The sequence below is a fragment of the Gorilla gorilla genome, chromosome 12, assembly GCF_029281585.2.
Source record: "Gorilla gorilla gorilla isolate KB3781 chromosome 12, NHGRI_mGorGor1-v2.1_pri, whole genome shotgun sequence".
Lineage (NCBI taxonomy): Eukaryota > Metazoa > Chordata > Mammalia > Primates > Hominidae > Gorilla > Gorilla gorilla.
Window position 1 is genome coordinate 107,846,775 of NC_073236.2, and position 288,358 is coordinate 108,135,132.

Genomic DNA, 288,358 nt, shown 5'->3' on the forward strand with positions numbered 1-288,358 from the left:
GATTGTGGCTATTAGCTGGGACATATGTCTCTAGCAGGATAGCCCTGACTTCTTTACATTGCATCTGGTTTCCAAGAGAGTGTGAGTGGAAGGTGTAAGGTCTCTCAAAACCTAAAATCCAAAGTTGCACAGTGTCATTTGTACTACATTCCATTGTCAAAGCAAGTCACAAGGTCAACTCTAGTGCAATATATGGGAAAATAAGCTCCACATCTTGATAGAGAAGTAGCAAAGTCACATTGCAAAGGGGCATATATATGAGGATAGGAGGAATTGTTGTGGCCATCTTTGCAAGTAATTTAGCACAATGATTATGTGTAGAATTTCCTTCTACCTCATGTTCAGATGGCAGCTTAAGCATCTCATTTAAGACAGCATTTTCCAACCATTTTGCTGAATTATAAAAACTTAATTAACACACTTAAGGCTGGATGCTGTGGCTAACGCCTGTAATCCCAGCACTTTGGGAGGCCGAGACAGGTGGATCACTTGAGGTCAGGAGTTCAAGACCAGCCTGGCCAACATGGTGAAACCCCACCTCTACCAAAAATACGAAAAATTATCTGGGTGTGGTTGTGGTACGTGTCTGTGGTCCCAGCTACTTGGGAGGGTGAGACAGGAGAATCACTTGAACCTGGGAGGCAGAGGTTGGAGTGAGCCAAGATCACGCCACTGCACTCCAGCTTGGGTGACAGAGTGAGACACTGTCTCAAAAAAACAAAAAACATGCTTAAGTTTAAGGAGAGAACAGCAGTGACAGTGATGATGATGACTACTACTACTTGCTAATATTTATCGAACCCATATTCTGAACTAAGCAGATGAACTTTTAGTGCCTTGTTAAAATATTGCTACTTCAGTTAAGCATTATCATCTCTTTTGTTTTCCCCCAAGACAGAGTCTCGCTCTGTCACCCAGACTAGAGTGTAGAGTGCAATGGCAAGATCACGGCTCACTGCACAATCAACCTCTTGGGCTCAAGTGATCCTTCCACCTCAGCCTCCAGAGTAGCCGGGAACACAGGTGCACACCACCATGTTTGGCTAATTTTTGTATTTTGTTTAGAGATGAGGTCTTAACTGTGTTGCCCAGGCTGATCTCATACTCCTAAGCTCAAGCTGAAGCGATCTGCCTGCTTTGGCCTCCCCAGTGCTGGGATTACATGTGTAAGCCACCTCATCTGGCCTCAGTTTTTTAAAATAAAGAATTTGGGGCTCTAAGAGTCTGTTATTTGCCCAACATCACATATTAGTTAATTACACTTACTGCCTCAGTAATTTAAGGTAAAAATCTAGGATCTCAAGAATAATATTTTTACATAGTCTGTTTCTATTTTAATTATGAAATAAGTATATTGTTAGCCCCTGAAGCGCAAGTGATGGGCTTTCATTCATGGGCATTATGTTGGGTTTCGGGCCTCGGGCCTCCCATTTACTGAGTCTCTGCTATCTGGTTGTACTTAATATTGACTGTGCTTTTCTGCACTTTTGCTCTTTTTTTGTATGGTAAAAATATGGGATTTAGAGTTAGTAGGGCTGGGGTTGCTATTCTAGTTAATTCCTCTATAAAAATTACAAAATGAAAGAGTACATCTAAAACCTCCATCATGATGCCTGCAACATGACAGAGCTCAATACATTTTGTTTTTGTCTCTTACATCTGTAATGCCATTTCAGATTTCTGACTCTACTGGAATCTCATTTTTTAGTGCTCTAAACTCACATCTTCTGCTCCTTGGAATTATATCTCAGTCTCAAGGCTGTTGTGAATTAACATCTTCCTAAATTTGTGTCAAACAAAAAACAAAAAACAGTGCCTTCAGACACAGCGATGCACACCTGAAGTCCCAGCTACTCAGGAGGATCACTTGAGCTCAGGAATTGGAATCCAGCCTGGGTAACATAATGAGACCCTGTCTCTAAAAAAAAAGAAGAAAAGTAAAGAAAGAAAGAAAAAAATAGTGCCTTGGTGTTACCCTGGTTCTGCAATGTACCTAGATGAGATCCCAACCCTGCTAGCCATTCCACCTACAGTGTGAGGGCCTCGCAGTTTTCAGATTGTAAGAACTTTCAGGACACTTAATCTTGAATGGAATCTGAGACAGTTTCACAAGGACAAAAAGAAGGAGCTAGGTACTGTGCTAACTAATCCAGGACATTCGGTCACTTTATCACTTTAACCCATATTTATTTACCACAGTGCCTACCATCAAATAGTTTTTTTTTTGGATATTTCGGCCCTACTTGCCTTCTAACGAACTCTTCAGACCTTCAATTAGAGAGATTCTAGATTTGAAGTATGGACCAATGACAGATATTAAGGACCTCTTTTCAACTAAAAAAATTAGTAAAAAAAAAAAAAAAAGGCACATGTAGAGTCCAGTGAGGAAATGGCTGATTTTGAAAAAGGCAGAAAACCTAAAATAAGAAAAACAAATTAAAAGATATGGTTGGAGGGGAGGGATGAGAGAAGTAACAATTGGGGAATTATTATCCAATCTCTGTATTAAGAAGGAAAAACATAATTGTGAATGATTAGTCATCTCCCTGAATTGAGTCCACAATGTGGCACATATTATTCATTCATTTGTTCTATGAATAGATATTAAGAAACGGACAATATATCAGGCAATAAGTGGGGTGTCAGGGTTAATAAGATGGAGTTTATAGTTTAATGCAGTGGCCAAAACTTCCAATAGCAACAGTGGTCAGGCATATAACATATATGGGTTCCATGTGTGGGTTGTGTGGCATGCAAAAATGCATGTATGATGTGAATGATGGAAACTATGAGAAGCTAAAGAGTTGCATCCTGTGATTGAACAGGACAGCTGTTACTCAGCTCCCACTGAGCTGATTTTTTTTTTCTTTTTGAGACAATGTCTCTCTGTCGTCCAGGCTGGAGTGCAGTGGCACAATCATGGCTCACTGCCCCCTCAACTTCCAGGGCTCAAGTGGTCCTCCTGCCTCAGCCTCCTGAGTAGTTGGGACCACAAGTGCACACCACCATATCCCAGCTAATTTTTGTATGTTTTGTAGAGATGGGGTTTTACTGTGTTGGCAAGGCTGATCTCAAACTCCTGGGCTCAACCAATCCACTTACCCTAGCCTCCCAAAGCACTGGGTTTATAGGCGTGAGCCACAGCACCCAGCTAGCTTCCACTGATTTTTGCCTTTCAGGAATGTGAAGCTTAACATTGTCAGATTTTTTTAATTTTTGAAGAGAAACCAGAATTCTAAATTTTTATGTCAAATCTATTGGCTAAGAGTTATTGGCTCAAAAATCATTGTTATTTTATTCTTTTTAGATACATGGTCTCCCTCTGTCAGCCAGGCTGAAGTGCAGTGTCAGAATTATAGCTCACTGGGGTCTCAAACTCCTGGGCTCAAGGGATCCTCCTGCCTCAGCTTTCATGCCCAGCTCAAAATTTTATTTATTTATTTATTTATTTATTTCTGAGAAGGAGTCTTGCTCTGTCACCCAGGCTGGAACGCAGTGGCACAATGTTGGCTCACTGCAACCTCCGCCTCCTGGGTTCAAGCAATTCTCCTGCCTCAGCCTCCTAAGTAGCTGGGACTACAGGTGCCTGCCACAAAGCCTAGCTACTTTTTGTATTTTTATTTATTTATTTATATATTTTTGAGATGGTGTCTCGCTCTTATTGCCCAGGCTGGAGGTCAATGGCACGATCTCGACTCACTGCAACCTCCACCTCCCAGGTTCAAGCGATTCTCCTGCCTCAGCCTCCCTAATAGCTGGGATTACAGGTGCCCGCCACCACACCCGGCTAATTTTTGTATTTTTAATAGAGACGGGGTTTCACCATGTTGGCCAGGCTGGTCTCGACCTCCTGACCTCAGGTGATCCACTCACCTTGGCTTCCCAAAGTGCTGGGATTATAGACGTGAGCCACCGTGCCCGGCCTAATTTTTGTGTTTTTAGTAGCGACATGGTTTTACCATGTTGGCCTGGCTGGTCTTGAACTCCTGACCTCAAGTAATCGGCCTGCCTTGGTCTCCCAAAGTGCTGGGATCACAGATATGGGCCACTGCACCTGGCCTCAAAATTTAAAAACAAACAAACCAGGCCAGGTGCGGCAGCTCATTCCTATAGTCCCAGCTACTTGGAAGATTGAGGCAGGAGGATTGCTTGAACCCGAAAGGTGGAGGTTGCAGTGAGCTGAGATCACAGCATTGCATTCCAGCCTGGGCAACAGAGCAAGACTCCATCTCGAAAATAAAATAAAATAAAACAAAACAACAAAAAAACAAAACCAAAACTCCCAGTCACCAGTTTGAGATTTTCTAGTTTATGGAGGATTTGTTACTTCAGTGAAAATGTGAATGAGCTCATGGTTTTGAAATAGTAGGTGTAAGTATAAACTGTTACCTGACCTGCTCAATTTGATTAGCTATAATGCCAAGGAAACACAGCAGAGTCAGTTAGTATGAAACTTTAAATGAATACCCTAGAATGGCAATCTAGATTACCAGAGGGTGTATTCAGTTGGCCTTCTAAATAAAATATTTAGGTATATAAATATAATCTTACATATCTATATTTATAGTGGACTCCAGCACGCATGAAAATCTATAGTGGGCCGGGCGAGGTGGCTCACACCTGTAATCCCAGCACTTTGGGAGGCCGAGGTGGGTGGATCACCTGAGGTCGAGAGTTGGAGACCAGCCTGACCAACATGGAGAAACCCCATCTCTACTAAAAATACAAAATTAGCCGGGCATGGTGGCGCATGCCTGTAATCCCAGCTACTCAGGAGGCTGAGGCAGGAGAATCACTTGAACCCGGGAGGCGGAGGTTGCGGTGAGCCGGGGTTGTGTCATTGCACTCCAGCCTGGGCAACAAACGCGAAACTCCAACTCCAAAAAAAAAAAAAAAAAAAAAAAATCTATACTGGACTCCAGCACGCATGAAAAGCAGAGTAAATGTTAGCACCAGGTAAATGCTGGGACACATAAAAGGAGTTGTCTGTTTTCAAAGGTAGTTGCTAGCAACTGCAGTGTTTTGGGAAAGACTCTTATTCTGAGACCCTCTATCTTGTCAGATACCCATTTCTCCACTTACTCTCTTCATTAATGTTTCCATTTGTGTCATGTTCCCCAGCCCTCCCATACAGGATTTTTCCTTTGAGGCTTTGCTTAAAAATTTATTGTTGGTTCAATACTGTTCAAAAGATACCTACTACTTGGGAGGCTGAGGCAGAAGAATGGCTTGAACCCAGGAGGCAGAGGTTGCAGTGAGCCGAGATCGTGCCACTGTACTCCAGCCTGGCGACAGAGCGAGACTCTCTGTCAAAAAAAAAAAAAAATTTAGACAGGATCTCTCTCACTCTGTCACCCAGGCTGGAGCGCAGTAGCACAATCACAACTCACTGCAGCATCTACCTCCCGGGTTCAAGTGATCCTGTCACCTCAGCCTCCCGAGTAGCTGGGGCTACAGGCACTCACCACCACGCCTGGCTACCTTTTTTTTTTTTTTTTTTTTTTGGTAGAGATGAGGTCTCATGACGTTACTGAGGCTGGTCTAGAGCTCCTAAGTTCAAGTGATCCTCCTGCCTCAGCCTCCCAAAATGCTGAGATTATGGGTGTGAGCCACTATGCTCAGCCTGAACTTCTTCAGACTTTAGGGTCATTCATCTTAACCTTTAATCACTTACTATCTTGTATTGTTATTTAAATGTATCACATGTATATGTCTGATGTAGCTGACCTAGAATACAAGTTTATGAGGGCAGAGACTGCAATTTGTATTTACTCTAAACTTCCCAACAGTTTAAGATCCTCAACATCACCTCCACTTAGGTGATTCACTTCACTAGGAGTACTCACAGGACTCAATGTATTTATTTATTTTTTGAGACAGAGCTTCGCTCTGTCACCCAGGCTGGAGTGTAACGGCGCGATCTCAGCTCACTGCAACGTCTGCCTCCCAGGTTCAAGCCATCCTCCTGCCTCGGCCTCCCAAGTAGCTGGAACTACAGGCCCGCATCACCATGCCCGGCTAATTTTTGTATTTTTAGTAGAGACAGGGTTTCAGCATGTTGGTCAGGCTGCCCTCAAACTCCTGACCTCAAGTGATCTGCTAGACACAGCCTCCCAAAATGCTGAGATTACAGGCATCAGCCACCATGCCCGGCTAATTTTATACTGACAGCATGATTTAGTACAGCAAAAGGACACAAAGCAAAATCAGCAAAAGGAAAGGTGCATGGGACAAAGTCTGTAGGAAACCAGGTGCAAACAAGGTTCCAAGAGTCCTCCCAGTGGTGTCAACAAAGGATATGCTTAATTCCTCCAGCAACAGGTTCAGAGGACGTGGGTAAAATGCGGTCTACCAGAAACACTCATCAGAAACTCAGTGCTTGGGCTTTTTGTTGGGACTAGTCATATAGGCACCCTCTGCCTAACACCTATCAAAATTCCAGACTCCTAGAAGGAAGGCGGGTGCTTAACATACACCATATTGTTTGTACAGCTTAGGTACAGTGAGCTACTCTTATTCAGGAAAAGTTTTGGCTGGGCGCCTTGGCTTATACCTGTAATCTCAGAACTTTGAGAGGCTGAGGTGGGTGGATCGCTTGATTCCAGGAGTTTGAGACCAGCCTGGGCAACATGGTAAAACCACGTCTCTACAAAAGATAGAAAAATTAGCCAGGTGTTGTGGGGCATGCGTGTAGTCCCAGGTGCTGGAGAGGCTGAGGTGGGAGGATCGATTGAGCCCAGGAGGTGGAGGCTGCAGTGAGCCTAGATCATGCCAGTTCACTCCAACCTGGGCAACGGAGTTAGACACTGTCTCAAAAAAAAAAAAATTAAATAAATGAATAAAAGGAGGAAAAGTTTTCTATCACTGTAGGAAACTATTACTGTTATTATTATTTTTGAGATGAGTCTCACTCTATCACCCCAGCTGGAGTGCAGTGGCATGATCTTGACTCACTGCAACTTCCACCTTCCGGGTTCAAGCCATTCTCCTGCCTCAGCCTCCTGAGTGGCTGGGATTACAGGCGCCTGCCACCACGCCCGGCTAATTGTTTTGTATTTTTAGTACAGATGGGGTTTCACCATCTTGGCCAGGCTGGTCTTGAACTCCTGACCTCATGATCCACCCGCCTCAGCCTCCCAAAGTGCTGGGAAACTATTATTTAAGTTCTCAGGCCGGTCGCGGTGGCTCATGCCTGTAATCCCAGCACTTTGGGAGGCTGAGGCAGGTGGGTCATGAGGTCAGGAGATTGAGACCATCCTGGCTAACACGGTGAAACCCCGTCTCTACTAAAAATACAAAAAAAAAAAAAAAAAAAAAAATAGCTGGGCGTGGTGGCGGGCGCCTGTAGTCCCGGCTGTTGGGGAGGCTGAGGCAGGAGAATGGCGTGAACCCAGGAGGGGGAGCTTGCAGTGAGCTGCGATTGCGCCATTGCACTCCAGCCTGGGCAACAGAGCAAGACTCCATCTCAAACAAACAAAAAAAAGTTCTCAGACACTAGCAGCCAAGGTCCAATTTTGCAAGCAGGCCTTTCCAAGGATAGCAGTCTTAGACTTGCTGTGTTAACTCTTCTCTGCACACTCTCCATGAGATCTCAACAAATAATAGATGCTTACTAAATGCTTTAGTGAAAGAAGAAAGACTGAACTCAGATTTTTTTTTTTTTTTGAGACGGAGTCTCGCTGTGTTGCCCAGGCTGGAGTGCAGTGGTGCGATCTTGGCTCACTGCAACCTCCGCCTTCCGGGTTCAAGCAATTATCCTGCCTCAGCCTCACGAGTAGCTGGGATTACAGGCGCCGGCCACCACACCCAGCTAATTTTTTGTATTTTCAGTAGAGCGGGGGCAGGGGGAGGGTGGTCCGGGCGGGGGGGGTTCACCATGTTGGTCAGGCAGGTCTCGAAATCCTGACCTCGTGATCTGCCCACCTCAGCCTCCCAAAGTGCTGGGATTGCAGGCGTGAGCCACCGCGCCCGGCACAGATTATTTTTTATTTTTTATTTTTTTTTGAGACGGAGTCTCGCTCTGTCGCCCAGGCTGGAGTGCAGCGGCGCTATCTCGGCTCACTGCAAGCTCCGCTTCCCGGCTTCACGCCATTCTCCTGCCTCAGCCTCCGCAGTAGCTGGGACTACAGGCGCCCCGCCACCACGCCCACCTAATTTTTTGTATTTTTAGTAGAGACGGGGTTTCACCGTGTTAGCCAGGACGGTCTCGATTTCCTGACCTCGTGATCCGCCCGCCTTGGCCTCCCAAAGTGCTGGGATTACAGGCATGAGCCACCGCGCCCGGCCCAGATATTTTTTTAATACTATTATACAATGAATTAGATCCATTACTCACATAAATATTCTTCTCATTGATTTATGTGTTCCTTATAATTAAAAAATCTACATATTTGGCTGGGCTCGGTGGCTTACGCCTGTAATCCCAGCACTTTGGGAGGCAGAGGCGGACGGATCGCCTGAGGTCGGGAGTTTCTGACCAGCCTGACCAACATGGAGAAACTCCGTCTGCACTAAAAATACAGAATTAGCCTGGTGTAGTGGCACGGGCCTGTAATCCCAAATCAGGAGACTGAGGCAGGAGAATCGCTTGAACCCGGGAGGCGGAGGTTGCGGTGAGCTGAGATCGCGCCGTTGCACTCTAGCCTGGGCAGCAAGAGAGAAACTCCGTCTCAAACAAACAAACAAACAAAAACTACGTATTTTCCAATTAAAGAAAATTTATCTAAATATTGTTACTCTTTTAATTTGAAAACAAATTGTGCTTTTGCTTAAAAAAAAAAAACAGTTTCAACAATCTAAATTTTATAAAAAGCAGATTTGCGCTCCCCATTTTCCCTCTCCACAGCTAACCATTATTAGTATTTTGGCGTGACTAGGCACTGGTGGACACGCCTGTGATCCCAGTACTTTAGGAAGGTGAGGTGGGTGGATTGTATCAGCCCAGGAGTTTGAGACCAGCCTGGGCAACATGGTGAAACTGTGTCTCAAAAAAGAAAAAAAAAAAGAGTTTGGTGTATATCATTTTAGAGTTTTTTCTATGAACATATAAATAGATACGTACAAAATTATAATCTCGGCTTGGCGCGGTGGCTCACACTTGTAATTTCAGCACTTTGGGAGGCCAAGGCAGGTGGATCACCTGAGGTGAGGAGTTTGAGACCAGCCTGGCCAACATGGTCAAACCCTGTCTCTACTAAAAATACAAAATTAGCCGGCGTGGTGTCATGCACCTGTAATTCCAGCTACTCAGGAGGCTGAGGCAGGAGAATTGCTTGAACCCAGGAGGCAGAGGTTGCAGTGAGCTGAGATCGAGCCACTGCATTTTAGCCTGGGCAAAAAGAGTGAGACTCCGTCTCAAAAAAAAAAAAAAAAAAAAAAAAGATTTTCTTACAAGATCCATTTTTCACATAAAATTATGTTGTAAGTGTGTTTTCATCTATTGTTCTACTTGTTCTTTTCAATGCTTACACAGTATTCCATTGTATTGAGATATACAATTTAACCTATTCCTAATCTTTTTCTATTAAAATCTATGGTATATATTTATGGTACAACATGGTGACTATAGCTTATAACAATGTATTATATACCTAAAAGCTGTTAAGAGAGATTTTAGATATTTTCACCACAAAAAATTATATTTGAGGTAATACATATGTTAATTAGGTTAATTTAGCCATTATTCAACATATATGTATTTCAAAACATCATTCTGTACACCATAAATATGTACAATTTTTGTCAATTAAGAAAATAAAAATAGTCCGGGCTAGGTGGCTCACATCTGTAATCCCAGCATTTTGGGAGGCTGAGGCAGGTGGATCAGTTGAGGTCAGAAGTTTGAGACCAGCCTGGCCAACATGGCGAAACCCCATCTCCACTAAAAATACAAAATTAGCCAGGCATAGTGGAATGCACCTGTAATCCCAGCTACTTGGGAGGCTGAGGCGAGAGAATTGCTTGAACCTGGAAGATGGAGGTTGCAATGGGCATAGATCGTGCCACTACACTCCAGCCTGAGCGACAAAGCGAGACTCCCTCTCAAATAAATAAATACATAAATATAAATAAAAACTATGGTATAACAAATATATTTATATCTTTGCATATTTGCAAAGGTATAATAAATATATTTATATCTTTGCATATTTGCATAGGATAAAATTCTAGAAGTAGAATTATTGTGTCAAAGTGAAAATTTCTGGGAACAGATTGTGAAGAACGAGTAAAAATAATAGGCCGGGTGCGGTGGCTCATGCCTGTAATCCCAGCAGTTTGGGAGGCTGAGGCAGGCGGATTGCCTGAGCTCAGGAGTTCAAGACCAGCCTGGGCAACATGGTGAAAACCCCGTCTCTACTAAAATACAAAATTAGCCGGGTGTGGTGGCGTGTGCCTGTAGTCCCAGCTACTCGGGAGGTTGAGGCAGGAGAATTGCTTGAACCCGGGAAGTGGAAGTTGCAGTGAGCCAAGATGGCGCCACTGCACTCCAGCCTGGGCAACAGAGTGAGACTCCTCCATCTCTAAAAATAATAATAATAAATTTCATTTTAGTTCATCCCATTTGTTGACTGATATATGATATTGTACATATCTGAGGGGTATATTTTGATACTTTACTTGCGTACAGTGTGTAATGATCAAATCTGGGCAACTGAGATATTATAGATATCAAGATATATTATAGATATTATAGATATCAAGTATTTATTTATTTTTATTTTATTTTTATTTGTTTATTTATTTTTTGAGAGTCTTGCCTTGTCACCCAGGCTGGCGTGCAGTGGTGCGATCTCGGCTCACTGCAACCTCTGCCTCCTGGGCTCAAGCGATTCTCCTGCCTCAGCCTCCCGAGTAGCTAAGACTACAGGCTCATGCCACCATGGTCGGCTAATTTTTGTATTTTTAGTAGAGACGGGGTTTCACCATGTTGACCAGGCTGGTCTCAGACTCCTGACCTCATGTGATCTGCCCGCCTTGGCCTCCCAAAGTGCTAGGATTACAGCATGAGCCACCATGCCCGGCATTTTTTTTTTTTTTTTGAGACAGGGTCTCACTCTGTCACCCGGGTTGGAGTGCAGTGGCGTGAGGACAGCTCACTGCAGGCTTGACCTCCCAGGGCTCAAGTGACCCTCCCACCTCAGCCTCCCGAGTAGCTAGCACTACAGGACCGTGCCAGCATGCCCAGATAACTTTTTATATTTTTTGTATAGAAGGAGTCTCATTTTGTGGCCCGTGCTGGTCTCCGACTCCTGGGCCATGTCGCCCAGGCTGGTCTTGAGCTCCTGGCCTCAAGCGACCTGCCCACCTCGGCCTCTCAAAGTGCTGGGATTACAGGCAGGAGCCACTGGACTCAGTCTTATAGGGGAGCACATTTTAAACAACAGTCTTGTGTTAACATTGGATGGCAGAACATTTAAAAAAATTTTTTTGAGATGGAGTTTTTGCTCTGTTGCCCAGGCTAGAGTGCAGTGGTGCAATCTTGGCTCACTGCAACCTCTGCCTCCTGGGTTCTAGCGATTCTCCTGCCTCAGCCTCCTGAGTAGCTGGGATTACAGGCGTGTGCCACCACGCCCAACTAATTTTTGTAGCTTAAGTAGAGACGGGGTTTCACCATGTTGGCCAGGCTGCTCTCGAACTCCTGACCTCCAGTGATCTGCCCACCTCAGCCTCCCAAAGTGCTGGGATTACAGGCATGAGCCACCATGCCCGGTCAGGTGGCATAACTATTAATCTCCATTTTACTGTCTGACTTTGTCTTTTTTTTTTTTTTTTTTTTTTAAAGACATGGGATCTCACTATAGTGCTCAGGCCGGTCTCTAACTATTGGGCTTAAGCAATTCTCCCACCTTGGCCTCCCAAAGTGCTAGGGTTACAGAGGCATGAACCACTGTTCCTGGCCTCTGACTTTGTCTTTTAAAAGGGAAATGGTTTCAATTTAAATTAATATGGAATGGCTTTGGGCAACCTAAAATTAAGAGATATCAAAGTTATGTATTTTGCCTATCACTTAATAACCCATGACCTATTTATGAACATTAATTTAAGTGATAATAAATAATTTGGATTGAAAAGGAAAGCATAAAATCAACACATTTAAAAACTGAAAATCACCGCCACTGTGGCATGCACCTATAGTCCCAGCTATTTGGGAAACTGAGGCAGGAGAATATCTTGAGGCCAGGAGTTCGAGGTTGCAGTGTTCTAAGATTGCTCCTGTGAATAGTCATTGCACTGCAGCCTGGACATTGTATGGAGAACCCATCTCTAAAAAGATAGAAAAAACATTTAAAAAATTAAGACTGAAAATTAGGACGTTTTAGGAAAAAATCTAAATATAGCCTCATATAAGAAGTGGCAGAAACAATTGGCAATTTAAGGATTTGAAATGTCAGTAAGGTTGCCTTTTCATTAATTCTTATTATCCTCTCTCTCTTTTTTTTTTTTTCCTTGAGATGTAGTCTTGCTGTGTTGCCCAGACTGGAATGCAGTGGCGCAATCTCGGCTCACTGCAACTTCCACCTCCTGGGTTCAAGTCATTCTCCTGCCTCAGCCTCCTTAGCAACTGGTATTACAGGTGCGTGCAGCCACACCCAGCCAATTTTTTTTTGTATTTTTAGTAGAGACAGGGTTTCACCATGTTGGCCACGCTGGTCTGGAACTCCTGACCTCAAATGATCCACCCACCTCGGCCTCCCAGAGAGATGGGATTACAGGTGTGAGCCAGCACGTCCAGTTTTATTATTCTTATTGTTGAGATCACTTGTGTATCATAAAAATCAAAGGAACACACTATATTCATGCCTTTCAAAAACCCATTTGGTATGTTCCTTGATATACCAAAATGTATTTATTTATTTTTTTTGAGATGGAGTCTTGCTCTGTCACCCAGGCTGGAGTGCAGTGGCACAATCTCATTCACTGCAAGCTCTGCTTCCCAGGTTCACGCCATTCTCCTGCCTCAGCCTCCTGAGTAGCTGGGACTACAGGTGCCCGCCACCACGCCCGGCTACTTTTTTTTTGTATTTTTAATAGAAATGGGGTTCACCGTGTTAGCCAAGATGGTCTTGATCTCCTGATCTCGTGATCCACCCACCTCCGCCTCCCAGAGTGCTGGGATTACAGGCATGAGCCACCGCGCCCGGCCATATATACCAAAATTTCTGAGATGGGTGGTAAGATTGCTTGGGCATGTTGTTTGGTAGTAGAGACAAGGGAGCTACAGGTAGAGTGGTTGCCTTCCAATATTAGCCACAAAGAGATATTTCTCTTATTTCTCTGGAAAGTGACTTACCTAACCTGGAACATATATTTCTAGGTCTTCTTGAGAGGTGGTTGGGTGTCCCTCCCCACACATTGTACTCAGAGGGCCCATTTACACTCAATAAATTCTATGTATTTATTTGCAAATACATTTTTGTATGTGAGTGTTGGGGGTGGGGTGGGGTAGGTGGGTGTGGGTGGGTGCTGGATCAAGTTCTTAATTTTTCTGAACAGTTTCTTTCCTGCAAATTATTTTAAAACAACAAAGTAAAAAGCTAATGAAGGGCCCGGCATGATGGCTTACAAAGTGCTGTAATCCCAGCACTTTGGGAGGCCGAGGTGGGTAAATCGCTTGAGGCCAGGAGTTTGAGATCAGTCCGGCCAACATGGGAAAACCCCCTCTCTACTAAAAATACAAAAATCAGCTGGGTGTGTTGGCATGTGCCTGTAGTCCCAGCTACTTGAGAGGCTGAGGAAGGAGAATCGATTGAACCTGGAAGGTGAAGGTTGCAGTGAGCCAAGTTTGCGCAACTGTATTCCAGCTTGGGCAACAGAGTGAGATCCTGTCTCAAAAATAAATAAATAAATGAATAAAATTAAAAAGCTAATGAAGTGGCTTGATAAGTAATGTAGATAAGACAAAATGAATTTCAATTACATTTGTGTAACTTCAGTTTACAAAGCAGTTTCATCTTTTTTTTTTTTCTTCAAGACAGGGTCTTGCTGTGTTGCGCAGGCTAGAGTACAGTGGTGTGATCAGGGCAGCCTAGACTCTTCCAAGCGATCCTCTCGCTTCCGCCCCTGAGTAGCTGGGACTACAATCGTGCACTACTATGTCCGCCCAATTTTTCATATTTTTAGTAGAGATGGGTTTTTCCCATGTTGCCCAGGCTGGTCTTGAACTCCTGAAGTCGAGCAATCCACCTGCCTCGGCCTCCCAAAGTGCTGGGATTACAGGCGTGAGCCACTGTGCTTGGCTCAGTTTCCTCTATCTTATTTCATTTGATCCTCCTTATGAAATAAAAATTATCCCAATTTTACATGCAAAAAAACCCTGAAGCTTGGCTGGGCACAGTGGCTCATGTCTTTAATGCCAGCACTTTGGGAGGCCGAGGCAGGTGGATCACCTGAGGTCAGGAGTTTGAGATTAGCCTGATTAATATGGTGGAAGCCTGCCTCTACTAAAAATACAAAAATAAGCCGGTTGCGGTGGTGTGTGCCTGTAGTCCCAGCTACTTGGGAAGCTGAGACAGGAGAATTGCTTGAACCCAAAAGGTGGAGGTTGCAGTGAGCCGAGATCACGCCACTGCACTCCAGCCTGGGTGACTGAGTGAGACTCCGTCTCAAAAACAAACAACAACAACAACAAAAACCCTGAAGCTCAGAGGAGTTAAAAGATTTGCCTAATTCCACATGGCAAACAAGGAACCAGGTTTTATTATTTATTTATTTAAGACGGAGTCTCCCTCTGTCCCCCAGGCTCGAGTGCAGTGGCATGATCTTGGCTCACTGCAACCTCTGCCTCCCACGTTCAAGTGATTCTCCTGCCTAAGTCTCCCGAGTAGCTGGGATTACAGGCGAACGCCACCTTGGCCATCTAATTTTTGTATTTTTGGTAGAGACAGGGTTTTGCTGTGTTGGCCAGGCTGGTCTCGAACTCCTGACCTCTGGTGGGCCACCCGCCTCAGCCTCCCAAAATGCTAGGATTACAGGCCTGAGCCACTGCACCGGGCCAGGAGATACAGATACTTTGTAAGTAATTTTCAGATATGTAAAGCAGAACAGCCTGGTTAATGAAACATTGCCATTTAAAGCACTAGTAATTCATCAGCACATGTTCATGACATAACATGGTACTGTATATCACAATAGATTGGGTGTAACATTTCAGTTCTTTGGATGAGTCTTTTTGATTTCATAGTGATTTTTTTTTTTTTTTTTGACAGTCTCACTCTGTCGCCAGGCTGGAGTGCAGTGACGCAATCTTGGCTCACTGCAACCTCCGCCTCCTGGGTTCACGCCATTCTCCTGCCTCAGCCTCCTGAGTAGCTGGGACTACAGGCACCCGCCGCCATGCCCGGCTAATTTTTTGTTAGCCAGGATGGTCTTGATCTCCTGACCTCGTGATCTGCCCGCCTCGGCCTCCCAAAGTGCTGGGATTACAGGCGTAAGCCACTGCACCTGGCCGTTGCTTTTCTTATAGAGCCCTTTCTTACTGAGCAATATGCCTCCTTGTATTATAAAATCTTTCTGATAATGCATTAGAATTTTTTTTGTAATTTAGTAAAAGTGCTTTCCGTGTTACTTTATTCAAAGCTAGTAAGTACTTTCCTGAGTTTTGTAGTAACTAGGTGTAAAAATGATGTGTTGCAGCTTTGCAGTTTTCAAAATATTTTAGATACTGTTATTAAACTATGAACTTTCTTAACATCACTCTGTTGCTGGATTACGGACACTGTCATTTGACTAATATTGACCCTCTTTACCTCACCCACGTGGATACACACCTCCTGTAGTTGCTTTGCCTAACAATGTCCCTTTGGGTCTGTAAGATTCTGTAAACTGTGCAATCTTCATGATTTTCTGTACGACATATATATCTTTTTAATTGAGACAGGGTCTCACTCTGTTGCCCAGGCTGGAGTGCAATGGCGCAATCTTGGCTCACTGTAACCTCCGCCTCCTGGGCTCATGCAATCCTCCCACCTCAGTGTCCCAAGTAGCTGGGACTAGAGGTCCACACCGGGCTAATTTTTGTATTTTTTTGTAGAGATGGGTTTTCACCATGTTTTCCAGATTGGTCTCAAACTCCTGGACTCAAACAATTTACCCGATTTAGTGCTGGGATTACCAGGTGGGAGCCACTGTGCCTGGCTTGTTCTGTATAACTTAACTCACTGGCAAGAATACAACATTGGACCTTTCAACCACTTAGAACAATTTTTTTTTTTTGAGATGGAGTCTTGCTCTGTCGCCCAGGCTGAAGTGCAGTGGCATGATCTCCGCTCACCGCAACCTCTGCCTCCCGGGCTCACGGGATTTTCCTGCCTCAGCCTCTGGAGTGGCTGAGATTATGGGTGTGAGCCACCACACCCAGCTAATTTTTTGTATTTTTAGTAGAGACAAGGTTTCACCATATTGGCCAGGCTGGTCTCTAACTCCTGACCTCAGGTGATCCATTAGCCTCTGCCTCCCAAGTGCCTTATAAGCATGAGCCACCGCGCCCAGTCAGGAACAACATGTTTTAAATGGACAGTTGCAGAATTGTGGAGTGTTTTTATATTAATCTTTTGGTAATGCAATTAGCAATATGTTTTGTATGTATGACTTAATAAATCCTTGAATCATTAAAAAAATAAAGAATAGCCGGACGCGGCGGCTCATGCCTGTAATCCCAGCACTTTGGGAGGCCGAGGTGGGCAGATCACGAGGTCAGGAGATCAAGACCATTCTGGCTAACACAGTGAAACCCCATCTCTACTACAAATACAAAAAAATTACCCGGGAGTGGTGGCAGGCGCCTGTAGTCCCAGCTACCCGGGATGCTGAGGCAGGAGAATGGCGTGAACCTAGGAGGCAGAGCTTGCAGCGAGCTGAGATCGCGCCACTGCACTCCAGCTTGGATGACAGAGCGAAACTCCGTCTCAAAAAAACAAAACAAAACAAAAAAAAAACAAAACAAAAAAGAATAAAGTCTTTGCCTTTAAACAACTCAAAATCTAATTGTGTTTACACATAACCAAAATATAAAGCAGAATGAGCTAAGTACTATAAATGGCTGTGTAGGAAGCTGATGAAAGAAGTCCTGAACAAAATTTGGTGGAAGTCCAAATAAGAGTTAAATGTTCTTCTCATTTTCTTTCTATTTTCTTTTGAGACAGGGTCTTGCTCCGTCGCCTAGGCTGGAGTGCAGTGGTGTGATTATAGTTTACATCTCAACCTCCCTGGGCTCATGTGATCCTCCAATCTTTGCCTCTGAGTAGCTGGGACTATAGGTATGCATCACCACACTCAGCCGATGTTTAATTTTTTTGTAGAGACGAGTTCTTACAATATTGCCCAGGCTGTCTTCTCATTCTTTTAATTTACCCCTCTCCAGACAGTACACGTTACTGCAAATTTCTGTTACAATCATGTTTCCAAGTCATCTTTAGAATAATTAATTTCACATTAAAACTCAGCATTCTGCAGTATCTTCAATTAATTTTATACTTCCTATTTCTTCCTTTAAAAAAATAATTTATTTAATCATTAAAAAAAATTGCAGACGGGGATCTTGCTGTGTTGGTCAGGTTCATTGTGAACTCCTGGCCTCGGCCTCCCAAAGTACTAGGATTACAGGCGTAAGCCATCACACCCAGCTCTCTTTCTTTTTCTGAGACAGGTCTTGGTCTGTCATCACAGCTTACTGCAGCCTCCACCTCCCAGGCTCAAGCAATCCTCCTGCCTCAGCTTCCAAGTAGCTGGAACTATAGGCATGTGCATCACGACCCGCTATCAATTAGTGAGTTTTAAATGCGAAAACTTCAGTGAAGCTTTTTGGTAAATCACATCAGTATCTCTTACCTAGATGGATGGAAACCTGGATGACAGCTGATTATTCTGTGCTGCTCCCTTCAGTAAACATTTTTATGTCTTTTCTCTTTTTGCTTTCGAAGTATCAGTGCATATATTAATATCAAATTTTGACTACGAACCAGCCCAACTTAATATGTATTCTGCACCTACAATGTATTAAGCATGTTGTGAAGTATAAAGATATCTAAGACATGGTCCCCTGCCCTGAAGGAGCTCTTCTAGTTTACCACTTTACCAAAACTGTCAGTACTTAGAAAATGTAAATTAAGGGCTGGGCGCAGTGGCTCATGCCTGTTATCTCAGCACTTTGGGAGGCTGAGGTGGGCGGATCACTAGGTCAGGAGTTTGAGACCAGCCTGACCAACATGGTGAAACCCTGTCTCTATTAAAAACACAAAAATATGCCGGGAGCGGTGGCTCACGCCTGTAATCCTAGCACTTTGGAAGGCCGAGGCAGGCGGATCACAAGGTCAAGAGATCGAGACCATCCTGGCCAACATGGTGAAACCTTGTCTCTACTAAAAATACAAAAATTAGCTGGGTGTGGTAGCGCGCGTCTATAGTAACAGCTACTCGGGAGGCTGAGGCAGGAGAATCGCTTGAACCTGGGAGGCGGAAGTTGCAGTGAGCCAAAAAAAAAAAAAAAAAAGAGGGTCACTGCACTCTAGCCTGTCGACAGAGTGAGACTCCATCTCAAAACAAAAACAAAAACAAAAACAAAACAAAACATGCCCACACACACAAAATAGCTAGGCGTGGTGGTGTGTGCCTGTAATCCCAGCTACCCAGGAGGAGGCTGAAGCAGGAGAATCGCTTGAACCAGGGAATCGGAGGTTGTAGTGAGCCGAGATCACGCCTCTGCACTCCAGCCTGGCCACAGAGCGAGACTCTGTCTCAAAAAAAAAAAAAAAAAAAAAAAGTCCCAATCATTCTCTACTTGTATGTATGCCCTTTTTATTTCACACTCTTGAAAAGCATTTAATCTTAATTTAATATATCTACTAGGCAATTTATACATCCTGCACATATGCATACACGTTTGCATCAGCATTACATGAAAAATCTTCAAAGTTCCACATGACAGCTGTCACCAATCACAATACTATTTAAGTATACACTGCGAAACTTTAAAAACTTACTTATATGTCTAGCTCTTAACCAAATTTTATTTACTTTAGATCTGTATCCACGATTTTTTAGAGTAGCAATATTAAGTTGTAGTCTAACGCCAGCTGGAAGTAAAACTCAATGGTACATCATATTTCTGTATATGTAGTCACAATTTTTAATTTTAATGGCTTATATTCCACCATATTGTTATGCCATCATTTACTCCAAATGTTTTCAAGTTTTCATATTACAAAGTGCAATTACAAATATAATTGTGTCAAAGGCAGGAAGTTTGCGTGTTATCACTTTTGTTTACATTAAAATAAATTGAATTTATTGGAATTTTTAAAAATCCAAGTAAAGAGATGTTCTTTGCTATTTACACACTGTGTAGGAGGCAAATTATCCTATGTACGTTTTACAACTACATTACTATCAGTAGGACCACGGTTTGGAAAGCCAGTTGCATACTGCTAATCTAATACAAATGTAAGGTGGCATTAACATCGCATATTCACAGATTTAAGGGCTTGAATAAAAGCTGATCAGGAAATCCCCAAAACTGCTTCTTCCCCCATCTTTGGCTTTACAGTAAAACATTGACATTCTTTCAGAGACTGTCAGACTGGGCTTATAATTTTCTAGTAAGAACCACTCAGTGAGGAAGTTCAGTTGGTAGAGGAAGAGCTTCAGCAGATGCTTTGAGGCAGCACCGAGGTTTGATCCGGCCGATCCCCTTCCAACTGGGCTGGTCACTTGGTCTGCAGCTGGGGTGGCGCTCTTCGTGGGTGGGTAGGATGAAGGAAGATTGTAGCTCGTAGCTTCCGAGGCCAGACCTTGGCCAGGACTCACGCGGACGGCAGAGAGCCTCGGGGACTGACGACGGTTCTGCGCGCCTCCCAGCTTCTTGTCCGCCGGGAGGTTCTGCGCAGGCGCGGCAGTCGTGCGACAGCCGTCACTTACGGCCGGAGCTGTTTGTGCTGGGAGCTGGTAGCGCGGTGCGGGGCTATTAAGAACGAACGGCTTGGGCGCGGGTAATCAGCTCCCTTTCCCCCACTTTCTCACTTATTCTAGGTACTTGGGACTGTCGTAGAGTTTCCAGACCCCATGTAGGCGGCCAGTCGTCGACTGTCCCACTCTGCTGCTTTACTGCTCGTGGTGCTCCCGCGCCCAGGTGGGGGTGAGGGGCGGGGTCCGGGGCTGGGCTGCACTCCATCCTGGAGTCTTCGTGTTGAAATCTCCCAGGTAACTCGCGGCTCTTCTTGTTTTCCAAGACTGGTATCCGGGGACTGTGACTTGCAGGGTCCGCCATGGAGCCAGAGCAGATGCTGGAGGGACAAACGCAGGTATCAGGAGGCCGTGGATTCAGGGTGGCGGTGTGCAGGGAGGCAGCGAGAAAGGGGGGACTTATATCTCTGTGACCGGTGTTTTGTTTTCTAGGTTGCAGAAAATCCTCACTCTGAGTACGGTCTCACAGACAACGTTGAGGTAACTCGCCAAGTTCCTATGCCTCATCTGTGTTGTCTCTTGCAAGCTGGAGAAAACTTGGGATCTGCTTTTACTAGGTTGCTATGCACAAGGGAAAACTTTGTTATCGTGAAATGAATAGTATCAAGTTATGGGTAGCTTGTTTTATTAGCAGTACTAATGCTTCTTGGTGTACAGACGTACAAATTAGGTTTGAGTCAAAGGATTGAACTTTTATTGCGAAACACATATTTTTGAGGGATACTGTCTGAATCATTTTGCTTGGTGGCTTTTAATCGATCTTTTGGGATGTTGCTACGTAAAAACCGCATATTAAAATTAAGAAACCCTTCGCCGGGCGCGATGGCCCACGCCTGTAATCCCAGCACTTTGGGAGGCCAAGGCTGGCGGATCACCTGAGGTCAGGAGTTCCAGACCAGCCTGACCAACATGGTGAAACCCCGTCTCTACTAAAAATACAAAACTTAGCCGGGCATGATGGTGGATGACTGTAATCCTATCTGTTCGGGTGGCTGAGGCCAGAGAATCTCTTGAATCTGGAAGACAGGTTGCAGTGAGCTGAGATCGCGCCGCTGCACTACAGCCTGGGCGGCAGAGTGAGACTCCGTCTCAAAAAAAAAAAAAAAAAAAGTAAAAAATAAAATTAGGAAACCTGTTGGTCTTTGTAGCAGAATAGTGACCTGGTGGAGTCAACATTTAATAAATATTTATTTCTTTTTAGAGTTCAGTAACTCCTGGGCTGGAGTGAGAGTATTGCTGGAGCTGGGGAGGTTGAGGCTGCAGTGAGCTATGATCGCACCACTGCGCTCCAGCCTGGGTGTCAGCATGTGACCCTGTCCCTATTTCCCTCCCCCCGCCCCCCCCCCAAAATAAGGCCGGACGCGGTGGCTCACCCTTGTAATCCCAGCACTTTGAGGGCCAAGGCGAGCTGATCACCTGAGGTCAGGAGTTCCAGACCAGCCTGGCCAACATGGTGAAACCTCGTCTCTGCTAATCCCAGCTACTCGGGAGGCTGAGGCAGGAGAATCGCGAATCGCTTGAACCCGAGAGGTGGAGGTTGCAGTGAGCCGAGATCATGCCACTGCACTCCATCCTGGGTGATAAAGCGAGACTTTGTCAAAAAAAAAAAAAAAAAAGAAAGAAAGAAAGGAAATGAGCAATACAACTTAATTCTACTGCAAAAATGCCAACCTGCCTAGGTTGAAAATACAGCTCCCAACATACTTTCTGGTGATCTTGAACAAGTTACTGAACTTCTCTGAGCCTTATGGGGCTGAAGATACAAGCAAATTACTTAAGAGTGTGTGTGGCAGATAGTAAAATATTAGAATTTTTTTTTTTTTTTTTGAGACGGAGTCTTGCTCTGTCGTCCAGGCTGGAGTGCGGTGGTGCGATCTCGGCTCACTCGTGCCTCAGCCTCCCGAGTAGCTGGGACTACAGGCACCCGCCACCATGCCCGGCTAATTTTTTGTATTTTTTTTTAGTAGAGACGGGGTTTCACTGTGTTAGCTAGATGGTCTCTGTCTCTTGACCTCATGATCCGCCCACCTTGGCCTCCCACAGTGCTGGGATTATAAGTGTGAGCCACCATGCCTGGCCAAGGCTAAAAAAATATTAACAGCTATTACTATTATTACTGTGCTTAGAAATGCTGTTACTCTCATTTATTCAAACTGAATCACACATGTCTTGTATTTTTTAATAAAGCATACAGGCTGGGCGTGGTGGCTCATGCTTGTAATCCCAGCACTTTGGGAGGCCGAGGTGGGCAGATCACTTGAGGTGAGGAATTCAAGCCTGGCCAACATGGTGAAACTCCGTCTCTACTGAAAATACAAAAATTAGCCAGGCATGGTGGCAAGTGCCTGTAATCCCAGCTACTCAGGAGGCTGAGGCAGGAGAATTGCTTGAACCCCGGAGGCAGAGGTTGCAGTGAGCCGAGATTGTGCCACTGCACTCTAGCCTGGGTGACAGAGTGAGACTCTGTCTCAAAAAAAAAAAAAGTTGTCTGGGCATGGTGGCTGGTAAATCGCTTGAGCTCAGGAGTTTGAAACCAGCCTACAAACCCTGTTTCTACAAAAAAATAGAAAAATTGGCTGGGTGTGACGGTACGTGCCTACAGTCCCCAGCTACTTGGGAGGCTGAAGCAGGAGGATCACTTGAGCCTGGGAGGCCGAAGCTGCAGTGAGCCCTAATTGCACCACTGCACACCATCCTGAGTGAGACAGGGAGACCTTGTCTCAAAAGCAAAAAAGATATGTACTTTAAAGATATGTAAACAATACAAAAAAAGAAGAATTTTACATTTATCCACGTATTGACCATTTCTGGAGATCTTCATTCTTTTGTGTAGGTCTAGATTTCCATCTTTCCAAAAGGTATCATTTTCCTCCTGCCCAAAGGGCTTCCTTGAACATTTCTTGTAGTTCACATCTGCTGGTAAGAAATTCAGCTTCTGAATGTCTGAAAAAGTCATTATTTTGCCCTTGTTTTTAGAAGATATTTTTGCTAGTTGTAGATTTGCTTCACAGTCTTCTGGCGGACATTGTTTCTGAAAAGAAGCTTGCTATCGTTCCTATCTTTGCTCCTCAATAAATAATGTCTTCTCTCTTGCTACTTTTGAGATTTTCTTTATATCAGTGTTTTAAAGTTATTTGGTTGTGGCGTGCCTTGGTGTAGTTTTTTTTCTTCTTTTTTGAAACAGAGTCTCGCTCTGTCTCCCAGGCTGGAGTGCAGTGGTGCAATCTCGGCTCACTGCAAGCTCTGCCTCCTGGGTTCACACCATTCTCCTGCCTCAGCCTCCCGAGTAGGTGGGACTACAGGCACCCGCCAACCACGCCCAGCTAATTTTTTTGTATTTTTAGTAGAGACTGGGTTTCTTTTTTTTTTTCTTGAGACAGTGTCTTGCTCTGTTGCCCAGGCTGGAGTGCAGTGGCATGATCTTGGCTCACTGCAAGCTCCGCCTTCCGGGTTCACGCCATTCTCCTGCCTCAGCCTCCTGAGTAGCTGGGACTACAGGCGCCGCCACCACGCCCGGCTAATTTTTTTGTATTTTTAGTAGAGACGGGGTTTCACCGTGTTAGCCAGGATGGTCTCGATCTCCTGACCTCGTGATCCGCCAACCTTGGCCTCCCAAAGTGTTGGGATTACAGGCGTGAGCCACCGCACCCGGCCAGTTTTTTTCTTTTAATACTTCTGCTTAGGATTCATTGAGCTTCTTGGATCTGTGGTTTAGAATTTTCATCATACTTGGAAGAATTTCAGCCATTATTTAAAAAAAATACTTTGCCATGGGACGTGACTCATGCCTGTAATCCCAGCCCTTTGGGAGGCCAAGGTGGGAGGATTCCTTGAATCTAGGAGTTTAAGACCAGCCTGGGCAACATAATGAGACCCCATCTAAAAAAAAAAATTAGCTGGGTATGGTGGTGTGTGCCTATAGTACCAGCTACTTAGGAGACTGAGGTGGGAGGATTGCTTGAGCCTGGGAGGCCAAGGCTGGAGTGAACCAGGATCATGCCAGTGCACTGCAGGGTGGGTGACAGAGTGAGACCCTGTCTCAGAAAAAAAAAAGAAAAAAGATCAGTTTACTTATCCTTTTTTCTTTTTCTTTTTCTTTTTTTCCGAGACTGAGTCTTGCTCTGTCGCCAGGTTGGAGTGCAATGGCGTGATCTCGGCTTACTGTAACCTCTGCCTCCCGGGTTGAAGTGATTCTCATGTCTCAGCCTCCTAAGTATCTGGGATTATAGGCACCCGCTTCCATGCCCGGCTAATTTTTGTATTTTTAGTAGAGGCGGGGTTTCACTGTGTTTGTCAGGCTGGTCTCAAACTGCTGACCTTAAGTAAGCTGCCTGCCTCAGCCTCCCAAAGTGCTGGGATTACAGATGTGAGCCACTGCACCTGGCCTACTTATGCTTTTTTCTATTGTGAACTTATAGAATATATTATAAATTTTTTTTTTTTTTTTTTTTTTTTTTAGTAAGATGAAATCTTGCTCTGTCGCCAGGCTGGTGTGCAGTGGCGCGATCTTGGCTCACTACAATCTCCGCCTCCTGGGTTCAAGCGATTCGCCTGCCTCAGCCTCCCAAGTAGCTGGGAGCCACCACACCCAGCTAATTTTTTGTATTTTAGTAGAGATGAGGTTTCACCATGTTGGCCAGGATGGTCTTGATCTCCTGACTTCGTGATCCACCCGCCTCGGCCTCCCAAAGTGCTGGGATTACAAGTGTGAGTCACCGTGCCCGGCGAAATGTTTTTATTTATTTATTTATTTAATTTTTGTTTTTAAGACCGAGTCTTGCTCTTTCACCCAGGCTGGGGTACAGTGGCATGATCGTAGCTCACTGTAGCCTCAAACTCCTGGTCTTAAGTGATCCTCCCACCTCAGCCTCCTGAGTAGTTGGGACTAGAGGTGTGTGCCAGCATGCCTGGCAGGGATACATTATAATTTTTTTTTTTTTTTTTTAAATGGAGTCTCGCTCTGTCGCCCAAGCTGGAGTGTAGTGGCGTGCTCTCGGCTCACTGCAACCTCTGCCTCCCGGGTTCAAGCGATTTACCTTTTTTTATTTTTCTTTTTTGAGATGAAGTTTTCTCTTGTCGCCCAGGCTGGAAGTGGCGTGATCTTGGGTCAATGTAACCTCCACCTCCTGGGTTCAAGTGACTCTCCTGCCTCAGCCTCCCGAGTAGCTGGAATTACAGGCGTGTGCCACCATGCCTGCCGAATTTTTGTATTTTTAGTAGAGACGGGGTTTTACCATGTTGGCCAGGACGGTCTCAAACTCCTGACCTAAGGTGATCCACCTGCCTTGACCTCCCAAAGTGCTGGGATTACAGGTGTGGGTCACTGCGGCCAGCGTATTATGAGATTTTCTTCCCCTGTGTCACTGGAACACAAACTGTTTCTAGCCTGTGTGAGCTGCAAGGATTGCTCCTCTTGGTGTAATATAGTTTGGATATTTGTCCCTTCCAAATCTCGTGTTGAAATGTGACCCCCAGTGTTGGAGGTGGGGCCTAGTGGGAGGTGTTTGGGTCATGGGGGCAAATCCCTCATGAATGGCATGGTGCCATCTTTTGGTAATGAGTCAGTTCTTACTCTATTAGTTACCATGAGATCTGATTGTTAAAAAGAGTCTGGCACCTACTCTTCTCTCTTGCTCCCTCTCTTGTTATGTGACACACCAGTTCCCCTTCCCTCTCTGTCACGATTCATTGCTCCCTGAAGCCCTCACGAGAAGCAGATGCTGGCGCCATGCTTGTGTAGCTTGCAGAACTGTGGCCAAATAAACCTCTTTTCTTTATAAATTACCCACCCTCAGGTATTTCTTTATAGCAATGCAAATGGACTAACACAAGATGGTTGTTTCCCTGGCCTTGGGTAGTTGACTTATATCCATCTATTGATAAGTATTCACCTGAAGACTGGAAGGCAATATGTTTAGTCTCTTTCTGTGCAGTTCTTGTCTCCATGCGCCTTTCTTCTCTTCAGTGCTCTGCCTTGCAAATTTTAGTTGTTTTGGTCTCCCAGAATTTTCAACTGTCTTCTCAACTCAGGGAGACTACTAGGCTCTGTTCAAGTTCTCTCTCCCTACACTGCATCCTGTAAGTTCTCCAAGCAGAAAGCAGTAAGCTGGGACAGTCATAGTACTCACCTAATTTCTCCCCTTTTTGTGATCACTGTTCTACACTGTCTTATCAGCTCATTGTTTGTTTGTTTGTGTTACTTTGGCTATATCTATTTTTAGGTTAGTTCAAGATTTTGACAAGTGAAATTGAGCATCACAATTGGCACATAGTAGATAATTCATAAATGTTCACATGAAATAAATGGGAGGATTTGGTTAAGAAATTTATTGCAGGAGTTATAGGAGTTTCTTAGGCATTGCTCTTTTTGTTTGTTTGTTTTGAGACGGAGTTTTGCTCTTGTTGCTGGGCTGGAGTGCTGTGGCGCGATCTCGGCTCACCGCAACCTCCGCCTCCCAGGTTCAAGTGATTCTCCTGCCTCAGCCTCCCGAGTAGCTGGGATTACAGGCATGTGCCACCACGCCTGGCTAGTTTTGTATTTTTAATAGAGTTGTGGTTTCTCCATGTTGGCCAGGCTGTTGTTGAACTCCTAACCTCAAGTGATCCGCCTGCCTTGGCCTCCCAAAGTGCTGGGATTACAGGCGTGAGCCACCACGCCTGGCCGCATTGCTCTTTCTTATTGGCTTTCCTATTGTAGGCATTGTAATGTCATGTAACTAACAAGTTAAAATTTTTTTTCTTTTTTTGAGACAGAGACTTTCTCTGTCACCCAGGCTGGAGTGCAACGGTGCGATCTCGGCTCACTGCAACCTCCATCTCCCAGGTTCAAGTAATTCTCCTGCCTCAGCCTCCTGAGTACCTGGGATTACAGGTGCCTGCCACCATGCCTGGTTAATTTTTGTATTTTTAGAGGCGGGGTTTCACCATGTTGGGCAGGCTGGTCTGGAACTCCTGACCTCAGGTGATCCACCTGCCTCGGCCTCCCAAAGTACTGGGATTACAGGCATGACCCACCGCGCCCTGCCAAAAATTAAAAAAAAAGTTATTATTTTTTTGAGATGGAGTCTCACTCTGTTGCCCAGGCTAGAGTGCAGTGGCGCAATCTTGGCTCACTGCAACCTCTGCCTCCGGGGTTCAAGCAGTTCTCCTGCTTCAGCCTCCTGAGTAGCTGGGATTACAGGCGCCTGCCACCATGCCCAGATAAGTTTTGTATTTTTAGTAGAGACGGGGTTTCACCATGTTGGTCAGGCTGGTCTCGAACTCCTGAACTTGTGGTCCAGCTGCCTTGGCCTCCTAAAGTGCTGGGATTATAGGCGTGAGCCACTGTGCCCGGCCTAAAATTATTCTTTTAAAAATGGTAACAGGGTCTCACTATGTTGCTCAAGCTGGTTTCAAACTCCTGCGCTCAAGCAGTCCTCCTGCCTTGGCTTCCCAAAGTACTGGGATTACAGATGTGAGCCACTGTGCCTGGCCCCGAGTAGTTTTTATTGTATACGTATACTGTGACTGGAAGTTAGGACTGTTTTTAGGAAATACACTGTGAGATTTTGAAGTTTGCCGCATTGTCTTTGTTGTGATCAGTGTGAAGTTTTGAACATAGCGGATTTTGATTTAGGGGATGAAAATTCATTCAAGATGATACTGTCAGTTTTCAGAAATAATGAAGTTGTATAGTGTTTTCTGCAATGGAAAGCTGAACTTTTACAAAGGCTCAGTTAGAATTTCTGAAATGATGATGTGCTAATTATCTGTTGAAATTTACTAATGAAAAATAAAATTTTCAGTCCATGGACAAATAAATAGTATTTTATAGATTAAAAAACTTTGTATTTCATAGAAAATTATCTTTTAATTCCAAAATTAGATTGAAAAATTATAAGCAGAAGTTGTCTAACATAGTTATGGGAAGTGTCTTTGGAAACCATGCTGTATATATTACAGGTAATGTGATTAAAGGTTTTTTCTCACTTTTACCAAAATAAAATTAAAAGTAGAAAAATTTTTCTTTGTCGACTCTTTTATATCTAGTTTGAGTATGATTGAAGCAAAAGTTCATTTAAATGAAAGTGCTCTTAGGAATACTGTTTTGTCCTTTTAGAGCTATTTCTTCTTTTTTTTTTGTCTCTTCCATTTTTTTATTTTTATTTTTTATTTTTTTGAGACAGAGTCTCGCTCTGTCACCCAGGCTGGAGTGCAGTGGCACCATCTTGGCTCACTGCAACCTCCGCCTCCTGGAATCAAGCGATTCTCCTGCCTCAGCCTCCTGAGTAGGTGGGATTACAGGTGCGCACTACTACGCCCAGCTAATTTTTGTATTTTTAGTAGAGACAGGGTTCCACCATGTTGGTCAGGCTGGTCTCGAACTCCTGACCGCATGATCCGCCCTCTTGGGCCTCCCAAAGTGCTGGGATTACAGGTGTGAGCCACCGTGCCCGGCCTTTGTTTTTTCTTTTTGAGACGGAATCTTGCTGTGTTACCCAGGCTGGAGTGCAGTGGCATGACCTCAGCTCACTGCAACCTCTGCCTCCCAGGTACAAGTGATTTTCGTGTTTCAGCTTCTTAAGTAGCTGGCATTATAGGTGTGCACCACCATGCCTGTCTAGTTTTTTTATTTTTTATTTTTCTTTTCTTTTTTTTTTTTTTGAGACGGAGTCTTTGTCACCCAGGCTGGAGTGCAGTGGTGTGATCTCGGCTCATTGCAACCTCCACCTCCCAGGTTCAAGTGATTCTTCTGCCTCAGCCTCCCGAGTAGCTGGGAGTACAGGTGTGCACTACCACGCCCGGCTAATTTTTGTATTATTAGTAGAGACGGGGTTTCGCCTTATTGGCCAGGCTGTCTTGAACTCCTGACCTCATGGTCGGCCTGCCTTGGCCTCCGAAAGTGCTGGGTTTACAGGCGTCAGCCACCGTGTCTGGCCGCAAAATTTTTTAATACATTAGTTTTAAAACTGTGAGAGCGATGGAGGCAATGAATTACTTTTTAATGCTCCGAATGTCAGTCGAATCTATTTGATAGCTCCAAAATTTGGGAGTTGTGAAGAAGAAAATATAACTTGTTATTTTTTAAACTTCATTTATTTTTAATTATAATTATTGTTTTTTAGTGTTACCTGCCGGAATGGGGAAAACTTCATTCATTTAAGTGTGACATTAATGATTTTTTCTGTTAATAATTTTCTTCATTTTGGGGTTATTATTTACATAATGTATTTTCTTAAACCTGTTCATTTTTTAAAATCATAGATTTATTTATTTATTTAGAGACAGGGCCTTGCTTTGTCAGTCAGGCTAGAGTGCAGTGGCATGATCTCGTCTCACTGCAACCTCCGTCTCCTGGGCTCAAGTGATCCTCCCACCTCAGGCTCCTGAGTAGCTGGGGCTACAGGCACGCACTACCACGCCTGGATGATTTTTTTTTTTTTTTTTTTTTTTGAGACTGAGTCTCGCTCTGTCTCCCAGGCTGGAGTGCAGTGGGGCGATCTCGGCTCACTGCAAGCTCCGCCTCCCAGGTTCACGCCATTCTCCTGCTTCAGCCTCCCGAGTAAGTGGGACTACAGGCGCCTGCCACCACGCCCGGCGAATTTTTTGTATTTTTAGTAGAGACGGGGTTTCACTGTGTTAGCCAGGATGGTCTCGATCTCCTGATCTCGTGATCTGCCCGCCTCGGCCTCCCAAAGTGCTGGGATTACAGGCGTGAGCTCCTGCGCCAGGCCTGATTTTTGTATTTTTGGTAAAGACTGGATTTTGCAGTTGTCCAGGCTTGATATATTTCTTTAAAAAAGAAACATAAAGGGAAAAACATTCTCATTGTGATAGAGGGTAACCATAAAAATGACAACAGTGAATACAAGACAATGGTAATAAATTTTACCTGTATTCTCTTGAGTGTATAAGCCTTGGACCCTGAAGCTTGCTCTCTCTGATGTGATCAGCTTTCTTACTATGATTTGGTGCTGTTTGGTGTCACGTCCATTTTTTATTTTGGGAACACACTCTAAGAAGATACATGAAAAAGAGAAAAAGGATTTGTATTTACTCCTACAAAGTCAGAAGGAAAGGGAGAAAGAGTAGGATCTTGAGACATGACATTAGAACAATGAGATAATAGGTGCTTTTGGAGAGAAAGAGCTTGAATGAGATTGAAAGATGGGTCTGAATTTATTTTGGGCAGAGAAGTTTGTGGTCTAGTACCATCTTTCTAGTCATTGATTTGCCTTTTCTATTAGTGTCATATTTCCATTAGTTTTGTTTAGCACTCAAAATAACCTGGTTATTTGAAATGTTCATGTACTGTTTTTTTGAATTCACCAGAGAATAGTAGAAAATGAGAAGATTAATGCAGAAAAGTCATCAAAGCAGAAGGTAGATCTCCAGTCTTTGCCAACTCGTGCCTATCTGGATCAGACAGTTGTGCCTATCTTATTACAGGGACTTGCTGTGCTTGCAAAGGAAAGGTAAGATAATTGTGTCCACAAATGGAGTTAGTAAAGAAAGCAAAACAGATTCCCCTATCTGAAATATCATAGTTATGTATAGCGACTTACATAGTGTGATTTATGGATGTTAAAGTTTTTAAGAAAGTACTCAGCCATAATCTCATAATTCAGACATTTAAATTTTTTCCCACCAGTCTTAGATCATATGCATATTTGTAAAGATTTGTAATCATGATATACATGTAATTTTGAATTTTCTTTTTATTTATTATGACATAACATTTTTCTGTATCTCTCCACAGTCTTCATGATTATAATTTATTATTATTATTGTTATTTTGAGACAGAATCTAGCTCTGTTGCCCAGGCTGAAGGACGGTGGTATGATCTCGTTCACTGCAACCTCTACCTCCTGGTTTCAAGTGATTCTTGTGTCTCAGCCTCCCGGGTAGCTGGGACTATAGGCGTGGGCCACTACGCCCGGCTAATTTTTGTATTTTTAGTAAAGAAGGGTTTTCACCATGTTGGCCAGGCTGGTCTTGAACTCCTAACCTCAAGTGATCTGCCCGCCTCAGCCTCCCAAAGTTCTGGGATTACAGGCATGAGCCACTGCGCCTGGCCTATTATTATTCTTATTATTTTTTTTTGAGACAGAGTCTTGCTATGTCTCCCTGGCTGGAGTGCAGTGGTGCAACCCTGGCTCACTGCAACCTCCACCTCACCGGGTTCAAGCGATTCTCCTACCTCAGTCTACCGAGTAGCTGGGATTACAGGCACCTGCCACCACGCCTGGCTGATTATTGTATTTTTAGTAGAGACAGGGTTTGGAGTCTCGCTCTGTCGCCAGGCTGGAGTGCAGTGGCATGATCTTGGCTCACTGCAACCTCCACCTCATGAGTTCAAGCGATTCTGCCTTAGCTTCCTGAGCAGCTCAGGCACCCACCACCAAGCCCGGCTAGTTTTTGTATTTTTAGTAGTGATGGGGTTTCACCATGTTGGCCAGAATGATCTCGATCTCTTGACCTTGTGATCCGCCCATCTTGGCCACCCAAAGTGCTGGGATTATAGGCGTGAGCCACTGAGCCTGGCCTTAAATTTTCTTAATAGCAAGAGTACAATTATTTCTCTTTCTTTAACATGTTTTCCCCAGTATTTCTCACCTAAATTCTTTTTTGTGTAAGCAAATCTAATAAGAAAATTGGTTTTGCAAGTTAGACTAGTCAACATTTATTAGGTGCATATTCTTTTTTATTCAAAGAATAATAATAAACATTATAATAGCAAACTGACATAACTTGATAAAGAACTTGATGGAACCATGTCTCATCTCAGCCAGGTGTGGTGGGGTATGCCTTAGCCCGCACTGCTTGGGAGGCCGAGGTGGGAGGATCGCTTGGGCTTGGGCCCAGGAGTTTGAGGCTGCAGTGGGCTGTGATCGCACCACTGCACTCCAGCCTGGGTGACAGAGTGAGACCCTGCCTCAAAAAAAAAAAAAAAAAAAGGAAATATATCATTTCTTATAGTAAAAGTGAGTTATTAACTTAGAATAGATAATTTGTTTATATAAAAACTATATGAATGAGCAGTAAATATTTGTTTTTGATGGCTATATTTGTAAATTACCATTTATTTATGACTGAGCTATATCTTGGCTCTACTATCAACAATTAAAATATGGGTATCTTGGGCCGGGCGTGGTGGCTCACGCCTGTAATCCCAGCACTTTGGGAGGCCGAGGTGGGCGGATCACGAGGTCAGGAGATCGAGACCATCCTGGCTAATGCAGTGAAACCCCGTCTCTAGTAACAATACAAAAAATTAGCTGGGCGTGGTGGCAGGTGCCTGTAGGCCCAGCTACTCTGGAGGGTGAGGCAGGAGAATGGCGTGAACCTGGGAGGCGGAGCTTGCAGTGAGCCGAGATTGCGCCACTGCACTCCATCCTGGGCGACAGAGCGACTCCGTCTCAAAAAAAAAAAAAAAAAAAATGGGTATCTTGGCTGATTTGAAGATAGTGAGTTAACTCGATTGTTGATAGTCTTACAGATCAAGCTCCTTATTGTACTCTTTTTTTTTTGTTTTTTGAGACAGAGTTTTGTTCTTGTTACCCAGGGCTGGAATGCAGTGGCATGATCTCAGGTCACTGCAACCTCCACCTCCTGGGTTCAAGCAGTTCTCTTGCCTCAGCCTTCTGAGTAGCTGGGGTTACAGGTGCCTGTCAGCACACAAAGCTAATTTTTGTATTTTCAGTAGAGTTGGGGTTTCACCGTGTTGGCCAGGCTGGTCTTGAACTCCTGACCTCAGGTGATCCACTGTGCCCAGCTGGTTTTTTTTTTTTTTTTTTTGAGACAGAGTCTCTGTTGCCCAGGCTCGAATGCAGTGGCACAGTCTCAGGTCACTGCAGTCTCTGACTCCCAGTTCAAATGATTTTCCTGCTTCAGCCTCCCGAATACCTGGGACCACAGGTCTGTGCCACCACACGTGGCTAATTTTTGTATTTTCAGTAGAGATGGGGTTTCACCATGTTGGCCAGGATGGTCTCTAACTCCTGACCTCAGGTGGTCTGCCCTCATTGGCCTCCCAAAATGCCGGGATTATAGGCGTGAGCCATCGCGCCCGGCCCTTATTCCCCTATTCTACTCTTTTCCCCCTTCTCACTGTTGCACTTGAGTAGTCTTAAAAAAAAAAAAAAAGGGAAAAAAGGAAAAAAATATGGATATCTTTTCTATTTTTTTGTTTTTCCTCTAGGGAAGACTAATGTATTAGAAATTTAAAATATTACTGTATTTATTTATTTATTTATTTTTTGAGACGGAGTCTTGCTGTGTTGCCCAGGCTGGATGCTGTGTTGCTCAGGGTGGAGTGCAGTGGCACGATGTCAGCTCACTGCAACCTCAGCCTCCCTGGTTCAAGAAATTCTGCCTCAGCCTCCGGAGTAGCTGGAACTACAGGCGCCTCCCATCATGCCTGGCTAATTTTTGTATTTTTAGTAGAGATGTGGTTTTACCATGTTGATCAGGCTGGTCTGGAACTCCTGACTTCAGGTGATCTGCGTGCCTCGGCCTCCTGAAGTGTTGGGATTACAGGCATGAGCCATTATACTCGGCCTCCAAATATTACTTTAAATGTTAGAAAAACTTTTGAAGAAATTTTTAAGTTCAAGCTCGTAAATACATTTAAAAAATTTTTTTTATTGTTAATTTTTTTGAGACAAGGTCTCGCTCTGTCATCCAGGCTGGAGTGCAGTGGCAAGATCACCACTCACTGCAGCTTCGGTCTTCTGGGCTTAAGCAATCCTCTCACCTCAGCCTTCTGAGTAGGTGGGACTACAGGCGTGTGCCACTATGCCAGGCTAAGTTTTAAACTTTTTTGAAGAGTTGGGGTCTTACTATGTTGCCCAGGCTTGGAAGTGATCCTCCTTGGACTCCCAAAGTCCTGGGATTACAGGCATGAGCCACTGCACCTGGACAGTAAATATATTTTTTGTTAAAACACAAATTTTTTTTTTTTGACATGGAGTCTTGCTCTGTTGCCCCAGCTGGAATACAGTGGGGGCAATCATGGCTTACTGAAGCCTCGAACTCCCAGGCTCAAGCGATTTTTCCACCTAACCTCCTGAGTAGCTGTGACTACAGGTGTGTGCTACCACGCCTGGCTGATTTTTTGTATTTTCTGTAGAGACAGGGTTTTGTCACGTTGCCAGGTTGATTTTGAACTCTTGGGCTCAAGCTATCTATCTGCCTGCCTTGGCCTCCCAAAGTGTGAGGACTATAAGCGTGAGCCACCGTGCCTGGCCCAAGTACCGTGTTTTTTTTTCCCCCCCGGCCCAAGTACGGTTTTTTTTTTTTTTCTTTCCAAGACGGAGTCTTGTTCTGTTGCGGCAGGCTGAAGGGCAGTGGCTCGATCTTGGTTCACTGCAACCTCTGCCTTTGGGGTTAAAGTGATTCTCATGCCTCATCCTCCTGAGTAGCTGGGACTACAGGCATGCACTACCACGCCCGGCTAATTTTTTGTATTTTTAGTGGAGACAGGATTTCACCATGTTGGCCAGGCTGGTCTCAAACTCCTGACCTTGTGATCTGCCCGCCTTGGCCCTCTAAAGTGCCAGGATTACAGGCATGAGCCACCGTACCCGGTCAAATAACATTTTTTTTTTGAGACGGAGTCTTGCTCTGTCGCCCAGGCTGGAGTACAGTGGCATGATCTCGGCTCACTGCAACCTCCACCTCCCGGGTTCAAGTGATTCTCCTGCCTCAGCTTTCTGAGTAGCTGGGATTACAGGTGTGCACCGCCATGACCGGCTAATTTTTGTATTTTTAGTAGTGACGGAGTTTCACCATGTTGGTCAGGACTGTCTTGAACTCCTGACCTCATGATCCACCCGCCTCGGCTTCCCAAATGCTGGGATTACAGGCATGAGCCACATGCGCCTGGCCCCAAATACGTTTTTTAAGTAAAGAGTTCTGGTAAAGTAATTCATCATGTGAACCCTAAATACTAAGTGAAAAATCTTGTCTATTTGTAGACAGCTCTTAGGGCTGTTTAAAGTGCTCTGGGAATGTTTTGAGATCATTGTAAACATATTTTCAATATGCCTTTTCATAGCAGAGTTTAAAATAGATGTCTCCCCAATTTTTCAACTTTGGACTTGTATTCTCAGCAAGAATAATTTATATAGAAGTGTTAATATCAAATATCTGCTCTTAGTTTTATAAATGTGTTTATCTTCTTAGGTGTACTGTAGTTGTATTAAATAGAATTATTGACTTAAATTATTTGAAGAAAGAAAGAAGTAGCTTTTAGAAAAGAAACATAACCTACTTATCTGTATTAGTGTTGCTTCTTTGACTAGTCACTTGAGTTCATCTACATGTCTTAGTGATGCTACATCCACTGTCCTATATTATTTTTGTTCTTTTATTGAAGGATATTACACAGAATATTACACATATCATAGGTATACAGCTTGATGAATTTTCACAAACTAAACATACCTGTGTAGCTTGCAGTCAGATCAAGAAACTGAATACTGCCAGCATCTCAGAAGCCATCCATGTGACCCCTTCAAGTCATTATTCTCTCTGGGGTAATGATCATCCCATTGTCAATACATTTTTTAAACATGTTTTAAAATTGAGTTCATAACCAGATTTAAGTCATACAAAAATTTCAGTCTCATTAAACTATTTTGTTGGCTAATTAATTTGCTTGCTTATCTCATTTATTTTATTTACTACAAATGTCCTTTGACTGTGAAATGAAAATTAAACTTAAAAAGATGAGTTTTCATTATGGAACAATATGTTTAAATTAACACATCTAGGAAATATATTTCTAAACTTTGGATTTCTTTTCCCTTACAGACCACCAAATCCCATTGAATTTCTAGCATCTTATCTTTTAAAAAACAAGGCACAGTTTGAAGATCGAAACTGACTTAATGGGAAGAACAGAAAAATTTAGTTGCTACTGTAGATTTACATGATTAAGAGGCAGCTTTAATTGCCATGATTATTCCCCCTTTTTGGATGTATAAGAACCTTCCGGACAACAGAACCTATTTCTGGAATTGCAGAAGATAACATATTTCCCTTATTTTGATTTACTCACCATAAACCATACCTCTTTAATGAGTGTATTCTGTGCAATTTTTTTCTCAGATTGTCTTTAACTTTGTTTTTAAAATGACCTTCAAAATAAACTGTCAAAACACCATTATTTTAAAGTAGTTTTTGTTCTGTATGACAAATATTTTACATGATTGAATTGTTTTATGAATTTCTCTTTTTCTTCTGTCTTCAAATGCTGCAGAGTTTTACAACAGAGAGAAAGTACAGCAGTCAAGTATAATTAAAAAAATTCAGCCAATTTTTCTCAGCGTTGTTTCTGGACCTTTCTGAGGGTGGGATCTGGGCATCTTCAATGGCTTAACAAATATCACAGGTGATTCTAATGTACAATAAAGTTGGAGTACTAATAAAAGCATTGCAAAGGGGATACAATATCCTCTAATGTTATCAACATTTATAGTAATAGCTGTAATTTATTGCATTCCTACTAAGTTTCAGGCATAGTACGTTTTTACTTAAATGATCTCTGATATAAGCAGCTCTGCAAAGTAGATATTATTATTCCCATTTTGCAGATGAGGAAACAGACTGGGAGAGGTTAAGTGACATGCTCAAGACAACACTGCTGGTAAGTTTTTTAATGGGAATTCAAATCCTGTTCTAACAATGTGTTGCTGAATTTCATTGCTTCTCTTTGCAATAAAAAGCAGCAGCCAGTCCTTTTTGGGGTCTATTCTCATTGTCCCCTGTGAAGAAATTGAGATAGCTCACTAGCTCAGAAAATAGAGAAACTGCCTTAAGAGAGCCAGGAAAAACATTCACTAGAGCAGTGGTTCTCAAATAGGAGTGATTATGTCTCCCCACCCCCATTTCCCCAGAGAACATTTGTTGATGTCTGGACACATTTTGGTTGTCAAAACTGGAATAAGGTGGGGTTCTTGAACTCCTGACCTTGTGATCCACCTGCCTTGGCCCCCCAAAGTGCTGGGATTACAGGCATGAGCCACCATGCCCAGCTAGGTGGGGTTCTACTGGCATCTAGTGGGTATAGATGCTGCTGAAACATCTTAACAATGAATAGGACAGCCTGTATGCCCATCTTCTCCCTCCCCAAGAATTATCTAGCTTAAAATGTCAGTGCCAAAGTTGAAAAACCCTGCATTAGAAGCCAATTAAAGTCGTGTGTCTCCAAGCTAAACATGTTAAGGCCTTTGCAAAGTTAGAAATTTAATGTGATTGGCCGGGTGCGGTGGCTCACGCCTGTAATCCCAGCACTTTGGGAGGCCGAGGCAGGTGGATCACAAGGTCAGGAGTTCGAGACCAGCCTGGCCAATATGGTGAAACCCTGTCTCTACTAAAAATACAAAAATCAGCCAGGCGTGGTGGCACGTGCCTGTCGTCCCAGCCACTCGGGAGGCTGAGGCAGAAGACTTGCTTAAACCTGGGAGGCAGAGGTTGCAGTGAGCTGAGATTGTGCCACTGCACTCCAGCCTGGGCGACAGAGTGAGACTGTCTCAAAAAAAAAAAAAAATTAAAAAAAAAATACATAAATACATAATACTGATTAGGTATGCCTTATAGTTTTCTTTAATACAGGAAATACTTATTTTAGTAGAACTGACACTTATGGGAGGTATTATGTTTTTGGTTTACATCTGCAAGTCTACATATTTGAATAGGAAAAACCTGGACATACTGGGATCTTCTTATATAGTAGTTTTCATAAGTATTCTATCAAATTTATTTTGGTTATTTGGCTAACTCATAAGTTAATCCACCCAAGTCTTTTTAGTGATTTTTTAACATTTGAGTAGTAATTGGGTAATTTTTTTTTTTTTTTTTTTTGAGACAAGGTCTCACTCTGTCACTCAGGCTGGAGTGCAATGGCATGATCTTGGCTCACTGCAACCTCCGGCTCCCAGGCTCAGGTGATTCTCCTGTGTCAGCCTCCTGAGTAGATGAGACTACAGGTGCATGCCACTGTCCCCAGCGAATTTTTGTATTTTTAGTAGAGACGGGGTTTCACTATGGTGGCCAGGCTGGTCTCGAATTCCTGACCTCAGGTGATCTGCCCACCTCAGCCTCCCAAAGTGCTAGGATTATGGGCATGAGCCACCATGCCCATAATTGGGTAATCTTATTAAGGGATCAATAATCTTCTAGCAGTGGTTCTTTACCGACGATTCTCATCGGAGCTACTTGGGGGAACTTTTCAAATGTAAGTATAAACAATATAAACATAGAAATCAATATAAAAATACAAATTTTGTACATAATATAAGTATTATTTATGTGTTAACGGGCCTTTAAAGCTGTCACCTGGTGAACACGACCCAATGGGACAGAGCCTTTTTTGTTGTTGCTTTTTTTTTTTTGAGATGGAGTCTTGCTCGGTTGCCCAGGCTGGAGTGCAGTGGCGCAATCTCAGCTCACTGCAACCTCTGCCTCCTGGGTTCAAGCGATTCTCCTGTCTCAGCACCCCCCAGTAGCTGGGATTACAGGTGTGTGCCACCATGCCCGGCTAATTTTTGTAGTTTTAGTAGAGACAGGGTTTTACCATGTTGGCCAGGCTGGTCTTGAACTCCTGACCTCAGGTGATCCACCCGCCTCAGCCTCCCAACGTGCTGGAATTATAGGTGTTAGCCACCGTGTCCGGCCTGACAAAAATCTTTAAGGCATTCTGATACCTCTGGTTAAGGACTGATTAGAAGATATTCTAGTTTTGGAAGTATAAATATGCAATACTCGACCTAGTGATAAGGGCTGAGAATAGAAATGTCTTTTTATTAAGCTTTTTAGACGGAGTCTCGCTCTGTTGCCCAGGCTGGAGTGCAGTGGCTCACTGCAACCTCTGCCTCCCAGGTTCAAGCAATTCTCCTGCCTCAGCCTCCCGAGTAGTTAGGACTACAGGTGCATGCCACCACACCCGGCTAATTTTTTGTATTTTCTTACAGACGGGGTTTCACCGTGTTGCCCAGGCTGGTTGCGAACTCCTGAGCTCAGGCAATCCGTCTGCCTCGGCCTCCCAACGTGCTAGGATTACAGGTGTGAGCCACCGCGCCCGGCCAATTTTTTTTTTTTTTTTAAGAGGTGAGGTCTCACTATGTTGCCCAGATGGTCTGTCTCAAACCCCTGACCTCATGAGATCCTGCTGCCTTGGCCTCCCAAAGTGCTGGGATTACAGGTGTGAGCCACTGTGCCTGGCAAGGAATGTCTTTTCCTGCCAGTCCACATAATACTTACTTGAGTATTTATGTGCCAGGCAGCATGCTAAATATTTACGTGAGTTGTCATTTAATCCTTGAACCTGTGAGGTGGATTTAAGTTTAAAAAATTTATCCCTATTTAATTTTATTTAAAAAATCACTTTATCAGAGTATAATTGAACAAAAAGCTGTATATATTTAATATATACAACTTGATTACTTTGGAGATAACTATAGATCACTGAAACCATAACTACCATCAAGGCCATAAACATATTCCTCACCCCTCAAAATTTGGGGTAGGTTTAATTTTAACTTTAATACTTTATTTATTTAGAGATGAGGTCTTGCTCTGTCACCCAGGTTGGAGTGCAATGGCATGGTCATAGCTCACTGCAACCTTGAAGCCCTAAGCTCAAGTGAGCTTCTTGCCTTAGCCTTCCAAGTAGCTAGGACTATAGGTATACTGCTGAGCCTGGCTAATTTTTTTTTATTTGAAGCTTTTGCAGAGATGGGTTCTCACTGTGTTGACCAGGCTAGTCTTGAACTCAAACTCCTGGCCTCAAGCTATCTACCTGTCTATAATCCCACGGTGCTGGGATTATAGGTGTGAGAGCCACTGTGCCCAGCCTATTTGTTTTTGAGACGGAGTCTTGCTCTGTCACCCAGGCTGGAGCCCGATGGTAAGAGCATAGCTTACTCCTGGGCTCAAGTCATCTTCTCGCGTCAGCCTCCTGAGCAGGTGGGACTACAGGCACACACCACCACGCCCGGCTAGTTTAACACTTCATTTATAGATGAAACATTTGAATAATTTCCTTAAGGTTACAGAGGAATTAAGTTTTTGGCAGGGATTCAAACCCATCTTAATATTATATATATATATGTATATGTTTTTACATATACATATATATGTACAAATATATGTATATGTTTATGTTTATATATATACACACATATACATGTATATAACACATATATATGTGTATATATATATATTTATTTTTTGAGACGGAGTTTTGCTCTTTTTGCCCAGGCTGGAGTGTGATGGCATGATCTCCGCTCACTGCAACCTCCGCCTCCTGGGTTCAAGCAAATCTCCTGCCTCAGCCTCCCTAGTAGCTGGGATTACAGGCGCACACCACCACACCCAACTAATTTTGTATTTTTAGTAGAGACGGGTTTTGCCATGTTGGCCAGGCTGGTCTCAAACTCCTGACCTCCAGTAATCCACCTACCTCGGCCTCCCAAAGTGTTGGGATGGTGGCTCACAGGCGTGAGCCACCACCCCCTGCCAATACTATATATATATTTTTTTGAGACAGCGTCTGGCTATGTTTCCCAGGCTGGAGTGCAGTGATATGATCTTGACTCACTGAAATCTGCCTCCTCGGCTCAAGCCAGTCTCTCATCTTAGCCTCCTAAGTAGCTAGGACTACAGGCATGCACCACCACGCCAGGCTAATTTTAGCTTAATACCCTATTACCTCTCAGGTGTGCCTAAATTTTTCTTTGATGGAAAAACTAGTCCCACTGATCTAGCTAGTAGATGAAAAAGTGAGTCACCAATTAGCTGGGTGCGGTGGGGCGTGCCTGTAGTCCTAGCTACTCAGGAGGCTGAGGCTGGAGAATGGCTTGAACCCAGAAGCAGAGGTTGTAATGAGCTGAGATCGTGCCACTGCACTCCAGCCTGGGCGATAGAGCGAGACTCTGTCTCAAAATAAATAAATAGATAAATAAAAGTGAGTCACTGTAGGTAATCATAAATGATACATACTGTAGAAAGTTTTTTTGTTTGTTTTTGAGATAGAGTCTTGCTCCATCACCCAGGTTGGAGTGTGGTGGGATGATCTCGGCTCATTGCAGCCTTGAACTCCTAGGCTCAAGTGATCCTCCCACCTCAGCCTCCTGAGTAGCTGGGACTACAGGTGCTTGCCACCATGTCTGGCTAATTTGCTTTTTTTGTATTTTTCGCAGAGACAGGATTTCACCATGTTGCCCAGGCTTGTCTTGAACTCCTGGGCTCAAGCAATCGCCCGCCTTTGCCTCCCAAAGTGCTGGGATTACAGGCATGAGCCACCATGCCTAGCTGTAAACATTTTTTTTTTGAGACGGAGTCTCGCTCTCTCGCCCATGCTGGAGTGCAATGGCATGCTCTCTGCAACCTCCACCTCCCGGGTTCAAGTGATTCTCCTGCCTCAGCCTCCTGAATAGCTGGGACTACAGGCGAGTGTCACCATGCCCGGCTAATTTTTTATATTTTAAGTAGAGACAGTGTTTCACCATGTTAGCTAGGATGGTCTTTCTCTCCTGACCTCGTGATCCACCTGCCTAAGCCTCTCAAAGTGCTGGGATTACAGGCGTGAGCCACTGTGCCTGGCTGACATTTTTTTTTTTAAACTTAAAAATATTCTATATGAATTTGGTAATTTTTTGATTTTAGTCTTGTCTTTGGGTATGAGTTCTTTCATGGAATTCTGTATTGTCCTTCTTCCACAAAGCACACCTATGATGCATGGTCTAAAAATTTCAGTTTCAAATTTTTTGGAAGTATCTTAAGGTTTAGACCTTTAAGAATTAATTTGTAGAATGCTAGATTTGTTTTATCAGTCTTTACTCATCTTGTCTGCCTCTGACAGTTTTTTTTAATTGAGTCTTTCTAAAACATTCAACCTAATTTTTCTACAAACGTGTCTTAGTCCTTCTGGCCTGCTATAACAAAATACTATAGATTGGGTGGCCTGTAAACAACAATTTATTTCTCACAATTCTGGAATCTGGGAAGTTCAAGATTAAAGTTGTCTAGTGAGGGCCTACTTTCTGGTTCACAGATGGCACCTCCTAGCTTTGTCTTCACATTGTGGACATGGACTAGCTAGATCTCTGAGGTCTCTTATAAGGCCACTAATCCATTCATAAAATGACTGAATTACCTCTGAAAGATCCCCCACTCATAATGCCATCGCCTTAGTGGTTAGGATTTCAACATGAATTTGGGGGAACACAGCATTCAGACCATAGCACACCTTTTGTGTTATGTATTTGTATTTCTTTGGCTTATGTAATGTTTAATTAAATTAGGTAATGGCAGTACCTAATAGAACTGGTACAAATAAGTTGGAGAACATAATTGATCCTTATTGGGCATACACACAAATATAGAAAGAGTGCCATAATGTGAGAGTTTCTTTTTTCTTTTTTTTTTTTTTGAGATGGTGTTTTGGTCTTCTTGCCCAGGCTGGAGTGCAGTGGCACTATCTCGGCTCACTGCAACCTCCGCCTCCTGGGTAGAAGCTTCTTCTGCCTCAGCCTCCCGAGTGGCTGGAATTATAGATGCCTGCCACCATGCCCGGCTAATTTTTGTATTTTTAGTAAAGACTGGGTTTCACCATGTTGGCCAGGCTGGTCTCAAACTCCTAACCTCAGATGATCTGCCTGCCTTGGCCTCCCAAAGTGCTGGGATTATAGGCATAAGCCACCACCCCCAGCTGAGAGTTTCTTAAAGAGTGGAGCCCAGTCAGTAGCTTTAGGAGTTCAGTTTATTCATGGGCATTATTCAGTGTATTTTACTGAGGTAGTGGAGAGCATCACTTAAACTCTCATAAATTGGTTAAATGGAAGTCAGTTTAGAAAGTTACTACTATATGGCCGGGCGCCGTGGCTCACGCCTGTAATCCCAGCACTTTGGGAAGCCGAGGTGGGTGGATCATCTGATGTCAGGAGTTTGAGACCAGCCTGGCCAACATGGTGAAACCCTGTCTCTACGAAAAATACAAAAATTAGCCGGGTGTGGTGGTCGACACCTGTAATCCCAGCTACTCGGGAGGCTAAGGCAGGAGAATCGCTTGAACCCGGGAGGCGGAGGCTGCAGTGAACCGAGATCGCGCCATTGCACTCCAGCATGGGTGACAGAGTGACACTCTGTCTCAAAAAAACAACAAAAAAGAAACTATTATACTTTGGTGTCATATATTATATATAACTGGAAATCATATAAACAGTTCCTAACCTTTGACCATTTAATGATGACGTCGTTTAGTAAATAAATACAAAGATTGAGTAAAACCTACTGTATCCCTTAAGAGTGAGTTCATGAATTACGTTGGTGGGTGGGTTAGTTGGGAGGATCAGTAGATTGAATCAGGAATAGATTCCTGGAGGAAATAGAAACCTTGAATTGAAAAAAAAAGGGAGGAGAGTGGGTTGGATAGAAGGAGATCAATCTACCTAGTTCTGATGCAGCTAAAGGAAGAATATTAAACTTTTATTTAAATGTCATTTAGGAGAAGGTACAGTGGGATTTTAAGATGGATAACTTCCTGTTAGAAGTGACGGAATCGTTTTAGGAAGAGCATACAAAACTGTAGCCAGGTATTTTCCTGGACTGGATCCAAAATGGCATTACCAATTGGAGGCCTGATGACATATCATCAAACTGGAAAAATGAGGCACAAAAGATGAAACCGGTGAGTGGCTATAACAGAAAATCCATTTATTAAAAAATAAAATCTCTGGGTGTAAATTAGCAAAGAAGAAAAGTAATAAAATAGTGGAAAATAGGTCACTAGTGATAAAAGGGGTAGTTGGTAATGAATAATTGTTTTTTAAAAAACCTTGCCAGCCTTTGGCCGGGCACGGTGGCTCACACTTGTAATCCCAGCACTTTGCAAGGCCGAGGCAGGCAGATCACCAGAGGTCAGGAGTTCAAGACCAGCCTGGCCAATATGGTAAAACCCCATCTCTACTAAAAATACAAAAATTAGCCAGGCATGGTGGTGCGTGCCTGTAATCCCAGCTACCCGGGAGGCTGAGGCAGGAGAATTGCTGGATCTGGATCCCTAGAGGCGGTGGAGGCTGCAGTGAGCCGAGATTGCGCCAGTGCACTCCCTGGGCAACAGAGCAAGACTCTGTCTCAAAACAAAATCAACCTTGGCAGTCTTTAACAAAGCTTTGTATTTTTTTTTTTTTTTTTTTTTTTTTTAGACAGGGTCTTGCTCTGTCAGCCTTGATTGCAGTGGCACAATCATAGGTCACTGCAGCTTTGAACTCCTGGGCTCAAGCAATCCTCCTGCCTCAGCCTCCCGAGTAGCTGGTACTACAGGGCGTGGTACTACAGGGGCGTGCTACTATGTCAGGCTAATTTGTTTTTAGTAGAGATGAGATCTTGCTGTGTTGCCCCAGGCTGGTCTTCAACTCCTGAACTGAAGTGATCCTCCTGCCTTGGCCTCCCCAAATTTTGGGATTATAGGTGTGAGCCACTGTGCCTGGCTCCTTATATCTTTTGACTCTGTTACTCCATTTCTGAGAGTCCTAAATATTAATAAATATGGAAAAAAGCTCTATGTAAAAAATTGTATTACAAAACATTGGAAATGAATACATTTTTATCTTACAGGAATTATTAAATATCTAATGTACTTAGTCTAGTGTTCAGATACACAGTATTTAATAAATACTGTTTATTATGTTTGGTTTCTAAGGTAGACAGGGGCAAAGTTGACTGATACTAGGTTAGAACACTAGTTTTAGTTGAAATCAAAAGACCCTGTCTGTGTTAAACTCTTCTCTTGATTTGTTCAAAATGCTGTGTTACTATTGTAAAATATTTTTCTGATCTATAGGGCTTTCAGTGTTAGGGTGCTTCTAAAGCTGTTAGTTGTGGATAAGTAGAATCTAAAAATGGTCAGTTTAATATTGCCGTGTAGATTCAAAATCAAGCCTAAAGATGTAAAAATAGAGTTTTTTTTTTTTTTTGGTATGTAGTATATGTATATGGCACAAAATACAAAAGATACACAAAGATATACATTGGAAAGGTTAAATCCTTTTTCCATCCTTCCACCTCAGCCACCCAGTTACTTCTAGAAGTTATTACCTTCTAGAAGTATTCCATGCATATGCAAGTATATGAAAATACAATTATTCATTTCTATACAAATGGAAGCATACTTTATACATTCTGTAATTTGCTTTTTTCACTTTTTTGAAACTCTTTCCATACTAGTATATAGTGCCATTTCATTCTTCTTTTTTTTTTTTAAAGATGGGGTCTCGGCCAGGCGCGGTGGCTCACACATGTAATCTCAGCATTTTGGGAGGCCGAGGTGGGTGGATCACAAGGTCAGGAGATCGAAACCATCCTGGCTAACATGGTGAAACCCCATCTCTACTAAAAATACAAAAAATTAGCCGGGCGTGGTGGTGGGCGCCTGTAGTCCCAGCTACTCAGGAGGCTGAGGCAGGAGAATGGCGTGAACCCGGGAGGCGGAGCTTGCAGTGAGCCGAGACCGCGCCACTGCACTCCAGCCTGGGCAACAGAGCGAGACTCCGTCTCAAAAAAAAAAAAAAAGATGGGATCTCACTCTGTTGCCCAGCCTGGAGTGCAGTGGTGTGATCATAGCTCATTGCAGTCTCAAACTCCTGGGCTAAAGCAATCTTCCCACTTCAGCCTCCCAAGTAGCTGAGGCCATAGGCGTGTGCCACTGTGCCTGGCAAAGTTTTAAAATTTATTTTTAGCTTTTTTTTGTCTTGCTATGTTGTCCAGGCTGGTCTCGAACTCCTGGCCTCAAGTGATCCTCCTGCCTCAGCCTTCCAAAGTGCTGGGATTACAGGCATAAGCCACTGTGCCCAGCCACTTCATTCTTTTTAATGGGTGCGTATGTATATCCTAGTTTAAAAAGTTTCACATTGATGGACATTGTGGTTGTTTCTAGTCGTTTGCTACTACTGAATGCTGCAGTAAATATTGGACATGCTGCCTTCCTTCCCTTCCCTTCCTCCCTCCCCTCCCTCCCTCTCTCTCTCTCTCTTTCTCGCTTTCTTTCTTTCTCAGAGTCTTGCTCTTGTCACCTAGGCTGGAGTGCAATGGCATGATCTCGGCTCACAGCAACCTCCGCCTCCCAGGTTCAAGCGATTCTCCTGCCTCAGCCACCCGAGTTGCTGGGATTACAGGCACCTGCCAGCACGCCTGGCTAATTTTTGTATTTTTAGTGGAGATGGGGTTTTGCCCTTTTGGCCAGGCTGGTCTCAAACTCTTGACCACGTGATCCGCCCGCCTTGGCCTCCCAAAGTGCTGGGATTATAGGCAGGAGCCACCGCGCCCGGCCTGCCTTCTTATTTCTTGAAGTCTGAGCTTCATAAGGATTGTCTGTTAATAAAAGTTTCCTCCTTGCTCCCTACTATGAATAATGCTTATGCAGTGTCAAACCAAAATCACTAGTGGATATAATGGAAATTATTGATAATAACATGAAAATTGTACAGTATTGCCAGATAAGCTTCTCCTAAAATACAAAGTATTTTGCATTATATGAATTTTCCTTAATTTAGGGGAGGTGAATAAATGAATAGTTTCAACCTCTTTCAAGGGTATACTTGAGTAAGGTAGCTAGAATAAGGTGGACAGGGGGAATAATTGTGGCACGTATTGAGAGCATCCTAGAGATAACATAATTATCTGCTAACCTTTCAGTTCAATTGCATTGTGGTCTTTATTCAGTTTGACCAGCAAGAAAATTTCAGTAGAGCATTTTAATAGGGAGAAAGCTGAATTTTAAATTAGATTACTAGTTTGGAATGAGACCTACGATTGTTGCCAGGAGTAGAGGATAATAATAAGAACAAATATTTATAAAGAACAGCTTATGAAGCATTTTAACATACCTTAATAATTCTCACAGCAAGCATATGAGTTAGCTATTACTCCTGTTTGCATTTGACAGATAACACTGAGGCTAGAAAAGGTTAAATTACTAGATGTCCATGGTCACACAGCTGATGAGTGACAGGGCCAGGACTCAAATCTGACTTTCTAATTTGAAGGGCCTGAAATACTAAGCTTTCTTTGTTTAATTGTATCCAATCCCCTCCCCACCACCCCCCAACACCCCATACCTCTTTTCCATAGAAACAAAATCAGCAATAAATAACCATAAGAACCATCATCATATAAGCACTTAGGGCAGTTTCCTTTTCTTGAAACTTACAACAAAAGTTTATCATTTTATCAATGATCACTGAGTTTTGGTACTGTCAGAACAGTACCATGTAATCAGAGCTCGAGCCTTCCTTTTTCTGTTACCTCTAAAGTAGCTTTGGCCCGGGTGCAATGGCTCATGCCTGTAATCCCAGCACTTTGGGAGGCCGAGGCCGGTGGATCACCTGAGGTTAGGAGTTCAAGACCACCCTGGCCAACATGGTGAAACCCCGTCTCTACTAAAAATACAAAAATTAGCTGGGCATGGTGGATGGTGGTGGGCACCCATGATCCCAGCTACTCTGGAGGCGGAGGCAAGAGAATCGCTTGAACTCGGGAGGCGGAGGTTGCAGCGAGCCCAGATCGAGCCACTGCACTCCAGCCTGGGTGACAGAGCAAGACTCTGTCTCAAAAAAAAAAAAAGAAAAAAAAAGAGAGAGAGAGGTTTTGGCTACATGGTATGTCCATTTTATTTTTGTTGCATATTATGTTTTGTGCAAGTTGGTGGAGAGGGTAAAATTTGAGTGAACAAATATACAGTGGAGATTTTAGCCTAATTAGAAAAAGGTATGAAAGTCAGAAGTGTTCCAGTAATTGACTAGGCTTTAGGACAGGGATACTGCACAAAATCCTTGGGCCCTGAAGTTGGAGAAGGTGGGAGGAGGAGAGGAAACAGAATAGCACTTTTAAAAGTAAACTTGAATACTAGACAGCCAGTCATCTACTCTGGAATCTGTCAGGGGCTTGTTTAGTATGAAACTCAGATATAATTTTTTTTTTCTTTTCTTTTTTGAGACAGGGTCTTGCTACGTACGTTGCCCAGGTTGGAATGCAGTGGCGTGATCATGGCTCACTGTAGCCTCGACCTCCTGGGCTCAAGTGATCCTCCCGCCTCCGCCTACCAAGTAGCTAGGACCACAGGCGAAGCCACCACGCCCGGAGAATTAAAAAATAAAAAATTTATAGAAACAGGGTCTCCTATGTTCCCCAGGCTGGTCTAGAACTCCTGGCCTCAAGCAGTCCTACTGCCTCAGGCCCCCAAAGTGCTGGGATTATAGGCAGGAGGTACCATGCCCATGCAGTTACAAACATTTTATAGTGTTTGCCCCAAAACTTTCATTGGATGTATGCAACTTTCTCTTCCTCTATTCCTACTTTTGCAATGGTGTACTTTGTAACAATAACACTTCCTCAGAGGTCCAAGATAGCCTCCTTTGCTGTGATTCTTATACAGTTGTAAAAAAATTATTTGTTCCTGACATTTATGTGGAATACTGGGATTTATAAGATGACAAAGGTGAAAATAATATTTGTTGTAGGCTTACCCTGTCAGGCTGTTCACATTCAACAGCTCTTATAATCCTAGGTACACTCCTTGAGTGTCCCCATTTTACAGCTGAGGATAACAAGGCTAGTTATATCAAACACCTTAGGGAGATATGACATACACCTACATAAATACAACATGAAACAAGATAAATGGTTACAGTGTCAAAGCCACCATTAGGTGGTAAGAGTGACCCTGTGAAGCAAAAACTAGCATTTGCATGACCACAGGCACACTTTACCACGCGCCTGCTTCTACAGATGAACTTCCCGGCGTGTCACCCTAGGAATGAGACCTTGGGGGTGCGAATCCATGAGAGATGCCTGTATATGATGGATACCCGCGGGACTGTCCCCGTGGAAAGCCGCATCCGCGAGCCCTAGGTGCTCTCCATTTGAGGAAGTTGGCTGGGGGAGGGGGCTTGCCTTGCGGCTGCGTCCTGCTCCCCGCGCCCTGCCCCCACCTCCCAGCCTCTGCTGCCGCTAAACCCCGGAGAGCGGAGCTTGCACGTTGAGATTCCTCGGCGGGCTAGGCAGCGGTGCTGGGCATGCTCAGTGGGCAGGACCCGTTAGAGTGGCGAGTAAGGAAGCGTTGGCTCTTCTCCGGGTCTGCCTTCCCCGGTTCAGGCCCCGGCCCTGGGCTTTTGTGTGCGCGTAGCTGCAGCCGCCGCTGCCTCCTCGCGGGGCTGCCCGACCCCAGATGCCGTCAGGCCTGTCCGGTTTCCGCCGTTAACCTCGCCGCGCGGCCGGGAGGAGGAGCGGGGCGGGGCCGGCGGCGGGCGGCCGGGCTGGAGGGCCCTGCCGGGGGTGGGGGTGGGTGCGGGGAGCCCCGCGGGGGGTGGGGGGCGGGGGCGGGCGCGGAGTCACGGGGGTGGGGTCACTCGCGGTGGCTCGGGGAGGCCAGCTGGGAGGGGAGGGGGCCGTGGGGGCGGCTCGGCGGAACCAGCCCCGGCTGGGCAGCAGCGGGGACGCCGGGGGCCGGGGCCAGGGCTTTCCGGGCTTCGGTGAGGCCGCCGTGGGCCCCATCTTCCGGCGGTCGCCGGAGTTTGTGGTGATTGTTGCTGCCGCCGCCACCGCCCCGGCTGCCATCTCCTCCTCCTGGGCCGCCGCCTCCTCCTCTTCCTCCTCCTCCTGGGCCGGGCTGATCCCCTCCCCGCTGCCGCCTCCTCCTGGGCTGGGCCCGCGGTGTCTCGTCCCCTCGCGGAGCCGCTCCTGCCGCCGCCGCCGCCGCCTCCTCATTCATCCTCGTGCACCATAGGCGGCACAGGCACCAAGATGTCCAACCGAGTGGTCTGCCGAGAAGCCAGTCACGCCGGGAGCTGGTACACAGCCTCAGGTAGGGCCCCAGGCCGCCGGCCCGCCCGCCGCCGTCGCCGCCTGGCCCCACGCCCGGCCGGCCGAGGTCGGCGGCCCGGCCCCGCGGCGGCGGCGGGCGGGGACGAGGGCGCGGACGGGCCGCCGGGCGCGGACCGCGTGGGGAGGGAGCGAGCCGAGGCCGGCCTCGCCGCCTCCCCCACCCGGGCGGCGGGCATCCCGCGCCGGCAGCCCGGGGCCGGCCGGCCTCACGCTCTCCGGAGTTGGGCGAGAGGGAGAGTTGCCGCCTCGGCAGCCTGCGCCCTCCCTCAGGACCAGGCTCGAGGAAGGAACGTGCTCCCGGACCCCAGCCGACTTGTCGCCGCCTCTGGCTTGCAGGAAGCGTGCGGCCGGCCGCTGCCACCCCCGGGAAGGACGGTGTGCCCGGCGCCGAGCCCCGCTTCTCCACGCCGCAGGGCAGCGACCCTCCGCCCTCTTGCCGAGCCAGGGACCCTTTCCTTTCCTCTCCCGTCTTCCCTGCCCTCCCCGCTGGCGGTCCGGGGAGTGCCCTCGCCCAGAGGGAGTTCTCTCGGTCTGCCCCCAGCCCCCGCGCCCGCGGCCGGAGAGGAAGTCTTCTCGCCCCGTGCCTCTGGTGCTGGAGAAGGAGGCAGCGTTTCCCCGCACCTTTAAGGGGCTCCGCTGTCTTGCAGGGAGTGAAGGGTAGCACTTTTTTACGTTACCAGACTACAGACGAGGTCTCTGCATGGGGAGATCTGTCAGAGGAGGGCCTTTCAGGGATTTGTCACTTTGTATGTTGGGGCTGGGGTGGAAGTACTGCTAAGCAGGGGCTTGGGGGTGGAGGGGGGGCTCCCAGCTCTTTTGTCAGTGTTTGCATTGTTACTGTCATTCACGAAAGGGGCAGCTGGATATGGCATCAGCACTTTTCCCGAGCAGTCGCCCCAGTCACTGGTCGCCCTACACCAGGCAGGTGCTGGAACTACCTAATGAATTAAGTTTAAGCTTTGAGCGAGTTGAGTTTTCTGTCTCCACTGTCTTAAAGCATTTTAGACTTCTTTATGTGAAAGTGTAGGGACTTTCCCTTTAATAAAGTGCTTGTTAGAATGCCTGTTTTCTGGGATTATTTTCAGGAGTCACATTTCTGGTATGTTAACAAAGACAGTTCTACTGTGATTCCTCATAGTCTTCAGTCATTTGGTATTGGCTTGTCAATAACTAGACCTAACTTCTCGAGGTGAATCGGATCATGTTTCCTTTTGCAAAGAATTGGCTTGGAGAGTGACATGGCCTGTGAGAAAGCAAAGATTTGGAAGAAAATTCATTTCTCTGAGGTTGCTAAACTAGCTCATTAAATACATGTACCTTACTGAAATACATGACTCACTGAAGATTTTCTGTGTTAGGGAGACACAAAAGAATTGTGAGGATTGGATTTGCAGCTATAGCTAACAGGTAGCTATAGTTTTGCATTAAGCATATATCACATTTTATGGTTAAAGTGGCTTCCATTCATGGTCCTAAAGTACTTCATAAACATTTAATCATCCTCAGAGCCTGAGAATGCCAGTTAAATTATTCTTGTTCAGCGTATGGGGAAACGTGTAGAGAAGTGTTTTTTTTTTTCCTCTCTAGACGGAGTCTTGCTCTGTCGCCCAGGCTGGAGTGCAATGGCTCGATCTTGACTCACTGCAACCTCCGCCTCCTGGGTTCAAGCGATTCTCCTGCTTCAGCCTCCTGAGTAGCTGAGATTACAGGCGCGCGCCACGACGCCCAGCTAATTTTTTGTATTTTTAGTAGAGACAGGTTTCACCATGTTGGCCATGCTGGTCTCTAACTCCCGACTTCGTGATCCGCCCGCCTGGGCCTCCCAAAGTCCTGGGATTACCGGCGTGAGCCACTGTGCCAGGCCAGAAGTTCAATGTTTTAAACTTTCGTTGTAGTTTGCATTGGAATATGGGCAAGTGATTCTGGAGGAATTTCTATAGATTCTTGAACATTCTTTGGATAATCTTACATGGCATAGCTTACACTTGGATTTGGAAAGACTTCTTTGGTATTCTAAGATGAATTCGTTAATCCAGCTCAAAACATTCTGTGATTATTGTTATTTATCAACAGTGAACTAAAGAGGACTATTTTCTGAAAAATTCTAAGTATATTCTTATTTCCCTGAGTGAAATCAATAATGCCATTTTTGGTAATGTGCATTGTCACAGAGAACCTTAAAATTAAGGCCAGATATGTGACAATTTTTGGGGGAGTCAGTGTGGGACTTTTTAAACTTGTGTAATAATTGAGGGTAGATTTAAAGCAATTCAATTGTAAAAGCTTATTTTGTATTTTAAAAATAAATGAAGTACAACTACAGATAAGTAAACTTCGACTGGGTTTAGTAACGCCTGTCTTTAATATTTGTCAGTGTACCTACATTGATAACATTGACCGCTGGAAAAATTGGACTTGTATTGTGTTATTTCTCTAGCATATTAGTCCTAAAAAAGTGTGAGTAATAGGAGATGGAGAGGTGTTTGTGGATTGTCATTCTGTGGTTCCTACAGCATTCAAGTTGTGTCCGTAGAATTAATGTGTTTAATTACCGACATAAATAAGGGTGAAAACACATTTGCTTTAGTTATATAGCTATTTCAGAAAAAAGTGTGTGTGTACATATATAAATATTACATATATACACACACATATATCTTCTTTTTGTTTATCCCTTGTTATATGCTAGATCCATTTATAGAGAGTAACAAATTGTTTCTTGCCCTGAAGGAATTTTCAGTTTATTTGAAGTAAGTAAGAACTTTTAGGGCAGCAAATAAATATCAAGTAAGTTGAGATATGCTTTTAGGACTACTGAGGAGGGTAGAATCATTTTGGGGTAGGATTTGAATTATGCTTTGAAGGAAGGGCATTTGAACAGGTTTGGAGCAGGGAGGAAGGAACATTGGATTGGGAAACCCCACACAGATACAGAGGCAGGTAAATGTAAATAGTTCAATTTAATAAGAATGCAAGGTACACAGGGGCATAGTTCATGAGCCTGGAGTAGTAGGCTGGTCCTGGAGTACAGATGCCTATGAATGCTGGGCATCATTGGGACTGGACTTACTCAGTTGAGAGTGAGGACCAATGGAGGTTTCTTAGTAGGGGACTAATATGACGCAAATAGCATTTTAGGAAATTTAATCTCATAGGATGATTCATTCTCACTTCTTTTTTTTTTTTTTTTTTTTTTTTTGAGATGGAATCTTGCTGTGTTGCCCAGGGTGGAGTGCAGTGGCACGATCTTGGCTCACTGCAGCCTCCACCTCCCGGGTTCAAGAGATCCCTCTGCCTCAGCCTCCTGAGTAGCTGAGACTGCAGGCCCCCGCCACCATGCCTGGCTAATTTTTGTATTTTTAGTAGAGATGCGGTTTCACCATATTGGCCAGGCTGGTCTTGAACTCCTGACCTCGTGATCTGCCTGCCTCGGCCTCCCAAAGTGCTGGGATTACAGGCGTGAGCCACCACACCCAGCCCATTCTCACTTCTTTATGTGTGTGCAGCAGGTATCAGCAAACTAACTGTGGCCCATACTGCAAATGTAGCTGCAGCCTTTTTTTTTTTTTTTTTTTTTGGTAAGGTCCAGTAGCTAAGAATGGTTGTTAATATTTAATGGGTTGTTTAAAAAACAAACAAAAACATGAAATGCTGTAGAGACTGTATTTGACACACAAAGTCTGAAATATTTACTCTTTGGCTCTTCGTAGAAAAAATTTGCCAAACCCTAGCCAATGTAGGTTAGTGGTTGTCAAAGTTTGATCTCTGGACCAGCAACATAATCTAAATGTAGTCTGTTTTCTCCAGATTTGCTACTGCTTTCATTCTATTATTTTAGGCCCTTATCATCTTCTGTCAGGATAATTACAACTGTCTCCGAATTGGACTTCCTTCTGCCAGTCCTATCCCTTTAAATCCATCTTCTGTACTGCTGCTTGAATAGTATGTTGGCCAAATCATTCCTTTGATCATTTCCTCACTGATCTATCTTGCCTCTTGGTTAAGGTCTAAGTCCCCTCATAACTTGCCATCTTCCTATCTCTATGACCGCTTTCCCCTACCCCAACCCAGTTTTGGTTTTACCCCCCTTAAGTGACATCTAATAGTTGTTCATTGTTTCTTTAAATACATCATGCTGTTTCTTATCACTGTGCTCTTGCACAAACTGGTCCTTCTGTTGAAATATTCTTTGTTGGGATAATTCCTACTCCTCTTTTGAAGACTCAAGTGTTAACACCTCCAAGAAACCTACCCTGGCACTTTGCCTCCCCAGTGTGGTTTTTGATGTTACCTGTATATGAGGTAAGCCAGGTACCATGTCTTACTCGTTTTTTTGTACCCTAAGTACTCAGCATAGGCTTTGTACATAGTAGATGCTCAATAAGTATTTAACTGAATGTTAAAGTGCTTGGCATATAGTAGGCGTATAATTAGCAAGTGGGAAGTATTGGTAGCTATATGGTCAGGGATACAAATGTTTACATTCTGAAGAGCGGTGGGGCTGATATGAGACTGCTGCCATTCAAGTCTCTGATCATGGTATAGATGAAGCATCTTGGTGGTAGGAAGGGATTACCAATCCTGTTCTGCCAGTTAGGGATCCAGGGAGTGTAAGATTTTTAAAGTATGACATACTTTAAACAAGTTCAGCTAGATGAATTAAGTACATTCACATAATGAGTATTCAACTCAAGAAACACATCAGTACCGGAATTCCCACCAAATGCCCCTCTCCCCATTCCATGTTCCTTGTATTTTAAGAACATAGAAAAATTTTGTCTGTTTTCCAGTTCTTTATCAGTGGAATTATATAGTATGTATTCTTTGAGCTTCTTTTTTTTTTTTTTTGGTGACAGAGTCTCTCTGTCGCCCAGGCTAGAGTGCTGTGGCTCGATCATAGCTCACTGCAGCCTCAACTTCCTGGGCTCAAGCAGTCTTCCTCCTTCAGCCTCCTTAAGTGTTGGGATTATAAGTGTGAGCCACTGCACTTGGCTCCTTTGAGCTTTTGCTCAGTGTTACATTTGTAAGATTAATACATGTTGTATTGTACTTTGTTCATTCTGTTGCGTGACAATTCCAGTTTATTCTGTTGATGGACATGTGGGTTTTTTAGTTTTGCTGCTGTGAACACTTTTATACCTTTTTTTGGTCAATGTATATGTGATTTTTGATGGATATATGCCTTAGGGTAGAGTGATTAGATCATGGTCTATGCAAATGGTAAGTTTTTTTTTTTTTTTTGAAACAGGGTCTAACTCTGTTGCCCAGGCTGGAGTGCAGTGGTGCGATCTCAGCTCACTGCAACCTCTGCCTCCCGGGTTCAAGCAGTTCTCATGCCTCAGCATCCCGAGTAGCTGGGATTACAGGTATGCACCACCACACCCGGATAATTTTTGTATTTTTAGTAGAGATGGGGTTTCACCATGTTGTCCAGGTTGGTCTTGAACTCCTGACCTCAGGTGATTTGCGCCCCTCCCTCAGCCTCCCAAAGTACTGGGATTACAGGTGTGAGCCACTGTGCCCGGCCCCATGTGATAAGTTTTAGTAGATTCTGCTAAAGTTTTGCAAATTGGTTTTACAAATTTACACTCCCACCAGCAGTGTGTAAGAGCTCCAGTTGCTTCTCATCTTTGCTAACACTTGGTATTGTCAGTCTTTTTATTTTTAGTTATTCTGGAAGGGTGTGTAGTGATATTGTAGTGTAGTTTTAATTCGTATTTTCCTGATGCTTAATGAAGTTGAGGATTTTTTCTTGTTAGAGACCCTATGTTTATTGGCCATTGGATTTCTGCTTTTGTGAAGTGTCTGTTAAATCTTTTGCCCTTTTTTTCTACTGGGCTGTTAATTTTTTTCATATTGACTTCTAGTTCTTATTCTGGCTACATTTCTTTGTTAGGTACATACTGCATCTATCTTCTGCCCTTTTAGAATCTTGGTGTGTCAATGAATTAAAGCTTTTATTTATTTATTTACTTATTTATTTATTTGAGACAGGGTCTTGCTCTGTTGCCCAAGTTGGATGGCAATGGTGTGATCACAACTCACTGCAGCCTCTAACTCTTGGGCTCAAGCGATCCCCCTGCCTCAGCTTCCTGAGTAGGATTATAGGCATGTACTATCATGCCTGGCTAAGTTTTAAAATTTTTTGTAGAGATGGTGTCTCACTCTTGTTGAGGCTGGTCTCAAATTCCTGGTCTCAAGCTATTCTCCTGTCTCAGCTTCCTGAGTAGCTAACTACAGGTGTGCACCATCATGCTTGGCTAATTGTTAAAATTTTTTGTAGAGATGGTGTCTCACTTTGTTGCCCAGGCTGGTCTCAAACTCCTGGGCTCAAGCAGTCCTCCTGCCTTGGCCTCCCAAAGTGCTGGGATTACAGGCATAAGCTATCATGCCTGGCCAAATTCTTAATTTTAAAGAAGTCCAGTTTATCAGTTGGTTAATGCTTTTGTTGTTTCCCGTTTATGAAATCTCTACCTACCTGAATGTCATGAAGTTACCCTCCTGTGCTTTTTTCTAAGAGCTTTCTCTTTTTATCTTTCATATTTAGATCTATACTTCATTTGGTTGATTTGAGCATATGTATGCTGTGTTTGTGAAGTAGCAGGACATTACATTAAATTTTTTTTGTTGAAATAAACATATATTGAAAAAGTATACAAATCAAGTATATACCTTGGTGGATATTCACAGATTTCATATACCCTATGTAACAAGTCCCTGTGTTAAGAAATAGAACATTTCTTTGCTTTTTTTCCCTTGGCAAATAGTGGTTATATTATTGATGGTACATCTTATAATCACGGCTGTCATGGAATTGAGGAAATATCCAAAGTCTGATAATTTCAAAGAACATTCTTGAAGTATTTCTATGATATATATCTTAAATGCAGTTTTGGTTTTTGTTTTCATTAATTCTACTATGTTTCTAAACGATAAAATTATATCAGGGTTCTATAGCTGGAAAACTACAGCTTAATTTTTTTGGCATGTACCTTAAGTTTAGGAGTATAAAATGTTTGCTGGAAGTTTGATTGGATTAAAAAAAGATAGAGTGTCAAAATAATACATCTTGGTGTGTGGGAAATTGAAAAACTGAATAATAAAAATATTTCTCTTTGGAAAGACTATATAATAAAATTTAGTTTCGAAGTGAATTATTTTGTTACTAAATACTGTTTTCTGTATGCTGATTTTTCTTTGCATCCCATCCTATTATTTTACCTTGCAGAAAGGCAAGAAGGAAAGAACATATTTAACAGGCAAACTGTTGATATGATTGCCTGATTACTTCTAGTTTTCAGTTTCCTTGTCCTTTCACATGCAGTTTCCAAGTCAAAATCATCTCCTTCACTGTCTCCATGGTTCGTGTCAACTGCTTTTGAGTGTTTGTCCATTTGAAAGAAGATGAAAATGACAAAAACTTTCATTAAGTATATTTCATAGGTATATTACGTATGTGTGTATATAATCCCTAATCTTCAAAAGGACCCTCCAAGGTAGGTATTATCTCCATTTATGGATGTGGAAACAATGACCTAAGTTGAGTAACTTGTTTAAGGTATAACAAGTAAGTTGAAGAACCAGTCTGACTCTAAAATTAGAGTTTAGTATTAGGGGCAGGAAGGTATGGGAAAATATGCTGCCCGAAACACTGAACTTACTCTATCCCACTTCATTTTCCCCAAACTACAGTATGAATATTTAACTCATATATGTATATTATGTATATGTGTATATTATTTAACTCATACATGTATATTACATATATATGTATATTGTGGCTTATATAAAGGATTTCCTCATACATATGTATGTATATATATGTATATGTATATATGTATATGTGTATGTATATATGTATATGTATATATGTACGTATATATATATGTATATATACACGTATATACGTATATACGTGTGTGTGTGTGTATATATATATATATATTTTTTTTTTTTTTTGAGACAGAGTCTCGCTGTGTTGCCCAGGCTGGAGGGCACTGGCGAGATCTCAGCTCACTGCAAGCTCTGCCTCCTGGTTCAAGCGATTCCCCTGCCTCAGCCTCCCAAGTAGCTGGGTCTACAGGCATGTACCACCACACCTGGCTAATTTTTTGTATTTTAGTAGAGACGGGGTTTCACCATGTTGGTCAGGATGGTCTTGATCTCCTGACGTTGTGATCCGCCCTCCTTGGCCTCCCAAGGCGCTGGGATTGCAGGTGTGAGCCACCACGCCTGGCCATATATTTTTAATTGTTACAATAATCCTATGATTAGGTATAGGGTTGGTAATGCAGGCAAGTCTTTAATTCTACCCTCACCTTGCCATTTTATAGATGAGAAACGAAGACTTGGAGGAGGCTACGTCATCTGAGTCATATTACTTGTAAATAGTAGAGTTGGGTTTTGAACCCAGGACTTCTGGCTAAAGCTTACTGTTAAGAAGAAAAACTAAGACTTGGAGGAGGCTTGCATGAATCGTAACTGGTAAACTGCAGAGCTAAGATATGAACCCAGGACTTCTGGCTGAAGCCTACTGTTCTTTCCATTTATAGCTATGCCAGAGTGAGAAGTTGAACTATTTGGAATCAGTAAACATCTTTTTAATTGTCAAGTAATATCTTACATTAAAAAATAATAAACATATAACTAAAAACGAATGCTTAGTATAATATAAATGTAATAATACATATATAATTACAAAATAATTGGTATATTTTAATTAGGCTAGTCCTAACATTTGAATTGGACGTAATAAAATTTATGGCACTTCTGCCAGGTGCGATGGCTCACGCCTGTAATCCCAGCACTTTGGGAGGCCGAGGCGGGCGGATCACGAGGTCAGGAGATCGAGACCATCCTGGCTAACACGGTGAAACCCCGTCTCTACTAAAAATACAAAAAAATTAGCCGGGCGTGATGGCGGGCTCCTGTAGTCCCAGCTACGCGGGAGGCTGAGGCAGGAGAATGGCACGAACCCGGGAGGCGGCGCTTGCAGTGAGCCGAGATTGCGCCACTGCACTCCCGCCTGGGCGAGAGAGCGAGACTCCTGTCTCGAAAAAAAAAAAAAAAAAATCAAAATTTATGGCACTCCTGAAGAGGCTTTATTTAATATTCAGCAATTCAATATTGAACGAATCAATTTCTGCTATGTGAAAGGCACTGTTGATGGGACTAGGTGTATAGCAGGGGATGAAACAGACAAAAATTCCTGGAGTTTACATTTTAATTGCGGGGACAGATGATGGATAAAGTAAGGAAAATTGGGTACATGTTCTCAGGACCTCTTGAGGGCTATGTCGTGGGAAAAAAAAAAGAAAATATATGGTATGCTAGATAGAGGAAAGTGCTATGGAGAGTAACAAAGCACAGCTGGTGCATAGGGAATGTTTAAAGGCTCGGGGGTCGAGGCTGCAATATTAAATAGCATTGAAAGGGAAGACTTCGGCCAGGTGCGGTGGCTCACGCTTGTAATCCCTGCACTTTGGGAGGCCCAGGAGGGCAGATCACTTGAGGTCAGGAGTCTGAGACCAGCCTGGCCAACATGATGAAACCCTGTCTTTACTAAAAATACAAAAAATTGGCCGGGCACGGTGGCTCACGCCTGTAATCCCAGCACTTTGGGAAGCCGAGGCGGGCGGATCACGAGGTCAGGAGATCGAGACCATCCTGGCTAACACGGTGAAACCCCGTCTCTACTAAAAATACAAAAAATTAGGTGGGCGTGGTGGCGGGCTCCTGTAGTCCCAGCTACTTGGGAGGCTGCGGCGAGAGAGTGGAGTGAACCCAGGAGGCGGAGCTTGCAGTGAGCTGAGATCGCACCACTGCACTCCAGTCTGGGCAACAAGAGTGAAACTCCGTCTCAAAAAAAAAAAAAAAAATAAGTAAAAAGACTTCACTGAGATGACATTTGAGTAAAGACTTGAGCTGGGTGCTGTGGCTCAGGTCTGTGATCCCAGCACTTTGGGAGGCTGAGATGGGAGGATTGCTTGAACCCAGGAGTTGGAGACCAGCCTGGACAAAAAAGTGAGACCATCATCTCTACAAAAAATAAAAAAATTAGCTGGTTGTAGTGATGTGCTGATGTGTGCTTGTGGTCCCAGCTACACAGGAGGCTGAGGCAGGAGGATTGCCTGAGTCCAGGAGGCTGCAGTGAACCATGTTTCATCACTACGCTCCAGCCTGGGCAACAGATTGAGGATTTGCCCAAAAAAAAAAAAAAGCCTGATGTAGGTGAAAGAACAAGCCTTGTATTGTACATTATCTGGGGCTAGATGATTTTAGGCAGAGGGTACAGCAAATTCGAAGGTTCTGAGGCTAGAGCAGGCCTGGAATATTTGAGGAACACCCAGTAAGCAAGGTCATTGCAGCTGAAATGAAGTGAACTGGAACAGAGTAGTATCATATGAGTTAAGAGGTGGCTGGAGACTTTTTGAGACAGGGTCTTGCTCTGTTGCCCAGGCTAGAGTGCAGTGGTGCAATCATAGCTCATTGAAACCTTAACCTCCCGTGCTCAAGCGATCTTCCCACCTCAGTCTCCTGAGTAGCTGGGACTACAGGCAGGCACCAGCGTGCCTGGCAAATTTTTGTATTTTTGGTAGAGATGGTGGGGCGGGTCTCACTATATTGCTCAGGCTGGTCTTAAACTTGTGGACTGAAGCAGTCTTCCTGTCTCAGCCTCCCAGAGTGCTGGGATTACAGGTATGAGCCACTGTGCCTAGTCTAGAAAGGACTTTTACTTGAGTCAGATGGTCATTGGAAGGTTTTGGGCAGTTGATGGCATGATCTAATGTAGATTTAATATAATTACTTGGCTGCTGTGATGAGAGTAGTTGAAGGTTGGGGAGTGGTGAAAACAGTGGCAAGGGCAGAACCAGGGAGACCAGTTAGGAGGAAAGGAGTAATCCAACTGTGAGATGATAGTGGCTTGAACTGAGTAGTAACAGTGGAGATGGTGAGAAGTGATTGGTTGTTGAATATATTTTGAAGATAGAGCTGAGAGGATTTGCTGAGATACTTGAAGTATGGAGCGCGAAAGAAAGAAAGGAGTCATGGTTATCTCTTAAGGTTTATCCCTGAGCATTAGCAGTGATGGAGTTGCTATTATACTGAGATAGGGAAGACCTAAGAGGAACAAGTTTGGCGGGGGAAGGTTAGGAGCTCAATTTTGTTATGTTAAGTTTGAGATGTTCACTGTACAGTCAAGTGTATGTATGAGTCTGGAGTTTAGGGGAGTGGTCTAGACTAGAGATTTAAAAGTGGAGATTAGCATCATATAAAATTTTTTCTTCTTTTTTTTTTTTTTTGAGACGGAGTCTCACACTGTCTCCTGGGCTGGAGTGCAATTGCATGATCTCTACTCACTGCAATGTCCGCCTCCTGGGTTCAAGTGATTCTCCTGTCTCAGCCTCCCGAGTAGCTGGGATTACAGGCGCCCACCACCATGCCCAGCTGAATTTTTGTATTTTTGGTAGAGATAGGGTTTCACTGTGTTGGCCAGGTTGGTCTCGAACTCCTGACCTCATGATCTGCCCACCTTGTCCTCCCAAAGTGCTGGGATTACAGGCGTGAGCCACTGTGCCCAGCCATAAATGATTTTTAAAGCCAGGTATCTGGATGAAATTACCATGGGAATGAGAATAGTTAGACAAAAGAGGTTCAGTGACCAAGCCTTAGAACATTCCAACATGAAGAGGTTGGGGGGATGAGGGAGATCCTATAAGGAATACAGATTAAGCATCTCATGAGGAGGAGAATGAGATGTCCTGGGAACCAAGTAAAGAAAATACTTCAGGCCAGGCTTGGTGGCTCATGCCTGTAATCCCAGCACTTTGGGAGGCCGAGGTGGGAGGACTGCTTGAGCTCAGGAGTTCAAGACCAGCAACATAGTGAGACCCCCGTCTCTACAAAAAGTAACAAAAATTAGCTGGGTGTGGTTGGCACATGCCTATCTATAGTCCCATATACTGTGGAGGCTGAGGTGGGAGGATTGCTTGTGCCTGGGAGGTTGAGGCTGCAGTGAGCTGTGATTATGCCACTGCACTACTTCAGCTTGAGTGACAGAGTGAGATTCTGTCTCAGAAAAAAGCTTTAAGTTGAAGACATCTCAGCATAATTTATGTAGATTTGCCTGGGCATTTTTCTGTGAAACACATACATGTAAGTCTGGTCTAAGCCATTCTCGTCTTAGCCATTTCTTATGTTACTGGGAGAGCTTCCTACTGGTTGCCCAGTTTCCATTCTGTTCTTTACACAGAGGCAAAGAAATCTTTTTGAAAATGTAGATTCAATAATATCCTTTTCTTAATCTCCCCTCCCCCAATTACATAACCACATTACAACTTCTTACCACAACTTACAAGGTCTTACATACTATGACCTCTGCTTAACTTTCTCATTTTATCTACCATTTTTCCTTTCACCACATTATTCCAGCCATTCTGGGCTCCTTGCTGTTCCCCAAATATGTCAAGCTTATTCCTGCTTTAGGACTTTTTCAGATACTTCATAAGATTGACTAATTCTGACTGATGGTCAAGGAAAGGAAATTTGTATTGATTGCCTGATTTTGTTAGTCACAGGAGGAGAGAAAGGAAGAGATGTTGAAAATGGTTCAACATCTGTAAGGAATACAGATTAAGCATTAAGTTTGAGACCAGCCTGGCCAACATGGTGAAACCCCATCTCTACTAAAAATATAAAAATTAGCTGGGCGTGGTGGTTTGTTTCTCTGTATATAGTGTGTCTTTCTGAATATAGTGTGTATATTCTCTGAATATTTGTTTCTCTGAATATAGTGTGTCTTTTCTTCAGGTTGCTTGATGATTTCTTATTACATTTTACTGCTGTTATCATGTACCTTTGAATAGTTTTGAGTTTATCCTGTTTGGGGCTTACTATGATTCTTGGATGTCTGAGTTATAGTTTTCAGAAAATTTGGAAGTTTTTTGTCTTTATTATTACCTCAAGTATTTTTTTCATTGAGGTCCCTGACCTCAATGTGTTCTGGGAGACAGTAGTCTCTGGAGATGCCTTTTGCAGAAAGGGTTTATGGTCAAATAAGTTTAGGAACTATTACATCTGTTTTTCTCCCTCGAGCCCTGACAGCTCACAGTAGACTTGTGGTGCATTACAAGATCTGTCTTGGTGAGTGTTCTATGTTCAGGCTTGGTGAGTATTCCATGTTCTTTTGAAAGTAATATGTGTTCTCTGCTGGGCATAGTAGTTCATGCCTGTAATCCTAGCAATTTGGGAGTCTGAGGCAGGATGATTGCTTGAGCCCAGGAGTTCGAGGCTGCGTTGAGCTATGATTACGCGACCACACTCCAGCATGGGTGACAGAGCACGACCTTGACTCCTAAAGAGTATGTATGTTTTCTGTAGTTATGGGGTGGAATGCTCTATGAATGTTAATTAGATTAAGTTGGATTATTGTATTTGAATCTTCTGTATTCCTATTGATTTTCTTTTCACTATTTCTATGAATTCTTAAGAGCAGTGTTGAAATTTCCATCTATAGATGGGGATTTGTCATATTTTTTCTTTTAGTTTCCTTTTTTTTTTGAGATAGGGTGTCGCTCTGTTGCCCAGGCTGGAGTGCAGTGGCACGATCTCAGCTCACTGCAACCTCCACCTGCCAGGTTCAAGTGATTCTCCTGCCTTAGCCTCCCTCAGCTGGGACTACGGGTGTGCACCACCACACCCAGCTAATTTTTGTTTTTAGTAGAGATGGGGTTTCACCATGTTGTCCAGGTTTGTCTCGAACTTCTGACCTCAAGTGATCCGCCCGCCTTGGCCTCTCAAAGTGCTGGGATTACAGGTGTGAGCCACCGTGCCATGCCTCTTTTAGTTTTCTTGATTCATTGTTTCTTTCTCTCTCTCTCTTTCTCCCTCTCTCCCCCTCTGTCTCTCTCTCTCCCTCTCCTCTCCCTCTGTCTCCCTTCCTCCCTCCGAAAGTGCTAGGATTATAGGCATGAGCCACCATGCCTGGCTGTTTCATGTATTTTTGATTTTATATTATTTGGTGTGCATATTGGGATATATGTTTTCTTGATGAATTCACTCTATCATTACGCCCTTCTTTATTGAAAGGTAGTTTGGTAGGTATTAAGTTTTTGGTGTGTTGTAGCACTTTATAAATTTTGTATTGTATTTTGGCTTAGCATAGCTTCTGGAAGTCTATGATTTTTTTATATTTGTTTCTCTGAATATAGTGTGTCTTTTCTTCAGGTTGCTTGACAATTTCTTACTTATTACCATTTTCCTGTTGTTATCATGTGCCTTTGAATAGTTTTGAATTTATCCCTTGGGGCTTACTATGATTCTTGGGTTATAGTTTTCAGAAAATTTGGAAATTTTTCATCTTTATTATTACCTCCTCGAGTATTTTTTTTTCTCTTTTTGTATTTCTGACACTCCAGTCACATATATCTTACATAGCTTAATATTCTCCCACAGTTCACTGAGAATGTTCCCCCCCTTTTTTCTGTTTCCTTTTGTATAATTTATTTTGCTTTGTTCTCAAGTTCAGTGATCTTCTGCAGTATCTAATTTTGCTTTTAATTCCATGAATGAAACTTTTATATCAAATATTATAATTTTCATCTCTATATTCCATTTGATTGTCTTATTTTCTTTTTTTGAGATAGAATCTCACTCTGTTGCCCAGGCTGGAGTGCAGTGGTGCAATCTTGGCTCACTGCAACCTCCACCTCCCAGGTTCAAGCGATGTGCCTGCCTCAGCCTCCCGAGTAGCTGGGATTACAGGCGCCCACCACCTCACCCGGCTAATTTTTGTATTTTTAGTAGAGATGAGGTTTCACCATATTGGCCAGGCTGGTCCTGAACTCCTGACCTCAAGTGATTCACCCGCCTCGGCCTCCCAAAGTGCTGGGATTACAGGTGTGAGCCACCGTGCCTGGCCAATTCTCTTATTTTCATATATTCATGTCATTTAGATTTTTGGGCATATTGAATATTTCTACAATAGCTGTTTTTTTAATCTATAATTTCTGGGTCTGGGTATAGTGAATTATTTTTCTTCCCGTTTATTGGTCATGTTTGCCTGCCTGCCTTCCTCCCTCCCTCCCTCCCTTCCTCCCTTCCTCTCTCCCTCTTTTCCTCCCTCCCTCCCTTGCTCTACCTCCACCCCCACCGCAAGGCACGAGTGCCTTGGCACAATCACAGCTCACTGCAGCCTCGACCTCCAGGGCTCAATTGATCCTCCTGCCTCAGCCTTCTGAGTAGCTGAGACTACAGGTGTGCACCACCATGCCCGGCTAATTTTTGTATTTTTGGTAGAGACAGGTTTTTGCCGTGTTGTCCAGTCTGGTTTCCAACTCCTGGGCTCAAGTGATCCGCCTGCCTTGGCCTCCCAAAGGCTGGGATTATAGGCATGAGCCACTGTGCCTGGCCGTATGTCTATTATTATTATTATTATTATTATTATTTTAGACAGAGTCTGGCTCTGTCACCCAGGTTGGAGTGCAGTGGTGCAATCTCGGCTCACTGCAACCTCCACCTCCCAGGTTCAAGTGATGTCTTGTGCCTCAGCCTTCTGAGTAGCTGGGACTGCAGACACGCACCACCACGCCTGGCTAATTTTTGTATTTTTAGTAGAGATGGGGTTTCACCATGTTGGCCAGGGTGGTCTTGAACTCCCAACCTCAGGTGATCAGCCCACCTCAGTCTTCCAAAGTGCTGGGATTACAGGCGTGAGCCACCACGCCCGACCTCTCTATTAATTTTTATTGGATGCCACACATTGTGACTTTTATCTCGAGTGTGATATTTGTGGTATTCATTTAAGAAGTATTAAGGTGGCCGGGTGTGGTGGCTGATGCCTGTAATTCCAGTACTTTGGGAGGGCGAGGTGGGCAGATCACCTGAGGTCAGGAGTTCGAGACCAGCCTGGCCAACATGGTGAAACCCTGTCTTGACTAAAAATACAAAAATTAGCCAGGTGTGGTTGTGCGCGCTTGTAATCCCAGCTGCTCAGGAGGCTGAGGCAGAAGAATCACTTGAACCTGGGAGGCAGAGGTTGCAGTGAGCCGAGATCATGTCACTGCACTCAAGCCTGGGCGACAGAGCAAGACTCTGTCTCAAAAAAAAAAGAAAGTATTGATGATATTTCTGTATTTCTGGCAGACAGCAACAGCATTACTTATGGATCATTTTTTTAGTTTTCTGACTTGTTTTACAATTTTTTAGGATAAAAAATAGGATAGTTTGGCCTTGGTGGAGTTCTATCATTAAAGCTTTACTCTTTTGGGGCCTTTTCTAAATCTGCCATATAATCAGTGAGGTATCTCCACTCAGACTGGTGATAGCTCCAATGATTTTGGCCCACTGAGTTCTAGAAATTGTTCTTTCCCCAGAAGAGTTTCTTTGGCTTTGTGGAGTTTTACCCTGTGCATGGGCAGGTTGTGGTATTAAACCAAAAACCTGAGTGGACCCCTTTGCAGATTTCCAGAGTTCTTTGTTGTTTAGCTTCCTCTTCTCCAGAATTCTGATCCGGAAATTCTAGCCACCTAGCCTTCTCAAACTTCAGTATGGCAAATTTTAGTGATCCCACCCAGGTCTGTGCTCCTCTTCACTGGGCAGTAGTTTATAAGTTGTCTTCTGGCAGAATTCTGGGTCATTTAAAATCTCATTTTGTTTATTTCCTTTTCCACAGTCCTGTTGCCCATGTAGTCTAATGTCTGAAAAAATAATGCAATGCATATTTATTTGTTTTGTCTAGTTTTTGTAGTTGTATATGGATGTAGGTTGTTTGGACCTGTTACTTCCTCATGAGTGGAAATATAATTCATGCCACTATAGGTTTAATGTGTATTTTTCTTAGTATGAGTGAGGTTGAGCATGTTTTCATATCTTTCTTTCTTTTTTTTGAGACAGGGTCTTACTGTGTTGCCCAGGCTGGAATGCAGTGGCACAGTCATAGCTCGCTGCAGTCTCAAATTCCTTGGCTCCAGTGATCCTCGTGCATCTGCCCCCTGAATAGCTGGGACTAGAGGCATGTGCCACTATTTGTAGAAAAATCGACCCTTTTTTTCCTGTGACATTAGTTGAAAGCATTTTTTTCCCAGTATCCCATTTGACTTTTGATTTTCTGATGATATTTTTTTCCATAGTTTTCAAATATGTGTTTTAGTTAATTGTTTCTTCCAATTGCTTATATTTATTATCTTTAGTGTTTTTTGGACATATCTGGGTGTTCCCCATTTAATTCTCTATAAATGCTCCTTATTATTTTATTAATTCACTTTTTTTTTTTTTTTAAATTTGAGATGGAGTCTCACTCTGTCACCCAGGCTGGAGTGCAGTGGCACGATCTCGGCTCACTGCAACCTCCATCTCCTGGGTTCAAGTGATTCTCCTGCCTCAGCCTCCCGAGTAGCTGGGATTATAGGCTCCCACCACCACACCCAGCTAGTTTTTGTATTTTTAGTAGAGATGGGGTTTTGCCATGTTGGCCAGGCTGGTCTCGAACTCCTGAACTCAGGTAATCCACCCACCTCGGCCTCCGAAAGTGCTGGGATTAGAGGTGTGAGCCACTGTGCCCCGCCCATTAATTCACTTTTGACATTTCAGTCTTTTATCCATTTGGAATGTATTGTGATATGAGATTTGAGATATGAACCCACTTTTGTTTATTGCCATAACACCTCTTATCTCTGTAAAGGATGAGATAGTGAATATTTTAGGCTTTATGGGCCATATGATCTGTGCCCTTGCAGCTAGTCAACTCTGCCCTTGTATTGTGAAAGCAGCTATAGTTAATATGTAAGTGAATAACTGGCTGTGCTTCAATAAAACTTGATCTATAAAAAAATGGTGGTGAAGCAGATTTGGCCTCCCAATTGTTTCCTCAGCCCTGACCTAGGCTTAAGAATTCTGTTGGAAATTATGGAGAGCGACTAATCCATGTGGAAAGAAATATGCCTTTTTATGTTGACTATTAGGAAAAGTGACAGAAATAATTTAAGAATTTTTGTTAAGCTGATATTCTTATAAAATTTGGAAACTTCTCACAATTTCAGAATATTCCTCTGAAATGCAAGCGAAGGTTGAGCTACTTGTGACTGAAGGCTCAAGCAAAGGACAACTTTTAAGTATAAGGGAGTTAATAAAACAACTGCTGATTTTACCTGGCTATTTTCTTATTAATTACTTAATAATATTTTGTTTTTTCTATAGATGATGGATTCATTTATAGGTTTAAAAAAACATTTCCCTCCTGTGTCTTAGAAATCAGATTGACCAGTGCTTACTCTTCTAGTACGAGCGTTTAGTTGCTGACAGCACTGTTTTGCCTCAGAGCCAATAAAAAGAGTAAGATTTTTTGTTTTTCTGAGATCAGAGCAACTTAGAAATTGGAAATATGTTTGAATTATGGCTTAATATTGGCTTAGAATTATTTTACACTTAATTAAATTAAATTTTAAATTAAAAACTTTCGTATACATTCCTGTGTGTGTTGTGTTTTTTTTTTTTTTTTTGAGTCGGAGTTTTGCTCTTGTTGCCTAGGCTGGGGTGCAATGGGGTGATCTTGGCTCACTGCAACCTCCACCTCCCAGGTTCAAGCGATTCTCCTGCCTTAGTCTCCCGAGTAGCTGGGATTACAGCCATGTGCCACCACACCCAGCTAATTTTGTATTTTTAGTAGAGACGGGGTTTCTCCGTGTTGGTCATGCTGGTCTCGACCTCCTGACCTCAGATGATCCTCCCACCTTGGCTCCCAAAGTGCTGGGATTACAGGGGTGAGCCACCGCGCCCGGCCCATTCCTGTGTTTTAAAAGTCAAAAGTATTGAGAAGTCTCATTCCTGCATTGTCCTTGTGTATTCCATGTTCCCCTTCCCTTATAGGTGGTTGCTTTTATCAATTTCTTATGTGTCTGTCTATCCAGTGATTGTTTATGCATATATAAACACATGTGACTATAAGTCATCGTTTTCTGTTTTTCAGCAAGAGCTAGCTTGTATAGTTATTTTATATTTGGCCTTTTTGTAGTTAACAAATTTGATAGTTGAAGATCTTTTCATATTATAACATAGTCATTATTTTGCTTTTGATATCCCCCTTTTTTGGGTGGCTCCTTATTCTGGTTTTTCAGAGGAAGATATGACACATTCATTAAGGTGATTCAATATAGTGCATATCTAAATAATATATCATTTGTTCTCTTGCTAGTCTCAGCAAAATGTCATTTGCTCTTGTGTTAGTCTCTTGTCAGTCTCAGAATCTCTTTATATCCTTCAAAATTATTGATAGCCCTAAAGAGTTTTTATTTATGTGGGTTATGTATATCACTAGATATCAAATTAGAAACTAAAACTGAGAAGCTATAAAAGTTACTTACTTTTGGCTAGGCGTGGTCGCTCATACCTATAATCCTAGCACTTTGGGAGCTGAGTGGGCAGATCACTTGAGCTCACCAGTTCGAGACCAGCCTGGGCAACATGGCGAAATTTGTCTCTACCAAAAAAAAAAGAAAAGAAAAAAAAATTAGATGGCTTGAGCCTGGTAGGCAGAGTTTGTAGTGAGCCGAGATCATGCCACTGCGCTCGAGCCTGGGTGACAGAGCCAGACCTTGTCTCAAAAAAAAAAAACCCAAAAAAACCCCAGACACCAAAAACCAACCAACCAACCAAAGTTATTTACTTTTAATTTATTTAAAAATACCAATAATAAACCCATTACATGCTAACATAAATGACATTTTTAATGAAAATAACTTTCAGAACAAGAAGAGTATGAGAAGAGTGGCATTTGTTATATTTTTGCAAATATCTTTAATGTCTAGCTTAATAGAAAATAGCTGGATTCTCATATCTGCTACTGCATTCAGTGTTGTGATATGTTGTTTTGCTTGAAGCATATGGAGAAAATCTGGCCTCATCCAGATGTAAATTTGGAAGAGGGAGGAGTATTTAATTTTTTGAGACAAGGTCTTGCTCTGTCGTCCATGCTGGAGTGCAGTGGCATGCTCATGGCTCATTGCAACCTTGACCTCCTGGGCTCAAGCGATCCTTCCTACTCACTTTCCTAGTAGCTGGGACTATAGGTGTATGCCACCATGCCCGGTTAATTTCTGTATTTTTTGTAGAGACAGGGTTTCACCATGTTGCCCAAGCTGGTCTTGATCTCCTGGGTGCAAGTGATCTTGTCTACCTCGGCCTCCCAAAGTGCTGGGATTACAGGTGTGAGCCACCACACCCGGCCAAAATTATTTAATAGACTTTCCAGATACTTATGGATAGCCATATTTAACGCTATACTGAAACTCAACATGCGGTAGTTCCTTTTTTAAAAAAAATTGTTTTATTGAGATACAGTTGATAAGTTACATATATTTAATATATCTGTGAAAGTCAACACAATCAAGATGTACCTTTTGAAGGTAATTTCTTAAAGATTAATTGCAGTGTAGAATTTGAAACCATCTCAGTAAAGTTTTCATATTGTGTTTTCGTTAAGATCTATGAATCTAGTTGGTTTATCCTCCACTTTGATTGTATCTTTTTTCCTTGCAGGAATTTTCAAACATCATGCATTAGTCAGTTAGAAAATATTTGTTTATTGAGTTACGCAGATCTTCTAAATGTTTACACATTTCATTATTCGTTGTCAAAGAATCACACCTGTTAATATCGTCACCATTCTCTTTAGAAAAGTGTTTTTGACTTGGGAAGTTGTTAAGCCCATAGTGGTAGAAACATGTTTTGCAAAATTCGAATTTTTTCGAAGCTTAAATATTGTTGGTTACTTTCCCTGATGTGACAAGCCTACTAGTCATTTTCTTTCTTTCTTTTTTTTTTTTTTGAGACGGAGTTTTGCTCTTGTTGCCCAGGCTGGAGTGCAATGGCGCGATCTTGGCTCACCGCAGCCTTTGGCTCGGCTCACCGCACCTCTGCCTCCTGGGTTCAAGCGATTCCCCTGCCTCAGCCTCCTGAGCAGCTGGGATTCCAGGCGCATGCCACCATGCCTGGCTAATTTTGTATTTTTGGTAGAGACGGGGTTTCTCCATGTTGGTCAGGCTGGTCTCAAACTCCCGAACTCAGGTGATCCGCCTGCCTTGGCCTCTCAAAGTGCTGGGATTACAGGCGTGAGCCACCTTGCCTGGCTGCCCACTATTCATTTTCAAGGAAATAACTTTCAGATATCCAAGAGTAAGTAACTAGTTGTTCTTTCAAGAGAAATGGTGGTCTATAAAAAAGCACAGTTCAGCTTGCAACTCTCATAAGATGCTTTTTCTTGAGACAGCCATCTTTCTACCCATTTAAGTGCACAGAATATTAAGAAGTTGTATACTTAAGGGCAAAGATTTAATGTGTAATATTTGCAGCTATATCAAGGACATTCTTCAGTGAAACTGGCTTTAAAAAATTTGGTGAGTGTTTGGTAATGAAGAATGTAGTGACTACTACTATAGTTCGGTGCTACTGCTAATGAGACAACAGCAGCTTTATCCAATGTTACTTTTTAAATTTTTTTAAATTTTTTTCGAGACAGAGTCTTGCTTTGTCGGCCAGGCTGGAGTGCAGTGGCCCCATCTTGGCTCACTGCAACCTCTGCCTCCCGGGTTCAAGGGATTCTCCCGCCTCAGCCTCCTGAGTAGCTGGGATTACAGGCATGTGCCACCACGCCCAGCTAATTTCTGTATTTTCAGTAGAGACGGGGTTTTACCATGTTGGCGAGGGTGGTCTCAAACTCCTGACCTCAAGTGATCCGCCCGCCTCAGCCTCCCAAAGTGCTGGGATTACAGGCGTGAGATACCACGCCTGGCCCAATGTTGCTTTTGAACCTTCAGGGAAAATCCCAATACAGTGAAAGAAACAAATAATATTTTAGTATTATTCTCAAAGTGGTTTTGGTCTGGAGGACCTTCTGAAAGGTCCTGCAGACTTCTGGTATGTAGAAATCCTTACTTCTTTCTTGGCAATTGAAAAAGAAAAAAAGAAACCAAGAACTCTTATCCACTTAATCTTGGTTATCAATCTTAATCTCTCTGTACATACTGACTTCTCCAAGTCCTTCCTACTAACACACTCTGCACATACTCCTTCCATTAATTACAGTGGCTCATTTTGGCATGATTCTCAAGAATCATGAAGTAATTTATAAATTACAGGTGATTTTATTTTTCGTTCTTCACCTCAAAGTATGGTGAAGGATGATTGGAAACCTACTGAATTAGAATTACTGCTAGCTGGGACCCTATCTGCTTTTTTTTTACCATACACTAAGGTGGTTTTAATATATAGCAGAGTTAGAAAACTACAGCTTTGAGGCCTTAGGAAGAAAACTAGATTGCTCAGAATAGAGGATGATGTCATCATTATCATTTTTGTATTTATTGCTCAAAGTGGAAGGTGACATCACCACTATAATCTTTGTATTTTCAACACCCAGAGCTATCTGGCACAGGGCAGGAGCTGGCCAAATGCTTCATGAATGATTGAATGACTAATATGACTAGATTATAATGTTATTTGTCTGACACCAGGTTTCCAAATTGAATGATGACAAATTTAGCCTTACATTGTGTATTAAATTATATTTATAAGTGTATGTTTTAGAATTTCGAAAAATGTAAATTGGTTAATATGACTGTACTAGTTAAAATCATTAATGATTTTTTAATTGTACGTAAGCTTCTTATTTCAGCCCACATGATTTGGCCTGTGCCTACCTATCCTTCCTAGTCTTTTGTCATTCTCCTTGTTTGTTGTGTTTTAGGATTAACAAAACATTCATTGGTCTAGGCAAGGTGGCTCACACCTGTAATCCCAGCAGTGTGTGGGGGGCTGAGGTGGGAGGATTGTTTGAGGCCAGGCATTTGAGACCAGCCAGGACAACATAGCGAGACCCCATTTCTAGAAAAAGTAAAAAATTAGCCAGGCATTATTGTACACACTTGTAGTCCCAGTTGCTGGGGAGGCTGAGGTGGGAGGATTACATGAGCCCAGTAAGTCAAGGCTGCAGTCAGCTTTGATCCTGTCAGTGCACTCTAACCTGGGTGGCAGAGTGAGACCACATCTCAAACAAAAACAGAAAACTTCGGCCATTGTTTTCTCCCTAATTGTTGCAACATGCTACACTCTTTACTTTAGGGCCATTGCATTTGCTATTCTCTCTTCCGAGACATTTCTTTCCCCAGCTCTTTTCTTGACTTTTCTTATCCTTCAAATAACAATTTAGTTGTCACATACTTAAAGGAGCCTTTCCTGTTTTTTTGGAAGTAGTCTGTTTTCCTCTACTGCACATAGAATAGCAGTGAAGTAAATATTTCTGTTTGTTTCTTTTATAGTGTTTATCACAATTTGAAGTTACTTAAGTTGTTACTTACTGTCTGCCTGTCTCCTTAAGAATATATGCTCCATGAGAATGTAGACCTACCTGTCTTGTTTACTGTTCTATCTTCATAATCAGAAACAGTCCTGGTACTTAATAGGTATTTTGCAAAACTTATTAATATGTTTATAAATAGATGAATGAATATGTGAAAAGGATATATGAAAGAAAATTATTTTGGTTACACAATAAATAATGAGTGAAGATAACAGTTATATTATTATTATTTTTTGAGACAGTGTCTCGCACTTTCGCCCAGGCTGCTGTGCAGTGGCGCAACCTTGGCTCACTGCAAGCTCCGCCTTCCGGGTTCATGCCATTCTCCTGTCTCAGCCTCCCGACTGGCTGGGACTACAGGCCCCCGCCACCACGCCTGGCTAATTTTTTTGTTTGTATTCTCCTGTCTCAGCCTCCCGACTGGCTGGGACTACAGGCCCCTGCCACCACGCCCGGCTAATTTTTTTGTTTGTATTTTTAGTAGAGACGGGGTTTCACCTTGTTAGCCAGGATGGTCTCGACCACCTGACCTCGTGATCTGCCTGCCTCGGCCTCCCAAAGTGCTGGGATTACAGGCGTGAGCCACTGCGGCTGGCCAACAGTTATATTATTTTTAAATTTAAAAACAATAGGCAGTAGTGAGAAGGGAAGAAAGAATAGAACAGGGAATTCCATCTGTAACTGACTGTGAATAATCTATTGAGATAACTCACAGACAAGCTATATAAGTATATATATTTATATAGTTAGTAGAATTGGGATCTTGCCATGTTGATCAGGCTGGTCTTGAACTCCTGGCCCCAAGCAGTCCTCCCATCTTGGCCTCCCAAAGTGTTGGGATTACAGGTCTGAACCACTGTGCCTGGCTGCCAAGCCAGTTATATTTATTAGTAAAGATTTTGCATAAATAACTTTGTTCTGCTAGATTATTAAGTTAAACATTACATGCATATGAGGGCTTCTGGTGTATAAAATTGCTTGTGGAATATGACATTTTCTATTAATAAATGAATACATGTGATTCTAAACAATTGTTAAAAGCCATGTAAAGGAGAGCAACACTAATTCTTGGTGGAAAATAAGTACGTAGGCTGGGTGTGGTGGCTCACGCCTGTAATCCCAGCACTTTGGGAGGCCCAGGTGGCTGGATCACTTGAGGTCAGGAGTTCACGACCAACTTGGCCAACATGGTGAAACCCTGTCTGTACTAAAAATACAAAAATTAGCTGGGCATGGTGGCGCTCGCCTGTAATCCCAGCTACTCTGGAGGCTGAGGCAGGAGAACCACTTGAACCCAGGAGGTGGAGGTTGCAATGAGCCAAGATTGCACCACTGCACTCCAGCCTGGTGACAGAGCGAGACTCCATCTCGATAAATAAATAAGTAAATGTGTAAATGAATAAGATTAAAATCCTTGCTGTTTATAATTTTCTAAGAATCATTTTGTTATTTATTTTAGGTAAACACTTTCAGCGTTTATAGATTTTATTTTAGGGACTTGGGAATACATATCTCTTATTTTCTTAAAAAACCAGTGGGGACCATGTTTTACTGTGTTGTAAAATAGTGACACTGTCAGGATTTAGTGAGGAATTTGGTGATATTTGCTTGCTCTTTAAATCACCTCAGATTTCTGTACTATTCATGTTTATTATTATTTTAATGACCTTTTAGTTTGGAAAGATTTTAGATTTACTGAAAAGTTATAAAGATAGTACAGAATTTCTGTATATTCCTCACCCATTTTCCCCTACTGTTAACATCTTACAGTAACATCTTACTCTTACATGGTACATTTATTAAAACTAAAAATAGTAGTTGATCAGTACAATTAACTCCAGATTTTATTTGATTTCACCAGTTTTTACACTAATGTCCTTTCTTTTGTTTTTTGCTTTTTTTTGGTTTGAGACGGAGTCGCGCCCAGGCTGGAGTGCAGCGGCACAATCTTGGCTCACCGCAAGCTCTGCCTCCCGGGTTCACACCATTCTCCTGCCTCAGCCTCCCGACTGGCTGGGACTACAGGCGCCCGCCACCACGCCTCCCTAATTTTTTTGTTTGTGTTTTTAGTAGAGACGGGGTTTCACTGTGTTAGCCAGGATGACTCTTGACCTCGTTATCGCCCGCCTTGGCCTCCCAAAGTGCTGAGATTACAGGTGTGAGCCACTGCGCCCACCTGTAATCTTTAGTGTAGAAAGCCCACTAATGTCCTTTCTCTGTTCTAGGATCTTATCGAGGTTACCACATCGTGTTTAGTGAGCCTGTCTTTAGTCTTCTCTGATCTGTGACAAATTGTTAATTTTTCTTTGTTTTTCATGACCAAGACAGTTTTGAGAAACACTGTCAGGCATTTTGTGAAATGTTCCTTCATTTGGATTTGTCTGATTTTTCCTCCCCACCCCTCTTAATTAGATTGGAGTTACGGGTTTTGGGGATGAATACCACAGAGGTATAATGGCCTCATCATATATTGGGGTTACATTAAATTAATGTTGGTGAGGTTAAGTTTGATCATTTGGTTAAGGTAGTAAGTCTTTGCCAGGTTTGTCTGTTGTAAAGTTGCTATCTTCCTTTTGCCGTATTCTGTTCTTTGGATGTGAGTCGCTGAAGTCCAACCCACACTTTGGATGAGGAAATACCTGCATACATTACTTGAGTTCTTCTCTAAGGAAGATTTGTCTCTGCCCCTCCCCCACTCAACTTATTTATATCCGTATGGACTCATGTATATTTATTTTGTACTTTGGAAGGTAATCCAATCCCACACTATTTTGTTGCTCAGAATTTTTCAGCCTTAGCTATTGGGATTATTTTTAGGTTGGTACCTGAATCCTTTTGGCATGTTCCATTCTTTGGACTTTTAAGCACTCTCTTGCTTTCTTCAAGATGCTTCAAGCTCATCTTGTATTTTCCTGCCCTGTGGGTAGAATGTGCTATTTCTCCAAGGAGCCTTGCTTTCTTCTATTGGGAAATGATATTTAGAAACAAAGATTTGGGGCCGGGCGCGGTGGCTCACGCCTGTAATCCCAGCACTTTGGGTGGCTGAGGCAGGCGGATCACCTGCGGTCAGGAGTTCGAGACCAGCCTGACCAACATGGAGAAACCGCGTCTCTACTAAAAATACAAAATTAGCCGGGTATGGTGTTGCATGCCTGTAATCCCAGCTACTCAGGAGGCTGAGGCAGGAGAACCGCTTGAACCTGGAAGGCGGATGTCGCAGTGAGCCGAGATTGTGCCACCCTCACTCTGGCCTGGGCGACAAGAGCAAAACTCTGTCTCAAAAAAAAAAAAACAAAAACAAAAAACTAAGATTTGGGCATTGAATGTGTTAATGGCTACTGGGTATCACTGCTTCTAAGTCCTGTCAGGGGACAGAGACAGGAAATATATTTATTTATAGTAACTTATGTACACACATATCTCTTTCTATATCTATCCATTTTTATGTATATTAAGATTTAAAAAAATTTTTTTTTAGGCAGAGTCTTGCTGTGTTGCCCAGGCTGGAGTGCAATGGCACGATCTTGGCTCACTGCACCCTCCGCCTCCTGGGTTCAAGTGATTCCCCTGCCTCAGCCTCTCGAGTAGCTGGGACTACAGGCGCCCATCACCACACCCAGCTAATTTTTGTGGGTTTGTATTTTTTTTTTTTTCTTTTTTAGTAGAGATGGGGTTTCACCGTGTTGGCGAGGCTGGTCTTGAACTCCTGGCATCAAGTGATCCACCCACCTCGGCCTCCCAAAGTGCTGGGATTACAGGCGTGAGCCACTGCACCTGGCCTATGTATATTAAACTTAACATGAGTTTGTACTCGTTTCTCCAACTCTAATCCAGCACCACAGGGCTCGTTTTACTGTTTTCCCTGTACTTATCTGTAACTTCTTTCCTCAACATTGAGAAACCTGGCTCCCACCCACCATCTACCATTCATTTTACCTATTTGTTCAATGCCAGTATACATGAAAAGCAGGTGTAGAACTGTTAACCTATACCTCTGTTTGAAACAAATTTACCAGCTAGAGTATAAGTTTTTATACAGCTTTTGTGCCTTTAGCGTTACAATTTCTAATCAAAGCATCATTTCCCAAAGTTAAGTAACTTTGGGAAGTTCCTGAACTTTATACGTATCTTTTTTTTTTTTTTTTTTGAGACAGAGTCTTGCCCTGTTGCCCAGGCTGGAGTGCAGTGGCGCAATCTCGCTCACCGCAACCTCCGCCTCCTGGGTTCAAACGATTCTCCTGCCCCAGCCTCCTGAGTAGCTGGGATTACAGGCGTTCGCCTCCATGCCCAGCGAATTTTTGCATTTTTAGTAGAGATGGGGTTTCACCGCGTTGGTCAGGCTGGTCTCAAACTTCTGACCTCGTGATCTGCCCGCCTCGGCCTCCCAAAGTGCTGGGATTACAGGCATGAGCCACCGCGTCCGGCCTTTTTTTTTTTTTTGAAGACAGAGTCTTCCTCTGTCACCAGGCTGCAGTGCAGTGGCATGATCTTGGCTCACTGTAACCTCCGCCTCCTGGGTTCAAGCGATTCTCCTGACTCAGCCTCCCGAGTAGCTGGGATTACAGGCACCCACCACCAAGCCCAGCTAATTTTTGTGTTTTTAGTAGAGATGAGGTTTCACCATGTTGGTCAGGATGGTCTCAATCTCCTGACCTCATGATCCACCCACCTTGGTCTCTCAAAGTGTTGGGATTACAGGCGTGAGCCACCGCGCCTGGCCAGTTGTATCTTGTATTTGTAATACTGTTAGATTCATTTGTCACCATCTACATTTCATCCTAGGATATCCTGACATACTGGTAAATTTTTTTGTTTGGTTAACTTGCATACATTAAAGTTCATTATTTATGATTTCAGTTATATGGGTCTGACAAATGCATAAAAGTCTATTTCTTTGAAAAAAATGTGTGTATGTATAGATAATTTCTTTTAGGTGTCATTATGCCTGTTTGTAGCAGTCTGTTGCTTTCCCCCTGGTTATTGGTTTTCAAACAAGATCCTGTGGTTGGGTGTTTGGAAAATAAATTTATTGGAATTGAGTGAAGTTAAGTCTTGAATTTTTGGGAACTTTCTTGGGGGTAAAATACATGAGTTTCCCTTATATTAACTAAAATGTTGATTTTGTTAAGGCAAATAAATGCTTTTCTCCCTTGGTTCTTGTTTGTGGTTTCATTTGAAGTTTGAATATAGGATTAATAAATATCACAATGTTTTAGAAAAATTAGGCCAAATGTGGCAAGGAAGAACATTTGGTGATTATTTTTAACATTTGGATACATGGCTTTCATGCCACAAGTCAGATAATATATTGTTTAGGTTTTAAGGCAGAGAGATAGGTTTAAGTTACCTTAAGTAGTGGAGATTTATTATGGGAAGGTAAATGACATAAAAGTCCCAACTGCTGCATAACAAGGTGTCAGGAAGACAGAGAGTGGTTGAGGAAATGGGCAGTCATTGAGGAAACCAGGGAGCTCTAACTACTTTACTCTAACTACTCCTGCTGTGGTTCTCAACTAGAGGCTGTAGTAAGAATTGTCTGTGGGGCCCTCCTTCAGATCTGTTCAGTCAGTCAGTCTTCTTTAGTAATGGGGATTGTCTATTTTCTTCTAAAACTCTGTATATGATTCTGATAAACACTTCTTCTCTACTATTTTGACATTAGGTTATTCAAGGTCAGTTTCTTCTGAATTGGTGTACGATTGACTATTTAAACTGTGTGAGGGAGATGGGAAAGAGTTGGACACTGATTAGTTTATCTAGTCACCATGTTTACTTTGTATAGAACTCTTGCTGCTGAGACTACCGTATCGGCTGCTGGCTCTTCCTGATTTAGTCATCTGTTGCTAGATGGAAGGGTCCTGTGATATTATGCCTTATATTACCATGCTTGGTACTACTTACCTCTGCATTTGGCTGTGGTCAACAAGTAATGCAGAAGTGACTAGAAGTTACTATAGATATGGGTTTAGAGGTGGCTTTTCTGTGCAGGTAGAAGTTAAATTGAAATCCCAAATGCCGTGACGTTCTCAGTGGGAGAGTTTTCCTTTTAGAGGGAATGTATGGCTGAAATACAGTGAAAAATGTTGGAGAAGGAGGCTAAAACTATATCCTATATCATCTTATATAGGATTCGTAAAATAGTTTGTGTTTTATTCTAATTATGATAGGAAGCCATGTGAAATGACAGAGTTCAAGTAAAGAAATTTGACTCATGCGTTTAAAAATGTTATAATGGAGCAATCACTGAATGAAGAACAATGACTTAAAAATAAAAAAAATCTAAAAATTATATATTTATTTTTATAGACAGGGTCTCATTCTGTCACCTAGTTGCTGCAGTGCAGTGGTGTGATCATAGCTCATTGCATATGATCATAGCTATGTGATCATAGCTCCTGGGTTCAAGCAATCCTCCTGTCTTGGCCTTCCAAGTAGCTGGGAATGCAGGTGTTTGTCACCACACTCAGCTAATTTTAAAATTTTTTGTAGAATTGGGGGTCTTGCTTTATTGTCCAGGCTGGTCTCCAGCTCATGGCTTCAAGCAATCCGCCTGCCTCGTCCCCTCAAAGTATTGGGATTACAGTTGTGAGTCACCATGCCTGGCAAAATATTTTAAAATTTCCTTGCTAATGTAACTTTGGCATCAATATAATTTAATCATTAGTTTCTGTTCTTTTTAAATTTAAAAGTACTGTTTTTAGATAACTGAGTTAAGACAGTTTCTTTTTTTTTTTTAAATTAAGACAGTTTCTGATTTGGACTTGGATATAGTCTATCTATAGTTTGTCCATTATCTGTTGTATTAATAAATGGCTAGTTTCTACATATCAGTCAATAGTTATTTACTAATTACATAGTAACATTTCACAGGGAGTTGTGGGAAGTAGAAAATAAGTACAAACGAGCCCCTGCTACAGTTCAGAGGAGCCAACACTAGAAGTTATCAATATCTATCTTTAAATTGTGATTTTTCTGACAATCATCAACTAAAGCAATGGCATGGCATTCCAGTACCATGGTGTTTTTAGCTTGCTTTTTGTTTTTTAAAATTCAGACTCACAGTTTTTTAATACTTTATTTTTTATTTTTAAAAAATTGGGATTAAAATTACATAACATTTGCCTTATTAACCATTTTTAAATGTATAGTTCAAGGCATTAAGTACATTGACATTGTGCTATCACCACTGCTGTTTATCCATAGCAGATTCACAAATTTTGATGATTTTCTGAAAAATAGGAATTAAATATATTTTACTTAATATATGTAATTATTAATAAGTGTGAAACCTCATGTAAAGATCAGTTTAGTATTAGTTAACTTTTAGAGACAGCAAAGAAAAATAAAATGAACATTAGGGATAGCTCTTGCATTAAATGTTAGGATTCCTATATGTGATTATTGTTAATATTTTAATATCAAGTTATATAGTTAGGCGTTGTGTCCCCACCCAAATCTTATCTTGAATTGTAATCCCCAGGCATTGAGGGAGAGACCTGGTGGGAGGTGATTGGATCATGGGTCTGGTTTCCTCCCTGCTGTTCTCATCGTAGTGAGGGATTTCTCATGAGATCTGATGGTTTTATAAATGGCAGTCTCTTCTGGGCTTTTCTCTTCTCTCTCCTGATGCCATGTGAAGAAGGTCCTTGCTTCCCCCTCACCTTCTGCCACCTCCCCAGCCATGTGGACCTGTGAGTCAATTAAACCTCTTTTCTTTATAAATTACCCAGTCTTGAATGGTATCTTTATAGCAGTGTGAAATACATCAAGACTTTTTTTTTGGGGGGGGGATGGATAATCATTTCATAGAATGGTAAAATCTGGGAAAATGTGATTCCATAGGCAAAGTATTGCCTTATGAAAAAAAATTTGAGACATACCTAATGTGTAAAGATGGCCATAATAGAAGTAAATTATTAGATGTTGCTTGGGAAAATATATTTCAAAAGAAAAAAGATACTGAATAACAAGGAGACAAATTAATGGTATCCAGTGTTTGGGGCTTTGCTCAAAATGAGAATACGCATTTTAGGCCAGGCACGGTGGCTTAAGCCTGCAGCCCCAGCACTTTGGAAGGCCAAGGTGAGAGGATCACTTGAGGCCAGGTATGGGCAACATAGCAAGACCCCATCTCTACCAAATATTAAAAAACTAGCCGGTCATGGTGGCATATGCCTGTTGTCCTAGCTACGCGGGAAGCCGAGGTGGGAGGATTGTGTAAGCTCAGTGAGCTATGATGATCATGCCACTGCACTCCAGCATGAGTTTCTGGATTCTCTTTAATAATTATAGCCAACATTTTTTGAACCTTTACTATATGCCAGGCATTTGCACTTGCATTTCTCTTTTATTTTTTTTTTTTTTGAGACAGAGTCTTGCTGTCTTGCTCAGGGTGGAGTGCAATGACCTGATCTCGGGCTCATTGCAACCTCCTCCTCCTGGGTTCAAGTGATTCTCCTGCCTTAGCCTCCTGAGTAGCTGGGATTACAGGTGCCCACCACCACGCCCAGCTAATTTTTGTATTTTTAGTAGAGATGGAGTTTGACCATGTTGGCCAGGCTGATCTCGAACTCCTGACCTCAAATGATCCTCCCGCCTTGACTTACCACAATGCTGGGATTACAGATGTGAGCCACCGTGCCTGGCTGCATTTCTCTTTTAATACAGCAGTCATATGAAGAAACTGAAGCTTGGGTTGTTCAAAGTCATGTAGTTGGTGCTGGTTTTTCAACCAGGTGACTCTGCAGTTGGAGCTCTTAATCACCATGTCATATTGTTTGTTTTAATAAAGCATAAGTTTTAATAAAGCAATATCCTAGATTATTAACCATGTATGTTTACTTGAATATAAAATATTAGAAAATAATTTAACTCATACTACATATTTTATTTTGTGAAGTTTCATAGTGTAAAATAAAAGTAAGGGTATGCTGGGCATGGTGGCTCATGCCTGTAATCCCATCATTTTGGGAGGCTGAGGTGGGTGGATCATTTGAGGTCAAGAGTTTGAGACCAGCCTGGCCAACATGGTGAAATCCCACCTCTAACAAAAAATGCAGAAATTAGCCAGCCGTGGTGGTGGCGATGGCAGTGGCGGCGCACACCTGTAGTCCCAGCTACTTGGGAGGCTGAGGCAGGAGAATTGCTTGTACCTAGGAGGCAGAGGTTGTGGTGAGCTGAGATCGTGCCACTGTACTCCAGCCTGGGTGACAGAGTGAGAACCTCTCTCAAAATAAATAAATAAATAAAATAAGTAGATAAATTAATTAATTAAAAGCAAGATAATTTTAAGAAAATTCTCTAATGTGTAAAATTAAGGATGTTGTTTTCCTGCAGTCATCATTGTGACTTAAGGTTAAAGATTTTAGCCATGCATGTTGCTTAAACTATACAGTGCACATGATTGAATATTACTCTTGTAAATAATATTTTTCAAGCATGAGAAGTCCTAAACCTTCAGTGGCTCCCCATTGACTGTCTGTCTATACAGAAAATGAGCAAACTGCTTAACCTAGGTTTTAAAGGGGTCAGCTATTCCAGCTTTCCCTTTCTCAACTATGCAGGTTTTTGTTTCATGAACTGAATTTGTCATATCCACTTCTATGCTTTTGTTCATGGCTTCTTTCTGTTTGAAATAACCTGCCATCTTCTGCTTCTCTATTTCTGCTTTCTAGTTTATCCCTTTTTCTTCCCAACATTTTCCTTCTTCTGAACTCTAAATCCTTTATTAGGTGCTGTATATATCCTACCTTGTTTTATTTAGTTGTTTACCCAACTAGATAGGTCTTTTGATAGAAATGGCTGTTGCTGGTGCTTTTTTGTAGTTAGTGTCATATACACAAAGATCTCAATAATTGCTTGCTGGTAAAGAGGATAAGCCATATATGCAGTCTCAGTAATGTTGCTTAATTAACATTTTCATTTTGTTCATCCTGTCTCATAAATCTCGTTTATAATCTGAAAATATATATTCTTGCTTGAAGTATTTTGGTGTTTAATTTCATCAGGAAATGAAAGACTCTCTAAAAGAAAAAAAGCTATATTTTGTATTGATTAGCAAAAATAGCAAAAAAATTATGATCATAGTAATATGTGAATTTTTAGAAATGAATATTCTCTTGACAGTTGAGATATTTAATTATCCTTACTTTATATTGGTTCTGAAAAATATATTCTTTCTTTTTTTTTTTTTTTTTGAGACAGTCTTCCTCTGTCACCCAGACTGGAGTCCAGTGGTGTGATTTCAGCTCACTGCAACCTCTGCCTCCCAGGTTCAAGTGATTTTCATGCCTCAGCCTCCTGAGTAGCTGGGATTACAGGCATGTGCCACCACGCCTGGCTAATTTTTGTATTTTTTGTAGAGATGGAGTTTCACCATGTTGGCCTGCCTGGTTTCGAACTCCTGGCCTCAAGTCATCTGCCCTCCTCAGCCTTCCAAAGTGCTGGGATTACAGGTGTGAGCCACCATGCCTGGCTGAAAATATATTCTTTATAGTTCTGAATTATACTTTCTAAGTTTGGAATGTACATGGAGAAAGCATTTAAGTTTAGCTTTTTTGTGCTGTTAGTGTTTTTCTACTTCCAACTCTATTTAAAAATTTTAAACTGTGAGAATTTTCTTCCCCATTTGATACTTTATCTTTTCCTCATCCATTGTTGAGTTGTGGAGTACTAATCTCAGGAGAAACATTTATTAAAAGTAATTGCAATTAAATTAGCTGGGTATGGTGGTGCACATCTGGAATCCCAGCTACTTGGGAGGCTGAGGCAGAAGAATCACTTGAATCTTGGAGAGGTTACAGTGAGCTGAGATTGTGCCACTGTATTCCAGCCTGGGTGACAGAGTCAGACTGTCTCAAAAAAGCAAAGAAAAGAAAAAGGAAATTTACTATATTAAGAGTCTTAGTTGGAATTAAAATTTCATATTCATAATTTATGGGCCACTTGAAGAGAAAGTGATTTGTATGTACAGTCCAACTCTGGACATTGTGGGTTCTTTTTTAATTGTCTCTATATTTTTAATATGTGAGTGTATTTTTTAGTAATTTTTAGGAATGTGACTTGTTAGCACTAATGCTTATTTGGACATCATTTTCAGCATTTTTGATTTTTGCCACATTTAAATGTATCAGAGTTTAGACTCCTTTCTTAGCTCATCATTAAAGTGTTCTGCTTCTTAGGAAGAAATGAAACTAGGACACTACTGTCTTTTTTTCTAGGTACACACTAATGGATGTGGAAGCTAAGTGCTGTACTCTTGAGATCTGGGTGGCACCTCCCATGTGTCTAGAAGATAGAGTATGGGTTCAAGAGGAGTATGGGCTTTTACATAACTGGTCCCCAAAAGTCCCAAAATGTTTATATATTGCCTGCTGACTCCTCTGACTGTCACAAAGATCAGGAGATGAGAATTTTCTTCAAACTCTAGTTTTGTCTAAAGGAGCTTTGTCCCAGGAGAATGCATAATTTAGGTATCATCCTACTTACCAAACTGGTGTGCATGTGTATTTCTTTTTAAATAATTCTTTTACATTAGTTTTACTTTCCTTTTGCAGACTAAGTAGGAATAAACGTTATTTATTTATTTGTTTGTTTTTTGAGATGGAGTTTTGTTCTTGTCACCCAGGCTGGACTGCAGTGGCACGATCTTGGCTCACTGCAACCTCTGCCTCCCAGTTTCAAGCGATTCTCCTGCCTCAGCCTCCCGAGTAGCTGGGATTACAGGTGCCCACCACCACGTCCAGCTGATTTTTTGTATTTTTAGTAGAGATGGGGTTTCATCATGTTGGCCAAGCTGGTCTCAAACTCCTGACCTCAGGTGATCCACTTCCCTCGGCCTCTCAAAGTGCAGGGATTACAGGCATGAGCCACTGCGCCCTGCCAATTTTTTTTTAAATTTTCATGGTATTCCTCTTATGGCTTAAGAAAATAATCAGCAGAGTACCCCTTAGAACTTTTATGATTTCACTACCAATTTTCTTTTGGTTTGTTTTTTGGTCTTTTTAGAGATGTATTTTCACTCTTGTTGCCCAGGCTGGAGTGCAATGGTGCGATCTTGGCTCACTGCAACCTCTGTCCCTCCCCGCAACCCTGGCCCCACTGGGTTCAAGCGGTTCTCCTTCCTCAGCCTCCCAAGTAGCTGGGACTACAGGCGCATACCACCACGCCCGGCTAATTTTTGTATTTTTAGTAGAGACAGGTTTTCACCATGTTGGCCAGGATGGTCTCCATCTGTTGACCTCGTGATCCACCTGCCTCAACCCCCCAGAATGCTGGGATTACAGGCGTGAGTCACTGTGCCCGGCCGCAAATGTTTTAATTTTTACTTAGAAGCAAATTTGAGTCATTGGAAAAGTATATAACACCTTAAATATTCATTACATAAACCATCTTGTCAGGGATAAGTACCTTGGTTTTCTTAAATAAGTATATTTTGAATGTAAAACTGAAAGTGTGATTTTCCAACCCGTATATTATAGTAATTGGCATTAAGTGTTGCACATTTAAATTATTAACTGCAAATGATGTCATAAATTGATCTAACTTTGTTGATTATCAGGCAAAAACATGGTGAATAAAGGAAGTGCCCCTATTTTTGTATTACAGAGGAAGTTAGCATGTTTTGTGAATATCCATGATATTAAACTGTTACAAAAGATTGGAGGGAGGGAGGGAGCGAGCGAGTGAGAAACAATTAGCAGTTTCTGCTTTAACTAATTTTTTATTTTTATCATACTTATGAACTCCTGTAAAAAGATTTATCTAAATTGTCTTTTTTCTTTGTTGGTTTTATTGAGGTGAAATTCATATAATACAAATTAGCAATTATAATGTGTGTATTTCATTGACATTTAATACATTCACAATGTTGTGCAACTACCACCTGTATCAAGTTTCAGAACATTTTTCTAACTCCAAAAGAAAACCCCTATTAAGCAGTCATTCTCCTTTTCCTCCTCTTATCCCCCATAAACCACAAATCTGCTTTCTGTCTCTATGGATTTACCTATTTTGGATATTTTACATAAATGAAATGGTATTGTATGTGACTTCTTGTGTCTGGCTTCTTTCACTTAGCATGGCACTTTCAAGGTTCATTCACATAGTAGCATATATCAGTACTTCATTCTTTTTTATGACTGAATAATACTTTATTGTATGTATATAACACATTTTGTTTATCCATTTATCTGCTGACGGACATTTCAAAAGACTGTTCCACCTTTTGGCTTTTGTGAATAGTGCTGACATCAGTATTTGTGTACAAGTATCTCTGTTTAAATACCTGCTTTTAATTATTATTATTATTATTATTATTTTTTCTTCTCGAGACAGAGTCTTGCTCTGTCACTGAGGCTGGAGTGCAGTGGCATGATCTTGGCTCACTGCAACCTCCGTCTCCTGGGTTCAAGCAATTCTCCTGCCTCAGCCTCCCAAGTAGCTGGGATTACAGGCACCCGCCACCACACATGGCTAATTTTTGTGTTTTTAGTAGAGACGGGGTTTCACCATGTTGGCCAGGCTGGTCTCGAACTCCTGACCTCAGGTAATCCACCCACCTCGGCCTCCTAAAGTGCTGGGATTGCAGGCATGAGCCACTGTGCCCAGCCTGTTTTTAATTCTTTTAGATATATACCTAAGAGTGGAATTGGTGGGTCAGTGGCAATTCTGTGCTCAACTTCTTTAGGAACCGACAAACTTTTCCACAGTGACTGCACCATTTTAGAGTCCTACCAGCAATATATGAGGATTCTAGTCTGTCTCTTAGCTGTCACTTGCCATTTTCCCTTTTTTAAAAATAGCCATCCTAGTAGGTATGAAGTGGTAGCTCATTGTGGTTTGATTTACATTTCCATGATGGCTAAAGAGGATGATCATCTTTTCATGTGCTTATTGGTCATTGTATTTCTTCCTTGGAGAAATGTCTATTTAAGTCCTATGCCCATTTTAAAATTGGGTTGTCTCTTTTGTTGTTGAGTTGTAAGAGTTCTGTATATATTCTGGGTATTAATCCTGTATGTGATTTGCAAGTATTTCCTCCCATTCTGTAGGCTGTCTTAGCTTTCTTTTTGAGATGGAGTCTCACTCTGTTGCCTAGGCTGGAGTGCAGTAGCACGATCTTGGCTCACTGCAACCTCCATCTCCTGGGCTCAAGCAATTCTCCTGTCTCAGCCTCCTGAGTAGCTGGGACTACAGGTGCACACTACTATGCCTGGCTAATTTTGGTATTTTTAGTAGAGAAGGGGTTTCACCATGTTGGCCAGGCTGGTCTAGAACTCCTGACCTCAAGTGATCCACCTGCCTCGGCCTCCCAAAGTGCTGGGATTATGGGGGTGAGCCACTGCATTCGGCCCATACTATTCTCTTATCCTTTTCTGTAAGGTAATTAGTAATGTCTTTATTAAATTGGCTTTTAAGTAGAGCTTTTAATTTTTTGTTGTTGTTATATCATTTCTTAATTTGGTATGTTTTTGACACAGCCAGCTTTGTTTCACTTGCTTCAGAAGGTGGGGAATTGAAAACGAATGAGTAATACAACATCCAAAAGTTACTTTGTACTGGATTTTCTGTATATGAGTTCAAAGAAGGGTTCATCAGACCACCAGACCATCTCTCTGCTACATCAGTTATAGAAACATTTGAGAGATTATTATAAAAAAAGGTATTTCACATATAATTTTGTGTAGTGCTGTTCGTAGTCTGCACCTTTCTGAATCTTGTAGTATAAGGCACTTGATATAATTTTATATTATTGAATCTTCCACATGCTTGGTTTTAGTTATATTTCTTTTCTTTTCTTTTCTTTTCTTTTTTTTTTTTTTGAGACAGAGTCTCACTCTGACAGCCAGGTTGGAGTGCAGTGGCACGATCTTGGCTCACTGCAACCTCTGCCTCCTGGGCTCAAGCAATTTTCCTGCCTCAGCCTCCCGAGCAGCTGGGATTATAGGTGTGTGCCACCACGCCTGGCTAAGTTTTATATTTTTAGTAGAGATGGAGTTTCACTATGTTGGCCAGGCTGGTCTTGAACTCCTGACCTCAGGTAATCCTCCCACCTCGGCCTCCCAAAGTGCTGGGATTACTGGCGTGAGCCACCTTGCCCAGCCTTAGTTGTATTTCTTTAAATTAGGTTTTTGTGCCTGTAGTTCCAGCTACTTGCAAGGCTGAGGTGGAAGGTTTTTTTGAGCCTAGGAGTTCTAGTTCAGCCTGGGCAACATAGCAAGACTCTGTCTCTAAAAATAATAATAAAAAATAAAGGGTTTAGGCTGGGCACGGGGACTCATGCCTATAATCCCAGCACTTTGGGAGGCCACAATAGGATGATCTCTTGAGCCTAGGAGTGCAAGACCAGCCTGGGCTACAAAAAATTAAAAACAAATCATCTGGGCATGGTGATGCAAGCCTGTAGTCCTAGCTCGTTGGGAGGCTGAGTTGGGAGGATCACTTGAGCCCAGGAGGTCAAGACTGCAGCTTGGGCAACAGAGCAAGACTCTTTTTCAAAAAAAGGTTTATGCTTACATTTTTCTGGGTGACTGTGCCTACGTTAGGTTTATGCCTAAGAAAGAGGGCCTACAATCTTTATAATTTAACAGCAAACATATCCTGTAAATGGTAAGAGATCCATATGAATGCATCGATGAGTAAATTAAAACATCTGAAAATGTAACAACAGTAAAATATTAAGGTGGCTTTTGGAGAGAGTTAAACTCTTGGTCTAACTTGTAGGTAATTATATGAAATATCTTTGTTTTATTTTGAGATGGAGTCTCGCTCTGTCACCCAGGCTGGAGTGCAGTGGTGTGATCTTGGCTCACTGCAACCTCCACCTTCTGGGTTCAAGCGATTTTCCTGTTTCAGCCTCCTACGTAGCTGGGATTTCAGGTGCCTGCCACCATGTCCAGCTAATTGGTCTATTTTTAGTAGAGATGGGGTTTCACCACGTTGGCCAGGCTGGTCTCAAACTCCTGACCTCAAGTGATCCCCCCACCTCGGCCTCCCAAAGTGCCGGGATTACAGGCGTGAGCCACCGTGCCGGCTGAATATCTTTGAACCTGCAATGTTCTTAAAGTGGTCAGTGGTATTAATAAAAAGTGTTTTGCGTATGCATTTGTGCTTTTTTTTTTTTTTTTTTTTTTTGCTTCATCCTGGTGGGAATAATAGTGCATTTTGCGTGTCAATGAGAACTATACAGTTTGGTTAAAAAAAAGATGATAACAGATAGTAAACCTAGGACTCATCAGGAAGCCAGGATGTATAACAGTGTCTAACATAGAATAGGTGTTTAATAAATGTTTGATTCAATAAAAAACCATGAAACTGCTTGAGTAGTTCGCTAAAATATAAACGAGGCTGAGATCAACTAAATTAGAATTATGTCCTTTAAACAAGCTACATTTTCTAATACCATAATAAGATTACTGTAGCAAATGTACAAGTGTCGTGAGATCACAGGGGCAGAATTGTCCCTCTGGAGAGAGGGCTATTGAAAATTACGAAAGAGAGGCCGGGCACGGTGGCTCATTCCTGTAATCTCAGCACTTTGGGAGGCCGAGGTGGCGGATTGCTTGAGGTCAGGAGTTCAGACCAGCCTGGCCAACATGGTGAAACCCCATCTCTACTAAAAATACAAAAATTAGCAAGGTGTGATGGTGCATGCCTGTAATCCCAGCTACTCAGGAGGCTGAGACAGGAGACTTGCTTGAACCTGGGATGGGGAGGTTACAGTGAACTGAGACGGCGCCACTGCACTCTGGCCTGGGCAAGAGAGCAAGATTATGTCCCCGTCCCCTGCCAAGAAAAAAGAGAAAAGTGAACTTGTGTTATATTTATTACAAAAGTAATTCAGGTAAGTTATAGAAAATTTAGAAAATACCGCAGCCAGGCACAGTGGCTCACGCCTATAATCCCAGCATTTTGGGGGGCCAAGGCGGGAGGATTGCTTGAGACCAGACTGGGCAATATAGTAAGACCCCTTGTCTTAAAAAAAAAAAGTTAGTTGGGTGTAGTGATGCATCCCTGTAGTCCCAGGTACTTGGGAGGCTGAGGTGGGAGGGTTGCTTGTTTCCAGGAGTTTGAGGTTACAGTGATTGTGCCATTGCACTCCAGCCTGGGCAACAGAGAGAGAGAGCCTGTCTTAAACACACACACACACACACACCCAGAAAAGATTTAGAAAGTATAGATAAATATAAAGCTGAAATAAGTCACTTGTTATCCTAATATCTTTTTTAAACTTTTTTCTGTCTATAAAAATGAGATCATTATACACATGTGTGATATATATGTGTATACACACACATATATGTATATATACACATGTATATATGTATATACACGTATATATATACTCATGTGTATATATATACACGTATCACATATATATGTATAATGTGTATGTATACACACATATCACACATGTATATATGTGTATATATATTATGTATAAAGCAGGATATATATATATATAGCTTTGTAGCCTGCTTAAATCACTTACCAGTAAGTCTAACATGAGACTTGGTGCTGAAATATTGGAGATTAGGAATCCTGCCAGAAAGTTTCCTGTGTATTTAATATAGTCTTACTTATCAAATGGCCAGCTGGATATAGTGACTAGATTTTCCTGTGTATGGAATAGACATTATTGGGAAAGTTGGTTTGTCCATATCATTTATTTAAAATCACATTATTAGTATTAATAATATATATTATGCACATATGGTAGTCTACTTACCTACTTGTTTGGTATTTTAAACTTCTTAGTTTATCAACCATTTTTTTAACTTTTACTTTAAAATGAACAATTTTATTATAAATACGCTGTAAACCGCATCAGGACTTTTAAAGTATTTTCTAGTTTATGAGAAGAAAGAGTTGGAATGGAAATGTCCTCTTTAGAGAACATATTTACTATCTAAAATTCTGTGATGTCCATCTATGATGGACAACAATGACAAATTTGAATGAAAACAAAAAAACAAATAGACATTGAATTGTGAAACAAATAGAACACTTAATTTATATGTTAGGAATTTTCGGGAAAGCATGGAGATTGGAATGCAAGGATATGGACTGAAGAGTAGTTTTGTTGTCAGGGAAACAATTGAAAGAAAAGGAGACCTTCTTTGTAATTAATCTGACACTTCTTGGGGGACTTGTCATTGTGCAGTTTGGTCACTAACAGAACAGAGGCTGCACATTAATTAACTGGACTGTTTGCTACCAGGAGGTGTCCATAATACTAGAAATCTACTCATACTATTAGTAGTGGCAAATAGTGCAGGATTTAGGGAATTCTGGGTCAGGATATCAGCATGAGAGCTCCTGAACATAGTTCTACCATTCCATGGTGGAAGTGTTTGCAGTCAGCCCCACTTGGGTGTAGGCATCTTTGGGCCCCTTGGTGTTAGTTGAAGCCAGAAGGAGCTCAGATCTGCAGATGCATCCTATTCCCGTATTTCTCCTACAAAGCATTTTCATCATTCCTTTTTTTATAGATGAGGAAACTGGCTCAGACAGATGTTCATTGGTTTGAGAACGCTCCCAGAAATTCTGCTTCAGTCTTTCTGGGTCAGCCTTTGGAGAGTCTTAATTTTTATTAAGCACAGCAGCTAATTCTATTCTATTTGGCTCTTGAACTACAGATTGAGACACACAGGTAGGACTCCTGACTTTTGGTTGGCCATTGTGAGTTTTTACTTCCATTTTTCTTTTTCTCCAGAAAAATGTTTACCCATCATTGTGAGTTTTGATTCGTATTATCTAAGTATGTTGGTCAGTCTCTCATTCTTCCAAGGCCTCAGATGACTCTCCAAGATAATATTTGAAGATAGAGGTCATAATAATTGCACAATAACTACTTTCTGTACTTTACATAAACAATTTTTTTAAAATGTGTGTCTGTGTTTAGTGGGGAAAAAACCTCCCACTAAACACAAACACACATTTTCAAAAATCTATTAAGTTTTACTAAGAAATTATACTTTTATTAGGCCGGGCATGGTGGCTCATGCCCTGTAGTCCCGGCACTTTTGGAGGCCAAGCTAGATGGATCACTCGAGCCCAGGAGTTTGAGACCAGCTTGGACAACATCGTGAAACCTTGTCTTTACAAAAAATAATTAGCCAGGTGTGATGGTGCGTGCCTGCAGTCCCCAGTTACTTGGAAGGCTGACATGGGAGGATTGCTTGAGCCCAGAGGTCAAGGCTGCAGTGAGTCGTAATTATGCCACTGCACTCCAGGCCAGGTGACACAGCAAGACCCTGTCTCAAAGAAAAAATTATACTTTTATTAAAAATAGTTACTGACTATTGGCCGGGTGTGGTGGCTCACGCCTGTAATCCCAGCACTTTGGGAGGCTGAGGCAGGCGGATCACAAGGTCAGGAGATCGAGACATCCTGGCTAACATGGTGAAACCCCGTCTCTACTAAAAAATACAAAAAAATTAGCCGGGCGTGGTGGTGGGCACCTGTAATCCCAGCTACTCAGGAGGCTGAGGCAGGAGAATGGTGTGAACCAGGGAGGCGGAGCTTGCAGTGAGCTGAGATGGCGCCACTGTACTCCAGCCTGGGCAACAAAGCGAGACTGCGTCTCCAAAAAAAAAAATAAATAAAATACTGACTATTGACTCGTAAATGATTGGGACCTATTAATATTTCTCACACAGCAATTTTTATTTAATGAAATTATGTCAATAACTACAAAACAGTTTAGTATGGATTACTATTTCTGTTCTTTATAGAACAAAGTCCTGTATTATCCTATATTTATACAAAGCTTTTTTAAATTATAAAAATACTTGGTTATTATAGAAAAAGTTTGAACGTATAGAGATGACAAAAGAAAGTATTCGTAATTTGACACCCCAGAATAATCACTGAAAGCATATTGGTGTACATCATTTACAAATGTGGCAGTGTTTACTCAGGTTGTTTTCAACATAAATACAATATTTTTCCAAAGATTTTATTTTATCTCTCTTTTTATTTTTTTCATTTTTTTTTGAGACAGAGTCTTGCTCTGTTACCCAGGCTGGAGTGCAGTGGTGTGATCTAGGCTCACTGCAACCTCTGCTTCAGCGGAAGTTCAAGCGATTTTCCTGCCTCAGCCTTCCAAGTAGCTGGGACTACAGGTGCGTGCCACCATGCCTGACTAATTTTTGTATTTTTGGTAGAAAGGGGGTTTCCTCATGTTGGCCAGGATGGTCTTGAACTCCTGACCTCAAGTGATCCCCCTGCCTTGGCCTCCCAAAGGGCTAGGATTATAGGCGTGAGCCACTGCGCCTGGCCAGACCTAGTTTTAATGGCAAATAGTTATTAAAGACAGAGTTCATACTTACTATTCGTCTTTCAGAAGAAAGGTGTCTACTTGAAACTCTAATGACAGATCACCGAATAACCAGTAGTGGTAACTAACACTGGCTGGTAAGTGAGAACTTAGTAAAATTCTGTTCATCCTAAAATAAGTCTCTATTTAAACAGTGGAGGTATACAGAGCCATTTTTGTAATGTATTATGTGGGAATGAAGGGATGGTATTTGGAAAGAGGCGCTAACTGCATGTAGACTTGTGAGAATTTTTGCTAGTTTTCTCACTTTTTGAATGAGGAGATTGGGCCAGTTGAGCTCTTGTTTGTTTAGTACTTTAGGAAAGGGTGGAAAGAGTTGTCTTTTAGCAAACATATGTTTAATATGTGTTATTCCATTTAATGCTTAACCACTCCATGTAAAGTAAGTGTTTTATCCTCATTTTAAAAATTTTAATTTTATTTTATTATAAGTTCTAAGGTACATGTGTAGGATGTGCAGGTTTGTTGTAAATGTATGCCATGGTGGTTTGCTGCACCTGTCAACCCATCACCTCGGTGTTAAGCCTGGCATGCATTAGCTATTTTTCCTAATGCTGTCCCTCCCACAACCCCCTGACAGGCCACAGTGTGTTGTTCCCCTCCCTGTGTCCATGTGTTCTCATTGTTCAGCTCCTACTTATAAGTGAGAACATGCAGTGTTTGGTTTTCTGTTCTTGCATTAGTTTGCTGAGGATGATGGCTTCCAGCTTCATCCATGTCCCTGCAAAGGACATGATCTCATTCCTTTTTATCCTCATTTTTATAGATAAGGAAACTGAAACTCAAAAGAGTTTTGTTTAGGTCACATACCCAGGTATTTCTGGCTTTATCTTCATTTCTTTCCCTTATATTTACTTTGTTCTCATTTATAATATTCTTTCCAACTCTAAAATTGTGGTTCTGTAACAGTGGAAAGAACACTGTAATGAACCCTCATTTACCCCATTTACAAGATTGTTATCCTATGGCCGACTTGTTTCATCTGTACCCCTTTATAGTTACCTCCCAGCATTAGTTTCTCCCACCACATTACTTTGACACAGAACTCACCATTCCCTCCCTCCCTTCCTCCCTCCGTCCCTCCTTCCCTCCTTCCTTTCTTCCCTTCCCTTCTCTTCCCTTCCTTCCCTCCCTTTTTTCCCTCCCTTTCTTCCCTTCCTTTCCTTTCTTTCTTTCCTTTCTTTCTTTTTTTGATGGAGTTTCGCCCTTGTTGCCCAGGCTGGAGTGCAATGGTGCGATCCTGGCTCACTATAACCTCTGTCTGTCCGGTTCAAGCGATTCTCCTGCCTCATCCTCCCAAGTAGCTGGGATTATAGGCATGCGCCACCACTCCTGACTAATTTTGTATTTTTAGTAGAGACAGGGTTTCATTATGTTGGCCAGACTCGTCTCAAATTCCTGACTTCAAGTGATCCACCCGCCTCAACCTCCCGAAGTGTTGGGATTACAGGGGTGAGCTGCTGCACCCAGCCTCACCATATCATTTCATCTGCAGACATTTCAGTATATAGCTCTAAAAGAAACTTGAACACCTGTGAAAAGAAGGGAATACAAATAAAAAAAGAAACTATTTTGTAAAAATTTAAAACATAACCACAATACTATTATCACTGTAAAAACAACAGTTCCTTCCTGTCTACTCAGTGATTTTTATTTAATTTTAATTTTAATTTTTATTATTTATTTATTTATTTGTTTTTTGAGATGGAGTTTTGCTCCTGTTGCCCAAGCTGGAGTGCAATGGTGGAATCTCGGCTCACGGCAACCTCCGCCTCCCAGGTGCAAGTGATTCTCTTGCTTCAGCCTCCCAAGTAGCTGGGATTACAGCCATGCGCCACCAGACCCGGCTAATTTTTTTTGTGTTTTTAGTAGAGACGGGGTTTCTTCATGTTGGTCAGGCTGATCTCGAACTCCTGACCTCAGGTGATCCACCTGCCTCGGCCTCCCAAAGTTCTGGGATTACAGGCGGGAGCCACTGCGCCCGGCCTACTCGGTGATTTTTATAATTTCTTTTTAAACTGCTTGAGATTCATGTTAAGACCCCATACATTTTAATTAGTTGGTATGTCTGTTAAGTCTTTAATCTACACATTTCACCTCTATCTCACTTTCTCGTTTTCTTGCATTAAAAAAAAAACTGTGTTTGTGTGTGTGTTTGTGTACATGTATGTGTATGTATAAAGAAACTGGGTTTTGACTTTCAGACATCCTCATACCGTGGAGGCTGTGATGGTGTTCAACGTTTTTCTGTCTCATATATTTTATACAATTTGGTAATTTGATTTAGAGTATTACTGTCTAATATAACGTAAGCCATAAATTTAAGCCATATATAATTTGAATTTTTCCATGTATACTTTTTTAAAAAGTGAAAAGAAACGGGTAAAATTGGTTTGAATAATATTTTTATTTGACCCAGTATATCCACAATGTTATTATTTCAACATATAATCAATGAAATTAATGAAGTATATTGCATTCTTTTTTTGGTATGAATCTTAGAAATTTGGTGTGTATTTTATACTTACAGCACATCTCAGTATTAGCCACATTTCAAGTACCCAGTAGCAGTATGTGGCTAGTGACTCCTGTATTGAACAGCACAGATTTAGAGAACTGATCAGTCAGGCTTTTTGTTTTTATGTCGGGAAATAGAGAATGCCTGACTCTCTTGGTGTGGTGTTATTGGCAGCCATTCATGAACATTGTTTTTATCTATTGACTTATTAGGGCTTGCAAAGTGGTGATATTTTATCCTTCTACCTTCATTTATTATCTATAATACTTATCTAAAGGAATACTTCCCAATCTTGACTATTTGGTCACACCCCCGTCACCCGCCAAAAAACCCTACACAGTTCATATAGAAAAAGGATAAATAATGCTTGACCTTTTTCTTTTATTTACCAGTTTTCCAAATAATGAATTTGTTTCCTACCATTGTCCAAAAGTAACTGGGGAATATTTTGTTTTCAACTGTCATAGATATTTTAGCTTTCCTTGCTTCTTGGAATATTAGTCAGTGTCCTTCAGAGAAACAGAACCAGTAGGGTATGTGTGTCTACACCTTTATAACTATATTTGTATCTGTATCTATCTATATCCCTATCTGTAGATCTGTTTATCTTCAATATAGAGATTTATTTGGAATTGACTCATGCCATTATGGAGGCTGACAAGTGCCAAGATGTGCAGTCGGCAAGCTGGAGACCCAGGAGAGCTGACGGTGCGGTTTCACTTTGAGTCTGAAGCCCTAAGAAATGGGAGAGCTAATGGTGTAGTTAGAGACTGAGGATTGGTTGGTTGACTCAAGACCTAGGAAGAGCCAATATTTCAGTTTGAAGGTGAAGGCAGAAGAAATCTGATGTTGTTGCTTGAAGGCTTAGTCAGGAGGAATTAGTTCTCTCTTACTTGGGGGAGGGTCAACCTTTTTGTTTTAGGCAGGCCTTCAACTGATGAGGTGGGGCCTACCCACATTAGGGAGGATAATCTGCTTTACTTAGTCTACTGATTGAAATGTTAATCTTATCTAGAAATACTCTCACAGATACATCCAGAAAAATGCTTGACCAAATGTCTGGGCACCCTCTGGTCCAGTTAAGTCAACACATAAAATTAACTGTCACATCCAGGCTCATTTTGTACATTTCCTGCCCTAAATATTGTTGTCAATTAATGAATGCCCTTTGATGATACTTTTGATGATGAAAACACTTTGAGATTCATACTTTTCAAAGCTTTACTTTTAGTGTTTTTTCATTTGGAAAGGTGTAATTTCTTAAAAGTGATTACATTATCTTATACTTAATTTTTAGATGCCTTTTCTCACTTTTGGGAAGGAGGTTTTTGGTGTCTACTCTGTCACTGTCATATTGATGTTTGTTTCTGATAAAGTGCTTGAGAGAAGCATAGAATGAAAACTTACAGCACAGAGTCATACCTAGTAAAATGGATACACGTGGTTTATAGTTATCTCTCTCTCTCTTCTTTCTTTTCTTTTCTTTTTTTTTTTGGCAGAGTCTCACTCTGGTTACTCAGGCTGGAGTGCAGTGGCATGATCTTGGCTCACTGCAGCGTCGACTTCCCTAGGCTCAGGTGATTCTCCTACCTCAGCCTTCTGAATAGCTGGGATTACAGGTGCATGGCACCACACCCAGCCAATTTTTTGTGTTTTTAGTAGAGATGGGGTTTCACCACTGTGTTGCCCAGGCTGGTCTCGACCTCCTGGACTCAATCCTCTCGCCTTGGCCTCCCAGAATGGTGGGATTACAGGTGTAAACCACCATTCCTGGCCATTCTTTGTATCAACCTGAACAATTTTACCTCTTAGTATAACAACTGAATTACAGACACAATTGAGTTTATCCTCTTCATTTTTTTTTTTTTACAGAAAAGGAAACAGAGGGCCAGATCTAGTTATTGGGGATGACTTGGTCTTAGAGTCGTCAGCATGCTATAGTGGGAGTTCAGAGCCAGACTAAAATGGCTCAGATTCTTAGCATTGCCATTTACTAGTCATGTGACCTTGAGGAAACTTGATTTTTTTGGTTTATTTATAAACTACAGATAATAACTATGTCATAGGATTACTGTGACAGTTAACCAGGATAACTTTTTTTTTTTTTTTTTTTTGAGTCAGGGTCTCACTTTGTCACCCAGGCTGCAGTATAGTAGCACGATCTTGGCTCACTGCACCCTCTGCCTCCCAGGCACAAGTGATCCTCCCACCTCAGCCTCCTGAGTAGCTGGGGCTATAGGTGTGTGTAACCATGCCTAGCTAGTTTTTTTGTGTTTTTTTAAAATTTTTTGTAGAGACAGAGTCTCACTGTGTTGCCCAGGCTGGTCTTGAAATCCAGAGCTCAAGCAATTCGCCTGCCTAGGCCTCCCAAAGTGCTGGGATTATAGGCATGAGCCACCATGGCTGGCCCAAGATAACATATTTTAAAGAACCCAGTAGTGTGCCTGACACATTGTAGGTACACTGTAAATTCTGTTTTTTTCATGTCCTCCCAGATTGCAGTTTTTTCTGGCATATTGTTGCCTCTTTTTTTTTTTTTGATGGAGCCTTCCTTTATCACCCAGGCTAGAGTGCAGTGGTGTGATCTCGCTCACTACAACCTCTGCCTCCCAGATTCAAGCAGTTCTCCTGCCTCAGCCTCCTGAGTAGCTGAGATTATAGGCACTTACCGCCACACCCAGCTAATTTTTGTATTTTCAGTAGAGAGGGGGATTCCCCATGTTGGCCAGGCTGGTCTCGAACTCCTGACCTCAAGTGATCTGTCCGTCTTGGCCTCCCAAAGTGCTGGGATTACAGGCGTGAGTCACTGCACCTGGCCTCTTGCCTCCTTTTTGAATTTAACATCAAGTATATCTAAATTAGCTGAAAATAATATGCTTTGCTTACATTTGTTACTTTGTTTATAGTATTTGCTTAGCAAACTTTTTTCCTTAATAGACTAAAAAAATTTGGTCCTTTTCTGAATTTTTCTGGGTGACAGTTACTGAAATTTAAATTGAGAAGATTTGGCCAGGCCTGGTGGCTCACACCTGTAATCCTAGCACTTTGGTAGGCTGAGGCATGCAGATCACTTGAGGTCAGGAGCTCAAGAGCAGTCTGACCAACATGGGGAAACACTGTCTCTACTAAAAATACAAAAATTAGCCGGGTATGGTGGTGGGTGCCTGTAATCCCAGCTACTTGGGTGGCTGAGGCACAAGAATTGCTTGAACCCCGGAAGTGGAGGTTGCAGTGAGCCAAGATCACACCACTGCACTCCAGCCTGGGTAATAGAGTGAGACTCTAAATAAATAAATAAATAGAGAAGATTTTACTTTTCATATTGAAGTACTTTATCCAAAGTAACTTTTGTTATTATATCCTAATTTATTGTAATTATTGAATATTAGTTACAAATAGTTCTTAATCATATTTTCTGTGTTAGCAGGGTACAGTGTAATTATTTTCATGCTTGTGTTTTGCTACAGTAAACAGGATAGTTTAGAAAGGCTATAATTAATAGATGTTCAAAAGTTGCTTTGATGTCCTTAGATAAAAGCTATGCTTCCAACACCAAATGCTAGTGTTTATAATTATCATTCTCCTTTTTAATTTGAAATAATGGCTTGAGTACTGTAGTGCTAGCTCCAGGATTCTTAGCCTGTATTGTTTAATGTGAATGTGCAGAAAACATTTTAGAATTTTTTTTTTTTTTTTTTTTTTTTGAGAGAGGATCTTGCTCTATCACCCAGGCTGCAGTGCAGTGGCGTGATATCAACTCACTGCAACTTCTGCCTCCTGGGTCCAAGCAGTTCTCATGCCTCAGCCTCCCATGTAGCTGGTACTATAGGCATGTGCCGCCACACCCGGCTGATTTTTGTATTTTTAGCCAGGCTGGTCTTGAACTCCTGGCCTCAAGTGATCCGCCCTCCTGGGACTCCCAAAGTGCTGGGATTGTAGGCATGAACCACCACACCAGGCCAGAAATGATTAACATTTATCTTTCAAAAAATGCACTTTTAGATTCAGGTTGTTTGCTATTTGAGTGTAGTTGCAGAAGCATGTTGTCAGATAGTTGAATACTGACTTTCCTGTGACATTAATAGATAGCTTTCTTTGTTGTGAGGTATAAAAATACAATTGCTGATGCCCAAGGTTGTGTTTCATAAGGTAAATGAATTTTATTTGAGGTTCTGTAGACTTCTAATTGGGAGATCCTCGAGGTGATGAAATAGGAAGTTTAACTACATTTTTTTTTGGAGTAGTTTTCATTTGCTTTCTCCATTTTCTTGTATCTCATCTTGTCTGTAACTACTTGTAAATGCAACTTTTACCTGCAACCCCTGAAAAGTAACTGCTCAAAGGCTCCCAATTTCTCATAATCACCAAAATCAATTGATTGGCTTTTATTTTTTCAATTCTCATTGTGCTTATTCATTAGAGAGAGTTGGATTCTGTTAATCTTCATGAAAGATCTCATCTCTTTGCTTTCCTTGTACTGTATCTTCTCTTTATCTCTTGAGCTGCACCTCTTTTCCCTTCCTTATTGGCCCAACTTCTTACTTCTATGCCCAAGTACCTGTATCTCAGGACTCACTTTTTCTAACATTTCTATTGTCATCATCATCAGTCAGTCCACGTTCAGATGGCTCTTATGCATTCTTTTGTCTTTACCACCTTAATTAAATGATTCTGAAATCTCTTGATCCCTTTTCCTGCACTTAAGGCTGTTACTCTTACTAATGGGAATCTTCAGCTGGTTGCCTTGTTGTCTCCTATAACTTTTGGTGTGTCCAAAATCAAAGTCTTCATCTTAGAACAAACTTCATGGCCTTCCTTGATCTTGTTATTGGTACTGGTATTATTATTCATCTAGGCCCATTTTAATAATCATTGATTCTTTCTCTTATCCCCCTTCAATTTATTTAGGCACACAGTTCTAGTCTAACTTTGTTTAACACAGTTTGGGCTGGGCACGGTGGCTCATGCCTGTAATCCCAGCACTTTGTGAGGCTGAGGTGGATGGATTGCTTGAGCCCAGGAGTTTTAGACCAGCTTGGTCAACATGGTGAAACCCCATCTTTACTAAAAATAAAAAATCAACCAGGCATATTGTCACATACCTGTGGTCCCAGCTACTCAGGAGGCTGAGGTAGAAGGATGGCTTGAGCCAGGGAGGCGGAGGTTGCACTCAGCTGAGATCGTGCCATTGCACTCCGGCCAGGGTGATAGAGCCAGAGCTTGTCTCAAAACAAAATGAAACAAAACAAAACAAAACACCACACACAGTTTGGAGGATGGTGGCTTTTACAAAATTGAGGTTAGTTGATGGGTTATTAATTCATTTGCTGATTCGGCCTAAGAGCAGGAGGAGGTTCTTATTTCTTAAATAGAAGTTTTGTGGGGACTGTGGTTGAAAAGAAGGTGCCATGGACTTGTAGAATCCTTTTAAAGTTGCTGGTGCTTGGGCATGACTGAGGCTCTGACCTTTTCTGTTATGATTTCCTGTTAGTTGGAGAGGTACCACTTCAATCCAGGCACCTTTTTTACATTAACACGTCTGCTTCAGTGTCAGGCAGTTCATTCCAAAGGGAATGAACTGGAAATCATATCAGAAAAGGTCAGAGCCTCAGTCATGCTCAAGCACCAACAACTTTAAAAGCAAGGTGTTTGGCAGAGTGGATACACACATACAACTCAACTTTTATGGACTGTGCCCTTCGTTTCCAAACTTAGTTTTCCGCCTAATTTATCATTATCAGAACCCTCTGCAAAGTCTTTTATTGTGATGGGTGTTATATCTGATTACCTTTTTTTATTCCCCTGCACATCTGAAACCTGGCATGCCCATTTCCCATCACTCAGTCCACAGTAGACATGTTTCTTGGCCAGTTATAAGGGCGGAGGTTGCTGGGATTCTTTTTTGTGCATCTTATGGTTGCTAAATCAGAAACTTTTTAGATGGATGAGCTGGCACTTGCAGTACTAGTGCTTAGTGAAAGAAGGAAACAGACCTCAACATGCCACAACAAATGCACAAAACCAAAAATTTTATCACATTATAGTTAATTACTTCAGAAGGCAATTTAACTTATCTAGATTATCTGTAAATGCTGACGAAGTCAGAGTGGAGAATAGCTCAAACCCTTGCTAGACAAATAAAACTGTTGTAACTGTTAATTTTGTTCATTAGAGAAGAATTATGAAGAAAGATATTAATAAGGTGTTTCATGTCTTGACTGTTCTCTAGATGGTTCTTTTCTAGAGTATTTCCATGTTCTCTGCTTCTTTCTACCAGATATTTGGTGATGGATATCATACTTAGGAAAGTAAAGTAAAAGGAGGAAGTTCCTTTTTGCTAATAGGGAAACTTGGTCACATTGGCCCACATATATCTAATTACTGTAATCTATATGTTATTTGCTAAATAGCAATTCTTAAAAGTTTGGTTTTATGCATTTTAACCTAGATTGTTAATGTAGCTATTGTCTTAGGTTCAACAATGATTTGTTTTTAGCCAGGTTTAGCATTCAGAGGCCTTTATCCACATCAGTAAACATATCCCACAGCATCATTGTTTATGACTTCATAGTATTCTGTTATATGATTGCACCATATTTTTTATTACTTAATTTTTTGATAGATAATACATGTACGTAGTGTAAAATACAAACGATCTGAAAGAGTATACAGTGAAAAGCAAAGTGTCTCTCTTTGTTCCCTTTTCAGGATGCAGTAACTGTTACACATTTCTTTTTTTTTTTTTTTTTGAGACGGAGTTTCTCTTTCGTTGACCAGGCTGGAGTGCAATGGCACGATTTCATTTCACCGCAATCTCCACCTCCCTGGTTCAAGTGATTCTCCTGCTTCAGCCTCCCGAGTAGCTGGGACTACAGGCACGTGCTACCACACCCAGTTAATTTTTGTATTTTTAGTGGAGATAGGGCTTCACCATGTTGGCCAGGATGGTCTCAATCTCCTGACCTTGTGATCTGCCTGCCTCGGCCTCCCAAAGTGCTGGGATTAGAGGTGTGAGCCACTGTGTCTGGCCTACACATTTCTTTTGTGTTCCTCCAGAGATATTCTACATAAATACAAACCAATACATAATCATGTATGATATATATGCACACACAAAAATGGCAACGTATTGTACCTTCTGTTGTGTATAATGCTTGTTCTTCCCCCTCAATTAAAAGATGTTCCATAGAGGTTCATAAAATTTTGCTTCATTGTTTTCCGGTTGCTTAATATTCTGGTTTATGAGTCTGCCATAATTTATTTAACTAGTTTATTTTTGACTATTCAATTTTCAGATTGTTTGTTCTGTCAGTTCACCCATGTGCAATCATTACAGCCTCTCTTACCACATTTTACATGGTGTCATCCTCTGGGCTTGATCTGCTTCTCCTGATCAAACTGTGAGTGAAAGCTCTTACAGAAGGAAATCAGTATCACACCGAATAGGGTGAGACAGTGCTTAATGTTTACAAATCTGTTTTATGGTAGAAATATATGAAAAATAAAAATTCTGACTTTTCATTTTCTCTTAAGAAACTTCTTTTTTTTTTTTTTCAAAGAAATTGCATAAGAAGTGCTACCTTGTGTGGGAAGTGTTATCCTAGTCCTGATTCTTTCCAGTCAGGCAGACTTACTTTATTTTTCCACAGATTATGTTTTTGTTTTAGGATTTGAGTACTGAATTATCCTGATTACTACTACTGACTAATTGTAAACTCCAAAAAATGAAGAAAAAAGAAATATGCTAGCTGAATTTGGAAGGAAATAATCATTTCTGTTTAGCTCTGTTTTAGGGAAGTACTGTCGACTCAACTTCACGCATTTGTGTCACTTGAGGTGGTTGCTTTTTATGGTCCAGATTTATATTTCCCTCACTAGAGTACTGGACCCTTTTGTCAGAGGGTAAACATGGTGTTTTTGAAGCCTTCATTGAAATTGGAAATAGGAGCATGGAGGAATATTGGGGAGTTTTGAAATAAACATGGATGGCCGAGCATGGTGGCTCACGCCTGTATTATCACCGCTTTGGGAGGCTGAGGCTAGTGGATCACCTGAGGTCAGGAGTTTGAGACAAGCCTGACCAACATGGTAAAACCCTGTCTTTACTGAAAATACAAAATTAGTTGGGCCTAGTGGTGCATGCCTATAATCTCAGCTATTGGGGAGGCTGAGGCAGGAGAATCACTTGAACCCTGGAGGTGGAGGTTGCAGTGAGCCGAGATCACCTCATTGCACTCCAGCCTGGGCAAGAAGAGCAAAACTCTGTCACAAAAAAAGAAAAAAAAAAAAGAAATAAACATGGATATTTTTCAATTAGACTAGAACATTCTCATGAATTTTTGGACTAAAACAGAAGATTTTAGAAGATAATTTTGAGTTTAAGTATCACCTAGGGTCTAAGAGTCTGAGTTTTATTTTCTTCCCTTATCAGTGTTATTTGGAAAAGCTGGAGAGGAATTAATTGAAATGAGTCTAAGAAACAAGGGGGTTACTTAAGGCTTCAAAGTAGCTTGGAGGTTAAATTAATGTGTTTATTTATTGCTAATTTATAGATTATATGATTTCTCAATTACACTGAAAAATCTCAGGTATAAACCTTCCAGGAGTCTGTTAGCTGCATTCACTGAGAATATAGCATGTGCAAATAAACTCCTTTAAGGCAGTGGGCCTCACGTTTGTTTGTTTGTTTGTTTGTTTGTTTGTTTGTTTGTTTTGAGACAGGGTCTCACTGCAGATTTGACCTCCTGGACTCAAGCGATCTTCCTGCCTCAGCCCTGGAGTAGTAGTACTACAGGCATGCGCCACCACACCCGGCTAATTTTTGTATTTTTTTGTGGAGATGCGGTTTCACCATGTTGCCCAGGCTGGTCTTGAACTCCTGAGCTCAAGTGATCCTCCCTCTTTGGACTTTCAAAGTACTGGGATTACGGGCATGAGCCACTGCGCCCAGTCTCACATTTTAATGTGCAACGGAGTTTCCTGCAGAGGTTGTTAAAAATTCCTGGTTGCCATTCCAGAGATTGTAGTGGCACATCTCTGGGATAAAACCTAGGGATCTTTCTTTTTTTTTTTTTCAAGACAGAGTTTCGCTGTTATTGCCCAGGCTGGAGTGCAATGGCACGATCTCGGCTTACTGCAACCTCCGCCTCCTGGGTTCAAGGAATTCTCTTCTCTCAGCCTCCCTAGTAGTTGAGATTACAACAAGTATGCACCACTACGCCCAGCTAATTTTTTATCTTTTTAGTAGAGACGGAGTTTCACCATGTTGGTCAGGCTGATTTTGAACTCCTGACTTCATATGATCCGCCTGCCTCGGCCTCCCAAAGTGCTGGGATTACATGCGTGAGCCACTGTGCCTGGCTGGGATCTTTCTTAAATAAACACATTATGTGATTCTGGTCTGTAGACTACTTTTTGACTATTATAGGAGTAAGAATTATGATTTTTTTAAAAAAATTAATTTTTACAAAAATAGAGACAAGGTCTTGGTATGTTAAGCAGGGGTCTCACTATGTTGACCAAGCTGGTCACGAACTTCTGGCTTCAAGTGATCCTCCCACCTCGGCCTTCCAAAGTGCTGGGATTATAGGCATGAGCCACAAAGCCTGGCCAAGAATTATGATTTCTAAAAGGATGAAAAATCATACCCCATTAGTTAAAAAGATTTAAAGGCAGGAGCGTGTAAACATTTTCAGGGTTGTGGGTAATTTAAAATAACACCGTAGTGCAGCACAGTAAGCTTGGTGTTGAAATTGGTTTGTCTTGTGTGAAGACTGATAGATAGATACTAGTTGTTCCCTCTGTGTTAGTGATGGATAACTTGTGGCTGGCAAGAAGACTCAACAATCATGTGGCTATATGTGTCCCAAGTAGCAAATGAATATCTTAGAAGTCAAAATACTTTTGTCTTAGAATTTAAGATGGCTTTGATTTTAAAAAATCAGAATATTTAATTTAGTTTGAAATACCAAATATCATTGAGGAGTGGGACATTAGATTTTAATTTTAGCAAATGGGAGCATGGGTTAAATGAGTTAATTTTTCAAAATATTTGAAGGAGAGTAGCGAGATTATGGCGAAGTAGGCCTTGTCATGCATCATTTTGAATGGATGCAGTTTTGGATAACATTTTGAATATATGTATCAAAATCTTATAAAGGGGCTGGGCACTGTGGCTCACACCTGTAATCCCAGCACTTTGGGATGCCAAGGTGGGCGGATCATTTGAGGTCAGGAGTTCAAGACCAGCCTGAGCAACATGATGAAACCCCATCTCTACTAAAAATACAAAAAATGAGCTGGACATGGTGGCACACATCTGTAATCTCAGCTGCTCAGGAGACTGAGGCAGGAGATTCGCTTGAACCCGGGAGGCGGAGGTAGCAGTGAGCCAAGATCGTGCCTCTGCACTCCAGCTTGGGTGACAGAGCGAGACTCCGTCTCAAAAAAAGAAAAAAAAATCTTATGAAAGTTCATACTGATTTACATAGTAAGTCCATTTCTGAGAATCTCAAAAGGAAATAATTGTGTGTGTGTTTTTTTTTGAGACGGAGTTTCACTCTATCGCCCAGGCTGGAGTGCAATGGCATGATCTCAGCCCACTGCAACCTCTGCCTCCCGGGTTCCAGCGATTCTCCCGCCTCAGCCTCCTGAGTAGCTGGGATTACAGGTGTGCGACCGCCATGCCCAGTGAATTTCGTAGTTTCAGTAGAGATGGGGTTTCACCATGTTGGCCAGGTTGGTCTTGAACTCCTGACCTCATGATCTGCCCACTTTGGCCTCCCAAAGTGCTGGGATTACAGGTGTGAGACACCGTGCCAGCCAGAAATAATCTTAAATATGGAAAAAGCTTTATAAGTATAGATACATATTATAGAATTGTTTATAATAACACAAAAATTGGAAACAACCCAATGATTTTATATTAATGTTTAAGGAAACAGTGATCCATTCACACAAGGAAATATTATTTAATCATACAGTGTCTTTGAAGAGTTTATAATACAGGGAAATGCTTATACTAGAATGTTATGTAAATAAAACTAGGCTCCAGAATTATATATCATCTTAAAGACTAGAAGGAAATTTGGAAAATATTAATTTTGGCGATTTTTTAGTAATTATGGGATTGTGGTTCTCCTCATACATATTCCTCAAATTTTCTGTACTGAGCATGCTTTTTTTCTAATGAAAAAATAGCAAGCAAAAATAAATATTTTGATCTTAGAAATAGTTTAGATAAGATGCTATAATCAGATATTATCAAAGTATTTAGTGGCATTTGACAGAGCTAGGAAACTTATTTATAAACAGTGAACAGGGGTGGGAAGAGAGAATCCAAATTAATGGACTGTTACAGGAATCAGTGCTAAACCCATTTTCAGATGAGGTGTTTGTAAATGAACTGGAAGAAGTATACTGTGATTCTCCAAATTTGTAGCTCTTTTGGGTACGAAATGCCAGTGGAATTGGTTTTAGCTCTGAAAATTTTGAGACTATATATGAACGGACAGAAAAGTAGTAAGTGATTTCCAGTTGGCCAAATCTAAGAGGTGGTTGGTACACACTAAAGATTATTTATTGGGATTGTTAATTGCCCTCTGCTATTGTATTCTGAAATACAGTATAGCCAAAAATGTAAATAAATACTTAAAATGTTTACATAAATTAGTAGATAGTAAGGAATCCAAGATACTTGGATTTGGCCTAACCTTTGAGGTTTATATAAAGGCGAACAGTCGGTGTTTTTCACAGTGTGATTTTTATTTTAATTTTAACTTTTAAAATTTGTTTTGATTTGATACAGTACTGCTCTGGATAGGTTTTGGATCAGACTTGCTGTGACAATTCTTGCACTCCCTAAGGTGCTGTACCAAGGGCATGCTATTTTCTGTGTGAGGAGCCCTATCAGATACATAAAAACAAACAACATCCTTTGAGATATATCTAAAAATAGGATATGAATTTTGTAAAAAGCATAGCAATAAATTCCAAGTGTGTGATCATAGTAGAGCATTAGTAATGAGAGAAAGGATTTGGAGGAAGCTGCTGAAATGTTATTTGTTTTTAAAATCAAATGAGGCTGGGCGTGGTGGCTCACACCTGTAAATCCCAGCACTTTGGGATGCTGAGGTGGTTGGGTCATGAAGTCAAAAGTTCAAGACCAGCCTGGCCAAGATGGTGAAACCTCATCTCTACTAAAGTACAAAAATTAGCCGGGTGCGGTGGCAGGCACCTATAATCCCAGCTACTCGGGAGGCTGAGGCAGAAGAATAGCTTGAACCCGGGAGGTGGAGGTTGCAGTGAGCCGAGATCGTGCCACTGCACTTCAGCCTGGGTGACAGAGTGAGTGAGACTCCATCTCAATAAAAAATAAAAAGATAAAAAAAAAACATTAAGTGAGATTTTGTAGTTGGTAAGGCTTCTCGGAAACACTTTTCATTGTAGTGAGAAGCAGTGGTTCCCAAATGCTGATTTTTGATGAATTTTTCACTGTTCTGCATTGAAATTAAGAATATCAGAACATCATAGTGAGTGGAGTTTTCATAGTGGTAGTATATTTCATGAATTTTAAGATGTACGTTTTCCCACACTTTTTCATTTCTGAAATTGAGATGTGTTTTCCAATCAGTAGCAACTTAAAATTATCATTTGGAAAATAGTTGTCACTGCCTGTTCATATGTGAATTTGGTAGTTAATCCTACTGATATGACTGACTATACAACATCACCCCATTGATGTTTCAGTCAACATACTAGTTAAATACCAATTACAGAAGGTGTACCATCCCTGGGTTGTTTTCTGAAACCGTCTGTTACATCATTCAGTGATACCTTTTGGTAAGATCAAGAAAGGGACTGCATTGAGACTTGGGCGATATATGTCAGCAGCTTGGAAGACAGTCCCAAAGCAATAGAGAAACACTTTAAAAAAATGTTGAATCATGAATTCTCTTAATGGTACGAAGGACGATACTATGGAAAAGCAAGGATTACTGATGACTCTAAGTAAAAAGCAATTTGATGATCAGATTGTGAATGTTGAGGAAAATTTTAAGAATACCTTATTTATTTTGCTTTTGTATTTTTTATAAGCACAAGAGTTATATATTTGTCTGAATAAGTATTTTTTTGTTTTTTAAATTTTTTATTTCCATTGTTTTATTTTTCTTTTCTTTTTTTTTTTTTGAGATGGAGTCTCACTGTGTCACCCAGGCTGGAGTACAGTGGCGTTATCTCAGCTCACTGCAACCTCCGCTTCCCAGGTTCAAGCGATTCTCGTGCCTCAGCCTCCCAAATCTGGGATTACAGGTGTGCGCCACCATGCCTGGCTAGTTTTTTCTTGTATTTTTAGTAGAGTTGGGGTTTCACCATGTTGGCCAGGCTGGTCTCAAATTCCTGACCTCAAGTGATCTGCCTGCCTGTGCATCCTAAAGTGCTGGGATTACAGGTGTGAGCCACTGTGCCCAGCCAGAGAAATACCCTTTAATTGCTTGTTCATTAATAGGTTTTTTTTTTTTTTTTTTGACGGAGTCTTGCTCTGCTGCCCAGGCTGGAGTTCAGTGCTGTGATCTCTGCTCACTGCAACCTCTGCCTTCCAGGTTCAAGAGATTCTCCTGCCTCAGCCTCCTGAGTAGCTGGAATTACAGGCACCTGTCATCACGCTCAGCTGCTTTTTGTATTTTTGGTAGAGACAGGGTTTTGCCATGTTGGCCAGGCTGGTCTCAAACTCCTGACCTCAGGTGATCCATCTGCCGTGGCTTCCCAAAGTGTTGGGATTACAGGTGTGAGCCACTGCGCCCGGCAATAATATATGTCTGAACAAGTTTAAAAGAACTCTGCCAATAAGTGTAAAATGATTAATTCTAAGCAATAGAAACCATATGTCATAGTTTGAGAGAGGTGTTTTTCCTTGTTAGTGGTACTTAAAATAATGGTGCACCCAAATATTGATGGTATCTTTTTAATTTTTAATTTTTGCGGGTACATAGTAGGTATATATATTTATGGGAGGTACATGAGATGTTTTGATACAGGCATGCAATATGAAATAAGCACATTATGGTTCTGCTAATAGTTGCAAGGGAATGGGGTATCCATCCCCTCAATCATTTATCCTTTGAGTTACAAACAATCCAATTATACTCTAAATTATTTTAAAATGAGCAATTAAGTTACTGACTGTAGCTAACCTATTGTGCTATCAAACAGTAGGTCCTGTTCCTTCTTTCTGTTTTTTTTTTTTTTTTTTTTTTTTTTTGTACCCATTAACCATCTCCACCTCCTATCCAACCCTCCAATACTCTTCCCAGCCTCTGGTAACCATCCTTCTACTATGTCCATGAGTTCCATTGTTTTTTTTAGATCCCGCAAATAAATGAGAACATGCGTTGTTTGTCTTTCTGGTGCCTGGCTTATTTCACTTAACATAATGATCTCCAGTTCTATCCATGTTGTTGCAGATGACTGGATCTCATTCTTTTTTATGGCTTATGTGTATGTACCACTGTTTCTTTATCCATTCATCTGTTGATGGACACTTAGGATGCATCCAATCTTAGCTATTGTAAACTGTGCTGCAACAACCATAGGAGTGCAGGTGTCTCTTCAATATAGTGATTTCCTTTCTTTTGGATATATACCCAGCAGGAAAATTGCTGGATCCTATGGTAGCTCAATTTTCAATTTTTTGAGGAGCCTCCAAACTGTTCTCCATAGTGGTTGTACTAATTTACATTCCCACCAACAGTGTACAAGGGCTCCCTTTTTTCCATCTCTTTGCCAGCATTTGTTAACTGCCTGTCTTTTGGGTACAAGCCATTTTAACTGGGGTGAGATGATATCTCATTGTAGTTTTGATTTGCATTCTGTGATCATCGGTGATGTTGAGCACCTTTTCATATGCCTGTTTGCCATTGTATATCTTCTTTTGAGAAATGTCTATTAAGATTTTTGCCCATTTTTGATCCAATTATTAGGCTTTTTCCTGTGGAGTTGTTTGAGCTCCTTGTGTATTCTGGTTATTGATGGCATTTTGAAGTTGATGAAATGTGGTTAATTTATTCAGTTTAAAGGATTTAGATTATCTCAAAATCCTGCCTCAGCCTTCCAAGTAGCTGGGACTACAGGTGTGCACCACTACGCCTGACTAAATTTTGTATTTTTAGTAGAGACGGGGTTTCGGCACGTTGGCCAAGCTGGTCTCAATCTGCTGACCTCAAATGATCTACCCGCTTTGGCCTCCCAAAATGCTGGGATTACAAGTGTGAGCCACTGTGCCCTCTTTTGTAATTTTATTGGCCTGTGAAAATCAGAGATCCAGGAACCACTGTTTAAAACACTCTGGCTTATTCATCTTATTATTTATAGATTTCTCACGATAGATCAGTTTATTTCTTAGTTTGATTTGAACATATTTCACAGAATGATTAATAATGAAATATTGGGTGCCAACGGCCTACTTTTATTTGGCTTTTTATGTGTTGCTTCTTGTTACCTTATACCCAACCATGTGGGATTGAGTTTATTGTGCTAATAGGCAGGTATTACCTATAAAAAAAATGGAAAAAGGTTGTGGCAGTTGGTCATTCTTTAAATTACATATGTAGAATAGTTTCAGCAAACTAGAAGGCTCCCTTGTGGAGAAATGTTTCTCTTACCAGCTTGTCCTGGTATCTAAAATAGATCTTTTCTTTATCTAGACCTTCATTTTATCTCTAGAGGAAACTTTGTATACATATGGATTTGTGAATTCCATGACAACTATTGATCTAGACAGGTTGCTGGAGTATAGCCTATAGGCCAGCAACATTGCTATCACCTGAGAAGCATGTTAGAAATGCAGAATCTCAATCCTACTCTATAACTGTAGGATCAGAATCAGCATTTCAACAAGATTCTCAGGTGATTCATACTCATATTAAATTTGAAAAGAGAACACATGACTTTTGTCTAGAGTAAGGAGGAGCAGGCTAAACAGCAATAGAGAAGTATAGAAAACCAATTTGGCTTAGTTCATTAGCTTATTTTAGAATGGTTCTGTTAATAGTTGCAAGGGAATTCTTGAAAAGCAGGTGTGTGTGTGTGCGCGCATTTAGTGTCTGGTTTTGTCACCATGCAAATAAACTTACTTGGAAAATATTCTTTGAGTCAAGTGGGATTTAAATAGAAGTGTTACTGAATTTCCTGCAGCTCATTGTTTATTATCTATTTCTTGAGGAAATACCTCAGCTTAATTCTTTGGGAACCTACTTTTACTGTTTTATCCAAAAAAGTAAATGCCCATTTATCCCTCTTAAGGGCAAGATCACACAAACATTAAGTAGTTTTGCTAGGATTTAGCAATGCTTTTTCTTTTTCCATTTATCAGTGTTTCTTCAAACCCAGTGGTATTTGAAAATCAAAGCACATATTTCTAAATCCTTCATGTATCAAGGATACCATATTGGCAAGTATTGGCTAGTCTCTGTGAAAGAACTCAGATTCACCTTTTTACTTGACACTTTATAGATAATTAATCATACGTAATAAATAGGTATGCTTAATTATCTTATTCAAAGATAAGTGAGAAACTTGGAGTTTGGCTCTTACCTTAGCATCCTTGGGAAGAAATTGGTCTTTTTACAGAAGTAGCCATATGAAAGCTTGGTTTAATGCTTAAAAACAGTGAGGTTGTTGGCAGTGGGGTGGATGAATTCAGGTATATTTTCTTTGCTTTTATCTGTTTTTCACATTGGTTCTGTAAACTTCCTGTGTTGTGAACGTTTTTAGGGTTATACAGTCGTGTTACTTAATCACAGGGATGCACTCGAGAAATGGTGGTTAGGCCATTTCGTTGTTGTCTGAGCATCATAAGAGTGTATTTGCCAACCTAGATGGTATAGCCTACTATTCACCAAGGCTAGATGGTATAGTATAGCCTGTTGTTCCTAGGCTACAGACCTATACAGCATGTTACTGTATGGAATACTACAGGCAGTTGTAACAAAATGATATTTGTGTATGTAAACATAGAAAAGGGAAAAGGTAGAGTAAAAATACAGTATTGCAGTTTTTCTTTTTTTTGCAATGGAGTCTCACTCTCTTCAGGGGTGTGATCTCTGCAACCTCTGCCTCCCGGGCTCAAGTGATTCCTGTGCCTCAGCCTCCCAAGTAGCTGGGACTGCAGGCGTGGCCCACCATGCCTGGTTAATTTTTTGTATTTTTAGTAGAGATGGGGTGTCACCATGTTGGCCAGGGTGGTCTTGAACTACTGAGCTCAGGTGATCCACCTGTGTTGGCCTCCCAAAGTGCTGGGATTACAGGCATGAGCCACCGCGCCTGGCCCGGTGTTGTCATCTTATTGGATCACTATGGAATATGCGGTTCATTGTTGACCGAAACGTCATTATATGACATGTAACTTATTTTTCCTTAAGTTAATAATGAAATTACTTTGTATAAGTTTTTTGGTAACTGTTCTTAAATTCAAATTTTAAGATGAACACCATTGTTTAATCACTGAGTCAGACTTTTTTTTTGTACTTTGGGAATTTACAAATTTACTGTCCATTTTAAACTTGACCTGTTTATGTGTAGCATTATAAATATATACAGAAGGACAGTAGATGCTTAATTTCAGTGCATGTTATTGAAATACAAATACAAAATAAAAACAAGGAATATATACCATTTCATACCCAGATTGACAAAAATGAAAAATTCTGACAATATCAAATATTGGGAACGACGTAGGGGAATGGGAACCTTTAACTATTACTTGTGTTAGCAATGATGAAATGCAATTAAAACCAAAATCTGCTTCCCCCAGAAAACATCTCTTCAAAGGTAGAAGAAAAAGGAAACAATTTCAGTTTTGAATAAGTATTAAACCAGAATGACATGTGTATCACAAGCAATCTGCTAAAAGATTGCAAAGACCAAAAGAATGCTCACCCTTACATCTAGCCAAGTGGATGTAACCCATTACATACATGTTCTCAAGATAAATAGTAAATAGTGTTCAAGTAAGAGGACTTGATACCATCATTTGTCACACATAGTTTGTCCTAAATTCACTTGGTAATTGGAGCAACCTTTTGTGTGAACAAATTGGCTTTTTCTAAAGGAAAAATGAACTCATATCTTTATGACAGGATGTAATTTTACAACTTGGAACTAGATGGCCTGCCAAAGTTAGGCACCCTATCCTCCCACAGAAACTGGGAGATAAGGGTGCCATCTCTCTTGATGATCTCATTTGAAAGAGATGGTTATAAGGTTCTTGAGAAAGGCAGTTTTGGGCTGCTGGCTAGGTTTTTACAAAGATTTACATACATCTCTAAGCAGGCAGAGAAAGAATTTACCAGGTTTTGAAAGAAAATCCTCTAAGAAAAGGGGGTAGGGGAGTACAGGTAGAATTAGGCCTCTTATTTTAAATTTTCATTTGCCTGTGTACTGATGGATAAGTTGATCCAGCTACCTTAGTGGGCAAGTTAGCAATGCTGTAGTCAAGTTGAAGAAGAGTACACCCTCTGATTCAGCACTTTTAGAGAAACTGTTAACATATATTCATAGGATACTTGTAGCATTATGTATTAATAGTGAAACATTGGCAACAACTAAAGTATTTGTAAGTAGGAAAGTGAATAGATAAATTTTGCTATATTCATATAGTGCGGTACTATACAGCCCTGCAAATGAATGATTTAGGGCAACATATATCAACTTGAGTAATTTTCAAAACAATGTTGAATTACTAAAGCAAGTTGCAGAAGGATGTGTACAATATATTGATACAACATTTGAAAACATGCAGAACAATACCACTTATTGTTTATTGATACATATACAGTGAAGGTAGAATAGGATGCTAAACACCAAAATCAGGAAGTGGTTACCTCTAAGGAGGGAGATGTACAAAGGGATCAGCAAGGGATTCATTTATTTCTTAACCAAGGAAAATCTTAAGTAAATAAGGCAGAATGTTAAGATTTAATTTATTTAGGCAGTGGGTATGTGTGTGTTTGTTATATTATTACCTAGATTCTTTTGTAATGTTTAAATATTTAATGATTAAAAGTTTTAAAAGAAAGAATGGATGGCAAGCAGTGGAAGGAAATGAGGACAACTCTTCAAGAAAATTTGTTGTAAAGGGGACCAAAAAAATGGAGGGGTAGTTGAAGGGAAATTAATCAGTGTTAGTATGACACATTTGCATGCTAATAATAATGATAAAGTAAAAAAGGGAAGAATTGGTATTAGGAGACCTATAACAGTTATGGGAGCAGAATCCTTGAGAAAGAAAAAAATAATGGGATCCAGTACAGAAATACTGTTTGGCTCTTGATAGGAACAAGGACAATTTGTTGAAATACGAGGGAAAGCAGAATAAGTGGTGGGAAGATGAAGTAGTTATCTTCTCAATTTAGGGTGACCAACATCCAGGTTTGCTTGTGATTTAGCAGTTTCTCAGAATGCAGCACTTCCAGTGCTAAAACTGGGAAAGTCTTGGGCCAACTTCTGATTGTTTTTCCTTGACAAAATGAAAAGCATTGATTATTATCTTCTGGAAGTGATAAGGGGATGAAGGAAGTATTGAGGCTTAAGGTGAAAAGAGAAGCTATGAGTTAATTCTCTATCTTAAAGATAGGAGAGCAGATTCACTACGTTAATGTGATAGGATTTCTTAGCATTTTAGGGGTCTGCTGAAATTTATGGTTATTATTTTAAAGTTTATATGGTTGTATTTCTCTTTAGTCTCATTCAGCTATTCAGGTAAAAGTACTGAGTTAAGTGGAAAGTTGGTTTTAAACTATGTTTTCACTGTGATGGAGGGAGAGAGGAGCAGAGGAGTGAGGCCACAGGCAAGGAAATGATTGTGATGATGGATTTTTGAGTCTCAGACTAGGTAAGAAGTAAAGAGAGACGAAGGACAGTGGAAAAATTTGTAGGGTCTGTTGGAGTTAACAGGTTTCTGGTAGTGAATTGGAAAAATAAGTATAGTATATTGAGTAAAGAAGCTGAGATGCTTGAAACTGAGATTTTTAAGGTAGCGTAGTTACTGGTTATCGATATTTCATTATGAGAATAGGGGACTGGAGTGGGATGGAAGAAAAGATCATTGGGTGTGGAAGTGATTACCTTCTGTGGATGTCATTTCAGTGATTAATCTGTAGAGCAGATTTTGGTGCTCTATAACATATTCAATTATTTCCTCTTCATACACTGAGAGTTTCTGCTTCCTGTTTTATTTTGTTTAAATATTGCCTCAACTTGTAAATCACATTGTGTTGCTCTGAAATGAAGACAGCTGTAAATAAGTAAATCGATAAAAGCAAATTTTGTTTAGTCAGAATTTGGCCTTATCATATGGTTTGTTAGAGACTGTGTAGTTGGTAAATTCAAACATTAACATCCCAACTGATGATCCTATTGCTCATTAAGCTAGTTTAGTCCCACATAAGTTCAGTGAGGGCTTTATGCCACATATGGTTATCTGTAGTACATTGCTTTGCTGACTCTAATTTTGTCTTTGTCTTTTTATAGGACCGCAGCTGAATGCACAGCTAGAAGGTTGGCTTTCACAAGTACAGTCTACAAAAAGACCTGCTAGAGCCATTATTGCCCCGTAAGTCTTTTTGGTTTTTGTTTTTGTTTTGTTTTTTGAGAAGGAGTCTCCCTGTGTCGCCCAGGCTGAAGTACAGTGGCATGGTCTCGGCTCACTGCAACCTCCGCCTCCCAGGTTCAAGCGACTCTCCTGCCTCAACCTCCCGAGCAGTTGGGACTACAGGCGTGTGCCACCACGCCTGGCCACTTTTTGTATTTTTAGTAGAGACGGAGTTTTACCATGTTGGCCAGGCTGGTCTTAAACTGCTGACCTCAAATGATCCACCTGCCTCGGTCTCGCTCACGCCTGGCCTGCACTGTAAGTTTTAAGAGTCTACTTAAAATCTTTTTTGTATGTTTATTATTAGTAAATGAGTATCTACAGATTGAACTAAAAATTAAAAACTAAAGTCTATATTGAGCTGAAGAAATTGTGTTCAGTAATTTTCACAATTCTTGTGGGTTTTCACTGTAACTTAAGGATAAAAGAATTGGCTACTTTGGCTGCGTGTGGTGGCTCATGCCTGTAATTCCAGCACTTTGAGAGGCCAGCGTGGGAGGATTGCTTGAGCCCAGGAGTTTGAGACCAGCCTGGGCAACATGGTGAGACTCCATCTCTACTAAAAATACAAAAATTAGCTGGGTGTGATGGTACGCTTGTAGTCCCAGCTAAGCTACTGGGGGTGGCAGTGGTGGGGTTCTGACTTGGGGGGTCGCTTAAGCTTGGGAGGCGGAGGTTGTGGTGAGCCAGATCATGCCACTGCACTCCAGTCTGGGTGACAGTGAGACCCTATCTCAAAAAAAGAAAAAAAAAAAGAATTGGCTACTTTATTTCCTCAGATAGAGTAATTTCAAAATGTATTTTTGATAATAAAACTGACTTTTAAAGAAAAGGGTTTTTTACATCGGGTAAACTTGCCAATTTCGGTAGCCATTGCTATAAACGAATAAGTTCTATTTTAAATATTAAAGAGATCTAATTTAATCCCGATGATTTTTAATTTATAATGAAAAATATATTAAGCATAGTATGGTGCAACATGGAATAGCAACTTAATTTTTGAGGAGGAGTAGATTGTGTCTTTTTTTAATTGAGAAAATCTGATTATTTTGTCTTTGGATTTTAGAGTTTGCTTTTTAGAACTGCAAGCTAGCACATACACAGTTAATGATGTGTATCTGTGTATGATATGAATTCAGTTAATTTTGATTTGGTTTCCAGTGCTAACCTTCACAACATATTGTTTGAAACACATGGTAATATTTTTTCTGAGAAGAGTGAAGGTTTACTCTGTGCCATTTGTCTCATAGCATGTTGTTGTTTGTGACTTCTTTTGGGTTAAGGTTCGTGCCCTGATAAATAGTAAATAGTGATGACAATATATAATAACCATTTTTAATCAATATCAGAATTAAATGAGTAAATAGTAAATACACATAAAGAGCCTACTATTAATGGTAGACATTTTGTATACCAAATATTTTGTTAAATGCCTTATTTGTATATCTAACTTGATCTCATTTAATGGGTGTAGGAGCCTAACTCCTACTTACAAGCTATGTGACATGCAACTTTTTTATCTGTTGGGATTTCAGCTCCTCATTGGTAAAGCTGGAATAATAATAGTATTTCCTTAACGCTTTTAATAAAAGATTAAATGAACTAATCTTTATAAAACTTACAGCAAATGACTTACTACTATTTATTTAGTCATTTACATACCAGGCTAAAGGCCAAGTGCTCTTCTTTGTGCTGCATTTTGAGTAAATCAAAATTGCCACTCTTGTGGTACTAGCATTTTGGTACTAGGGAAGACAGGCAGTAAACAAATAATTATATTCTATGTCAGGTGCTGATGGGTGCTAAGAAGAAAAATAAAGCAGATAGAGGATTGAGAGTGACAGTATGGGTAGGTTGTTACTGTTTTATATAGGATTAGTAAGAAAAGGACTCCCTGGTAAGGTAACATTTTAGTCTGAATGATGTGAGAGAGCAAGCTGTGCAGATAGCTGGGGGAAGAGGGTTTCAGGTTGAGGAACAATGAGCACAAAGGCTCTGGAAGAAGAGTATGCTTAGTGTGTTTGAGGAGAAGCAAGGAGGCCAGTGCAGCTGGAGTGGCAGTACAAGGGGAAGAGTGGTAGATGAGATAGGCAGCAGAGGGCTAGATCATGAAGAGGCTTTGTAGTCATAAGGACTTTGGTTTTTATTCTGAGTGATATGGCAAGTCATGACAAGTTTTGAGCAGTAGAATGACGTGATCTGACTTAGGTTTGAAAAGAATTACTCTTGCTGCTGTATGGATATTATATTATGTGGGAACAGGGAGTCCAGTTTAGGAGGCTTATTTTACAATTATAATTATAGAAAAGAGATGACATAGTGGCTTGGATTGGGGGCTTGAGGCAGAGATGATGAGAAGTAGTGTATTCTGGATATGTTTTAAAGGTTGGACCAACAAGATAGAGAGAAGAAGAGTCAAGAATGACACTTGGCTAGGGGCAGTGGCTCACGCCTGTAATCCCAGCCCTTTGGGAGGCCTAAGCAGGAGGATTGCTTGAGGCCAGGAGTTTGAGATCAGCCTGGGCAACAAAACAAGACTCCATCTCTACAAAAATTAGTTGGGTGTGGTGGGATGCAACTGTAGTCCTAGCTACTTGGTAGATGGAGGCAGGAGGATCCCTTGAGCCCAGGGGTTTGAGGCTACAGTGAGCTATGGTCTGTTTGCACCACTGTACTCCCGCTTAGGCAACAGTGAGATACCCTGTCTTTAAATATATTTTTTAAGACATGGTTTTAAAATATCATGACTGAATGATTCTTAAGTTTTGTCCTGTGAAACTAGAAGGATGGAATTACCTTTATACTGATAAGGGGAAGACAAGTGGAAGTATGGAGTAGATTTCGAAGTGTTCGTATAGAATCTAGGTTTTTGGTTTTGATCTTGTTAATGTTGAGGTGCTTATTAGATATCCAAATGGAGATTTAGAATGGGCAGCTGGCTATATGAATCTGGAGTACAAAGAAGAGGCACCAGACTTGAGATAGAAATAAAGGCTTTATTAGTATATATAATCACAGAGGGTATGGTTGCCTAGGGAATAAAATAAAGATAAACAGGAGAAGAGTTTCAAGGACTAGCCCCTTGGACAAGCCACCTTTTTAGAGGCTAGAATAAAGATGAACATTTGCAAAGGAGATAATGAAGGGAGAATAAGTGAGGAAGGAGGAAAATCAAGAGTGAGTGATGTCTCTGAGAGGCCAAAGGATGAAAAATGTGTCGGGGGAGAAAGTGATCAGCTGTATCAAATGCTGCCAGTGAGGACTGAGGATTGATAATTGGATTTGGCAATGTGGAAATCACTGGTGACCTTGAGAAGAAAAGTTTCTGTGGGGTGGTGGAAATGAAAGTATTATTGGAGTAGGTTCAGGAAAGAATGAGAGGTGAGGGCGATGAAGACGTAAGTATAGATAGTTTTTTGAGGAATTTTGCTGTAAAACAGAGAAATAGGATAGTATCTATATGGTAAGGAGGATTTTTATTTCATTTGTGAGATTTTAAAGTGTTTGTATATGAAGTGAGTCAGTAGGGGAAGAAAAATGGATGCAGGGATAAGAGGGGACATTTACCTAAGAGGGATCCTTGATTAGGTGAGAAACAATGGATTAATAATAATTTCTTTATAGTAACTCACGAGAGACATTCTCATTTCATCAATTTGCTGGTATTTGACTATTATGGTATGCTACCTTTCCAGTTAAAACTTGTTCTAAATTTGGGAGCTGAGTTGAATCAACATATAATTAAGTTGAGGTTAGTATTCATAAAAAAGTAGCCAGACTTGTTTCCTTTTTGTAATTAATTTTAAATTGGAATAATTGGGAGTGACCTGGGAAATGGAATGTTTTAGCCTAAATTACAAATATGTTGATTTCCAAGTTACCCCAGATTTTAAAATGGATATTTGAAAATAGTTTTGGCTTTGGTGTGTTTCTGTGACATACTGACTTTGTATATAACGTATAATAAATGTTATAATAAACATAAAAACATAAAAACATAAATATAAACATACAATAAACATATATAAATGTGCATTCATAGGCAATTTCTATTTTGTTGACATGGGAAGACTTTAAGTGTAGCCAAGTTTTATCTTATATGGTTTCCAGAAGTAATTATTTTCCTTTCCAAGGTTATCTTTTTTTTTTTTTTGAGGTAGAAAACAAATCTTTCATTGTTACTGGGTGCAGTGGCTCATGCTTGTAATCCCAGTACTTTCGGAGCCTGAGGTGGGAAGATTGCTTGAGCTCAGGAGTTTGAGACTAGCCTGTGCAACGTGGCGAAACCCCCTCTACAAAAAATACAAAAATTAGCTGGGTGTGGTGGCATGAGCCTGCAGCCCCGGCTACTCTGGAAGCTGAGATGAGAGGATCGCTTGAGCCTGGGAGGTTGGGGCTGCACTGAGCTGAGATTGCACCACTGCACCCCAGCCTGGGTAATGGGAGTGAGATCCTGTTTAAAAAAAAAAAAAAAATATTGTTCTATGGCATGAAAGGGTCTTATGCTATTTAATAATTAGAAAAATCACATTAATCAAAAACTTACTTTAAGTTTTATAAATGTTAGCTCTCTAGTACTTGCTTTTCTTAATTTTTATTTTTTATTTTTTTTATTTTGGGACAGAGTCTCACTCTGTCACCCAGGCTGGAGTGCAGTGGCGCGATCTCAGCTCACTGCAAGCTCCACCTGCCGGGTTCACGCCATTCTCCTGCCTGAGCCTCCCGAGTAGCTGGGACTACAGGCGCCTGCCACCATGCCCAGCTAATTTTTTTTGCATTTTTAGTAGAGACGTGGTTTCACTGTGTTAGCCAGGATGGTCTCGATCTCCTGACCTCGTGATCCGCCCGCCTCGGCCTCCCAGAGTGCTGGGATTAGAGGTGTGAGCCACTGCGCCTGGCCTTCTTATTTTTTTTTTACCTTTATAGGCATAAATCATATCAGGGAAACCTTAAATAAACTCAGAACCTGGATATAGTTGTAACTAATTAGGCTGTGTGAAAATGGCAAGTTTTTGAAAGTGCTTAAAAATATTGTTCATTTTTATATTGATATAGATTAAATAGAATAAATACCATTAAAGAATAAATATTGACCTGTCAACTGTTGTTCTATCTTAATGAATTCTAATCTGTGTGACATAAGGCAGGCACATTTGGAGGATTTAAAAGAAATTAATTTGATTAGAAATGTACTGTGGTTGAATTCAGAACTACCTTACCTTGATGTGGAGGAGACAGTATGTGTCCCAGAGATATATATTGAAATGATCTCATGAGCTAAAAGTCTGAAATGCCTTTCTACATGACTTCCAGATATCTTCATACCAATCTTGTTGCTTGTCTTGCACTATGCAGAAATATGTCAGCAACCCCTAGAATGAAGCTGTACAGATATGCATCGCTTAAGAAACTTATTAAATATAAAAACATAATCAAATAATTGGTTAACATGAATTTTTTTTTTTACTATAAAACAGGTACTTTGAATATTGAAGCCCCCCTTATACATTTAAAATACTTGATATTAGTTAACCTAGTAGGACTTTGACTTGATATTAGTTAACCTAGTAGGAGTAGTATGGGAGAAAGGATACTTCCACTTTTCATTGTGTACCCTTTATTGTTTGACTTTTTTACTGTGTGCATGTATTACTTTTAATGTAAAAATTAGTTTAAAAAATGTAAATGCTAAAAAGCGTGTATATAGAAGACAAGTTTGTATATAGTGAAGCATACCTGTACAGTGCTCTACCACTGGATATCATGAGACAATCTTCATACATTATTTAGTTCTTCAAGTTACTGAGGATGCACAGCTTATTTGTCTCTAATTATTGTTTGTACTAAGCCATAGGATATTCATGTCAAAGTCTCAAATCCTATATGACAGTACAAAAAATATCTAGATATGCAACATTCTGGTTAGTTCATTCTTATTTGACTTCAATAACTTTAATAACTTTCCTTAGCTCAGACTATTTAATATTTATGAGATTCTATTATGTAAAAATAAAATATTCTGAATAATAACTATCTAACTTGGACTTTTTTTGGGCACAATTATCTACTGATATTTTTTATCAAAACAGGAATCTTGAGGGCCATTGAGCAATGCCTACAAAATAAAAGAATAGAAGACTAGGTACAGCAAAATAAAATTGAGAGAGGCAATGTGGAAGCTGCTGCATTTGCAAATTATATAGGGCCAGTTGTCAATCAAATTGATCCCATCTGTTCAGAGGAGTTTTCTAATTTAGTTTTTAGCTTTTTAGATCTTAGCTTAAGTAGATCTTGTGACTTTTCCTATTGTTGGAGGAGATCTTCCCATTTCCTCTGGTTCAGTCTTCTCATTTCATCTAGTTCAATCTTTTTACTTTGCGTTTTGCTACTATTAATTAGAACTAGGACTATTGGACCTGACTTTGTTGAATCCTAGTTAAGTATTCCTTTATTATTCCCTGTATCCTCTCTGATGAAAAGCCTTGCATAGAATGTGTGGTAGACTCTTGGCATTGACAGTTTATACTATTCACCTGTGACCTTGAAGGTCTCAGAATGAACAAGTGAAAATCCATGTCCTGTAGTAATTGGTCATTTTTCTATGGTAAGAATTTGAATTATACCCACTCTGGAAGGTTGCTGTGTGGGAAACTGTCACTTAACCAGTAAATGTTCATGAGCAATGAATGGCCTTTGCATCCTCACTTGATTGCAGTTCCACAGGGAAAAACAGAAATTCTCGTGTCAGGAACTAGACTTGCCGATGTAAAGGGTCTACTGTGTAGGAGCAAAGGGAGAAGCAAAAGCACTCCCTGTTAAAAGAAGGATCAATTTTTAGAGGCAAGGTTTTAGCTTGATAAAATGTTGTAGGTATTAAGTATAATTTTGTGTTTGCCTTTATGATAGGTTGGGAATCAGAGTGACTTGGAAAAGTTAGTGGGGATGGCTTTTTGCATTAAGGACTTTAAGAGCTTTTAAAAGACTAAGTGGGACAGGCCAGGCACGGTGGCTCATGCCTGTAATCCCAGCACTTTGGGAGGCTGAGGCAGGCGGATCACAAGGTCAGGAGTTCAAGACCAACCTGGCCAATATGGTGAAACCCCGTCTCTACTAAAAATAGAAAAATTAGCCAGGTGTGGTGACGGATGCCTGTAGTCCCAGCTACTCGGGAGGCTGAGGCAGGAGAATCGCTTGAACCTGGTAGGTGGAGGTTGCAGTGAGCCGAGATCTGGCCACTGCACTCCAGCCTGGGTGACAAGAGTGAGACTCTGTCTCAAAAAAAAAAAAAATAAATAAAAATAAAAAATAAAATAAAATACTAAATGGGACACACTTTTACAGTGCATATTAGAATATCTGTAGAGCTTAAATTTTCATTGTTTTGGCTGTTATGCACAAAAGAAAAAACTTTAGCCGTTTCTTTAGTGAAGCCTCCTTTATTATGAATGATCTCTTGATAAAACGTTGTTTCCACATACATGTAGAATCGCAGATTCTGTTAGCAAGAGAAGGGTTAGGAAAAGAGCATCTGTAGTGTGATTTGATTGTCATTATTCTGATTTTCTTCATTACCATGTTTCTGGGCGAGGTTAAAGGAAATTACAAGAAATTATCTTCTTTGATTATTATCTTCTTCCTCCTTTGATGAAGTAGAGTTCTTTGTGGTGGGGTAAAGAGGCACAGTGCACTGACAGATTTTTTTTTTTCAATACTCTGCAGTGTAGCCTCGAAGTTAAGACCTTTTCAACTTAAGACTCTCCTTCTCTCCCTGTAACTGTCTTGTCTTTACTCCAAGCAGACTTGGAAGTCTTCAGCTCCTGAATGGACTGAAACCACGAAATCTGAGTTCCATTATTAATCATGTATTTACCTTAGCTAATTGTGTTTTCAAAACTTTCATCCTTTCGTGTAGTTTTATAGGGTATATGCTCTGTAAGAATTCTCGTTTTCAGGCTTATTGCTTTTCCTATGCCACAGACTCCTTCCTTTCTTCCTTCAAACATGTAAAGATCTCTTATAGTGGGTAACAGTATGTATTCTAGAGCCAGGCAGTCCTGGCTTAAGTCCTGACTTGGTCCTGGCTATCTCTGTGAACTTGAGCAAGTTTCTTAACCTCTCTGTTTTAGTTTCTTCATCTGTAAAATGAGAATAATAATAATTCCTACCTCATATGGTTGGAGTGGGGATTACACGATTTAATACTTTGAAGTACATAGAAGATGCCTGATACATAGGAAGTAGTCAGTAAATGTTACTATTATTATCATTATCCTTTTCATCATCTCCCATGCTCGGTCACTGAGATTTGTTAATTTTTCTTTTTTAGACTCTATCACATTTGCTTCTCTTTGCCCACCAGCACTGATAGAGTTCCATACCATGACATTAGTACCTCATGCTTGGGTATAGTACTGCCACAATTTTCAAGAGAGCGTCTATTAACACCCTCCTGCCTCTAATTGCTAGTTTGTGCCAGTGCTTTTCAGTACTAGACTAATAACAGTTTGATATTGTCACACCCCTGCCCAAGAGCTCACAGCATTTTTCAGAATCTTATTTTATCAAGCCCCTATTCCCTTACCTGACTCTGGCTTATCATTACTTTCTTCCTCTACTCAGGCCTGTCTTGTATTTTCTCATCTACCTTATGTACTTGGACATTTGCTCATGTTCTTCCTTTAGTCTTTAGGCCCTTCCTTAATGTCCTTACCTTTGTACTCTTATTATTTCTGTCCTAGCCATACATAAAGAATCCAATGATTCTTTCTTTTCTTGTTTTTTTTTTTTTTTAAGTTTTGAAATAAAGTCTCGCTCAGTCACCCAGGTGGAGGGCAGTTATGGGAAGAATCCAGTGTTTCTAAGAGCCTTTCTGGATGTTAAGAACTGAGCTTGGTCAGGAACAGGATTGGTAGAAATGGGAGAGACTCAGACTAGAAAGACAGGTTGATTTAGAGATCAGAGTATGGATTGGGGATTAGAGCCTTTAAATTTAAGAATGACAAAGAGGAACTAAAGTCTGAAAAGAAGATCTAAGGTGGAAGGAGCAGTTTAAGGTGTAAGGATTAGGAAGTGAAGGGATGGTATATGAGTGACAACTGAGAGCAAAATTTCTAGGGAGTGTTGAACATCTGAGATGTCGCGAAGGTTTGAGATAGAGCTGGGCAGATCCAGATGGACCAGCTGGTTTTAAGGTCCACATGGACAGGCAAGATGGCGTACTTATAAACTGGTAAGAGAACCAGTTAAGATCAAGAACCAGGTGTTAGCAGTCTGAAGCGGTGAGTAGTGAGGTCTCAGGCACTCAGAGATTGGAGTTGTAACAGAATAAAATAGGTCTCCTGGTAAGGCTCTAGTATCAAAATTAGCACAGGATAACATCAAAACTGAGTGTGCTGAGCCAAAAGACTACTAAATTTCCTTCTGGCTAAGATCAGAACTGGGTTGTGAGAATATTGCTGTTTTGAGGCAACTTGATAGGCTCCTTTACCGGAGGTATAGGGCTAGAGTGACTACGATTAATTAAGGCCTTCACTGATTTCAGTGAACTTACTGTATGTTCCATATTATTGAGCTCCCAATTAAACACCACTACTATCTTGTATTGCTGTAGTAGACAGCTGTGAGTCTCATTTTCTCCATTCATATCTTAAGCTACTTCAGATTAGGACCATTTTTAAAAAAGAGCCTTGTTGTGATATGATTGGCATACAAGTGTGTACATTTAAAGCACACAATTTGATGTTTGACCTATGTATGAGGGTAAAACTATCACAATCAAGAAAACGAACATATTCATCACCCTCAAAAGTTTCCTTGTGTTCGCTTATAATTCTTCCTTTCTGTACCTCTTTTTCCCCTCTCTTCCCCTTTCTATATATATACATACATATATATATATATATATTTATTATTATTATTTTTTTTTAAAGAGGTGGTATCTCGCTCTGTCATCCAGGCTGGTGTGTGGGCGTGATCATAGCTCACTGTAATATAGAACTTGGCTTAAGCAATCCTCCTGCCTCAGCCTCTTCAGTAGCTGGGACTACAGGCATGTGCCACCATGCCTCGCTATTTTCTAGAATTTTATTTAAATGGAATCATACAGAATAAGCTATTTTTGTTTGACTTTCTTCCATTCAGTATATTTATTTTTACCCCCTTAAAAAAAAGTATAGTTATTTTGAGTGTCAGTAGTTCACTTCTTTTTATTGCTGAAGAGTATTCCATTGTATGGATATATCTCTATTTTTTCATATACCTTTTGAGACCAGGAAACAGTCATTCTGTGCGTGATAAGAGAGTTGACTGAATTCGGAGACCAGAGGATGAAAGGGAAGAATAGTATGGAGAGAAAACGAGAATAATTATCTTTGTCTTTGAAGGAAGTGAGTTGTTATAATAGTTGTAGGGTATTTGTTTTGGTCTGACTTGACTTCCTGTTGGTTTATCATTTTTCTGTAATAGTCTGCTAATGCTACTGAAGAGGAGTATAAAAAAACTCAGTTATAGGCCAAGTGCGGTGGCTTACACCTGTAATTGCAGTGCTTTTTGAGGCCAAGGCAGGAGGATCACTTGACCCCAGGAGTTCAAGACCAGCCTCAGCAACAGAGAACTCAGGTCTGTTAAAAATAACAAATGAGCCAGATAATGGTGGCATGTGCCTATGGTCTCAGCTACTCAGGAAGCTGAGGCAGGAGGATTGCTTGAGCCTGGGAGGTTGAGGCTGAAGTGAGCCATGATTGCACCACTGTATTGCAGCCTAGGTGACAAAGTGAGACTCTGTCTCAAAAATAAAAACAACAACAAAAACCAACCTCAATAATCGTGTTACATAGCAACTTCAAGTAAACCTTGAACACCTCTAAATTTGTCTTTCAGACAAAAAAAAATTACAAAGTATTTTTAAAGTTTAGAATTGGAACACAGTATAGATCATGTGTTTCCTAATTTCTTCTAGAAGTCACATCATTAACTACATTGTTATTTAACATATGCTCTCAATTCTGTTGTGTTTACCATAGTTACTGTATTTATTTCAAGGTTTTTCTTTCTAGAATATCTTGATTTTGAATCTGATGATTAAGTTTAAAAATATTTTGTTTTGTAGCCATGCAGGATATACGTACTGTGGGTCTTGTGCTGCCCATGCTTATAAACAAGTGGATCCGTCTATTACGTAAGTAATGTGGTTTTGTTTTAAGTCGGAGAAGCTTGAGAATTTATTGCTTTGTTATAGAAGTAATTTGCTTTTTATACTTATTGTTATTATGTACTCAATTTCATGAGGGATTTGACTTTTGATGAATTTTACTATACTTTATATAGGTTACTGAAAACTTCAATACTTCTTTTTTGTTGTTGTTTGAGCATTTGATTTTTACCTTCCCTTTGGCATGTAAAATGTTTAGTTATGAAGGTTAAATATTTTGTTTTTTGATATTTCTTTGAAAACCCAGAGATGAGCATTCTTAAGAAAAATGCAAAGCCCTCTGATCTGTTTTAATCATTTCGTAATTTAAATTTCTTTATTGTACTTGTTAAAATTGTGGTTACTGAAAGGATAATTTCTCGTTGACAGGATAAGGTATTTGAAATATTTTAGAATCTGACAGTGAATTTAATATGGTGTTTGAGGCATATTAACTCTTAATAATTCAATGACAGCTCTGAACTTAGCTTAAAAAAAAAAAACTTCCTGAGAACTTGAGACTCCTTTAATAGTATACTACTCTGTAAGAAACTTGTGAACTTACAAGAGGTTTTGCTGGAAATAGTCACTCATTTTATTTACACAGTTAATTTACTAGATATGAACCAATATCTGGCCCTTCTTTGCCAGATGTACAAGCTATGTGAATAGGTAAAGCGATCATCTTAGTTCTGTCAAATACTGATTGTTAGGTCTGAATTAGTAGAGATGTAGGATAGTTATTCAAAAGAAATAGCTCATAGCAGCCATGATTTAATAAAGAAAATCATGCACAGACCACTTGCCTTTGAGCAGTTCATTCAAAGGTTTAAAACAAAAAAGCTGTTCTTTCAAATTTTTATGTAGTGTTCTCTGTACATTGTATTATAATTCATTGAAAATTATTTTTAGCAAGTTTTTACTAAAAATAAAGCAATAATATTTCTAAATTGGTGAGGTTTTGGATAGCCCTGTCTCATTTATGATGTTTTGAGGAGCATTGTTAACAATTATTCCTTGATACATGCTTAATATATAATCTTAAGTAATTTCATGAATAAGAGCAAATAGAAGTTAAATTGAAATGATTTTTTAGTCTGGGCCTGGTGGCTCACACCTGTAATCCCAGCACTTTGGGAGGCTGAGGCGGGCCGATTACCTGAGGTCAGGAGTTTGAGACCAGCCTGGCCAATATGGTGAAACCCCGTCTCTACTAAAGTACAAAAAAAAAAAAAAAAAAAAAAAAAATTTGCCAGGCGTGGTGGCACAGGCCTGTAGTCCCAGCTACTTGGGAGGCTGAGGCAGGGGAATCGCTTGAATCCGGGAGGTGGAGGTTGCAGTGAGCCAAGATCGTGCCACCGCACTCCAGCTTGGCAACAGAGCAAGACTGCGTTTCAAAAAATATATATATATTTTGTATAAGCTTCTTTCATTTGACTTGGGCCTATAAACCAGCTATAATAAAAGTTAGTTTATATAACAGCCTTTTCTTTTTGAAACCTTCCTCTATTTGGCAGAAGTTTTATTGATAAAACTCCTGTGCTGATGGGACACCCCAGAGTTAAATTAGGTTTAGGAATTTGTAGAGGGGTATAGATAGAGTTTATGTTCATAGAAGTGGAAAGCATGTGTTAAATAGGTTAATGGAAAGTGAGAAAGAAGGCAAAAGGAAAGAGGAAAAAATGGAAGAGCGCCAAGGACTAAGAAGAGGAAGATTTAAGAAGATGTGTAGAAAGAGAGGCAAATGATGGCTGATGTGATCAAATTATTTTATTTTAATTAATTAATTAAGTATTTTTGAGACACAGTCTGGCTCTGTCACCCATGCTGGAGTGCAGTGGTGCAGTCTTGGCTCACTGCAACTTCTGCCCCCAGGTTCAGTCAGTTCTCCTGCCTCATCCTCCCAGGTAGCTAGGACTACAGGTGCACGCCACCACATTGAGTTAATTTTTTGTATTTTTAGTGGAGACAGGCTTTTGCCTGGCTTTGGCCAGGCTGGTTTCAAATTCCTGACTGCGGGTGATCCGCCCACCTCGGCCTCCCAAAGTGCTGGGATTACAGGCATGAGCCGCTGTGCCCAGCCCGATCAAATTATTTTTTGTAATTAGTATATAATAATTGAATTCTGAATGAATAAATTTTAAGGTCTAAGTGTAAAATTAATAATTGACAGTCACAGTTGAATTCTCTTGAAAGAGGCACTCTCTGGGAATTATAGTGTCTTTAGAGTGCTTTGAGAAAGTAGAGGAAGAACATCCTTAGAGAAAGGTTAAATTCTATACTACCACTTTCTATTCTTACCTTCCACATTAATCCATTTTTGTTCTATATTTCAGCCAGGATCATCTTTTGAAAATGTAAATGATACCCTGTCACTTTCCAGAATTTAAAAGTGGGTGGGGGGTACAAATATGATTTTAAAAGGCATTACAAATAACAGGTAAACATTATTCCAAAATTGATGATAGAATGCTGACTAGCAGCTTGGAAAAAGAATTGGTTTAGAACCTCTGCTAACACCATCCATCAAAGTAAATACTAGTTAGATAAGGGTATTAACATATCTGGAGAGGAATTTCAAGCCACAGCTAATTTGGAACACAATATGTCTTAATGTTTATGGGACATTGTTGGGAAGAGTATAAAACATGATAAATTATAATTAAATTACATGAAAAAATAACTCATGTCATAATGTAACCAGTGGAAGCGATGAACGGACTGGGAAAAATATTTGCAAAAAAAGACAAAGGATAATATCAAAAATAATAAAAATCATAGTACTTAGAGGCTAAATCATCAAAGAATATTAACTGAAATTACAAAAAGTAAATGTAATAAAAATAAAAATGGAAATATGTTTTATTTTTCAAAAAAATGGAAATAAAAACAGTAGTGAGGTACCAATTTAAATGAACAGTTTGAAGAACAATACAGTTATGTAATTCCTGTAATCCAGAACTGGCTAGATTATGACAAAATTAGTTTTTTATAAAAAAATGCATTTCAATGGACTATATCAGGTTAATACTTTAGGAAAGCAATTTGATAATATATATTAAGAGTCATAAAAATGTATATAGTTACTGGCTTAGAAATTCACGTTCGGAAGCTCTATCCTAATAAGTCCCAAAATGGAAAAAGTTAAATGTGTTAGGTTTTCTACAGCAGCATTGTTTTTTAAAGAGTCTAAGTTTCTGATAGTGCATTGACTAAATAAAAAAAGCGGGGTATAGCATTGTGTAAAATTGGGAAAAAAGAGAATGTACTATATGAGGTTAAATAAATTATTATAATGGATGCTAATAGCTTGCATGTGTTTTCTTATATGAGAAATGGATATATTTTTATGGTAAAAAATATAAAGTTTAAAAGCATTTGTGCAAAAATGATTACAGGTTGTGGGGACTAATGATTCTTACACTGACAGAATGATTCTTTGATTTATAATATGACTGGTCAGGGTCTAATAAGATTTTTCTTTTTCTTCTTCTTCTTTTTTTTTTTTTTTTTTGAGATGGAGTCTCTCTTTGTCACCCAGGCTGGAGTGCAGTGGCGCAATCTTGGCTCACTGCAACCTCCGCCTCCTAAGTTCAAGTGATTCTCCTGCCTCAGCCTCCCAAGTAGCTGGGATTACAAGCATATGCCACCAGGCAGGCCTGGCTAATTTTTTTATTTTTAGTAGAGACAAGGTTTTACCATGTTGGCTAGGCTGGTCTCGAACACCTGACCACAAGTGATCTGCCTGCCTTGGCCTCCCAAAGTGTTGGGATTACAGGCATAAGCCGCTGTTCCTGGCCAAGATTTTTCTTTTCACAGTAACTATTAGGGCTGATAACTTAATGGGGAGTGTGAGAGGCAGCTTTTGAGGTGATAATGAAGATTGTTTACAAACAAACTTGCCTGTTCTATGAAGAACTGGTAGCAAAGGTTTTCAGGTGTTGCTTTCCAAGAGAAATGGATGAATAAATTAAAGCATATTTATTTTAAAAGTTTATTAAGTGACTGCTATGATCCAGATATTGTGGTAGTGCTAGACACAGTGATTAATAAAACAGACATGGTTTTAGCCCTGTGCTACTAAATTGGTAGGTGAGATAGATATTAAGCATATGATAATGAATATAGATATCTTATTAAAAGCTAAAAATTTAATTAAAAAGCTGAAAGTGAAATACAGAGGTTCTCAAACTTCTTGGTTTCAGGAACCCTTAACTTATTAAGGACACCAAATGTAGACCACATCTACCTTTGTTGAATGCATTCAAAGTTAAAATGAGATACTTAAAAAATTATTTAAAAAAGTAAACAAATTAGAGGTTAATAAAAATAACATTTTTAAAAATGAGAAATAAGTACATTTTCTAATAGAAGATAGTGGGAAAAGTGGCATTGCTTTACTTTTTTTTTTTTTTTTACAAAATATAAAAATGTCTTACAGTTTTACTAGTTATTAAATCTCCTTTTAGTGTTTGGCTTAATAAAAGACAACTATGTTTTCATATCTGGTTATGCATTCACCCTGTTTTGATCATTTGTTTTAGTTGACGTATATGAAGAAACCTCACACAGATATGTAGTTAGAAAAGGAAGAGGAGTAGTGTAATTACCTTTGCAGATAATTGTGGATATTTTTCTTTAATACTACACCAAAACTCAACAAATGGTAGTTTCTTAAAGGTTAGTTATGATGCGAGATCTGAAGTTACTATCAATGAATTTTTGTACTTTTTTTTTTGAGACAAAGTCTTGCTCTGTCACCAGGCTGGAGTCCAGTGGCGCTATCTCAGCTCACTGCAACCTCCACCTCCCGGATTCAAGTGATTCTCCTGCCTCAGTCTCCTGAGTATCTGGGACTACAGGCGAACGCCACCATGCCCAGCTAATTTTTGAATTTTTAGGGTTTCACCATGTTGGCCAGGATGGTCTTGATCTCTTGACCTTGTGATCGACCTGCCTCGGCCTCTCAAAGTGCGGGGATTACAGATGTGAGCCACCGCACCCAGCCGAATTTTTGTACTTTGTATAAATTCATTGTCTATTTTACAGTTTGAATGGATCTTTTACCTTGCATAATTTTGTAACGTGTGGAGCATTTGGAAAATTTTTATTGGGTTATGCAGATATTTTCAATGCTGGTATTTCATTATATGATAGTAAAAAATCACTTTTTGTTTTGTTTTGTTTTGTTTATTTTTCTTTTTTTTTTGAGGCAGAGTTTTGTGCTTGTCGCCCAGCTGGAGTGCAGTGGCAGGATCTCAGCTCACTGCAACCTCCACCTCCTGGGTTCAAGGGATTCTCCTGCCTCGGTCTCCCAAGTAGGTAGGATTACAGGCATACGCCACCACGCCCTGCTAATTTTTGTATTTTTAGTAGAGACGGTTTCACCATGTTGGCCATACTGGTCTCAAACTGCTGACCTCAGGTGATCCACCCACCTCGGCCTCCCAAAGTGCTGGGGTTACATGCGTGAGCCACTGTGCCTGGCAAAAAATAACATTTCTTAGTGTCACCATGTATTTTATCAGAAAAAACCGTTAATTCTTTGGAGGCTATCAAGCTTACAGTGATAAAAGTTTTATGAAAGTCTAATTTTCACTTGAAAACTTTAATTTTATCATTGACAACAAGTATATTATTTTCTTTAAAGTACTAGATTCTGGTTTTTTTTTTTTTCCCTTTTGAGACAGGCTCTTGCTTTGTCACCCAGGCTGGAGTCAGTGGCATGATCATAGCTCACGCAGCGTTGAATTCCCAGGCTCAAGTGATCCTCCTGTTCCAGCCTTCTGAGTAGCTAGGACTGCCAGCCTGTGCCAGCATGCCTGGCTATTTTTTAAAAATTTATTTTTGTAGAGATGTGGTCTCACTATGTTGCTCAGGCTGGTCTTGAACTCCTGGCCTCAAGCTGTCCTCCCACCTCAGCCTCCCAAAGTGCTGAGATTACAGGCACGAACCACCGTGCCTGACTTCCATTCACTTTGGGGAAATCTGCCAGCTACCTAAATTGGAATAGCCGTAATTTATCTACAGTTGTCTTTTGAAGTAAAAATTTTGTTCCATGAGGAAAATGTCTGGTTCAGCTTACAACTCAAAACTACACAACTGCTTTTTCCTGAAACATACTTCCATATGCAGCAGAATTGTTTTATCACCACAGATTGAATGCATTTTGTCATATAGAATATTAAAAAGATACCTACTCGAGAGTCAAGATTTAATGAAATTAGGAACTCCCTTTTAAACTTAGTGTGAGTAAGGTTAAAAAATAGGACTGCTAGTGCATGTTGATGATACTGCTTTGATCTTTGTTCTAATGGGCCAGTGGTTTTACGCTCCCCTCACCTTTGCACCATAAGTGCAAATGAAAAAAGTAAATAACTTCCTTGCATTCTTATGAAAATAGTTTTAATTTTATGGACTGCTGCATAGGGTCTTGAGGAAAACCAGAATTCCAGAGTTCACAGTTTGAGAACTATTGTGGTAGACCTTAAGAGGGTGACTTGATTTAAATTGTGGGAAAGGTATTGGGGAAAGTATCTCCGGGAACAGATTTTTTTTTTTTTTTTGAGACGGAGTCTTGCTCTGTTGCCCAGGCTGGAGTGCAGTGGCACAATCTCAGCTCACTGCAACCTCTGCCTCCCGGGTTCAAACGATTCTCCTGCCTCAGCCTCCTGAGTAGCTGGGATTACAGGCATGTGCCACCACGCCTGGCTAATTTTTTGTATTTTTAGTAGAGATGGGGTTTCACTATGTTAGCCAGGATGGTCTCGATCTCCTGACCTCGTGATCCGCCTGCTTCAGCCTCCCAAAGTGCTGGGATTTCAGGCATGAGGCACTGCACCCAACCGAGGAACACATTTTTTAAGCCAGGCTAGCCAAGCAAAGGGGAACAATAGCATGGGGGAAAAGTTTGAAGTAGGCAAAGTTGTTGGTGTTATCAAGGAACTGCAAGAAGACCAGTATACATCAAGTATTATGATCAAGGTGGGCAAGAGTAATACCTAATTTGCTAGGGCATTTAAGAGTGTAGAGCCCATTTTAAGGAATCTAGATTTTATCCTGTGACCATGAAATGCCATAAAAGGCTTTAAGCAAGGAAAGTGATATGATCTATGTTTCCAGAAAATCACTTTGACTGTTTAAGGAATTTTAAAAATGATACATTTTAGTTCTTTTCCATATTGGTAGTTGACTGTTATTAAAACTCTAAAAACTCAGAATTCAGGATGTCCTTAGGTAGTAGTAACTTGATTTTGATACATATTTTTCAGCAAGCCTTGCAGGACAGAAAAAGAGAGCAAAAAGAAATGCTTTTTGGGGCCAGATGACATTTTATTCTTTGGTTAAAATGTCTTCACTTCCTGTGAAACACATTTACAAAATTACTTATGTTCCATTATTTGGACTAAGTAGCTGAATAAACAGTCATGAGGGTACACACTCAGGCAGCTTATAGATTGGGTACACAGACTATCGTTGCAAATGTGAATTCTCTATTATAGCTATTATATATGAAGTACATTTATTTCTAAGAGAATGCCTACTGATCTTGCTCCTCCCCCCATTTTTTCATGTTAAAGGTTTTTTTTTTTTTAACTTGTGTATCACCGATGATGTGCTAATATTGAAAAGTTATGCCTTTAAAGACAAAGCACCTTGCAGTCAAATAAAGGGAGAGAAAGTGGCATTGCTTCTAATGCCTCTATTATTTATTTCTCTTCAAAATATTCCTGTGGCCTTGGTGTTTACGGATCTAGCATTCTAACAAAGAAAATGCATGAACTTTAATGTACACTATTCATTTTTTTTTTGTTAGCATTTAGCTAACAAGGAGACCCATTTTGAGATTACTGCTGGTTTAAATGTCCCATCTTACTTTCCTTTCAATGACATTTAGCTTTTTCTGGTTTTGTTTTTAGGTATATTGCTTTTAAGGGTTTTATATTGAGGGGACTTAAACCTTTTTTTCTTATTATTTCTTTTAATCAAATATGGAACTTGATTTGGCTATTGGCGAGTTTTCTACCAAACCAGAAAGAATCTGTAGAATACACAATTGGTTAATTCAGATTGGTGGGGCTCTTTTTCCTTCATCTAGATTGGGGCAGACAAAAAGGCAAACAAGGAAAGTAGTCAGGTATCAGGAGAGTTAATTAGGCTTCCAGCAGACCTCTGGTGTTTATTTCTGGAGCAGTGTATCTTTTGGCTATTGTTAGAACCTTATTACACTTACTTAGGAAATTTATGTATGCCTTGAATTTAGATTGTTATTTTAAAAATCACTTCATATTTTGACTATGTGTTTCAGATTTTCCAGGAGTGCTCTGATGTTAAATATCCTTTCTCTCTGTCTTTTCATATTTTCCTCAATCAGAAAAATGCCCTTTCTCATTATTTGATTCTTGGTTCATGTACTACCTGGCCCTAGTCAGGCTACCTAACCATTTCTGAGTTACCATTCTCTATAGCCCACGTTAGCCTTTAATTTAAAAAAAAGTGTCATGTTATTTATGTGCTATTAAGATAGGTGACCAGAGTGCTATCTTTTAGTTTTTCTTCATTTAGAAATCTATAGATTTGACTTTTTTTTTTGAAATGGTTCTTGAATTGATGATAGAGGTGATGAAAAGAAGTGAGGATTAGCAGTGCTAATAATTACATATTGAAGGAAGAGAGGTAGAAAGATTCTGTCGTCTATAAGGAACTTAAATTAACGAGCAAGAAACAATCCAGTTAAAAAGAGGGCAAAGGACATGAACAGACACTTTTCAAAAGAAGATACATACGTGGCCAACAAGCATATGAAAAAATTCTCATAATCACTAATCACTAGAGAGATGCAAATCAAAACCACAATGAGATACCACCTGATAATAGAGTGGCGGTTATTGAAAAGTCAAAAATTAACAGATGCTGGCAAGGTTGTGGAGAAAAATAAATGTTTATACATTGTTGGTAGGAGTGTAAATTGATTCAATCATTGTGGAAAACAGTGTGGCGATTTCTCAAAGAACTTAAAACAGAAGTAACTCTGGGCCCCGCAGTCCCATTATTGGGTATGTACCTGAAGGAATGTAAATTGTTCTGCCATAAAGACATATGTACACATGTGTTCACTGCAGCACTGTTCACAATAGTAAAGACATGGAATCAACATAAATGCCCATCAGTGGTAGACTAGATAAAGAAAATGTGGTACATATATACACTATGTAATATTACACAGCTCTATAAAAGAATGAGATCATATCATTTGCAGCAACATTGAGCTAGAGGCCATTATCCTAAGCAAACTCCCGTAGGAAAAGAAAACCAAATACTGCATGTTCTCACAAGTAGAAGCTAAATATTGAGTACATATGGACGTAAAGAAGGGAACAACAGACACCGAGACCTACTGGAGGGTAGAAGGTGGGAGGAGGATGAGGATAAAAAAACTACTTATGGAATACTAGGTTTATTACCTGGGTGTCCAAATAATCTGTACACCAAACCTTGGCAACACGTAATTTACCTATATTACAAACCCGTACAGGTACCCTTGAACTTAAAGTAAAAGTTAAAGAAAAGGATAATCTATTTCTGACCAGAAATGGCCTGTGGATGAAGTCTTAATGTTTGCTGTATGTGCTGTCTTAAGGAGGTTTTGGGACTCTAAACTGAGAATCACTTACCCACAACTTTCTTTTTTTTTTTTTTTTCATAGCAGAACAACTTAATATCCACAGCTTTATCTCCTCCCTGCAATTTATGAAGTAACATATAACCAATAATTGGTTAATTTTCTTAGCTGTAATAGAATTTTATGAGAATAAATACATTGCTAAAGCACACATTCCCTGGCCTGCAAATTTTTGACAGAAAAGAACTAGCTCATCTCTCAGCTTTTGTTCATTAATTGAGCAATCAGTAATACTTTTCTAGCTACATAGCATATCATATATTTTCTTCTCATAGTTTTGGCTTTATGAGTCTGTAAGTTTTGTATGCGACGTGGGAAGGTTGGTTCATATGAATTTTGGAGAACAGAGAAAATTGATAGTTTTGGAATTCAGATTGTAGGGCAGGTTTGGATATTTGACAGAATGAGAGGAAATTAACATTACTCTTGATGTCAAGATAAAGAGATTGTAAAGATTTAAGCTACACTTTAGCTCAGTTCTTTTCTTTAGACTACAGTGCAAATAACACATAATCTAGTTTCTTTGTTTTTGAGAATGACTTCTACTTGAATGGGAATAGAGAAAGCTTATTATATAGAATTCTTTTCAACAAGATGCCTTTTTCACCCTACCATGGAAGAAATATGGAAATAGCTTTATCAGAATGCTTTTTTATAATGGATATTTTGTATAGATATTTAGAATTTTATGCTATTATGTATTTTTATTAAAATCATGGTGGATCTTAGAAGGTTATTTTAGAATGTGTTAGAATTTTGAAATTTTAATAGCTTAAATGCATAAAATCCATTTCATAAAATACAGCTTCTGAATACCTGTTGCATCCTTGTCATTGAGAATACAGAGATTATTTTATGCATAGTGGGTTGGTTTACTGTATTAATTGATAACTGCTATTTCCAAGTATTGAATATGATTCTCTTAAAGGCCATCCAACAAAGACAGAAATAAGGAATTGAACTTAACGGAGGAGCAAGTCATTATTAGGTGTATTAGTTTGCTAGGGCTGTCATAACAAAATACCACGGATTAGGTGGTTTAAACAACACAAATTTATTTTTTAACAATTCTGGAAGCTTGAAATTCAATATCAAGTTTCTGTCAGGGTTGGGCCCCTTCTGACATGATCATATCTCTATGCAGGCATACTTCTGGTGCCTCTATTTCCTATAAGGACACCAGACTCATTGGATGAGGTCCCCACCCTAATGGCCTCATTTGAACTTAATCGCCTCTTTGAAGACCTTATCTCTAAATAGCACTACAGTCTGTGCTACTGGGGATTGGTTCTTCAACATGTGAATTTTGGAGGGGAACACAGTTCAGCCATTAACAGTTGGTAATTAAGAAGGAAAACAAGTGATTTGTAAGAATTACTTTTTTCTCTTTTATTTAATAAGGTTTGTGTAGAAGTGCAATTGTTCCGTGTTTTTTTGTTGTGTATCTCCTAGCCGGAGAATTTTCATCCTTGGGCCTTCTCATCATGTGCCCCTCTCTCGATGTGCACTTTCCAGTGTGGATATATATAGGACACCTCTGTATGACCTTCGTATTGACCAAAAGAGTAAGTATATAGAAATATTATAGCTTTCAAATAGCTAATGTTCTTTTAACAGGACTTGTAAATTAATTTAAAAACTTATGAATATCATAAGTAATATCTCAATATTTAAAATAAAAATTGTTATAACTAATCTGCATAAAACAGCAAAAAAAGAAACTCTTCCATATCCCTAAAAGGCAACTAGTGTTTTTTAGCTAGCTACGGAAATCTGTCAGATCTGCCAGTGTGCAGATTGTAGTGGTTACATTAATATTCAGAAAAATGCCATGTACTCAGTGTACCAGGAGACAAAAAATTAGTACCCATACCAATTTCATAAAGATTCTGAGTGTGTTAATTTACTTCCATGTAATGCCACTTTTCTCACTGTAAATAGATAATGCTGATAATATCTTTATTTTCTTTCAAATGATTTTTATGGGAAAAAATGAGCCTTTATGAAACTCTGAAAGAAAGGTGCTATATAAATGATAAATATATTTTATTTTTAAACATGCCTACAATTTTGGTTGATTTATTTTTTTCCATAGGCGTCCAGAGTCACGTTTTTATTTAGTAGTTCTTACACAATAGATGTATAAAGTAAAAATCTTTTGATTTTATAAAGGTATTTTTTCTTTTGGGGGGGGAGTAATTTTAAAAATATAGAACAGTATAAAGAGTAGTACAAGAAATTAACTGATGTACTTAACATCCACAATTTATTCAGAATTTCTCGCTCATCCTGAACCCAATTTACCTTCCCAGAAGTAACCACCTTCATGATCTGGGTGTATGTCCTTTCAGTTAGTCAAATTATTCACACACACGCATGTGCATGTGTACATATGCATATATATGTACACACACGCCCATATGTGTGTATATATATAAACACACACACACACACACACCCCGACCCATATATATATATGTATTTTTGTTTTTAGAGATGGGGTCTCACTCTGTTGCCCAGGCTGGAGTGCAGTGGCATGATTATAGTTCACTGCAGCCTCAAACTCCTGGGCTCAAGTGATCCTCCTACCCCAGCCTCCCAAGTAGGTAGGACTACAGGCACACATCACCACACCCAATTAATTAAAAATTTTTTTTTGGTGGAGGTAGGGTCTTGCTATGTTGCCCAGGCTGATCTTGAACTCCTGGTCTCAAGCAATTCTCCTGTCTTGGCCTCCCAAAGTGCTGGGATTATCAGTGTGAGCCACTGTACCTGGCCTCAAATTATATTTTTAGGTATGTTAGGGGTGCTATTGTTTCAAAGAATTTTGCAGAAATTTCTTGTATAGAATAAAAGAGTCAAGGCCTAGTGTGGTGGTTCATGGCTGAAATCCCAGCACTTTGAGAGGCTGAGATGGGCAGACTGCTTGAGCTCAGGAGTTTGAGACCAGTCTGAGCAATGTGGCAAAACCCCGTCTGTACAAAAAAATACAAAAATCTGCTGGGCATGGTGGCACGTAACTGTAGGTTGGGGGAGGGCGTGGGGCTAGTGAGGTAGGAGGATGGCTTGAGCTCAGGATGTAGAGGTTTCAGTGAGCTGAAATCATTTTGCTGTCCCCAGCAAAATGCTGTCACCCAGCCTGGCCTGGGTGACAGGGTGAAGCCCTGTCTCCAAAAATAAATAAATAAATATAAAAATAAATAAAATAATAAAAGAGTCCATTTGCAAGAAAAAATTATTCTTTCTTATTTTTGGCATAAGTTTTCATAATTTGAGGCTTTAGGTATCACACAATATTAGCAATTTGTTAATGCGTCTTATTAATGAAATGAGTATTTCTAACCTTACTTCCTGAGAGGGTTTTAGGGAACACATTTTACTTTTAAAACCTTGTTGGGGCATTCAGAAAATTTTAATTTTGGGTAGCTTGCCAGTGAAGAAATAGAGAATTTTTTCAAGAAAAGAGGTCATACAACCATTTATTTCTTTCTTTGATACAGGTAAACCCATTTAAGGATCTAATTATAAAATTGGTTCTATTCTATGCTAAAAATATTCTTACATATATTTTTTACATGTTAACTTTTATCTTTTTCTTGTTCTACAATATTCAATTTTAAGCACAGTTCATCAGAAAGGCCTGAATTACTAGGTCTTTTTAAGTTGGGATGGTATTGTGGCGAATTTATATTTTGATCTATCCTACGAGCTTAATTTTGAATTTTCAGGAAAATAGCATTAGTGAGAATTTTCTCTTCTTGGTATGGCAGAAACCTCAGGTGTGAAATAATACAACACATTTTATTAAAAAACAAAACTCAGAAACTGTGCTTTTGACCTCATGAGTTAAATAGACTAGTGGTTTTTCCATATTTCAGTAGGAATTCTAATTATGTTCTTGCTAGCATGTACTGATTAAAGTCAAGGAAAAGCCTAGACCCGAAGGTGATTTTAGAAATAATGAAAGGAGCTGATGAAGAATTTAAATTATCATTTTTTATATAACTATGTAACATATACAAATGATGAGTAAGTCTTTACACGTATTACTGTTTTACCTGTTACATAAAAACTAGTTCTGTTTTTTTCTCTTTCTCCTTACTCTCCCTCCTTCCTTTCCTTTCTTTCTATTGTTTTGTTTTGTTTTAATAAAAATGAGAATATTATATGGTGTTTCTGTCTCTTGACAAAAAGCATGTAGTTTTGTATTACTGGGTGGAATCTCACAGGATAAGGATATACATTAATATATTTATTTTACTGTATTTTGAAATCTCTTTAGTTTACGGAGAACTATGGAAGACAGGAATGTTTGAACGCATGTCTCTGCAGACAGATGAAGATGAACACAGTATTGAAATGCATTTGCCTTATACAGCTAAAGCCATGGAAAGGTATATTGATTGATATAAGAAATCCCCAGGAAATCATAGACATTAATTTCTTTGGTAATTTAAAACTAGTAAATCCTAGTAATTATCAGGGTAAGGAGATTAAGATGTGAGATAAAAAATTGAGACAAGAATGTCTTAAGGTGGATTGTTGGTTTTGAATAGTTTGCCTATGAAGGCTGAACATACGAACTGACATGATGGTTTTATTAGGTGGAAGTATTAAAAAACCCGTGGGTATGTGAGTGTATGTGGGTATGTATATATCTTGCTTTGCTTGTATTTTATTCATTAGACATTTCTTTATCTCAGAATAATAATTACATTCTTTTATGGTACAATGCTATAATTAATCGTAAAATTTTAGGCTTGTATTTAATGTTGGAGGTCATTTATTTCAACCTTGTGCAAGGTACATGAATCTCTTTTACGGTATGCTCGACAGACTGTTACGTGGTACCTGCTAAAGGTCTTCCTGTGATGGGCTACTCACTGTACTGTGAGCCAAACGAGGACAGGGACAATATCTATTGTGTTCTCTACTGTATACCCCACCGCCTAGCACAGTGTCCAGCACATAGTAGTTATTATGTATTTTGATAAAATAAAAAAATTATTTCAAGGGTTTTCTTCTTTTAGTGAAACATTTGGATTAGGAGGTCTTCTCTTTTGTAGGTTTCTCTAATTTTTAAAACCATTTCCTATATATGGACTTAATATTTCATATTTAGTTTGGCAGTTCTAAGTATGGTAAGATGATTCCTTCTGGATTTGTTCATTATATTTTCTTAGTAAAGTACATGATGCTCTGTAGGCTCTCAGTAAATATTAATTAAATGTACTAATAAAGTCTAAGATAACATTATATTTTTTATGTTGATGTAGCTTACTGTTGTGATCAGCCAAAGCCCAAGGCCTTTTCATAATATTCAGATGGATTATTTTCTGTTCTCAGACTTTTGTGTGGTTATTTCTTTTTAACCCTAAATATGTATGTCTTCTCAATTATTGCTGTTTAGTTTTTCTTGTTTAGTTCATTATTGCAGTCTTTTTGGGTTATTTTCCACTCTAATTCTGTATTCAAAGTATTATTTACTTTTCTCAATCTTTTATCTGCTTCTGCTCACAATGATAACCATGAGAAAGTATATAAATCTGAATAATTTTCAAAAAATCAGTGTGATACTACATTATAAGCAATATAATTTTAGGGTTTTTAATACATCCTAATTCTTCAGAAATGTGAAACCATATATATTACTTCTTGAATTGTTGTTGTAATCAGAACTTTCTCTTCTTCAACCGGAAAAGACAATTGAATATTTTTATTCACTGAGATGTTTGCATATTTTGTCATGAGAAAATATAATTTAGACTTGATAAATACTAATACTTTGGGTGCAGTGGTGCTTGTCTGTAATTCCAGCACTTTGGGAGGCGGAGGTGGGCAGATGGCTTGAGCCCAGAAGTTCAAGACTAGCCTGGGCAATGTGGCAAAACTCCGTCTCTACTAAAAATAGAAAAATTAGCGGTGTGTGGTGTCGGGTGCTTGTTGTCCCAGCTACTTGGGAGGCTGGGGTGGGATGATTGCTTGAGCCTGGGTGGTTGAGACTGCAGTGAGCCGAGATTATGGCACTGCACTCCAGCCTAGGTGACAGAGTGAGAACCTGTCTCAAACAAACAAACCCAAAAAACAATAAGACCAATAAACTGACAACAATATCCTCAAGGAGGTTATAACAAAATAACATTTTTATTGTTATTTTAAAAGTAAAACATGTATATTGTGGAACATTTAGGAAAATAGAAACTTAAAAGCCAGCAAACCAAATTCCTATTTATAATTCCCCCTTTTAAATAGTATCAAATAAACTACTGCCACATTACATTAGATTCCCTAATATTGACCCTTAGATAGTACTTAGTGTCTTTTCTTTGTAGCATTAGTTGGACTCATTACCTATGTCATTTATTACTAAGTAACAAAAACTCTTACTTAAAATTACCTATATTAGTTATCTTTTACTAAGTAAAAGTAACTTAGTAAAACTTAGATTTAAACTGTGACTTAAAATCACAGCTGTTTATTGCCTAAAATTTGGGGGCCAGGAATTGGGGCAGAGAACATCTTGCTCCGGTCCACAAGACACTGACTGAGGTGGCTCAAATGGGGCTACAGTATCTCAGATAGCATCACTCCTGTGTCTTGGGCCTTAGTGCTGGCTGTCTGTTGAGACCCCTCATTTCTTCTCCAGCTGACCTGTTTGTTCTTCAAGTAGGACTTTTTTTTTTTTTTTTTTTTTTGCTGCTCTCTAGAAGAATAGCTTAGACTTCTTCTTCTTTTTTTTTCCCCCTTCTGTTTTTGGATCAAGAGAGTAAAACCAGAAGTTTCTAGGCCTATTATGTCCTAGGCTGGAAACTACATAGCACATTTCCAGTGAATTGTGTTTTCCAAAGCAAATAAGAGCACTGTGTCAGCCAAGATTTAAGGAAAAGAGCAATATATTGCTTCTCTTGATGGGAGGAGTAGCATGTATGTACAGGAATAAGAGAAACTGTTGACAGCCGTCTTTGCTGATAGTCTACTACAGTTCTTCCTCTGGTGGACAATTCATGTCTCTTTAACATGTCATATACACCCAGCCCTCCCAGGATGTTTAGAAATCTTACTTGCTATGACCCTAGGCTCAAAATCTATTATCTTATGATCTCCATCAAGGTAGGATGTGAATGAGGCTCCTTGAGTGTGGTTCCTCTTTTTTTGGAGAAGGGGTGTGGGGGGAAAGAATCTCAGCTCTGTTGCCCAGGCTGGAGTGCAGTGGCATGATCATGGCTCACTGTAGCCTCTGCCTCCTTGTCTCAAGCAATCTTCCCACCTCAGCCTCCCAAAGCAATGGGATTACAGGCATGAACCACTGTGCCTGGCCTCTTTTTTTTTTTTTTTTTAAAAAAAAAGAGACAGGGTCTCATTCTGTCACCCAGGCTGGAGTGCAGTGGCACAATTATAACTCACTGTAGCCTTGAACTCCTAGGCTCAAGGGATCTTCCTACCTCAGCTTTCAGAGTAGTGGCACTACAGGTATGTACTACCATATCTGGCTAATTTTAAAAACTTTTTTTTTAAGAGACGGGAGCTTACTTTATTCCTCAGGCTGATCTTGACCTCCTGGTCTCAAGTGAGCTTCTTACTTCAGACTCCCAAGTAATGTCTTAGTTACCTATTGCAGCATAACAAATCACCTCAATGTATGCATTTTTTTAAATTGAAAACAAATTTTTTAATTTTTGTGGGTGCATGGTGTATATATGGGGTACATGAGAAGTTTTGATATGGTCATGCAGTGTAAAATAATCACATCATGGAGAATGGGATATTAATCACTTCAAGCATTTATCTTTAGTGTTTCAGACAATCCAATTATATTCTTTTAGTTACTTAAAAATGTACAATTGAGTTATTGACTGTAGTCACCCTGTTGTGCTACCAAATACTAGTTCTTACTCATTTTGTTTTGTATCCATTAACCATCCCTACCTACCCTTTAGCCCTCCACTATTCTTCCCAGTCTCTGGTAATCATCCTTCTACTCTCCATGTCTGTGAATTCAGTTGCTTTGATTTTTAGGTCCCAAAAATGTGTATTTTTTTCACTTACGATTCTATAGTTTGGAAATTTGGTAGGGTCAGTGGAGATAATTTGTCTCTGTTTCATCTGCTGCCAGTTGAGGCAGTTTGACTTAGGCTAAAGACTCCAAGATGCCCTAGCTTCCTCTCTGGGGCCGTGGTGCTGGTTGTCTTCTTGAGGCACATCAGTTTTCATCTTGGTTCTCATCTATCTTTGCCTGTTGACACTCACCCTTCAGGACTTCTCTCTTCATGTGGTGAATCCTCTCTAGCAGGATAGCAATTGAGCAAAAGTAGAAATTTCCAGCCCTCTTAATATCGAAGTCTAGAACTGGCACAGCATCACTTATGCCTCACTCTACTGGTCAAACCGCGTCATAAGGCTAAATTCAAGGAGAGGGAACTAGGGATGCTATTTTTGATGGGAGGAGTGACATTGAGCTTTGAGAGGTGGGAAGAATTTTTGGTGATTGGATTTGTAGAAACTGTGGTTAAATAGTTGACGGATTATTTGTATATAAGTCTGTGTTCCTTCCATGGTAGTTCCATAATGTTTTCTGCCTGGAGCAGCTAGTCTTTACCGTATCTGCTATGCATAGCACAGTACCTGGTACACAAAAAGATTTCAGTAATTGATTGTTGAATGAATTAATAACTGTCTTGCCATTTTCAGTACTTTAATTATTTTTCCAAAAAGTGGATCAAATGTTCTTTTTTAAAAAAAAAATTACATTTTTTTTTAATTTTCAAAAAATAAAAAAAAAACTCTTAATCATCTTTGGCTACAAATACTCTTTTTTTAAACTGCTTTTCTTGTCATGAACTTATTTCCCTGTCATTTTTTTACTCCACTTTATAGGCTATACATGAGACTTTCTAGTAAAGATCCTTGTAATGCTTTAATCAGTTCTTGACCATTTAGCTTTTAAGCTTCCCCCCATTTTTCACTATTATAAACCACATTTTGTATTTTTAAAAAAATAGATGTCTAAGGTATTATTTAAATTTCTGCTTTTTTTTTTTTTTTGAGACGGAGTCTCGCTCTGTCACCAGGCTGGAATGCAGTGGCGCAATCATGGCTCACTGCATCCTCCGCCTCCTGGGTTCAAGGGATTCTCCTGCCTCAGCCTCCCGAGTAGTTGGGATTGCAGGCACCTGACACCATGCCCAGCTAATTTTTGTATTTTTAGTAGACCTTGTTGGCCAGGATGGTCTCCATCTCTTGACCTCGTGATCCGCCCGCCTTGGCCTCCCAAGGTGCTGGGATTAGAGGCATGAGCCACCATGCCTGGCCGCATGTTTTTAATAGATTTAAAAATTGTATTCATTAGAGCTTTTTTAAAAAATAGTAGTCTAAAGGAGAAAACATAAAATGACTTACAATCTCATTGCTCAGTTAACTCTACTGACATAAAAAATATACGTGCATGGTTAGAAAATGTAAATAGAGTCAAGAAGTACAAAATGAATGGTGGAAGATTCTGGTTCTACTCAGCCAGTGTTTACTGCCAGCCAGTAAAGGTTTTTATGCATACACTAACATATATTTTTTCATATGTAAGTTTGTGTATATATGTAAAATTTATACATACACGTTTATGTTTGAGTTAAAATATATAAACAAGAGATCATATCTTATGCACTTTGTTCTGTTTTTGCATATATTAAAAAGTTTTTTTTCTTATGATTACTTTCTTTTGTATGTCACCATATGTTATCTTTAATATTGAAATGCATAATAAATTTTACTATTATAATTTCTTTCTTTTTTTTTTTTTTTTTTTGAGACAGAGTTTCATTCTTGTCCCCCAGGCTGGAGTGCAATGGCATGATCTCAGCTCACTGCAACCTCTGCCTCCTGGGTTCAGGTGATTCTCCTGCCTCAGCCTCCTGAGTGGCTGGGATTACAGGCAAGTGCCACCATGCCCAGCTAATTTTTGTAATTCTTTTTCTTCTTGAGGTGGAGTCTTGCTCTGTTGCCCAGGCTAGAGTGCAGTGGCACGGCACAACCTTGGCCTGCTGCAACCCCCACCTCCCAGGTTCAAGCGATTCTCCTGCCTCAGCCTCCCAAGTAGCTGGGATTACAGGCGCCCACCACCACGCCAGCTAACTTTTTTGTATTTTTAGTAGAGACAGGGTTTCACCCTGTTGGCCAGGCTGGTCTTGAACTCCTGACCTCAAGTGATCCACCCGCCCTCGGCCTCCCAAAGTGCTAGGGTTATAGGTGTGACCCACCGCTCCCAGCCTATAATTGCTTTTTATAATTGCTCTTGAGGGAGGTTCAATTAAGATTCAGTTAGGATATACAGAAATCATCTAGAAAAAATTAGTATCTTCCAAAATTAACAGCATTAGGCTGGGTGTGGTTGCTCATGAGGCCTGTAATCCCAGCACTTTGGGAGGCTAAGGCAGGAGGATTTCTTGAACCCAGGAGTTCGAGACCAGCCTGGGCAACAAAGTGAGTCCCCTTTCTCCAAAAAGTAAAAAAAAATAACTGGATGAGGTGGTGCACACTTGTGGTCCCAGCTACTTGAGAGGCTGAGGTGGGAGGATTACTTCAGCCTGGAAGGTCTAGTTATGTTCATCTGTTATGTTTATCCATATTGATGATATTTTTGAGTTCCCTAAGTGAGAATGCTACATTAGATGCTTTTATATGGCATTAAATACTACTCCTACCTAAGCAGTTTTTCCTGTTCTTAACATCTTGAATTAGTATGGTACATTTGTTACAACTGATGAACCAATATCGATACATTATTATATTAACTAAAGTCCATAGTTTAATTAGGATTCACTCTTTGTGTTGGATAGTCTTACGGTTTTTACCAAATGCCTATTATGTCTCTGTTGTTATAATACCATATAGAATGGTTTCAGTGCCCTAAAAATCAGTGCTTCACCTATTCATCGCCTTCTTCTCCCCTCTCCCTGAGTGCCTAGTAACCACTGATCAGTTTACTGTCTCAGTAGATTTGCCTTTTCTTGAATGTCCTACAGTTGGGAATCACGCAGTATATAGCCTTTCAAATTGGCTTTCATTTAACAACATACCTTCAAGATTCCTCCATGTCTTTTTAGAGCTTGGTAACTTCTCTTTATCACTGAATAGTATTTCATTTTTTGTTTCATTTTGTGGATGTACCATAGTTTGCTTATCCATTCCACCTCCTGAAGGATTGTTGCTATATTTAATTAATATCTACCTTACTTACTATCCTTTTCTAATCATTGCCATTCTTCTCCCCCCTTTTTTTTGTCTTCGACTATTTTCCTGCCTTCTCTGGTTTTCATTGTGCGTTTTATATGACTATAATTTTTACCTCTCAACATATCATTTATACATATATATGTTTATATTGTTTTTATTACTGTCTTTTAGTTTTTGCCATGGAGTTTGCAGCATACATTTACAACTAATTTACAACTTTCTTTATTTTTTATTTTTTTGAGACAGGCTCTTACTCTTATTTAGGCTGGAGTGCAGGGGTGCACAATCTTGGCTTACTGCCACTTCCACCTCCTGGGCTGAAGGGATCCTCCCACCTCAGCCTCTCGAGTAGCTGGGACTACAGACATGCACCACCATGCCTGGCTAATTTTTAAATTTTTTGTAGAGACAGGGTCTCACTATCCTGCCCAGGCTGGTCTTGAACTCATGGGCTCAAGTGATCCTCCTGTCTTGTCCTCCCAAAGTACAGGATTACAGGCAGGAGCCACTGCACCCGGCTAACAACTTTCAAATAACATCATACTGCTTCATGGGTAGTAGAAACATCATGTGAGGGTCTTTCTAATTTCTCCCTCCTGTCCCTTATGACATTACTGTCATTTGTTTCACTTATCCATAAGCTATAATCACCAAATACATTGCTGCTTTTATTAATTTGAACAAATTATTTGTTAGATCAATTAATAATAAGAAAAAAATGAAATAAAATATTTTACCCTCATTTGTTCTTTCTCTAATGTACTTGCTTGCTTGCTTTATGCAGATATAGTTTTCTGACCTATATTCTTATTCTTCTCTGAAGGACTTCTGTTAACATTTCTTGCAAGGCAGATCTAATGTCTAAATTGACAAACTCCCTCAATTTTTGTTAGACTAACAAAAGCTTTATTTCTTCTTTAATTTTGAAAGAAATTTTTCCTGGATATAGAATTCTAAATTAGTGGGTTTTTTTCTTTCGCTATCAGCACTTTATTTTATCACTTCTTGCATGGTTTCTGAAGAGAAATCTTACATAATTCTTATCATTTTTATGTTTCTTATCATTTTTATCCATGTTTCTCTATTGATAAAGTGTTTTTGTCCTCTGGTTTCTTTCAAGATCTTGTGTTTGTCTTTGGTTTTTTGCAGTTTTAATATAATATACCTAAGTGTCAATTTCTTGGTATTTATCCTTCTTGGAGTTCTCTGAGCTTCCTGGATTTGTGGTTTGGTGTCTGTCATTAATTTTGGAAACTTCTCAGTAATTACTGTATTTCTTTCTCTCCTTCTGCTATTCCCATTTTATATGTGTTATACCTTTTATAAATTTTAGGATTTAAAAAAATTTCTTTGAAGAATGTCATTGGTATTTTGATAGGGGTTTCATTAAATATTTAAATTGTGTTGGGTAGTATGGACATTTAAACAATATTAATTCTTCCAATCCATGAACATGGGATATCTATCCAGTTTTTTATGTCCTCTTCAATTCCTTTCATCAGTGTTTCAGAATTTTCCTGGTATAGCTCTTACACTTCTTTGGTTAAATTTATTCCTAGGTATTTTGTTTTGTTTTTGGTAGTTATTGTAAATGGGATTGCTTTCTTGATTTCTTTTTCAGTTTGATTGCTGTTTGTATATAGAAATGCTACTGATTTTTCTATGTTGATTTTGTATCCTGCAGCTTTACTGATTTTGTTTATCAGATCTTAGGGTTTTTGGTGGAGACTTCAGGTTTTTCTAAATATAAGACCATGTCACCTGCAAACAAGGATAATTTGACTTTTTCCTTTACATTTGGATGCCCTTTATTTCTTCTCTTGACTAATTGCTCTGGCTAGGTCTTCCAGTACTATGTTGAATTGAAGTGGTGAAAGTGGGCATCCTTATCTTGTTCCAGATCTTAGTGAAAAGGCTTTCAGTTTTTCCCTGTTCATTGTGATATTAGCTGTGGGTTTGTCATATGTGGTCTTTATCATGTTGAAGTATGTTCCTTCTACACCCAGTTTGTTAAGAGGCTTGTTAGATGAGGTCCGAGTCCTGCATTTCTTTCAGTTACTTTCACCTGTTATTACACAGGTGCCCTGTTGATGTAGTGGTAAGATGAGGAGAGGAGACACATTCTATAATTCTGTGATCAGTTGTAATTCTTTTGGTGAGCCTGTGCCACTGGTCTGTGACTTAACAAGTTCTTCTCAGATTTTCCCCCACTTTAGGTCAGACAAGAAGGCTGGAGGGGGCTGGATTTGGGTATTACTTTTACTCCAAGTCTGTTAAACTCTTGTAAGGCCCAATTTTGTTAGGCTCTGGTAAAATAGTTTCTCTTGCAGTTAGGCATTTTTGTAAAGAGAACAGAATACTCAGTGAAGCGGGTATTTGTTGGGGCACTTGGAAGGAAAACTTTCATAAAGCCTTCTACAGCTTGATCCCTTGGCTCTCAGGAGTTTGTGTCTCTCAGGGTAGTCCACATTTAGTCTCCAGCAATTAGTTCATTACCCTTTAAGTATTCCTGCTAGCTCCAAGGGTGGTTTAAGATTCTCTGATTCTGTCCATACTTCCAGTTTTTGGGGCATTGGTTTGCTCTGTCACCTCAATTCTCAGATAGATCTCATAAGAGTTATTGGTTTTTAATTCACCTTTTTTTTTCCTGTCAGGATAAGAGTAATACCTTCTAAAATCTTTACATGTTAGATTAGAAACTGGAAATCTCTTTCATTGTTTTTTTTACTCTCACCATATGGGAGGAAGTCTGAAGTTTCCTGAAATCTTAACTAGCCCCTGTTTATATCACTACCTGTTTTCATTCTTAAGGAAGATTCAGTGCATTCTGTAGACAGTCACTTTAAGCACTGTGTGGTTAGGACTGGAGTTAGGAAGAGAGGGTCAAGGGTCAAGAATGTTTAGGAAAAAAAGGTAGACATTTACAAGTCTGAGCTTCTTTCATTTTTTTTAAAGAAAACTCCTCTAAATGAATTATTGAATGACCCAAGTACCATGTAAAGGAATTATACCAGTTTATAGCTCTAATTTCACTATTTAAAATTTGCTATTTTGTGGTGGTTGTAAAAAGAATTTTTTTTACCATTTAACTTCACCACCTTCTGAAGAATACACAGAATAAGAGACTCTTTTCTGATGTCTCTCTTAACCACAGATTAAGAATAATGCATTTTATATGTGGGAGTAAATAAATAGGTTAATGAAACTCATTTTGGCTCCCAAATGGTAATTTTTCATCTTTTCTGTTTTGCTAGTTGTACTAGTTGTGTGTGTGTGTGTGTCTGTGTGTGTGTGTGTGTGTGTTTTAAGACACAGTCTTGCTCATGCTGGAGTACAGTGATGTGATCTCGGCTCACCACAACCTCCACCTCCCGTGCTCAAGTGATCTTCCTACCTCAGCGTTCCAAATAGCTGGGAACACAGGTGCACAACACCACACCTGGCTAATTTTTGTATTTTTTGTAGAGGGGGTTTCGCCATGTTGCCCAGGCTGATCTTGAACTCCTGGGCTCAAGTGATCTGCCTGCCTCAGCCTCCTGAAGTGCTGGGATTACAGGTGTGAGCCACTGTGCCCGGACTTACTAGTTATGTTTTATAAAAATTGGGTTGTTTTTAAGATAACATTTACTGTCAACATTTTAAGATTTTTAAAATTTTGGTTAAACTGAATTTTTCAAATATGGTAGATGTACCTAATTGTACTAATCTATGTTTAAGGATGGAGAATACAAAAATAAGGAAACACCCTATTTGTTTTCTCATCTTGTAGCCTTGTAGAAGAGATAAGAAATGAATATAAATGATTATAATATAATTCAAAATGTACTAAGTTTAATTAAAGAGTTACAGGAGCAGAGAGTAGGGATTTGGGAGGAAAGAGGTAATAGTTGAGTTAGGGAAGCACAGAAAAGGCTTCATTAAGGGGGTGGCATTTGAATGGATTTTGAAGGTGCCTGCAATTTTCATGGGATTAGGCATAAGGTTTTAATGAGAAAGGGAGTTATGTACACACAAAGTATTTAGTAGTAGGAAAGCCCAGAGCTTATTTTTAATAGCAGGAAACTATTTGGCTTAACTTGCAGGAGTTGTAAAAGGCTTGGCTAGTAACTGAGATCTGTTTGTAGATGTTTTTTGTCTGGGTTGCAGAGTTAGAAAAAAATTTTTTTATACAGATATTTATAGCTAGATATTGGTCCTACCATTCCCTATTATCTTACACCTTGTCTACCTTTTCACACATACGTAACACCAACCTGGGGCTGGAGGCATTTGAGTAGCTGACTTATAGAGATATAGTGTAAGAGGGGCAGAATTAGAGAACTGGAAAATAGATTGGAACCAGATTATGGAGGGAATTGAATGCCGTTGTAAAATACTTGTATTTTATTCTGTGACTGGTACAGAGCTAATAAAAGTTCTTAGCAAAGGAAGGAGTGATGATTGGGACTGAAGAAGAATAGCACTCCTAGGCCGGGCGCGATGGCTAACACCTGTAATCCCAGCACTTTGGGAGGCCAAGGTGGGCGGATCATGAGGTCAGGAGTTCAAGACCATCCTGGCCAACATGGTGAAACCCCATCTCTACTAAAGATACAAAAAATTAGCCGGGCTTGGTGTCGTGTGCCTGTAATCCAAGCTACTTGGGAGGTTGAGAAAGGAGAATCGCTTGAACTTGGGAGGCGGAGGTTGCAGTGAGCCAAGATTGCGCCATTGCACTCCAGCCTGGGCGACAGGGCGAGACTCTATCTCAAAAAAAAAAAAAAAAAAAAAAGGATAGCACTCCTTGGCCGGATGCGGTGGCTCATGCCGGTAATCCCAGCACTTTGGGAGGCTGAGGCGGGTGGATCACGAGGTCAGGAGTTCGAGACAAGTCTGGCCAACATGGTAAAACCCCATCTCTACTAAAGATACAAAAAAATTAGCCAGGTGTGGGTGTGTGCCTGTATCCCAGCTACTCGGGAGGCTGAGGCAGGAGAATTGTGTGAACCCAGGAGGCAGAGGTTGCAGTGCCCGAGATTGCGCCATTGCACTCCAGCCCAGGCGACAGTGTGAGACTCCGTCTCAAAAAAAAAAAAAAAAAGAAAAAAAGAATAGTTCTCCTTGATGGTGTGATGGCAATATGAAGGATGGATTGGAGTTGGAAGAAATAAATAGAAATAGTGTAGTAAAAAAATCATGGGGGCTTTGAACCAAGGCAGTGACAGACAGGTGGGGTAACAAACTGAACAGATGTGGGAGATGTTTAAGGGTTAGAATCGTGAGGATTCTACACAGAATTCTATGCAGATAGAAATGTTCCTATGTGAGACAGTTAAGATGAATTGAAGAGAATATGAAGTTCAAGGCCTCATAATATTGCCATTATCAGAAATGGTAAAGCCAGAAATGAGTGTAAGTTTAAGAGAATGTAGGGTATGGAAATGTTGACTTGTTTTTAAAAACATACAGGAATTTCTCTATGATTCTGACAGCAAACTTGGCCAGTTTATAAGATTGTGTTGCTTCATAGTAGCTTCAAATGGTTGAGTTTTAAAAATAGAGTTTAGAACGGCTCTCTAGTACATGAAGTATGCCCTTTCTTAGAAAAACTTTCTTATCATCATGCCTATTTAAATGGAAATTTGGAAAGATTTAAAAATTAATTTTGGGAATCTCATTGCATTCATTTAACTGATCAAACAGTAAAGATTTATAATGACTTAAATATTAATTTTAGTTCAGTCATTGACAGCTAGCTTACCCTTCTTCTTCCCCTATCCTCTACCTCTTTCCCCAATTCTTTGCCTCTGATGTTTTCTGGATCTTTTTTTGTTTCCTTTTTGGAGATAGGATTTCACTCTGTTACCCAGGCTGGAGTCCAGCGGCATGCTTACAGCTCACCACAGCCTCCACCTCCCAGGCTCAGGTGATCCTCCCACCTCAGCCTCCCAAATAGCTGGGACTGCAGGTGTGCACCCCCACCCCTGGCCAATTTTTATATTTTTTGTAGAGACGGGGTTTCGCCATGTTGCCCAGGCTTTTCTTGAACTCCTGGGCTCAAGGAATCTGCCCACCTTGGCCTCCCGAAGTGCTGGGATTACAGGCATGAGCCACTGCGCCCAGCCTGTTTTCTGGATCTCTGTAGTTTATTTTTTCTTACATGAATCACAGTGTTCTGCTTAAATTCTATATGCATGTCTCTTTGGTCTGAAAGTGAATTTGATCAAGAGAAAAAGATGAGAGTTCTTCCTTATAGGACTCTTTAAAACTGCAGTTATGATTCTTTTATATCACTTTGCCTTTAACACCTGTTTGAAACTTTCATGACCACCCTCACATTTGGCGATTCTCTAGAGCAGGGGTCCTCAGCTGGTCCGTGGCCTGTTAGGAACTGGACTGTGCAACAGGATGCGAACGGTGGGCCAGCGAGCATTACCACCTGAGTTCCGCCTCCTGTGAGATCAGCGGCAGCATTAGGTTGTCATAGGAGTGTGAACCCTATTGTGAACTGCACATGTGAGGGATCTAGGTTGCGTGCTCTAGAATCCACTTAACAGGTGTCTACTGTTCTCCCTTATGTGGAGGTGGGCTGCATAGAAAGTACATAGTATTTCTGCCCAAAGAAGGCTGCTTTAACATTTAAAATCCAGGATTTTTATTGGGGACTGGTCATGTAGGCATTCTGCCTGTGTGGCTAGCCACAGATACCAAAATTCCAGGCTCTCAGAAGGAAAGTGTTTACTGTATGTAATCACGTTGTTTACAAACAATCTCAGCAAGCTGGTATAGCAGAATTCAGTGTCCCAAGTGGGTAAAACAGCCTTATCAACATAAGTAATATTCTAAAAACCAAGTTCACAGATGCTAACCAAGGACCAGTCTTACAAACAGGCCCTTCTAAAGATTGTAGCATCAGGCCTGCTATGTTAACTCTCAGGTAAAGCTCCTATGCCTCTTTCCCAGTTACAGGCTACCATATTGCCGTTCTGTATTTTTGACTCTCTGAAATGCCATCTTAACCTTTATTATAGCTTAGGTTTCACTGGATCTTAAGATTTTTACTTTCCTTTCTGATTGTGGCCTCAATGAAGGTCTTCAAATGTTAGAAATAGAGAAAAGTAGATGTGCTTTTATATAGGTAGTCTTTAAGGAATGGAATGGCTTCTCTCTGGACGTAGAATAAAAAGAAGCCAAAGATTCTCTTCCTCTGCCCAGTTTAATGACAGTCACAGAGCAGTGGCATTTTTCAAATGTTTTCTTTTTCTGTGACTTTTATATTTACAGTTATTTGTATATTTCTGCCTATGTCTTACAGTTAAATTTTTTTATTTTTGGTTTTAGAGCATTTACTGAAGTTTTTAGAGCAAATGTAACTTTCTTTATGTTTCTCAGTTTCCTCTTTTTCTGTATGTTGATTCCCTTTGAGTATTACCATATCTCCTATCAGCAAGAGCATTTTTAAGACGTATAGAACATGAGTGAGCTCCGGAATAATAGGAAATCATTCTTTGTTGGTGGTAATGGAATAGTTTCAGTTTCTATGACCACGAAAAGCCTAAAGAGGAGGTAGCAAAAGACATTTGAGAAGATTAGAATATATTTTATCAGCGTAAAGATTTTTTATATTTACCCACATAACTTTTTGTCCCTCCCCCCACCCCCCTGTTTTTTTCTGTGAGTATTTTCAAACTGAAAGGGGAGAGGAGAATAAATCACAGTGGTATTACTATGACAACAACCTTGGCACCTTAGGGGTAAGGATCCTGTCCCTTCTGACTGGCTAACTGTAGTTGTTGTTACAGTTGGTTTAATTCTCCTCACATCTTCAGATACTGGGACTGCTTCTAGACTCATTAGGAAACTGGAAGAATTTGTATAGGAAGGAAAATTTGCATATTCGTCAATGTTATACAGAGGAGAAATGTTCAAATTAATGGCAGGGGAAGATTAAGCAAATAAGTATTTGTATATTTCATAAATATGTAAATATTTAATTTGTATATTTCATAAATTTGTTAATATTTAAACAAATGTAAAATTTTAAGATTTTAATTATTTATATACCACAAATTAATAAACCACTTTCAATTAAATTATAATGTTTTCTTATCACGTGTATTTTTTTATTAGAATTCATCTTCTTATGTTAGAATTAGAATTTAGAATTTTCATAGTCTGTTTTAGTAAGAGCATTGGTAATACAGTGTTTCTGTTTTTGTTTTAAAGTGAGGGGCTCCAGGAGTTTGAGGCTGCAGTGAGCTGTGATGGCACCAATGCACTCCAGCCTGGGTGACAGAGCAAGATCCTGTGTCTAAACAAAAAAAAAACAAAACAAACAAACAAACAAAATGTGAGGGGGAGGTTCTTGGATTTCAGCTCTTTTATCTTGGATTGATACATTTCCTGCAGCATGGTTTAAGCTATAAGACAAAAAAAGAAGGGCTAAAAGGTTCCTCTGTGTTACTAAAGAATTAGCAAGAACCTGGTGAGGTATTATTAACTGTTTTTTCTGTTTTTTTCAGATGGCAAAATTGAGGCTTAGGATAGTAATCTGCTGTAGGTAGCAGCTTGTGAGTGGCAGGGATGGATTTTCTTTTTTTTCTTCTGCAACAGCTTTATTGAGGTATGATTTATACACTAAAATTCACTTATGTAAGAGTTCAATGATTTAACTTTTTTTTTTTTTGAGGCAGAGTCTTGCTCTGTTGCCTAGGCTGGAGTGCAGTGGCATGATCTCGGCTCAGCGCAACCTCCACCTCCCAGGTTCAAATGATTCTCGTGCCTCAGCCTCCTGAGTAGCTGGGATTACAGGTGCACATCACTATTTTTAGTAGAGGTGGGGTTTCACCATGTGAGCCAGGCTGGTCTCTAACTCCTGGCCTTAAGTGATCCGCCCTCCTATGCCTCCCAAAGTGCTGGGATTACAGGTGTGAGCCACCACACCTGGTCTAAAAAAATTTTTTTTTAAGGTTAGGGGTCTTGCTATGTTGTCCAGGCTGGAGTTGAACTCCTGAACTCCTGGGCTCAAAGTATCCTCCCACCTCAGCTTCCCGAGTAGCTGGGACTTACAAGCATGTGCTACAGCACCAGGCCTCAACTCAATGTTTTTTTTTAGTAAATTTACAGAATTGTGTAAATATTCTTACAATCTAGTTTTAGAACTTTTTTTTTTTGAGATGAAGTCTTGCTCTGTCACCCAGGCTGGAGTGCAGTGGCTCAATCTTGGCTCACTGCAACCTCTACCTTCCTGGTTCAAGCAATTCCCCTGCCTCAGCTTCCCGAGTAACTGGGATTACAGGTGCACGCCACCACACCCAGCTAATTTTTTTGTATTTTTAGTAGAGACGGGGTTTCACCATGTTGGCCAGACTGGTCCCAAAGTCCTGACCTCAGGCAGTCTGCCCGCCTCAGCCTCCCAAAGTGTTGGGATTACAGGCGTGAGCCACCATGCCTGGCCAGAACATGTTTTCATCACCCTAAAAAGAAACCTGGTGTTCATTTGAGGTCAATCCTTGTTCTTACTCTCAGTCTCAGACAACCACTGATTTGCTTTTTGTTTCGAGATTTGCATTTTCTGGAAATTTCATATAAATGGAATTGTACAAAATGTGGTCTATTTTTCACTTAGGATACTGTTTTTGAGATTCATCCCTGTTGTCGCATGTCTTGGTAGTTAATTGTTTTTTTTTTTTTTTTTTTTTTTTGAGACAGAGTCTCACTCTGTCGCTCAGGCTGGAGTGCAGTGGCGTGATCTTGGCTCACTGCAACCTCCACCTCCCGGGTTCAAGCGATTCTTCTGCCTTCGCCTCCCAAGTAGCTGGGACGACAAACGTGTGCCACCACATCCGGCTAATTTTTGTGTTTTTAGTAGAGACAGGGTTTCGCCATGTTGGTCAGGTTGGTCTGGAACTCCTGAGCTCAAAGTGATCTGCCCACCTTGGCTTCCCAGAGTGTTAGGGTTACAGGCATGAGCCACCACGCCCAGCTTATTCTTTTTTATTGCCAAATAATTATTCCATTATATGAATATACCACATTTTATCCATTTACCGGTTGATAAACTATTGAACATTTCCAGTTTTTGGCTATTATGAATAATGGTATAAAAATTCTTGTACACATTTTTATGTCAAAGGAAACTGTTGGGTCATATGATAAGCCTATGTTTTAATTCTTTCAGAAACTACCAAAGTATTTTCCAAAGTGACTGTACCATTTTATATTTTAGGAATAGTGCATGAGGCTTGCAGTTTCTTTACATCCTGGCCAATATCTGTTATTGTCAGTATTTTTGATTATAGCCATTCTGACAGACATTTAGTGTAATCTCATTGTGCTGTTAATTTGCATCTCCTTAATGACTAATGATGTTCAGCAACTTTTTTTTTTTTTTTAATTATTGTACTTTAAGTTCTGGGATACAGTGCAGAACGTGCAGGTTTGTTACATAGTTATACACGTGCCATGGTGGTTTGCTGCACCCATCAGCCCGTCATCTACATTAGATATCTCTTCTAATGCTATCCCTCCCCTAGTCCCCAACTCCCCAACAGGCCCCGGTGTGTGATGTTTCCCTCCCCGTGTCCATATGTTCTCACTGTTAAAGCCCCAGTTAATGAGTGAGAACATGCAGTGTTTGGTTTTCTGTTCCTGTGTTAGTTTGCTGACAATGATGGTTTCTGGCTTCATCCATGTCCCTGCAAAGGACATGAACTAATCCTTTTTTATGGCTGCATGGTATTCCATGGTATATAGGTGCCTCATTTTCTTAATCCAGTCTATCATTGATGGACATTTGGGTTGGTTCCAAGTCTTTGCTGTTGTGAACAGTGCTACAATAAACATACGAGTGCATGCGTCTTTATGATAGAATGATTTATAATCCTTTGGGTATATACCCAGTAATGGGATTGCTGGGTCAAATGGTATTTCTGGTTCTAGATCCTTGAGGAATCGCCACACTGTCTTCCACAATGGTTGAACTAATTTACATTCCCATCAACAGTGTAAAAGCTTTCCTGTTTCTCCACATCCTCTCCAGCATCTGTTGTTTGCTGACTTTTTAATGATTGCCATTCTAACTGGTGTGAGATGGTATCTCATTGTGGTTTTGATTTGCATTTCTCTAATGACCAGTGATGATGAGCTTTTTTTCATATATTTGTTGGCCACATAAATGTCTTCTTTTGAGAAGCGTCTGTTTATATCCTTAGCCTACTTTTTGATGGGGTTGTTTTTTTCTTGTAAATTTGTTTAAGTTCTTCATAGATTCTAGATATTAGCCCTTTGTCAGATGGATAGATTGCAAAAGTTTCTCCCATTCTGTAGGTTGCCTGTTCACTCTGATGGTAGTTTCTTTTGCCGTGAAGAAGCTCTTTAGTTTAATTAGATCTCATTTGTCAATTTTGGCTTCTATTGCTATTGCTTTTGGTGTTTTAGTCATGAAGACTTTGCCCATGCATATGTCCTGAATGGTATAGCCTAGGTTTTCTTCTAGAGTATTTATGGTTTTAGGTCTTACATTTAAGTTTTTAATCCATTTGAGTTAATTTTTGTATAACGTGTAAGGAAGGGGTCCAGTTTCAATTTTCTGCATATAGCTAGCCAGTTTTCCCAACACCATTTATTAAATAGGGAATCATTTCCCCATTGCTTGTTTTTGTCAGGTTTTTCAAAGATCAGATGGTTGTAGGTGTGTGGCATTATTTCTGAGGCCTCTGTTCTGTTCCATTGGTCTATATATCTGCTTTGGTACCAGTACCATGCTGTTTTGGTTACTGTAGCCTTATAGTATAGTTTGAAATCAGGTAGCATGATGCTTCCAGCTTTGTTCTTTTTACTTAGGATTGTCTTGGCTATACGGGCTCTTTTATGGTTCCATATGAAATTTAAAGTAGTTTTTTCTAATTCTGTGAAGAAAGTCAATGGTAGCTTGATGGGAATAGCACTGAATCTATAACTTACTTTGGGCGGTGGGCTGTTTTCACTATATTGATTCTTCCTATCCATGAGCATGGGATGTTTTTCCATTTGTTTGTGTTCTCTCTTATTCCCTTGTCTCTGATAAAACAGACTTTAAACCAACAAATATCAAAAAAGACAAAGAAGGCCATTACATAATGGTAAAGGGATCAATGCAACAAGAAGAGCTAACTGTCCTAAATATATATGCACCCAATACAGGAGCACCCAGATTCATAAAGCAACTTCTTAGAGAACTACAAAGAGACTTAGACTCCCACACAATAATAGCCAGAGACTTACTGCCCCATTATCAATATTAGACAGATCAGTGAGACAGAAAATTAACAAGGATATTCAGGACTTGAACTCAACTCTGGACCACGCAGACCTAATAGACATCTGGGGAACTCTCTACCCCAAATCAACAGAATATGCCTTCTTCTCAGCACCACATTGCACTCATTCTAAAATTGACCACATAATTGGAAGTAAAACACTCCTCAGCAACTGCAAAACAACAGAAATCATAACAGTCTCTCAGATCACAGTGCAATCAAATTAGAACTCAGGATTAAGAAACTCACTCAAAACCGCACAACTACATGGAAACTGAACAACCCGCTCCTGCATGACTACTGGGTAAATAACGAAATTAAGGCAGAAATAAAGAAGTTCTTTGAAACCAATGAGAACAAAGTCACAATGTACCAGAATCTTTGGGACACAGCTAAAGCAGTGTTTAGAGGGAAATTTATAGCACTAAATGCCCACAGGAGAAAGAGGGAAAGATCTAAAATTGACACCCTAACCTCACAATTAAAAGAACTAGAGAAGCAAGAGGAAACAAATTCAAAAGCTAGCAGAAGACAAGAAATAACTAAGATCAGAGTAGAACTGAAGGAGGTAGAGACACGAAAAACCCTTCAAAGAAATCAATGAATCCAGGAGCTGGTTTTTTTCAAAAGATTAACAAAACAGATAGACCACTAGCCAGACTAATAAAGAAGAAAAGAGAGAAGAATCAAAGAGACACAGTAAAAAAATGATAAAGGGGCTATCACCACTGATCCCACAGAAATACAAACTGCCACAGGGAATACTATAAACACCTCTATGCAAATAAACTAGAAAATTTAGAAGAAATGGATAAATTCCTGGACACATACACCCTCCCAAGACTAAACCAGGAAGAAGTCAAATCTCTGAAAAGACCAATAACAAGTTCTAAAATTGAGGGAGTAATTAATAGCCTACCAACCAAAAAGCCCAGGACCAGATGCATTCATAGCTGAATTCTACCAGAGGTACAAAGAGGAGCTGGTACCATTCCTTCTGAAAGTTTTCCAAATAATGGAAAAAGAGGGGCTCCTCCCTAACTCATTTTATGAGGACAGCATCATCCTGATACTAAAACCTGGCAGAGACACAACAAAAAAAGAAAATTTCAGGCCAATATCCCTGATGAACATCAGTGCAAAAATCTGCAATAAAATACTGGCAAACCAAATCCAGCAGCACATCAAAACGCATATCCATCAAGATCAAGTCGGCTTCATCCCTGGAATGCAAGGCTGGTTCAACATATGCAAATCGATAAATGTAATCCATCATATAAATAGAACCAATGACAAAAACCACATGATTGTCTCAATACATGCAGAAAAGGCCTTCGATAAAATTCAACACTGCTTCATGCTAAAATCTCTCAATAAACTAGGTATTGATGGAATGTATCTCATAATAATAAGAGCTATTTATGACAGACCCACAGCCAGTATCATACTGCATGGGCAAAAGCTGGAAACATTCCCTTTGAAAACCAGCACAAGTGTGCCTCCTCTCACCACTCCTATTCAACATAGTATTGGAAATTCTGTCCAGTGCAATAAGGCAAGAGAAAGAAATAAACTGTATTCAAATATGAAGAGAGGAAGTCAAATTGTCTCTGTTTGCAGATGACATGATTGTATATTTAGAAAATCCCATCATCTCAGCCTAAAATCTCCTTAAGCTGATAAGCAACTTCAGTGAAGTCTCAGGATACAAAATCAGTGTGCAAAAATCACAAGCATTCCTATACACCAATAGTAGACAAACAGCCAAATCATGAGTGAACTCCCATTCACAATTGCTACAAAGAGAATAAAATACTTAGGAATCCAACTTATGAGGGATGTGAAGGACATCTTCAAGGAGAACTACAAACTGTTGAGCAATTTTTATGTGCTGATTATCCATTTGTATATCTTCTTTTGTGAAATATCTATTCATACATTTTTGCCCAATTTTTATTTTGGTAATTTGTTGTTTTATTGAGTTATAAGAGTATTTATGGAGACAAATTCCTTATTAGATATGTGATTTGCAAATATCTTCTCCTGATGTATGACTTGAGTTTTCATTTTCTTAATGAAGAGCAGAAGTTTTTCATTTTGTTAAATTCAGTTATCAACTTTTCTTTCTTGTATAGATTCTGTTTCTGGTATCAAATTTAAGAAAACTTTGCCTCCTCCAAGGTCATAGAAATTTTTTCCTTTGTTTTCTTCTTGAACAAGAGTCAGCAAATTTTAGCCTGTGAACCCCATCTGGCCCACAGCCTACTTTTGTAAATAAAGTTTTATTTAAACATAGCCATACTTCTGTATTTACATATTGTCTATACATGCTTTTTCTCTACCTGAACTGTTGAGCAGTTGCTATACTGTATTGCCCAGAAAACTTGAAATACTTAATGGCCCCTTTCAAAAAATGTTTGCTAACCCCTGTTCTAGAAGCGTTACAGTTTTAGCTCTTATAGTTCTAGGATCCAATTTTAATTAAGTTTTGCATATGGTGTGAAGCAAAGAGACAAGTTCATTATTATTTTTATTTTTATTTTGGTGTATGGATATGCAGTTGTCCTAGTACTATTTGTTAAAAACTCTCCTATATGTTAGAAGTTATTTTCTTCTGGCTGCTTTCAAGATTTTTTTCTTGCCAGGCGCGGTGGCTCACGCCTGTAATCCCAGCACTTTGGGAGGCTGAGGTGGGCGGATCACGAGGTCAGGAGATCGAGACCATCCTGGCTAACACGGTGAAACCCCGTCTCTACTAAAAATACAAAAAATTAGCCGGGTGAGGTGGCGGGTGCCTGTAGTCCCAGCTACTTGGGAGGCTGAGGCAGGAGAGTGGTGTGAACCACGGGGGGTGGAGCCTGCAGTGAGCCGAGATCTCGCCACTGCACTCCAGCCTGGGCGACAGCGAGACTCTGTCTCAAAAAAAAAAAAAAAGATTTTTTTCTTGTGTTTTGTTTTCAGCTGTTTGATTATGAAGTATCTGGGTGAGGATCTCTTTGTGCTTATCATACTTTGGATTTGTTGAATTTCTTAGATCTGTAGGTTAATGTTTTTTCATGAAATTTGGAACGTTTTCAGCAGTTATTTCTTGTAATATTTTTACTGTTCCCTTTCTGAAGCTCCCATTATATACATGCTGGTATGCTTGATGTTGTTTACAAGTCTCCAATGCTCTGTTCTTTTTCTCTGTTCTGATTGGTTAATTTCTTTATCTGTAATTTCACAGACTGTTTCCTATATAATATCAAATCTGCTCTTCAGACCATCTGGTGAACTCATTTGAATTTTTTATTTCGGTTACTATTCAACTCTAAAATCTCCACTTGGTTCTTTTTAATAGTTTGCATTTATTTCTTTGTTGATATTCCCTATTTAGTTATATCATCATAACTTTGAGCATGGCTTCCTGTAGTTCTTCGAATATATTTATAATAACTCCTTTGAAGTTTTTGTCTGCTAAGTCCAATATCTGCTCTTACTCAGATACAACTTCTGCTGGCTGTTTATTTTTCCTACCGAATATGGGTCATAGTTTGCTGTTTCTTTGCATGACTTATAATTTCTTTTGGAACTGGACATTTTGTGTAGTATGTTATAGTAACTTTGGATTCGGTTTTTACTCATTTTTTCCCTTGCAGGTTGTATTTATTTATTTATTAGGAACTTTCATGGACTTCAACTGCAGAATCTGTCTCTCCCACTATGTGTGGTCACTTATGTGTCTCCCCAGCTTTTAAAACTTCTTAATTTTTAATTTTAAGCTTGGCTTTGTAGGGTTCCCACCTGCAATTCGTTAATTTAGTGCTTAGCTAATTATTGGTTGAAGGCTGTACCTAAACACCTTGAGCCAGAAAGACTTTCACCCTCTGCTGGGAGATTATATGGAGGCTGTGAAGGGAGGATCACTTGGGCTCAGAGTTTGAAGCTAGCCTGGGCAGCATAGTGAGACCCCATTTCTCATTAAAAGAAAGAATCCACTAAGTATAGTCTGTTTTCATGTTTGTTTCTTTTACTTTTTATTATGTTGTCTTAGACCTAAGACCCTGTGCATGTACCCAAATTTTCTGTTAGCCAGGCGTATGTGGAGAGCTAGGTCTCTCAGGTTTCCAGCTTCCCCCGTGCATACGCTGCCAGTCTCTCAGTTAGCCTGCGTTTTGTGTGGAGCTTAGGACCTTATGGGAGTCCCCTGTACATGCGTGCAGCCTCCTAGTCAGCCAGTGTTGTGTGGAGGGCATAGGTCTCTCTTCAGGATATGTGGAAAATTTATCAAGTCTCTCTATGGCTTTGCCATTTCTAGGATCTGTCTATTAAATTTCTAGTTAGTCCTCAGGTTTCTGGCTCACCCCAACAACAGCAATCTCGGACTAAGAAATCTGCAGGCTTTTCTGTTTCCTACTGAGTGTGGGTTTTCCACTCTCTGCTCCAAGTCAAAGTCATCCCCTTTTTGCAATGAAGGTGCTGTTCCTTGATGGAACTTATGCCTCAGTGGAGCTAGGGTAGGGGATGGAGGCAGCTCCTGGTAAGATGCCAGGTTTCCATTGTTGTTACCAAGAAGTTCTGTAGTTTTTCATGAACATGCTCTTCTCATTGTTTTTGTTTGTTTGCTTGTTTGTTTTTGCCTTTAGTTGATTTCCATAACACAAAGATGGTTGTTTTTGACGCTTTTATCTAGTTTTATAATTGCTTTTTGGGGGTGAGATTTTGTATTCCTTCACTGGAAGTTCAACTTCAGAACTTGGATTTTAAATCCTAGTAGTATTACATTTCAAAGCTAAATGCTCTTTTCTCTAATTCATGAGTATTTGTCTGTGGAGATAGAGAACAAGTAATTTTTTAAAAGAGAGATGACAGAGGGGTGGATAAATGAGCCTCGATTCAAGTCCTAGGTTTCTACAGAGGATAGAATTTTATACCTCCTTACAGATAGATTTGTAAGCTCAAACTGAGGTTAATTGAAGGGATTAATGGCTCTTGTGGAGAGTAGACATGTGTTGTTTATTCAGAGTGAGCCAACTCTTGTGACGAAGTACCTTTCCTATAGTGTTCTTCACTTCATAACAATTTTATGAAGTAAGTATTGTAATTATGATCATTTTACAGATACGGAAATATATTTACAATTCGGGAACTTACCTGTGCTCTGAACATTTGTATGTGGTGGGGATGGCACTTGAACCCATTTCTTCTGGTTTCTCCTTGTTCTTTATACTCTGTATAACTGCTTCCCAATCATATCATAATTACTCACAGACACTTTGATTATCTTAATGTATTTTTTTATGTAGGTAGTAGTTGAGGTTAGAATAATTAATTCTTTTCTTTCAATTGACAATCAGTCTTAACTAATTGAAGAGCCCCTATTCAGTCAGGCAGTTATTTAGCAAACTGGTAACAGTTAGAGAAAGAGATCCTGTGGCAGCTTCCTCTGCCAGCTTCCTTTTTTTCTCTTACTCCATAGATGCAGATTCTGCCCAAGAAGCCCCTGCATTGCAGAGGGACTGGAGATCTGTATGATCTGTTTATTTCGCAATTGACAGGGTAAGAGGGCCTTATGGGGGAGGTGCTTGGGTGCCCTAAATTTAGCTTTATGCAGCTGGGCTAACATTTATTTGGGGATTATTTAAACTTAGTATTTTTAAAAACTTTTGTGAATTTTGTTTGTCCTACATCAGTTAAGTGCCAGATTATCATATTAAAAAGCATTTATTATAATGGTGATTTTTTAAAAAAGGTCCTGTTGAGAACAAATCAGACAAACATGATTCATGCTTCTAAAATACCAAATCTGGGATCATTTAGAATATAAATAATATTGAATATATATAAGTAAAATTTCACAATAACATTTTTAAAAAAGGTTTTTGAATGAACATCTGTTTCTGTAGCTCATCATAGTTATTCTTTATTAATCTACTTTGTTTCTTTTCCATAAATCTGTCAATCTGTAGAGTGAAAAAGGGACTTGTGGATATGCCATAAACATTGTGGGTGGGTGTGGTGTCTTTTTCTGCTGCTAGAAATTAATCCTTACTTCCTTTAATTCTTTGTCTATTCTAGATGCCAATGAAATTTGAGTTGTATTTCAGACTGTCTTGTATCTGATCACTAGGTTAAGTGTAAAAGTGCAGTTGATAAAACTTACGGGAGCCAAGATTAAGTTTTGTAGGTCTCACTTGGCAGGTTTATAGAGCAAGTGCCAGAAATGATGGTTTTTATAATAGGATAGGATTAAAATAGGTGAGGAAGAGTTTAGTGGTCTTTTATAATCACAGAAGGATTTGGCAGATGACTGTAGCCTTGATAAGTACTTGAAAAGAATTGAATTGGTGCTCTTCTGATGGGCTTGTTTTTATTTTTTGAGATGTTATTATACCTGGTAGTAAAATAGCTTTGTTTACCTAAAGAGGTAGTATATATTTCTGTAGTTTAAATGGATATTTTTAGTATTCTGTATGACTCATATTTTTAATCGTACCCTTGTACCCTTTAAACATTTAATTTATGGATTTTAAGAATTCATCAATAATATTATGTATGTTATCCTTACCACTATTAATACATATTCCACTTTCTAATGCCAACACATTTGGAAAACTTTCATTTAAGCATCTTAAATGACATTTTTTTTTTTTCTGTTTTCTTTAAGCCATAAGGATGAGTTTACCATTATTCCTGTACTGGTTGGAGCTCTGAGTGAGTCAAAAGAACAGGAATTCGGAAAACTCTTCAGTAAATATCTAGCGGATCCTAGTAATCTCTTTGTGGTTTCTTCTGATTTCTGCCATTGGGGTAAGTTCTAGATTTTAACATATCATGGTAGATGTTATATACTTCTGGTTAAAGGTATCTTTTCATTCTAAGCTCTGATTTTCAGTTTTTTATCACTTTCCTTGGAAAGTTTTACTTCTGGCAGCAGTGTTTAAAAGTGAATAAAAAATCTTTTGATCCTTTAAAAAGGATCAGATTACAATAGTGGATTATGGGTACATTTCCAAAGGCGACTGGTATAATTGGATTCACACTGTGAAGGCATCCTTGTTTAGACACTTACTTAGTGGGAGTTAAGATCTTTTAACCTCATTTCCAAGTAGGTGTGTATGGTAGATTCTCTGAAGTTAGTTTTGGTGGATAAATCCAATGTTCTTTAGAGTATAGAAGAGCACTGTGTGCTGTGCCAGTCCTTTTCCACATTTCCTTTTTTGTAATTAGTCTTTTTTTTTTTTCCCCCTTTGGTGCTTAGTTTTTACTCACAATTGCCATCAGTTTAAAGCTACCCTCCAAAGATTATAAAATATTGGCTATTAAGCCCTGTGGTCATCATTGGTAATGTTTTATAAGGGTAAGGACTCTTGAGTGATTTTTTGATTATTGTGAGTAAGAGTAAGGACACGTCACAGTGAGTACGTTGTAAGAGAAGTGAGCTGTTTGTGGATGCCTCTTTTAGTAAATGTTGCTTCTACAGTCTTTGGATGCAGTTTGCTTTCCTTTATCCATTACTGTCCCAGAATATTTCTAAGTTTTGTTCGTTTTAGGACATCTCTTTGACCTATTAATTTATTGGTTTAAGATGCCAATATCTGTTCATTTATCAGTTATTTCTTTGATTATAAGGAAACCTAAAATGTAAGACCATAATTTTTAAGATACAATGCTAGAATAGCCAGGAGAACATCCTTACTGAAATATAGGGAGCCATGGCATTTTATGTGTCTTACCCACTGATTGCCAGAATTGATTCAACATTTATCTGGCCTGCTTGGGCTGGTGTCTTCTCTTGCTTCTATCTCTGAATGGCCTTTTCAAAGTTGAGATCTCAGTTCAAGGGAACTATCTTTCATAATGGCACAGATTAGTTTTTTGCATAAGGTACTTAGCCTCAACTGGAGTGATTTTACCCTCAGGGGCATTTGGTAATTCCTGAAGACAGTTTTGATCACCACAACTGGGATATGGTTTGGAGGGTGGCAATACTAATGGTATCTAATGAGTAGAGTCCAGGGTAGCTGCTAAATAAACATCCTACAATGGCACAGGATGGCTCCCACATCAGAGAATTACCAGGCCCAAAATGTCAGCAGTGCTGAGGTTGGGAAACCCAGATTTTTAGGATATGCAGGTAGTTGCACTTCCTTTCCAACCCCCCAGAGAAGCTCTCAGGGGTCTTCTTCTTTTTTTAAATCTGTTTTTAATATTCAGGGTTCTTTAATTACTGATTTTATTGGTTAGCTGGTTTGCTACCTTTGGCAGAAGTTACATTTTATGGATATAAGTATACTACTTAGATCTGAAGGCTAGGTAGATGCTTAAAAGGAGTTCCTTTCTGTGGAATTTTGAAATGTAATAAGTGACCTTGAAAACTTAAGTATCATTACTGCAAAACAGCATATTTTCCTTAATATTGTGAATTTGTGTTGGTAACAAAGCATGTCTATATGTTTTGAAAATTAAAATTCTTGAAGCAAGTGTCCCACACCTCCTTCATTTTTAAGGCTCTTATTAATCACTTGATTTACATAATTAGTTCCCTTGATATTATTTTTTAGAACCTGGGCTTTCTCTCTAGGTTGGCAACCTGTGCAACTGTAACATAAATTCACATAAAACGTCAATAAACATTTCAATATTGCTCTTTTCTGTGGAATCATCCTTTTTACCTCATTAATAAAGAATTCTAAAGTAACCAAAGCCTAGTCCACTGCTGTATGTAACTACAGTGGCTGAGAGAGAAACATAAATTTGTTTTACCTTCTACCTAGATTCTTAGAAAATTATTGAGGTTGTTTTGTCTCCTGATTTCTTGGAAATTTTGGTATCTAAATTGTAAGATAGGATTTCCAGGTGATAGTTACAAAAAAGAGCTCAAAAATTTTAAAGACTCATAAATAATAGTTATAAGAATTATCCAGAGACTAAAACATTTTTTAGATTTATGTTTGGTGTTTAAGTAGTAGAACTTTTCAAGTGTTCATTTTTTAGTATCATCATCATTAATAATACTCATTAAATGTTTTCTTTGTACTTATGGAAAGCACCGTGCTACTACTTATTGATAAATATGTTGGGGTTCTGGGGATAAGTGAAAGGTGTAATATAGATAATATTCCAAAATTGATAGTCTTTTCACTACCACAGTAATTCTTGTAAAGTGAGATACATTTTCTCTTTTGCATGCTTACTGAAGTATTATGAATTATTGACCAGTTATGGGTTAAGCTATCTAAAGAATTAAGTTTCATGTTTCTCACATTCATATTGTAGTGGTGATGGGTATCTTTCCTAAATTAGTAAGTGTGCCATATTATCATCTCAAAAATTCAGCTTTTTCTCATGAAGATAATACTTAATGGTTTTTCTTTCTTTTTAAAGAGATACTATACAGCTTGATTTTTATTATATAGAAGCAATCATAACACTGACTTCTAAATTTCACAGGAGGGATTCAGTTCCTCATGCATGCAGAGGTCTTTAATGGTTCATTGAGTTTCCTCTTCACACACTATAAATACCTGAATTTTTTGGGGGAAAAAAATTATTGCAGTACACTTGAAAAATTACTCAGCTACACACAGTGGAAGTTTCTTTGTTTTGATTATTAGATTACTGGCAGTGACTACACTGTTCATTTCTAGTCATTGGTTCTCTCTATATTGTGCCTACCTTTTGCAGAAAGTGAAGTGAAAACCTTGGTGATAGAGACATTTCAGATTTTTATCTGTAAATTGGAAAGATTTTTCTTGTTGACCTTATTTGTTAGCCAATGTTCTTTATAAACATGATTTATTTTCTTAAATTTATTTTACTGTAAAGATGTTCATCTTTCAGATGCCTTGTAGCTTTTATTTGGACTTGAAAAGAGACATTAGAGAAATAAAGGTAGACATACTGAAGTACTCTCAAGTTTTCTTTCTAGTTGAGTTAAGCCAAGGGAGAGACAGGAACCTAGATTCCATTATCCCCCTTCTTTCAAACCCCTCATTTGAGTTCCCCAAAAAGAAATCCTGCATTTCAGTTCCTGCCTTTTATCGCATCACCAGTCTTGTACATATAGAAATGCCAGATTATATTTCTCAGGCAACACTTAAAATAGTTTCACCTCATTTCATCCTTTCTGTTACTAGCAGGAAGTAGATTAAGTGAAAAGACATTTGCCACTAGTCTGTGTGCTTTACCATGGTTAAATAAATTGTTCCAATACTTTTTGTGCTTATTAAGTTGTATATCCTATAGGATGGCTCCGTATGAGAGAATTTTGTCTGGACCTATTTTAATTTTTTCAGTTAGTAGAATTTTCATTCTGTTTTCTCAAGTTTCAGTTTTGGCCTTCTTCATATATGTGATTGATATTTGTGTTTTCCTGACCTTCCTGAAATTTATATTTCTAAATTTAGATTGTTGGCAGCTTTCATTAACGTAATTTTCACTTCTAAGAAGTTTCTAAATGAAATTGGATTTAGTGAAAATAGATTTTTCAAAAGTGGAGTCATGAACCGGGTATGGTAGTTTGTGCCTATAGTCCTAGCTATGTGGGAGGCTGAGGCAGGAGGAGTACTTGAATCTAGCCTGGAGAACAAGTGAGACCTCATCTCTAACAAAAAATAAACAAAAAGTAAAAGTGGACTCATGCTTTATTTGATTTGCCTTTTATGGTGGTTTTACAAATCAGTTTAGATAAGTTTACTTGGTGAATATTTATGACATATATTTTTTTAAATATGAGAAGTTTACTGTAGTCTTTTCAGCAATTTTGAATTTTTATGCATAAATTTATATTTGTTTTGGTTTACATAACTAGCTTTTTATAAATACATACCACTTATTAAAAGTGGCATTCCCCTAAATATTTATGAAATTGATAACATTCAGATTTCTTCTTTACTGTATATTAATGTGATTATTCATGCATACTCTTCCTTTCTGTTAGTCTCTTGGGTATAAGGCTGTTGCTATTTTCTAAATAGTTAAATTGGTTTGAGTGTAAGTTAGCTAATTCTTAAAATATACCTTAACCAAGCCATCATATTTGTCTTCTCAAATATTTGTACATGCAGATTTTACATTTTTAGTTTTTGACTTTTTGCAGATTTGAGATAAGGCTAATACTTATACATTAGCACTTCAGATTGAAAGCATGATAGTATTTAGCTTTTAAAAGAGATTACCTTATTTGATGCTACTTACATAATATTTCCTTTATGAAATACATTTTTTCTTTGGTAGTGATTTCAATTATGAATGTCCCCAGGTTGGGTCCTTAGTATAGAATGGCCTAATAATTTATCTCACGAGGTTGTTGTGAGGTTTAACTTAAATATTTGAAAGTGGTTTAACATATAAACAATGTGATTAAGTAAATGTGTGACAGTATAATTTTTATTTTATGTGTCTGAAAATCTATCTTATTGACTGATCATTTGGGGGCTTTATAGATCAACTTTCCAAGGTCATTATTTATTTTTGCAGTTCAGTGCATAGCTTAATGTTGAGGTATTTACTATTCTTTTACCTTTTGTTTTAAGGTACTTAAAAAGTAGCATTGGTTCTTGTACCATTCATTGTTATGTTTGTCCTCATTAGTTGATTGTTGTGTGTTAAACAGACATCCCTGGAGCTTATTCTCCACACTCTGTGAATCCACTCATTAATCACCAGTCACCTTTGGAGATGGGAAAATTACTTACCTGTATTTCTTTTTCTCAGAAAGCGTGCTCTGGAATGGATTCACAAATGAGCTACCCTCCTTCCCTCAAAGAGTAAGGTTTCTGCTTTACAGGATTTTTTTCTTGGGTTATTTTTCCTCTCATCTTTTGAATTTGAAAAGAACTGAGGGAAGGCACCTGAAGAAACTACTGACATACTCACTAGGGGAGTTCCAAAGCTTGTGCTGCCCCTAGGGGCAGTGTCAATGGCTCTTAAAGCTAGAAAGCTCATACTTGGAGTTGAAACAGGGGCTCAAAGAATCCATTTTCCCAGTGTACCTTCTGAAAGGATAAGTTTCAGGTAAGTAATTTTCTCTTACTATGTGATACGCTTTATTCATACTTATAAAGTACAAAAGTCCAGTTCTCCAGGTACATGGGCAATTGTATTTGTTTATAGTTTAGATTCATAACCTTTACTGAATGTCAGAAACACAAAAACTTATAAAAATAAATTTGCTCATGAGATACATATAATTTAAGTCAGTAATACATTTTTAGTTAAAGGTGTATTTATGATCAGTTTATTGTACTTGTGCTATAATTTTCTTCATTATTAAATAAAATTTTGAGACACTTTTAAAATAATAAAAACCAAAAAGTGGTATTTTAAACTCAGTTTCTAAATGATGATTGACTAAAGTTGTGTGTGTGTGTGCAGACATACGTAAATACACACATACATATAGGCTATGATGATGGCAACTATTTACTTCAAATTAGATGCCTTCTGTATGTATATTGACCAGAATACATTGCTCAAGTGATTTTTAAATATTTGTATAATTTTAAAAAATTACCATGAGACGATTTGAGCTGTTGCAACTAAAATATTTATTCAGTGTAGTAGCTATATGTAGTGTGGATTTAGCTACTTAATCGAAACATTCTTTAGAGTCCTTCAAATATTTATAGTCAGTTTTTCAGTTACTAAATATGAGGTGGCTACTAAAGAGTAACAAAAAGTAGATAGCATTTACTCCCATTGGTTCTCTGTGCATTTTTGCATTCTCATTAAATCCCATGCCGATCCAGTATTTTAAAGTATTTCAAACATTTCCTCTTTTTTTCCTTCAGAAGCAGTTTTTAAAAAGTGAAAGTTACATAGAAAATGGTCCATATGAACAAGATAGCAATTTAAAGTATAGACTTTTCACTTACTGTTAAGTCTGGGTTGACCAACTTCAGCCATTTGGAACAGCAACTCTTTACTTGGAATTAAGCAGAAAAGACTTTTGAGTAGCAAACGACTATCATGAAGTATATGCGTTTTTCTCTGAACCTGGGAGTAGCAGTAGATTATGTCCCAGTTTCAGGGCTTACTGATAGTAGCCAAAACTAATAGCTATTTCCAGAAGCAGGGAAAAGAGACTGTATTAGTGTAACCCTAAAGCAGTTCAGGTTCAAAGAATTGAGGTGTATACTACCTTGATTTCCTCCAAGAATATTGTTCTTACTATAGTGAGAGTGAGTCAGAATATTCTTGTCTAAGGTGTTCATTTGTTTCAGAAAGATTTTGGACAGCTTTGTCAAAATAACTTTGAAATAGAAGTAAAAATTTAGTATCAAATGAATTGAATCGATAAATTATTATAACTGCACTTTAGATTTGGCACTGAGCAGCCTTCTCACAGCCACCTGGCAATGAGAAAAATAGTGTCAGGCTGGGTGCGGTGGCTCACGCCTGTAATCCCAGCACTTTGGGAGGCCAAGGCAGGTGGATCACTTTAGGTCAGGAGTTTGAGACCAGCCTGGCCAACATGGTGAAACCCCATCTTTACTAAAGATACAAAAAGTAGCTGGATGTGGTGGCACATGCCTGTAGTCCCAGCTACTCGGGAGGTTGAGGCAGGAGAATCACTTGAACCCGGGAGGCAGAGGTTGCAGTGAGCTGAGATTGCACCACTGCACTGTAGCCTGGGCAACAGGGTGAGACTCCATCTTAAAAAAAAGAAAAAAAGAAAAATAGTGTCAGTTATATAGTTATTAGATAATTCTCATTGTTAGTTATGTATGAAGTATTAATATATACATTCTTTACAGAAAAATAAAGCTATACCTTTCTCTAAATTTTAAAAGAAATGTTTAATGAATTATCAATATAGAGGCATTGAACAATAAATTATCATTGTTTTAAGAATTTTTTTTTTTAGTTCAAAGACTATAGTTGATCTCATAGCTAAGGTAACATGCAGTAATCTTTATTGTTTTATTCAGGAAGCAGATATTATTTCAGACCCTGTTGCCCAATTCTAGGATATCATCAGTTAAGTTATAAGATGCAATATTGAGTGAATAATGGCTCTTGGGAGAGAATAAGGACTGCTACATTGAGTAATTATGTTACTGTATACGAAAAGTTAAAATGTGAACATTAAGGAAATATGACATATTTTAGAAAGGTGACCATCAAAGGTGATCAGTATCAACAAATGAATGAAGTGTTTCAGTTCTATGATGTGTGGTTTTTCAGAAAAGGACATCAAAGAGGGTTTTATAATTTTGCACTGCCCATCATTTACATACTTTTTTTAGTAAGATGAACAGAAAACTTAAAAATCTTAATTATCTAGCCGAAGAGTTCCATGTCTTCAGGTGTGAGGATGGTAACTGGATATATCAATATTGCTCTAAACATGAAGCACAAGACACATGATGTGTGTACATGATTTGTATGGTCTAATTCCTTTAGAAATGCATTTTGGTCAATCTTTAACATTAAGGAAATACAAAAATAATGAGTTCTTAGAAAAAAGGCACTGCTAAAAGATTTAGGTGTATCTGAAATACATTGCAGTCAGTTGAGTAACACTCCCCATAATTAGTTAAGAAAATTTTTAACTTGATTTTCATGTAACTAGTAGGAAACAGAATTTATTTTCTGAGACTTTTGTTTTCTGTTTTCTCTTTAAGCTTCTTTCATTTTACCCTCTCTGTTCTTTGGAGAATAGCCAAAACATTGAATGTTCTATGCTTATAATCTTATTGAGATTTTATGTCAGGGTAGGAATATTTATTACATTTATATTATATTTACCCTTTTGTGTATTCTGTTCACGTTGCATAAGGCACTTGTATTGATCCTTTTCCAAGTAGTGCAAAAATGAGATAATTTTTTAAAAATTTACTTCATAAAAGTCACACAAGTCACAGTATTTGTGACCTCATGGTTTTTTTTTTTTCCCCCTGTAATAGAGATCAAAACTTTGTACAGCAAAAGCTAAGGCTTTTAGTGATTTGTTATACCAAGATAGTTTTCTTAAACCAAATACTCTTAAGTAATATTCTTTGGGTTTACTTTCCAATATAGACTGATAAAATGTTTAACAATGCTTCTAACTTTTAAGCCATTTTGTTTCCTTAATCTTGTATTTCTGGTGATTTTAAGGTTTCTACAATTTGAAACAGTTCTTAACATCATAAAACATTGGTGATATCATTTCTTTATTACCTTCCCAAATATGCCTTTTATTTTTATGTACAAGGGCTCTTGGGAATGATTCTCTCAGAGGCTTAAGCTGTGCTTTGCCTTTCATGAGAACTGAAATTATTTGGTAAGCGCTTGCTTTCTTTTTAGCTTCTAATTTTTCCCTATTTTATTTTGTACATGATATTTGTTTCAAGGTCAAAGGTTCCGTTACAGTTACTATGATGAATCCCAGGGGGAGATTTATAGATCCATTGAACATCTAGATAAAATGGTAAGTCTTTCAGGTGTGGGATTTTAATGCTCTAAGGCTTTTTCTTTAATTTCAGATTAGTAATTCAAGACTTAACATGTTGAAATAATATAATTTTTCCCTATCTTTAAATGTACAAAATGCAATGTGTCATCATATAAATACTGACTATAAGAATAATCCCTATTCTAGTAGGAATTTCTGTCATCATAATTTTGTTTGATTAATGAGAATATTTAAGAATAATATATACAGATTTAAAATACTTTTTAGAGAAGTACTTTAGCTTTAGGGACAGTAAGATACTAATACCATTATTTACTGTTAAGCATTAATAACCATAGCAGATGATGGGATACCTTGACTCTAATTCCTATTTGTTTCACGACTACCTGAAATATTTTTTTTGAGTCCTTCTTTTGACTCCTTCTGAACAGCATTGTTGTTTTTTAAAATTTATTAAATAACTTAGTATATTTTTAGTTTTGATAGCAGACCAAATTACTGTTCTTAAGTGATGATGAAGATTTTATGAATTAGCTAATAAAAATCTGTATTCTGTTGGAGGAATTATATGTAAACTTGAAGTAAATAACCTGAAAATTTTAGACTGAAAGTCTTTATTTTTTAAATTATTGCCCCTTTACCTCTGGAAATAAAAGACATCATAGCCTTATTATGACAGTATACAGGAATTCCAATATACACAAAATGTAGCTAACTTGAATCTTGTCTGCTATGCTGAAGGGATTTATACATATACTTTATTTTAAAATTTAAAATTTCAGGCATGTTTGTTTTGTTTTGTTAATTTATTTTTATTATTTCCTTGGACCAGCAGTTTCACCTGACAGAGGCATGTTTATTTTGGAACTACTTTTTTTTCCTTCAAATTTTTAGAAGCTCTCAAAATCTAAAATTCAATGGAATTAATATTTTAAACATAATAAACTCACATCATTGATATATTTCTGTAAAATATCCTGTAAATCAGATTGTTATATATCTAATTTCATTTTTGTTTTGATTTGCATTTCCCATTGATCTTAAGCATGCATATTAAGACATTTCTTTTTTCCTTTTTTTAAGAGACAGGGACTCATTCCGTTACTGAGGCTGGAGTGCAGTGGCACATCATAGCTCCCTGCAACCTGGAATTCCTGGGCTTAAGCAATCTCCTGCCTTAGCCTCCTGAGTAGCTGGGACTATAGGCACATGCCACCATACCCAACTAATATTTATTTATTTATTTATTTAGAGACAAGGTCTCACTCTGTGGCCCAGGCTGGCGTGCAGTGGTGTGATCTTGGCTTACTGTAGCCTCTACTTCCCAGGCTCAAGTGATTCTCCCACCTCAGCCTCCCGAGTAGCTGGGACACAGGCGCCTACCACCAAGCCCATCTAATTTTTGTATTTTTTGTAAAGACAGGGTTTCACCATGTTGCCCAGGCTGGTCTCAGACTCCTGAGCAGAAGTGATCTGCCAGCCTCAGCCTCTCAAAAGTCCTGGGATTACAGGCATGTGACACCGCACCCAGCTTTTTTCTTTTCTTTTTTTGTAGAGACAAGGTCTTGCTTTATTGCCCAGGCTAGTTTTGAACACTTGGCTTCAAGCAACCCTCCTGCCTCCCAGAGTGCTGGGATTACAGGTGTGAGCCGCCGCACTTGGCACATATTAAGACTTGAACTTTATGGCCTGGAGCCTTCAGGTATCTATTAAAAAGAGCCATAAAAAAAGCATAAGAAAACAAAATTATTTTTACAGATGCAAATAATTTGTTTTTTTCTCTTCATTTGTCCTTTTGCTCTTTTTACAAATTCTTAGTGTATTGTCTTGTTTTTGGGCCATTTGGATTTTTCTTTTTTTCCTTTTTCTGTTTTTGTTTTTGTTTTTTTTTTTTTTTAAGACAGGCGCTCGCTCTATCACCTAGGCTGGAGTGTAGTAGCACCATCATGGCTCACTGCTGCCTCAACGTCCCAGGCTCAGGCAGTCCTCCTACCTCAGTCTCCTGAGTGGCCGGGAGCACAGATGCATACCACCACACCTGGCTAATTTTTTTTTGTAGTTTTTTGTAGAGACGAGGTTTCGCCATGTTGCCCAGACTGGTCTGGAACTCCTGAGATCAAGTGATCCACCCTCCTTGGCCTCCCAAAGTGATGAGGTTACAGGCATGAGCCACTGCACCTGGCCTGGATTTTTCTTAAAAGGAATTTCAATTAGTTGTTCTAAACACAGAATTTTAAAATATAATTATATTCTTACCTAGCTAAGGAGTACAGTAGATATTGATCCTACTGTCTTTTTTTTCTTGAAGTGCTATGGTAGTCATAATATTTTTTCTTTTCCTTCTTTTCTTTCTTTTTTTTTTTTTTTTTTGTGAGACAGTGTCTCCCTCTGTCACCCAGGCTGGAGTGCAGTGGCACAATCACAGTTCACTGCAGCCTCAGCCTGCTGGGCTTAAACAGTCCTCCCACTTCAGCCACCCAAGTAGCTGGGACTATAGACATTTACCACCACACCCGGCTAATTATTTTTATTTTTATTTTTTAGAGATGGGGTTTCGCCATGTTGTCTAAGCTGATGATACTTATTTTAATTTTTTAAATAACACAAATAAATTTAGGATTTACTCATAAATAGTATTAAATATAGCAGAACAGCTCTATTGCTCTCTATGACCATTGACAGATTATTTTAATACTCTGGTTTTCATTTCCTTATCTGGAAGAAGATAGACTTGGACTAAATGGTCTCTAAATTGTCTTTAAATTCTGTCAGCTTATAAGTCTTCAGTTTGTTCAAATCAACTCTACCGATGTGTTAAGCCTTATGCATATGTTTTAGTACAAGATTATTTGGTTTAAAGTAGATCAAATATTTTAGTAAGGAATCTGGATTTGAATGTATAAATAGAATATATCATGTAGTATATTTTATTAAAGCCAAATGTAATGAATGTAAAGTTGGTTACTTAGTGTGTTTATCATATTTAAACTTACCTTAGTTGCTACTTTAAATCCAATTATTGTCCAATACTTTTACCTTTAGAATTTTATTTGGATTTTAATGTATTACCTTCTCTTTGGCTTCCTGATGTTTTCATTTCAGTTGATTAACTCTCCTTTGACTTCTAGTCTTTTTATTCTGAGGTTTAGTTCTCAGTTGCCTCAGAAAATTTTTTCTGGCTTTTTCCATATAGCAAATGATTAATGATTGTCAAAGCAAATGGTTAATGGGTATCTGCTATATGTCCGGTACTCTGTGCAGTATTGAGGATATAAAGAAGAGAAAACATAGTCCGTGACTTAATGGAGTCCAGTGGTTGAACATACTTACAAAGAAGCCATTACAATATAGAGAGCTGAGAGACATTTAGGAGGTAGAATGAAAAGGACTTTAGGGATTAATTAGGTGTGTCATGTTAAGGGAGTGGTGGGATGTGGGATGATTTCTGGCTTCCATGTGTACATAGATGCTGATACTCACTAATACAGGGAATATAAGAGGGACAGATTTAAGGAAAAAGATGAGTTCAGTCTTACACGTAGCTTTTGTGTTATGTTTAGAACTGCACTTTTTGATACTGTAGCCACCAGTCACATGTATTTATTGAGTATTTGAAGTGTGGTTATACAACTTGAAATATACTGTAAGTGTAAAATATACACTGGATTTTGAACATGTAGTATGAAAAGAACAAAAATATCTCAGAAATCTATCTTGATTATATTATAAAATGATACTGCCAGATTGTGTTTAATAAAATATCTTAAAATTAATTTTACCTGTGTATTTTTTAAATATGGCTATAATAAATTTTAAAATTACATATATGGCCTGCATTATATTTTTATTGGACAGTACTGGTTTAGAACATGAAGGTAGGTCTGGATGGAGATAAACATTTTGAAATTATTGGTGTATGAGGAGTGGATGGGAAGAAAGGATGTTAATGCCATTGTTTAGAGAGTCAATCTCCAGAGAGAGTATAAGGAGTAGGAACAAAGGGGGAGTTAGATCAGATGGACATACCAGCATTAAGTGGAAGAGGAGATAAAGCAGAGCCAGTAGAGTTCTGCTTAGAGAGAACTGAGAATGAGCAATATCACAGAGAGGATGAGCTTTATTTAGCAAAGAGGGAGGAAGAGTATCAAATGCTGCACAGAGGTGAATTAAGAACCTTGCAAGAGCAGTTTCAGTGGAATCAGGTTAGAATCTAAATTGGAATGAAGAGGCAAAAACCAAATGTGAAAAATTATTCTCTACTAGTTTGAGTATGACAGAAAGGAGCAATGTTTAAATGTTAACTGATTTGGTAGATGACGAGATCCAGGGAAACACAGTCACAGGAGGAGTTTTTAAAGATGGAAACTATGAGATTACTTCAGAATTTCCAGTAACATTAATCCCTAATTTGAGGTATTGGAGAGATTTGACTTAAGATTATATCAGCTATATGATTCTCGTTTCTCCGCGGTTTAACCTTTCTTGTTTTACATTTTATTCATTTAGGAAAGAATCTCTAAGGAGGAATGGCTGTATATATGTGAAATATAAATTATTAATGGTATGCATGTAAATTTTCCCCTGTCATTAAAATTGTCTTTTTTTGGTTAGGTAACCATACAGAAAATAATTTTGAGAGATACCTCAGTACTAAAAATTTTCAAAGTAAATAAAGTCTTCCTGGACATGGTCTTTAGCAAGTTTGTACTAAATTTTATGAAAGTAATGCTTTTTGGACCAAAAATATAAAAGAACTCCTGCCAGAAGCACGTGCTCAAACACCGTACATAATTTCCACTTGGATGTCTTATAAACAGCTCATACTAAACATATTCCAAACGGAATTCCTGATTTTCTTCCCACCGAGACCTGTTCTACTCATAGGCTTTCTTAATTCAAATGATGGTGGTCCTATCCTTCCACTTTACTACCTGGTCTTCTTAGACCTACCCTGGTATTCTTCAGTCTCAGGTGGCTTAAAGTAGGAACCAAAGCAATTATTTTAAAATCTAAATCAGATCATGTTACTCTTCTGCCCCATATCTCCTGTAAAATTGCCCCCTTTCAGTCAGAATAAAAGCCAGTGTCTTTACAGGGGGTAGACAAAAAGGACCAACATGATTTGCAGCCCCCAAATGTTAACAGCCCTCCATTTTCTTACTTTTACTCTTCCTTCACTCTACCGTGGACACACTAATCTCCTTACTGTGCCTTGATAATGTCATGTATCTGCCTAGCTTAGGGCTTTTGCCTGTTTTGCTTAGCTCTCACCTTCTCACTGGGGCCTTCTGACTACTCTATTTAATTTTGCATCCTACATCCTACCCTTGCAGCATTCCCAGTCCACCGTACCCTGTTCCACTTTTTCTTCTAAAAAACTAAATACTTAATTACATTTCTGTCAATCAGGATATTTGTTTTGTTCACCGATGTATACAAAGTGCCTAGAATAGTGATTAGAATATAAGTAGGTGGTCAATACATATTTTTCAAATGAATAAATTAATGGATATAATCTTCCTGTACGCAGTTTAAAACCATGACTTTCCTAACTGTAACATGTAAAGGAAATAAAAGGAATTTATAATAAGTATATATTTAAGAATGTAAATGCCCAGTCACAACTAAATTAGAAGGTACAATGAAGTATTTAAATATTTATGAATAGTATTATTAATGTAAAAACAGCTACAAATACACACTTACACATGTATGTATTAGTGACTGAAATTACTAAGTGCCATTGCTAGTGACTTGATTTTCCAAAATGGTGAACAATTCTTAGTAAACTTGTAAACAAAACCAGTACAGTCTTCCCTCACTTTACATGATAGTTTTATTCCTGGGAAACTCATTGTATATTAAAATCAATGCAAAACTTATTTCTGTTTGTATATGAAGTGGAATTAATGTATAGATAATTAAGGCTGTAGATATTCTGTAGTCTTATGGATGGAGAACAGTCTTTGTGTATGAAACTGTCTTGTGTCAGCATCCCTGGAATCCCACTGACTCTCAATAGCATCTTCAAATTATTGTGACAGCCAAAAAGCGTGCATCATTTTCCATTAGCCTCCTTGGATGAACAGCTGTTCATTGACCTTACCCTGCTGTATTTTTATTCTAGGTATTTATTACTGCATGATTTACTCATTTGTTGATTTGTCTTGGGGTTATCTCCCTCACTGGATTACGTAAGCTTCATGAGAACAGGGACTTTGTCCATTTTCCATCCTAGTGCCTGTCAGTGGGCACGCAATATATACAGTTGTTGAATGAGTGATGGATAAATTGATGGGGAGGGTGGTGAGAAGTGAATCTTGAAGACTCCAGAACAGCTATCTTGAAGGATCTTACATAGGGAAGTGATAAAGTTGGTTTTGTATTTGAATAGATCATATGGCTGCAGTGTAGCAAATGGGTTGGAAGGAGGCTGGAAGAGATAACGTGTAGACCAGTTAGGTAGTCCAGATGAGAAACTATGGTAATTTAGACAGTGGGTAGGGTGATGGTGGTAGAAGAGAGGGACAGAAATGTATATATTCAGTATATATAGGAGACAAATTGATGATGGGACTTGGAGGTGGATTGAGCTTGGGGGGTCAAGGAAATGTCAAGGATGACTCCTAAATTTTTGGCTATGCTGCTGGTTCGATGGTTGCATTATTTATTTAGGTCATAAGGACCAAAATGTTTTTGGTGGGGGGGGCAGGAAGATAATAAATTCTATTAGGGATATGTTATGTTTGCTGTTGCCTTTAAGACATCTAAGTAGAGATGTCAATTAGGTAGACATTTGGATTTTCATTTTGCCAATTATTTTTGAGTACATATACATCCTGAGGCGTTGGTGGAGATACAGCAGTAAACAAACATGGTTCTTGCTGTCATAAAACTTCTAATTGGAGGAGATACGTGTTAATTTTAAAAGGTAAGGAAATATATTAATTAGTTTCAAGTAGGAATGTGTGCAGAAAATATCTAAAAAGGTAAATGATGGTAAATGATTGGAGGCTGTTTTGGATTGAGTGGTCTGAGAAAGACTACCTTGAGGATGAAAATTAAAGTGAGTTCCGAATGATAAGAAAACAAATCAAGTAAAGATCAGCGGGAAGAGCATTTTAGACAGGAGAAGTTGCCAGTGCAAAGACCTTAAGATTGGAAAGAAGCTGGTGTGTTAGAAGAAAAGGAAAAAGCCTGTGTTGTGGGAGTATGGTGTGTAAGAGTAAGAAGAGCGGTGTGTATAAAAGAGGCAGGGAGCTGATAATATAGGGTAATGATTGAGGGTAAGAACTTTATATAAGTACAATAGGAAGTGAAATGATATAATTTGAATTATTTTTAAGGTCACTGTGGTAGTTGTGTGGCAAATGGATTACACAGGAGGGTCAGAGGTAGCAACAATGGGGCTGGGGGCGGTGGCTCATGCCTGTAATCCCAGCAGATTGGGGGGCCGAGGCGAGCAGATCACTTGAGGCCAGGAGTTTGAGACCAGCCTAGCCAACATGACGAAACCCCCTTTCTCCTAAAAATACAAAAATTAGCCGGGCATGGTGGTGCATGCCTGTAGTCTCAGCTGCTCGGAAGGCTGAGGCAGGAGAATCGCTTAAACCTGGTAGGTGGAGGTTACAGTGAGCCGAGATCGCACCACTGCACTCCAGCTCTGGGGACAGAGCCGAGACTCTGTCTCAAAAAGGAAAAAAAAAAAGGAAGTAGCAACAATGGGCCATTGGCAGAAGTTCAAGGGAGAGATGATAGTAACTTGGACTGTGGTGATGTTGGTGGAGGTAGAATGAAGTGGATGGAGGTCAGATCTTTTCAGAAATAAGAGTCAAAAGGACTTTGCTAATGGGTTGACTATTTTGGTTTGGAACTCAGGAAGGCTTTCAATTGGACTAGAGATGTAAGTTTGGGAGGTCTCAGTAGATCATTAAAGCCAGGACAGAGATGAGATTGCCTACTATAGCAATCATTAACCTTGTCATTACAACAGAACTCACTTGTGGTACTTTGTTGAAATTTGCTGAGACCCTGTCTCAAAAAAGAAAAAAGGGAATAAATTGTACAGTAGAACCACTTAGCCCAGGTTGACTTCTAAGTTTGCATCTGATTTACCTTACTTTAGATATCCCAAATTACTGGAACATAATTTTAAAAATTTTATTTAAATACCCTGGAATATGATTTCTGAATAAATATTGAGTATTTGCTTCATATTAATATGCTTGAATTTAATATTTGATTTTAACATTTGGACTTGGAGTTTATTTCTGTGGTCCATTTGTTGAGATATATTTATTTATATATAGAATTTTTAAATGGCTCATAAGTGTTCTATTTTATTAGTATACTGTTGATTCAACTTACAAGTCAATTCTGGGAGTTAGAATACATGGGTCAAAATAATAAGACCCATGTATGGTTAGCTCTAGACATAAACTTAGGTGTGTTTATATTACCTATATATATATATATATATGTACACTTGCTGTTAGGCAGACTTAAATATTGTATTGTCTTAATTGATTAATCAGATGGTGAATGTACTTTTGCATATTTCTTTTCTAAGAGATTATTTTATATTATAAATAATTTAAATCATTTGAGAACCAATATCTTAGTTTTCATATGTGATCTTTTCAGACAAAATGTACTTGGATGGTTCTCTGTATAAGCATTATAAAAATGTTAATTTTGAATTCCAATAATATACATTTTGGAAGTTTGATAGAGTAAAAAGAAACTAAGTATAAAATTTTAGATTACATCTGTTCAAAATTAGCATGTTAATTAAGTTTTGGTCCTTTTTAACTGAAAACTATTACTAAATATAGTTATTACAAGGCTAGAAAATAAAACTAAGTTGCAAAAGAAAAATAGCTATTCTTATTGCAAAATGTTTATATTTCTAGCACTTGAATATCTTAGAAATTAATTATGTGAAAAAACACATAAAATATAGGAGAACAAACTACCGAATGTAGTTGGGAAAAACTATGTAACTGTAGCATAGGATATCTAAACTCTGAAAGTCTTGTAATTTTATTGGCTATAGACCAGCGTTTTTGGTAATTAGTGCTTTGCAATGTCAATAATTACTGTGACTAAAGCAGAACCTAGTTGGAGATACTGATCTTGTAAACTTTACTTACTTGAAATATTAGTCATAGTTATTCATATGAGATGGTCATAGGTTATCATTTTTATTATACTACTTTTTTTGGTGTAGACCAGTGTTTCATTATGGACATTGGCAGATTATGATTCGGCAAGGATAATCTGAAAATGTCATTGTATTCATCTGTTATAACTTCTTTTTCTTTTAAATTTATCAGTTACTTCACTTAATTTGAATGTGAACTACTTTTCTTCCTTCCTACTATTTTAAAAGTGAAAATTGTTCCTTTGTCACCTCATACTTCTTTCTCTTGAACCTAAGCCAATAGCTTCTTAGTAAGTTTTATAACTTCAGTTATAAGATAGCCATTTATTAGTACATTACTTAGCACTGCTATTTTTAAGATGAGTTTTTTCCATAAAACTTTCACTGTTACTATTTTATCTTGATACCTCTTAAAGAAACTAGAATATTTCCTTTTCCTACCCCATGTCACTAAATGTATACTTATCTGCAAATATAAATGTATATCCTTTAAACTATAAACCCACAAATCTAATGATTCGATAATATGGTGTTAATTATGTGGTTGGAATTAAAAGATATGATTCTGGTTTTTATTTCGTAAGTGCCTCTAAAATGTTTTGCTACTCCTTTGCATTTGTTACTTTTGGGAGAGATTTCCTTCTGGATGATAATTTTTAGATTGTCATTTTATTAAATATAGGTAAACTTTTTTAAAGAGGGAAGATAATTTGTTGTCTTATCAGGGTCCTGAATCTGAGCTTTGTCAGTTAATACTGCCTATTTAGTTTAGGGTTGCTACTTGGAATTTGACATCACAAATATTCACTGATTACTTGAAGAGTCAACACAATGATAGACTGGCTCACCCCCTAAATTTAGGGAGTTAGCTTTCAATTTGTGGATTTGTTTCTGAAACTTAAATTCCTCAGAAACCTGTATCCTTAATGGATGGGCTTTTGGTGTTTATATGTCTGCCTTATATCTTAGCGCTGAATGGGTAGTATAGTGACCCATTTCACTCCTCCACATTAGGTTATGTGAACAATCAAATTTTCACTATACTAGGCCTTAGGAAGCTCTCATTGCCTGGACTTTAGAATCACTGATCATATCTTCTACTCTTTTAAGAAATAAAACAGTTAATTCAGCTTAATTGGGCAAGGATATTCTTTTTCATCTTCTTGGACTTTTGCCAACAGCATTGAACTAGCATTTCCATCTTTTTGGAATTTTCCTAATAGTAATCTCATAGCTGTTAACATAAAAACATAGGTATATCTAAAAGTGTATTTGCCAGTATCCTGTATTAGTTAATAATGTTCCATTTCTAAATTTTATCATGATTGCTTTTGTTTGCATACTTCATGAATTTTTCAATTAGAGAGGTTCACTTATGAGAAAAGCCTTAGTTTTCCCATCTTTCCTTATAAAGAGGCATACCTCTTAAACCATCACTTGTGTCAGCTGAGTATAATTGAATTAATTTTTGCACTACTAAGTTTATAGCCCACTTTAATTTCTTAATTCCCATCATCTCAATTTTTTATTTTCTCTCTTGTAATTTAACCAGTATATCTTCATTTTTAACTCTTTACTTAGTAGTATTTTTTCTGCATTTAATCTCCTGTTTTTCTATATTAGGTTTTCTTGACCAGTTACTTTGAATTCTTGGTCTTCTGAAATGTGATTAGTTTTCTTCTGTTTAAATTCATATCAGTATATAAATGTGATGTTTGTTGTGAATGTGCTTTGAGATTTTAATATTAAAATGTACATTAGAATCTCAGTCTCACATTATTTATTAATGAGTGGATTTATATTTAAGGTAAGCTGTCCTAGATAGACTTCATTCAGGAGTATTAAAAGTTCACCTACAACATGTATGCAAGTTGTAGCTATGTAAGTGTTCAAAGAATTGTTAGTATGAGTCTTGTTATACTTTAGTACATCTGAGTAGAGAGTGAGAAAGAGCCTACAATTAGAAATTTAGAATCAGGACTTTTGCCTGTTTTGTGCCTCTGTTCATTTATCTCTAGGGGAGTTATATCTTGATCATCCATTATTTATGGAAGAGATTTATAACTCCATCTCTGCATTACTACAATCCATTCTTGGGTTAGAAATGTACTGTAATGTTTTTGGCATCAGAATTATGATATAGTTTATATAGGTTTAACTTTGTGTGTGTGTGTGTGTGTGTGTCTGTGTGTGTCTGTGTGTGTGTGTGTGTTTTGAGACAGCGTCTTGCTCTGTCGCCCAGGCTGGAGTGCAGTGGCACAATCTCGGGTCCCTGCAACCTCTGCTTCCCAGGTTCAAGCGATTCTCCTGTCTCAGCCTCCCATGTAGCTGGGATTATAGGCATGCGCCACCACGACTGGCTAATTTTTGTATTTTTAGTGGAAATAGGATTTCACCATGTTGGCCAGGCTGGTCTCAAACTCCTGACCTCAGGTGACCCACCTGCCTCGGCCTCCCAAAGTGCTGGGATTATAGGCATGAGCCACTGTACCTGGCCCATCTTAGGTTTAACTTTTAAGTTTGTATTTCTCTGAGCTTATATACCAAGTGTCGGTGGAGAGTGTTGACCTGGAAGTCCTGTGATTGGCAGGGGACAACCAACTTAGCATTACAAACTGATTGTGGACCAATCTGAGAGTGGCTAATTGATGTGCAAGCAATTCAAAGTTGATTGCACATGTATATGTCTATGTTTCAGATATATATGTGTGTGTGTGTGTATATATATATATGGAATATTGATAATGTTTGTGAAGGAGTCAAATATTCTGAAGGAAAGTTTTTTTATAGAATTAAATTTTGATGCTGCCACTGTAAAATTTCTATGTTACCCACTGATTACTATCATTTTCCAGATGACTTTTACTTTTAACGGATGTTTATCTGATTACTCTTGGTGCTTTTACACTATACCTGTTTTGTTAAAATGTGAAATAAAAACAAAAACAAAAACACAGAATAACCAGTTAAGTCCGTAGTTAAACCACCATTTGCATTTCTCCCACAGAGTATGAATCCAGTTTATTTAATGTAAAGTGTTTTAACTGAATAAGAAAATAATACAGTTGGTGTATGTATAATTAGCTAGAATCAATAATTTATTTCCCCGACTAGGTGAGTTAAAGTTGCTCTTTATTAATGAGTTGTAAATACATTATTTGAATGTATTTGGAGATTGTAGAATTTAGTGTAAACTAATGTTCAAGTCATAGTGGTTGTTTTAACAATAGTCTAACAAATTTTATTCTGTATTAAGATGTTGAAAACAAGGCATTCTGGCTTAAAGAATAAAGAGATAAAAAGCTTTCCTTTATTATTAATCTTGTTCATAAGAGACCTGTGTTGTAGGCCGGGTGCGGTGACTCATACCTGTAATCCCAGTACTTTGGGAAGCAGAGGCGGGCAGATCACTTGAGGTCAGGAGTTCAAGACCAGCCTGGCCAACATGGTGAAACCTGGTCTCTACTAAAAATACAAAAATTAGCTAGGTGTGGTGGTGTGTTGTCTGTAATCACAGTTACTCAGGAGGCTGAGGCAGGAAAGTTGCTTGAACCCAGGAGGCAGGGGTTGCAGTGAGCTGAGATCGCACCACTGCACTCCAGCCTGGGTGATGGAGCAAGACTCCATCTAAAAAAAGGACATCTGTGTTGCTTAAGCCTGCCTTTATCATGAGCTTTAAATTAATTAAAATATGTTAACTTTTTTCTTAGTTCGTGTCATTTTTTTCCACAAACCTAGATTATTTAATGCTGGTGATTTAAAATACCTTACATGGTTGATATTTAAGTATATGTTATAGAAATAGTTCAATTAAAATTATCTCGATTTTTCATGCCAATAGCAGGCAGAATATAATGGATATGGAGAAAACAGCCACAAAATAAATTATATTTTAGGTTTCATACACAAATTTTCACAGCAGATTTACTTTTGTGTATTCTTTCTATGGAAGAAAGATATAATATTATGAAATGTTTGAGGATTGTGAGCTAAATGACAACTGGTTAAAGTAGTATAGAAACATACCTGGAGTTTGGAGAAAATAAACTGGGGATTAAAAGTTTTCTGTTAATAGAGAGTTGACTGTAATGGTGGTAATAGCTTTGATGAATGAGTTTGATGTTTCACAAGGTTTATTTAATCTATTTTCTTTGTGTCTCCCTAATTGAAGAATTATGTTTAAGTAACAGTTTTAAAATATAATTAGGAAATAATAAATATTGTCTTCTTTTATTTTTTTCTTCCTCTTTTTTTTTTTTTTTTTTTTAGGGTATGAGTATTATAGAACAATTAGACCCTGTATCTTTTAGCAATTACTTGAAGAAATACCATAATACTATATGTGGAAGACATCCCATTGGGGTGTTATTAAATGTGAGTATCCTTAGGAAGCCTTGACTTTTAACATTTGGTCATATGATATTCCAAAATATCTCATTATCATTGTGATACAATGGCATCATTGGTTTTATGTACCTATGGTCAAGTTTCTTTTTAGTATCTTTAATATAATTTGGAGTTCCATTGCTTTTGGTTACTTGAATAAAGTTATTTATCATTGGAATACAGTTCAATACTTTCTGTTAACTACAAAAAGTTATTTAGAATAGAGACCCACATTTTCTCTTGACTCTTAGTTCCAATATACTCTTTATAAGTACAAACCAAAGTGACCTCTTAAGAGATATGGTCTTATTAATTTTTTGGTTTTATTTACTAGTCTAGACTCTATAAAAAATAAGTGGAAGATTCTGCTTTTAAACTTTAAATGTTCATAATGTAATAAAGCAAGACAGATGATGTGTGTTTTTCTCATTAAAACAAAAATAATGTTTATTTCAGTTAAGGAATGGTAAGAGTCAGAAGTTTTGGTTAGCTGGATTTTAGAAAAAGAAATAGCATTTTTTTCTTCTAATTAGGAAAACTATTAATTTCTTGAATGAAAATATGACATTCATTAAGAAAGAAGAAAGTGTATACTTAGGAATGGGAGGAGAAAGTAACAATGGGCTTATTTGGAGAGGCAGGGAAATAATGGAGAAGATAATGTAGTCCAGAATAGACTAAGTTAGGACCTTAAGTCCACTATTATTTTAATGTGATTTGAAAGGTAATATATTGTGGGTTTTTAAGAAGGGTTTTTCTTCTAAGCTGTATTGATTGACTCAAAGAAAAGCTTTTCAAGAACTTAAACTAATTTTTGAAAATTGAAGCTAGAATAAACTGTACTAATTTCCTAAAATCTGAATTTAATCAAATAAAATTTGTATTATAAAGTAAATGCTGAACCAATCTACAATTAAAGTAAAAATCCTAGTATATACCTTTTAGATCTGGATTTTAATTTGTATACATTTCAAATTTAGTCAAAGTCAGATAAAGACTCCGACGTCTTAAGACAGAAGTGGCCAGGGATTTGGTTTATACAGTAAAGAGAAATATATTTAAAAAGTTAAAAAGGGTTTAAAAAATGGCCTTATTACAGGGAGAGGGAGGGTAAATGATGACTGATACTTAATTATCAAAAAACAAGATTAGAAGTTATTTGAGAAAATGATAAGGAATTCTTTTTTTTCTATTTTAATATGATGCAACAAGAGAAATTCAAGAAACAAAAGAGCAAAAGAGATAATCTAGGCTTCAGCTGTGAAGTGGACAAAGTCAAACCACAAACACATTGAGTGCCCAATTTTTTATGTGATGTGTGTCCTAACCAAATTTTTCTTTTTTCTAGGCTATCACAGAGCTCCAGAAGAATGGAATGAATATGAGTTTTTCGTTTTTGAATTATGCCCAGTCGAGCCAGTGTAGAAACTGGCAAGACAGTTCAGTGAGTTATGCAGCTGGAGCACTCACGGTCCACTGAAGCTCTGAATCCTCAGGGATGCCACCTGCACATTCTCATACTCTGTCTGGGGTCCCAGCCTAGCCTTTACCACGATACTGGTCCTGGTTTGGGGGGATTCTGAAACCTCAAACTAATAGAACTTTCTTCTCTTTTTTTCTAGTAGGTGTAGTCCTTCCTTAATTTCAACTCATTAAAAAATGCTTTATAGTTTAGGGCAGTGGAAGGAAGGCTGGCATCAAAATATTTTGATCAAAAAAGATGACAATGTAAAGGCTCAGTTGTGGCAGACAGTTTTTTGAAAGTAACTTGTAAAGCATTTACCATATCCTAAATTTGCACTCTTTGCAGACTTGTGCACATATATTCCGCTTTCAGAATAGTTTTGCAAATTGTACACAAACAAACAAAAAGGTGGAAGCTTTTTAATAAAGAAATTGCATTTATAAATGATCTGTAATAGAATATAATAAATCTCCAGTTATAGTCAATTACTACCCATGTTGTACAACAGATACCTTCTATTTTAGTTGCTAATAAAGGGCTACACAACTCAAAATAGTCTGATTTAAACTTATTGCTCTGTGGTATATATGAAAATTGTTTTTTATTAATTCCATCTCAGAATTTTTGTTAAAAATGGTAAACCTCAGCTCTTATGTAAAAATATATTAGGATGTATTTTATATTTTATATATTTATATGATTTTTTTTAAATCAGAAATTAGAATCATATGATCTTAAAGTTAACTTTTTAAATTACATGCAGTTTGCCTTTTTGTCTGTGACATCCCTTTGTGTCATTACTATATTGTAACAGAATATATATTCAAGATTGGTAAAAGAACGTAGATGTAATCCTTGACTTCAAAGATCATGTTTGATAGTCTGCAAATGAGGAAACATTGAAGAGTGTTCTTAGTGTTTTTCAAATCATTGCAGACCTTACACTGCTGTGCTTTTTTAATGCTTTAAGCAGTTTGACTCTTTTACTTGAATTTTTAGCAAGAGATCATTAACATCATCAACAACAACAAGCCACTGGATTTTCTTATGGTTACACAATTTTTTTTGTCATGATTTTTGGTGCGGCTCTTCCAACTAAAATAATGGTATGGTGTTGTATTACTTTCTTTCTTTAGTATAGACCAATTCTAGTCACTTTCGCCAAAAAAAAAAAATATATATATAATTTAATTAATAATTCAGTTACCATGTATATACTGCATTATACCTATTTTAACCTAACACTGAGTGTCTACATTATATTAGAGAGTGTTTATATCTCCAGTGTTATGCCAGAGTAGCACAATTTTTAGATGCCTTGCACCAATTTTATTTAAAGATTTATGTTTCTTATTTATTAAATATCAACTTTCTATACTCGAGTGAAATAAAATAATGTTACTTTTTAGATTCAAAGTCGCCCACCTATGTATGTGTGGAAATTATATTCTTACACATTAGTGATTTATTTTCCATAATTTAGATACACTTTTTAGTACTATTAATATTTATTTCTTGTTTAATATGAACTATAAAAATTTTAAAATTGACAACAGTGAATTTTTAAAATAATGTTTTCTGAGTATAAGACTAATACATGATTATTATAGAAAATTTGAAAATTACTGAAAAGTTATAAAGAGAAAAAATTATCTGCAATCTCACTACCCAGAGATAACCCTGTTAATATTTTTCTGTATTTCTTTTCAGTCTTTGTCTATGCTATTTCTATGTATGAGTGTGTATACATGTGTTTGTGTGTGTGTGTAATAACAAACTTGAGATTATACTGACCATATAGTTATGTACCCTGTTTTTTATAACCTAACTTCATAAATATTTACCCATGTCTTTGAAAATGTGACTTTTAAAAATGGCTGCCTAATATTCTATTGTATGAATATGCCACAATTTAACTACTTCTCTCTTTGGATATTAGGTTGTTCTAATCTTTCACCATTATAAATAATAGTGGGATAGACATCCTTGTTTGTAAAATTTGGTCTCTATATTAGGCTCTTTCTTTAGGATATACTCATGTACATGGAATAAGTGGTTTAGACAGTGAGAACTTTTTAGGCTCTTTAAAATATTTCCAAGTTACCCTTTAGAAAGATTGTGCTAAATTAACAATGTATGAGTACCCATCATTCTGCCCCTTCACCAGTATCATTATTTTTTTAATCTTTGACAGTTGGTTAGCATAACAATCGGTTGTTTCTTTGACCATTCTAATAAGAGTTGCTTTATAATTAATTAATTTTGTCTTTCTATAATTTTATAGTCGATTGATTTTTAAAAAGACAAGAGGGTTGCCTAAGTTGGGTGGACTATAGTACAAGTATGGTTCTTGCACTTGTAAAACTATAGAAGCTGGACATGATGGTATGCACCTGTAGTCCCAGTTACTTTGAGTGTGGAGGCAGGAGGATCACTTGACAGATTGAGACCAGCCTGGGCAATGTAGTGAGCCCCCCAAAACCCTCTAAACAAACAAACAAATCTGCAGAATATTTCAGCATCACTCTACACTTTCCTAGAATATCAACATACCTGGTAATGAAGTAGAAAGAGTTCCAAATTGATGACTGAGTGTTGGGTTCTAGTTCTATTTCTGCCACTAATTAGTTCTCTGAACGTAAGTGTTTCATGTCATATTGAAACTTTCTCATTTGTAAAATGTGGAGGGGATCTCTTAAGTGCTTTCTAGTTTCAAAGTACTTTGATACTGTGACTTTATTTTTTAGAGTTTCTGGTGTCATTTATTTTTAATAGCTACATGAATAATGTAGAGATACTATCTTTTGATTTCAACTTCACATACATGGAAATGAAAGTCTTGTTATTTAACACAAAAGGAAATTTAATTTGCATTATTTAATGCAGTTAATATTACCTAAAATGTTGAACTTAAGCTTTTCTACTTTAAGTGCCTTTAAAAGTTTTGTATTTGGAATCTAAAATATAAAGGAAATTCTTATGTAGCTCTATACAGTTGCTTCTTTATTATATAGTTTTGAGTGTTTTGTAGCAACTTTTTTTTTTTTAAACCTTAGATTGCACAGAGCAGCATATTCATGGATTCTTCACTATTCCGCTAGTGAATCCTTGAGAAATGTATGTTAAAGATTAGCTCACTGAGCAGGTAAGTAAGTGCTCTGTCTTGGGTGGGCAACAAATCTTCATACAGAGTAGGATAAAGAACTATTCAGATATACCAGTATTTGTATTTAGATATTCCCATTTAGATGGCTGGTGTTCTGAGCTAGTAAATGGTTAATGTTACAGATCTTAAATATTGCTTTGGTAGCAAATAGTTTATTCCCTGAGTTTTCAGGTTGGTAAATGTTTCTGTAAAAGACCAGATAGTAAATATTTTGGGCTTCACAGGCCATATAGTCTGTCCTTACTATTTTCCTCTGCAATTGTAGCACAAAAGCCACCATAGACAATGTGTAATCAAATGAATGTGAATGTGTTCTAATAAAAGTTTATTTACACAAAGATGGTGAGCTGGATTTGGCCTGTGGGCCATAATTTGCTGTCTCCTGTCATAGATGGTGCCGTTTGTAGTTCAAAAGTTGGCAAATAATCTAAACTGCAAAAAGCGGTGGTAAGTTTTTGCCATCACAATCCTGTCTTAATTTGATGTAGTCAGATTGACTGGTTGGAGTGTTATTTAGGATCATAAAGGTAAGTGGGAAATGGGTATGGGAAACTAAGAAGTCTTGGAAATTAGTGTTGAATAACTTTGAAGCCCTTTTATTTGCTGGAATCCATTGGGAGGTTTACTTTGCTGCAATAAACTAATCAAAAATGATCAGTGGAGCTTGTGATTGGTTGTTGCAAATTCTTTAAATTATTCTAAGTGCTTGGCTACCTAGATGATAGCAGAAGCTAGATCAGATGAACCTTTTTACCTGAGTATTTTAGGACACTGGACCAGCATTTTTAAAAAGGACTGTGAAATGTAAAACTTAATTTTGCTGCGTAAGGACTTTTGAAAAGACAACTACTATCTTCCATTACTATTTTATTTTAAAAGTGACTCCCAATATTTAGGAAGGACTTAAACTCAGAGTAATAGAGGAATTTAACTTGAATAACTTTAAGTTAATGAAAAAATTACTACACTGGTATTTTCTCATTTACTCTGCATCACTGAAAAATTTATCGAGTTAATTAGTCCATAGACTGGCATTTGGGAAGTGCTATAATACAGTTGTTGAAAGAACTAGTGTACTTACAAAGCTGATATTGACTAGTAGATTAATAAGCCACATGTACACTGTTACTGAGATTTAAGACGTTTTTATTGTGTTAAATTGTGCCATGTATTAAAGGGGACACTAAGAACTGTAGTGTCTATAAGGAATGATAAAAGGCTTCGATAGAGAGTGAGGTGTGGTTGAAGAAATTGGTGAGTCTTATTTTTGAGAAGGTAAGTTTAAAGATAAGGAGTTTTCTTCAGATTGAGTGACCTTCATATATGAGAAAGAATAGTATTTGTTCTGTGTTGTTCTGGGTAGAAAAATTATAAGAAATGGGAGCTTCTGGTTTTACGTTGAATATTCTCTAATGAGAATTCTTTCCTTTCCTTTTCCTTCCTCCCTTTCCCCTCCCTTTTCTCTCCCTTCCCCTTCCCCTCTCCCTTCCCTATCCCTCCCCTTCCCCTCCCCCTCCCCTCCCTCTCTTTCCCCGCCTCTCCCCCAGTCTCGCTCTGTTGCCCAGGCTGGAGTGCAGTGGCATGATCTCTGCTCACTGCAACCTCTGCCTCCCAGGTTCAAGCAATTCTCCTGCCTCAGCCTCCTGAGTAGCTGGGATTACAGGTGCCCGCCACCATACCTGGCTAATTTTTGTATTTTTAGTAGAAACGGGGTTTCGCCATGTTAGCCAGGCTGGTCTTGAACTCCTGACCTCAGGTGATCTGCCTGCCTTGGCCTCCCAAAGTGCTAGTATTACAAGTGTGAGCCACTGCACCCAGCCTCTTTCTTTCTTTCCTCCTTTTTCCCTTTCTTTTCTTTCCTCCTTTTTCCCTCTTTTCTTCCTTCCTCCTTCCCTCCCTCCCTCCCTCCCTTCCTCCCTCCCTCCCTTCCTTCCTCCCTCCCTCCCTCCCTTCCTTCCTCCCTCCCTCCCTTCCTCCCTCCCCACCTCCCCCCGATCCCATTTCTCTCTCTCTTTGTCTCTTTCTTTCAAGACAGGGTTTCACCATGTTGCCCAGGGTGGTCTCAAACTCCTGGGCTCAAGAGATCCACTTGCCTTGTATAATGAGAATTTCTAATAATGAGAATTTTACTTTGTCCTCATAAAAGCATTGGAAGTATTCAGATAAAAGCTAGATCAGTGATTATCGAAGTAGAGTCCCTGGACTATCAACATCAGTATCACCTAGAGATGTGTAATTATGATCACCAAGCTAAAAAAAGCTAGTATACAAATAAAATGGAACTTATTTGTATAAAACTGTTGAGAAGTTATTTTTAAATCAAAATTGATTTTGACCATTTAACACTAACTTTAAACACAGAGATTATAAATTGATGATTATTGCTTAATTGTTACTAGGGTAACACTGGTGTACCAGTTACTGGGGGAACCTTAGAATAATTAATTATTCTGTTTTAGTTAAAACATTTAAATATAGGGCAGAGTTCTACCATTTCCTAAAATAAAGTTGGTCTTTGAATGAATGACTCAATTAAACAGAGCTGCTTTTTCAATCTAAAACACAGCCATATCAGTTGGCAGAAAAGGAACTTGAAGGACTGGTGTTTTTATACCTATTAATGTCAAAATATTAGGATAACCTGGAGCAGCTGTCACATAAGACGTTTTCCTATCTACTTCCTGTTCTAGTACCCCACCACATACCAGTACATACAGCTGAGTGGCATGGCATACTGTCATCTATAGCTATGCTACACATTTTGACAAAGCTCTCTCAAGTAATGCTGATAACTGGAACCTCTACCTCTTTAAAGTCACTGTTGAGGATGGATTTGTTTGCCCATCCTGTCTTCAAGTATTCATTAGTACTATGTAAAGAACTTTGGAGTTTCAGATTTGTCATTTATTCTAGGGTTCTCTGATGATTCCAGAGTGGTTTGTATCCAGGATGTATCACATTTACTGTGTATGTATGTGTACTGTGTGTGTGTGTGTGTGTGTGTGTGTGTGTGTGTGCGCGCGCGCGCGCGTGCACGCACATGCATTTAATTCTAATGCAAAGTTTTGGCAATCACTATAAAAATAATGAAAAGAATTTTAAAAGCCAGTTTGTCTGAGTTTGAAAGGTATGCTATAATGCAGTTGTTTTTTATTAATTGTAAATTATGTTCAAATGAACATTTCTCACTGCAAAGTTCAGTTTGTAATTTTATTAGATGTAGTCATATTTTTTCCCTGTCATCCTAATAATGAAACCAAAGAGAATCTAAATACCGTTATTAAGCTATTGAAGGCCAAGAGAGGCAACTATAAGCAGGATTGAATTCATTGGGCATGCAGCGAAAGCACATTTTATTTAACTTTAAAAATTTTTTAATTTGACTACATCTAATAAAATTTAAAATTTTTAATCTTTAAATTGGTCTTTGTAAACTTCTGAAAAAATTTTAATATTTTTGTCTATGATATTCTGAATTAGTGAATGTGATGTTACATTTTAGTAGAAAGTAGTAAAACAAGATGAAAACAAAAATTAGATCATACTAAGTTTTGCGAGTTTTTAAACATTAAATCCTTAGACTTGAATTTGACTTAATAAAAGTATTGTTAACTATTTTATAAATGGAAGTTTTTTTCTGAGAATTTTTTTTTCATTTAAAATTTTTTATTTGGCCAGACATGGTGGCTCATGCCTGTAATCCCAGCACTTTGGGAGGTTGAGGTGGGAGGACTGCTTGAGTCCAGGAGTTTGAGACCAGCCTGAGCAATATAGTGAGACCTCGTCTCTACAAAAAAAAAAAAAAATTAAAATTAAAATTAAAAAATGAGCCAGGTGTGGCAGCATGCACCTGTACTCTCAGCTACTCAGGAGGTTGAGGTGAGAGGATCGCTTGAGCCCGAGAGGCGGAAGTTGCTGTGAACTGAGATCGCACCACCACAGACTCCAGTCTGGGTGACAGAGCGAGACTGTCTCAAGAAAAAAAAATTATTATCAATTTGAATTTAGCACAGAATAGATATTCAGTTGCTGTTTGTTCAGTTTCAATGAATTGAATTTTGAAGGAAGGAGAACAAAAGATAATCTTCATGTGAAGTGTTTTCTAAAGGTCAGGAAAGCATAAACCTTTTCACTGGAAACATCTTTTAATTGGCTTTTTTCATTTTCAATGATTATGGAAATCATTGTCCTCAGTAACTTTAAGGTAGGGTAGAATTTAATATTCCTAGGCTCTATATTTGATGCTAAATGAAATAAATTGTAATGTAAGTTATCTGGTACAATTGAACCTGTTGGCCCATGATTCCTAGCTCATATTTGGCAGTGTCCTATGGTGTTTACCATTACTTGAAGGTGTTGAAAAATTTTTTAAAGTTAAATAAAATGTGCTTTAGCTGCATGCCCAATGACATGTCCAGCCAACTCTCAAGTAAAAAGATACTTATGGAGTGTTAGAAATTCTGGACTAGAATCTGTTTACAACTTTGCTGGTGAGTTGCTACTGGTTTGCTAGAACGAGTCACTCTTCCTTTCTAGATTACAGTTTATTTCTTTATGAATGTGAGTTAGAATTGAATAATATTACTTCTAAGGGTCTTTCCACCTTTGACTTTTTAGGACATGAATGAAAACACCTTATTTATTTAATGTATTCTACTTTAACATTTTAAAATCTGTTTCACAACATTTCCCCTGCTCTGTTAATCTCAAGGATTACAGGCCAGACATTGTTACCTTAATTTAACTGTTACAGTATGTGAGACACATACAAATTTCATAACTTCCTTTTGTTTATGTAGCTAGTTAGTATCAGATATAGGATGAACATTCAGTTCTTCTGATTTATTTATTTTGAGACAGTCTTACTCTATTACCCATGCTGGAGTGCAGTGGTGTGATCTCGGCTCACTGCAGCCTCTGCCTCCCAGGTTGAAGCTATTCTCATGCCTCAGCACACAGAGTAGCTGGGATTACAGATGTGCGCCACCATGCCCAGTTAATTTTTGTGCTTTTAGTAGAGATGGGGTTTTGTCATGTTGGCCAGGCTGGTCTTGAACTCCTGGCCTCAAGTGATCCACCCACTTCGCCTCCCTTAAGCTGGGATTACAGGCATGAGCCACCAACATGTATTTTAAATATGGTAGAGTATTTAAAATATGGTATAGTATTTAACTTTTTAAAAGAGTAGATCTAGTAGAAAGATTTATTTCTAATAACCATATAGTAAGAGTAGATCTAGTAGAAAGATTTATTTCTAATAACCATACAGTACTTAACCATAGGGTGGTTATATAAGTGACTTAAGGACAAAACTGATTATCTATTTTCATTGAATTGATTTAAAACATGGAATTTAGTTCAACCAAAATTGTAGGTTATTTGGTAGTTGGACCCAACTTTCTCATTTCTTACCAGGACCTGCTTATTCACCATCAGGGAGCAGGATTAGGCTTGCCTAACATTGACTGTAAGGATGAGTTAAGTTTCTGGATAATTTTATCAAAGAGTATTCTGTGATCTTTGTTAAAGCAAAACTTTTTGTGATTTTATTAAAGATTAAGGAATATGGAATTTATAAATTGAACAAGCTCTACACTAAATTGATTACATTGTTGTAATTCAAAAAATGAGGAGGGTATGCAGTCAGTTCTGAGTTGGTTTCCTCTATGGAGTATTCTGTTTGAATTTTTTGTTGCTTTTGTCTGCGTTTCTTACTTGCAGCTTTGATAACATGTTTTTAAAATTGGAAATACTGGTTTTTATGTTTTCTAAGAATCGATGTGGGAAATGTGTATCAGTTTTCTCGTTTCTTTTCCTGTGTAAAAATTGTGATTTAGTGTCTCAAGTATATTTTTTATTTATTTGGTTTTTGAGGTGGAACATAGATGAAATTGAAGGAAGCTTATAGCTCTATTTATAGAGTCACTCTAAGATTAGCGCACACAAGCATTTTCCCATAAGAACAATAGATCATTTAAAGAGTATATTTAATTAGTTATCCTGGGTTCAGTGCGGTGGCTTACGCCTGTAATCTGAGCACTTTGGGAGGCCGAGGTGGGCAGATCACCTGAGGAGTTCAAGACCAGCCTGGCCAACATGACAAAACCCTGTCTCTACTAAAAATACAAAAATTAGCCAGGTGTTGTGGCATGCGCCTGTAATCCCAGCTACTCGGGAGGCTGAGGCAGGAAAATCACTTGAACCTGGGAGGCAGAGTTTGCAGTGAATCAAAATCATGCCACTGTACTCCAGCCTGGGCAACAGTGTGAGACTCTGTCTCAAAAAAATAATAATAATTAGTTATCCTGGTTATAAAGTAACATCTTTAAACATATCTTGTTCTCTATATTATATGTATCTATATATCTATGTATATAGATATATATTGGTGTAGATAGAGTCCCTTTAATTACCTTGTTGTACCTTCAGGTTCTGCTATGTTCTCTTGAATATATGGCAGGACATTTCTTGACCTTTGAGGTTGTATTTGTTAGAAATGGTCAAAGATCAGCTGTGTGATTAGATTGGATAATAAGGTTTAAGGGAGGAATATGTTAGTTATAAAGAATTAAGTTGCCTTTCTCCTGGGACATACGTGCTTTAAAATGTCCCCACCCCAAAGCGCCACAGTGGCACATTGGAATAAGCCTACAGTCTAAGTAACTGTTAATATCACTTATACTATCGAAAATTAATCTTGTTGCTTTTTAGACATGTTATATCCAAACAACTACCTAATTTATTACTAAATTCATAGTTACTTGACATCTCAAATATCTCAGTATGGTAAATTGAAAATCTGTGTAAAAACCAGAGACAGTTTAAAAAATGTATTCAGAAAACCAGCTCAGAACACTAAATCTTTTTTTTTTTTTTGAGATGGAGTCTCACTCTGTTGCCCAAGCTGGAGTGCAGTGGCGCAATCTCTGCTCACTGCAACCTCTGCCTCCTGGGTTCAAGCGATTCACCTGCCTCAGCCTCCCGAGTAGCTGGGACTACAGGCATGTGCCACCATGCCTGGCTAATTTTTGTAGACATGGGGTTTTGCCACGTTGGCCAGGGAAGTCCTGGCCTAAAATGATCTGCCCAGCTCTGCCTCCCAAAGGCAGGGGATTACAGACAAGCATGAGCCACCACACCCAGCCTGAACACTAAATATTTTCTATAAGGAGTGTTAAGGTAGAATTTCCTCTTAAAGTCTTAGCTGGAAGCTGAATCTATGTATTAAATGTGAACAGTCTTATGATATCTTGTAAAACAAGCCTGAAAAAGTCTATTCTTTTACAAATATTTCATCACCACAGGCCACTTATACAATACCTCTATACTAAGTATTGAAGTACAACCATGTCTTTATTATGTTTAAAAAGTGCCTCCTTCCTTTTATTAATGTCAGTTGACAGTGTTGTATCTGTGGATGTTTGTTATTTTGATGAATAACAAACAAGGTTAGTCTATTCCTAGAAGCTCTACTTGGTACAGTTGTCAGAGAAAATTAACTTGGATGAAACCATGGTGCATGTTTTAACAGTTATAATAGTTTATAAATTTATATTTAAAAAAGCAGACCTCCATAATTGCTATAGGTAAATTTCTAATTTCTTTGTTATTTTTATGTTAGAAAAAATACTATACCTTGCGGTAATCTAGTCCCTGATATATGTGTGTGTGTGTGTGTGTGTCTGTGTGTATGTGTGTGTCTGCCATTTAAAAAACCTTCACATTTATTTATTTTTAATAACAAGCAATTTTTAACTAAATGTTTACATTATTGACTAAAGATAGTTAAACCAATTGTTAGTACTAAAAGAATTTATGCTGAAATGTAGGTTTGGGGACTCAGTGTCTACAGGATATCATGTTTCACTCAGGTATTTACAGTAGAGCTATTATTAGATTCAAAATTGCCCGATTCTAATTTATATTTTAAGTGTAACTTAGAGATTTTTGCATTATTTACAGCTTTATTTTCACAATTCATTTATGCTTATTTTTTAAATGGAGACAAATTAATTTTTAGATGATAGAAATGTAGGTAAACGTGTGGTATTTAAGTCATTACTAGTTTATTACTAGAAAGGCACTTTGGTACAATATGTGATATCTGCTTTTATATGGTACAACCAGATGTTCTTTTGATTTTCCTTGGAATTTCACCTTTTTAAACCGAAGAAACATTTGTTCATACATAATAGCTTGAGGTTTCTGTGCCCAACTCACGTGACAAAATGGCTTTAGAAAAATATTTTTTAGCAGTAATTTTATAGTAATTTCAATAATATATGGTAACAGAAAGCTTGTCAGTTAGAATCTTTAGCTTTTCTTGCCAGCTTCTACCCAATTCTTCCCCCTCAACCCCCGACGCTTGTTTTTAGTGGTAACATGGCTACCACCGTCTCTACAAAGTTAGGATAACTAATATTTGAAAGTGGAGTTGTTTTCAACAAACTTTAGTATTTCTGCGCAAGATGAACAAGTATTATGATGGGGATACTTTACTTCTCTCATAACAGAGCTTGCAGTGCTCAATATTAAAGAATAAAATTACAGACCTTTACCAAGTTTTGTACTCATTTGCAAATCAGCTGAGGAACACTCTCAAGAAAGTAACAGATGGATTGTTTTAAAAAAAGAGAGACACTGAAATTTTTGATCATGGGAATTTCGTCATGTTCAATGAAAAGTAATGTTCTGTCAAATGAAAATAATGAGGTTCATAAATGGGAATATATAAGACAAAAATATGAACAGCCAAAATACGTTGAAAAATCTAAACTATTGAACATAAATTAAATTGGTTATCCCTGGGAAAAGATACTGTATATTTTAATGATCTCTGTGTATTTGGGAAGTATAGCAGTAAATGCAAAGATATATCTTGCCTGTCTCTCCCAGTTTTAAGTTAATTGACACAGATATTTCAATAGTAGTATTACTGGTTAAAATTCTGCAATACTTATTACCTGGTATCATTTAAAAAGATATTTTCTCTAAGATAAAAGATACTAATGAAGATAGAAGACACCAATCTGTTTCCATCCTCCTTTTCTCTCTTGCATTTTCCCTTCTGTGTATTACAAACAATAACAAAGGCCTGCTTTTATAGTCTTGACAAATCGTTTCTTACCTGAAAGGAACTTGGGTTTTCTCTTTTTAAGCTAGCTCTAAGTCTGTAGCTTCTGATAGCAAGTAATCTCTTCATTCTCTAGTATCCTTTGCCATGACTTAAAAATGGAGACTATAGCTTAATTGATTGAATACTCTGACCTAGCAGTCCCATGTTTAAGTGCAGGGATGGTGTTGGGCATTTTATCCCCTGGTAGTGATATTCTAGAATGCTTTATGTTCCTACCCCCTAAAAAATCCTCCAAATCCTTCATATTCTCAAGTAGCACTTATAACTTTAGCATTATTGCCTAACACAACAGTTCTACCATTAATCATACTACATGTTCATCCTTCTAAATGTCATTATCAATTTAGGTAGCCTGTAAGAGTATTGAATTTAAGGAAAAGGGTGAAGGGAAGATAAAACCATTTATATAAAAGTGCTGGGTTTCATTGCTTGTGGTAAATAATGTTTTAATTTTCTGCCAAGTGAAAAAAAATCTTTAAAAGGAAAGGAAAACAATTATTTTATGGAAATATTTTGTAAACATGTATGTAAAGACATTGTTTTCTTTGCCACCAACAAATTGTTAATAAAAAAAATTTTTTTTAGTTTCTTCTTGAATGAGGTTCCTTTGTGTATAGTAGGGCAAATTATTCAGGCCTTAAAAAAAAAATCTTCAATCTGAGTTTATTTAATCAGATGTCAACAGAAAGGTTGCAGCTTCTTCCATTTTGTTGTTATTTTCAACCAATGTCTTTTCCCTCTTTTTAAGAAAAAAGTCATTGTTTTTTAAATACTATTTTTGGATGAATTATGTCTGTAGAATGGTTGACCAACAGCATTTGCTAAACTATTGAAAAACTAATGATTGGTTGGTCATCTCTATCTATGATGTACTTTCATTCATGAAAACCAATGAGTTCTCATGATAAATAACTCTTGGAAATAGAAACTCTGCTTACTGCCGTGTACTTGCTGAGGGTAATAATCCGGCATTATACATACAGTATGTGAGGGGAGGGGAATTGCTTATCCTAACAGTGTTTTCCCGCGTTCTCACACGTTGTACTCATCATTGTAAGTCTTTCTAGAGTATTGTTCTTGATTTTGGACCCCAACATAAAGAGGAGAAAAAGTTCAAGGTAAGTGACAGACGTGAACATCAATTTGAGGAAATTGGATTTGGAGGAAAAGTTAAGTAAAAAACGTTGAATCTAAAAGAGTTGACTGTATCTTTGTATTTGAGAAGGAACATGCTCTATGTGATGGTGAAGAGCTGTTTTCTGTTTTAGTCAATAGTTTTAGGCTGAGTGCTGTGGCTTACACCTGTAATACCAACAGTTTAGGAGGCTGAGGTGGGAGGATCGATTGAGGCCAGGAGTTCGAGACCAGTCTGGAAAACAAAGACCCCATCTCTACAAAAACATAGATAGATAGATAGATAGATAGATAGATAGATAGATAGATAGATAGATAGAGATAAAGATAGATGATAGAGATTAGATAGTTTTAAACAGACATTAATGAGTCTGGACCTTGGAAAAAACTTATGCAACTTTAGGAACATAACATCACACAGTCATGGGAAATTTTGGTGAAGAAAAGGGGAGATGACCTTTCATCAGGAATTGTTTAGCTAAATTCTTCCCCAGGAAACTCTTCATAGATTATGTGATCTTTACAAATTTTTTTTAGCTCAAGGTAGGATTGTAGAATATATTATTAAAGGTAACACCACAAGCCCTTTTGTGTGGTATATGTTGTGCGTGTGGGAGGAAAGCAAGAAAGAATATGTCCCAGAATAAAAGTTTTAGAATCATTACCTTAAGTTCAAATGTATAAACAGAGTGGTCAACTTCATGGATGATGCTTAGGCCATGTAACATACAATACAAATTGTACAAATACTTAGAGATTATATATGTGAAAGTCCTAGACAGTTCAGTGAAAACTGATGTGATATAAAACTACAGCTTTTGAAAATGCAAAATTAAATTTTTTTTTTTTTGGTAACTACTAGAATCCCTTAGGACCACTATGAAAATTTGGTACAACTGTGCTTATATGTTTTGAGAACCTACTTTGTCAACCTCAGCATTTTCCTCAGGTTTTAGTTTGGAATTGGTTTCATGTTCTTGATTTTATTCTAATTGGTTTATGTCATATACTTCTTACAAATCTTAATACTAGTTACAATCTGATAACCTACTCTGGGAGAGTGTTTTAGTCCTGAAAATAATCATAAAAAGAATAGGTAAGTATCCTCACTTTACACACTTTAGAAAGTTTAAGTAACTGATTTGATGCCACTTCACTGATAAGTGGCTGAGCCAGTATATAAATTTAGATCTTTAAGAGCTGTATAGAAAACATGGTGCCCTCTGGTAAGATTTTTCTTTTTAAATGAAGTTCATTTTCTTCATGGGATAAGATAGTGTAGTTCAGCAAATATTGAGTACCTGCCACATGACAAATGGTTCTTTAAGAACCGTATGAAATTGCTGATATTTAACTGTTGTTTACTTATACAAACTGCAACTTAGTGTGATTCAATCTTATACTTTATGTTATTTAATTCTTACAATAATCCCATTTTTAGGTAGATGTTTTCATGGCTTAGAAAACATTTCTGACCAAGAATAGTTCCTATACTTGTGGAGACACTCATAGCCAAAAACTTGGATGGTCTAGGTTCCTTCAGCCCCCCGAAATAAACCTTAGTCTGTTTAAGATGTGTAAAGAATATGCTCTAAGATGACCCCTGATGACTCCTATGCCTCTTGATGTTTATGACATTTTGTAATGCCTTCCCCTTGAGTAAATTTCTTCTAATCATCATTATGGTTATGTCACTTCTTGCTAGCAGACTCTTTCCCTTGCTGGCTTTGATGAAGCAAATTACCATGTTGGGAAAGTCCACACAGCAAGGAACTGAGGGGAGCTTCTGCTCAGCAGCCAGCTAGGCTGATCCATTAAAAAAAAGGAAAGAAATTAGGCTTCATTAATATTTACAACTAATGCTCAAATGTCAAGAGACAATGACAAGAATGAGAAGACAAGTCACAAACTGGGAGAAACATTTCAGCGGGGAGTAAGCTTATTCAAGGGCATTTACCTGTTAGGGAGGCAGAGTTGGGATTTGAGTCCAGCCTAACTTGCTCCAAAACCAACGTTCATTTCAGTCATTTCAGTTGTTCCCTGAACTTTTTGGAATTTGTGAATCTGGTAAATTTCCTGCTCAATATTTCCTCATTTTGCTGTCTAGGAAGATACCACTTTTTCTCTCCCATTTTCCATATGCCTCGCCTTTCCATATGTGTCAGAGAGCAGTAAATTATTCCTGAAACATCATTTGCCAACGATTTCTGTTGCTTTCTCTACCCTCGTTTAATTGATACTCCTCTCTGAATTTCTGTAGCCTATTTCCCATGCAGTTTTAGTACTCTGTTATTTTCTCTACTAGATTATAAATTTCCTCAACACAGAAGCTTAATGCTTTTATACTTCCTATAGTTGCTGGTCTTGCATTCAACATTTAGTAGAATCAGTAATAACTGTGTTTTTTCCCTGAACGTGGACTGAGCATAAAACAAGACTTACTCTTGATGCTTTTAGCCGGGTTTAGTGTGGTCTGGTACTGGATACTTTGAAATGGTGACCCCTGCAAATCCCTCCATACTCCTTTCCTTCCTGAGAACGTAAACATTTGGCCATTTAATTCAAGGCATTCCCTTTAGCAAGTGTTTTGAGACATTATCTTTGGCTGGAGTCACACAAAAAGTCAAATAAAGAGAAAAAAAACTAAAAAAAATTTAAAAAGTTTTGAGGCATTAGCTGGGCACGGTGGCTCATGCCTGTAATTCCAGCACTTTGGGAGGTGGAGGCAGGCGGATCACTTGAGGCCAGACCAGCCTGGCCAACATGGCGAAAGCCTGTCTGTACTACAAATACAAAAATGAGCTGGGCATGGTGCCCTGTGCCTGTAACCCCAGCTACTCTGGAGGCTGAAGAATTACTTGAACCTGGGAAGCTGAGGTTGCAGTGAGCCGAGATCACACCACTCCATCCTGGGCGACAGAGTGAGATTCCGTCTCGGGGCCGGCGGAGGGAGGAAGGTTTTGAGACTAAGAATAAACTGTTTCTTTCCCCACCAACCAGGCAAATGCTAGCTGATACTGTAAGCTCAGAAGTTTCTTTTATCCGCACCTTGGCCATATTCTAACCCATAAATACATTAAAATAAAAATAAAAAACTTCCAGGAAGAAATCAAATATAACATTTTTATTTTAAATGGATAGAAAAAAAGTCACTTATAGTCTCATTCTCCAAAGGTTATCACTGCAAATTTTTATTCTTTAATCTTTCTGGTACAGTAGGTCTAATACTTTTTGAGCATACGATGTGTGTGTTTCTATCTTTTTGAAGTAGAATTCCACCATGTATACAGTTTTGTTATTGCGGTTTCTAAACTCAATTTTTATCTGGGTTTTCTTTCCTGATGTCAGCTTATTTTAGAAAAAATAGCCAATTCAAAGTTTTCTCAGTCAACTCAAGAAAGTGTTCTCAGTCAACTCAGAGACTGTCCCATTCATTCTTTCTTTCTACATGATACCTATATACAAAAGTATTGACATAACAGCCAAGTGTTAGAAGTATGTCTGGTCCTTGTTTGCCCCTGCTGGGTCTTGGATATGACATTTTCTTTATAAATACCTGCTCATATGTTTGCCTTTCCATCTGCTGAATTTGTATTGCTTTTTGTATCCACTGATGTGTTCCATCTTACCCCTAATTGGAACTTGGAGTAACTGCCAATTCTAAATCAACTTATTTGCTGCCTAACTATGCTGAGCTGAGTGAGCTTTTGTCTCTGGACCCTTTAGTCCATCTCTCTGGCACCATGCTGGGCATGGGGCTTCTTGCCATAATTTACTGCTCTCTGGGAAAAGAAACCCTGCAGGCGCACGCCACCATGCCCAGCTAATTTTTGTGTTTTTTATAGAGACAGGGTTTCACCATGTTGTCCAGGATGGTCTTGATCTCTTGATCTCATGATCCGCCTACCTCAGCCTCCGAAAGTGTCGGGATTACAGGCGTGAGCCACTGCGCCTGGCCTGCAGTGTTCTTAATGCCATATGTGAAGTAGCATAATCTTATTTGAAGATTTACTGTATATTATTATTATCATTGTTTTTTGTTTTTTGTTTTTTGTTTTTTTTTTGAGACAGAGTTTCACTCTTGTTGCCCAGGCTGGAGTACAATGGCACGATCTCGGCTCATTGCAACCTCTGCCTCCCAAGTTCAAGCAATTCTCCTGCCTCAGCCTCCCAAGTAGCTGGGATTACAGGCATGCGCCACCACGCCAGGCTAATTTTTTTGTATTTTTAGTAGAGATGGTGTTTCACCATGTTGGTCAGGCTGACCTCGTGATCTGCCCCCCTCGGCCTCCCAAAGTGCTGGGATTACAGGCGTGAGCCACCACGCCCGGCCAGGAATAATTTTAAAAAGACAGAACTTAATGACTCCAAAAATAGTAAGAAAAGGAAAGAACAAAGTTCATGAGAACAACTATGAAGCAGGTAAGATTTTAATCCAACCTTATTTATATTTATGAAAATGGTCTAAACATCACAAAAGGTAGATATTATCAGATTGGATAAAAAAGGAATACCTAATTATATGCCAATATTAATCCAAAGAAAGCTGGAGGGGGCTGTATTAGTTCCATGAAATATAATTCAAGATCAACAAATATTACCAGGAATAATGAAGGACATTTCATGTTGGCAATCTCATTAACTCATCATGAGGAAATAAGAATTTTAACTCTTACATACCTAATAAAAGAGCTTCAAAACACATAAATTAAAATCTGATAGAATGGAAAAGAGAATTAGACAAATCTATAGTCACAGTGGGATATTTCAAAAAGTCTTATAATTGATGATTTGAAAGAAAATTAGGGTCTAGAAGACCTGAACACTTTAACAACTTAATCTAATTGACATAATTCGTTTAGCCAAACAATAGAACACACATTCATTTCAAGCTTACATGGAATGTTCATGAAGAAAGACCTAATATGCTGGGCCATAAAACAAGTCTCAAATTCAAGAAGGCCGAAATTATTTAAAGTATTTTATCTGATCACACCAAAATTAATGAAAATTAATAACAAAATTATCTGGATGAATGTCTGACATTCTGATGTTAAACAACCTTTTTCCCCCCAAGATGGTCTCCCTGTGTTGCCCAGGCCGGAGTGTAGTGATGCAGTCATGGGTCACTGCAGCCTTGATCTGCTGGGCTCAGGTCACCCTCTTGAGTAGCTGGGACTACAGGCATATGCCACTATGCCTGGCTAATTTCTGTACTTATTGTATAGATGGGGTCTCCCCATGTTTCCCAGGCTGGTCTCAACCTCCTGAGCTCAAGCGTTCTGCCTGCTATGACCTCCCAGAGTGCTGGGATTACAGGTGTGAGCCACTGTGCCAAGCCATGAAAATCATATTTTATTATTATTTTTTGAGATGGAGTCACCCAGGCTGGAGTGCTGTGTCACAATCTCAGCTGACTGCAACCTCTGCCCCCTGAGTTCAAGCAATTCTCTTGCCTCAGTCTCCCGAGTAGCTGGGACTATAGGTGTGTGCCACCACACCTGGCTAATCTTTGTATTTTTAGTAGAGACGGGCCATGTTGGCCAGGCTGGTCTCGAATTCCTGACCTCAGGTGATCCACCCACCTTGGCCTCCCAAAGTGCTGGGATTACAGGCATGCGCCACTGCGCCTGGCCAAAAAACAGTTTAAAATAATCCATGAGTCAAATAGGAAATATGAATGGAAAGAAAAAAATTCATGGGATGTAGCTAAAGCAATGCCTATGTTCATTTTAGGAAATAAAAAATTTTAATTATCTAAGTTTCTCTCAGAAAGTAGAAAATGAGCAAATTATGCAGATGGAATGTAAAGATAATAGCAGAAATTAATGATGGAGAAAGCAAAATAAATGGAATCAAAGCTGATTTAGTTAAAGATTAGTGCCATTGAAAAATGTCTATCCAGTTACACCAGAAAATGAGGGAAGGCTCAAACAACTAATACCTGGAATGAATGAGGGGATATCACCACAAATTCTATAGGTATCAAGATAATAAGAAAATGTACGTAGATGAGACCAATACATTTGGCAACTTAGATGAAATAGATAATTCTTTGAAAGACACAGGTGCCAGAGCTCACGCAAGATTATACAGAACTGGAAAACAGCCTTTTATCTCTTAAAAGAAATTGTTAAATACCTTCTTACCCAGAAAAATTCTTAGCCTAGAAGGGTTCTATGGCGAACTCTACCAAACATTAAGAGAGAATACCAAGTTTATACAAACTCTTCTATCAAATAGAACAGGATGGGACATTTCCCAACTTAATTTATGATTCCAGCATTACTCTGATAACAAAAACCCAGAAAAACCTATTACAAGAAATTGAAACTACAGACCAGTATTCTTCCTGAACTAGAAATAAAAGGGAATTTCCTTAGCCCAATAAAGGATGTCTACGGAAAACCTGTGGCTAACGTCATACTTAGTGGTTAAGACAGAAATAATGGAGAGTTGGCATATTACTGAATTGGAAGACAAAAAAATATTATTCTACCCACATTTATGATAGATTCAATGCATTCTCAATATCCTAACAGGTTCTTAGAAATTGACAGGGTGGTTCCAACATTTATATAGAAATCAAAAAGAATAGTCAAAATATTTTTTAAAATTTATTAAAATTTTTATATTTTTTATTTTTCGTTTTTGGAAACAGGCGCCCACTCTGTCACCCAGGTTGGTATGCAGTGGTGCAATCATAGTTAACTGCAACCTTGAACTCTTGGGCTCAAGTGATCCTTCTGCCTCCCTGTAGAGATGGGGTAGAGACTCCTGAGTAGCTAGGATTATAGGTGTGCACCACACCATCTGGATACTTAAATTTTTTTTTTGTTTTGTTTTTGGAGACATGGGTTCTCACTGTGTCATCCAGGCTGATCTTGAACTACTGGCCTCAAGCCATCCTCCTGCCTCAGCCTCCCAAAGTGTTGAGATTACAGGCGTGAGCCACCACACCTGGCTGTCAAAACAATTTTAACTTCAAAGAATGGAGGTCTTATATTACTTGATTTTCAGACTACGTTAGTCGACACTGTGGTATTACCACAAGGATAGACATGGGGTCAGTCACAGACACTCACACTTATAATTCCAGCTCTTTGGCAGACCAAGGTAGGAGGATTGCTTGAGGTCAAGAGTTCGAGGCTGCAATGAGCTATGATAGCACTGCTGCACTCCAGCCTGGGTAACAGAGTGAGAACCTGTCTAAAGACAAAAACAAAAAATGATAGACACAGATTAGTGGAATATATTAATGAGTCTAGAAAAAGACCTGTACATTTCTCTCTAATTGGTTTTCAATAAATGTACCAAGGCAATTTATTGGGGGTAACAGATGTCTTTTCAATAACTGTTGCTGGATCAATTGGACATTCATGTGCAAAAGAAAAAAAATAACTTGAGCTTTATGTATACATATATATAGCTTTATTTATTCATTTTTTAGATGGAGTCTTGCTGTGTTGTCCAGGCTGAGTGCAGTGGCATGATCTTAGCTCACTGCATCCTCTGCCTCTGGGTTCAAGCAATTCTCCTGCCTCAGCCTCTAGTGTAGCTGGGATTACAGGCATGCACCACCACACTTGGCTAACTTTTTATTTTTATTTTTATTTTTATATTTTTAAGTAGAGATGGGGTTTCATCATGTTGACCAGGCTGGTCTCGAACATCTGACCTAAAGTGATCCTTCTGCCTCAGCCTTCCGAAGTGCTGGGATGACAGGGGCGAGCCACCACACCCAGCCATATATAGCTTTATATATATGTTACACTTAATGTATAACGTACTATAAAAACAATTTATAAAAGTATAAAAAAGATTTAAAAACTATAAAAACAATTTATTTTTGCTTTTCAGGGTCAGTGCCAGCGGTTGTTCAGCCTACATTTAGTACCACTATTCATCTATTATATTCCTGTCAGCTTGAGAGATACAGTCAGGGAGTACCTCAAATCCTGCAGATATTCAGCACAAATGTCTGAGCAATCTGGCTAGTTTTGTTCTACTGCTTTCTCAGCAAACCATAATAGGAGGTGCAGTGGTTTATCTCAACATCTTCTTGTGATGGCCACACTATATACTAAAATTGAGCTCACATTATATACTAAAATTGATATAAATCTAAATGCTACAGTGAAAACTATAAAACACTTTAGAGAAAACTTCTGTCTTGGTTAGGCAAAGATTTCTTAGAATATAAAAAGCACTCACTATGAAAAACAAAGTGGACTTCATCCAAAAACTTCTTATCTTTAAAAGATATTTAAAAAATGAAAAACTGGGCTGGGCACGGTGGCTCACACCTGTAATCCCAGCACTTTGGGAGGCCGAGGCGAGTGGATCACTTGAGGTCAGGAGTTCAAGACCAGCCTGGCCAACATGGTGGAACCCTGTCTCTACTAAAAATACAAAATTAACCAGGCATGGTGGTGCGCACCTGTAATCCTAGCTACTGGGGAGGCTGAGGCAGGAGAACTACTTGAACCTGGGAGGCAGAAGTTGTAGTGGGCCGAGATCATGGCACTGAACTCCAGCCTGGGCAACAGTGAGACTCCGTCTCAAAAAAATAAAGGAAGAAAAAATGAGCCACAGACTTAGGAGAAAATATTTACAAAAGACACATCCAATAAAGGACTTGCGTGTGGAATAGAAAGCTAATTGTTGAGAAAGTAAGACAACAGTATAAAATAAGTGGGTAAAAGAATTGAACAGACACTATCAGGAAGATATGACTGGTAATACCAAATGATGGTGAGAATGCGAAGCACCTGGAACTATCATAGATAGCTGATGGGAACATAAAATAGTAAGAGCTATTTTGCATTTTAACACTTTCTTATTAAGTTACCCTTACTATACAACCCAACATTTCCACTTGCAGATATTTAAGAGAAAATGATCACAGCAAGACCTGTATACAGATGTTCATAGCAGCTTATAATAGTCACAAACCGGAAGAAATTCAAACATCAACTGTTGAAAGCATCAACAAATTTTTCTACATCTTAACAATGGAATACTAATAATATAGAGGATAAAATATACACTCAACAACATGGATAAATCTCAAAACAATTTTGCTAAGTAAAAGAAGTCAGCCTCAAAATGCTACTTACGGTATAATTCTACTTACACAACGTTTTTGAAAAGGCAAAATTATAGTGATAGAAAGCAGATTAGTAGTTACTAGGTGCCACAGGTAGAAAAAAAGTATTTGCTGGCAAGGTGGCGAGGAATTTTGGGGGTAATAGAAATACTCTATATCATTTTTGTGATGCTTACACAACTGTCCATCTTTGTCAGAAGTCATCTATCCTCCCAACTTATGAATTTTATTCTATATAAATTATATGTCTATAAAGATGATTTTAAAAAACAATTTATTTTTGCTTTTCAGGGTCAGTGCCAGGGGTTGTTCAGCCTACATTTAGTACCACTATTCATCTATTATCTTCCTGTCAGCTTGAGAGATACAGTCAGGGAGCACCTAAAATCCCGCAGTCTTTCAGCACAAATACCCGGGCAAGCTGGCTAGTTTTGTTCTACTGCTTTCTCAGCAAACCATAATAGGAGGTGCAGCAGTTTATCTCAGCTTCTTGTGATGGTCAATACATACTGCACTGTCATAAGAACACTGGTATTGGTACCTTATGCTCAGTCACCTGAAGGCAGGTGATGAAATCCTTCAGGTCAGGACTTTCTTAAAATACTGTTTTTCCCTTGGAGCTCTGCCAGGGTAGTGAATAGATATGAGGAAGATGGATACAAGGATGATTAAAAGTGTCGTGTTTAAGAAGAATCGGTGCACACACCTGTAGGTGAAAAATAAATGCATAAGCTTTGTTTGAATGCAGCTCATAATGAAAAGATTTGTGATTTTAAAAAATTATATGCTTAACTTAGCATCACAAGTATGATGTAGCTGTCAAAAGGGTAATAATACAGGCTGGCATCAGTAGACCTGGACTTTTGCCACATTTGGACTTCTTTCTTTTTATTTTTTTTCTTTATTATTATTTTTTTTAAAGATGAAGGATCTTCAGACTGGAGTGCAGCAGCAGGATGGTAGCTCACTGCAGCCTCAACCTCCTGGCTGAAGTGATCCTCCCACCTCAGCTTCCCGAGTAGCTGGGATTACCAGCACAAGCCACTGTGCCTGGCTTCTTTGTTAATTTCTGAGCAAGATGTTTGAAGAAACTTAACTAGTGGACTTTCTGAGTAGAAAGGTCATGTTACATGAGGGCAGAGAGGAGGAACTGGAAATCTATAGCTTGGGAGCTAAACGACTATTTTTATTCATTTTTTGGTGGATATACTTGATTAGACACTAAGAAATTGTGATACTTTAAAATATATGTTTTGTAAGGTTGTTACTAAACCTTGTTATAGGAGGCTGTAAAAGACATTTTAAAGGTCTAAAAATAGAGGAATGGATAAATAAATGATACATTTGTGCAATAGAATATATTACCATAAAGGTCTAGAATATTAAATAATATGAAAATGCTGACAACCATACTAATAAGTAGGAAACTATAGCACAAAACAGTATGAAGAATATGATTTCATTTTTGTTCCCCCAAATGGGCACTTATTTACATGTAAACAGCTAAAGGACAGGAAAATATATTTAACAAGATGTTAACAAGTATGGTGGAGTTATAGGTAATAAAAAAATTTTTTTTTGCTTATTTGTATTTCCTTCAATGAACATGTATTATTTGGTTATGACGGGAAAGTAAAATGTTTCTTAAAAACTAGTCTTTATTGGATCATAAATAGATGTCAGAAATATGCGGAATCAGACAGTGTATTTTTTCACTGAAATTTGAATATAGTGAGAAGGTGCTGGTTTTTTGAAAACATCTGTGGCTTGTGTATAGCAAAGGGCAAATAAGTTCAGTGGATCTGAGTTTCTGTGTTTTCGCTTTTTTTTTTTTTTTGTTATGCTTTAAGTTCTAAGATACGTGTGCAGAACCTACAGGTTTGTTACATAGGTATACATGTGCCATGGTGGTTTGCTGCACCCATCAACCCATCATCTACATTAGGTATTTGTCCTAATGCTATCCCTCCCCTTGCCGCGCACCCCCCAACAGGCCCTGGTGTGTGATGTTCCCCTCCCTGTGTCCATGTGTTCTCATTGTTCAAGTCCCATTTATTAGTGAGAACATGGGTTTGGTTTTCTGTTCCTGTGCTAGTTTGCCGAGAATGATGGTTTCCAGCTTCATCCATGTACATGCAAAGGACATGAACTCATTCTTTTTTATAGCTGCATAATATTCCATGTTTTCGCTTCTTAAGCCATAAAGAGAAGTGTTCAAGGCTTGATGGATCTCTTAAGGTCTTCCTTCCAGTTTTTAACTGAAAACCAGTTGTCAAGATTATAACCAATTAGTTCCACATTTGCTGCAACTTCTCACACACCAAGGTAAAATGGAATGCTTTTTTTAAAAATTACATGAAATATAGATTCCTAGGCCCCCTCTTCACTCAAAGGTGGGCCTGGGAATATGAATTTAACACCTCTTCCTCCCACCCTGCTCAGGTAGGACTTATGATCAGGCAAGTTTGAGAAATGTTGGGTAAGAAAGGTGATCCAAAGGGAAGGCATGGTGGAACCTCTTAGCAATCACATTCTTTTGTTGTATAACATCAGCCACTGTATGTCCCAGTGTCCAATATGTGTTCCATCAATTCTACCTGTGATGTCAGTTTTCTGCTACTGTTACTTCGAAGTCTTCTAGCATTTCTACCTGAAGAGTTGATTTATGAATTAATTCCACCTACATGTCACCTAAATTAATCTGGCTATATACCCCCCCTCAACCTTTGTCTATAATATATGGCTGCCTTGTGGGGCATCTGATGAAAAAGTGAAAAATGATAAGTTTCATCATTGAGATGTCAGAATTTGAGTCTGCTGCTGAGCCTGCAGAGATTGTTAGGCACATGCATGACTCACAAGGTTTAAATGACATGATTTAAAATGAGACTTTTCTTAATCCAGTCTATCATTGTTGGACATTTGGGTTGGTTCCAAGTCTTTGCTATTGTGAATAGTGCTGCAATAAACACACGTGTGCATGTGTCTTTATAGCAGCATGATTTATAGTCCTTTGGGTATATACCCAGTAATGGGATGGCTGGGTCAAATGGTATTTCTAGTTCTAGATCCCTGAGGAATTGCCACACTGACTTCCACAATGGTTGAACTAGTTTACAGTCCCACCAGCAGTGTAAAAGTGTTCCTATTTCTCCACATCCTCTCCAGCACCTGTTGTTTCCTGACTTTTTAATGATTGCCACATATACACCATGGAATACTATGCAGCCATAAAAAATGATGAGTTCATGTCCTTTGTAGGGACATGGATGAAATTGGAAATCATCATTCTCAGTAAACTGTCGCAAGGACAAAAAACCAAACACTGCATGTTCTCACTCACAGATGGGAATTGAACAATGAGAACACATGGACACAGGAAGGGGAACATCACACTCTGGGGACTGTTGTGGGGTGGGGGGAGGGGGGAGGGATAGCATTAGGAGATACACCTAATGCTAAATGATGAGTTAATGGGTGCAGCACACCAGCATGGCACATGTATACATATGTAACTAACCTGCACATTGTGCACATGTACCCTAAAACTTAAAAGTATAATAATAATAAAAAAAATGAGACTTTTACTCTCTTTTTCTATGTCCCTCAAATTTAGATTCCTTAAGATGCATTAGGCATCTTTATGCAATGACTTTTTTCCTTTTTTTCCTTTTTAATCTTTTAAAGCCATTTTAAGATATCTTTGTTCTAATTTTTTGTCACTTATACGTAATTAGGCCAATGTTTCTGCCAAGCCTTGGGGAGCATACAAACTTGGCTGTATGGCTTGATAAAAAAAATGGACTAGTCTTTCAAAAGACTTAACAAGGTGACAAACAGCAGCCTCTGTTCCAGAGGGCAATGATGCACTTAGTTTTCCTAAATATTTACATCTTCTTGACCATATTATTTGAGTTATTAATGTGGAATATTTTAAAAATATGTACTTGAATTTTTTATTTCAAATACGATTTTTCAAAATGTGGTTCAGAATTACCTAGGGTGCTTACTAAACAGTAGGTTCCTAGGCCCAATACCATAGCCATTGCATCAGAATTCTCTGAGTATGGCCTGGGAATCCCAGCTCTTTGTAAGCTTCCTGTTTATAGGAAGCTTGAGAACTACTGAAGTGATTATAAAATGTATAGTTGGGAGTGTGATGAAATTAATGTTATAATACCTAATCAGATATTAAATATCTTTAGTATGGGCAGTTTTCAGACAAAGGAGTTTACTTCCTTGGAACAGACTGTACGTCAGTGATACCTGATTTTCTGTAAAAGGAGATCATATTTCTAAATATGGACTTGTCAAACTTTTGTAGAAATAATACAGTATTAAATCAACTCTAAGTATCTTCCTACTTCATATAAAAGGTCCATAAATCAAGCAAACACAGCATTAACCACATACATTTTCGTTTGAATTAATTTATTACAGAGATTCCCAGGAGAGGGACAGTAGGACGCCCTGCATCTAGCATAGAGGAGAGATTTTTGAGGCTGAAAGGGCAACACTACCTGAATCCAGTTTCAAGTGGGTCTTGAGAACAGTTTCAAACTGTAGTCCAGCCGTGACACCATGTAGAAAAGACTCTTGGCTTCTCTCAACCAAAAGGGGTAAAAGTTTATTTTTGGACTTGGGATTCATAGTTGTGAAGAGTGTTGGTTGTAGAGTCAGATATTAACCTGGAGCCTAACTTGGAGGAGTTACCTAATTTCTCCAAGTCTGTCTCATAATCTGTAAAATTGAAACAATAATAACAGTTTTATTTTTGTATTGTGAAATGAGTTGTGTGTGCTGTGCCAAGCTAAGAAGTTGCTTATGGCAAATATTTGATCAATGTTAGCTTTTGTTTTCTGTAATATTAAGTTCACATTCATTGAGAATCCAATATATACTACCCAGTGGAAATGGAGAGTAAAAACTAGAAGAACTAGTCAGCCGGGTGCGGTGGCTCACACCTGTAATCCCAACGCTTTGGGAGGCCGAGGCAGGCGGATCATGAGATCAGGACATTGAGACCATCCTGGCTAACATGGTGAAATCCCGTCTCTACTAAAAGTACAAAAAATTAGCCAGGCATGGTGGCAGGCACCTGTAGTGCCAGCTACTCGGGAGGCTGAGGCAGGAGAATCGCTTGAACCCAGGAGGCAGAGGTTGCAGTGAGCTGAGATTGTGCTGCTGCACTCCAGCCTGGGTGACAGAGCAAGACTCTATCTCAAAAAAAACAAAACAAACAACAAAAAAAAACAACTAGTCTAGAATAGTTTTGACAAGTTTTTTTTTTTTTTTTTTTGAGACTGAGCCTTGCTGTGTCACCTAGCCTGGAGTGCAGTGGTGAGATCTTGACTCACTGCAACCTCCACTACCGGGGTTCAAGTGATTCTCATGCCTGGGATTACAGGCGTGCACCACCACACCTGGCTAATTTTTGTATTTTTAGAAGAGACGGGGTTTCACCGTGTTGGCCAGGCTGATCTGGAACTCCTGACCTCAAGTGATCCGTCTGCCCCGGCCTCCCAAAATGCTGGGATTACAGGCATGAGCCACTGTGCTTGGCCTTGACAGGTTCTTTTAAGGTTTAATTACAAGCTGACCCAAGAAAATTAAATAGGAATCCCTCAGAGCAGCTGAGTCATGCTTTGTCAAGTGAACTAAAAAGCGTGAACTGCATTTGTTACCTCTTTTATGTATTATTTCTATCTTAACTGTTTTATTCCCACTGCAGTTGATAGATTTTAACATCAGATTATAAAACAGTGGCACCGTGAGGGCGTAGAAGAAGAATAAAGGGAAATAAAAGTCTCTCTTAAAAGAGCCCTTGGGGCCGGGCATGGTGGCTCACGCCTGCAATCCCAGCACTTTGGGAAGCTGAGGCGGGTGGATCGCTTGAGCTCAGGAGTTCAAGACCAGCCTGGCCAACATGGCAAAACCCCATCTCTACTAAAAATACAAAAATTATCTGGATGTGGTGGTGCGTGCCTGTGGTCCTAGCTACTCAGGAGGCTGAGGTGGGAGGATTGCTTGAGCCTAGGAGGTGGAGGTTGCAGTGAGCCCAGATCATACCACTGCACTCCAGACTGGATGACAGAGGTGGCGTCTCAAAGAAAAAAACAAACAAAACCCTTTGATGGAGGCAATGGAGATACTATCAGGGGACCATGTTTTTTTTTTTTTTTTTTTTTTTTTTTTTCACACAGAGAATCTGAGAAGCCCACTTGGGGAGTGAACTCAACAACCATAGTCTTCTTGGCACTAGGCATTAAGCAACTGAACTCACACTTATATTCTAAGTAAAAGATGCAAAGAAAATAACTTTAGAAAACTAATACAGACTCTCAGTCTTTAATTAGTGTATTTAACACATCATTGAGTACCCACTATATGCCATGCGTTTTGTCTTCAAAAATGGGAAAGGCGGCCAGGCACAGTGGCTCACGCCTGTAATCCCAGCACTTTGGGAGGCCGAGGCGGATGGATCACGAGGTCAGGAGATCAAGACCATCCTGGCTAACGCAGTGAAACCCTGTTTACTAAAAATACAAAAAAAAAAAAAAAAAAAAAAGCCAGGCGTGGTGGCAGGTGCCTGTAGTCCCAGCTACTTGGGAGGCTGAGGCAGGAGAACGGTGTGAACCCGGGAGGCGGAGCTTGCAATGAGCTGAGATCGCGCCACTGCACTCCAGCCTGGGGGACAGAGCAAGACTCTGTCTCAAAAAAAAAAAAAAAACACAAGCTGTGCTTTCTTGGAGCATTTAGTCTAGAAGCGCTAATAGATAATTTGAGGAAAGGTAGGCTCACCACATGAAGAACTACACTATAATATATATTGCTCACAGGATAAGAGTTCTTTTTAAAATACTAAGACGTTACCGGAACAGACCTGGAAGACTCAGTGAGATTGCTCTCTGCCTTCAAAGGGAGAATGAGAGGGTAAAGGACTTGGATTGGATAACTCTAGGGCTAACATCCTGCCATAGAAAGAGACAAAATCAAGAGGACACATGGTTTAAAGCTGCAGACATGAGATTTGTTAGGTTTTCTTTCTTTGGTTTTTTCTTTTTTTTTTTTTTTCTAGACAGAGTCTTACCTGTCGTCCAGGCTGGAGTGCTGTGGCATGATCTTGGCTCACCGCAATCTCTACCTCCTGGGTTCAAGTGAGTCTCCTGCCTCAGCCTCCTGAGTAGCTGGGATTACAGGCGTCCACAGCCACACCTGGCTAATTTTTGTATTTTTAGTACAGATGGCATTTCACCATGTTGGCCAGGCTGGTCTTGAACTCCTGACCTCAAATGATCCACCTGCCTTGGCCTCCCAAAGTGCTGGGATTACAGGCGTGAGCCACTGCACCTGGGCAGATTTGTCATCTTTTCTACCTGAATGCTTACATTCAGTCTTGAAGGAAGTGTGTGCAAATGTCCTCCAAGTGAATAGAAATAAACTAACCTATTTCATAACACAGTCCTACTTGATTCCTTTACAAATAGTGATTCAGAGCTTCGGCTCCAGAGTCAAGCTGATCTGGATTTGAATTCCATCTTTTGCAGTAATAAAATTTGACTTAACTTTTTAAGCTTCTTTTCCCTTGTTTGTGAAGTAGAGATGATGATAAAACATTGTTCATAGTTGAAGAAGGTAAATGAGATGATACATTTAAAGTGCTTAGCATGATACTTAACATGCTAACCTGTTAAGTTTTCAATAAAATTTTACTATTATTAAACTATAATAGCCATTCTTTAAAGAAAAAGGGGGCTGGGTGTGGTGGGTCATGCCTGTAATACCGACTTTTTGGCAGGCCGAGGTGGGTGGATCACCTGAGGTCAGGAGTTCAAGACTGGCCTGACCAACATGGAAAAACCTCATCTCTACCAAAAATACAAAATTAGCTGGGCGTGGTGGTGCATGCCTGTAATCCCAGCTACTCAGGAGGCTGAGGCAGGAGAATTGCTTGAACCCGGGAGGTGGACGTTGCGATGAGCCAAGATTGCGCCATTGCACTCCAGCCTGGGCAACAAAAGTGAAACTCTGTCTCAAAAAAAAAAAAAAAAAAAAAGGGAGGGAGGAAAGGAAAAGAAAATCAGTCAATACACTAGGTGTCAGCGTTGTGCTTCAAATTGTGAAGTGCACAAAATGCCTACTCTGATTTTATTTAGAAGGTGTCCAAGTTGAACTGGCTTAGAATAGAAAGATACTTAAGCAGATCTGGGAAAGTCAGAATTCTAAAACTGCAAAAGGATATAACAATGTGCTGGCTTAGGACAGCATACACTGGTGATCTTTTAAAGCTCGCAATCTATTAAAAATAAGAGCTGCCTACCCCACTGGTCTACAGCCATCTCCATAGACTCAGCATGGAAATTAAGACTAATCTCACCTTTGTCTAGGATGCCAGCATTTTTCTCATATCTATGATCTAAGTCTTGGAGTCATTTTCTAGGAAGAATTGTGTTTGAATCCTGTCTTTACTACTTATTAGCTGTGTAGATGATGATAATATTTGTTTTACCTACTCCATAGGGTCATCAGAATGACATCTGAAAAATGTGTATTTTGAAAAGCGGCTTACTAAAATGTAAAATATTATTATTCTTTACAGTTGGCAAACATCACAGGTGGAGAGAGGAAGATTTTTCCCAGAATTCTTGAGTTGCTCTGAAGCCTCAATTTTTTGAAAAGATAATTTGCTCTTAAATGAAACTTAGAATGAACTGATTGAGCTTGTTTAAATACTGGTTATGACCCAATCCCAAAATGGGATTAATCCACAGTGTAGTAACACAATCCTATGTATTTCTTTTTTCTTTCTTTTTTTTTTTTTTTTTTGAGACAGAGTCTCTATAGCCTAGGATGGAGTGTAGTGGTGCGATGTTGGCTCACTATAACCTCTGCCTGCCAGATTCAAGGAATTCTCATGTCACAGCCTCCCAGGTAGCTAGGATTACAGTCGTATGCCACCACGCCCAACTAATTTTTCTATTTTTTTTTTTTTAGTAGAGGCAGGGTTTCATCATGTTGGCCAGGCTAGTCTTGAACTCCTGGCCTCAAGTGATCCACCCGCCTTGACCTCCCAAAATGCTGAGATTACAGGCATGAACCACTGTGCCCAGCCAATCCTATGTATTTCATATTATACAGTGATAATCTTAGAGTGAATATGAAAAAAAGCCTCTAAACTTCCTTAACACAGACTATCAATCATTTAATAGCTGAATATTTGGTCTGAGTGGGATAATACTTGATATAGCATTCTTTGGGTATAGACCTTAAGTTTTTCATAGGTTTTCTCATGATTTTGCATGTGAACTAAACTGTTATATCTCTATCACCTTCATTGAGAATCCATTATATACTAGACATTTGAAAAGGAGAGTAAAAAACTGGTTTAGAAGAACTAGTCTGGAATAATTTCAACAGGTTCTTTTAGGGTTTAATTACAAAGGTTTGATTGCAGGCTGACTCAAGAAATTGAAAGGGGAGTTTTAACAATTTTAAAGTTTTACTTCAGTGACATAAGCAATAGTAAAGTTGACAATCCTTAATCCAAAAATTGAAATGCTCCAAAATCTGAAAGTGTTTGAGCAAAGACATGACACAAGTAGGAAATTCCACACCAGACCTCATGTGACAGGTCACAGTCAAAAAGTAGTCTAAACTTTGTTTCATGCAAAATTATTAAGAATATTATATAAAATTACCTTCAGGTTATATGTATTAGGTATATATAAAACATGAATGAATTTTATGTTTAGTCTTGGATCCCATCCCCAGGATATCTCATTATGTCTATGCAAATATTCCATAATCTGAAAAAAATTCAAAATTTGAAACATGTCTGGTCCCAAACATTTCAGATAAAGGATATTCAACCTTTAGAAGCAGCTCTATAAATGCCTACTGAGAGTATCAGAAAGATAGTGTTAACTTGCATGGTCTATTTTTGGGTTGCACTTATGAAAATCTCTTGGGCAAGGACAAAACCAGACCTTTATAGGCAACTAAGACTTACCTTCATACATGTAGAGATAGATATACATACATGTGTATAATAATAACTATTATAATAATATAATTGTATAATATAACTACTATAATAACTATAGTAACTATTATTGCTGATGTTAGTGGCAGTAGTAGATATAAATGATGATATAGACACCATAACATAAAAAGATGTCTATTCCAGTAGAATCTATTCAGTGAGTTTATAGTGTAATCATGGGCTAAATCAGACTGATATAAATTCTATCATGTAGATTATAAAATTTACATGATAAAGTTTGCAATCTACCCATCTGACAAAGGGCTAATATCCGGAATCTACAAGGAGCTTAAACAAATTTACAAGAAGAAAACAACTCCATCAAAAAGTGGGTGAAGGATATGAACAGACACTTTTCAAAAGAAGACATTTATGTTGCCAACAAACATGAAAAAAAGCTCATCATCACTGGTCACTAGAGAAATGCAAATGAAAACCACAATGAGATACCATCTCATGCGAGTTAGAACGGCGATCATTAAAAACTTAGGAAACTAACAGATGCTGGAGAGGATGTGGAGAAATAGGAATGCTTTTACACTGTTGGTGGGAGTGTAAATTAGTTCAACCGTTGTGGAAGACAGTGTGGAGATTCCTCAAGGATCTAGAACTAGAAATAGCATTTGACCCAGCCATCCCATTACTGGGTATATATCCAAAGGACTATATATCATGCTACTATAAAGACACATGCCCATATATGTTTATTGGAGCACTATCCACAATAGCAAAGACTTGGAACCAACCCAAATGCCCATCAATGATAGACTGGATAAAGAAAATGTGGCACTTATACACCATGGAATACTACACCGCCATAAAGAAGAATGAGTTCATGTCCTTTGCAGGGACATGGATGAAGGTGGAAACCATCATTCTCAGCAAACTAAAACAAGAACAGAAAACCAAACACCACATGTTCTTACTCACAAGTGGGACTTGAACAATGAGAACACATGGACACAGGGAGGGAAACATCACACACGGGGGTCTGTCAGGGCATGGGGGACAAGGGGAGGGATAGCATTAGGAGAAATACCTAATGTAGATGATGGGTTGATGGGTGCCACAAACCACCATGGCACATGTATATCTATGTAACAAACCTGCACGTTTTGCACATGTATCTTAGAACTTAGAGTATAATAAAAAATAAAAAAAACTTCAAAAATACTTCAAATGAATAATAAATGTGATAGCTGTACTATTATGGTGAACTTGAGGCTTAGAGAATGGTTTTTCCATGTCTGAGTTGCAGAGATATTACTAATACTATATAAGAATAATTTCTCCATCTTTTCTCTGAAGTGATAGATAACTGTCTTCCTATGAGACAGAAACTTGGAGCTTTCTCCCTTTTAGTTAATAACCAATTTATAGCTGTCTTTAAACTTTGCATCCTTCTCTTCTAAAAAGAAAATCTAAAAAGGAAATCTAGCCTGGTTAGTATAGCAGTGTTTTTCAAGTGTTTTAAAAATATGGGTTATATATAAAATTAGTGGTTTGCAGTAAATTTTGAAAAGTGCAATAAAATAGAAAATAGAGTGCACCACACAAAGTAAAGTATTTTATGCATCAATACACACACATGTATATACATAAACATATTAGTCCATATGTAAAACATGAGAGACAGTGTGTGAAGTGACTAAGGGCATGGGTTCTGGAGCCACAGGGCCTGTATTCAAATCCTGGTCTGGTTACTTATCTTTGGACAAGTCACTAAGTGCTTCAAGTTACTCATTTGTAAAATCGAGATATTAATAACCTTACAGGATATTGTGAGGATTAAATGAGCTACCCCATGTAAAGAGCTTATAATTTATAAGGCACTTTCTATACACATATACATACACCCTATTTATATGCACATGTATAGTGAGGGATATGTGTGTGTGTGTGTGTGTGTGTGTGCACATGCACTATGTTTTAATGTAAGATATGTTTCTTACTCTGAGTCGTGATTTTAAAAGATATGAAAGCTACTGGTTTATCAGGTGGCTGGCATTGTGGGTGGATATGGAGTGATGAGACCCTGGTCCTGGTCAATATTCTGCCAATTCCTGTGTGACCTGGAACATGTTACTTAACCTCTCTGTCCTCATTGCCGCATTGTTCTCTCTCTCTCTCCCTCCCTCCCTCTCTGTCTCTCTCTCTCTCTCCTACTTCAGCCTCTTCAGTAGCTGGGACTATAGGTGTGTGACACCATGCCTGGCTAAGTTTTTTATTTTTTTGCAGAGACAGGATCTCACTATGTTCTCCAGGCTCTCATTGTCTTTTTCTTAAAGGTAATTAGACACTAAATTATCCTAAATGTGCCAATAAACAATATAATTCTATGCTTTTGTTAATCTTTCTGGTTCTTCCCTCTCTCCCCTTTTGAGAAAAATGGGAAGTTCTTTATGGATTGTGGATTATGAGTTTTGACCTTGGCCAGGATGAATGAGTGAGGATTAGGTACCTGAGGAAAAAGACACCTAATAGGGACTCTCCATATAGAATAGGGACTAAATGACCTTATCATATTCTTCCTCTGAGGGGAAGTTGAATGTGGGAAGAGAGGCAACATTTGAGATGCATAGAGGAGACATCAGAATGAAAGAGAATGAGAGCCAGTGTGGTGGCATGTGCCTGTAGTTCCAGCCACTTGGGAGGCTGAAGCGGGAGATCACTTGAGCCCAGGAGTTCAAAGTTACAGTGAGCTATGGTTGCGTCACTCCAGTCCAGCTTGGGTGACAGAGCAAGTCCCCTGTCTTTAAAATAATAATAATAATAATAATACCAATAAAAGAATGGAAGATAGAGAAGTGTGGCTGTAGTATCCTTCAAACTGTAATAGAAAAAGGTGGCCTGTAGAATCAGTGCTGGTGACAAAGTTATGCTTAGCGGGGAGAAACATCGGAAACTGCCTTTGATGAACTATTATGACTATAGAAACACTGATCTTGAAGACATGCCCTGTCTAGTTTAGAAGTGAGACAAAAAGATAGTTGAGGTCAGGGTGAGTCAGGAGAGAAGACGAGTCAATGAAGAGGCAAAGGGGCTTGAGAAACACAAGAAGATATAGGTTGAATACAAGAGACAATCAGTGAACCTTTCTTGTGAAAAGGGATGGTCGATAACATTTTTAGTAGCAGGAATGTCTAAACCTCATTTTTTGTTTTTGTTGGCTCTGCAACCCCCCTCTATGGCCCTAGACCTTCAGTCTTGAGTTGACAGTGTTCCTGAAAGTAAGGGGATTACAAAGGATCCATCAGCTTGATACAAAGTAGAAAATGCAATGAAGAACAGTTGCTAAGAATTTAGTGGAAGCAGAAACTCAGCTTTGAAAAGTAACCACCCCTGCCCGTCCTCCCACCTCCGATTCCAAGCACCCAGAGATATTTGTCCAGAGATATTCAGGGATGCTAAGTTACCTAATATATATGGCGTGTAGGTTTGAGACAATTTACTTAAATCTTGGAAGACAAGGTTCTATGGGTTGAATACGTCCCCTCCAAAATTCAGGTGTTGCCAATGTGATAGAGAGGTGTGTCATTTAAGAAGTGATGAGGCCATGAGAATGCCTCCCTCAATGGGATTAAGGCTTCTTGCAGCTTGCCCTTCCATCTTCAGCCATGTGGGAACTTGGCAAGAAGTCCTTCACCAGACCAAATGCCATGCCTATCTTGGACTTCCCAGCTTTCAAATTGTGAGAAATAAATTTCTTTTCTTTATAAATAACTCAGTCTTGAGTATTTTGTTATAGCAGCACAAAACCGACTAAGACACAAGGTGAGTCAAGCAAGTGCAATACTTGGGAGTATTCAAGAGGCTGATACATGACATGATAGCACAATTCTCTGTTACTTAGATTGGTATTTTTCAAAGAGCATCTTATTACTAGCTTTGTAAGTTACTCCTTACCAAACTCCTTGCCAAATTTTAATAATTTTAATATACATGGAATATTTAGATACATTGAATTCTCAAATAGGAAATTATATTTTCATATACCAGCAAATTGAAATTAAAACAGAAATATCATTTACAGAAGCATCAAAAATTATATTTAGGGATAAATCTGACCAAATATGTGGAAGATCTATCTGTACACTGGAAACTACAAAATGTTGCTGAAAGAAGTTAAAGAAAGCTTCAATAAATGAAGATATATACCTTATGCATGGGCTGGAAGACTCAATATTTTTAAGATATCAGTTCTCCTCAAATTGATTTATAGATTCAACATCATCCCAACCAAAATCTCAGCAGACTTAAAAAAAAAAATGGGAAAGCTGGTATGGGAATGCCAAGGACCTAGAATAACTACCACAACTTCAGAAGAAGAAGAAAAAAAAGAACAAAGTTGAAAGGCTATACTATTGGATTTTAACTGTTATTATTAAAATATAATAATCAAAACGGTGGTATTGGCATGAAGATAGACAATTACACTAAAGAAGCAGAATAGATAACTCTGAAATAGACCCACACATGGACAATGACTTTTTTACAGTGGTACAAAGGTAATGCAATGGGAACAGGGTAGATTTTTTCAACAAATGGTGCCGGAACAATTGGATATCCATATCTCTATCTATATGTGTATAAAGGAACTTGGATTGATGCAACATATACAAAAACTAACTCAAAATAGGTCATATATGTCAATGTAAAACCTAAACTCTTAGAAGAAAACATGGGAGAAAGCCTTTGTAACCTTCGGTTCAGCAAATATTTCTTAGATAAAACACCAAAATCGGCCAGGCACGGTGGCTTACACCTATAATCCCAGCAATTGAGGCTGAGGCAGGTGGATCACTTGAGGTCAGGAGTTGGAGACTAGCCTGGCTAACATGGTGAAACCCTGTCTCTACTAAAAATATAAAAATTAGCTGGGAGCGGTGGCATGCATCTGTACTCCAGCTACTTGGGAGGCTGAGGCACAATAATTGCTTGAACTTGGGAGGCAGAGGTTGCAGTGAGCCAAGATTGTGCCACTGCACTCCAGCCTGGGCAAGAGCGAGATCCTGTCTCAAAAACAAACAAAAAACCCACCAAAATCACAACCAATAAAAGGATGAATTGATAAATTAGACTTCATCAAAATTTAAAATTTCTATTTTTCAAAGACACTATTAAGAGAATGAAAAGACAAGCCACATAGTGAGATAAAATCTTTGGCCAGAATATATTTGATAAAGGACTTGGACACTTGAAACTCAACAATAAGAAAACAAATAACCCAATTAAAATAATGGGCTAAAGATTTGAACAGACATTTCTCCCAAGAAGAGATATAGATGACAAGTAATTGCATGAAAAGGTGCCCAATATCATTACTCATTAGGTAAATGCAAATTAAAAACTGCAATGAGATACTACTACATACCTATAAAAATGATTAAAATTAAAACGATTCACCATACCAAGTGCTGGTGAGAATGTGGAGGAACTAAGTATCTCATATACTGCCAGTAGAAATGTAAAATGGTACAATCACTTTGTAAACCAGTTTGAGAGTTACTTAAAAAGTTAGATGAATGGTGGCAAGATGGTGAAATAGAAGCCTACACCACTTGCCCCCAACCACTGGAACACCAAATTTAACAACTATAGAGAAAAACACCATCACAAGAAGCAAATATCAGGTGACCAATCAGAGTACCATACTTTAACTTCATATCACTGAAAGAGTCACTGATGAGGGCAGGAGAGACAGTCATCTTGAATCGCCAATGCCACACCTCTCACATCCCCATCTCATCTCCTCAGCACAGAGAATCTGTGCATTTTGAGGAGGGAGAGTGCAACAATTGGAGGACTTTACATTGAACTCAGTGCTACCTGTCACAGTGGAGAATAAAGCTATGCTGGGCTCAGCAAATGCCTGTGCGTGGAGAGAGCATTGGGACCACCCTTAGCCAGAGGGGAATTGCCCATTCCAGTGATCAGAACTTGAATTTCTAGGAGTGTGGGCTGAAGTGCCCTGGGGGTTCTAGGTAAACTTGAAAGGCAGTTTAGAACACAAAGACTGCAATTGCTAGGCAACTCCTAGTGCTAGCCCAGGCTTAGAGACAGTGGACTTGGGTGGCATGTAACCTAGGGAGACATCAGCTGACGTGGCTAAGGGAGAACTTGTGCTCACGCAACAAAAGTGACTCCTTTCTTCTGCTTAAGTGAAGTGAAAGTGAAGAGTTAAGAGGACGATGTCTTGCATCTTGGATATCAGCTCAGCCACAGTAGGACAGGCCACTGGGCAGAGTCCTGAGGCCCTCATTCTAGGCCCTACTTTCCAGATGACATTTTGAGACACACACTGGTGCAAAAGAACCTGCTGCCTCGAAGGGAAGGACCTAGTCCTGGCAGGATTAATCACCTGCTGACTAAGGAGCCCTTGGGCCCTGAATAGCCAGCAGTGATACCCAGGGACCACACTGTGGGCATTGGGCTCTGAGATGTGCTGACTTCAGGGGTGACTCAGCACATTCCCAGCTGTGGTGGCTATGGTGAAAGACTCCTGTTTGATAAAAGCTTTTATTAAAGACTGTATGTCTTTATAGGTGGACACCATTTCTGGACCTGCCCTGGGTCAGAGGGGAGCCTACTGCCCTGAAAGGTGAGTCCCAGGCTTGGGAGCATTCACCCCAAGCCGACAGAGGAGCCCTTGGGCTCAAAACAAACATCAGCTGTGGCCTGGCAGAACCCCCTGTGGACTGGTAGTAGTGATGGCCACAGGGACAGCTTCCTCTGTGGAAAGCGAAGGACTTTCTATTGTGGTTTGAGTGCCAGCTTAGCTGCAGTAGAATAGAATGTTAGATAAATTTCTAAGGTTTTTGACTCCAATCCTTGGCTCACAAACAGCATCTGTGGACACACCTGGAGCCTGGGGGGGATCTTACCACCCTTAAGGAAAGAGCCTTGGATAAGGTCCAGTGCATTGCTGGCTTCAGGTCTGACCCAGCACAGTCCCAGTGGTGGTGGCCACAGGGGTACTTGCATCACCACACCTCCAGTTCCAGGTGCCTCAGCACAGAGAAACTCCATATGTTTGGGAGAAAATAGGGAAAAGAACAAGAGTTTCTGCTTGGTAATCCAGATAATTCTTTTGGATCTTATCTAAGACACCAAGGCAGTACTTCTACAAGTCTGCAAAAACCACAGCATTATTGAGTTTGAGGCCCAAGTCCCTTTGAATACCTGGAAAACCTTCCCAAAATGGGACAGGCACAAACAAGCCCAGACTGTGACAACTACAATAAATACCTAACTCTTCAATGCCCAGACACTGAAGAACATCTACAAGCACCAATGCTTTCCAAGAAAACATGACCTCACCAAATGAACTAAATAAGACACCATAGCCCAATCCTGGAGAAACAGATATGTGACCTTTCAGACAGAGAATTCAAAATAGCTGTTTTGAGGAAGCACAATGAAATTCAAGAGAAAACAGAAAATGAATCCAGAATTCTATTAGCTAAATTTAACGAAGAGATTGAAGCAAAAAGAAGCAGAAATTCTAGAGCTGAAAAATGCAACTGACATGCTGAAGAAGCCATCAGAGTCTCAATAGTAGAACTGATCAAACAGAACAGAGAATTAGCTTGAAAAGAGGTGATTTGAAAACGGAGTCAGAAGAGACAGAAAAAAGAATAAAAAACAATGAAGCATGCCTACAAGATCTAGAAAGTAGCCTCAAAAGGGATACTCTAAGAGATATTGGCCTTAAAGAGGTGGTAGAGAAGGAGAAAGCAGTAGGAAGTTTATTCAAAGGGATAATATCAGAGAACTTCCCAAACCTAGAAAAGATATCAACATTCGAGTATAAGAAGGTTATAGAACAGCAAGCAGATATAACCCAAAGAAGACTACCTCAGGCATCAAATAATCAGACTCCTGAAGGTCAAGGATAAAGAAAGGATCCTAAAATCAGCAAGAGAAAGGAAACAAATAACATACAATTGAGCTCCAATACATCTGGCAGCAGACTTTTCAGTGGAAACCTTACAGGTCAGGAGAGAATGGTATGACACTTTTAAAGTGTTGAAGGAAAAAACCTTTTACCCTAGACTAGTATACCTGGTGAAAATATTCTTCAAACATGAATGAGAAATCAAGACTTTCCCAGAGAAACAAAAGCTGAAGGATTTCATCAACACCAGACCTGTTCTACAAGAAATGCTAAAAAGAGCTCTTCAATTTGAAAAAAAAAAAAAATGAGCAAGAAGAAATCATCAGAAGCTACAAAACTCACTGGTAATAGTAAACACAGAGAAAAACACAGAATAGTATGAATAGTGTAACACTGTAATTGTGTATAAAGTACTCTCTCTCTTTTTTTTTTTTTTTTGAGACAGAGTCTTGCTCTGTCACCCAGGCTGGAGTACAGTGGTGTGATCTCGGCTCACTGCAAGCTCTGCCTCCTGGGTTCATGCCATTCTCCTGCCTCAACCTCCTGAGTAGCTGGGACTACAGGTGCCCGCCACCATGCCCGGCTAATTTTTTGTATTTTTCAGTAGAGACGGGGTGTCACCATGTTAGCCAGGATGGTCTCGATCTCCTTAGCTTGTGATCTGCCTGCCTCAGCCTCCTAAAGTGCTGAGATTACAGGCGTGAGCCACCGCACCCGGCCATAAAGTACTCTTAAGTAGAAATGCTAAATGATGAACCAATCAAAAATAATAACTACAGCTTTTCAAGACACAGACAGTACAATAAGATATAATGAAAAGCAACAGAAAGTTAAAAAGCTGGGGGATGAAGTGAAAACTGTAGAATTTTTATTAGTTTTCTTTTTGCATGTTTGTTTATGCAATTAGTGTTGTCTTCAGTTTAAAACAATGGGTTATAAGATAGTATTTGCAAGCCTCATGGTAACCTCAAATCAACACACAATGGATACACAAAAAATAAAAAGCAAGAAATTAAATCATAGCACCAGAGAAAATCACCTTCACTAAAAAAGGACAAGAAGGAAGGAAAAAGGGAAGAGAAGACCACAAAACAAACAGAAAACAACAAAATGGCCAGAGTAAGTCCTTACTTATCTATAATAACATTGTAAATGAACTAAACTCTCCAATCAAAAGACAGAGAGTGGCTGAATGGATGAGAAAATAAGAACGAATGATCTGTTGCCTGTAAGAAACACACTTCACCTATAAAGATACACATAGACTGAAAATCAGGGATGGGAAAAGATATTCCATGCAAATCAAAGCCAAAAAAGACCAGGAGTAGCTATATTTATATCAGACAAAATTGATTTCAAGACAAAAACAATAAGAAGACATGAAGTCCTTGCCCATGCCTATGTCCTGAATGGTATTGCCTAGGTTTTCTTCTAGGGTTTTTATGGTTTTAGGTCTAACATTTAAGTCTTTAGTCCATCTTGAATTAATTTTTGTATAAGGTGTAAGGAAGGGATCCAGTTTCAGCTTTCTACATATGGCTAGCCAGTTTTCCCAACACCATTTATTAAATAGGGAATCCTTTCCCCATTGCTTGTTTTTGTCAGGTTTGTCAAAGATCAGATAGTTGTAGATATGCGGCATTATTTCTGAGGGCTCTGTTCTGTTCCATTGGTCTATATCTTTGTTTTGGTACCAGTACCATGCTGTTTTAGTTACTGTAGCCTTGTAGTATAGCTTGAAGTCAGGTAGCATGATGCCTTCAGCTTTGTTCTTTTGGCTTAGGATTCACTTGGCAATGCAGGCTCTTTTTTGGTTCCATATGAACTTTAAAGTAGTTTTTTCCAATTCTGTGAAGAAAGTCATTGGTAGCTTGATGGAGATGGCATTGAATCTATAAATTACCTTGGGCAGTATGGCCATTTCACCATATTGATTCTTCCTACCCATGAGCATGGAATGTTCTTCCATTTGTTTGTATCCTCTTTTATTTCGTTGAGCAGTGGTTTGTAGTTCTCCTTGAAGAAGTCCTTCACATCCTTTGTAAGTTGGATTCCTAGGTATTTTATTCTCTTGGAAGCAATTGTGAATGGGAGTTCACTCATGATTTGGCTTTCTGTCTGTTACTGGTGTATAAGAATGCTTGTGATTTTTGCACATTGATTTTGTATCCTGAGACTTTGCTGAAGTTGCCTATCAGCTTAAGGAGATTTTTGGCTGAGACGATGGGGTTTTCTAGATATACAATCATGTCATCTGCAAACAGAGACAATTTGACCAAAAGCAATGGCAACAAAAGCCAAAATTGACAAATGGGATCTAATTAAACTAAAGAGCTTCTGCACAGCAAAAGAAACTACCATCAGAGTGGACAGGCAACCTATGGAATGGGAGAAAATTTTTGCAATCTACTCATCTGACAAAGGGCTAATATCCAGAATTTACAATGAACTCAAACAAATTTACAAGAAAAAAACAACCCCATCGAAAAGTGGGCAAAGGATATGAACAGACACTTCTCAAAAGATAACATTTATGCAGCCAAAAGACACTTGAAAAAATGCTCATGATTACTGGCCATCAGAGAAATGCAAATCAAAACCACAATGAGATACCATCTCACACCAGTTAGAATGGCGATCATTAAAAAGTTAGGAAACAACAGGTGCTGGAGAGGATGTGGAGAAATAGGAACACTTTTACACTGTTGGTGGGACTGTAAACTAGTTCAACCATTGTGGAAGTCAGTGTGGCGATTCCTCAGGGATCTAGAACTAGAAATACCATTTGACCCGGCCATCCCATTACTGGGTATATACCCAAAGGATTATAAATCATGCTGCTATAAAGACACATGCACACGTATGTTTATTGCAGCACTATTCACAATAGCAAAGACTTGGAACCAACCCACATGTCCAACAATGACAGACTGGATTAAGAAAATGTGGCACATATACACCATGGAATACTATGCAGCCATAAAAAATGATGAGTTCATGTCCTTTGTAGGGATATGGATGAAGCTGGAAACCATCATTCTCAGCAAACTATCGCAAGGACAAAAAACCAAACACCGCATGTTCTCACTCATAGGTGGGATTTGAACAATGAGAGCACTTGGACACAGGAAGGGAAACATCACACACCGAGGCCTGTTGTGAGTTGGGGGGAATGGGGAGGGATAGCATTAGGAGATATATCTAATGTTAAATGACGAGTTTATGGGTGCAGCACACCAACATGGCACATGTATACATATGTAGCAAACCTGCACGTTGTGCACATGTACCCTCAAACTTAAAGTATAATTAAAAAAAAACTATAAGAAGAGACAAAGAAGGTCATTATATAATGATAAAGGGGTCAGTTCAGCAAGAGGGTATAATGATTATAAATCTATATGCATTCAATACTAGAGCACCCAAATATATAAAGCAAATATTAATTAATAGAGCTAAAGAGGGAGATAGACCTCGATACAATAATATCCAGAGACTTCAGCACCTCACTTTCAGCATTGGACAGATCTCCCAGATAGAAAATTAACAGAGAAACTTTGGACTTAATCTACACTATGGAACAAATGGATCTAATAGATATTTACGGAACATTTCATCCAATGGCTGCAGAATACACATTCTTCTCCTCAGCACATAAATCATTCTGAAGGACAGGCGATATGTTAGGTTACAAAACAAATCTTAAAACATTAAAAAAAATTGAAATAATATCAAGAATCTTCTCTGACCACAATGAAATAAAACTAAGAATAACGAGAGGAACTTTGTAAAACTATACAAGGACTTCGGCGGACATGGCTCCCAGCGTGCCAGCGGCAGAACCCGAGTATCCTAAAGGCATCCAGGCCGTGCTGCTGGGGCCTCCCGGGGACGGTAAAGGCACCCAGGCACCCATATTGGCTGAAAACTTCTGTGTCTGCCATTCGGCTGCTGGGGACAGGCTGAGGGCCATGGTGGCTTCTGGCTCAGAGCTAGAAAAAAAGCTGAAGGCAACTATGGATGCTGGGAAACTGGTGAGTGATGAAATGGTAGTGGAGCTCATTGAGAAGAATTTGGAGACCCCCCCTTGTGCAAAAATGTTTTTCTTCTGGATGGCTTCCCTCGGACTGTGAGGCAGGCAGAAATGCTGGATGACCTCATGGAGAAGAGGAAAAAGAAGCTTGATTCTGTGATTGAATTCAGCATCCCAGACTCTCTGCTGATCCGAAGAATCACAGGAAGGCTGATTCACCCCAAGAGTGGCCGTTCCTACCATGAGGAGTTCAACCCTCCAAAAGAGCCCATGAAAGATGACATCACCGGGGAACCCTTGATTCGTCGATCAGATGATAACGAAAACGCCTTGAAAATCTGCCTGCAAGCCTACGACACTCAAACCACCCCACTCATAGAGTACTTCAGGAAACGGGAGATCCACTCTGCCATTGATGCATCCCAGACCCCTGATGTCGTGTTCGCAAGCACCCTAGCAGCCTTCTCCAAAGCCGCATCCTAGTATCAGAAGGCCAGGCGAGACTGCACCACTGCTCATCACCCCACGGCGTGATCCCTGCTCTTAGGTGCTGGGCAGGAGGGAAGGGTGGTCAGGGTGAGGATGGTGAGGGAGGGCTGGTGAGGGGCTCAGAGGAATACTTGGAACAACAGCAGTGTTATTGTAGTGTGGCAGTTTCTTTTATACATAGGTGGGAGTTTTTAAAGTAAGGGAAAAATTAATTTTTTAAAAAACACCATGCTTGGAGGGTGGGGGTAGAAATAGAGAGATACAATATTATTTCTAAGGAATTGGGTTTTCATTTACTCTGGACTGGTGAAAATATTTTTTAAAGCCAGTGCTCTGAGACCTCAGCTTTTAACTCAGAACCCCATGGGTTCCAGACCAAGAGTACAGGAAATCGAATTGTTGTCCTGTCTGTCTATAGCTTGGAACAGGGAGACTTTGATTACTTACCCTGGTTCCACATACTGTAAGATCAAAAAACCATCTCCACATTTGAAAGAGATGTAAGGTGTATTCATAGGAATGGTGGCTCAACAAATCAAGCAAACTGAAATCAAGGGGAGGGGGAAGGGAATGAAATGGAAAGGGAGGCTGATTCCCTTCCCCTGACTTACCACTAATTTACTAGGCTACCTACTCTCATGAGTAACCTCTCACAGCTATCCAGCACATGCCACAATCCTATGCTCTTGCCTTCTTTTATCTGCAGTGTGTGAAGGGACTCTTTTAAATAAATGAGCAAGTGTTCTAAGCTATGTCATCCAAAGATTGTCCTTTCCGTTCTCAAATCTTGTGACTGGGATCACTCAACAGCACTGTGATGTATTATTTTCAATGAGGTGCCTTTCTTAAGACCAAATGCTGCCTTGTTGGGCCCCTAAATCAATAAAATATGTTAAAATTTGAAAAAAAATCTATACAAACACATGGAAATTCAGCAATATGCTCCTGAACGACCAGTGGGTCAATGAAGAAATTAAGAAGGAAATTGAAAAATTTCTTGGAATAAATGATAATGGAAGCATACCAAAACCTTTGGGATACACTGAAAGCAGTACGAAGACGGAAATTTATAGCTATAAGTGACCACATCAAAAAAGAAGAAAAACTTCAGATAAATAATGATTCATTTTAAGGAATAGAAAAGCAAGAGCAAACCAAATCAAAATTAGTAGAAGAAAACAAATAACAAAAGTTGAAGCAGGTCGTTGGCGAAGCCTGAGTCCTGTCCTCTCACTCTCTTCCCCAGACAGCATGAGCTTCATCACTCGCTCCACCTTCTCCACCAACTACCGGTCCCTAGACTCTGTCCAGGCACCCAGCTACGGCACCTGGCAGGTCAGCAGCTCGGCCAGAGTCTATGCATGTGCCGGGGGCTCTCGTTCCTGGACCTCTATGTCCCGCTCCACCAGCTTCCGGGACGGCATGATGTTCCGGGGGCCTGGGCACAGGGATGGCCGGGGGTCTGGCAGGAATGGGAGGCATCCAGAACGAGAAGGAGACCATACAAAGCCTGAACGACTGCCTGCCCTCCTACCTGGACAGAGTGAGGAGGCTGGAGAATGAGAACTGGAGGCTGGAGAGCAAAATCCGGGAGCACCTGGAGAAGAAGGGATCCCCGGTCAGAGACTGGAGCCATTACTTCAAGACTATGGAGGACCTGAGGGCCCAGATCTTCGCAAATACTGTGGATAATGCCCACATCGTTCTGCAAATTGACAATGCCCGTCTTGCTGCTGATGATTTTAGAGTCAACTGTGAGACAGAGCTGGCCATGTGCCAGTCGGTAGAGAAGGACATCCATGGGCTCTGCGAGGTCATTGATGACACCAATGTCACTCAGCTGCAGCTGGAGACAGAGATCCAGGCTTTCAAGGAGGAGCTGCTCTTATGAAGAAGAACCATGAAGAGGAAGTGAGAGGCCTACAAGCCCAGATTGCCAGCTCTGGGTTGACTGTGGAGGTAGATGCCCCCACATCTCAGGACTTCGCCAAGATCATGGCAGACATCTGGGCCCAATATGACGAGCTGGCTCAGAAGAACAGAGAGGAGCTGGACAATAACTGGTCTCAGCAGATTGAGGAGAGCACCACAGTGGTCACCACACAGTCCACCGAGGTTGGAGCTGCTAAGACGATGCTCACAGAGCTGAGACATACAGTCCAGTTCTTGGAGATCAACCTGGACTCCATGAGAAATCTGAAGGCCAGTTTGGAGAACAGCCTGAGGGAGGTAGTGGCCCGCTATGCCCTGCAGATGGAGCAGCTCAATGGGATCCTGCTGCACCTGGAGTCAGAGCTGGCACAAACCTGGGCAGAGGGACAGTGCCAGGCCCAGGAGTACCAGGCCCTGCTGAACATCAAGGTCAAGCTGGAGGCTGAGATCGCCACCTACCGCCGCCTGCTGGAAGATGGCAAGGACTTCAATCTTGGCGATACCCTGGACTGTAGCAACTCCATGCAAACCATCCAAAAGACCACCACCCGCCAGATAGACCCGCCAGATAGTGGATGGCAAAGTGGTGTCTGAGACCAATGACACCAAAATTCTGAGGCATTAAGCCAGCAGAAGCAGGGTATCCTTTGGGGAGCCCGAAGCCAATAAAAAGTTCAGAGGTTAAAAAAATAAATAAAAAAAGTTGAAGCGGAAATAAATGAATTTGAAATGAGGAAAACAATACAAAAGACCAATGAAACAAAAAGTTGGTTTTTTTCAAAAGATAAACAAAATTGACAAACATTTAGCCAGAGTAAGGGAAAAATGGAGAGGACTCAAATACATAAAAACAGAGATGAAAAAGGAGACATTACAACTGATACCACAGAAATTCAAAGGATTATTAGTGGCTAATATGAGCAACTACATGCCCATATATTGGAAAGGCTAGAGGAAATGGATAAATTCCTCGACACAGACAACCTACCAAAACTGAACCATGAAGAAATCTAAAATCTGAACAGACCAATAACAAGTAACAAGATTAAAGCTGTAATAAAAAGTCTCCCAGCAAAGAAAAGCCTGGAATCCAATGGCTTCACTGCTGAATTTTAGCAAACATTTGAAAAAGAACTAATATCAATCCTACTCAAACTATTTTGAAAAATAGAGGAGAAGGGAATACTTCCAAACTCATTCTATGAGGCAAGGATACACCAGGCAATACTATGCAGCCATAAAAAGGAATAAGATTATGTTATTTGCAGAACATGTATGGAGTTGAAAGACATTATCCTCATCAAGCTAACGCAGGAACAAAAAACCAAACATCGCACGTTCTCAGTTATAAGTGGGAGCTGAACAATGAGACCACATGGACACATAAGGGAAAACAACACACACTGGGGCCTGTTGGTTGGAGGGTGGGTATTGAGGGGAGGGAGAATCAGGAAGAATAGCTAATGGCCGCTGGGCTTACTACCTAGGTGATGGAATGATCTGTGCAGCAAACCACCATGGCACACATTTATCTGTGTAACAAACCTGCACATGTACCCTTAAAATAAAATTTGAAGAAAAAAAAGTCTCCTAGTAAATAAAAGTGTGGGCCCAATGGCTTTAACACTGAATTCTACCAAACATTTAAAGAAGAACTAATACCAATTCTACTCAAACTGTTCCAAAAGACAGAAAAAAGGGATTACTCTCAAACTCATTCTATGAGGCCAGTATTATCCTGCTACCAAAACCAGACAAAGACACATCAAAAAAGGAAAACTACAGGCCAAGTTTTCTGATGAATACTGATGCAAAAATCCTCAACAAAATACTGGCAAACTGAATTCAACAATACATTAAAAAGATTAATCATCATGACCAAGTGGTATTTATCCCAGGGATGAAAGGATGGTTCAACACATGCAAATCAATCAATGTGATACATCATATCCACAGAATGAAGGACAAAAACCATATGATCATTTCAACTGATGCTGAAAAAGCATTACAGTCCAACATCCCTTCATGATAAAAACTCTCAAAAAACTGGGTATAGAAGGAATATACCTCAATAAATAAATAAGACCCATGGCCAGCATCATACTGAATAGGGAAACACTGAAAGCCTTTCCTCTTAGATGTGGAACATGACAAGTTTGCCCACTTTCATCACTATTCTTCAACATAGTACTGGAAATCTTAGCCAGAGCAATTAGACAAGAGAAAGAAAGAAAGGGTATCCAAATTGGAATGGAAGAAGCCAAATTATCCTTGTTTGCAGATGATATAATCTTATATTTGGAAAAACTTAAATACTCCACCAAAAAACCCTATTAGAACTGATAAACAAATTCAGTAAAGTTTCAGGATACAAAATTAACATACAGCATAAATTTATACAAAATTCAGTAGCACTTCTATATGCCAATAGCAAACAATCTGAAAAAGAAATCAAGAAATTAATCCCATTTACAATAGCTATGAATAAAGTTAAATACTTAGGAATGAACTTAACCAAATAAGTGAAAGATCTCTACAGTTAAAACTATATAACACTGGCCAGGCATGGTGGCTCATTCCTGTAATCACAGCACTTTGGGAGGTTGAGGCAGGTGGATCACCTGAAGTCAGGAGTTTGAGACCACCCTGGCTAACATGGTGAAACCCTGTCTCTACTAAAAATACAAAAATTAGCCAGACGTGGTGGTGCCTGCCTGTAGTCCCAGCTACTGGGGAGGTTGAGACAGGAGAATTGCTTGAACCTGGGAGGTGGAGGTTGCAGTGAGCCAAGATTACGCCACTGCACTCCAGCCTGGGTGACAGAGTGAGACTCCATCTCAAAAAACAAAAACAAAAACTATATAACACTGATGAAATAAATTGAAGAGGACACAGACAAATGGAAAGATATTCCATGTTCATGGAATGGAAGAATCAATATTGTTAAAATGTCCATACTAGCCAAAGCAGTCTGCAGACTCAATGCACTCCCTATCAAAAGCCCAGTGACATTCTTCACAGAAATAGAATAAACAATCCTAACCTTTACATGGAATCGCAGAAGTCCTAGAATAGCCAAAACTATCCTGAGCAAAATGAATGAAACTGGAGGAATCACATTACCTGACTTCAAATTATATTCTAAAACTATAGTCACCAAAACAACATGGTACTGGCATAAAAATAGACACATAGACCAATGGAACAGCATAGACAACCCAGAAACTAATTCATATACCTACAATGAACTCATTTTTGACACAGTTGTCAAGAACATAGATTAGGGAAAAGACAGTGATATAGTTTGGATATGTGTCCCAGCCCAAATTTCATGTTGAATTGTAGTCCGTAGTATTGGAGGTAGGACCTGGTGGGATTGATTGGATCATGGGTTGGATTTCTCATGAGTGATTTAGCACCATCCTGTTGGTGCTTTCCTCACAATAGTGAGTTCTCACGAGATCTGGCTGTTTGAAAGTGTATGGCACCTTGCTCTCCTTCTCTTGCTCCAGCTCTGCCCATGTCATGTGCATGCTGTTCCCTACCTTCTGCCACAGATTGTAAGTTTCATAAGACCCTCCTAGAAGTTGAGCAGATGCCAGCATCATGCTTCCTGTACAGCATGCAGAACCATAAGCTAATAAAACCTTTTTGCTTTATACGTTACTCAGTCTCAGGTATTTCTTTATAGCAATGTGAAAATTGACTAATACAGAAAATTTGTACCTAGGAGTGGGTCATTGCTATAAAGACACCTGAAAATGTGGAAGCAGACTTAGAACTGGGTAACAGGCAGAAGTTGCAAGGCAGGCTGTGGAGCAACCACTTGCTAGAAAGATTTGCATAACTAAAGAGAAGTCAAGTACTGATAGCCAAGACAATGGGGAAAAGGCCTCAAAAGCATTTCAGAGACCTTTGAGGCAGCCCCTCCCATCACAGGCCCTGAGGCCTAGGAGTAAAGAATGGTTTCGTGGGCCAGGCCCAAAGCCCCAGTACTCTGTGCAGCCTCAGGACACTGCTCCACCACATCCCAGCCACTTCTGCTCCATCCATGGCTCAAAGGGGCTCAGGCACAGCTTGAGCTGCTGCTTCAGAGGATACAAGCCATAAGCCTTGGTGGCTTCCATGTAGTGTTAAGCCTGCAGGTGCACAGAGTGCAACAGTTGAGGCTTAGGAGCCTCCACCTAGATTTCAGAGGATGTATGGAAAAGCCTGTGTGTCTAGGCAGAAGCCTACCGCAGGGATGGAGCCCTCATGGAGAACCTCTACTACGGCAGTGTGGAGGGGAATTGTGGGGTTGGAGACCCCTCACAGAGTCCCCACTGGGGCACTGCTTAGTGGAGCAATGAGAAGAGGGCTGCTGTCCCACAGACATCATAGTGGTAGATCCCCTGACAGTGTGCCTGGAAAAGCCCACAGACACTTAATGCCAGCTCATGAGAGTAGCTGTGGGGGTTGAACCCTCCAAAGCCACAGAGGCAGAGCTGCCTAAGGCCTTGGGAACCCACTCCCTGAACCACTGTGACCTGGATGTGGGACATGGAGTCAAAGGAGATTATTTGGGAGCATTAAGATTCAGTGACTGTCCTGCTGGGTTTTGAACTTGTGTGAGACAGACATAGTCTCTTTCTTTTGGTTGATTTCTCCCTTTTGGAGCAGGAATGTTTACCTAATGCCTATACTCCCATTGTACCTTGGGATTTGATTTTACAGGCTCATAGGTGGAAGGAGATGAATATAAGATGAGACTTTGGACTTGAAATTCAGAGTTAATGCTGGAATGAGCTAAGACTTTGGGAGGACTATTGGGAAGGCATGATTGTGTTTTGAAATGTGAGAAAGAGATGAGATTTGAGAGGGGTCAAGGTGGAATGATACAGTCTAGATCTGTGTCCTTGTCCAAATTTCTTGGTGAATTGTAATCCCCCGTATTGGAGGTGGGGCCTAGTGAAAGTAATTGGATCATGGGGGCTGATTTCTCATAAATGGTTTAGCACCATCCTCCAGGTGCCATTCTGGTGATAGTGAGTGACTTTATGTAAAATCTGGCTGTTTAAAAGTGTGTGGCACCTTGCCGTATGTATCTTGCTCTTGCTCTGGCCATGTGATGTGCCTGCTCCCTATTCATCTTCTGCCATGATTGTAAGATTCCTGAGGTCTCCCCCATAGCCAAGCAGATTCCAGCATCATGCTTGCTTCCTGTACAGCCTGCTGATCATGACCAGAGTTTTTCTTTATAAATTGCCCAGTCTCACGTGCGTCTTTTTTTTTTTTTTTTTTTTTGAGATGGAGTCTCACTCTGTCACCCAGGCTGGAGTGCAGTGGCGTGATCTTGGCTTACTGCAAGCTCTGCCTCCCAGGTTCATGCCATTCTTCTGCTTCAGCCTCCCGAGTAGCTGGGACTACAGGCACATGCCACCACACCCGGCGAATTTTTTGTATTTTTAGTAGAGACGGGGTTTTACCGTGTTAGCCAGGATGGTCTCATCTCCTGACCTCTTGATGTGCCTGCCTTGGCCTCCCAAAGTGCTGGGATTACAGGCATGAGCCATCGCGCCTGGCTTTTCTTTCTTTTTCTTTTTTTTTTTTTTTTTTGAGACTGAGTCTCGCTCTGTCACCAGGCTGGAGTGCAGTGGTGTGATCTTGGCTCACTGCAACCTCGCTTCCTGGGTTCAAGTGATTCTCCTGCATCAGCCTCCCGAGTAGCTGGGACTACAGGTGAACACCACCATGCCCAGCTAATTTTTGTATTTTTAGTAGAGACGGGGTTTCACCATGTTGGTCAGGGTGGTCTTGATCTCCTGACCTCGTGATCCACCCGCCTCAGCCTCCCGAAATGCTGGGATTACAGGCATGAGCCACTGCACCCGGCCTCAGGTGTGTCTTTATAGCAATGCAAGAATGGGCTAATACAGACAGTCTCTTCAATAAATGGTGCTGGGAAAACTGGACATCGATATGCAAAAGAATAAAACTTGACTCCTGTCTCTTGCCTTATAAAAAAATCCAATCAAAATGGATTAAAGACAAAAATATAAGTCTTTAAAGTATGAAACTACTGCAAGAAAACATTGGGGAAACTCTCCAGGACATTAGTCTGGGCAAAAATTGCTTGAGTAGTACCCCACAAATACAGGCAACCAAAGCAAAAATGAAGAAATGGGATCACATCAAGTTAAAAAGCTTCTGCACAGCAAAGGAGACAATCAACAAAGTGAAGAGACAACCCACAGAATGGGAGAAAATATCTGCAAAACACGCATCTGACAAAGGATTAGTAACCAGAATATATAAGGAGCTCAAACAACTGTACAAAAAATCTAATAATTTGATTTAAAAAAAGGACAATATATTTAAATAGACCCATTTCAAAAGAAGACATACAAATGGCAAAAGGCATGTGAAAAGGTGCTCAATGTCATTGATCACCAGAGATTTGCGAATCAAAACTGCCATGAGATATCATCTTGCCCCAGTTAATACGACTTTTCCCCAATAGTCAGGCAATAACAAATGCTGGCAAGGATGTAGAGAAAAGGGAGCCCTCATACACTGTTGGTGGAAATGTAAATTAGTATAACCACTACGTAGATCAGTTTGGAGGTTCCACAAATAACCAGAAATAGAGCTACCATGTGATCCAACAATTCCACTGCTGGTTCTATACCCAAAAGAATGGGAGTCAGTCTATCAAAGATATACCTGCACTCCCATGTTTGTTGCAGCACCGTTCACAATAGCCAAGATTTGGAAGTAACCTAAGTGTCCATCAAGAGATGAATTTCAGTAAAGAAAATGTGGTACTTATGCCCAATGGAGTATTATTCAGCAATAAAAAATAAGTTTCTCATCTGCAACAACACGGATGGAACTTGAGGTCATTATGTTAAGTGAAATAAACCAAACACAGAAAGACAAATATCACATGTTCTCACTTATTTGTGGGATTTAAAAATTGAAACTATTGAACTCGTGGAGATAGAGAATAGAAGGATAGTTACCAGAGGCTAGGAGGGAAGCAAGTGGGCAAGGAGGGAGGTGGGGATGGTTAATGGGTATGAAAAAAATAAAAAGAATGAATAAGACCTACAATCTAATAGTCCTCCAATATATTTATTTACCCAATAGAAAAAGAAATGTATGTTCACATATAGATTTGTACACTAATGTTCATATAGCTTCATTTGCAATAGTCCCAAACTATAAGCAACCCAAATTTCTATCAACAGGTGAGTGGGTAAACAAATTGTGGTGTACCATGCACAGCATATAATGCATGGTATACAATGCAATACTACTCAACAACAAAGAAGAATGCACCGTGGATACATTCAACAACAAGGACAAATCTAATTATGCTTTATGAGTTAAAGAAGCTAATCTAAAAAGAGTATATACTGTATGATTTCATTCATGTGAAACTATAAAATGCAAACAAATCTATATTGACAAAAATTAAATCAATTTCTTTGGGTATGGGATGGTCAACTAAGGGAGGGTCTGTGGTGAAGAGTGAGAAAGGAAGGGATTATGAAAAGGCATGAGGAAATTTTGGGCAGTGAGCATATGTTTACTATTTTCATTATGATAATTTCATGGGTGTATACATATGTCAGAATGTATCAAACTACATTTAAATATATGCAGTTAATTTTATATCAAACATAGCTCAGTAAAACATTATTTTAAAGATGTGGTTTCAACATCTTTTGAGTAAGATGTTATTCAACTGGAAATGTTCACCTTGAGGTTGGAAAAGTGGGTCTGGAACTTGGGGGAGAAGCTGGGGGAAAATATTTTAGGAGTAAGCTGTCCCTCCCTTTCCCTCTCTCTCTGTCTTGCTCATTCTCTTTGCTTTTTTCCTTCCTTCATCTCTCTACCACAGCAATTTGTTCTGGTGATACTATTTACATAGAGTTGATAATGGAAGGCGTGTGAAAGGCTGATTGCATTAAATAGGTATAAAGAACGGTTATTGAGGAAAGAAATGTGGAAACATTTGGGGGATGTTGAAGAGTAAGAGAAATGAGAAATAATCAGAAGAATGGTCAGCACATAGGAAAATAATTAGTGGAAGGGAATGTCACGGAATCCAAAGAAGAAGAAAGTTTTAAAAATAGTGGATGATTATTAGTGTCACATGTTATAGGGTTTCATTTAGCTTCTTTAATGAACTTAACTATAAAATCCAATTATTTAGAGCACTCCATTCCCACCCACCACTGTAGTTAACTGAGATGTTATAACATATAACCGTACATATGTGTTTAAGCCTCTCCACAGAAATAATTCCCTCTGCTAATAGGCTTATTCATTTGCAAAGATATCAAAGTACAAAGAAAAATAATTCAGGGTTTTAAAAGAAGCTTTGATTGTTTATAAAATATAATATATATTAATATATTTTATATATATATATATATATATATTCTTTTTTAGATGGAGTTTCGCTCTTGATGCCCAGGCTGGAGTGCAATGGTGTGATCTTGGCTCAATGCAACCTCCATCTCCTGGGTTCAAGCGACTCTCCTGCCTCAGCCTCCCAAGTAGCTGAAATTACAGGCATGAACTACCACGCCCTGCTAATTTTGTATTTTTAGTACAGATGGGATTTCTCCATATTGGTCAGCGTGGTCTCGAACTCCCAACCTCAGGTGATCCGCCCACCTCGGCCTCCCAAACTGCTGGGATTACAGACAGAAGCCACCACGCCTGGCCTGATTGTTTATATGTTTTTACACACAGATAGCAAATCACAGACACTTCTAGAGGTATTTAGCAGAACGCTACCATGGATTCAAGTCAATATGCCTAGGTCAGCTTTGCTTTTCTAAAACCAAATTAATCTTAGCAAAACTTTTATGTTGAGTGCTGAGTTGCTTGCATCTAGCTTATGTCCTAAGTATTAGATCAAGCATTTTGTTGCGAGCATATCAGCATACCACCTCAGTTCTAGGGCTTTCTGACATGTAAATTATTTGTTTGCTTTTTCTTTCAACTACTTATATGTTTGTTTTAATGGGGGAAAACATTGGGCAACTCTGTTTGGCAAAAATATAGAGTCAGTCATCAAAAATTTTATAATGATTGGCTACCAATTAAAATAAAGTTGGTTACCGTTGCCAGGAATAATACAACAAACAATAGGAAAATATCTAGATGATGAATTTCAAATTCTAAGAAGATTAATTAACATGTTGATCTATCTAACTCATAGTATTTTGAAAGCACTTGTTGATTACTAAAAGATGAGGATGGATGGACAGCAATGTGTTTTTGCTCAGTGCTGTCTATTTCTGTGAATGATGATCTCTGTCTTCTCAGGGCTTAAGAACATCTCCAGTGGGTGACTGAGATTATTGCAAAAAACCTTTGGCAGTTAGTAAAACTAGAATACAACTAGGAATATTTTTAGAGTGTGTGTGTGATCTGGGTATAATCTCACAAATTAACGGAACTTCAATTATTATAAACTGAAATTAAGTAATTAACATGTATATGCTGTGTTGGGGGGCACTAAGGGAAAACAGATACTTGTCCTAGAAAAACATTTCTTAGAATAAACTTCCTGTGAGATAAGTGTGTCTCGGGTTTAAATTTTGAAGCACAAAGTTTTTTTTAATTGAAAAAAAAAAAAAGAGAACATCTCCAGTGAAATAAGAATAAACCAACCAACCACAGGAACTAAGCTAGTTAATGTGCTTGTTTCTGGTGGAGCAATATGTTGTTAAAAAAAATTAAAACCATGGCTGAGCACGGTGGCTCATGCCTGTAATACCAGCACTTTTGGAGGCCAAGGCATGTGGATCACGAGGTCAAGAGATCGAGACCATCCTGGCCAACATGGTGAAACCTTGTCTCTACTAAAAATACAGAAATTAGCTGGGCATGGTAGTGCGTGCCTGTAGTCCCAAGCTACCCAGGAGGCTGAGGCAGGAGAATTGCCTGAACCCAGGAGGCAGAGGTTGCAGTGAGCCGAGATTGCACCACTGCACTCCAGCCTGGGTGACAGAGTGAGACTCTGTCTAAAAAAAAATAAATAAATAAAATAAAATAAATAAAAAGCTCAAAACTAAACCTCCATTAAAGTAATATCCTTAGCAAATAGGATTCCTTTTACATGTAATAATTCAGTTCACTCAACAAAGCAAACACTATTGGCTTGAAACCTGCATTTTCTGTTTTCGTAACTCAGACTGCATGAAATTCTGAGAACCTTTAAAGAGGTGTAGTAATTCATCCCCTGCTGTTTGGCATAAAGTGGGTGAAAAATTGGAAATAATTTTTGTGGTGAAAAATAATGGAACAAGGTTAGAAATAATAAATTATATAGAAGCATGTATTACCTCTTTAAATGGATGTCCTGGCTGCAGATCCTTTGAGATTCTTTCAGCTTTTCCTGCTGCCTACCTGAGAAAGCCTAATGATCATATAAGGACTGCTCAGTTTTTGGATTCATATATGGATGCAGCAAGGAGAAATTAGTTCATTATTTCAGATAAGCACCAGGCACTTGTGGGAAAAGCCCAATAGGGTTAGAATTTCCACTTTCTTGAATTATTTACATTACTTATGGTAATAAAGAAATGATTATTGAAATCTGAAGACTTCAGAAAAGATTTAACATTAAGGCTAATTAAAGTATTGATATGGACAGGAGGCAGGGAAATACTGGGTAGAAGAAGGTGGGGTCCCTGGAGAGGGCTTCATCCTCAGGCCTGGACCCATGGCCCTTAATGAAAGCATGCATTCCTGTTTTCCTGACCAAATGTTGCCTTTTCCAAAACGACCCTGGCCCACCAAGTCCCCCATTCTGTACTCATAAAAGGCCCAAGCTCCACTGGCAGAGGAGCAGAGTGGCATGGCAGAGGAGGAGAGAAGAGAAGAAGCATCTGAACGTTGAGAAGAAGCATCTGAACGTTGAGAGGAGTTCAGTTGGGGATGGTTGGGAGGCACCCTGGCTCCTGCGCCTGCTCACCTGTGTGCTCCCCCTCCCGCAAGGGGAAGGTGAAGACTATCTTCCTACTCCATCCACTTTCTAGCTCCCCATCCTGCTCAGAGCCACTTCCATTGCTCAATAAAATCTTCTGCATACACCATCCTTTGATCCGTTCGTATGACCTGATTCTTCCTGGATGCCAGACAAGAATTCGAGATGCATTGGGTGTGGGAACCCAAAAAGGCTGTCACACTGACTCTTCACTGAGCTGTTTAGCACTTAAGCCATCCGTGGATGGGAAAGCTAAAAGAGCATTGTTTGTAACACATGCTTTCTGGGGCTCCAGAGGTCACGGGCAACTCCTAGATGCTGCTGTGGGCTGGCTGGTGGCCAAAGGCTCTTGCCCTGGCTCCTGCACCTGCTCACCTGTGTGCTCCCCTTTCCACAAGGGGTTCGAAGGTGGTAGCTGAGTAAATGAGCCACACCAGTGTCGCAAGTCCCAGGAAGGGGTCAAGGGATCTCTCCCATCTCAGCGTTTTATCCAAAGTCTTTAAAAAGAAGTGGGTTGGATTTTATATCTATGACTTAATAGTATTTAGGGGAGAATAAGAACTCCCCGAATATAACTGACCAAACAAAAACCCAAACTCACAAAAATGAAAACACTCTATATACCAAATACAGAATTCTATGTTAACTGGTTTTGTAAGATGTCGGAAAGACCTGTGTTCTAATTTCTGTTCTGATTCAGTTGTTTAACTTTGGACAGCTTGATAGTCTCTCAGAGCCTCTGCTCCTCACTAAAAGAGGGAGTATAATATTTTACCAGTAGAGATGTGGTGAGGAGTGAGAGAAGTGATCTCTGGGAGAGTGCCTGGACCACATGATTCATAAATGATTATTTAGGGCCCTCTCCTTTACCTTGAAGAATAGCCAGGGTTGACAGTTTAGGGTGCAGACACACAATTTGTTTCAGTGCTTAAGCCAAGTCCCATCTCCCCTTTGCTCCTTCTGCTCCTGTACCCTCTCCTGCAGCGTGAATGAGAGAAGTTCTCTTCTTTTGATATACAGGTTTGGATAGAAGTAGCCAGGAGAGTGACCTGTCTGTCTTCTTTCTTGCTGTCCTGTGTCCTTGGTCTTGTTTACAGAAGGCTGTAGCCTCAGTGCTCTGGCCAAGCCAGGCTCTAGTGTTGAGTCATCATGACTGAGATAACATGGGGTGAGTTGACAAGCTATGTGGGGTGCTCAGAGCTGGTGTTTTCAAATTCTTTTGAACTGCTTTAGAGAGGGCACCAGCCTTGGTTTAGGCAAACTTCCTCCCCATGACAGTCAGACTTCTCCTCTAACCTTCTAGATGTCCTACGCTCTGTCAGGGCAAGGAGTGTGGTCCGGATGTCTGATTCTAAGAGGAAGTGCTTCTGTTCTTGCTTTCAGTTCTGATTCTGTCTTTAAACTTCAGGTTTTCTTTTTCCAGGGGGATTTAAATTATGTTACAAGCTTGCTGTAGGCCAAATGCTTTATATCCATTAATCCACTTAATTCTTACAATGGCCCTGCAAGATCTCATTTTACAGATGAGAAAATTGAGACTTTAATAGCTATTAGGACTTGTGCAAAGCAACATAGTGATAGTACTATTGAAGCCCAGATATGTTTTACTTGAAAGCTATTAAATATTTTCTCTCTCAATTGTATTTACCTTCTTCCCCCTTAATGCCACAGCCCCACAGGAGAGGTATCCTGGCCTGGGGCAAGTACTAATTTAAAGGATTAATTTGCCCAGTAAATCCCGAGATGGGTTCTGTTTCTCTAATGGTCTCATCCCCAAGATGTCATTATAAAAACTTTGCCAGCTGGGAAAAGATGCAAAGGACTCCATAGCATCAATGAGTACAGCATGTGCTCATAAAACTGGTGCTTTAAAAACAGCTACATTTTACTGAGAGAATTAAATAACCAAAAATCAAGGCTAAGTCTTGCAATTAAACAAATGGAGCTGCATTAATTATCTATGAACCATATTCTGACGAGGTCTTTGGTTCTAAGATTTTGAAGGAAGCAAGAAGAGTACAGTATTCAGTGTTCTGTGAGACAGATGATCCAGTCTTCTCAAGTTAGAAGGTCTTTTTGGGAAAAGTTATGATAACTGAATTATTTTATTGTTTTGCTATTTAAAAAGCTCTTTTAAGCCTACAGAGCAGAACAAGCTGGCTCATCTCTGAGCACCAGGGCTAGATCAAAAGTGCATCAACTTTTCTGAAACCAAAATCAAAACAAACATAAATGATATTTCTTCTAAAATTGAAAAATAAAAATTAATGGGGAATAGTCTGGAAGATGGGGTAAAAAGAAGGACAATTGGATTTTTTTTTTTTTTTTTTTTTTTGGAAACAGAGTTTTACTTTGTTGCCCAGGCTGGAGTGCAGTGGCACGATCTCAGCTCACTGCAACCTCTGCCTCCTGGGTTCAAGCAATTCTCATGCCTCAGGCTCCTGGGTAGCTGGGATTACAGGCGCCTGCCACCATGCCTGGCTGTTTTTTTCTTTTTTTTTGCATTTTGGTAGAGATGGGGTTTCACCATGTTGGCCAGGTTGGTCTTGAACTCCTGAGCTCAGGCAATCTGCCCGTCTCAGCCTCCCAAAGTGCTAGGATTACAGGTGTGAGCCACTGCACCCAGCCAGATTTTTTAAGAATTGAACTTTCATTCAGAATTTGAACTCAGTGTTAATTAAATCTGTTTGAACTTTCATTCAAATGTAAAGGTCTGGCCCCAGGACTAGAAGAGTTACTGTAACATTATACGAGAGACTCTCCTCTGTTATTCACATTTAAGTTTAGCAATTGGTGCAACAGTATTCTCTTGCTAGTCTAAATGGATGTAGAAGCGTGCATGGACAGACAGTGAGTATAAACTGTTAGCCTCACCCAGAAATAATCTTAGAACTCACTGCAACAAATACAAATCTTATCTAACAAAACATTTGGGGCTTAAGGTGGCTTTTTAATTTCAAGCAGTATTCAACATGGCATACTTTTATTGTCTTAGAATTTATTTATTCTTTTAGATGTTTAAAACATTGAACAGATGAGAACACTGAGGCCCAATATGACAACACAAACTCCCCTAGTTGGCTAACTTTAGCTGTGGGTTTAATCTGTGACTGTCAAGTAACTTAGTTCTGTAGCAGCTGCAGAACAAACAACATAGGCTTTGGAGTCAGGTTCTATTTATATTTGTGGCCTTTGGAAATGCATTCGTAATTCTTAAAATTTATTGTACATACAAATAACATGGGGATCTTGTTGAATGCAGATTCTAATTCAGGAGGTCCAGGGTGAGGCCTGAGATTCTGTATTTCTAACAAGTTCTCAGATAATGCTGATGCTAGGGGGGTCTAGGACCACACTTTGAGTATCAGAAAATTATCTAAACCTTAATTTTCTCATCTGTAAAACAGGGACAGTGATGACTGCCTAGGAAGATTATTGGCAGCATTAAATGAGTCCATGAGGTGAAGCATCTGACATATAGGAGGATTGCCACAAATATAAATGTGCCCACTCTTCCCTTTCACCTATTTTGTTCCTACTTAGCTCAACAGTTTGTTCAACTCTTTATGCAAGTTTTCTCAGCCTGTTTTCACTAGGGTCATTTCCATATTTGTGTGGCATAATCAGGTTCATGGCAGAAAGGCATGTATGGTTCACTAAGAGCTCATCTTTGTCCTCTTTCCTGAAATCAGTGTTTTATGTTACATCCAATGTTATATGGAAAATCTAAGCCAAATGTGAATGTTCAAAATCGAGTTGATGTGCAAGTTGCTCAAAATAGCTTTAAACCTTTACTTAACCATTAACAAAAAATTATTATTTGGGATCACAAAACAAAACCTAATTATATTCTTATAAGAAACACTTTTATTTATTTATTTATTTATTATTTTTTGAGACAGTCTCGCTCTGTCGTCCAGGCTGGAGTACAGTGGCGCAGTCTCGGCTCACTGCAACCTCACCTCCTGGGATCAGGTGATTCTCCTGCCTCAGCCTCCCGAGTTGCTGGGATTACAGGCATGTGCCACCAGGCCCAGTACAATACAAAAAAAAAAAAAATACAATAACTTTTGTATTTTTAGTAGAGATGGGGTTTTGCCATGTTGGCCAGGCTGGTCTTGAACTTCTGGGCTCTAGTGATCTGCCTGCCTGGGCCTCCGAAAATGTTGGGATTACAGGCGTGAGCCACCACGCCCAACCTAATTTTTGTATTATTAGTAGAGATGGGGTTTTGCCTTGTTGGCCAGGCTGGTCTCAAACTCCTGGCCTCAAGTAATCTGCCTACCTTGGCCTCTCAATGTACTGGGATTATGGGCATAAGCCACCACGCCCCGCCAACAAACACTTTTAAAATAAATGGTTTCAAAATGGTTAGAAATAAAAGAATGTGCAAAAGCATACCAGGCAATTCAAACATAAGCCAAATGAGGATTCTAATCTTAATATCAGACCTGTTAGAAGTCAATTCACAAACTGTTCCTGAAAGTAAATGAGAAAGAAACACTTCCTAGCCCATCCTCTGAGGCCAGTATTATCCTGATACCCAAGCCAAAGATATCACAAGAGAAGAAAACTACAGGTCAGTATCCATTAGCAATGTAGATGCAAACATCATCCTCAACAAAATACTAGCAAACAAAAGAGAATTCTACACCATAATCAATAGGGATTTATCCCACGAATGCAAGATTGGCTTAACGTTTGAAAATCAATTAATGTCATATATCACATTAATAGAAAAAAAGGACAAAATCACATGATCATTTCAATAGATGCAGAAAGAGCATTCAATAAAATCCAGTACCTCTCAAGATAAAAATACTACAGATAGAAGGGAAATTCTTCCAACTTGTCAAAGGGCATCTATGAAAGACCTACAGTTAATGCTGCATTTAATAGTGAGAGTGCTTACTTTCCCTCTAAGATCAGGAACAAAACAAAGATGTCCACTCTCATGACTTCTATTTAACTTTGTAGTAGAGGTTCTAGCCAAGGTTAATTAGGCAAAAAAAAAAAAAAAAAAAAAAAAAAGGAAAAGAAATAAAAGACATTTGGACTGGAAAGGAAGAAGTAAAACTACCTCTAGTTTTACTTTACAAAAGTAATGACATTTCAAATGTCATGATCATGTCTATAGAAAATCTAAAATAATCCACTAAAGACCTATTAGGACCAATAAATAGTTTCAGCAACATTGCAGGATGCAAGATCAATATAATAAATCAATTGCATTTCAATACATTAGCAACAAACAATCTGAAAATGAAATTCAAGAACAATTTCTTTTATATAGCATCAAAAAGGATAAAATAGGAATAATTTTAACAAGAATTGTAAGACTTTTTTACTAAAAACTACAAAACATTGTTGAAAGAAATGAAAGATCTGAATAAATGGAAAGACATTCTATGTTCATGTATTGGAAGACAATATATTAAAATATCAGTACTCCCTAAGTTGATCTATGGATTCAATGCAACCTCTATCAAAATCCCAGAAATTGACAAGCTGATCTTTAAATTCATGTGGAAATGCAAGGAATGTAGAATAGCCAAAACAATCTTGAGAAGAATGATACAATTGGAGTACTCACACTTGCAATTTCAAAACTTACTACAAAGCTGTAGTAATTAAGACAGTACTGCTATAAAAATAGACATTAAGATCAATGAAATAGAATTTAGAATTGACCATAACTTTTTTTTTAACTTATGTGACACTGAGAATTTTGTTAGCAATGAATGTGACACTGAGAATTGTATTAGTAATGGCATTTTTTTATTTGACACTAGAAAACTTAAAGACAATAATATGCCCTATCCCACCCCTATATATATCAGGCTTTGTGGTGTGAAGTTAACACGCATTTTTTTTTATTATTATTAAGTTCTAGGGTACATGTGCACAACGTGCAGGTTTGTTACATATGTATACATGTGCCATGTTGGTGTGCTGCACCCATTAACTCGTCATTTACATTAGGTATATCTCCTAATGCTATCCCTCCCCCCTCCACCCACCCCCTGGCAGGCCCCAGTGTGTGATGTTCCCCACCCTGTGTCCAAGTGTTCTCATTGTTCAATTCCCACCTATGAGTGAGAACATGTGGTGTTTGGTTTTTTGTCCTTGCGATAGTTTGCTGAGAATGATGGTTTCTGGCTTCATCTATGTCCCTATAAAAAGGACATGAACTCATCCTTTTTTATGGCTGCATAGTATTCCATGGTGTATATGTGCCACATTTTCTTAATCCTGTCTATCATTGATGGACATTTGGGTTGGTTCCAAGTCTTTGCTATTGTGAATAGTGCTGCAGTGAACATACGTGTGCATGTGTCTTTATAACAGCATGATTTATAATCCTTTGGGTAGATGCCCAGTAATGGGATGGCTGGGTAGAATTGACCCTAACTTTTATGCTCAATTGTCCTTTGAAAAAGAGGCCAAGACAATTCAATTGGGTGAAATAATAGTTCTTCAACTAATGGTGTTGGGGAAACTGGATATCCACAGGGAAAAGATTTAGATGCTAAAAAAAAATAAAGCCAGTAAATGCTAAAATAAAAAGTTGAGGAAAGTCCTTTGTAACTTTGGAGTGGAGAATGACTTTTTATTATGACTAGAAACCTAGAAGCCATAAAAGATTGATAAATTCAATTATTTTTGAAAATGCAAGCAAATTCCACCACAAGTAAGGCTTAGAGACAAATGATACTTGGGAAAAATTGTTGCAAGTCATATCAGAAAGGATTAATTTTCCTAAATATATAAAGAGCTCCTGAAAATTTCACTTCTAATAAACACTTAATACAAGTTTACTTGTACCCATGTGAAATGGCATAGGAACAAAAGATTGGAAATATATTATCAAATGGAATGTATTTTGGCAGCTACAAAAAAGAATGTCAAGACTCTACATGGATATGGAAATGTCACTAAGTTACATTGTTAATTGAGCAAAGAAAGAGTGCATAAATAACATTTTTCTATTTGTATAAAATGGGAGAAAAATAAGATTGTATATTTGCATTTGCTCTTTTATGCAGAAGGATACACAGGAAAATAATAATAGTGGCTTACCTGCAATGGTGAGGACTGTATGGTACAAGTGGATAGATGGGAAATGGGGTAGAAGAAGGAGAATTTATTATTTATTATTTTTTGAGATGAAAGTGTTATGTATTTAAATATTGCATTGAATTTTTAAAAAGAGCTGCGAACTACTTTGTATTCTACTTTGAAATTTTTCAGACTTAAACAAATAGTGCTTTTTCAGTCAAGCAGCAGGGGTCATGGCTGCCCCCTGCATCTCCACTCCCTGACTGCATCTCTGCTGGCTCTGCTGACTCCTCACTCTCAGGCTGGTGCAACCCCGATCCTACCTTGACCTGCTTTTCTGGTCTCATTTCTTCTGTTCCTCCCTGCTCTTCAAAAGTGTATGCTGTAGCACCAACCCTACTAAAAACCTGTCCCAAACATACACACACACACACGCACACACACACACAGGCACATGCACACACACGTGCGTGCACACACACAGGCACGTGCACACACACAGGCACATGCACACACGCATGCACACACACTGGCACATGCACACATACACGCACACACACAGGAACATGCACACACACATGCACACACACAGGCACATGCACACATACACACACAGGCACATGCACACACACACGCACACACAGGCACATGCACACACACAGGCACATGCACACACACGCACACACACACACACACAGGCACATGCACACACAGGCACATGCACACACACACACGCACACACACACAGGCACATGCACACACAGGCACATGCACACACACGCACACACACACAGGCACATGCACACACACATGCACACACACAGGCACATGCATACACACAGGCGCATGCACACACACACACATGCATTCCTCTCCCTTCCACTATGCCAACCTCTTTTGTGCTTTTGAGTCTTTGCTCACACAGAAAGGAAAGCCGGTGTGGAAGATCTCAAAGGTCAGTGTATCAATAACCCATTTCTTTAAAAAAAGTTTTTTTTTTTTTCCCTTCGAGATAATTCAACCTTGCCCAAAGGCCTAGCTGTCATCTCTAGCAAGCCCCAGCTAGATGGTCCTGGTACTTTCTCCCACTCTCTTTTTCTTCTGGGTTGTATCCTAGGGCTGCCATGACAAGTACTACAAAATGAGTGGCTTAAAACAATAGAAATATACTTTTTCATAGTCTAGAAGTCTGAAACCCAGGTGCCAACAAGTTTGGTTCCTTCTGGAGGCTCTGAGGGAGAAACCATTCCGTGTCTGGGATGGCAATAGTAGCTTAAAATGCTGACCTCTGTAGACATCCTTGAAGCTAGTGATGGCCATGTGTCCCAGGTCTGGCAATGAAAAAATATAGACAGAAGTTTGCTGAGTGCAAGACCTAGGAAATCTGTTATTTTCCTAAAAATGAGGGATAGGCTCAACTAACATATAAGTTTGCCCTTCACTCTTCCTACTCCCTCTTGATTGCACTGTGGATGTGATGTTTGTAAATATAGCAGTAATCATGTGGGCATGTTGCAAAGAACAACAAGCCAGGGGTGGCTGAACAAAGACAGGTAGAAGAAGCCTCGCTCTTTGATGGGTTAAAGGAGCTACCAGTTGTGGCAGTCCACAACTGACTTGGTTTGTCTTTTTTTTTTTTTTTTTTTTTTTTGAGACAGTGCTCTGTCTCCCACGCATTGTGTCCGGAATTGATGGGTTCTTGGTCTCACTGACTTCAAGAATGAAGCTGCGGACCCTCGCAGTGAGTGTTACAGCTCTTAAGGTGGCATGTCTGGAGTTTGTTCCTTCTGATGTTCAGGTGTGTTCGGAGTTTCTTCCTTCTCGTGGGATCGTGGTCTCGCTGGCTCAGGAGTGAAACTGCAGACCTTGGCAGTGAGTGTTACAGCTCTTAAGGCGGTGCATCTGGAGTTGTTTCTTCCTCCCGGTGGGCTTGTGGTCTCGCTGGCTTCAGGAGTGAAGCTGCAGACCTTCGCAGTGAGTGTTACAGCTCATAAAAGCAGTGTGGACCCAAAGAGTGAGCAGTAGCAAGATTTATTGCAAAGAGTGAAAGAACAAAGCTTCCACAACGTGGAAGCAGACCTGAGCTGGTTGCTGCTTCTGGCTGGGGCAGCCTGCTTTTATTCTCTTATCTGGCCCCACCCACCTCCTGCTGATTGGTAGAGCCGAGTGGTCTGTTTTGACAGGGCGCTGATTGGTGCCTTTACAATCCCTGAGCTAGACAGAAAGGTTCTCCACGTCCCCACTAGATTAGCTAGATATACAGAGTGTCAACACAAAGGTTCTCCAAGGCCCCACCAGAGTAGCTAGATACAGAGTGTGGGTTGGTGCATTCACAAACCCTGAGCTAGACACAGGGTGCTGATTGGTGTGTTTACAAACCTTGAGCTAGATACAGAGTGCCGATTGGTGCATTTACAATCCCTGAGCTAGACATAAATGTTCTCCACATCCCCACCAGACTCAGGAGCCCAGCTGGCTTCACCCAGTGGATCCCGCCCAGGGCTGCAGGTGGAGCTGCCTGCCAGTCTGGCGCCATGCGCCCTCACTCCTCAGCCCTTGGGTGGTCGATGGGACTGGGCGCCCTGGAGCAGGGGGCGCCGTGGAGCAGGTCCCGAGCCCTGCCCCGCGGGAAGGCAGCTAAGGCCTGGCGAGAAATCGAGCGCAGCGCCGGTGGGCTGGCACAGCTGGGGAACCCAGTACACCCTCCGCAGCCGCTGGCCTGGGTGCTAAGGCCGGCAGGGCCGGCAGGCTGCTCCGAGCGCGGGGCCCGCCAAGCCCACGCCCACCCGGAACTCCAGCTGGCCCGCAATCGCCGCAGGCAGCCCCAGTTCCCGCTGGCGCCTCTCCCTCCACACCTCCCTGCAAGCTGAGGGAGCCGGCTCCGGCCTTGGCCAGCACAGAAAGGGGCTCCCACAGTGCAGCAGTGGGCTGAAGGGCTCCTCAAATGCCGCCAAAGTGGGAGCCCAGGCAGAGGAGGCGCCCAGAGCGAGCGAGGGCTGTGAGGACTGCCAGCACGCTGTCAGCATGATCTTGGCTTACCGCAACCTTTGCCTCCCAGGTTCAAGCGATTCTCCCGCCTCAGCTGAGGCTACAGGCATGCGCCACTGTGCCCAGCTAATTTTTGTATTTTTAGTAGAGACAGGGTTTCACCATGTTGGCCAGGCTGGTCTCAAACTCCTGACCTCAGGTGATCCACCCGCCTCGGCCTCCCAAAGTGCTGGGATTACAGGTGTGAGCCACTGCGTCTGGACTTTTTTTTTTTTTTTTTCAATTGAGACGGAGTCTCACTCTGCCGCCCAGGTTGGAGTACAGTGGCGCCATCTTGGCTCACTGCCACCTCCGCCTCCCAGGTTCAACCAATTCTCCTGCCTCAGCCTCCCAAGTAGCTGGGCTTATAGGCGCCCACCACCATGCCTGGATACTTTTTTTTTTCTATTTTTAGTAGAGACGTGGTTTCGCCATATTGGCCAGGCTGGTCTCCACCTCCGGTGATCCGCCTGCTTCTGCCTCCCAAAGTGCTGGGATTACAGGCCTGAGGCACCGCGCCTGGCCTGAAGAATCTTTTCGAATGCAACAGGGAGAGGGATAGTTGTATCAGAATGTTTTCAACTGTAAGTATTCAAGGTAGTTGGAAACAGTAAAGAAATGTATTACCTCACATAACAAGAAGTCCCAAGATAGAGTGGCTCCGGGGTCAGTTAATTCAGTGACTCAAAGATGTTATCAAGGGCCCAGTTTTGTTTTAATCTTCCACTCTGCTATTTTCAGCATGTTGACTTGATCTCTCTCTCTCCCCCTTTTTTTTTTTCTGTTTGCTCCCTTTGTGGTTGTAAGAGGCTACTGAAGATCCAGGCCTCAGTGAGATATGACAATATCCAGTGGAAACAGAGTGAATGTCACTTTTCTTGCATTTTTTTAAACCAGTAACTAAAACCTTTCACAGAAGCCATGTCACACTTCATGTCTTTTTGTCCTAATCCAAGCATTGGCAAGAAGAATTAATTCATTTGTTCACTCTTCATATATTTATTGAATGTCTATTATGTGTCACTAGAGCTAGGAAACCTCAGATGGCAAAACAGGTAAAAATCATACAGCTTATATTCTATGGGAAGAGATAAAAAAGAACCAAATGACTAAAGTGGTGATAAATATTATTGGGATAAAAGTGCAATGGGAAAGGGAGATAAGTCATGCTGGTTAGGTAGCAGTAGGGAAGGGACCAGATAATTGGGTTTCACCAGTGAGAAAACATCGCCTGGGGCTGGAACTGAGGCTAAAGATCACCACACCTGAAGCAGATGTTCCCTTGGAAAAGGAAAGTGAATAAAAATGAGGTTCTCTTAGGAAGAAGAAAGTGAGAGACAGTTGTTAGATAGGCAATTACCAGTAAGGGCAAGCTATGGAAGTTGTGGGACACAGTTCAAAATGAAAATGCAGAATTGTTATTCAAAAAGTAGGAAAAAGTATCACTAAAGGACAAAAATATAACTGTCTTTTTACTTTCTTTCAGTCTTTTTGTTGACTTCTTATGATGGTTTTAATTTGCTGTTTAATATCTTTATAGGTAAAGAAAAATTGAAAATTTAAATTATTAGCATGTATTTTATTATTCATTTTGATATTGTATAATGCCTGTTTTACATGCAAACATAAGAGCATTTAACTAATATGTGGAATCACCAAAACTATAGTTCCTATTTTTGTGGCTCCTACATGGATACACATTTTATTCTTACTAGAACAGTGGAAATGATGCACAAAACAAACTCAATTGTCTTATTTCATTTCCTTTTTTAAAAATTTTATTTTTGAGATGGAATCTGGCTCTGTTGCCCAGGCTGGAGTGCAGTGGCACAATCTCGCCTTGGCTCACTGTAGCCTCCACCTCCTGGGTTCAAGTGATTCTCCAGCCTCAGCCTCCTGAGCAGCTAAGATTACAGGTGCACGCAACCACACCTGGCTAATTTTTGTATTTTTATAGAGACGGAGTTTCACCATGTTGACCAGGCTGGTCTCAAACTCCTGACCTTAAGTGATCTACCCTCCCTGGCCTCCCAGAGAGCTGGGATTACAGGCATGAGCCACCGTGCCCGGCCTTATTTCATTTCTTTTCTTTCTTTCTTTCTTTTTTTTTAAATTATACTTTAAGTTCTAGGGTACATGTGCACAACGTGCAGGTTTGTTACTTATGTATACATGTGCCATGTTGGTGTGCTGCACCCATTAACTCGTCATTTACACTAGGTATATCTCCTAATGCTATCCCTCCCTGCTCCGCCTACCCCATGACAGGTCCCAGTGTGTGATGTTCCCATTCCTGTGTCCAAGTGTTCTCATTGTTCATTTCCCACCTATGAGTGAGAACATGCAGTGTTTGGTTTTTTGTCCTTGCGATAGTTTGCTGAGAATGATGGTTTCCAGCTTCATCCATGTCCCTACAAAGGACATGAACTCATCCTTTTTTATGGCTGCATAGTATTCCATGGTGTATATGTGCCACATTTTCTTAATCCAGTCTATCATTGATGGACATTTGGGTTGGTTCCAAGTCTTTGCTATTGTGAATAGTGCTGCAATAAACATACGTGTGCATGTGTCTTTATAACAGCATGATTTATAATCCTTTGGGTATATACCCAGTAAAGGGATTGATGGGTCAAATGGTATTTCTAGTTCTAGATCCTTGAGGAATTGCCACACTATCTTCCACAATGGTTGAACTAGTTTACAGTCCCACCAACAGTGTAAAAGTGTTCCTATTTCTCCACATCCTCTCCAGCACCTGTTGTTTCCTGACTTTTTAATGATCGCCATTCTAACTGGTGTGAGATGGTATCTCATTGTGGTTTTGATTTGCATTCCTCTGATGGCCAGTGATGATGAACATTTTTTCATGTGTCTTTTGGCTGCATAAATGTCTTCTTTTGAGAAGTGTCTGTTCATATCCTTCGCCTACTTTTTGATGGGGTTTTTTTTTCTTGTAAATTTGTTTGAGTTCTTAGTAGATTCTGGATATTAACCCTTTGTCAGATGAGTAGATTGCAAAAATTTTCTTCCATTCCATAGGTTGCCTGTTCACTCCAATAGTAATTTCTTTTGCTGTGTAGAAGCTCTTTAGTTTAATTATATCCCATTTGTCAATTTTGGCTTTTGTTGCCATTGCTTTTATTGCTTTTGGTGTTTTAGACAAAGTCCTTGCCCATGCCTATGTCCTGAATGGTATTCCCTAGGTTTTCTTCTAGGGTTTTTATGGTTTTAGGTCTGACATTTAAGTCTTTAGTCCATCTTGAATTAATTTTTGTATAAAGTGTAAGGAAGGGATCCAATTTCAGCTTTCTACATATGGCTAGCCAGTTTCCCCAACACCATTTATTAAATAGGGAATCCTTTCCCCATTTCTTGTTTTTGTCAGGTTTGTCAAAGATCAGATGGTTGTAGATGTGTGGTATTATTTCTGAGGGCTCTGTTCTGCTCCATTGGTCTATATCTCTGTTTTGCTACCAGTACCATGCTGTTTTGGTTACTGTAGCCTTGTAGTGTAGTTTGAAGTCAGGTAGTGTGATGCCTCCAGCTTTGTTCCTTTTGCTTAGGATTGTCTTGGTAATGCGGGCTCTTTTCTTGTTCCATATGAACTTTAAAGTGGTTTTTTCCAATTCTGTGAAGAAAGTCATTGGTAGCTTGATGGGGATGGCATTGAATCTATAAATTACCTTGGGCACTATAGCCATTTTCACCATATTGATTCTTCCTATCCATGAGCATGGAATGTTCTTCCATTTGTTTGTATCCTCTTTTGTTTCGTTGAGCAGTGGTTTGTAATTCTCCTTGAAGAGGTCCTTCACATCCTTTGTAAGTTGGATTCCTAGGTATTTTATTCTCTTGGAAGCAATTGTGAATGGGAGTTCACTCATGATTTGGCTCTCTGTTTGTCTGTTATTGGTGTATAAGAATGCTTGTGATTTTTGCACATTGATTTTGTATCCTGAGACTTTGCTGAAGTTGCTTATCAGCTTAAGGAGATTTTGGGTTGAGACGATGGGGTTTTCTCAATATACAATCATGTTATCTGCAAACAGGGACAATTTGACTTCCTCTTTTCTTAACTGAATACCGTTTATTTCTTTCTCCTGCCTAATTGCCCTGGCCAGAACTTCCAACTCTATGTTGAATAGGAGTGGTGAGAGAGGGCATCCCTGTCTTGTGCCAGTTTTCAAAGGGAATGCTTCCAGTTTTTGCCCATTCAGTATGATATTGGCTGTGGGTTTGTCATAAATAGCTCTTATTATTTTGAGATATGTCCCATCAATACCGAATTTATTGAGAGTTTTTAGCATGAAGGGCTGTTGAATTTTGTTGAAGGCCTTCTCTGCATTTATTGAGATAATCATGTGGTTTTGGTCTTTGGTTCTGTTTATATGCTGGATTATGTTTATTGATTTGAGTATGTTGAACCAGCCTTGCATCCCAAGGATGAAGCCCACTTGATCATGGTGGATAAGCTTTTTGATGTGCTGCTGCATTTGGTTTGCCAGTATTTTATTGATGATTTTTGCATTGATATTCATCAGGGATATTCATCTAAAATTCTGTTTTTTTGTTGTGTCTCTGTCAGGCTTTTTTGATGCTGGCCTCATAAAATGAGTTAGGGAGGATTCCCTCTTTTTTCTATTGATTGGAATAGTTTCAGAAGGAATGGTACCAGCTCCTCTTTGTACCTCTGGTAGAATTTGGCTGTGAATCCATCTGGTCCTGGACTTTTTTTGGTTGGTAAGCTATTAATTATTGCCTCAATTTCAGAGCCTGTTATTGGTCTATTCAGGGATTCAACTTCTTCCTGATTTAGTCTTGGGAGGGTGTATGTGTCCAAGAATTTATCCATTTCTTGTAGATTTTCTAGTTTATTTATGTAGAGGTGTTTATAGTATTCTCTGATGGTAGTTCGTATTTCTGTGGGATTGGTGGTGATGTCCCCTTTATCATTTCTTATTGCATCTATTTGGTTCTTCTCTCTTTTCTTCTTTATTAGTCTTGCTAGCGGTCTATCAATTTTGTTGATCTTTTCCAAAAACCAGCTCCTGGATTCATTGATTTTTTGAAGGGATTTTTGTGTCTCTGTCTCCTTCAGTTCTGCTCTGATCTTAGTTATTTCTCACCTTCTGCTAGCTTTTGAATGTGTTTGCTCTTGCTTCACTAGTTCTTTTAATTGTGATGTTAGGGTGTCAATTTAAATATTTCCTGCTTTCTCTTGTGGGCATTTAGTGCTATAAATTTCCCTCTACACACTGCTTTAAATGTGTCCCAGAGATTCTGGTATGTTGTGTCTTTGTTCTCATTGGTTTTAAAGAACATCTTTATTTCTGCCCTCATTTCGTTATATACCCAGTAGTCATTCAGGGGCAGGTTGCTCAGTTTCCATGTAGTTGAGCGGTTTTGAGTGAGTTTCTTAATCCTGAGTTCTAGTTTGATTGCACCGTGGCCTGAGAGAGTTTGTTATAATTTCTGTTCTTTTACATTTGCTGAGGAGTGCTTTACTTCCAACTATGTGGTCAATTTTGGAATAAGTGCGATGTGGTGCTGAGAAGAATGTATATTCTTTTGATTTGGGATGGAGAGTTCTGTAGATGGCTATTAGGTCCGCCTGGTGCAGAGCTGAGTTCAATTCCTGGATATCCTTGTCAACTTTCTGTCTCGTTGATCTGTCTGATGTTGACAGTGGGGTTTTATAGTCTCCCATTATTATTGTGTGGGAGTCTAAGTCTCTTTGTAGGTCTGCAAGGACTTGCTTTATGTATCTGGGTGCTCCTGTATTGGGTACATATATATTTAGGATAGTTAGCTCTTCTTGTTGAATTGATCCCTTTACCATTATGTAATGGCCTTCTTTGTCTCTTTTGATCTTTGTTGGTTTAAAGTCTGTTTTATCAGAGACTAGGATTGCAACCTCTGCCTGTTTTTGTTTTCCATTTTCTTGGTAGATCTTCCTCCATCCCTTTATTTTGAGCCTATGTGTGTCTCTGCACGTGAGATGGGTCTCCTGAATAAAGCACACCAATGGGTCTTGACTCTTTATCCAATTTGCCAGTCTGTGTCTTTTAATTGGAGCATTTAGCCCATTTACATTTAAGGTTAATATTGTTATATGCGAATTTGATCCTGTCATTATGATGTTAGCTGGTTATTTTGCTGGTTATTTTCATGCAGTTTCTCCCTAGCCTCGATGGTCTTTACAATTTGGCGTGTTTTTGCAATGGGTGGTACTGGTTGTTCCTTTCCATGTTTAGTGCTTCCCTCAGGAGCTGCTGTAGGGCAGGCCTGGTGGTGACAAAATATGTCAGCATTTGCTTGTCTGTAAAGGATTTTATTTCTCCTTCACTTATGAAGCTTAGTTTGGCTGGATATGAAATTCTGGGTTGAAAATTCTTTTCTTTAAGAATGTTGAATATTGGTCCCCACTCTCTTCTGGCTTGTAGAGTTTCTGCTGAGAGATCAGCTGTTAGTCTGATGGGCTTCCCTTTGTGGGTAACCCGACCTTTCTCTCTGGCTGCCCTTAACATTTTTTCCTTCATTTCAACTTTGGTGAATCTGACAATTATGTGTCTTGGAGTTGCTCTTCTCAAGGAGTATCTTTGTGGCGTTCTCTGTATTTTCTGAATTTGAATGTTGGCCTGCCTTGCTAGGTTGGGGATGTTCTCCTGGATAATATCCTGCAGAGTGTTTTCCAACTTGGTTCTATTCTCCCTGTCACTTTCAGGTACACCAATCAGACGTAGATTTGGTCTTTTCACATAGTCCCATATTTCTTGGAGGCTTTGTTCGTTTCTTTTTACTCTTTTTTCTGTAAACTTCTCTTCTTGCTCATTTCATTCATTTGATCTTCAATCACTGATACCCTTTCTTCCACTTGATCGAATTGGCTAACGAAGCTTGTGCATTCATCACGTAGTTCTCGTGCCATGGTTTTCAGCTCCATCAGGTCATTTAAGGACTTCTCTACTCTGGTTATTCTAGTTAGCCATTCATCTAATCTTTTTTCAAGGTTGTTAGCTTCTTTGTGTTGGGTTCATACTTCCTCCTTTAGCTCGGAGAAGTTTGATCATCTGAAGCCTTCTTCTCTCAACTTGTCAAAGTCATTCTCTGTCCAGCTTTGTTCCATTGCTGGCGAGGAGCTGTGTTCCTTTGGAGGGGGAGAGGTGCTCTGATTTTTATAATTTTCAGCTTTTTTGCTCTGTTTTTTCCCCATCTTTTTGGTTTTATCTAGCTTTGGTATTTGATAATGGTGACGTACAGATGGGGTTTTGGTGTGGATGTCCTTTCTGTTTGTTAGTTTTCCTTCTAACAGTCAGGACCCTCAGCTGCAGGTCTGTTGGAGTTTGCTGGAGGTCCACTCCAGACCTGTTTGCCTCAGTATCAGCAGCAGAGGCTGCAGAACAGTGAATATTGCTGAACAGCAAATGTTGCTGCCTGATCGTTCCTCTAGAAGCTTCGTCTCAGAGGTGTACCTGGCTGTGTGAGGTGTCAGTCTGCCCCTCCTGGGGGGTGCCTCCCAGTTAGGCTACTCAGGGGTCAGGGACTCACTTGAGGAGGCAGTCTGTCCATTCTCAGATCTCAAACTCTGTGCTGCGAGAACAACTACTCTCTTCAAAGCTGTCAGACAGGGATATTTAAGTCTGCAGAGGTTTCTGCTGCCTTTTGTTTGGCTATGCCCTGCCCCGAGAGGTGGAGTCTACAGAGGCAGGCAGGCCTCCTTGAGCTGCAGTGGGCTCCACCCAGCTCGAGCTTCCCAGCTGCTTTGTTTACCTACTCAAGCCTCAGCAATGGCGGGCGCCCCTCCCCCAGCCTCGCTGCCACCTTGTAGTTCAATCTCAGACTGCTGTGCTAGCAAAGAGGGAGGCTCTGTGGGCGTGGGACCCTCTGAGCCATGCACGGGATATAATCTCCTGGTGTGCCGTTTCCTAAGACTGTTGGAAAAGCGCAGTATTAGAGTGGGAATGATTCGATTTTCCAGGTGCCATCTGTCACAGCTTCCCTTGGCTAGGAAAGGGAATTCTCTGACCCTTTGCACTTCCTGGGTGAGGCGATGCCTCGCCCTGCTTCAGCTTACACTTGGTGGGCTGCACCCACTGTCCTGCACCCACTGTCCTACAAGCCCCAGTGAGATGAACCCGGTCCCTCAGTTGGAAATGCAGAAATCACCTGTCTTGTGTGTCACTCACGCTGGGAGCTGTAGACTGGAGCTGTTCCTATTCGGCCATCTTTCTTCTTTTTTTGAGACAGAGTCTTGCTCTGTCGCCCAGGCTGCGGCTCACTGCAACCTTTGCCTCCTGGGCTCAAGCGATTCTCCTGCCTCAGGCTCCTGAGTAGCTGGGGTAACAGGTGCACACCACCGTGCCTGGCTAATTTTTGTATTTTTAGTAGAAATGGAGTTTCACCATGTTGGTCAGGCTGGTTTTGAACTCCTGACCTCGTGATCTGCCCACCTTGGCCTCCCTAAGTGCTGGGATTACAGGCATGACCACCATGCCTGGTCTTATTTCATTTCTTAATAGGTGCATGTTCTACCCATAATTTCTACTTGTTATTTATTGATAAGTAAGGAAGTTACAGAAAGGAAAAGAAATTATGGCCTTTCCTATCTTTCCCTTTCTTTCTATGTTATTCGTTTCCAGCATAAGTGGTTAGCTAATATAGGAAAGTAACATGAATAAGAAAGGAAATGGTAGGATTTCTTGGTTGTTTGTGTTTCTTAGAATGTCTTTGTCTTCTTTCTGCATTTATTGCAGGATTTGGTTTGAATGTAAAGTTTGGGGGTTTCAGCACTCCTGTTACTTGGTCATAGATGTAACACACTTACCTTGTACTTTGTATGAGTCTCCGCAAGCTCTTACATGCTGTGGGTCCAACTGAACACTGTGCTCATGGGGCATTGCTTTTTCCAAATTTTAGATTTCTGAGCAAAATAAATGCCACATTTTTAAAGCTATGAAATTTTGTGGTGGTTTGTTATGTAGTGATAGTAACTGGAATATATACCAAAATAGGTCTGTACCTTTGAAAATGTAATTTCCTCAGTCATGACTCTCAATAACGAAAGTGATGTTACATTAGAATCAACTGGGTCGCATTTTCAAAATATAGCAAAAGTCCATGACGGTATATTCTATGATAACATGAATTTGGATATAACAAAATTGACTTCTGTCCTCCACCCCACCTTGTTCTCAAAATCCCCATCATATTTAACTTGGAGAAGAAAACCACCACCTGGAGTGCCAAACTGCAATGGGGACCTAGACAGATTCAGATTGTGCCACTGGAGCCCTGGAATTGGATTGCTGGATAGACTCACTGTGTTAATTTATTTAATCTTGGATCAAGGTAATACTAAATTTTATGTTATTGAATATTTTGTGCCCAACTTGCTATGTTACAGTGGAGTTTTATGTATGGCTGACCGAATCAATCTTTCCACATTCATTTCCTCTTCCTAGATCCACAGGTAAACTACATTTTCCAGGGCCTTTAAGTCAATGTGTGGCAGTATGACTAATTCTTGCCAATAGAATGTGAGCAGAAATGAGATGACATTTCCAGTTGAGACAGTTAAGAATGAATGTGCCTTCTCATTTTTTTCTCCCCTTGTTGTCAACTGGATGGCACATTGTTGAAAATGGGGGATGCCCAGCATGGAAGAAGACTGAACCATCACTTAGAGGAGAGCTGCTTACCCCTCACTGGGTTGTGGCATGAGCAATAAATACACTTTTAAGATACTGAAATTTGGGAGTTTTAATTTTCACTAGAGCATAGCCTAGTCTATATAAGGAATTTAAAGGGGATTGCTGCTGTAACCCTAAAATATGTGTTATTGGCTTAATAGTTGAATACTGGAGAGTGAGGAAACTGATATTCGGGGCTGCAGAGATGGCAGATCTATGGTATAGACTGGTAAAGTATTTGGTAAAACTGCTTCCTGTAATATCTTGGGAGGTAGGCCATGGCCCTACTGAGCCAGCAGCTCTGGGGGAAATGATTATAAAGAGCCAAAATGTTATTGCATGTTGGTTTCTATTTGCTGCATTTTGGGAAAGTATTACAAGAAAGAGATGAGGTTAGGAGATAATTGGCTGGTGTAACCAGAAATAAAAGAAATAAAGAGACTGTAAAAATTTGGGGCATTGAAAGGTTGGAAAAATCCAATGGCTTCTAGACTCCCAAATGTAGGTAATAAGACAGAGGCAAAGTCCTTGAACGACAGGCAAAGATTAGGTTAAGAACATAGCTATTCCATTCAAGGTTGATATCTTCAAAGTAACCTGTTTTTATTTATTTCAGAGAAAGAGATATGATGAGTGAAGGAGTAAAAAGAAAGGCAGGTTTGAGAAAGAACTTTGGGTTCTTATTAACATAAGGCATGGGTTTATTGCAAACATATCATTCTTTGAGAAAATTATATTGCCACATAATTCAAACTTGGAGTGTTTCAGACTTAAAACAACCCTTAGGCTCCTAAAGGTCCACATACAGGAGAAGTAGGCTATAAAATTTGTCCAGTCCCCAAGAAGGACAGAACATACACCTTCAGATGCTTGAAACAAGGAGAATAGGTTAGCTGGGCGTAGTGGTGCACACCTGTGGTCCCAGCTATCAGGAGCCTGAGGTGGGAGGATTGCTTGAGCCCAGGAGGTTGAGGCTGCAGGGAGCCGTGTTCATGCCACCGCACTCCAGCCTGGGTGACACAGCGAGAGACCCTGTCTCAAACAACAATAGCAACAACAATAACAACAACAAGCCAGGAGAATAGAAAAGAGAGACTCTCTCACAGTGCTGAGCCAGGGACCAGAGAAAATGAGGAAATTCTTCCCAGGGAGCAAAAAACAGGGGCTTAATGTAATTTCTTCCACAGGGCAGAGATAGGTGTCTACCTAGAGGATTCCACAACTGCTATGAACTAGTGATTGTTGTGTATCTTTCATTCTTTCCTTTTTCAAATGGAGTTTTAAAAATTGGCAAAAATTTTATACACTGTGGAATGGCAAAATCAAGCTAATTAGCATATTCATTACCTCACATACTTTTATTTTTTGGTAATGAGAACACTGAACATCTACTCTCATCAATTTTCAAGTGCCTAACACATCGCTATTAACTGTAGTTCCCCATGTTGTGTAATAGAGCTCTTGAACTTTTTCATCCTGATACCTCCCCAATCCCTTTCTTCTCAGTCTCTAGTAATCCCCATTGATTTTCTGCTTCTGAATTTGACTTTTTAAAAATGTATGTATGTAGGTATTTATTTTTATACAGTTTTAAGAGTAACCTTATAATGTTGTTCTCCTCATTTTCAAAGGAACACTTGAAAATTTTGTTTTTAATATTTAATGTTTATGGGTACATAGTATATATTTATGGCATATGTGAACTATTTGGATGCAGGCAAACAATGTGTAATAATTATTAGGGTAAATGGGATATCTATCACCTCAAGCATTTATTCTTTGTGTTACAAATAATTCAATTATACTCTTTTTTTTCTTTTTGTTTGAGACAAGGTCTCACTCTGTCACCCAGGGTGGAGTGCAATGGAATGATCTCGGCTCACTGCAACCTCCACTTCCCGGGTTCAGGCAGTTCTTCCACCTCAGCCTCCCAAGTAGCTGAGACTACAGGTGTGCAACACCATGCCCAGCTAATTTTTTATTTTTTAGTAGAGACAGGTTTTCACCATGTTGGCTCCCAAAGTGCTGGGATTACAGGCATGAGCCACCATGACTGGCCTCAATTATACTCTTTTAGTGATTTTTAAATGTACAATTAAATTATTGACTATAGCAACCTTGTTGTGCTTTCAAATACTAGATCTTATTCATTCTTTCTATTTTTGTTTGTACCTGTTAAACATCCCCCCATCCCCCAACCTCCCCCACTACCCTTTCCAGTCTCTGGTAACCTTCATTCTATTCTCAATCTCCATGAGTTCAATTGTTTTGATTTTTAGCTCCCGCAAATGAGTGAAAACAAAGTTTGTCTTTCTGTGCATGGCTTATTTCACTTAATATAATGACCTCCACAGCTCTATTCACAAATGACAGGATCTCATTCTTTTTTATGGCTGAATAGTACTCCATTGTGTATATGCAGCACATTTTCTTTTTCCATTCACCTATTGATGGACACAGGTTGTTTCCAAATCTTGACTGTTGTGAATCATGCTACAATAAACATGGGAGTGCAGATATCTCTTTGATATACTGGTTTCCTTTCTTTTGAGTATATACCTAGCAGTGGAATTGCTGGATCATATGGTAGTTCTATTTTTAGCTTTTTGAGGAACCTCCAAGCTGTTCTCCATAGTGGTTGTACTAATTTACTTTCCCATCAACAATGTACAAGGATCCCCTTTTCTTCACATTCTTGCTAGCATTTGTCATTGCCTGACTTTTGGATGAAAACCATTTTAACTGAGGTGAGATGATATCTCATTGCAATTTTTTTAAAAAATAGAGACGGGGTCTTGCCTTGTTGTCCAGGTTTTTCACAAACTCCTGGGCTCAAGCAATCCACCTGCCGTGACCTCCCAATCTTGTCTGGGATTACAGACGTGAACCACTGTGCTGGCCCATTGCAGTTTTGATCTGAATTTCTCTGATGATCAATTATGCTGAGCACCTTTTCATATACTTGTTTGCCATTTATATGTATTCTTCTGAGAAATGTTTCTTTAAATATTTTGCCCATTTTAAATTGGATTATTAGATTTTTTCTTATAGAGTTGTTTGAGCTCCTTATATATTCTGGTTATTAATCCCTTGTCGGATGGTTAGTTTGCAAATATTTTCTCCGCCTGTGCATTGTTTCTTCACTCTACTGATTATTTTCTTTGCTGTGCAGAGGCTTTTTAACTTGATATAACCCCATTTGTCCATTTTTGCTTTGATTGCCTGTGCTTGTAGGATATTACTCAAGAAATTATTTGCCCATTACGATGTCCTGGAGAGTTTCTCTAATGTTTTCTTATAGAGGTTTCATAGTTTGAAGTCTTAGATTGAAGTCTTTAATCCATTTTGATTTGATTTTTTTGTTTGCTTGTTTTGAGACAGTCTTGTTCTGTCACCCAGGCTGGAGTGCAGTGGTGCATTCTTGGCTTACTGCAACCTCCACTTCCTAGGTTCAAATGATTCAGGTGCCTCAGCCTCTCAAATAGCTGGGATTATAGGTGCCTGCCACCATGCCCAGCTAATTTTTGTATTTTTAGTGTGGACAGGGTTTTGCCATGTTGTCCAGGCTGGTCTTGAACTCCTGATCTCAAGTGATCCACACACCTTGGCCTTGCAAAGTGCTAGGATTACAGGCTTGAGCCACCATGCCCAGCTGATTTTATTTTATTTTGTTAATAGCAAGTGATAGGAGTCTAGTTCCATTCTGCTGCATATGGATATCCAGTTTTCCTGGCAAAATTTATTGAAGAGACTGTCCTTTTCCTAGTGTATGTTCTTGACACCTTTGTTGAAAATGAGTTCACTGTAGATGTATGAATTTGTTTCTGGGTTCTCTATTGTGTTCTATTGGTCTGTATATCTGTTTTTATGCCAGTACCATACTGTTTTGGTTACTATAGCTCTGTAGTCTAGTGTGAAGTAAGGTAATGTGATTCCTCCAGTTTTGTTAGTTTTGCTCAGGGTGACTTTGGCTCTTCTGTGTCTTTTGTGGTTTCATATAAATTTTAGGATTTTTTTTTATTTCTGTGAAGAATGCCATTGGTATTTTGATAGGAATTGTATTGAATCTGTTGATTACTTTGGGTAGCATGTATGGACATTTTAATGATATTGATTCTTCTAATCCATTAACATGGAATATCCTTCCATTTTTTTTGTGTCCTCTTCAATTTTTTCATCAATGTTTTATAGGTTTCGTTGTAGAGATCTTTCACTTCTTTGGTTAAGTTAATTCCCAAGTATTTAATTTTATTTGTAGCTATAGTAAATGGGGTTATTTTCTTGATTTCCTTTTCAGACTGTTTGCTGTTGGCATATAGAAATGCTAATGATTTCCGTATGTTGATTTTGTATCCTGCAACTTTACTGAATTTGTTTATCTGTTCTAATAGTTTTTTGGTGGATGACTTCTTAACAATTTTACATATAAGTGAGATTGTGTAGTATTTGTTTTTCTGTACCATGTTTATTTCACTTAAATTAAGTGAAATAATTTCACTTAAGTGAAATAAACATAATGAAGTGTCTTCATTATGTTAGGTTCATTCACATTGTCACAAATGACTGGATTTTCTTTAAGGCTGAGTACTATTCCGTTGTGTATATATATCACATTTTCTTTATCCATTCATCCATTGATGAATACTTAGGTTGATTTTATATTTGGCTATTGTGAGTAACGCTGCAAAGAATATGGGAGTTTAGACATCTTTCATGATTTCATATCCTTTGGCTATATGCCCAATAGTGGGCTGCTGGATCATGTGGTAATTCTATTTTTAATTTTTTGAGTGATCTCTATGCTGTTTTCCATAATGGCTGCACTAATTTGCATTCCCAGAAATAGTGTGCAAGCATTCATTTTTCTTTATATTTTTGTCAACATTTGTTATCTTTTGTCTTTTTGGTAACAACCATGTTAACAGGCGTGAGGTAATATCCCATTGTGGTTTAATTTGCATTTCTGTGATGATTAATGATATTGAGCATTTTTTCAAATACTTTTTGGCCATTTGTATGTCTTCTTTTGGGAAATGTCTATTTGTATCCTTTGTCCATTTTAAAATTGATTTATTTTCTTGCTGTTGTGCTCTTTGAGTTCCTTATAGGTTTTGTATAGTAACTCCCTTATTAGATGTATGATTTGCAAATTTTTTTTCCCATTCTATACAGTATCTCTTTACTCTATTGATTGTTTCCTTTGTTGCATAGAAGGTTTTTAGTTTGATGAAATTTCATCAAATGGAATTTTAAAAAAGTTTTTCTTTTAAGATAATTTTAGATTTATAGAAGAGTTGTAAAGATGGCACAGACAAGATGTATTTCTTTTATATAGCTTTTCTTAGTAATTAACATTTTACATAACCATGGTGTATTTATCAAGACTAAGAAATTAATATTGGTACAACACTATTAACTATAGACTTTATTCAGATCTCATTAGGTTTTCACTAATGTCTTTTTTTTTGGTTTCAGGATCTAATGCAGGACGGCATGTTGCAATTTAGTCAACATGTCTCCTTAGTGTATTTCAATCTGTGTCAATTTCTTGGTCTTTCTTTGTTTTTTATGACTTTGACTATTGAAGATTAATGGTTAGATTTTAGTAGAATGTTCCTCAATTTGGAGTTGTCTGATGTTTTCTCATGATTATCTTGGAATTATAGAGTTTCAGGAAGAATAACACAGAGGTGAAGAGCCCTTCTCTTAACATCATACCAGAAGGTACACGATGGGTGATTTTACTGCAGTTATCCTGTCCCTGCACCACCATTATAAATTGGGTGTGGTGAGAGAGAAGATAATTTGTGTTTTTAGATTTTAATTTGTGAGATCATGAGAATCTTCCCCAGATTTGATGGAAAAGCTAGCATATCACTGGATGCTGGATCTTGAGCTGGATGCAATGACTGGATGTCACTTTAGAATGTTTCTCTTGACGAGAGAGTGAGAATGTTCTATATAAGAATGGAAGTGTGAAACAGCTTCTGGTTACCAGAAGGGCAGACCATGGCAGAAATGGACTAGGTTTTCACCATATATATTTCCTCTTCTTGGACACACAGTGAAACAATGTTTCTCAGCTTTCTTGTATCTATGTGGGGCCATAAGAATAGTTCTTTTCAATAGAATATGATTTGGAATGATTTGTCACTTCTGGTTTCAGGTAGTTAAGAGGGAGTGCCTTCTATGCACTCTTCCTCTCACCCTCTCGCCCTCTCATGCCAAATGGATGCTGAGGGCTTCCTTGAAACTATGAGTTGAAGGTGGTAGAGCCAGAGACTGCAAAGAGGCCTGTACTTTGACGACAACTTGGCGAACAGTCCACGCCTATGATATGAGAAAGAAGTAAGCCTTTATTGTGTTAAGACACTGAGATTTGAGGTTTATTTATTTTAACAGCATAGCTCAACCTGTCCTGACTAATACAATATACATACCCATCCTGCAGTATTATATGCCTTAGGTGGTATGGGAACATATGTATTTTTAAAATCTAATCACGTGATTCTGCTTCTCTTTCATCCCTTATTCCCATCAACCCCCTTATTTCTACACATTGGTTCAGTTTAAGAAACATAATACATCAGATCTATTTCAAAGGTCAACTTAGAAGGGGAATGTTTCAATTGAGAGGAAGATGTTAGCTGAGAATGAAAGGCTGTTTTAGATGGCATATTCAAAGAAAGGAGACTACTATGAAAAGGTAAAACATCCTCCCTCCCTCCCTCCCTCCCTCCCTCTCTCTCTTCCTTCCTTCCTTCCTTCCTTCCTCTACTTTGGATTTAATTTTCTCTTCTTTTTCTTGTTTCCTAACTTGGAAGCTTAGATTGTGGATTTTAGGTCTTTCTTCTTTTCTAATGTATGCATTCAATGCTATACATTTCCCTCTAAGCACTGTTTTCACTGCACCTCACTAATTTTGATATGTTGTATCTTTATTTAGTTTAAAATATTTTAAAAATTCTCTGAGATATCTTCTGTCACCCATGTATTAGTTGGAATTGTGTTGTTTAGTCTTCAAGTAACTTGGGATTCTCCAGCTATCTTTTTGTTATTGATTTCTAGATTATTCCATCATGGTCTAAGAGAAGATACTGTATGATTTCTATTCTTTTAAATTTGTTAAAATATTTTTTGTGGCTCAGAATGGGATCTATCTTGGTGAATGTCCCATGTGAGCTTGACAAGAATGTGTAGTCCACTGTTGTTGGATGAACTAGTCTATAGAAGTTAATTATATCCACTTGATTGATAGGGCTGTTGAGTTCAACTACACACTTAATGATTTTCTGCCTGCTGCATCTGCCCATTCTGATAGAGGGGTGTTAAAGTCTTCAACTATAATAGTGGATTCACCTATTTTTCCTAGCAGTTCTATCAGTTTTTTCCTCCACATATGTTGATGTTCTAATTTGTGAACAAATTAAGGATTGTTAAGCCTTCTTGGAGAATTGACCCCTTTCTCATTATGTAATGTCCCTTTTAATCCCTGATAACTTTCCTTGCTCTGAAGTCTGCTCTGTCTGAAATTAATATAGCTGTTGCCACTTTATTTTGATTAGTGTTAGCATGGTATTTCTTTCTCTATTACTTTACTTTTAATCTGTATGTATCTTTATATTTAAAGAGAGTTTCATGTAGGCAACATAGAGCTGGGTCTTGTTTTTTGATCCACTTTAACAATCTCTTTTTAAAAATTGGTGTAAACAGACCATTGATGTTTAAGGTGATTATTGATATAGTTGGATTAATATCTACCATATTTGTGACTGTTTTCTACTTGTCACATGTGTTCTCTGTTCCTGTATTGTCTTCCACACTTTTGTTTTTGCCTTTGTGGTTTTAATTGAGCATTTTATAAGGTTCATTTTTTCTCCTTTTTTTTTAGCATGTCAATTATAGTTCTTTTTAAACTTTTAAAAGTGGTTGCCCTAGAGTTTGCAATATAGATTTACAGTTAATCCAAATCGGCTTTTAAATAACATGATACTGCTTCATGCATAGTGCAAGTACTTTATAGCAATAAAATATTTCTGATTCTTTCCTCCTATCCCTTGTATCATTGCTGTCATTCATTCACTTATACATACATACTTATATGTTCCTTGACTTATGACAGGGTTATGTCCTGATAAACCCATTATAGGTCGTAAATATTGTGAGTAAAAAATACATTTAATACACCTCACCTACCAAACATTACAGTTTAGCCTAGCCTAAGTGGTTTTCTTTAGGAAACAGTGCTGTTAAAACACAACATGGGAGCAGAAGCAATTTAAAATGTTCAAGACATTAAATGCAGGACTGTGACTCTATGTTGCCATTTAATATGCTTTGTATTATAGGATATAAAAACTAACCCCCATCTATGGAATGTTAAGGTGATACCCAAGACAGTCAAAAACACTCATAATTCAATATCCCACACTATTTTCTGGTTGTACCAAAAAATAAACAACCCAGCAAATGATTTCACCTCTTAAAAAAAAGGATTCATACTGATATTCACTGTGAAGACCTTGTGGAACTCTTCTACATTAAACTCACAATTGTGTGTGTGTGTGTGGGTTTATTTTGTGAAGACACCAAATATATATTGTCTTATCCAACAATACTTCTTCAGTTCTCTGATTCTCCAACACCAACTAGATGTCTGACGATTCAATTCAGTTCTGACACTGACTTCCCAGATTTAGCATCAGACTCTCCTGGTTTAAGGAGTCGGTGCCACAATATTTCCTTTGCTTCAGATGTCAGTCACAAGCATTGAGTCACCTGTATTTCTGACTTACTGGCTATAAATTGGGCATTTCCACACTTCCCTCCTCAATGTTAATGATTTGCTAGAATGGCTCACACAACTCAGAAAACTACATTACTTGGCCATTGCTGATTAACTCAATCTCCAGTTCCTCTCTCCTTCCTGGAGGCTGGGCAAGGCTTAATCTTTCTGGTGATCAGCCCCATCCTGAAGCTATGTACGGGCTACCAAGAGTTGTCTCGTTAAAACAAAAGATGCTCCTATAACCCTTATTACTCAGGAAATTTCAAGGGTTTTGGGACCTCTGTGCCAGAAACTGGTGACAAAGACCAATTTTTTTTTTTGGTTATACTATAGCCCCCTATGACTGGGTCCTTCTGAAGTTTTAAAACAACTTTTATTTTAGGTTCAGGGGTGCATGTGAAAGTTTGTTGTATAGGTAAACTCATGTCATGGGGGTTTGATGTACAGATTATTTTATCACCCAGGTAGTAAGCCTAGTACTCAATAGTTTTCTGCTCCTCTCCCTCCTACCACTCTCCACCCTCTGGTAGGCCCCAGTATTTGTTGTTTTGCTCTTTGTGTCCATGTGTTCTCATCATTTAGCTCCCACTTCCAAGTGAGAACATGCAGTATTTGGTTTTCTGTTCCTGCATTAATCTCCTAAGGATAATGCCTCCAGCTCCATTCATGTTCCTGCAAAGAACATGATATTCTTTTTTATGGCTGCATAGAATTCCATGGTGTATATGTACCATATTTTCTTTATCCAGTGTACCATTGATGGGAATTTAGGTTGATTGTATGTCTTTGTTATTGTGAATAATAACAAAGTGAATAATAGTGCTGCAGTGAACATATGCATGCATGTGCCTTTAGGATAAAGTGATTTATATTCCTTTGGGAACATATCCTGCAATGGGATTGCTTGGTTGAATGGTAATTCTGTTTTCAGCTGTTTGAGGAATTGCCACATTGCTTTCCACAATGGTTGAACCAATTTACATGCCTATCAACAGTGTATAAGTGTTTCCCTTTTCTCTGCAACCTTGCCAACATCTGCTATTCTTTGACTTTTTATTAATAGCCATTCTGACTGGTGTGAGGTGGTATCTTGCTGTGGTTTTGATTTGCATTTTTCTAGTGATCAGTGATATTGAGCTTTTTTTTCATATGCTTATGGGCTGCCTATATGTCTTCTTTTGAAAAGTTTCTGTTCACATCCTTTGCCCAATTTTTTTATTTTTATTTTTTTAAAGGCAGGGTCTGGCTCTGTTGCCCAGGCTGGAGTGCTGTAGTGTGATCTCAGCTCACTGCAATATCTGCTTCCTGAGCTCAGGTGATCCTCCTGCCTCAGCCTCTTGAGTAGCTGGGACTACAGTCACGTACCACCATGCCTGGTTAATTTTTGTGTTTTTAAAAGAGATGGGGTTTTGCCATGTTGCCCAGGCTGGTCTCGAATGCCCTGAGCTCAAGTGATCTGCCTGCCTTGGTCTTCCAAAGTGCTAGGATTACAGGCATGAGCTACCACTCCCAGCCTCTTTGCCCACCTTTTAATGGGGTTATCTTTTTCCTTGTAAATTTGTTTAAGTTTCTTATATGTGCTGAATATTAGCCCTTTGTCATATGCATAGTTTGCAGATATTTTCTCCTATTCTGTAGGTTGTCTGTTTACTCTCTTGATAGTTTCTTTTGCTGTGCAGAAGGTCTTAAGTTTAATTAGATCCCATTTGTCAATTTTTACTTTTGTTGTGATTGCTTTTGGTGTCTTTGTCATGAAATCTTTGCCAGTTCCTATGTCCAGAATGGTATATCCTAGGTTATCTTCTAGGGTTTTTATAGTTTTGGGTTTTACATTTAAATCTTCAACCCCTCTTGTGTTGATTTTTGTATATGGTGTAAGGAAGGGGTCCAGTTTCAATCTTCTGCATTTGACTAGCCAGTTATTCCAGCACTATGTATTGAATAGGGAGTCCTTTCCCTGTTGCTTGTTTTTGTCAACTTTATTAAATATCTACTGGGGGAACCAGCCCTCAATATTTCAACATAGGTTCTTTTCTGTTTTCCCTAAGTGTCAGCCAGTCTGAGAAATAAAGAGAAAGAGTACAAAGAGTAGAATTTTACAGCTGGGCTGCCGGGGGTGACATCACATATTGGCTGATTCTGTGATGCCCACCTGAGCTGCAAAACCAGCAAGTTTTTATTAGGGATTCTAAGAGGGGAGGGGGTGTATGAACAGGGAGGAAGTCACAAAGATCACATGCTTCAAAGGGTAATAAAAGATCACAAGGCAAAGGCAAAATTAGAATTACTGATGAGGGTCTGTGTCCCACTGTGCATGCATTGTCTTGATAAACATCTTAACAGGAAACAGGGTTTGAGAGCAGACAACCGGTCTGACTAGAATTTACCAGGCTGGAATTTCCCAATCCTAGTAAGCCTGAGGTCACTGCAGGAGACCAGGGCATATTTCAGTCCTTATCTCAATCGCATAAGACAGACACTCCCAGAGCGGCTGTCTATAGATCTACACCCAGGAATGCGTTCCTTCCCCAGGGCTATTCCTTGCTGGGAAAAGAATTCAGCGACATTTCTCCTACTCGCACATCCATCTATAGGTTTTCTGCGAGAAGAAAAATATGGCTGTATTCTGCCTGACCCCACAGGCAGTCAGACCTTATGTTATCTTTCCTTGTTCTCTGAAAATCGCTGTTATTCTGTTCTTTTTCAGGGTGCACTGATTTCATATTGTTCAAACACACATATTTTACAATCAATTTGTACAGTTAACACAATCATCACAGGTTCTGAGGTGATGTACATTCTCAGCTTACGAAGATAATGTGATTAAGAAATTAAAGACAGGCATAAGAAATTATAAGAGTATTGATTGGAGAAGTGATAAATGTCCATGAAATCTTCACAATTTACGTTCAGAGACTGCAGTAAAGACAGGCATAAGAAATTATAAAAGTATTAATTTTGGGAACTGATAAATGTCCATGAAATCTTCACAATTTATATTCTTCTGCTGCGGTTCCAGCCGGTCCCTGCATTCGGGGTTCCTGACTTCCCGCAACAAATATCAGATGATTGTAGGTGTGTGCCCTTATTTCCAGGCTCTTTATTCTCTTCCATTGGTCTATGTGTCTGTTTTTGTGCCAGTACCATCTATTTTGTTTACTTTACCCATGTAGTATAGTTTGAAGTCAGGTAGTGTGATGCCTCCTGCTTTGTTCTTTTTGCTTAGGATTGCTTTGCCTATTCGGGCTCTGTTTTGGTTCCATATGAATTTAAAAATTTTTTTTCTAGTTCTGTGAAGAATGTCATTGGTAATTTGATAGGAATAGCGTTGAATGTGTAAATCACTTTGGGTAGTATGACCATTTTAACAATATTTATTCTTCCTATCCATGTGCATGGAATGTCTTCCATTTGTGTCATCTCTGATTTCTTTGAGCAGGGTTTTGTAATTCTCATTGTAGCAATCTCTCACTGGTTAGCTGTATTCCTAGGTATTTTATTTCTGTGTGTGTGGCAATTGTGAATGGGATTGTGTTCCTGGGATTGACTCTAGGCTTGACTATTGTTTGTGTAAGAATGCTAGTGATTTTTGTACATTGATTTTGTGTCCCAAAGCTTTGCTGAAGTTGCTTATCAGCTCAAGGAGCTTTTGGGCAGAGACTATGGAGTTTTCTAGATATAGAATCCTATAATCTTCAAACAAGGATAGTTTGGCTTCTTCTCTTTCTATTTGGATGCCTTTATTTCTTTCTCTTGCCTTATTTATCTGGCCAGGACTTCCAATACTATGTTGAATAGGAGTGGTGAGACAGGTCATCCTTGTCTTGTGCCAATTTTCAAGGGGAATGCTACCAGCTTTTGCCCATTTTGTATGATGTTGGCTGTGGGTGTTTTTCATAAATGGCTCTTACTATGTTGAGGTATGTTTCTTCAATACCTAGTTTTTTGAGAGTTTTTAACATGAAGCAGTGTTAAATTTTATCAAAACCCTTCTGTGCATCTAGTGAGATAATAATGTGGTTTTTGTCTTTAGTTCTGTTTATGTGATGAATCATATTTATTGATTTGTGTATGTTGAACCAACCCTGCATCCCAGGGATAAAGTTTTTTGATGATCATGGTGGATTAGTTTTTTGATGTGTTGCTGGATTCTGTTTGTTAGTATTTTGTTGAGAATTTTGCATCAATGTTCGTCAAGGATATTGGGCTGAAGTTTTTGTTGTTTTTGTGTCTCTGCCAGGTTCTGGTACCCGGATGATGCTGGCCTCAAAAAATGAATTAGGGAGAGGTTCCTCCTCATTAATTTTTTGGAATAGTTTCAGTAGGAATGGTACCAGCTCTTCTTTGTACATACGGTAGAATTTGGCTGTGAATCTGTCAGGTCCTTGGCTTTTTTTGGTTAGTAAGCTATTTATTACTGATTCAATTTTGGAGCTTGTTTTTGGGCTGTTCAGGGAATCAGCTTCTTCCAAGTTCAGTCTTGGGAGGCTGTATGTATCCAGTAATTTATCCATCACTTCTAGATTTTCTAGTTCGTGTGTGTAGAGGTTTTTATGCTGTTCTTTGCTGGCTATTTGTATTTTTGTGGAGTGGTATTATTCCCTTTGTTGTTTCTAATTGCATTTATTTTGATCCTCTATCATTTCTTCTTACTCGTTTAGTTAGCAGTTTATCTATCTTATTAATTTTTTTCTAAAAACCAACTCCTGGATTCATTGATCTTTTGAATGGTCTTTCACATCTCAATCTCCTTCAGTTCAGCTCTGATTTTGATTATTTATTTTCTTCTGCTAGGTTTGATGTTGGTTTGCTCTTGCTTCTCTCGTTCTCTTAGATGTTAGGTTGTTAACCTGAGATCTTTCTAACTTTGTGATGTGGGCATTTAGTGCTACAAATTTCCCTCTTAACACTGCTTTAGCTGTGTTCCAAAGATTCTGTTATGTTGTATCTTTGTTCTCATTAGTTTCAAAACATGTCTTGATTTCTGCCTTAATTTCATTAGTTACCCAATAGTCATTCAGGAGCAGGTTGTTTAATTTCCATGTAATTGTATGGTTTTGAGCAATTTTCTCAATCCTGATTTCCAATTTTATTGCACTGTGGTCTGAAAGAGTGGTTGGTATGATTTTGATTCTTTTGTATTTGCTGAGTAGTGTTTTGTGTTTGATTGTGTGGTCAATTTTAGGTTATGTGCCATGTCACAATAGGAAGAACTTATATTTTGTTGTTTTTGGGTGGAGAGTTTCTGTAGATGTCTATCAGGTCCATTGGTACAGTATTAAGTTCAGGTCCTGAATGTCTTTGTTAATTTTCTGCCTTGATAATCTGCCTCATAATGTCAGTGGAGTTTTGAGGCCTCCGACTATTATTGTGTGGGAGTCAAAGTCTCTTTGAAGGTCTCTAAGAACTTGCTTTATGAGTCTGGGTGCTCCTGTGTTAGGTACATATATATTTAAGATAGTTAGGTCTTTTTGTTGAATTGAACCCTTTGCCATTATATAATGCCCTTCTTTCCCTTTTTTTGATCTTTTTTGTTTAAACTCTACTTTGTCTGAATTTAGAATTGCAACCCTTGCTTTTTTCTGTTTTCCATTTGCTTGGTAGATTTTTCTCCATCTCTCTGTTTTGAGCCTGTGAGTGTCATTGCTTGTGAGACAGGTCCCTTAAAGACAACATGCCATTAAGTCTTTCTTCTTTATCCAGCTTGCCACTTTGTGCCTTTTAAATGGGGCATTTAGCCCATTTATATTCAAGGTTGGTATTGATATGTGTGGATTTGATCCTGTCATTGTGTTGTTAGCTGGTTATTATGCTGGCTTGTTTGTATGGTTGCTTTATAGTCTCACCGATCTGTATACTTCAGTGTGTTATTGTAGTGGCTGGTAATGGTCTTTCCTTTCCACAGTGCTTCTTTCAGGAGCTCTTGTAAGGCAGGTCTGGTGGTAACGAATTCCCTCAGCATTAGTTTATTTGAGAAAGATCTTATTTTTCCTTCACTTACGAAGCTTAGTTTGGCCAGATGTAAAATTATTGGTTGGAATTTCTTTTCTTTTCTTTTTTCTTTTTTTGAGATGGAATCTTGCCCTGTTGCCCAGGCTAGAGTGCAGTGGCACGATCTCAGCTCACTGCAACCTCTGTCCCCTGGGTTCAAGCCATTCTCCTGCCTCAGCCTCCCTAGTAGCTGGAACTACAGTTGCCCACCACCATGCGTGGCTAATTTTTGTAATTTTAGTAGAGGCTGGGTTTCACCATGTTGGCCAGGCTGGTCTTGAACTCCTGACCTCAAATGATCCACCCACCTTGGCCTCCCAAAGTTCTGAGATTATAGGCGTGAGCCACTGTGCCTGGCTGGAATTTTTTTTCTTTAAGAATGTTGACTTTAAGAAAGTCTTCTGGCTTGTAGGGTTTCTGCTGAGAAGTCTGCTGTTAGTCTGATGGGCTTCCCTTTGTAGATGACCATGCTTTTCTCTCTAGTTGCCTTTAACATTTTTTCTTTTATTTCGACCTTGGAGAATCTGATGATTATGCCTTGGGGATGATCTTCTTGTGAAATATTTTGTGTGGGTTCTCTGCATTTCCTGAATTTGAATATTGGCCTCTCTAGCTAGGTTAGGGAAGTTCTGATGCATGATATCCTGAAATTCTCCCCATCTCTTTCAGGGAGACCAGTGAGTCACTGATTCAGTCTCTTTACATAATTCCATATTTCCTTTCCCCATTGCTTGTTTTTGTCAGGTTTGTTGAAGATCAGATGGTTGTAGATGTACAGTTATATTTCTGAGTTCTCTATTCCGTTCCATTGGTCCATGTGTCTGTTTTTGTACCAGTACTATCATGTTTTGGTTACTGTAGCCTTGTAGGATAGTTTGAAGTCCAGTAGTGTGATACCTCCACCTTTGTTCCTTTTGCTTAGGATTGTCTTGGCTATATGAGCTCTTTTTTGGTTCTATATGAATTTTAAAATAGTTTCTTCTAAGTCTTTTTTTTTCTTTTATCCTATTTGATGACCTTGGGGGTTTGATTGTGGTATAAGGTACATTCAGTTATCTGACTTCATTTTTAGAAGATTTTATGGAGTCAAGGCTCAGGACGGGATTCCTGGCCCACATGCTCTAACTCTGGGGGACTGATATGGAGCTCTCACTTTGTTCTCTGACTCCTCGAGGTTTGGAACTTGCTGCTCTAGAAGGGCCAAGGGTGCTTCCAGACTGCTGGTCACAACACTTTGGTGGGTGTTGCCAGCCAATGTACTTCATAGGGCAGTGGTATCAGGATCCTTCCTAGTTCACACGTGCCAGTAGCAGCTGCAGCTGCAGTGTGGTGGGGTGTATGCTCCTTGGCTGCAGCAGGGTGCTAGTGTGTGCTGGGTTGTCAGCCTCCATGCAGGCATTTGCAGCAGCCACTGGCGTTGACAGCATGGTGGCTTGTGGGGATTGCTGGGGCAAGGGTGGGGCCACCAGCAAAATGTGTGTGTTTGTTCGTGCATGTGATAGTGTTAGCATGGGGGTGGGGTGCTAGCTGGCACAGGACTGTGTGACTCCTCTGTGTGTTCTCCTGTGGGCAGTGGTGGCCGCTTAGGGTGGGGGTGGATCAGTTTTTCTCTGTGCCTAGTTTTGCACCATGGCAGTTTTAAAGCAGGGATGGGGTGCTGGTGGGGGTGGGGCTGGCGGGCTCTATGCCTGCCAACTCTCTGATGACAGTGGTGGTGTGGCGGGGGTGCTGGTGGGGACTGGGATGGTGTGCACTCACACTGGCAGCAGTGGCATGGCAGGGTGCACGTGCACACGCATGCTGGTTGGGGAGGAAAGGCCGGGCCTGCCTCTGCACACACATGCTGGCAAAGCGATGCAGGGGTGTGGCCGTGGGCCAGTGTGTGCAGGCAAGCAGCACACAGGAGGTCACCAACTGTTGCTTGTTTACTGGGGCCCGCTCTGCTGGTCAGGGGCACTACACTATCCTCAGGAGCTATGATGTGAACCCCAGGAGGTACCTGGGGGCTGCATGGCAAGCCGGTACAGCCAGATTGGGGCTTCAGGAGAGGCCAGCAGATGAGGGGTGCTCAGGTTGGACTGGCCCTGTCTCATGGGCAAGACCACCCAGCAGGGTTCAGGTCCAACAGTTCCCCTAGGGCTAAAGTCTCCTATGGGAGCGAGTCAAGCCTAGGGGGATGGGCAACCCTGGCAATGCTCCACTGTAGACACTTGTGCTCCAAACCCTCTGGGTTCCACTTTATCTGGAGTTCTGCCCCTACCACTTCTCTGGGCAGCTCTCCCTGCCAATTCAAGTGTCTGTGGTGATCAAGGGGTCTCCCCCTGCCAGGATTCCAGAGCCCATGGTGAGAGTGGGTTGCCCTTTGCCTGTTCAACTCACCCCTTCCCCTGGAGTCACTGGGGGCCAGGAATGAGTCCAGTGCATGGTAGCCCCAAGCATGTTCCCAGCTTCCTCCCCTTTCAGCCCAGCATCTGTCTCCTCTTCGTCCTCTCTCAATGCCTTCCCTCTGAAGATCTGCTAGGAGTGCACCAGTCTTCCTGATGCCCTGGACCCTCCATGGGAGATGTTCCTCCTGACTGTCTAGTTGGCCATCTTGCCCCCTGAATCCCCCACTGGAGTTTTGAACTCTCAGAGCCTCCTGCAATTAATTCATGCTGAATCACAAGCAATTAGGCAATTACAGTTCAGGTTTTCCTACCCTGGCACTGGTTCCCTTGGAGTTTCTGCTTATAGATTTCTGCTCTGGTAAGTTGTGATTCTCTGTATCCACTTGTCTGTCTCTCCAATTTTTGGAGTAGTGGTTTGCCCTGTGGCCTCACTTTTCTGATGGATCTATGAAGAATTGTTGATTTTTCAGTTTGTTCTAGTTTTTACTTGTTACGGTTGAGTTACAGCTTCTAAGATCCTTAACTGTCAGCCAAAATTGAAAGTGTTGGGGAGATGTTTTAAAATGATGATTCTTAAACAGTTAATAAATACAATTTTTAATTGGTGGTTAATAAACCAATATCTTGCTCATAATATAAGTGAATGAATGAATCAATATTTTTGCATCAGTTGTGATAATTTGTTGCAGATTTCATGTCTTTCACTACATTGTAGTATCCAGAGTGCCATTGCCATGTTTTGATCAGCTTTATGTTCCAATGTATTTAGAATTGTGCCTGGCATTTCAGACCCCTAAAAAATATTGATTGAACAGATTGTGAGACTGAGAAAGGGGATTAAAAAATAGTTGCAAAGTAAGAAGAGAACAGTTCATTCAAGAGATTTTTATTGAGTGCCTACTATGTGCCAAGCACTTGTCTAGGTACTAGTGGTAAAGTAGTCACAAAACAAAGATTCACATTCCTATAGAGCAAATATTCCAACAGGAGAAGGGAAAAGAATTAAACTTAACAAATAGGTTAACTATATAGTATATTAGAAAGTGGTAAGTGCTAAGTTCAAAAGAAAAAAGTACAGTGGGTAAAGGGAAATTGGAATGCTGGAGTTGGTAAGATTGGGGTTGCTTAGATGAGGCCTTATTGAGAAGGTTATTGGTTATTCAAAGCCCAAGAAACAGCTTCTACAAAGGTCCTGAGGCAAGATCATGTCTCAAATGTTTGAGGAACAGCAAGGGGGCTCATGTGGCATTAGAGAGTTAATGAGAGGGAGAAGAAGATGAGATTATGTAGATAATTGTAAGAATAGTATGTTCTTTCCTCCCATATATGTTGAGTTTGCTTTGTTAAAAGGTCTATTTCTGGACTTTATATACTGTTACATTCATCTACTTGTCTATCTTTATGCCACTACCATACTACCTTACTTATTGTAGCTTTTCATTGAGTCTTGAAATCAGGTAGTGTTAGTTCCCAAATTTGTTCTTCTTTTTCAGTTGTTTTGGCTATTCTAGGACCTTTGTATTTCCAATACGAATTTTAGAATCACCTTGTCAATTTCTACAAAAATGCCTGCTGGGAATTTATGAGAATTGTTATCTTAACAATATTGAACTGTCTGATGCAGATATGAGTGTATTTCTCGTTTATTTGGGTCTTCGTTAATATCTCTCAGCAATGTTATTTAGTTTTTAGTGCACTAGTCTTTCCCATCTTTGGTCAGATTTATTCCTATGTATTTCATATTTTTTGATGGTATTGTTTTTTAAGTTTCAGTTTCCAATGTTTTTTGGTATTATATAGAAACAATTGATTTTTGCATATTGCCGTTGAATACTACAACTTGTTTGTAGTTGTAAAACTCAAGCTTGCTAAATTCATCTATTGTATTAGCTTTTAAAACATATATTGGGTTTTTTACATAGACGATCACATCCTCTACAAATAGACAGTTTTACCTCTTTCTTTCCAACCTGTATGCCTTTAATTTTGTTTATCTTATCTGCTTGCAGTGTCTAGAAACTTCAGTATTATGTTGAAT

At 39.5% G+C, this 288,358-nt stretch overlaps 2 protein-coding genes, 1 long non-coding RNA gene and 2 pseudogenes across 12 annotated transcripts; all 5 read left to right on the forward strand.

Moving 5' to 3' along the window:
- The first annotated feature begins 19,867 nt into the window (after nucleotides 1-19,867).
- Nucleotides 19,868-48,347, forward strand: DPY30 (dpy-30 histone methyltransferase complex regulatory subunit). 3 transcript variants are annotated; one of them, XM_063696201.1, is made up of 6 exons: nucleotides 19,868-19,982; nucleotides 20,223-20,294; nucleotides 20,389-20,436; nucleotides 30,268-30,410; nucleotides 36,535-36,587; nucleotides 47,940-48,347. In XM_063696201.1, the coding sequence occupies exons 2-5, from the start codon at nucleotides 20,259-20,261 to the stop codon at nucleotides 36,536-36,538; spliced, it is 231 nt and encodes a 76-aa protein (XP_063552271.1). In that variant the 5' UTR covers nucleotides 19,868-19,982; nucleotides 20,223-20,258; the 3' UTR covers nucleotides 36,539-36,587; nucleotides 47,940-48,347. The 3 variants fall into 3 exon arrangements, with proteins under 3 accessions (XP_063552271.1, XP_004029118.1, XP_004029119.1); XM_004029069.4 differs by lacking the exons at nucleotides 36,535-36,587; nucleotides 47,940-48,347 and adding an exon at nucleotides 35,753-36,104 and having other exon boundaries at nucleotides 19,869-19,982; XM_004029070.5 differs by lacking the exons at nucleotides 36,535-36,587; nucleotides 47,940-48,347 and adding an exon at nucleotides 35,753-36,104 and having other exon boundaries at nucleotides 19,901-20,122.
- A 79-nt stretch (nucleotides 48,348-48,426) lies between these two features.
- On the forward strand, nucleotides 48,427-192,001 carry MEMO1 (mediator of cell motility 1). Of its 8 annotated transcripts, XM_031008078.3 has the most exons (10): nucleotides 48,427-49,047; nucleotides 49,725-49,802; nucleotides 116,558-116,639; nucleotides 127,786-127,854; nucleotides 139,001-139,113; nucleotides 141,831-141,942; nucleotides 167,699-167,841; nucleotides 176,373-176,449; nucleotides 189,867-189,971; nucleotides 191,332-192,001. In XM_031008078.3, the coding sequence occupies exons 2-10, from the start codon at nucleotides 49,742-49,744 to the stop codon at nucleotides 191,461-191,463; spliced, it is 894 nt and encodes a 297-aa protein (XP_030863938.1). In that variant the 5' UTR covers nucleotides 48,427-49,047; nucleotides 49,725-49,741; the 3' UTR covers nucleotides 191,464-192,001. The 8 variants fall into 8 exon arrangements, 7 of the variants coding, with proteins under 7 accessions (XP_030863938.1, XP_055233653.1, XP_063552269.1 ...); XM_055377677.2 differs by lacking the exons at nucleotides 48,427-49,047; nucleotides 49,725-49,802 and adding an exon at nucleotides 96,664-96,739; XR_010130130.1 differs by lacking the exons at nucleotides 48,427-49,047; nucleotides 189,867-189,971; nucleotides 191,332-192,001 and adding an exon at nucleotides 172,750-173,049 and having other exon boundaries at nucleotides 49,672-49,802; nucleotides 176,373-176,450.
- Nucleotides 192,002-235,693: 43,692 nt separating this feature from the next.
- LOC109025637 (adenylate kinase 2, mitochondrial-like) lies at nucleotides 235,694-236,448 on the forward strand (annotated as a pseudogene).
- A 1,002-nt stretch (nucleotides 236,449-237,450) lies between these two features.
- Nucleotides 237,451-239,214, forward strand: LOC101139127 (keratin, type I cytoskeletal 18-like; annotated as a pseudogene).
- A 19,806-nt stretch (nucleotides 239,215-259,020) lies between these two features.
- LOC115933530 (uncharacterized) lies at nucleotides 259,021-269,215 on the forward strand. The gene is made up of 5 exons (XR_004069366.2): nucleotides 259,021-259,043; nucleotides 259,878-260,046; nucleotides 268,689-268,813; nucleotides 268,927-268,934; nucleotides 269,121-269,215. It is a non-coding gene; the product is annotated as an uncharacterized lncRNA (long non-coding RNA).
- Nucleotides 269,216-288,358: the final 19,143 nt, after the last annotated feature.

What these genes read in the sequence shown, in the direction of transcription:
- DPY30 (XM_004029069.4), top strand. Translation starts at nt 20,259, where the DNA reads ATGGAGCCAGAGCAGATGCTGGAGGGACAAACGCAG. An exon ending in TGCTGGAGGGACAAACGCAG is followed by an intron (nt 20,295 to 20,388) that starts GTATCAGGAGGC and finishes TTTGTTTTCTAG; the next exon opens with GTTGCAGAAAATCCTCACTC. An exon ending in GTCTCACAGACAACGTTGAG is followed by an intron (nt 20,437 to 30,267) that starts GTAACTCGCCAA and finishes TGAATTCACCAG; the next exon opens with AGAATAGTAGAAAATGAGAA.
- MEMO1 (XM_031008078.3), top strand. Translation starts at nt 49,742, where the DNA reads ATGTCCAACCGAGTGGTCTGCCGAGAAGCCAGTCACGCCGGGAGCTGG. An exon ending in CCTTCGTATTGACCAAAAGA is followed by an intron (nt 139,114 to 141,830) that starts GTAAGTATATAG and finishes AAATCTCTTTAG; the next exon opens with TTTACGGAGAACTATGGAAG. An exon ending in CCATTGGGGTGTTATTAAAT is followed by an intron (nt 189,972 to 191,331) that starts GTGAGTATCCTT and finishes TCTTTTTTCTAG; the next exon opens with GCTATCACAGAGCTCCAGAA.